This window comes from Cnephaeus nilssonii (assembly GCF_951640355.1).
Source record: "Cnephaeus nilssonii genome assembly, chromosome: 3".
Classification (NCBI taxonomy): domain Eukaryota; kingdom Metazoa; phylum Chordata; class Mammalia; order Chiroptera; family Vespertilionidae; genus Cnephaeus; species Cnephaeus nilssonii.
The window spans coordinates 7,082,028-7,333,141 of NC_137074.1; the positions used below are offsets into that span (position 1 = coordinate 7,082,028).

The 251,114-nt window shown below is 53.5% G+C and overlaps 4 protein-coding genes and 2 pseudogenes across 13 annotated transcripts; 4 read left to right on the forward strand and 2 right to left on the reverse strand.

The window, feature by feature from the left end:
- Window positions 1–340: 340 nt before the first annotated feature.
- On the forward strand, window positions 341–37,632 carry UBASH3A (ubiquitin associated and SH3 domain containing A; the record flags this gene model as incomplete). Its single annotated transcript, XM_079767439.1, has 14 exons — window positions 341–453; window positions 2,680–2,733; window positions 5,364–5,550; window positions 7,890–8,088; window positions 10,629–10,798; window positions 11,800–12,008; window positions 17,548–17,674; window positions 20,940–21,039; window positions 26,144–26,266; window positions 28,611–28,703; window positions 31,132–31,276; window positions 31,984–32,090; window positions 34,756–34,865; window positions 37,495–37,632. 14 exons carry the CDS (start codon window positions 341–343, stop codon window positions 37,630–37,632), a joined length of 1,875 nt encoding a protein of 624 aa, XP_079623565.1.
- Window positions 21,709–25,106, forward strand: LOC307096980 (small ribosomal subunit protein uS19-like; annotated as a pseudogene). Its single transcript has 2 exons — window positions 21,709–21,714; window positions 24,635–25,106. The product of its transcript is annotated as a small ribosomal subunit protein uS19-like (transcript).
- Window positions 37,633–40,844: 3,212 nt separating the features above from the next.
- On the reverse strand, window positions 40,845–53,733 carry RSPH1 (radial spoke head component 1). The gene is made up of 9 exons (XM_079766851.1): window positions 53,616–53,733; window positions 51,735–51,848; window positions 51,526–51,631; window positions 49,899–49,989; window positions 49,267–49,402; window positions 46,827–46,898; window positions 43,119–43,278; window positions 42,032–42,190; window positions 40,845–40,961 (listed from the first exon to the last, which is right to left on the reverse strand). The coding sequence occupies exons 1-9, from the start codon at window positions 53,667–53,669 to the stop codon at window positions 40,909–40,911; spliced, it is 945 nt and encodes a 314-aa protein (XP_079622977.1). The 5' UTR covers window positions 53,670–53,733; the 3' UTR covers window positions 40,845–40,908.
- SLC37A1 (solute carrier family 37 member 1) lies at window positions 53,584–110,800 on the forward strand (the record flags this gene model as incomplete). 5 transcript variants are annotated; one of them, XM_079766849.1, is made up of 20 exons in its annotated part: window positions 53,584–53,715; window positions 70,642–70,868; window positions 78,200–78,281; window positions 79,861–79,993; window positions 80,620–80,698; window positions 83,176–83,311; window positions 86,805–86,881; window positions 87,897–88,063; window positions 92,573–92,610; window positions 92,715–92,792; window positions 95,587–95,718; window positions 97,849–97,939; window positions 99,153–99,215; window positions 99,679–99,764; window positions 100,721–100,769; window positions 101,985–102,058; window positions 103,755–103,833; window positions 107,749–107,846; window positions 109,342–109,406; window positions 109,919–110,800. In XM_079766849.1, the coding sequence occupies exons 2-20, from the start codon at window positions 70,813–70,815 to the stop codon at window positions 109,932–109,934; spliced, it is 1,599 nt and encodes a 532-aa protein (XP_079622975.1). In that variant the 5' UTR covers window positions 53,584–53,715; window positions 70,642–70,812. The 5 variants fall into 5 exon arrangements, with proteins under 5 accessions (XP_079622975.1, XP_079622974.1, XP_079622972.1 ...); XM_079766848.1 differs by lacking the exon at window positions 53,584–53,715 and adding an exon at window positions 59,284–59,324; XM_079766846.1 differs by lacking the exon at window positions 53,584–53,715 and adding an exon at window positions 67,243–67,357.
- Window positions 110,801–136,967: 26,167 nt separating this feature from the next.
- On the reverse strand, window positions 136,968–137,399 carry LOC307097257 (large ribosomal subunit protein uL24-like; annotated as a pseudogene). Its single transcript has one exon. The product of its transcript is annotated as a large ribosomal subunit protein uL24-like (transcript).
- Window positions 137,400–141,368: 3,969 nt separating this feature from the next.
- PDE9A (phosphodiesterase 9A) lies at window positions 141,369–230,384 on the forward strand. 4 transcript variants are annotated; one of them, XM_079766659.1, is made up of 19 exons: window positions 141,369–141,525; window positions 168,983–169,053; window positions 170,506–170,583; window positions 174,302–174,345; window positions 194,364–194,418; window positions 195,880–195,950; window positions 203,345–203,429; window positions 209,706–209,787; window positions 211,292–211,366; window positions 214,646–214,732; window positions 217,047–217,151; window positions 217,455–217,537; window positions 218,619–218,775; window positions 222,567–222,680; window positions 225,130–225,234; window positions 225,900–226,028; window positions 227,358–227,453; window positions 228,955–229,030; window positions 230,166–230,384. In XM_079766659.1, exons 1-19 carry the CDS (start codon window positions 141,457–141,459, stop codon window positions 230,174–230,176), a joined length of 1,593 nt encoding a protein of 530 aa, XP_079622785.1. In that variant the 5' UTR covers window positions 141,369–141,456; the 3' UTR covers window positions 230,177–230,384. The 4 variants fall into 4 exon arrangements, with proteins under 4 accessions (XP_079622785.1, XP_079622787.1, XP_079622788.1 ...); XM_079766661.1 differs by lacking the exons at window positions 141,369–141,525; window positions 168,983–169,053; window positions 170,506–170,583; window positions 174,302–174,345 and adding an exon at window positions 184,729–185,353; XM_079766662.1 differs by lacking the exons at window positions 141,369–141,525; window positions 168,983–169,053; window positions 170,506–170,583; window positions 174,302–174,345 and adding an exon at window positions 186,244–186,415.
- Window positions 230,385–251,114: the final 20,730 nt, after the last annotated feature.

The following is a 251,114-nucleotide window of genomic DNA, read 5'->3' on the forward strand; positions in this document are numbered from 1 at the left end:
CAGGTTCTGTGGCTTCGGACCCAGTTGGAGAATCCTCGGCCCTGGCTCCCTCCCCTCCCCCCTCTCATGCAGACTTGCTCCCAATGCGGCCCAGTCAGAGCTAAGGCCGGCTCTGCACAGGGATCTCTGGGACCCGAACCCACTGTGGAAACAGGGTTGATGGGCACTGTGCCCCAGCACCCCACAAAGAGAGCTCTGAAAACCAGTATCACATGCAAACAGGATATTAGGTTTTGTCAGAAAGATCAAAAAGGGCTTGAGGTTTTTCTTCACAGCCTCAGCCTCTCCTGCCACTCCCTCTCTGGCTTTATCTGCTCATTTCAGTCGGAGGCAGGAAGAGATGGCAGCTGGGGAGACCCAGGTCTACGCCAAGGTCAACAGCAAACTCAAGGCCCGCAGCGCTGCCTCCCTCCTGGACCCCCTCCTGGGCATGGGCTTCCCAGCACACACTGCGTGAGTACTCCCCGCCGGGCACCTGCCCCTGACGCGCACCCTGACCCTTCTGAGGTCCCGGCCACAAACCTGCAGGCCGCTCCGAGCACCTACTTCCTGTCGAAGGCGTGCGCCTGGCAGGGCGAGGTACTGTTGCTAAATTAGGCCCTTCGCCGCTGTCTTTATGTGACATGATCGGGACCAACTCTGCTGGCCGGTTGGTGGGGGGGCCCTGAATTTGTGAACACTGGAAACCACGTGTCACCACGGTGCCCCCACTTCTCAGGGTTGGGAGGGGCTGGGGGCCTGTTGTACCGTCTTGGTGGGCAGCTCAGTGCCTCAGAGAGGACTTTTCTAACGCTAATCTGAACGGGCCCACCACCCAGTCAGCCTCTGATTCTGGGACCGGTGAGGTGAGAGTGTTCTAAATGGCGCAGGGAACCACCCGTCCTTAGGAAACATCTTGGGTGCCCGATAACGAAACAAAATGGCTAAGAACCTACTGGGTTAGCACGATCCTGCGTGTCCAAGGACAAAGCCCACGTGTAGAAAACTTGAACTGCAGGAGTCACCCCTCTCAGCGAGGGAAGAAATCCCCAAAGCGACGAGCGGTGATACGGACCCCGGGTGACAGCTTCCATAGAAACCCAATTTCATAGAGCCGGCCCTTTCCAAGGTTACCCACATGGAACATACACCAGAAGTCCCCTGAGGGAACCCTGGGTTTGGGAGGGGGGCAAACTTCCCTTGACCATTATAACGCAATCCCAACCAAACGGGATGGAATAATGTTGAAGCTAGACGTGGTCCTCACACTGTGTTCACCATAACCCGGGGCCGGTGAGACGGAGCGGAAGGCAGCGTGAGCAGGGTGCCTGCCGCGTGCGCCCCATCCCCAGCACCTGACATCGGGGGCAGAGGGGGACACTGAGGCGGGGAGGGCAGGTGGCTTCCTACCTGGGGCAGGACCCAGACCCCACTCTCTAAAGCACCGAGAAAGCCACGCTCTCACACTGCTCACACTGGAGCATGGACACACATTTACAATCCCTCCCAATTTAAACATCAGCCGCATGTTGGGGGTAGGAGACCTATTTTATTTATTTACTTACTTACTTACTTACTTACTTACTTATTTATTTTATAAATATATTTTTTTATTGATTTCAGAGAGGAAGGGGGAGAGAAAGAGAGAGCTAGAAACATCAACGATGAGAGAGAATCACTGATTGGCTGCCTCCTGCATGCCCCACACTGGGGATTGAGCCCCCAACCCAGGCATGTGGCCCTGGCAGGAATCGAACCTGGGACCCTTCAGTCCGCAGGCCGAAGCTCTATCCGCTGAGCCAAACCAGCCAGGGCTAGGAGACCTATTTTAAAGCCCTCCTTAGTCTGAAGCACCCCAGTAAGGCTCCGAGCCAAGGCCTCTCTGGTGGAACCTCTCCGGGAGGCGCACCCCCTCGGTACTGACCACACAGCAGCACTGAGCCGCACCCCCTGGCCTCCGCATCACCCTCAGCCACTTCGGGCTGGATCCCTGGACCAAGGCCTTTAGCCGGACTCCCTTCTCTTCAATGTGCTCCGGTTCAGTTACACTGACTCAGTGATGTACCTCCTGGTTACAATGGTCAGAAGACACAGTCAGGCCTCAGGGACCGCCGTCTGGTAGGGGAGGCAAGCGGACATGAGCTCACCGAGACGATAAGAGATAAGCAAGGTGACCCTGTGCGCGGCTGGGACCCAGAGGGGCTGCACGCCCACCAGGAGGCGGTTTGGAGCGGGCCTTGGAGGGGGACGTTTGAGCCGAGCCGGGAAGAGCATGGGTGTGTGGGCGCGGGCCTGCACTTGGCGGGGAGACAGGTGTGCAAGCCAGGGCTATGACCCCTCGGGCTGCCTGGAGGACCAGGAGCGTGTCCACCCGGCCCTGGTGCAAGGTACACGGGGGTGGGTGGAGACAGACCCAAGCGTGGGTGGACCTCAGGCATGAGCCCTTGGCCTCCCTGCCAAGGACTGAAAGGAAAACGGGAGGGGCCGGGAGCAGGTCTGCGTGCCCACAGAGCGCAGCGAGGGCCCGGGGAGGACAGGGGCCTGCGCTGCATCCAGCTGAGAAGTGTGGCAGTCCAGCCCCTGGGGGACAGGGGGCAAGGGGCCGGGGCCCGCTGTGTGGCAGGCTGCCCCTGCCTCTCACCCCTGCCACACACCCTGGGAGGCGGATTCTGAATGCCCTTGCATTCCGCTTTCCTGCAGGCTGAAGGCATTGGCAGCCACTGGGAGAAAGACGGCGGAGGAGGCCGCAGACTGGTGAGTGGGGCGTCTGCCCGGCGGGGGGCCTGTGGCTTGAGGACTCGCAGGGTGGGCCCTGGGAGGCGCTCAGTACAGTCTGGCGAGGTGGGGCCATCTCCGTGCCAGCCCACCCAGCGCTGAGGGAAGGGAATAAGGAATCTACATTTAAAACAGAAAATGAGAGAGAGAGAGAGAGAGAGAGAGAGAGAGAGAGAGAGAGAGCGAGCTTGAATCAAGGCTTTCTTTGCTTAAAATCGAAGTTAATCCGATGCAGCTGTCAAGGAAGAAAACAGCCCACGTGGTTGGTTGCACACCCAGCGAAGAGCCCTCTGCTGACATAGACTAGAGGTTGCCACTCTCTCGGCTGCCTCTGATGGGAAGAGGGTTGTAAATGTCCCCTGAGGCGTCCACAAGGTGATCTTAAGGGGCGCCAGGTGGTTGGGGATCGGTGAGGCACTCTGGTTCCAGGCAGGTCCCACCCCCCAGCTATGTGACGCTGCACACCGCCCACAGGCCTCAGTTGTCTGCTCTGGGAACCTGGAGAGGGCACCCCATTCTCTAGAACCCGGTCCTGCCTGAATGTGCCATGATGCCACCAGTCTGCCCCAGGCGGGAAGTCCCCTCACTCTGCCCCGAAACAGCCACAGTGGAACTCAAACAATAAAGACCGGGTCCCGTGGGCTGGGGTGCCCTCCGCGGAGCAGACGGCAGATACTGGCAGGGGGTCTCTGAGTGTCCAGCATGCCCTCGGTGCGAATGCCCTTCCTCCTCCAGGAACTCTAGGCCAAGGGCAAAGCACGTGACAGAGAAACACCAAGGCTCTGGGCTAGGCTCGCTCTATCAGCCGCCAGATTTCAATTAGAAACCAAGCCCACGGCTGGGAAGGCCCTGGTTGGACTAGAAGTCCTACCAGCGACCTGGGAGACAGTAGGATCCCCCAGTCTCAGTCCAGAGTGGGCCCAACCTCACCAATAACCAGGGAGGTGCAAATTCAGATGCCCTTCAAGACCACAGCACCTTCAGGGGTTGGTGGGGGAGAGGAAAGGGGTGGTCTCTTACTTTCCTGGTTGCAGTGTGAGGTGTCTATCAACACTGAAAGTGTGTGTAACAGCCCAAAACCAGCAGTTCCAAGACTAAGGACATCCTCTGGAGAAACACAAAGGGGCTGAAAAAGCAGGAATAGAACCTTTAATTGCAGTGTTAAAAAGAAAGCTATTTGAATGCACACCAATGGGATGGATGAAGGGAAGACTGCACATGTGCGTACGTGATGGGATGGTACACAGTCCTGAGAAGGTTCCTGCTTAACTAGGAGTATATGCATTAGCGTGGGGAAGTTGGAAAAACATTGTTGAGTAAAAAAATGCAAGTGGCGGAATAATTTCAACAATGGCTTATGATTTATATAAAAGACATACACAAGTGCTATCTATGAATTTATTACTTATGTGTCCAGAAGAAAACAAAGCAAATTAACCATTGAGGTTGCCTCTAGAAGGGGGAGGTGAGCCAGCTTGAATGGGAGGAGCTAGGATGAAGGGGAGGAGCCAGGATGAAGGGGGAGGTGCCAGGATAAAGGGGGAGGTGCCAGGATAAAGGGGGAGGTGCCAGGATAAAGGGGGAGGTGGCAGGATGAAGGGGATGAGCCAGGATGAAGTGGGAGGAGACAGGCTGAAGGGGGATGGGTGTGTTTTTTATTACTATTAGGGAGATGTATTTGCATGTAACTAATGTTTTCCCGAGTGGTTGCCTACTACTTTCTAAACTTAATATCATCTCATAAGCACTTCCCTGAGTCATTAGACATTCTTCAAAACCACAATTTCTAATGAACAGATACATACATTTACTATTATTTATCTAGTTTGTCCTTCTTTTCTATTGTAAATAACCCTACATTCAATATTCCATACATGTAGTTTTTCCAGACGTTTTGTTTTTCCCTTTGGCTAACTTCTGGAAGTAGAGTTATTAGTTCAAATGGTCTGGGCATTTTAAGGCTCTTGACATATACCGGCAAGTTGCCATATATAAAGGAGGCACAAATTCATCCCTAAAGCTCACTGCACCTTTACACGGTTGAGCATAACTTTCATCCTTTGAAAAACATTTCGTTCACTTGACAGGTGAGCAAATGGTTGTTTTAATTCTCATTTTTCTTATTAATGAGAATGAACTTGAGTTTTGGTTTGTATATTCTTTTCCCTTGAATCAAAAATAACTTCTTTCTGAGTTGAAAGAAAATATCATGGCCACCTAAATTATCTAGTTCTTTGTGGTTTTGATTTTTACATTTAATTGGAAGTGTGAGATAAAATTAAAATGTGAATATTTTCCACAAAATTTTTCAACGCTAAGGGGATGGCTGGACCACACAGGTCATCCGAAGACCAGGTTGTATTTCACTGTCACCTTTCTCTCAATTTCTTGACCTTTGACCAGGGAATCAGCCTAAGCTGGGCCTGAACCCTGAGTGAACTCTGGCCCCTCTGTGGCCACGGGAAGCTAACGTTTGGGCCTGTCGCCGTGAGGTGGCTGGAGGACCTGTGTATGTGGCCTCGGGTGCTCAGCACGGCCTGTTGCTCTGTCCTCCCAGGGGAGAGACTCTCGTCAGGACACCAGGTGACAGTGGCCACTCTCTGTTGCAGGCTGCGCTGTCACTGCAATGACCCTTCTCTAGATGACCCCATCCCGCAGGAGTACGCCCTTTTCCTCTGCCCCACGGGGTCCCTGCTGGAGAAGCTCCAAGAGTTCTGGAGAGAGAGCAAGCGACAGTGCACGAAGAACAGAGCTCATGAGGTCTTCCCTCACATAACGCTCTGTGACTTCTTCACGGTGAGTCGGCCCCGACTGCCTGTCAGGCTCTTTACCACGGCAGCTGAAGTCATGTTCGGTGATAACTCGGCAGTGATGGGACAACACTGAGGGCAGCCACGTGATTTATTCTTATGGGGCGTCCACAGCTGTGGTGTTAGCTGACCTCTGTGTGAGATGTCCTTTCCTTTCCTCCTCACCTTCATCTGGTCAACGCCTAGTCATCCTGCAGAACCCAATTCATTTATCCCATCCCTTTCCTAAGTCTTTCCCCGCTTCCCAGGCAGAAGGGATGGCTGCCCTCTGTGCTCCCACCTTCCTTGTGTCTACATCTCGATTGGCACTTTCCTGTTGTGTGCCAGTGTGTCTGGGCACCTCTGCATCCCTCACCAGACGGAACCCCTCAGGTAAAGGTGGATGCTTCCTGCACCTTTGTACCCCCCAAGATTAGCACGGAGCCTGAAACGGGGGAGGGGCTTCGGAAAGGTGCGATGGATCAACCGAGGAATGGCTGAGCTTGGCCAGTCACAAATGCAGGCCTGTTCCCTGCCTGGGGGACCAGCCCTGACTTAGGAAACGGTCCAATAGGCAGCTCCATAGGGTTCCTGGGAAGGAGAGATGGACCTGGGCTGCTCAAAAGAGAAGAAGGAGGTGTGAGAAGGAGGGAGGGAGGGAGGGACAGACAGACACCACTTCCTCTGTGGCTCCCAACAGAACAACCTGGAGAGGGCACACCCTGGCCCGGCCCTGATGCCAGCAAACTCTGTGGGTCCCACCCAGCAGTCAGGCCGGGCAGTTCAGGCAAGATTCTCCAGGTGACTGATGGGGGCCTACCTGCAGCTTTGGGGTGAGGAGTGGCCTTTGGCACTGGGGAGAGTATTGAGACAGAACTGGGTGCAGTGAACTGGGGGGCAGAGTCTATGTGGGTCCTCCAAGAAGCAGCCCCCAGAATTAGAAGTGCAGAGGGTTTCTGTGGGAGAAACACCGTGAGGGATAAAGGAGAAGGAAGGATGGGCAGGGCGAGCCTTGCAGGGCTGGCACCTGTGGATGGGGGTGGGGGAGACAGCACCAGAGTCTCACCTGCACTTGCTGCTCCCAGAAAGACAGGGAACCTGAGAGCCGAGACCCCGCCAGGGGCTATGACTGACCGGGTCACTATGGGAGAGTGACCTGTGGCTGGGTCACAGATACTGCCCTCCTCGCTGTAGGCTCTGAGCAGTGCACCGTGGCTGCCTTGGGGTCCACAGAAACCTCCAGAACCAAAGGATGCCATGCGGAGCATCGCCCCGGGCCACAGGGCGGAAAGGGTGCTGGCTCAGGATGTGATGCGGAGGCTGAGTCAGCATGACAGGGCGTGAGGGGCTGTAGTTAAGTGGCAAGGGATTTCCAACCTTGAAGGAATATTCCATTCCACAAAGAATCTTAACCTGAAATCTCTAAGAAACTGAGGACCAGGTATAGAACAAATCCCCGAACATGTGAACCAGATCAATCACGCTGCAGTGTTGTGAACAGAAAAGAGGCTCGCTAGGTGGCCTAATTTTTATTAATTACATTAACCGGAGTTAAAAATAATAAATGACCTGGAGACTCTCATGCTTTAGTAAAACAAGCCAATCTTGAGAAAGACAAAGATCACATGATCTCACTTATTTGTGGAATCTAATGAACAAAATTAACTGACCAACAAAATAAGACCTGAAGCACGGAGACATGGAACAGACTGACATACCTCGATGTGAGGGCCGGGGGACCAGGAGAGAGAAACCAAAGAACTTATATACTTATATGCATAGCCCATGGACACGGACAATAGGGTGGTGGAGACCTAAGTGGCGGGGCAGGGGGGGGGGGGGCGGGAATGGGAGACATACTATCAACAATAAAAAAAAATATTAAAAATTTAAAAATAATAATAAACAGAGCCACTTTAAAATGGGGCCAGAGCTGCCATCCCAGAAATGCCCTGCACCTCTTATGCCTCAAACCTCGGAATGTTAGAACAGTCAACACAACCTTGGCCTGGGCCTGAGCAACCTTGTCTCCAAAGGATTGGCCGCAAGGATAACCAGAAAGCAGCTGTGGTGACGATTGGGCTGAAAGTTAGAAACATCATTTCGCATCAGCATCACTGTATTAGCTTATCCGCACCCACAGCAATGCCTCCCTTCTATGGATGTAATTGCCCCCCTTCCCTTTCCCATCAATACACCCCTGGTCTTTGTCTTCTGCCTGAATCCGCGCTTCCCACACAGCTGTTCTTTCCTTGGATCACAAGAACATGCCGTTGCCTCTCGCTTGGAAAGGCCTCTGTCCTGGCAACAAGAGCGGGGAGAGCACACGGCTGTCTCTTCCCCTAGTGTGAAGACCAGAAGGTGGAGTGTCTGTACGAGGCTCTGAAGAGAGCTGGCGACAAGGTGCTGGGCTCCTTCCCCCCGGCGGTCCCGCTGGTTCTCCACTCTTCCGTCAGCTACCTCGGCTTCTTCGTGAACGACAGCCCTGCGGATGTCATCCGGGAATTCGCCATGGCGTTCGCCACGGAAGCAGCTATCTTGGCAGGTAGGCAGCCCCAGCCCGTCGCACACACTGGGCTGGGACAAGAGAAAGTGGCCCCTTTGTGTGGGGGGCTGTGCTCTCCACACGTGGACACCGTGGGCGGGTCCCAGGGCAGGAGACGTGCAGGCTGATCCTTAGCACAGCGCTGGTCAGACGGCGGGCTGGGCCGGGAGCAGGGTGCACCCACCCTTGCCCTGGCCATACCCATTCCGCCTCTCCCTTGCCAAGCGACTTCTTTGAGATGGCCTTAAGCCAAGGCTGACGATTTCACTCGGTCCTCCCCAGGGAGCAGGGGTCCTTACAAGGTAAGCGAACAGATTCTGAGAACCAGCAGTGTCTTGTCTCAAAGTGGGAATAGCCTTGTTTGCAGCGATTTCAAACGGTTTTCTAAACACTTGTATTCTAGCTGCCGAGGAAACTGTCCCAGGTGGACGAGCGTGGCTCTGTAAAGGCAGGGTTGTCAGCTGGTGGGCACACGGGGGGACAAGGGTATCCCCCACCCCTGTGCCCACCTTGAGCAGCGACCCTCACCAAGTCAGTGCTGTGTGTAAACCACAAGTCCTAGCTGGTTTACTTTAATGTTTAGGCATGAGCTCAGTCCTCTCTCCTTGGCTTCTTGGGGCAAGATTCTTTGAGAATCAACAACATTCCTTTTTCTCCAAACACGTCTTTATACCTCCCCCAAAAGTGGGTCTCCTTACCCATTCCCCAAATGGAGGCACTGAGGCTCTGAAGGGTAATATGTCTGCCCAAGGTCACTGTCGTGGGTTGAATAGTGTCCCCTAAAATCCCTGTCTACCCACAACCTCAGAAAAGGACCCTATTTGGAAATGGTATTTGCAGATGTAATTGGTTAACATGAGGTCACACTGGAGCAGGGTGGGCCCTAAATCCCATCAATGGTGTCGGTGTCCTTGTGAGAGAGAGGAGACCCAAGAGGAGGCCACGGGAAGATGAGGCAGAGATCGAGTGATGCAGCCACAGCCAAGGAGGTCTGGAGGCCCCAGGAGCAGGGAGAGGCCGGAAGGACCCTCCCCTAGAGGCCCGGAGGGAGCGAGCCCTGCCAGCACCTTGATTGGAGGCTTCTATTCTTCAGAACTCTGCGGGAACACATTCCTGGTGGAAGCCACCCAGTCTGTGGCAATTTGTGAGGACAGCCCTAGGGAACCAACAGTCTCCTACCCAGTGGGTGGTGGGCCTGGACCTCGAGTCCCAGCTCTGAGTTTCATGCTAAGCAGCCACGGTCCTGAGAGATTGGCCTTGACCTCATGTCCATCACTGGACCCCGAGCAGCCTCTGCCCTGCCCTTCCGCTGCCTGTGCCCTGCACCTGACCCTGAGGGCGTAGGAGGGGCCAGCTCCGGTGTCTCTTGGGTCCCTCCCCAATGAAACGTCCCCATGGGCACAGGGCACAGGCAGAAGAAAAGACAAGGGCCCATTCAGAAGTCGGGGTGACTCACTGATGGCCCCGATGTGGAGAGCAGTGGATCTTTCTCAGGCCGCACTGACTCATGTGGCCAGACCCTGCCCCCACTGCTGAGACACCCGAGAGAAGGAATTTCCCTGACACCCACTCACTCTCCTGCTTCAGGCTTCTCACCTCCACAGTGTCTCGTCTGCCACTAAAGGCGGGGTGAATCATGGGTGGGGCTGCCACGTCCGGGCTCCAAGAAGCGCTCGCAGCACCCCAGACATTTTTCAGGGGAGACAGGTCCTGGGTGCTGGTGTGTGCTGCCCAGGGGAGGGGAGGGGAGGCGGTAACTGATATTTACTGAGACTCCGAGAACCTGGTTTCCACAGCAGCCCCAGCAGGCAGCCCTCACTAACCTCGTGCTGTTGCTGTCACCACGGAGGCTGGGCAGGCTAAGGTGGCCGCGCCAAAGGGGGCAGAAGCGTCTAAAGCCAGGGCCACCGGACACTAAATTCAGAACTATTCCGTCGGTCACCGCCTCCCCAGAACATAAAGTGCTCGTGGCGTCGATGAAATCAGACCCTGGCTGGCCCGACAGCCCTGAGTGAGGACCTGAGGGCTGGGCCCCGAGGCCAGAGACCCCCAGGAGGCCCAGGGCCAGTGAGTGGTGTCGGGGGGACAGTCCTGTTTAACAGAGTCCCGTTGCCTCTGGTGTTTTCTCCCTGAGACTCTGCAGCTGAACAAAGTCATTGACCCCCAAGAGTGAGCCCGCCAGTCCAGGCCGCTGATGACACGCACGCTCAGGGAGGGAAGCGTCCACTTCGTACGTGTTAATCAACTGCTTGGGCAACTCGCTTACAGACTGATAGGCCCCAAACACCCCTAAAATCCACATCTCTACTGCCCGCTCTCCTACACTTCCTTATAGAATCTGCAGGTACCCAACCAGCTCCTTTATCAGGTGAACTCTGCCAGATGGTATAAGCTGGCCGAGGGTGCTCCAGTGCGGAGGCAGGGAGGCCGCGTATACAGGCTTGGGCTGCTGAGCCGGGGCACGTGGCCACCCTGGCCGCGTGGCCACCCTGGCCGCGCCGTGCTGACAGCGGGCATCCCTGGCGCACCCGGTTTTGCAGACTGCACCGTGAAGCCTTGCACCAAGCAGCTGCACCTGACACTGGCCCACAAGTTCTACCCCCACCACCAGAGGACGCTGGAGCAGCTGGCCAGAGCCGTGCACCCGGGCCACAGCTGCCAGTGGACCGCAGCGCTGTACTCGCGGGACATGCGCTTTGTGCACTACCAGGTGAGCGGCCGGCCGGGCGGGAGGGCGGGGTCCTCCCACAGGAACTAATGCATGAATGGCCCCTCCAACCAGCACTTACCCAGCAGCCCTCCCCTGGAGGTATTTTAGTAGGAGGAAAACCTTCTATTCTCTCTCTAAAACTATTTCTCTTTCTGTGCAATTTGCAACTAGCATTCTTTTATTGATACAGGATGGGACACAAGTAGGCTTACAGTTATGAGTACGCAAGACAGTTTATTCTTACATTATTTATTAATTATTGTATTATTTTTTACATCCAAACAACTGTAAACCGACTTTTGTCCCACCCTGTATAAGTTACAGGCACACAACTTTGTAAAAAATAAAATAAATGGAAGCATTTCTGGTCATTAAAAATGGAGTATTGCAAAGATTTATCAATATATGGTGTTGCTTATTGATTTATTTAGATCATGATTTGGGCGAAGACTTTCTCTCGCTAAGTTGATTCGTTCAGATAGAAACCTTGCAGTGCTCCTTATAGACCCACAGAATAAGCATGAATGAATCCACCACGTTTCATGCTGTGAGAGAAGCCATAAAAACCTCACAGCAAGGAAGGTAGATGTAAAAGTCTAGTTATACTTTGAGATCTTTCATATAAAAAATAAGCACAAAGAGATAGATGGGTAGGTAAGTAGGTAGGTAGGTCAGTAGATGAACAGATGATAGATGAGTGATGGAAAGATAGTCAGACAGAGAGATGACAAACATGATAGAGAGATGATAGGTGATAGATTGATGATAGATAGATACATGCATAGACAGATGATAGACGCCAACATTCATTTCTAAATCTATCCAAAGAATTCCATGCTGCATTTTGCTATATTCTGCACTGTCATCAGACAAAGGCTTGGGGAGCGTCTTGGAGCCACAGCCCCCCAGGCAGCCGAAAGCCAGAGCAGTGAGCCCCCTGCGGGCGCCTTTCCCAGCACCCGTCCTTGCAGGAGACTTGACCACCTTTGCCTCTCTTCCAGACCCTGAGGGCCCTGTTTCAGTACAAGCCCCAGAACGTGGACGAGCTGACACTAAACCCCGGCGAGTACATCTTCGTGGACCCCACTCAGCAGGAGGAAGCCAGCGAGGGCTGGGCGATCGGGATCTCGCAGCGGACCGGCTGCCGGGGCTTCCTGCCCGAGAACTACACGGAGCGAGCCAGCGAGAGTGACACCTGGGTGAAGCACAGGTGAGCGTCGCCTCTAGTGGCAGCCCAACGGTCTCTGAGTTCGTGCCTGGGGGCGTCCCCCTGAGAACTGCGGGCACAGTGTTTGCATGCTTCCCGACCATTCCATCGTTGGTAAAAATTGCCTACTCCGCGCCAACAACATTCTCCCTGCAGGGATATGGTAAGTGTCCTGGCTGATTCGTGGTTTTCTGCTGATAACATTCAGAAAACATGGATTACTCTAATGGCTTCTAAGATCGTAATCCCAAAAGACTGCAAAATACCACTTCCTTCGTATGGCCATAAGTTACCATCAGAGGTCCTATGCTTGGTTTTACTTATCCTTCTACCCCATGTATAAACTGTACAGTCCTACGGTACATTCTTAGTGTCCTATTGCTGTGTAATCATGTTCTTACCAGCTAAACCACATCCCACAGTTTACTATCCCCCAGTTTCCATGGGTCAGGAGTCTGGACATGGCTTAGCTCAGGGGCTCCCAAGGCTGCAGTCAGGTTTGGCTGGGGCGGGGGCTTATCTGAGGCTGGGGGTCCTCCCACAAGCTCACATGGTTGTTGACAGAATTCATTTCCTTAGAGCAGTTATGTCACAATTCATGTCAGTCACTCCTCGTGACTTCAAGTTCAGCTGGAATTTATGTTTTATGATTTATTGATTTCAGAGAGAGGAAGGGAGAGAGAGATAGAAACATCCACGATGGGAGAGAATCATTGATCAGCTGTCTCCTGCATGCCCCCTACCGGGGACCAAGCCAGCAACCCATGCATGTTCCCTGAACAGAAATCAAACCGTGACTTCCTGGTTCATGGGTTTACACTCAACCCCTGAGCCACACTAGCGGGGCTGGAATTCCTTAATTTTACATTTTGAACCCTATAAATGTATTACTTATTCAAAGTAGAATTTAATCCATTTTAAAAGTAAAGATTATAAGGAAATTGGGTCAGAGGGAGAGAAGCCAGACTATCCAGGGCTGAGGTTTGCACCCCAGGTGCATGCTGTGAGGTCCCGGCTCCAAGCTCTCCCACACCCAATGGGAGCAGGACTGCGGCTTCTACCAAATGCCCACAGCCATCCCACAGGCGGGTAGACCAGCTGCTCGGGAGAAGCACAGTTTTGCAGGTCTAGACAGGGGCATGGATCCCATGGGCCCCCACAGAATCACAGGATGGTGGTGCCCCCAGGGATGGCAGGGATCATCAACTACCTCCCTCCCTCCCTCTGGAGGCCTGAGCACCCTCAGACCCAGTGGGTAGAGAGGCTGGATGATGTCACACAGTTAAGGAAGCGCTTTGCTTGCTCTTAGTACCAACTCCATCCTCACCCGACCTAAGACACTATTTCAGCAGGAGAGGAGATGCTGTTTCCAGCCTAACAGACTGAGTTCCGGGGGTCGTGGGGCTCCCCGAGGCCCCTGTCCTTCAGCTGGTCCTCCTCTCTGCTCAAGACCAGAGAGTTTCACTGTCACCAGGCAATTGGCTACCTGGATGTTTCTGGAAGACCCTGTAGCAGATAAGCTTGTGGCTATAACATTTTTTACTTCACAATTAATGTCAGTCACCAAAATAATCATTCCAGCCTTTAAGCCTGACATTTCTGGGACTGTTCTCCTCAGAGACAAATTTCCCTTAGGAATTAATCAGTATTAATGAAAACTGCAACAAAAGGAGAGAAAAGTGAGTACTAGGCTAGGCTGTGGGGCGTCTGCTTGGCTGCGTTTTAGAAGCAGCCCATCCTTCCTGGAGGAGCAGTGAGACAAACTGTGACATGATTCTTGGCCAGAATGGCAGATAGCCAGTGTGCTGTCAGACTCGGGGTCCTGGCCACGCCTTTTAAAACTGCCAAAACTGTGCTTTAAAAAACAAAACAAAACAAACTTTGAGTAGTGGGGCTTGTGGTCAGATGGCACTTAGCTATGGGCAGCTTAGCTATGGGCAGATGTAGATACCCCTACAGAATCAATTGCAGGACTCACCCTTGACCCCTGCAATGGTTGTCTTGTGCAACCCAGTCAACAAGAAATGCTGTGGTACCTTGTTATGGTGGCTTTAGCAACTAATACAGGGACGTTATCTCCCTTTTAAAAAACAGGGAGAATTTAAACACATCTATGGTATAGTTAACCAGTAGGTGTTTCTTTTAAGTTAAAGAAAAAAAACAGAAATATTAAAATGTGAGGTCCTTTCTTCTCTCATTGCCAATCCCCTTGGCATTTTGATTGTATTGCATTTGCAATACTAGCAAAAACAAGTCAATTTTGTGTCTAACTGTAAATTGCACAGATGTTATTTATAGGTAACGAGACTGCTATCTCCACGGGGAGCCACAAGCAGGGTGCGGTGTCCCCCCCTCGCCTTCAGGAAGAGGAAACCAGCCAACATTTCCTGTGTCAGTATGAGACTCTATGAATAGCGCCTTCGCTACTGAAAGCGTGTGCATTTGAAGTGGGAAATGTCAATGGTTCGACTATAATATCAGTGTTCTGGGCCTATGCGCAGCCAAAGCTCACATTTCATATGAACAAGCTGAGTCTATTCGACCTGGTTACCACCAATAGGAGTTTACAGCTCAAGACAGGACAGGCAACATCGTGGAGAGAGAAGGTACAAGTTGCAGACAATGTAAGAAATGCATTGACTAAAGCAAAACACCATGAGGGTGATGAATGGTCCAAGGCACGTGGGCCATGGGGGTGGAAGCAGGCAAGCTGAGGAGCTGGATGGTTGAGATGCAGGACAGGTGCCCCTGAGATGCTCCTGGCTCTGTTCCTCCTCAGGACCTCAGGATGGGGGCTCGGGAGCTAGTGGTTTAATGAGAACTTGGGGCTCTGAGGCCTCTATAAGAGAAATGAAAACTCTACAAATGGGCCGATAAGTAGAAACACACCACATTCGTGATTAAAAAGAATGAATCATGTGAACATAGTGATGCCTCCTGGAGTCGTTTCCAGGTTTTAAAAAATTCCAGGAAAAATCCCAGTGGCGCTGTTTTCTGGAACTTCAGTGCACAGCTGAAAAGTTTATCTGGAAGAATAAACAGGAGAGATATGCCAAGAAAACTTGGGAAAATAAAAATAATCAGAGTAGTTCCCTACCAGATGTTAAAACTGTGTGACAAATCTCTAATATGGTTTTGGCTGGAGGGAAAAAGAAAACACAGATTGGTGAGACAGAACAGCTAACAGATCAGTACACGCAGGATATTGGGAAGTTCACATCTAATAGCTACATCAGAAACAGGGAAATAGCCTGGCCAGTGCGGTTCAGTGGTTGAACATTGACCTAGGAACCAACAGGTCACCAGTTCAATTCCCGGTCAGGGCACATGCCCGGGTTGTGGGCTCAAGGCAGCTGATCTATGAATTTTCTCTCTCATTGATGTTTCTATCTCTCTATCTCTCTCCTGTCCTCTCTCTCTAAAAATCAATTTTGAAAACATATTTAAAGAAAAGAAGTAGGGAAAGAAATGGGTGTAAAGTAAATGGTATTTTACATGACTTCACGTCATACACTGAAATCAATTCCTGGCAAAGCTAAGAATTAAACAGAAAATTATTTAAAAATAGAAGGCAGTTTAAATTAGTGTATTTCTTATTTCTGGACTCTCTGGGAGAGCTTTGAAAGCACATAAGGGAAGGAAGAGGTCTTAAAGAGACATTTAGATCTGTCTCTCTTTTTAAAAAACATTTTATTTATTTATTTATTTTTGTTCATCCTTACCCAAGGATAATTTTCCGTTGATTTTTTGTTTTTAGAGAGAGAATGGAATGGAGGGAGAGAAAGAAACATCAATGTGAGAGAGACACATCGATTGGTAGCCTGCACAAGTGCCGGGGTTGCAACCAAGACTGCAACTAAGGTTTGTGCCCTTGACTAGAATCGAACCCAGGACCCTTCAGGCCACAGGCGGGTGCTCTATCCACTGAGTCAAACAGGCTAGGGCGTTAGATCTGTCTTTCATAATGATGATTAAATGCTTAAAATGTAAAGTTTCTGCATGTGAAAAGTCAGAAGAGCCAGTTGGGAACAATGGCTAACAGAAAATAGCAACAAAGGCGATGCTCCCTTCCCAGTCGCCTGCGTGATCAGACCACCTGCCTCCTCCTGCTCCTCCTCTATAATCGCACCATCTGTGGCCCAGGCGTCCCTGGACACGCAGCCTTCGGGCACTTCTGCCCACCAGCTGATTTGTGTCTAACTTTCCATTTAACCAGAAGGCCACCTACTGTATTCTTCATTCCCACCCAACATGACAGGTAGTGTCCACCAGCTGTCGCTACCACACCACCCACCTGCAGTCTCTACACCAGCTGCCCTTCTCCCTCATCAGACACTGGCCTCTGGTGCCTGCATCCCATCCCTCCAGGGATGCCCATCCCTCCGAGACCATCGTGCCAGCATCATCTACTTTTCCTAAGACCTCCCCGATTGTTCCCACCAGCAAACAAACATGCTGTTACTATGTTTACTTAAAAACAAAATCCAGCACCATTTCCTTTTTCCCATTTCCCTCTCTAGTTGCTGCCCCATTTCTCTGCTCTGATTGTAGATTATTTTAAAATGGAGTTTACAAAGATGACCTTTCCTTTTACAAAATGAATGTTCCCCTGGGGGCACGGACATTTGCTTGCTCCAGGAGGATGTGCGACCATTGGCCAAAGGTTCTCTGTTCCTCCGTCACTCTCCTCCTCTGGCCCCTCCCACTTCCTTCAGACACCACCCCCTCTTGTCCTATGGTTTGCCATGATCCTTTCTCTCAGTCATCCAGAGCTCATGAGTCCCACCCACCCCTGCACCGTTCTTGACTCTCGCGACCGGTAGCCGTTTCCTCATAACCTGCAACATCCGGGCACTGCTTTCACCCACCTCCCACTAGAGCACCTGCCCTTTCCTGCTTGCCTAGCTCGTCATGTGTGTGTTCACGGTTCATTCATTCCTGCACGCCAACCACGTCAACCTTTACACCTCCGGCTACTACAGAGGGTGACTCCAAGAGATGGTTGTACAGTCTGCTCGGGCTGACGTATAACAAGGTACCACAGGCTGGCGGATAAATAGTAGAAACTGTTCTTTCACAGTCTGGAGGCTGGAAGTCCAAGATCAAGGTGTCTATGGGGTTGGTTTCTCCTGAGGCCTCTCTCCTTGGCAAGCAGATGGCTGTCTTCTCCCTGTGTGCTCACATGGTGTCCCTCCGTGTGTGTCTGTGTCCTCGTCTCCTCTTCTTATAAGGCCCACCCTAATGACCTCATTTTACCTTGATTGCCTCTTTAAAGACCCGCTGTCTCCAAATAGTGTCATATTCTGAGGTCCCGAAGATTCAGGACTTCAACTGATGGATTTGGTGACCAGGTGGCGATATGGTGACAAACGGCCACCATTTGCTCAGGATCTTTTACGTGCTGAGCACTGAGCTCTTCGACCTCATCGTTTCGCTCGCCCCCCGCCGTGACCTTCTATCTGGACGTGTACATTCCCGCGCACGTGCAAGACCAGGGCTTCCCACGTCATCCTGACGCAGGACCTCGTTTCCTCTCCCACAGGACGTACACCTTCAGTCTGGCCGTGGACCCGAACCACAGAAAGGACGGTGAAGCCAGCAGCAGACGGAATGGGGAGCTCCTTCCCCCGCCACGGCCAAGGAGCGTCGGCAGCCTGCAGGCTTTACAGGTGAGGGAGCCCTTTTTGTAAAGTGGGGCCCTTCATATTAACTCTGAGTAGACACCGCCTCACAGGTCCGGGTTTTCTTCTATAGACACATACCCCCCTGCTTCCCAGAGGAAAGCACAGACAGGGTGGAGTGGCAGGAGGCCCTCCCCTTCGGGGCTGAGGCACCACGCTGCTCTGTCACCTGGGCATAGGGTAAACCTCCCCCCCCCAAAAAAAAAAAAAGCTATGACCCGGCCTGTGCTCCAGAGGTGCCTGCTGAGTCTGCAGAGTCTGCAAGAATAGAGAGCACATGGCTGTAACTCATCAAGACGCTAGGACACAGGGCAGGGAAGGGACAGGGACACAGCCCTGCCTGGAATCTAGCGCTCTCACCCAATTCTCTCATTGCAAGCTGCGTGACCCTGATGAAGTCCCCTCCCTCTTCGGCCCCCGAAAGATGGAGCTTCTGAGCTTTCAAGTCAGGCTGGGGGAGGAAAGGAGGCTCCAGCTCGGTGACAGGGGACGATGGCAGCCTCAGGACCTGGGTCGGGGGTACAGCAAGGGCGTCTGAGCCCACCACCTGCATGGGGCGCATCAGGGGTAAAGGCCACAGCAGGGCCCCCAAGGAGCAGGCAGCATCCCTCTGGACGGAGCCCAGCCTGACCTTACGGGGAACCCAGGGACCGTGCAGCACCTCAGCTGGCCCCTGGCCAGTTCCTCTCCAGCGCAAATGCCTCTGTGGCCTGAGTGAGCAGTCCCTCCACGTCCCCACTCTGTGCCACACCCATTACTTTAGGCTTCCATTCCAGCCACTACCACCCCAACCAGCACAGGTGGCATTAGTCCCACTCCGTCCCCAATTTACAGATCTGAAGACTGAGGCCTGCAGAGGCTGGGAAGCTGTGGGAGTGCAGACACCTAAACGCCCCCACATCGGGCTGTTTCAAGAATTACATGAGACGGGATGTCCCTTGTCCACTGCAGGCCAGGCCCTGGGGCTCAGAGACTGTTCCTGCCCAGAGGGCAGGACCACAGCATCTGGCTCACTCCTGTGTCCCAGAGCCTGGCTCAGGCCTGGCCCATAAGTCTCGTTGGCTAAACCATGGAATGACCTAGTAAGGGCCCTGATCAAGACTCCCGACTGAATCACCCTACATCCAAAACTCCATCCCCAAGCACCCATCAGTCTCCCAGAGGCTGCCTCCAGGCTGGGTGGGCTCAGTTCAGACAAAAGCTGAGCACAAAACGCTGGACGCTGGGGAGGCAGCCCGGCATCGCCCTTAGCCAGGTCTCCTGTTAGAGAGAATGAATCAAGGCAGAGGATCCGCTGACCGCAGCTAGAGACCTGCCAGGCACAGAGACAAAAACGGGGCTCCCACCCCCAAACTGCCCAGGCTCTGGAAGGCGCAGTGGAGCCTGGACTCATGAGGTGGAGAATATGAGAGCAGACATAAGCCAGGGGGATCCCCGAGGCTGTGACCCCCTTTCCACATTGATGGGCAGGGAGAAGCTGGAATGAAGGACATGCTATCACTCAGCCTGTGTCTAAACTCACTGGTGCTTTAAATGCATGAAAACCTAGCATGCGCCTCCTGAGGACTGAACCCTCTCACCTGGTCTGCGTGTGCCCCTTCCAAATAGCAAGAAAAGGAAACTGTGGCATCAAGTTTGGCAAAATGGACATGTAGTGGCTGAATAATGTCCTCCGTGATAGGAGTTCTTAATCCCGAGACTGTGAATGTTACTTTATAGGGAAAAGGGGTCTTTGCATATGGGACTGAGTGAAGGGTCTTGATGGGGAGATTATTCTGGATTTTCCCGTGGGCCCTAAATCTAATCACAACTATCCTTATGAGAGGAAAACAGAGGGAATTTGATATGCACAAGAGGAAAAGACACAGACACACAGGGAAGAGGCCACGTGAGCACAAGGCGGAGATGGGAGCAATGGGGCCACAAGCCAAGGCTTACTGGTGCCACCAGGAACTGGAGGAGGCAGGAAGAACCCTCCCCTATAACCTCTGAGGGAGCACAGCCTCGCGGACACCTTGATTTTGAATTTCTATTTCCCAGAACTCCGAGGGAATACATTTATTTTGTTTAAAGCCACCCAATTGGTGGCACTTGGTTGCAGCAGCCACAGAACACACATACAGCACCTCCATGTTGTTCTAAAGAGTCAGCACAACCATGTTGTTCTGTGGACCCCAGGGCTCGGTCATTCCATTCCCCATGGACCTTTCACTGTATCTAAATATTCTTGTTGCTGAGCTCTGCTTTTCCAAGTTAACGTGCTCCAGGATCTTCTAGGGAAGAAAATGCCCCAAATCCAAAACCTCATCCCAATGCCCTGAGAGTACTTTGAGATGGTCAGGAGCACCTGTGTGCCTTGCAAACTACTTGCAGATCAAGTAGGGACGAGGCAACGGGACAGGATATTTTAATATTCATTCTTGGAGGGGAGAGGCATCCTGGTATCAGTATAGGCAACCCCTGAGCCACCATATTCAAATTTGTAAGACAGCAAGACAGCTTTCCACCTGGAGCTCTGCCCTAGGAGGTGGGTGTTGGCATCCAGAATCAAACAGCTGCGCACTCCAGTAAGAGACAATCATGGCACTTGCTTTTTCTTGTCCCTAGGCCCAGGGTGATGGTATTAACAGATGGGGCCTTTGGGAGGTGCTTCCGTCCTGAGGGTGGAGCCCTTGTGAGTGGGATTAGTGCCCTTATAAAGGAGACCCAATAGCTCCCTTGCCCCTTCCACCACGTGAGGACACAGAGAGAAGTCTGCAACTAAGAGGAGGGCCCTCACTCAACCATGCTGGCACTCTGGCACTCCCCACCTCCAGAACTGGGAGAAATAAACGTCTGTTGCTTATAAGGCAGCCGTGTGTGGTTCTGTTAGAGCAGCTGGAATGGACTAAGACAAGGGATAATGACTTGGAAGAGACCAAAGAGTAGAGAAGTTAATGTGCTATGATTTGGGCATTTTGTTTCTTTTCATTTCCTTTATAATGTGATCATGCTCAGGAGAAATCAAAGACATCTGCGATTCCTAGTCCTCGTTCGCTGGGATGACGGTGGTAAAATGGTCTGTAGCTACAAGGAAGGAAGGCACCATTCCCAGGCCAGCTGTCGGATGACTTCTTTTTTGAAGAAGAAGTCTTTTAATGCAGATGTTAAATTGCACATTTTAACAATGTTTGGCTATGCTATTCAACGGATGGACATATTTTTTCACATGTTGATTGCTTACCCCAACTTTTCTTCCCTTCCCCCATCGCAGGCTGCCATCGTGAGGAGAAGCGTGCTGGTGGTGCGCCACGGGGAGAGAGTGGACCAAATCTTCGGGAAGTCATGGCTGCAGCAGTGCTCCACTCCTGACGGTGGGTCAAGGCCAGGCTGCCTCTAACCACAGAAACAAGATGACTCTAACAGCTGAGACCACTTCCCGGGTTTCTGAGCTAGATTCCCCAGGGCACCATTCTTTAGAACGACTCCGTATCATTGTACACATGGAATGGATGCATGCTACCTCTTCCCTGTAGGGGTTACATGGGAGCATTAGAGAGTGTGCGCTGTCTATGAGTCCCTTAGGTCAAATGCGTTGTGGAAGATGGAGGAATGGCTTCAATAGTAGGCAAGTCCACTGATGTGACACATGGCCAGTCCGCTTACTCCCGCAGCACGCACAGTGTTTGGTTAGTGAGTGCAGCCCTGACTTCCGAGCAAGTCACCCTGGCCTGCGGTCTCTGAACCCTCGGGTGCTGGCACGTACCCTATCTCACAATCAAATCGCTCTATCTCTCCCAGCTGATCTTCACCGCGGTGGTCATTTCCCTATCATGTTTGGCTATCTTTCTCAACCAAAAGACATATTTTTGAACGTGTCGCTTGCTCACCGCAACTATACCCCTCTGGATGCCAAGACTACGAACAGTGCTTAGAAATACAACATACCCACAAGCTGATCTCCGTACTGAGGATCCACATCTGTATCAGTGCTTGTCCCCTAACGGAGAGCCACCATTTCTAAGCCAAGGCTAACTGCATACATGAAGGTATCGAATGAACACAGTGACAAAATCTGTTCACAGAAGCTGAGCTAGTCCGGCCCTTGGGGATCCCTCCAGGAGCCCAGCAGGCCAAGAAAGGAGGAAGTGAATGGGGAAAACCATTGGCAGATGACCAGCACACACCAGGAAAATTCTGAGCAGATGACATGATGATTGAATATACCTCTAAGAACCCAGAGGTAGTGCTGTGGTTGTCTCTACAAAACAAGGTCAAGTAGAGACACCAAGTCTCGGGAAAGAAACAATAGGACAATAGGTGGATATGAGGAAGAGTATTTGGTCATCTAGAGTCTAGATTCTAGACAAAAGATCAAATCACCTATTAGGGAAAATATTTTAAGGCACTGAAATTACCAGCTTAACGGAAACTCCTGGTGGATCTTTATACAGGATAAAGAACCCCTTGATAAAGGGAGTGCTCACAGTCTAATTCATCTGCATTTCACAGACACTCTGTTTAACCAATGACAGGAGGGCATTTGGGGGCGCTGCTGGCCTCTCCTCTGATTCCAGTTTTCCTCCTGATTTCTGCTCACTTCTGGCCCAAGCACTCACCCCTCATAGGGCCACTGACTTCCCAGTGGTGCTGGCCCAGAGCACCCGCTAGTCTGTAGACTCCACTCCCATCAGAACCTAACCTTGCCCCATGGCCTGGTCTTCTGAGCTCTGCTCTCTGCCTCCAGCAGTGACCACAAAGTGTCACCGAAGGCAAAAAACCTCAGGGGAGCAGGTTGACATCTTTTGAATCCCAGATGCCTTTGAGAAGACGACACAACTGATGGGCCTTCTCTTTGACGAAAAAAGAGAAGCAAACACAGCTAATACTTTGGCGTTAATAAAGGCCTTTACTTTCACAGATCTAGAACAAACACTCCAAAATGTTATATGGAACCAAAAAAGACCCCAAGTAGCTGCAGCCATCTTGATAAAGAAGAACAAAGTTGGAGGGATCACAATACTGGATAGCAAGCTAAACTACAAAGCCACTGTAGTCAAAACAGCCTGGTACTGGCACAAGAACAGACACACAGATCAATGGAATAAAACAGAGAACCCAGAAATCGACCCAAGCCATGCTCAATTAATATTTGACAAAGGAGGCAAGAGCATACAATGGAGTCAAGAGAGTCTCTTTAACAAATAGTGGTGGGATCACTGGGCAGGTACATGCAAAAAAAAAAAAAAATGAAACTAGATCACCAACTTATACCATACACAAGAATAAAGTCAAAATGGATAAAAGACTTAAATGTAAGTTGTGAAACCATAAAAAATCCTAGAAGAAACCATAGGCAGCAAAATATCAGACATCTCACAGAGCAGAATTTTCACCGATACATCGCCTAGGACAGTGGTCGGCAAACTCATTAGTCAACAGAGCCAAATATCAACAGTACAACGATTGAAATTTCTTTTGAGAGCCAAATTTTTTAAACTTAAACTTCTTCTAATGCCACTTCTTCAAAATAGACTAGCCCAGGCCGTGGTATTTTGTGGAAGAGCCACACTCAAGGGGCCAAAGAGCCGCATGTGGCTCGCGAGCCACAGTTTGCCGACCACAGGCCTAGGACAAGGGAAACAAAGGAAAAAAATAAACAAATGGGACTACATCAAAATAAAAAGCTTCTGCACAGCAAAAGAAACCAACATCAAAATGAAAATGGAACCCACTGTATGGGAGAACATATTTGCCAATGATACATCTGATAAAGGGTTAATTTCCAAAATATATAAAGTACTCATACAACTCAACAACAGGAAGACAAACACTCCAATTTAAAAATGGGCAGAAGACCTGAATAGACAATTCTCCAAAGAGGACATACAAAAGGCCACGAGACATATGGAAAAATGTTCAACATTACTAATCATCATCAAAGAGAGGCAAATTAAAACTATAATAAGGTACCACCTAACACCTGCCAGAATGGCTATCATCAATAAATCAACAAACAACAGTGCTGGGAGGATGTGGGGGAAAAGGAATCCTAGTACATTGTTGGTGGGAATGAGACCAGTATAACCACTATGGAAAACACTGTGGAGTTTCCTCAACTGAAAATGGAACTGCCAAGTGATCCCACTTCTAGGAATATATCCTAAGAAAACAAAAACACCAATCAGAAAAAACATATGCACCCCTATGTTCATAGCAGCACAATTTACAATAGCTAACATCTGGAAACAGCCCATGTACCCATCAGTAGATGAATGGATAAAAAACTGTGGTACATCTACACAATGGAATACTATGTAGCTGGAGGAAGAAGAAGAAGAAGAAGAAGAAGAAGAAGAAGAAGAAGAAGAAGAAGAAGAAGAAGAAGAAGAAGAAGAAGAAAGAGGAGGAGGAGGAGGAGGAGGAGGAGGAGGAGGAGGAGGAGAAGGAGAAGGAGAAGGAGAAGGAGAAGGAGAAGGAGAAGGAGAAGGAGAAGGAGAAGGAGAAGGAGAAGGAGAAGGAGAAGGAGAAGGAGAAGGAGAAGGAGAAGGAGAAGGAGAAGGAGAAGGAGAAGGAGAAGGAGGAGAAGGCTGTCTTACTCTTTGAGACAGCATGGAGGGACCTGGAGAGCATTATGCTAAATAAAATAAGGCAGTCAGAGAAAGGCAAGTATCACATGATCTCACTTATATGTGGAATCTAATGAACCAAATAAACTGATAAACAAAAAAGACCCAGAGACATTGAAGCATGGAACAGACTAAAGTATTTCAGAGGGGAGGGGGGCAGGAAGAGATTAACCAACGAACTTGTATGCATATATGCATAGCCCATGGACAGACAATAGTGCGGGGAAGGCCTGGGGAGGGGGAGGGAGCTGGGTGGAGGGGTCAGTAGGTTGGGGGGAGGACACCTGAAGTACTTTCAACAATATAATTCTTTTAAAAGAGTGGGCGGTCCTTTCCAAAGAACCAACAAGATGGGGATGTGGAGCAGAAGAAGAAGCGGACCTTCCACAAGTTCACGTACCATGGCGTGGGTCTCCATCAGCTGCTGGACCGGTCCTGTGGGCAGCTGATGCAGCTGTGCAGTGCCCAGCAATGTGGCGGCTGAGCCTGGGGCTGCGGAGCAAGGAGCACTCGCTGCTGAAGCCCTGTGTGATGCCCAGAAGGAGGCCCCGCCCATGGAGAAGCCTGCGGTGGTGAAAACGCACGTGCACCTGCAGGACATGATCCTCCTGCGGGAGATGGTGGGCAGCGAGGTGGGCATGTACAACCACAAGTCCTTCAACCAGGTGGAAATCAAGCCTGAGATGATTGGCCATTACCTGGGCAACTTCTCCATCGCCTACAGGCCAGGAAGCACAGCTGGCCGGCATCGGGGTTACCCATTCCTCCCCCTTCATCACTCTGGAGTAGCCAACAAAAGCACAGACTTCTAATGGCCTTTAAAGTCGATGGTTCAGACCGTTTCTGCCAATGGAATTTCCAGGGAGGGAGCTTCCAGGAAAAGCACGCATGAAAACTAAAACCACGGCGTGCAAACTGGCCGCTGCCGGCCTCTGCATTGGCGAAGGGCTGGGAGGCTGAGGGGGGCTGGTGTGCGGTAGTCAGACCCTGCCATGTGGTGTACACGGGTCGCAGGAAAGGAGCTGAGCTGCTAGAACCCTTTGTACCAGGTTTGGGGGTGACTTGGGAGGAGGTGAGGTCTTGGTGTGGAGTGGTGTCCTCTGTAGGATAATGGATAATTTGACAATGAGATCAGACCTACCTCTTACTGACCTCTTACTGGAGCCAGGTTCTGAGCATTACCTCAATGATTCATCGAAACATTCCCCCTTTAACTGATAAAGAAGATTAAGTCATTTGCTTCTAATCACACAACCAGTACCTGATGGTGCCAGGATTTGCACCTGACTGTCAGGTTAAAGTTCAGGTTCAAACTCTAAGTGAACCGTGGTTGGGGGTATGGGGGAGGCGGGAGTCCAAGGAATCCCCTAGATTCCAGTCTCGCCTCAAGTGATTGACTGAATAATGCACAACGCAGCGCCCCTCCGGCCATATGGATTCTGTCCCCATCAGCAATATGACACACTTCAGCTATAGGAATGATCAAATTTCACCAACTAATTAATGCCAACTTGAGATTCTTATCAAATTAAGCTCTATCAGTCATGGAGACACTTGGCTCCTAATCAGGAAAATTGCCTGAGCGAATCTTCCGGAAGGGTCAGGAGAGGACAGAGAGGGTCTGGGGACTCTGGGGCTGAAACCTGAGTTTTCTGTGTTTGAGGAAATGTGTGCACATTAAAGCAGCATTTTCTCCTCGAATTGAATCCACGTCTCAGAACACATCTGATAGAAAACACAGTGATAACAATGTAAGTGCTAACCATGCTTCTCACGTGGGCCTTGATCTTGGGAGTGACGTGGCACTAACTCGAGGGAACTAAACGTCCGGTGCGTGTTTGTGCTCTAGGGAGGTACTACCGGCCAGACCTGAACTTCCCTTGCAGCCTGCCCCAGCGGAGCAATGGCATCAAAGGCTTTGAAAACGACCCGCCATTATCATCTTGTGGAATTTTCCAGTCCAGAACAGCAGGTATGTTGGAGGGTCATTCTATTAGGAATAGTAACAATAATCATGGCAATGGTTATCATTCATGAGTATTGAGCCCTTGCTACATGCCCTTTGAGGCCAGTAGTAGCTTGATCCCCACTCTGCTGATGAAGAAGCTGGGGCACAGAGAGGTTAAGTAAGTCACCCAAGGTCACACAGCTAGTAAGTGGAAGCTCAGCGATTTGACTCAGGAACAGATGGCTGGGGAATTTGGGAGCAATGAAAGGTATGGAAAGAACAGCGAGGGAAGGAAAAAAATTAATGACCACTGTGTGCACTAAGGATGTCATTTAAACACACACACACATACACACACACACACACACACACACACACTCACACACACACGTCCCCTCTTTGATTTTATTTCAAAATCTGTCACTTCAGGCTTTTGTTTTATGTCTGGGGTTCTGGTTCCACATGATGGGTTTTTTAGAAGAGGCCGTTGAGTTCACCTGGTCTTCATTCTATGAATTAAGAAACTCAAGTCTAGACTACGGAAGGCACGTGGGCTTCCCGAGTCCCACAGCTGGTGAACAGAAGCAACTCACTGGGACCTGGTGTTCCTGTCCCCCTCCCCCGCCCCATGGTGTGACGTAAACATTTAGCCCCTGGCGATCTGGGCCGGCAGGACAGCTCTGTAGCATGAGTTCAGTAGTGCAAATAGTGTGCTCACACCAAGGCTGGTGTCAGGATCACTGATGTGAAGTTACTTAACGTGGAGTTAGGGACATGACACAGTTGGGACTCCCACAGATTAGTGTGACCTGCTCCCCACAGCCCTGCCTGAGCTCCTTCACCTGCCGCACACTGCGGTGTAGGTGTGTGTTTCTGTGTATGGGTGTGTGGGTATGGGTGTGGATGTGTATACCATGTGTGTGTATACCATGCGTGGCTATGTGTGTGTGCTTCTGTGTATGTGTATGTGTGTGTGTGTGTGTTCATACCGTGTGTGTGTGTGTCTGTGGGTGTGTGTACTGTGTGTGGGTATGTGTGTCCTTTCTATAAAATACCTTTGCAGCTCTGTGTTTCATGCCTAAATTCTCGCCTGGATGTTTGCACGACCTGGGTGTTTGCACAGTCTCCATGTGTGTATTTGGGAGTGTCTGTGAATGGGTGTATATGTGGGCAGTTGTCAGCCTCTGTATTCGTGTCCTGGGACTGCCGTAACAACGCACCACAGATCCAGTGGCTTCATCGACAGAAATTGATCGTCTCACAGCTCTGGAGAGATCACGGTGTGGCAGGTTTGTTTCTTCTGAGGCTGTGAGGGAAGGACCTGCTCCAGGCCTCGCTCCTTGGCTCGTAGATGGCCATCTTCTCCCTGTGTCTTCACATCGCCTCCCTCCATGTGTGTCTGTCTCTGTGTCCAATTTTCCCCTTTTTATAAGGACAGCAATCAGGTTGGATTAGAGCTGCCCTCATAACCTCCTCTTAACTTGATCACCTGTGTAAAGACCTCATCCCCAAAGGAAGCCACATTCTGAGGCACTGGGGGTTAGGACTCCAACATATGAATCTGGGGGAACACAATTCAGCCCATGACAATAGCATCTACTAAAACCTCCTGACTTTAGAGCGTCTACTGAAGAGGTCCCCTTCTTTACTAAGGATGAGGCCCTCTGATGCTGCAAGACGATGTGTGGTTCATAGTGTGCTTCCATGAGCCTCAGGTTTCCATCGCTTCAGAACAAGCTACCAGGAACTTAACAAGCACCCACTGGTTGGCTCACAGTGCTGTAGATCGGACATGCAGACAGAGCGTGGCTGGCTTCTCTGCTCAGGGCCTCAAAGCCTGAAATCAAGGAGTTCCCATGTGGAGGCTCTTGGAAGCAGTTCCAATCTCATCAGGCTGCGGGAGAAGTCAGTTCCTTGTGGTTGTAGGCCTGAAGTCCTCATTCCACTGTCAGCACAGGGCCACACGCAGTTCCGAGAGACCACTCACATTTCTTGCCACGTGGCCCCTCCATCTTGGAAGCCAGTGGTAGAGTTTCTTACATGTTGAATCCCTCTGCCTTTGAATCTCTCTGACTCCTATGGCAGCCGGAGAAATCTCTGCTTTTATATGGGTTCCCCTGAATGGGTCAGGCCACCTATGGTGATCTCCCTTCTCCCACAGAATATAACATGGTCACAAGAGTGCCCTCTCACCCTATTCCCAGGCTCCGTGTACTGTAGGGAATGCCCAGGGTGTGTACAGCAGGGGGTGGAGATCTTGAAGCCCTGCCTTAAGGTCCTGCCTTCCTCAGGTGGTAAGCCTCCGGCCAGAGCTGCCACCGCGGGAAGTTACAGTTATACAGAGGCATTTCCCACCTGCTTTTTCCAGGAGAAGCACTACTGGACAGCGGCGTCCGAATCACCTCCGTCTTCACCTCCCCAGCCCTGCGCTGTGTGCAGACAGCCAAACACATCCTGGAAGGTGGGTGAGAACTCAGTGAGCTGCTCAGCTTGCCCTGACCTCGTGGTTGTTCTCCAAGGGGCAGGGTGATGAGCAGAGGAGAGAACTGGGTGAGTGGCAATGAATGGCCACATGAGTCCTAGACAGTTATGGACCAGCTCTCTCAGAACTGTCAGCAGGCTCTGAGCCCCTTCACATTTCTATGCCGGGGGATTGTAACTGAGTACCGGGGCTTGTCATCACGCTGTCCACCTTCGGCGGCTTCTGTTTAAAAAAAAAAAAAAAACTTCTGGGGAGGGGCATTCAGAAAGCCAGAGAGCTGGGAACTGCTGTGGTCCTGCCAGATCCAAAAAGCATGACTCCTAGAGCAAGGGACTGGGCTGCTGGGAGCTGTCCAGCACCATCAAAGGCTGATGTGTATCAGAGAGGCCCTGGCAGAGCGGCTGGGCTTCCCCCTGGCAGGAGGGAGGCCGGTCCTGCGGGAGGGGCAGCTATTTTGGGGGCCTCAGTTCTGCTCCTCCCTCTGGGCCCTCCCTGCCCTCCTTGTGTGGGGAGGAGGGACGTGACGTCGTTCACGATGCCGGAGACAACAAGCCCTCCACAGTGGCAGGACAGAGGGAGAGCAGGTGGACAGAGACACCGCGGATGGGCCAATGAGGAGGAGGGGCTGGCTTCTTCTTTCTCAGAGACACAGGGGTCAGGTCCCCAGCTAGCGTGAGAAAGGGCGGGGGGCGCACTGCAGGTCTGAGGAGCTCTGAAGGTATGAAATCTTATCGGGGAGAGGGACCAGGACTTGGCCTGGAAATAGAGGATGGCCATTGGGCAGCACCCAGAGCCCACTGAGGCCAGGGAGCACTTCACACCGAGACCTGTCAGCTGAGCATGGGGCTTCCTCCAGGTGCTGACACAGAGAGCTGGGTCTAACTCTGGGCGGGTTCGGGAAGTGAGTGCAGTGAAGCAAGAGAGGGGAGAGGAGCTGGGCGTGCACACAAGAGGACGAGGGCTCTTGACTATGGGTTGAAAGCCAGGTAAGGTGGGGAGTTAGAGGCCAGGGGGGGTGAATAGTAGAGAAAAAAAGGTGAGCTCGGTGGAGTAAAATCCTGTCGGGACCGCTGGAGTTGACTTTTATTTTATATAATAAGAATATTATGGCCCTGGCCGGTTTGGCTCAGTGGATAGAGCATTGGCCTGCAGACCAAAGGGTCCCAGGTTCCATTCCAGTCAAGGGCACGCATCTTGGTTGCAGGCTCCTCCCCAGCCTGCGCCCTGGTTGGGACTCATGCAAGAGGCAACCAATCAATGTGTTTCTCTCACATCGATGTTTCTCTCTGTCTTTCCCTCTCTCTCCCACTCTCCCTAAAAAAGAAAAGAAAGAAAGAATATTATTATCATTATTACTAATATGCCTGTTAAAGGGCACACGTTGACACATCCTATGCTAATTCAGAAAAACAAGGGTGCTGAGCCTTCTTCATCGGTCTTCGGTCATGACCAACCCGTTTTTCAGACTGACATCTGAGACACTAACATGCCAGACTTTATTTCAATGCCGTGTCCATGAGCATCCAGATGGACCACTTCCCAAAGTGACCACAGAGCAGTGGCCTACAAGATGTCCTCAAAAGGAAGCATGGAAAACCCCATTTGGCAAACTCTTCTGACTGCTCCTTTGTGTGATGTATTCTCAGTGGACGGGGCCTTCACAGCTGGGGAGCGCACAGGGGGCCGCAGCCTGGCTCACTCTGTTCTAAACCTGCTTGCAAAGAACCCATCCATGGACATGGGATACATTTTGGGAACTGATTTTATTGCCAGCATTTAAGCTTAATGTTGTTTTCCCCATTTCAAATAAAAGCATTAAGGAAGGTCTATTTTTTTTTCTACTTAAAAAGAGATGGTCTTATTTCACAGGCATTTTGGTCAAGACATAAAATGCTTGGGAAGGGTGAGCTGGGAGGAGTCAGACCGTCCCAGAAGACAGCTCCCTTCTACACACTGTGCTCAGTCTGGGGTGTCTGTCAGGAGACACTCCCATGTGACTAGCACCCTCCGAGATGAGCTCCATCCTTTCCGTGGGCCATTGGATTGGCCGAGTCCTTATTGGTGGGCTCTCATCCTTGACCCACAGCGAGGCCCAGTGTTGATCTGGCTGTAGGCTTGCGCTGGGCAGCCAGGACAGGCACTGGGCTGGGCCTACAGCTGGTGGTGCGGGGGACTGGGGGGCTGTCCTTCCCTGGTGGACAGAGGGTCACCACTCCTCGGGTACCTTCCAGCTATCTCGTGGTTTTTGTCTCAGAAATAGCGGAGCCCTGGGTGATCACAAAACAACATTGGCCAAGAAAAAGTATCACATTCCTGAAAGGTGTTAGTAGACCTAGGAAGAGTCTTATTTACATAAAGCCAAAACGGACACTGAAAATGATGAACACTTGTATTCTGCTGACTGCAGAGCTCAAACTGGAGAGAAAAATCAAGATGAGAGTGGAGCCCGGCATCTTTGAATGGACCAAATGGGAGACGGGCAAAACCACCCCGGCCCTCATGACCCTGGAGGAGCTGAAGGAGGCGAATTTCAACGTCAGCACCGAGTACAGGTATGCGGTGCTCACGGCGTCTGCGCTGGGTTTTCTAATTCTTGTTAAAGACGGTGAGGAGGGACCATGGCAATTGGGGCTGTGCAGGCGGGGGGGGGGGGGGAGGCTGGAGATTGGACTCACCTCGAAGTGCTATTAGGACAAGCGGGGTGCAGGGTTGGTAGATGGGGAAAAAATAGTAAGAGGGTATCGTGATTCTTGCTAAACTGACCTGACAGGATTCCTGCTAAAGGCAGACCAGGACAGTCAGACCGGGAAGGGGTGGGGGGAGGGGTTGCTTGGATACCAGGAAGAGGGATCAGATATGCAGGTGGGGGATTCTTGCTAAACTGACTTAGCAGGATTCTTGCTAAATGGACCCGACAGGGACAAGCACTAAAGCCCAACGTTCGGGCCGATTGAGAAAAGGGCTCCAAGTTTGGTCAAAGAGAGCACCTTCGTCGCTCTCTGCCAGTGGCCGACTCTGTGCCATCACAGGCCCCTTGTGGTGCTCAGTGAGAATGCACGTGGGACTGAGCACCAGCCCTCTGCCAGGTTTGAACACAAACTGGAGCCTTGAGCAGAGCCAGCCTGGAGAACGCACTCCCTCTCCAGTAACCACAGCGCAATCCAGTCCCCCCACTCCACCCCACACCCCCCCACACCTCACCCCCCCCCCGCCCCCGCCACGCAGGCCAGGGTGGCAGTGCTCCCTCTCTCGCCCGCAGGCCTGCGTTCCCCGTCGCCGCCCTCCTGCCCGCGGAGAGCTACGACGAGTATGTGCACCGGTGTGCGGTGAGCGTGGAGCAGATCGTCAGCAGCTGCCCACAGGACGGTGAGTGCCTCCCCCGGGCTCGGGATGAGCAGCCCCGGGAGTTGGGGTCTTACCACTGGGATGGAAACTGCACCATTTTTAAAAAACATATTTTTATTGATTTCAGAGCGGAAGGGAGAGGGAGGGAGGGATAGAAACATCAATGAGGAGAGAGAATCATTATTGATCGGCTGCCTCCTGCAAGCCCCACACTGGGGATCGAGCCCACAACCGGTGCATGTGCCCTGACCAGGAATCGAACCATGACCTCCTGGTTCATAGGTCGATGTTCAACCACTGAGCCACACCAGCCAGGCAGGACTGTTTTTGAACCTGATAATTCTCCAACCTCCTCCTCCCTACTCCCAGCAACAGAGAGGTACATCGCTGCCTCTGTGGTAACCGAGCCCGTAGACACATACTCCCCCACCACTTAGGCCCTGGGACCCCAGTTCTAGGACTGAGAGTCCGTAGGACCCAGGGCAGCAAGATCAACACAAACCACCTGTGCCAGACTCTCAGGAAACAGAAACTAGGAACCAAACAACCAAATGTCAGGACGTGTTTGCACGACGGTGGGGAAACACACCTGTCGGTCATTGAGACCACTAGAGAAATTTGAATATGGTTTGGAACGTGGACATATTAAAGAATTTTTGTAAATTCTGTTAGGTGTGAGAATAGCAGGATGGTTGTGTACCAATGCAAAGTCCTTGTCGTTTGGAGGTGCAAACTGAGGAACACTGTGGGAAGGCGTGATGTTTGCGTTGTACTCTAAAATAATACGGGGGGGGGGGGGGCGGGTAGAGAACAGACGATACAAATGGGCTAAATGTGGGCAACTGTGGTAGGTATGTGGGGTTCCAGCAGACCCTGCTTTGGGGTATATTGGAAATGTCCTAGTAACAAGTTAGAAGTCAGTTTTATAGAAATTTAAGTCAGCAAGCATGTCTTGAACACAGCGATGTGTCCAGCATCCAACAAAATATGCTGGGCAGTCTAAGTGAAGAAGACACACTCTACCCTCAAGGAATTTGAATGTTGTTGGGGGAGGGGCACAAACATCTGGAATATTAGGAATATTAATGACACGAAGAAGAGTCTCAGAGTCTGAGGAGACCACCAGCCCGCTTCCTACTTGTGTTCTGTCCGTCCCTGTCCCTCATCCCAGAGATGCTCCAGGGACGAAGAATTTCTGACCAGGAACACGGGCCGCGGCTGAGCACCAGGCCCCTCCCAGAGAGTCCCTGAGACGTCTCCAGGAAGAGACCCCAAACCTGGCCGAATCCGGCACCCAAACACGCCCGGCCTTGAGGGTGGTCACATTGCCTGTTCTGACTGGTCTGAACCGGGGGAACGTACTTCGGGAAACCACACCGCAGTGACATTTGATTCATCGTCGAACACCTGTTGTCACAGTTATTGCCACAGGACGTCAGAAGACAGAAAGTGACAGAGCCTGTCACTGAGCTTTCGGGGACCCTCCCCAGCCCTCCCCTCTCTGGCTGTCCCAGTTCAAGCCTCCGCCACCAGCTAAATGTCAGTGCCAGGGATGCGCCCCCTTCAAGGCCCCCTGCTGCCCTTCGGGAAGTCAGATGCAGAACCATTGCTCTGTCGGCTCCGATGTCCACTGAGCACCGTGTGTGCCGCTCACCACAGGGAACAAGCTCCTCCGTCCACCCGTGTGGAGGTGGCCGGGGCTCTGAGGAGGCGGCCCTGAGTAGGAGGAGGAGGACTGGGAGGTGAATGCGCCCCAGGAGGAGGAGCACATGAGCAAGGCAGGAGGGCGAGAGGTGTGGAAGCAACAGAAGTCCAGCTGGGCTGGAGGTAAACACTAGTACCTGGCGATCCCCTGTCACCGGTGGGCCCTTCACAGGCATTACCTGCTAACCCCTCGCCTTCCCGTGGGGTCTGAAATACCACCTCCCAGAACAGCACCCTAACAACCAACCATGGGATTGGAGGCCAAAGATCTGAGTGTGAAATTAACAGGAAATACCACAGGAAGAGTAGATCGGAGCTTCAGTGTGGGCTCACATTGGAGGATTTATAGTCACATTAGGAGGGACTGCTCTTGTGTCAGCCTGGCCTTCCAAGGGAGTGCTGCGCCTAATTTCCTCCTCTAGGTGGAGCCGGTGAGTCCGGCCCAGACACTTCCCTGACTCCCCAGGGGTGAACCTCCTCCCCAGCTCTGCTTTGTCCTGGCTCTGGCTCCCAGGTCCTGTCCCCGGAGGGAGACTCACTCAGCCAGTGGACTCTGGATGTCCTTACCCACAGTGAGTCATCAGCAGGCTCATCGTGATCAGCCAGCTGATAATTCTCAAGCTAATCGGATCAGCCAGCTGATAATTCTCAAGCTAAGCAGATCAGGCTGGGCAGCAGCCACCACTATATCCCAAGAGAGGTGGCGGCTCAGATCCTGCTGGTGGCTCAGATCAAGGCGAGGTCCCACCCCAGACCCTGCCTGAGGATGTGATACCCTCTGAAGAACCAACCATTTACAATGAGAGGCGGGACTGCATTACTGAGCAAATACTAACCACACCTACTCTCCCCCCCCACCCCCGGGGCCTCTCAAGGTGTGGGGGCACCATGAGGTAGCCTCACCCCAGGAACTGTGGGGACCTCCAGTCTAGTAAAGGCGTTCCCTGTGCCTGCTTGGACCTTGAGCTCTTCTTCTTCCCAGCAGGCGTCATCCTGATCGTGGGCCACGGCTCGGCGCTGGACTCCTGCACGCGCCCGCTGCTCAGGCTGCCGCCCCGGGACTGCGCAGACTTCGCCCAGCTGGTGAGAAAGGTACGTGCCTGCCCTTCCTCTTCGGACCACGAAGTCAGGCAGCCAAGGACGCAGGGTCATCCCAGGCCCTTCTCAGAATAAAAACAAGCATCCTGACAGCCCAGGGCAGCAGGGGCCCGCCTGTCCCCTGAGAATGTGCCCACGAGCTCTTATGCACAGGGCAGCCGTGGGCAGGGGGCTGGGGGGCGGGGGGAGGTTGTCATCTTGATCATCAGCCTGGCAACTTTGGCCATTTGCTGCCAAGATAACATTTTTTTTTATTTAAAAAAAAAAAAGACACAGCGCTTTTTAAACATCAGTCCACATGATAATTCCTTGCAACTCCAGGAGTGGAGCAGATGGTCCAGTAAGAAGTAAGCAATTTGGATAAAAAGAGAAAGGACAGCAGCTGGGCCGGCTTGCTCTGGGGACCCAGGAGGCAGAAAGGAGCCCCCGCTGCCTCTTGCCTTGGGGGCCGTCCAGCCATGGGACACACAAGAGCTTGTGTAGCTGCCAGAGTGCTCGGGGCTGGCTGGGCTGTGTAAACAGTTCTGGAAAAGTCAACCAGATGACAGACGTGTCGAGGATAATGGGTACTTGGACCAACTTGTGGGACGTTGCCAACAAGGCAAAGGTTGCTTTTATCCAGTTAGTGAGGTGAACTGAGGCGGGCAGACTCAGAAACTGGGACCCCACCCCCTGCCCCTGCCCCCAAAATCTACTCAAGGTCAGATGTGCCTTCTGCCCTTGTCTTTGTATCAAATTGACCAAGTAATTGACCAATGGCCTTGAAACTGGAGTACAGTGTGTAGACAACAGCTGTGATAGGAGATGAGTCCTGGACATGATTCCGCCACACAAAATTATCATGGAACCACTGGCCACGGCTTGTTTGCGCAGGTGTGGGCAACAAGGTGTCGCCCGGCCCCGAGGGGCGTGGGGCTGCAGAGGAGTCCAACCACGTCAGCTCTGTGCCTGTGCAAGTCACATGGCCTCCTGAGCCCCTCCCTACCCTGCTCTCTCACCTGGAGAGCATCAAAGAGCTTCTGCACCTGAGACGCCCGGTCATCTGTGCCGCGGGTGCCCTCTCCCGTCCCAGTTTCCCCTGGACCTGAGTAGAAACGTGTCCAGGTGGCTTTCCAGGTGTCTCCAGCTGGTGTTTCCCAAGTATGACCCAGATATGTCTGAGCTTCCCGAGTTCCAGGACCACCAGCTGGCCATTGTCCACATGCATGGCTTGAGCCCCCTCGGGCCACACTGGGACACGTCTGTATAGAGTTTTCTCGGGGTTCTCCTGGATAAAGTGTTGCTCTCGCTCCTGCAATCATCACTGTCTCCCTCCGTGTGCTCCTGTGCTGCCCACATGGACCGCTGCCACCGTTCCCGCAGCCCCGGGTCTCCTGGGGGTCCCGTCTCCACACAGACATCCGCGCTGCACACACAGGCGCTGGCGAGAATGGCGTGTTGGTGTTGTTCCAAAAGCCATTCCTTTTGGTGACCATATTCCCACCCACACCCCAGCCCTTGGCCTCCCTTCTGGAGATGCCAGCCTTGAGTTTCCAAATTCCCGTAACTCTCTTTGTTTTGTAAATATATTTTTATTGATTTCAGAGAGGAAAGGAGAAGGGGAGAGAGAGAGATAGAAACATCAGTGATGAGAGAGAATCACTGATCGGCTGCCTCCTGCACACTCCCTACTGGGGAGCGAGCCCGCAACCCGGACATGTGCCCTGACTGGGAATGGAACCGTGACTTCCTGGTTCATAGGTCAATGCTCAACCACTGAGAAACACGAGCCGAGCCTGCAACGTTCTTATGCTGATGATTTGATGTCCACCTCACCGCCCCCCCCAAAAAAATAAATAAATAAGCTGCTCTCGCGTGTCAGAAATTCATCAAGGAATTCTGCCCACCCCTGGGCCTTCTAGTCAGGGGCAGCAGGAAACAGACCCTCTGCTGCTCGCCCTCCCCCACCCCTCACATCCTTCCCCAGTCTCTCTAAGCAGAAGGAGAGGTCACCCCTGAGTCAACACCAGCCTCCACTTAGACCCCCCTCCCTCCACTCCCGTGTGGTGGTGTTTTTGCAAATTCTGTCTGACCAAGGAATTTCTAGACATTAAAAGGGGAGAGTAAGGAAAGGAGAGCAAGACAGGTAAACACAAAGGCCTTCAAGTCAAAGATCGATCCCACACATTCATTTCACAGATGAAGGAATGGTCTCAAGTTCCACTTGGTCGTTTTTTTCCCCGGGGTCTGAAAACTCAGCACCTGGATCTCTCTGTGATGCTAAATTTGAGATTGTAAGCCAGTCTTCCAAGGGTTCTCAGCCTTGGCACTGGCACCCTAGACGCGTGGGTGGGATAACACTTTGTTTGGGGGTGTCCTGTGCATTGTGGGATGCTAGCAGCACCCCTGACCTCCGCCCACCGGATAGCATCCCCAGTGGATAGCATCCCCATTTCCCATTGTCCTGGGCGCCCCACCCCACCCCCCGTCCCCCAAGAACTGCTGTGTTAGGTGTCAAGGGAGCAAAGACAGTCTGGGCACATCACGCCAGCCTCCGAGGCGCACCTGTCCGTTGGCTTTAGGACGAGTCTAAAACCGATTGACCTGGTATAAAGTATTAATCAGTGATGTAACTCTCCTCTAGATCCCTTCTCTGGGAATGTGCTTCTGCGAAGAAAATAAAGAGGAAGGAAAGTGGGCGCTGGTGGCCCCTCCTGTGAAGACACTGACCCACGGCTCCAACTCCGCGTTTAACTGGAGGAACTGGATCCTGGGCAACTGAGAGTCCCCGTTATGTTTGCACAACTTCACAAGGAAGAGGCTCGGCTTGGACGGAGGCTGTAAGACACTGTGATGGGCAGATATCTTAGTCCCGCCTAACGGGATTGGTGGAAGCACAAAGCGCACTTTTCGGTTCCAGGCAGCCTGCGTGGCTTTCAGTTCTTGCCACCACCTGTGGGTCTGTGGCCCTGCAGGCTCAGCTGCCCAATGCCACCTTGTAACCTGTGTCTGCCATGTGGCTTGGAGGGCAATAAGAACCGTGACTCTAATTTCCAGGGATTAAAGACCCACCACACACACCAAAGGTTATTTCCACTTTATTTTATACTAGAGGCCCGGTGCACGAAATTCATTCACTAGGGTTGGGGGGGTCCCTCAGCCCGGCCTGTGCCCTCTCACAGTCAGGGACCCCTCACTCCTTACTGCCCGCTTGCAGCAGAGGCAGAAGAGGCTACCACCGCTGCCACTGCGCTCACCAGCCATGAGCCCGGCTTCTGGCTGAGCAGTGCTCCCCCTGTGGGAGCACACTGACCACCAGGGGGCAGCTCCTGCATTGAGCGTCTGCCCCCTGGTGGTCAGTGCACATCATAGCAACTGGTCGTTCTGCTGGTCATTCAGCCATTCGATCAATTTGCATATTAGGGTTTTATTATATTGGATGTTCCTATTTGCCAAGTTCCCAACTGTTTTTCCCTTTTCTATTTCAATCACTCTGGCTATGTGGGGCAGAAAGAGGTAGAATATTCAGTAAAAGGAGAAACCAGACCAAAACCAGGAAACTGCTGCTTAGTGACACCACCCCGGGTATTAGTTTCCTGTTGCTGCTGTAACAAGGCACCATCACAGAGTGGTAGAGATAACACAAATGTTAACACACACACACATGATTTATTCTGTAAGATCACAAGTTCTAAAACAGGTCAACAGGAGGCACTGGGGGGATTCATTTCATTGCCTTTTCCAGCTTTTAGAGGCACCCCACCCCCACTCCTTGCCCCATAGCACCTTCCTCTATCGTCAAAGACAGTGGTGTCACATCTTCAAGTCTCTCTGCTCCCTCTGTCCACCGTCTCGCTGCCTCTTGCTTCTGACCCTCCTGTCTCCCTTTTGTAAGGTCTCTTGTGGTAACATGGGGTCCACCCAGTGCAGATAATCCAGGATCATCTCCGCATCTCACGATCCTTAACTCAATCCCATCTGCAAAGGCCCCTCTGCCCAGAAAGGGAACTCATGCACAGGTCTGGGGATTGGGATGCGGACATATTTCAGGGCCATTCTTTTTTAAAAAAATATTTTTATTGATTTTTAGAGAGAAAGGAAGGGAGAGAGAGAGAACAACGAGAGAGGAACATCATCAATCGGCTGCCTCTTGCACACAACCCCAGCATGTGCCCTGACCAGGAATCGAACCAGTGACCTCTTCTGGGTCAACGCTCAACCACTGAGCCACACAGGCCAGGCTTCGGGGGGCACTCTTGAGCACATCACACCCCAGCTTATCGGGGCTGCTCTTACAGGAGCCCAAGTGTAAGGATTTCAGACACCCCTCCCCTTGGTGTAGGTTGTTTTCAGCTTCTTCTTTCTCTCTTTTGATCAAATGGACAAGGGAGGGGAGCTTTGAAAATGGGGGGGATGGGTCCTGCCCTGACTAACAGGTAAGACAAACCAGACAGGGACCCACGGCAGTGAAATCTTCCCAGATGATGGGAGTAAAATGGTACCTCTGACTTAGAGAAGTTGGTTCCGGTGATTGATAGGGGTCTCACAGTGGTGTCCTCTCAGCCCAGCCCCGCGGAAGAAAAAGGAAAAGCCATCCAAGTGCTCAGAGGGGACATAGTCATCCCTGGATGTGCTGCCCGCCCCAGGCCCTCTGCTTGCTCTCCTGGGTACCCCGTGCCAGACCGACCTCACTAGTCATCATGATGAATAAAAACTTTGCAGGTCAAGCTAATGGAATTTGGGGTTGTCCACAGGTGTCTGGGTTCACCCTCCCGGGGGTGAGGCTTCTGGGTCTCATGCCCCTGGATAATAAGAGGGGCAGATCACGTCCTTTGCAAGGGACACTGGGAGGTGCTTGAATCTCCACCTCTAGGTCAAGTGTGCAAGAAACACCGTTTTGTTTCTATTTTATAATTCTGGTTCTGACTAGACCCACCCCCCAATTCTGCTGCAATGACAGAAAAGCCTAGTTTGGTCATTCTTGGCTTCCAGAATGAACCTCATTGTAAGAACTGAGTCCTGGGAAATGTGCTGGATAAGGGCAGAGATGGAAGTGACTAAGTTTCCAACTTTATGAACTAACAAATATTAAACAAAGAAAGAAAGATTTCTGACCACCGTCCTCTTCCTTCTTTCCTGTCCCGGAACTGGTCCTTGTGTTTGCAAGCCTAGTCTGACCCCCGCTGGCATCATCTGGAAATGGATGTCCTGTTACCAAGGACTCCCACCTCCAACACCCATGACATGAGCAACTTGATTTTCTAACTTGTGGACTTGAAAGCACAAACCTGGAAGGGATTCTTGGGTTTTGACATGGTGGATGTTAATGATATTAATACACCTTATGGCATAATGACTGAATGGAAGGTGGTGAAAATGGGAGGGGCAGCTGGCCTCAGGCTAGCAGCAAAGGAATCGAGGAGCCTAACTCGGTGCCTCTGATGGAGAACTGCTTAGGGACTGGTCTGGGGCCACCGCAATTTGGCCAACACTCTCCTGAGTTTATCTGAGAAAAATCATCATCTTTTTCCCCTGAATTAATTCTTATTTTAGAACCAAACTTGGAATGTTTTAGGTATGAGTCATGTTGGTGAATTTTATAGACTTGTCCAATGGATGACTTCCTGAGCACCCATGAGCTCCCCTGGGGGATTCCAGAAATACGTGTTATGTTTTATGAGAATTGCGCAGGCATTCTTATTGTCTAGGTGCTTTCCTAGTGTCTTGAGGGAAAGGAGAGAAGGAATTCACTCTAGAGTCACTGTCCTAGCTCAGCCGGGAGTCCCCTCCATCTCCATCTCCTGTAGAGGGGCAGGTGTATAGCAATTCTTCATCCTAGGAGAAGACACGCTGAAAACCAGGGCAAGGCAACCTGGAAACTCTTAGTTTAAAGAACTGGAAGCACAGGCGATTTCAACAACAAAGGAGAATGAAAAATTTATTTGCAACTGTAAACCATTTTCACAAACAACTAAATACGAAAGATTAGTAACTGGTGGGTGTTAACTCCCCGAGCGCCAGGCATTCGGTGGCACAGGCTCCTCACTTTGGGCCCATCTTAGTCTGGAGCATCGGTTTGCCTAGGGTCATCTTCTTCGAAACCCACATTTCCTGGGAAGCAAAGGGAAACATGAGTATTTGATATGAACTTTTTTCTATTTTAAAATTCTTTATTTGCCGAGTCGGCATGTTGGACTGGATGGTTGTCCGTGTGAGGCTGTCCTGTGCATCATAGAAGATTTAGCAGCATCCCTGGCCTCTGCCCCAGAAGATGCCAGTAGCACTGCCCGCCACCCTGCCCAGCCCTCCAAGTCTCTCGATGCTGCCAAATGTCCAGAGGCCAAAACCGCTGAGCCAAGGCAATGTCCTTCTGTCCAGGCTGTTTCGGGAACCTGAAGTCTCCGATACCAGCTGGTCCTGATGTCATGACCCACTCTCTCCCAGCCTGGTTCTCGACTCCTCATCCTGAGTATTGCTCACGCCCCCTCCTCTTGCTCACCCCACCTCGGGTTCTGAGTGGGGAAAGCCTTCCTAGGACCTGCAGTGGCAGAAGCTTCTAGATTAATGGTGCATTCAAACCCATTTAAAAAGGGCTGGCCTTTTTAAATGGGTTTGAAATCTCAGTGGTTGAGCATTGACCATGCACCAAGAGGTCACCGGTTTGATTCCCGTTCAGGGCACATGCCTGGGTTGGGGGCTCCATCCCAGCAGGGGGCGTGCAGGAGGCAGCTGGTTATCACTCATTGATGTTTGTCTCTCTCTCCCTTCTAAGAATCTATTTAAAAACAAATTATTTTTAATAATAAAGGACTGGTTCCGAACATTGCCAGCTCCTACCCCTGTGCCTCAGCCCTGGTAAACCACGTGACAATACACAGCCAAGCTCTGCATTTCTAGCGGGACTCTGCAGCCTGAGGCCTGCTCGCCTGGTAGAAACAGAGATTAGCAAAGAGCAGAGAGAGGGTGTCCGCGGGACCTGCTGTCCCTGCCACCGCAGGAGGTTTGCAAGAGCACCTGGGAGGGAGCAGCACCCCTGTGGGTCCCACGTGAGTTCACAGAAGGTGCTCAGAGACCTTCTCCCAGCCTGGCTGGGGGCGGGGGGGGGGGGGGGGGGGGGCGGGGGCGGCGAAGAACCTCCCAGCCTCTCCCAGTGTGTGTGACCTCCCAGAGCTCAGGCTCACCCTGCTGGTCTATGTTGTCAAAGCGGAACTCCTCCCGGCCGTACTCGCCGCTCTCCTCCCTGAAGTTATCGGCGTCTTCCTCTCCGGGCCTCATGAAATCGGCCTCCGCATCTGAGAGATCCGCTGGAAGCTGGGCCTCCTCCCCAGGCTCCCCCCGGGCTGCGAAGAAACAAAGGAAAACAGCGTCCCGCAGGGCGCAGGCCTGTGCAGGGTGGCCGCTTCCTCCCCTGCTCGGGACCCTCTCTCCCTCCTGCCGAGAGCAGCACCCCGCTTCTCCCTCAGGGGACCACGCCTCCCCAGTGGACGTCACCCAGCTCCAGCCCAGGCCGGAGAGCATCCGGTCCCCGTCACAGTGACTGTTCGGGGATGATGACTATGTCCCAAGGGTTCTGATGATCAGACTGACAGAGAGGAACAGCTCTCTGCTCCCCAGGGCTCTCAAGCTGATGGGGTGACAATTTGATAAAGTCATTGAGGATGAGTCTCCAAGGGGAAGAGAGCAGAGCCACCGCCTGTGAGAGGAGAGACCCTACAGCTGTGGCCTGACCCAGCCACACCTGGGTGGTTGAGCATTGACCTCCCAGGTGCAGTCACCCGACCTCCCAGCTGTGTGAACCAATAGACGAGTGTTATTCCCCTGAGGCCAAATTGACCTGGCTTCTCAGCACTTGCAGTTCTGCAGCATCCCAGGCGCCTAAGTGCCCCTCAGGAAGACCTGTTGTGATGGACGTGGCCCAGACCCTTCTTCAGGGAAGGGCTTGTCCCCCAGCTGCTGTCAGCTGGCTTTCCCGAGGCCACGCCCACAGGCAATCGTTGACCAAGGCGAGGGGATAAGTGTTCCAAGGGACCTTTTAGCTCCAGGGCTTCCATGGAATCAACCAAGGTGTTGAGGGCCTGAGCCGTGGCTGGGATCTAAGCACTCAATCCTGCTGATTCGGTGCTAGGAGGCCGGGTCCCAGAGCCTCTCCCTAATAACCCCATGCATACGGGAGGAACCAGGCGTCGGCTCCCCAGGAGCCCGGCCGCAGCCGGCCTGTGCAGAGGCTGCTACTCAGCCCACCCCACCCCACGCCTGCCTGGGCCGTACCCTCGGCTGCCGGGGGCTCCTCCTGGCCAGGCACATCCGCAGGCGGCGGCTCCTCAGCGAGGGTCGGTGTCCACAAGGCCAACTCGGTGATTTTGGTAGCTTTCCACTTTGGAAGGGCAGTTATTAACGACTCCTCCTCCTCTTCCTCTTCCACTCTTTCCTATTGGAAGGTGAAAAATGTGAATTTGCCTACATTTGTGTAAAACGAGGTGTGGGATACTTAGAGGAAGGGGAGAAAGGGCAGGTGTGTAATTGCATTTGAGCATTAGTATAACACAGTGGCCGGCAAACCGCGGCTCGCGAGCCACATGCAGCTCTTTGGCCCCTTGAGTGTGGCTCTTCCACAAAATACCACGTGCGGGCGCGCACGTACAGTGCGATTGAAACTTCGTGGCCCATGCGCAGAAGCCGGTTTTCGGCCTGGGCGAGTGTATTTTGAAGAAGTGGCGTTAGAAGAAGTGGGGGTGTCGGTCGCATGTGGCTCGCGAGCCGCGGTTTGCCGACCACCGGTGTAACACGATTCAGAGAGCAGATCAATTGCCAGCTTCCCAGGTACAGTCTTTGCGGCTCTGGAAGGCACTGGGATGGGAAAAGGAAGGGCAGAGGGATGCTGTGCCTACCCTCTCCCTGCTGGCACCCGGAACGCCTGTGGACTCACTCCCCAGCCCCTGGGACAGGTGAGATGTGACCAGGCCGAAATGCACTTCTCCATGGCTCAGCCATGTTTCCCTGCTCTGAGACTCCCTCTACACAATAAAGCTAACATTGCAGGAGGAAGAGGCCTCGCAGCCTGCTCAGACAACCTTGCAGTGATGGTGAAGGGGCTAAAGACTGCAGCTCTCGTTTCAAGGGTTATGGAGGGAAAATAAAATCCCAGAGCAGCTACTTCCCATCACTCAGCCCACAGGAGGAAAGCCACGGCGTGCCACGACCCCGCGCCACGAAGCACAAGCCTGAAGCCAAATCCACGTGCTTGCCTCCATGACCAGCATCCACTTTTATTCCATCTCAGTTTTGTAAACGTTGCTCACAATTAACTAAGTTGACGCCATGAGTCATGAAACGGTTGCAACGTGTACTTTGAAAAAAACATTGTTCCAGGACTTCGCATCGGTAAACTTTTCTGTCAACTATCCGGGGCTTTGCTGGCCACCTGGTGTCTGTGGCCACTACGCACCCTGCCGCTGTCGTTCCAAACAGCCGCAGGTGACGGGTAAATGAGCCGGCGTGGCTGAGCTCCAGAAAGCCTTATCTACAAAGCAGGATGTGGAACCACAGGCACTGAGGGTGGGGACATAAATGGTGCAGCCACGACAGAAAACCTTGGGAGGTTCCTCAAAAAACCAACCATAGCATTACCCTATGACCCAGCAAGGACACTCGGAGGTATACACCCAAAAGGACTGAACAGAGAGACTCAGGCAGATATGTAGAGACCAATGTCTGTTGCAGCATTATCACAGTAGCCAAGAGGTAGAAACAACCCAGGTGTCCATCAATGGAGTGTTACTCAGCCATAAAAAGGAAGTTCTGACACCTGTGAGAACATGGCCAAACGTTGAAAACACTATACTAAGTGAAAATCCAGACACAAAGGACAAATGTTGTATGATCCCACTTACATGAAACATGAAACAGGCAAATTCATAGACAGAAGGTAAACCAGAAGTGACAACTGGGGCGGGGGGGGGGGGGAGGGAGGGGAGAAAGACACTGTTGAACGGAGACAGAGTTTGGAGATAAAGAGAGTTTCGGAGATGGATGGTAGTGATGGCTGCATGACACAGTGAATGGATTAAATGCCACTGGAGTGTACACTTAAAAATGGTTAAAATGGCCAATGGTGTATGTATTTTACCACAATTGAAAAAAAATCAAAACAGGCTGCCACCAGGTTTGGTCCGTGGCTGCAGATCACCCACCACCCCTTCGCTAAGGGACTGCATTCCCCTTTGGGGGCCAGAAGTGAAAATTTAGGCTTTTCTGTTTCGTCACAGTCTGATCCTCACCAGAGCACAGTGGTGGCCACGGACAAAGGCCCGCTAGTCGAGTGCGTTAGTTCACAGACTTATTCCCGATGGGGATGGTGGTGGGGGCTTATATCAGTGTTTCCCCCCTTAGATGTTACTGATGCCCTTCCAACTTGCTAATCATCATCCTGAAGTACTGACTTCTTTTTCTTTTTATTACATTTATTGGGGTGACATTGGTCAATAGGATCATATAGGTTTCAGGTGTGGGTTTCTATGTTACAAGATCCGTATATTGCACCGTGTGCCCACCACCCAAAGTCAAACCTTCTCCTGTCACCATATACTAGGACCCCCTTCCCCACTCAGGAAAAGCTAAGAACCATATGATTTCACTCAACAGTGTGGTGGTTGCCAGAGGAGAATGGGATGAAATACTGACCTCTAATTTCACTTTTGCCCCAAGAGCCTAAAACTGAAAAATACTTAATAAGATGTGTTTTTTTATCACTTCACAAGTTAAACAACTGCTCCATCGCCAATAAGACCATGGCGGCTAGATTTGTTACTAGTGGCCGTACAGTGAGTAGCAGGTCCTTCGGGGGCCAGGTGAGAGGTGTCCAACCCCAGGGAGAGCAAAAGCAGGAAACAGTCGCTGTCAGTCGAACAACAAAGACAGTCAAATGTGCGTTAAGTTCGGGGCTAGTGTATGGGCGACACACAGGGACCAATGCGCTGAGTAGCAGAACCGCGTGGGAAGGTGGCACGTCCCTGAGGACTTGTGGGCACCCTCCTCGCACTCAGACTGGGCGTCCTGGGAACCAGGAAGACACGATGCTCAGGGGTGGTGGGGGCCTCATTTTTAGCGACAAAACCAAGCATTTCAGCCATTTCATGTTTTATAGTTAACTGGGGAAATGACCTGGCCAAGGGGGTCATGGAGATTCTGGGCACAGCAGAGAAGGTGGACATCAACCCACAGACCTCAGGGAACCACGGGCTGTTTTGGGGAACACAGTGGCTGTGGTGGAGTGATACAAAGGAAGTAGAACACCACAGGGGAAGGAACCAGGAGAAGAGGGGGGGCTCAGGGCCTGCCTAGTGGGGTGCCCAGGGTGAGCCTTGGGATTGTGGGGGTGTTGGGGGATGCCTGAGGTATTTTACTAAATTTCCTATTGTCTACAGGCCTTAGCCAGCCAATAACAGGAATACACACACACCCCTCCCCCCAACACACACACACACACACACACACACTCACACACATTTGGATGCCTAATAGTGACAAATTAGCTGGCTAATTTCAACATGAACCACAGAATATCAATTTAGTATTAATATTAATGTTAAGTATTAGAAAGGAACCAAAAGAGAAAATTGTAAGTGGCGTGAGTCATCCAAATAGCCCCGAAGCACTGAGTTGTGGCACGATTTGGTGACATCGCCGTGACAGTTCAGTGGATATTTCTGGGCCCGGGCTGCCCAGAGCCCTCTGGCTGGCTCCGAAGTAGCTGGTTCCTCTGCAGGAAACCAGGCCTGGCTGCCAGCCATCACTGTGACCTGATCTCGCTGAGTTCTGGCAACGCAGTTCCAGACTAACAGGGGCCAGTGAAGGAGCGGGGGAACGGGCAAGTCCCTGAGCGCTGGCGCCACTCTCCTCCGCTCCCTCTAGGGGTTCGATGCTCTGGGCCGCTCTCTGGCCCAGAGTGCAGGAGACGACAAATCCCCGGCCACTTACCACATCTGTGACCCGATACTCGCCGTGCTGCTCACATCCAATGTCAAACACATACTTCCCGGGGCCCATAGGCTATGAGCAAAGAGAAACCAAGAGGTACTTCACTCTTGAGAGTCAGCACCCAATAGAAAGTCCAAAATGCTTTAGAAATGCTACCCCCATGAAACCAACCTGCATCATGCGATTAAGAACTAATGGCTAACAGAATTGCAAAGTACAGGGCCTATTTTGGTTGTTTTTAAAACTTTAACTACTGCCCTAACCGGTTTGGCTCAGTGGATGGAGCATCAGCCTGCGGACTCAAGGGTCCCAGGTTCGATTCCGGTCAAGGGCATGTGCCTTGGTTGTGGGCACATCCCCAGTGGGGGCTGTGCAGGAGGCAGCTGATTAATGTTTCTCTCTCATCAATGTTTCTAACTCTCTCTCCCTCTCTCTTCCTCTCTGTAAAAAATCAATAAAATCTATACTTTTAAAAAACTTAACTACAATTAATCCCTTTATACAAGTAATGTATTTATTACAAAAGTTTTACTAAGTCCACAGCCACAGGCAAACTAGATAGAGATAGAACTACTAATGATATTTTGATGTAATCTCTGTAACCTTGTTTCTTCTAGGACAGAGGGGTTTTGACTTAAAATCTGATCATAATTACATATACTGACTGCTATTCTATTTTTACTAGACATATGGCATGAGTGCCTTCCCATATGTACCAATATCCTTCCACAGCACCAGTTGTCAACCTGTATTTTATTTCTTCTGAGAATTATAATCTATCCTACGTATTCACTATTGCCAATATTTGGTCTGCTGACACTTTTCGTGGACAAAGACTGCCAGAGTAAGCATATTCTGGGTTAAGTCATTGTATTCACTTTGGAGAGTTCCCTCAGGGTAAAGTTTCAGAAATAACATTTCTGGACAAAAGTATGCACAGTATATATACACACGAATGAGGCTCCCACAGAAGCAAGTAAGAGCCTCTTTGTCCTCAAACCCTTGTGGTTTTTTTTGGACCTCACCATTTTGCTCTATCTTTACATTTTTAAATATATGAACAAATCATTGTAAGTCATACCTTTTAAGTTATTTAGGAAGGTTGAATTTTTTCATATATTTTTTGACCATTTAAATCACATTGATGTGTTTTATATGTTAACTGTTGCAAATGTCCTAACCCCATTCATCATATAACTCTTACTAGTAAATTTCCTTTCTAGTATTTTCTAATCTATAAAGGATTGTTTTTATTAGGCAAAATCTGGCTTTTTGTTTAGAAAGTTTTCCTCATTTTAAAGTTAATAACCTATTTTTCTCCCAGTGATTTTGTTTATATTTAAATCATCGTTTCTTCTAGAAAGTGTCTTTATCTATAAGCTGGAGGACAAACTCTGATTTTCTTTTTCTCCCAAACGGTTACCAGCACCATTTCTTGACTTCTCCCGTCATTTCCTTAGCAATTTGAAGTGACATCCTGATCGAGTGCTACACTGGGACACATCCTTGCATCTGTCACTGGACTTGCTGCTTCTCTTATCTGCGTATCTCCATCCTGATGAATACCCACAGAGCAATGCTGGGAACGCATGGGCCGTGTGCAGGTTTGAGGAGAATGAGCTGTTTTACAAAGACTAACTAGGAGAATCTGAAACTAGAGCTTGATCATATGTAAATGAAAACTGAGTTTAAGAGAGTCTGAGGTTACTTCATGGGATCCGTTAAGTAATCCCAATGTCAACATCTAACAGCTTTCACTTGCTCAGCAAACTCTTTCTTCAGGGACAGTGTCTGCTCAGCCCCTGATCGGAGCCACAGGAATGCCAGGCTGGTAGGTTCTGAGTCCGTCGGTTTCTCTGCACCCCACTAGGGCTCGGACAGAAGGGCAAGCTGAGCCACAAAGTCCTGCCCACAGAGATGACCGGAGTGGGTATTGCAACCTGGAGGCCTCAGGCCCAAGGTCTGGTGCTCCGGGCGGTTCTCCGGTCCCACAACCACCAGGTGAGGGGGGCTCATAGTTTTCCTCCCCAGCTCCAGCCCTGCGCCCCCCAGGGGAGAGAAAGTCAGAACCCCCACACGCTCAACCACAGAAAACCTTCAGTCGTTCCCGACAAACGAGGATCTCACATCTGATTCCCCCATGAGACCGAGCACCCACAACAAGGGGGCGGCATGCCCGTGTTATAAGGACGTGCCCGGCCACTGCTGGGAGAGACTGCGATTTACTAGGATGCAGAGAAACTGGCCAGCCCCCCACCCCCCAACTCTGCCCCCTGTGGGTTATCAGGATGCTCGGAGGCAGGCACAGCTGTCCGGTTTCCCATATTCAGAGGGATGGAGGGTTTCCCTGGGTTTCCAGTATTTTCCGGGCACACGGACACTCAGGCTGGGGAGAAGGGTACTTGTATTTACAGGCAAACATCACTTCCCGCTGACTTACGTTTTTGTTCAAGTACTTGCCCTGGTACCTGTGGTTCAGGTGAATGAGCTCGGCCGCGCCCTCCTGCTGTCCGTTCACCCAGGTCCCCACGTACTTGCTGCCGGTCTCCGCGTAGAGATAGGTGCCTTGCCCGTGCCTGGGGGAGACAGGGGCACAAAGCCTGTTGATCCGAAGCATGAGAACCCTCCCGGGTGTGCAGGCAGGCCGTTCACCGAGGGCGCTAGGCTGACACAGGGTCACGGCCATCGTCTCCTTTATCTGCCCCAGCAGAGCATGGCTCCTGCTCCCTGTGCCCACGCATGGGGCGGGCATCGCCTGCCGGACAGCGGGGGCCTTCCTGCGGGTCAGCTGGTTCTCACGTGAAGAGGCAGTGCTCCTGGGAGCCGAGGCTCAGTCCCCAGAAGGTTCTTGCTCTGTGCGCTCACCCCCCAGGGTCCTGGGGTGCAGGACCCACGTGCTCTCCCCGACGGGTCTGCACCTGCATCGTCCCGCAGCCTCACCTGAGAGCCTGGCAGGGTTTGAACTGCCTGGCAGCCTTGGCACGTGAGCTTTAGTCACGATCCTGTTTCTTAATAAGACATCGTCATGTTCTCATGACGTGAATTATCTACGGGACTGAAGAGAGAGCGAACCTTTGGTGGGCGAACCACTCTCCGGTGTAGGTGTCGTTGTTGACATAGTAGTAGACGCCGTGGCCGTGCCGCAGGTCGTCCACCCACTCCCCTGGAAGACACGACACAAAAGCAAGCCCTGGTGAGAAGGGAGCCGCCCTTGACCCCTTCACCGCTGTCTCTTTCCGCTCCGGCTCCCCTCCGCCCCTGCCTCCCGGCCGGATGGCACGGAGTAGAAAGCTGGCTGAGGGGGGCTGAGTCAGGGGGTAACTGAGCACGGGGTTGGGCACGTGTATGGATGGGGGCCACAGTCACGTGTGTGCGGCCAGCAGCACAGCGAGGGTTCAAACCAGGGCTCGTCTGCCCTGCCGCCAGCGGTGCCGGCACCACACTGCTCTGCCTGGTGTGTGGTTAGGGCCCCAGCAGCCACGTCAAGGCTTGGTGCCGGCCAGGTGCCAGCATTTCCCTCCATTCCCCACCTCGCCCTCCGGTTCCTAAGTGGTGACGATATCACACAAGTAAGTGGCGACCCAGCCCACATTTACTGAGTGCCCCCCATCCCTCAAGCATGATCCTGAGGGTTCCATGTATCGTAATTCCCTGCAAACGAGAAAGCCAAGGCAGGGAGCGATGAGGTCCCCTGTACACGGTCACACCTTGCCTTTTGGGGTCACAAGTCTTTTGGGAAATCTGATGAAACTAGAGAACGTCTTCCCAGAAAAGAAGCCCAGAGCATAGACTTTTGCACACAGTTTCTGAAGGCTCGTGCCCACTCCCCACTCGTCTCTCTCCCCAGGGTGGGGACTTGCTTTGTCCCCTGCTGGGACTAGACCAACACTATAGGCACCACCAGATGACCATGGTGCCGGGCCAGCAGTGGGGTTCTTGGAAATAAGGGAACCAGAATCTTCCTGAGACGTAACACTGGCATGTAAAGAACTATCACGGAAATAAGAACACCAGTTTAGCCCAGCTGGTGTGGCTCAGTGGTTGACCATCGACCTACAAACCAGGACGTCAGGGTTCGATTCCTGGTGAGGACACATGCCCAGGTTGTGGGCTCCATCCCCAGTAGGGGGCATGCAGGAGGCAGCTGATGCATGATTCTCTCTCATCCGTGTTGTTTCTATCTCTCTCTCCCTTCCTCTCTAAAATCAATTTTAAAAAAAATTTTTTTTAAAGAACACTAGTTTAACAAGGCAGAATGCCTCTTTGACAAGAAGGCCTCAGTGAAGGCTCTACCAGGTCTAAACAAGCGGTGTGTTCCTCAGAAGAGGGGTCTGCCAGAAACGGGGACAGCAAAAACCACTTCAAACAGACGAATGCCGCAGAGCGTCGAACGTCCTGGGTGCAGCCCACTCCCCAGCGTTGGTGCTCGCCCAGCAGCCGCCCTGGCATTCGCTCCCCAGGACCCAGGCTCACAGGAGAGAACGTGCCGGTCACAGGGACAGTCACATGTCTCATAACTACAAGGCTTTCTGGTTTCTGCATCAACCCTGTGAACACAGGAACACAGTTTGTGTTCGTTGAGTGACTGACACATCCGGAAAACTTTCAACTTTCTCATTCTTCTCAGTATTCACAGAAGAGTTCAATCCCAAACGCAGACCTCTGCAGCACAAAAAGCTGCTTTGCGAGAACATGTTACCTTCGTATTTTGATCCATCTGGGTATATAAAAGTGCCTTGACCATGCTTTTTATTTTTAATGTATTCTCCGACGTATCGAGCACCATTTTTAAATTTGTAGATCCCCTGAAACACATTGATTATAGGATTCATGTCATTCCTGCGTTAAATACTCACTCATAGAGCGTTAAATAGAGAAAACGACCCACGCAAAGTCACCGATTCTGACCTGGCCGTGTCTTTTTCCGTGTTCATAGCTCCCCTCGTAGGTGTCCCCATTGGGCAGCCTGGCTCTCCCGTGGCCGTGCCTTTCACCTGCCTCGTTTCGTTCCCCCTCATATTCCTGGCAACAGCAAAAAAGTCAGCATAATGACAGCTGCCACCATTTAAGTGCCAACCATGTGCTAAGCATTTTATATCCCATGGAATCCTCCCGTCCTCAGTAAGGTAGCTAACCATACCTGGGCATTAAAAAGTTACAAATCTGCCTGGCTGTTTTGGCTCAGTGAACAGAGCATCGGCCTGCACACTGAAGGGTCCCGAGTTTGATTCCGGTCAAGGGCACAGGCCAGGGTTGCAGACTCCATCCCAGTAGGGGGTGTGCAGGAGGCAGCCAATCAATGATTCCCTCTCATCGTTGATGTTTCTCTCTCTCTCTCTCCCTCTCCCTTCCTCTCTGAAATCAACTTTTTTTTAAAAAAAGTTACAAATCCAGTGGGGCCATTTGAGGAGAGAAACTAGAAAGCTGACTGGGCAGGTGTTGTAGGTTGGGTTCCCTCAGAAGCAGACCCTGAGCAAGTGGATCTTTCTAAGTGCTCCAGGGAGAGAGCGGGGTGACAGATGCGGCAGAGGAGGCCACCAAGCACGGGGAATGTCCAGGATGTCCCGGACTCAGCCTCATCGCACAGGGGATTCTGGAGTGCAAATCACTGCAGCTTGTCCTGGGTTTCAGCACAGCCGCTGGCTGCCTGGGATTGGGCTCCCTGGCCCCTTCTGGCTTCCCCTACTGGCCAGGCGGCTCCGTTGCATTGAGGGGCTCGGGGGTGGAGCAGCAAAGCAAGTAGGAGCTGGGAGATGCAGGCACAGAGCTAGTTAAAAGGTATGAGTAGCCACACAAGAGGTGCTAGGCTTTTCTGTTAATTGGAAACTATTTCAACCCTGTGCCCTGCGCACACGCAGAGGTTAAGGCTAGGAAATGGCCTCCCTCTGGCTTTAGAGAGGTTAATCTCCCAACAATATATGCTCACACAGAGCCCAGCTCCCCTCACTGTTTGTGCATGCCTTGCCTCCTCTCTACCGCCTAAATCAAGGAGCAATTCCAATGACCTGGGTCAGTCCCCAAGAGTGAAGAAAGCACAGGTGATTCTAGACCAGTGGTAGGCAAACTGGGGCTCGAGAGCCACATGCGGCTCTTTGGCCCCTTGAGTGTGGCTCTTCCACAAAATACCACGGCCTGGGCGGGTCTATTTTGAAGAAGTGGCGTTAGAAGAAGTTTAAGTTTAAAAAATTGGGCTCTCAAAAGAAATTTCAATCCTTGTATGTTGATATTTGGCTCTGTTGACTGAGTTTGCCGACCACTGTTCTAGACCTAAATGGTAAGCTCTCCAGGAAACCTTGGCTGAGTCAGAGACCTCCTCAGCATTGCTTGAAGGCTGCCAGGAAGCGGCTCTCCGCCCTCCACCCCAATCCTGAGGAGCCAAGCCCCACGGCGGAAAGACTTATTCAACAATAGTGTGGCACCTAGGGAGGAGCCAGCCATCCAGGAAAACTGCCTGGGTGGAAGGTAATGGCAGGGAGGATGCTTGGGGCCTTTGACTCGGGAATCTTTGCCTTTAACAGGAAGAGGGTTGGGGAGGAGGACAGAGCGAGAAGGGATGTGGCCAGCGGACGTCATGACGTTTCACCTTTCACCGCCGACTTCCAAGACGCGGCGCCCACTGCGGCCCGCGTGCTCTCCGTCCCTGGCTGGGCCTCCCGGAGCAGGGGGCGGGAAGGGGGGCGCCTGTAACTGGCCTCCAGACCTCCCTATTATGCAAACCCGGCCTGGCCTCCGGGGGTCCGCCTGCCACCGCGCACCCCGGGAAGCCCCTCCCTCTGCCGGAGCTCTCACCCCAAGATCAGCTTCTCCCTCCTCCTCCAACTCCTCCGAGCCCAGGTCCGACATGGCCTCGCCTCAACCTAGATCCCCGCCGCCGGCGCCACTCTAGTCCGTAAGTACCAGCCACCCCCGCGTCCTCCGTCGCCATAGAGACGCGTCCAGCCCCGCCTCCCTCCGGGAGCGGGCGGAGGGATGCGAAGGCGCTAGGAGGAGCCACCCGCCACCCTCGGATGCTGTCATAGCAACGGGACACATCGGCCAATCGCTGCCCGGGACGATAGGGGAGGCGGGGCCTGGGGCGGACTGGGTACCCGCCCGCTGTCTAACCCTGTGCCACGTGGCTGACCCCAGGAATCCCTTTTTTCGGGCTGCTGGGTGATGCTGCAACGCGGAGCCCCCCTTGAGTCAGGCCCCTAAGGAGAAGGGATGCGGGAGGCGCTTTGGGCCACCTCTAGAGAGGGCTTCACCCTGCCGGGTATTGGCACTGGCCCTTCGGACCCCGCTCCTCGGTTTCTGGGGCACCTGCGGACTGGTCGGCTGCACCCCACCTTTCCGGGCTCGTCCCGCCCTGCGGCGTTGGCGATCCGCAGAGATGTGTCCCTCTGAGATCTTTCGTCTTGTTCGTACACATCTCCTGACACGGAGGCAGCTCTGACCTCTGAGCAGATGCGCTCGCCCGGACTCACACCACTTCCACTCCTCTTCCCGTCACCTGACAGTCTCCTCCGGACATCTGACCCCGCCCGCACAGGCCCTCCTGATCTCTTTCCCAATTCCTCGGTCATCACCGGGTCCAGGCCTTCTTACCCTGTAATCTCTAGCCGTAGCCTCCAGCCTCTGGCCCTCTCAGCCACCCACACTCCTCCTCAACCCAGAAACCCACATGGGGACCAGTCTCACCCGCTGGAATTCAGTATCTCCATGGTCAAGGCCCAACCCATCTTCTTAGCCTCATGGCCCACCATCCCCTTCCTATAGTTGTTACCTGCTTCACACAAAACCAAACCACAGGCAGGTCCCCCAGATACACCCTTCACTGCCCACTTCTGTGCCTTCGCCGGTGCCATACCCTCTCCCTGAAATGCCTTCCTTCCCCAGCTTCTCTATTAACAAGCACAGCCATTCTTCAAAGACTAAGGGGCCACTTCCCCTCCCCCCCCCAAAAAAATCTCCAAATTCATAAGGGCACCCTCAGGGAGAGAGGAGGTATGGGACTTGGAGAAAGAGGAAGGACTTCAACTCGATGTATCATCTATCTGTCCATCATCCATCCATCAGCTATTCTAAAGGTCTGAGTGTGACAAAATGCAATTTTCTATGTGATGTGTGTATTCATATATATTAAGCATATTTCTCTGTATTTTAATTTTTTACTTTAAATATGTGAAAACTCCTTCCTGCAGCTTCTATAGATACTTCTAGTTAGATGTGCTTTCTCTCTCTCTCTGAACTCTCATAGTACCTTGAATCATCTTTATCACACACAAGACAAGTTCTGTCTCCTGTAATAGTCATCTGTGTGGTTATCTGATTTCTGGATACTCAGAAAACATGCCACCCTTATATTTGTCTCCCCATGCACCTAGAAAAGTGGTTTCACACCGTAGATGCTCAACCAAGCCAGTGAAATATGGTCGAGGTGGGTTTTTTTTTAAATATGTTTTTATTGATTTCAGAGAGAGTGAGGGAAAGGGAGAGAGGAATAGAAACATCAATGATGAGAGAGAATCATTGATCAGCTGCCTCCTACACACACCCCTACTGGGGATTGAGCCCAAAACCTGGGCATGTGCCCTGATAGGATATCGAACCTCCACACACACATATATTACAATTGAGCATGTCATTAAAATAAAAACATCAAAAATATTTTGTGTTAGAAATAGGAATGGTAATCAAGAATATACAAATAAATGTTAGTTTTTTGCACATAAAAATAATTGTCAGAAATTTCACTTTCAAATTTGCTCTAACAATGATGGTAACTGTTTGCTAAGTTCTGGCTGTGCTGGTATGTTTTAAGAGTTTTATATGAATTATCTCTCTCAGTCCTCATGGTCATTTCCCCATTGTACAGCTAAGGAAAGGCAACCTCAGAGAAATGAAATTATTGCTCAAGATTATTCAGCTAGTGGGACTCAAACCAAGTATTCTGACTGAAGAGCCATTACTGTCAATCACTACCCTCCCTCCGATTTAAGTGAATCACTCTGATTTTCCGGGAGTGGCCTTAAACCACTTAGGAAGCGGAGAAGCACGGGCTCAATAAGTCTTAGATCGGAAAAAAAAAACAAAAAAACAGAAAGTGGCTGGAGCAAACCCTGTTCTAGATCACATCATTAGCAGCTGGGTGCCTAGCCATAGTGCTAGGGAATCCTAAAATTTACAATTTGATTTATGCCCCACGCATGCAAATTGGTCAGAGTCGCCCCCCTCCCCCCGCAAAAAAAAAAAAATTTCTTTTTTTTTTAATTGATTTTTTTACAGAGAGGAAGAGAGAGGGATAGAGAGTTAGAAACATCCATCAGCCCAAGGTACATGCCCTTGACCGGAATCAAACCTGGGACCCTTCAGTCCGCAGGCCAATGCTCTATCCACTTAGCCAAACCGGTTAGGAGATATATATATATATATATATATATATATTTCAATACAGTAAAATATATATATAGTTTCAATACAGTAGTTTCACTACACTCCAAGTTTAACAAGTGTCCAAATAAGGCCTCTCAGCTCCCGGCAGCAGCCACTGGACAAAAGCCTAACTCCTCCTTCCAGAAAGAGGCTGCTCCCAGCGCAGGGCAGGCACAGCCGTACCTGCTCTCTTCCATGGAGCCTGGGGAGTCCTAGGAAGAGCAGTGAGGTTGATTCCTGGTACCCCACACTCCCCAACCCCCTGTCCCCTGGGTGTCTCGGGAGTGCTTGGTGATCATAGAAGCAGCTCGTTCCAGTTCTGAAGGCCCTCCAAAGACGCTTAACTCATCTTCCTCCTTTCTAACCGGGAATGCGAGGCGCAAAGGGAAGGGCATTCTTTTCTACCTCTTACAAACCTTGTCAGGGAGACACTTCCCATAACCCACCACCAGGGGCTTCCCATAATCCACTGGCAGGGGTCGCCCAGCCACTATTTCCCATCATTCACCAGGACGGGCTTCCCGTCATCCCCCAGGAGGGATTTCCCATCATGCCCAGCAGGGCACTGGCACTGATGCCGCCCATCGTGGAGAAGGGCAGCGCCCGGCAGCAGGGCCTCAGGTGAGTGGAGAGGAAGCTGCCTGCGGGTCCTCCTCCGCGCTCCCTTTCCCTGGTGAGGTGAGAAGTTATCTTCCTGCCTTTCTCACAAATAAATGAGAGACGCCGCCCCTCTCTACCGAACGCCCGCCAAGGCAAAAAGGAGAGTAAAGAACGCTCCGTCCTGGCCGGCCGTGGCCCTCTGTGGCCCTCTCCACCGAGGCCTTCCGCATGGCATTGCCCCAGGGAGAGACCCCGTCTTGGAAGCCCTCCCGGGGGGTCCCCTGCTGATCTGCCACACCTTTCTGACCCACCTCCAGGCTGGGGGCCAGGCAGCCTGGCGGTTGCCATGACAACTGGCTGGGCCTTTCTTCTGGGCTGCCCAGGACAACACAGAGAAAAGGCCTCAGGAACGAGGGGAACCAGAAGGATGCAAACAGGGTGTTCTGGTTTTTGTTTAAGCGTGTAGCCACCGCCCAGATAAAAAGCAGGGACTTTCAACAAAATGAATCCAGGCCCCTCTTAGCTATGGAAATGTGAGGCTATTAAAATGTTTGTATTGCAAGGTTAACTATTATGTACATGCACATGTATAAACATACACATACTGATATAGGTATATATATATATATACACACACACATATCAAAAAGACAGAAATTGCAACTTCTTTTTTTAAAATAGTTCTTATGGCTGTTAGTGGGTAGGCGTCAGACCCAGGGTTGTAATCCTAGCTGTTTGCTTCTTTCTGAAGCCAATTCACCCATCTGTAACATGGAGACAATATGAACTGCCCCCTTGGGGCTGTGGCAAGGTCTAAATAAGATGTTTATAATGAGCTTAGCACAGCGCCTAGCTCGCAGTAAAGCACTTAGTGGATGTTAGCTATTATTTTACTAATCATACTGTTGTCTCTCATAGAGTAGGGTAAGCACCTTTTGTCTATCAATAGGTCTTTGGGGAACTTTTGACTCATTTTCCATCATTATTTCTTTCTGACCAGGATCAAACTGCTAAAGATGGTTCCGTCAATAACTGTTAGTGGCCACCAGAAGTTAGTCTGTGATGAAGAGATTATGCTGAAGCATAACATAAGCATTAGCACTGATACACAGGAGGGTGGGAAGAGACCGAAGTTTCTAAAAAATACATCAACGTGCAGATTCTTAAGTGTTAGTAAGTATTTTAAGTGTTTGAGGTTCTGTCTCTTGTAAAAATAGAAACCAAGAAGGAGGAAATAAACAGATACATCCACACCTTAGGATATTGAAGATACTGTCATCAAGAGAGGAAAACAAATTCTTTTCCGCCCAGAAAGCAGGATTATTCAGCAATGCCCCACAACCAGTGGGGCAGCCGGGTCAGTGGAGTCAGCCAGGGTGGAGATGAGCTGTCAGGAAATCCCACAGACCAGAAGTTCATGTTGGGCAGCAACTCAAGGGTAGTGACTCAGCTCTGCTCCCCTCCCCCACCACATAGCACAGTACGCAGCATATAGTAAGTGCTCAATCAACATATGCTTCTCACATTGAATGTTAGATCTATTTTGCCACACAGCTGTACTTTATGCAACACTTGGGAAAGAAGGGGGAAAAAGCAAAGTACATCAATTTTTAACTCTTTATTATCTTTTTTATTATTATTATTCTTAAACCAGATTCCATTTTCCAGGGGCTCTCTCAATAATACATCAGTTAAATAACTACAGCTGGATGTGCTGTGTCCCTAGGTCATAAGGTCATATTTGGGGGTGGAAGGGGGAGGAGGCTATGAGGAAATGAGAAAAAGAATTTCAGACCCGTTTGTGGCAAGTTCTGTTTAAAAAAAAAAAAAAAATTAGCCAAACTGTGATACCTTGTGGCTACATGTTAGTTCCTCATTCTAAAACGGATGTCACTCTTCCCTACTAGTGGATATGGAAGGTTGGGTCTACTTTCGATATTACAGATGGCCTTGCTCTGGCCAGTGGTGGTGGTGGGAGACCCCATGGTACAAGGGGCTGCACCTTCCAGGGCCTACGGATGGATCAGGGGAGGAGCCTGCAAGTTGAGTGACATGTACACTCTTCTCTCAGAATAAGGTCCCTGCCCAACCTGCAGGCACATCATGAGGATCAAATAAGATAATGCGGGTAAAAACGCTCTGGAAAAACCAGGTGCTCTATAACGGTAATATAATATTTGATGCATACAGACGAATACAGGTTCACTTGTGTCAGTAATGTAGCCAAGTAATGCAGTGGAACCCCTGTGCAAACCACTCTCCAAAATAAAGGAATGGATGAACAGCGTCGTTGTGAACATCTGAGGGCACAGGTCCCTGTCCACATCTCGCATCCAGCTCTGGAATTCAGTTACATAGATTGAAGAATTATGGGACCACTGGGGAGGAGCATTAAAACTAAACACATACTCCCTACCCCATTGCCTCCTAGAATGGCCCAGCCCCACTCTCTCCACCAGAGTGACCCCGGCTGCTCCCTCGCCTGCTGTAAGTAACTTCTTCTTTGCTAATGTGATGGGCAGAACAGCGTCTCATGGTGCCTTTACTCTGAATTCCTCGGTCATTTGTGAGGATAAGCCCCTTTCCCCCAAAGGGTTATTGCTCATCTCCATTAACTGTTGTCAGTTATTTGGATCATTTTCCTACAGGATGCCCTCACCTGTCTGTGTGGTTGTTCCTTCTTTCTGAAATGTGATTCCCATGTTCCTCTACCTGGTAAACAATCCTTCACCTTCACTGCCTTACCCAGATGTCACCTCCTTGGGGACACCTTTCCTCATTGCCTCAGCCCCTTCAGACCATCGCTGTGCTGTGCTTCTGTCACTCTCCCTGCACACTTGTGACATGTTTCCAGGTCAGCCCCCCTGAGTTTCCCCAGGGCCTTGACCCCCACCCCCACCCCCAGTCTAGCACAGAGCCTGACATATAGTCTAGGCTCAGGTTGTTAAAATTACTAAATGCCGTTGGCAAATCGGGAAAATACAGTAAAAGATAAAGAAGAAAGTGAAGATGATCAATAGCCTCACCGCCCAGAGACGGCCACTGCTGGCCTTCTGGTGTGAATCTGTCTGAACATTTTAAATGAATTCCTATTTGCACTTCCTTTCATTTATTTGCCATGACTCGGACCATTATGTGGTGAAGATGTCAAAACTTCTTCAAAAGTCTTTTAAAAGATTAAAGTAATATTTCACTTTAAGGATAGTTGACTCAATCAAGGTTCTATGAAAGAATGAATGGACATGTTTACTACAAGTGTGAAGGAGGTAGGGGTGGTGCTTAAGCATATTGTGCTCCATTACTTTATTAAGAAAATACCGTTTCAGGTGTCTCTTCTGGGGACCTACTCGGGGACCATCACCAAAAGCCCTGTGTCAGCCCTTGTCTGTATGTCTGTCTCTCCTCCCCAGGAGGATCTGGCTCCTAGGCCAGGCCTCTGGGCAGTTCTGGACCAAGTACAGTGGTCAGGGTTACTGCATGCATCATTTCCCTCCCCTCTGCCGAGGCGAGAGCCAGCAGAGTTAAACCGGGCCAGCGGTGTTGGGTGTCCTAGGACTGGCCCCGCGCCACCTGCACCCTGAGGTCTGGCACTGAGAAGGGCCGGGCGGGATCCACTCCGGGCCACGCTAGGGCCCTGGCAACCGCCTCCGGGCAGAGCTGGAGCGCGTGGGCTTAGTGCTGTTTATTTAGGGCACTGGGTACAGGGTCTCCGTGCAGGGGCCCTAAAAGCGTCCCGTAGAACAAGAATGGAAATGTAAAAATATGCATTTATTAAATAAGCAAGATCAGTTAGGAGAAAGTAATCTCACTTCACGGGTTCATTCCTTGGATTAGCTCCCTTAGTACAGTCAAAAGGCTGTTTGATTCATAAAAATTACAGTACTCAATAAATGCATGTTTTTTTCTAAAAGAGTTTTAAATTCATGGACACCGGAAAATGGATAGCATGTTAAATAAGGATTGGGGGGGATTTTTAGGCCCTGTGGCTTGAGGTTCTCTAGTCTTGTTCCAATTACATTGTGAGCTCCGAGAATGGACCTGTCCACTGCTAGAATTCTTGCTTTTTACTCAGCTCTTCTTTGTATTAAGTAAACAGGTACTGATTTTACCTTTCTTGTTTGTCAAATAATGCCTAATGCTTTTATGCTTTCCAAGCCCGAGGCATTTGCTCGAGCTCTGAATGAAGGCCAGTATCCTCAAAGCACCTTCAGGGAGACAGCACCCGATGGCAGGGCTACCCTTGGGCCCCTTGGCCTTCCCAGGACACGCTCCTCGCCTGGACAGTCCTCTTCCCTGGAGAGACTGAGCTCCTGGACAGAAGGTGCTTTCTGAAAAGTCTTACTTCTCATCACAACCCCAGCTCCTAGCAAGGGCCTCATTCTGCACATAGAAGGTTCTCCTTCTAGTGACTCGCGTGAAAGACCAAACTTTCCAGTAGGTGTCAGAGTTGCCTCTTAACCCCAGGGAAAGCAGTGACTCCTCACTGCAGGTGGGGGGGATGGCAAACGCCCTCCCTTCAAATTGGGCCCATCCACCTGATTGTCCTCTCTCAGCACCTGGGCTCACTGACACTCACGCCGTCACACAGATGGGCACCAATAGGAATTAACCATCTCCTTCCTTCCAGCCAACCCTCGTCAGTGTTCTCACTTGTCACCCTAAATCCTCGTTTTTCCTCAAGCACCAGAGGCCACCTCCTCTCTCCTCTCTTTCAGCGGCTGACGTTACCTCCTGCAACAAAGGAAAAATAGATACGAACTCTCAGCTCTTGTCTTCCCACCTACAACATGAGCTGCCTGCCGAGTGCCCCTTCTCCCACCTGAGGCTCATTCCTTCTCACGAGTTTTGAATTCCTTTTCTTTCCGCCTCTGAGGGGACTTGTGTCCTTGAAGGTGCGGCCTCCTTTCCTGTACATACCTGCTGGCGTCCTCCCTTCTGACTTCTTGAGGAGCCGGCCTCCTAGGAGAAATGGCAGATTCCAGGTCTGGGGCAGGAATTGTATGAAATGAGCTCAGAACAACATCTTGTCACAGTAGAAAGCAAGGACTCTATCATATACGGGGTCATGTCAGACGGACTCGAGATGGTTAGAAGAGGCCCCACTGGCCAACGACGGGCAAATGAGCTGCAGTCAGGAGTGTCACTGCAGTGCGTCAGAACACACCAACTGTGACTCTGTCCACTGGCGCATACAATAAAATGCAAAAGAAATGCATGGACAACTTTTGAAGAATACTAGAAAGCCAGCTCATTTCGAAAAGTGACAAAAGAGGGAGCTTGCATTTATCCTGCCTTTCCTATGCAAACTGTCCCTAGGGTTCACTAATTGATGTTAAATAATTGATGAGGAGTCCTCTTTACAGAAGTATGCTAGCAAAGAGGGAAAGAAAGACTGAAAATCGCAGTTTCACGACTTCTGATGAATTAATGAACCTAAACAAGGAACATCTAAGACTTCAGAAAGCTGCCGTGTGCTTGCCTTGAGTCTACCCAGATCTGATTAAGCCTCCAAACCTCATTGTCAATTTCAGGAAAAACATGTTAGACCGAATCATGAAGACAGAGTCAGCACAATGCAGAGGGAGGGAGACTGCACGACGAATGGCCTGGCCTCTATAACAATGACAGCAACACATTGCTGGGGGAGAGAGCGGGGGTGCTGGGGAAATCTACAGAGGAGAGACCTAGGAGACACAAGCCATATACGTGTGGACTGCTTGGATCCCCACTGAAAGACAAACAAAACTGAGGGCCAGACATTTTCAGGACAGTCAGGGAAGTGAGAACCTGGGCTCGGGAGTGGATGCCATTATGGAATTGTTCTTGTTGGGGGAGCCCTGATGATGGTATTGTGGTTACATTTAAAACCATATCTTTTAGAGATCCACATTGAAACTTTACAAATGAAATATGATGTCTGGAATTGGCTGCAAAATATTCCCGGGGAGAAGGAAGTGGGTCGAAACAGAAAGGAAAGAAGGTTGGCTATGCATTGATCATTGATGAAGCTGGGTATTAGGTATGTGGGCTTTACTGTAATGTTCTCCCTACTTCTGTATAAGCTCACAAACATCCCTACATTAAAACTATCCTTCCTCCTCCCCCAGTCCCTCTCCAGCCTGTGCCCTTCTCTCTCCTCCTTTCCTGAAACCTTGTCTGCTCCCTGCTGCCTCTTCTTCCCCACGCCCACCCAATCCCCACAGCCGTCTGCCGCCCACCCCACCTTCATGGAAGTGTCAGCCACGACCTTCTGGGTGAAGCCAGCAGACCTGGCTTCTTTGCATTATCCCACTCTCTCATTCTGGAAACACTGCCTTCCTTGTGCCTCTTGGACATCACACTCTCCTGGCTTTTCCCACACTCGATCCAAGATTCTGGCCCCTCCTCCCTGCCTGGCCCTGAAATTAGCCCCCCTGGGGATTCCGTCTAGTCTCATGCTGTCGGTTGCTGTCACTACCAGGCCTCCCTTGCCAGCCTCGGCTTCTTCCAGAGACTCCAGACCCACAAATCCAACCCTGGTCAACATCTCTACTGAGAAATTCCCCCAGGAACCAAATGCTCAGCGAGTACAAGTAAATCCCTAGCCCAGCCTCACCCCAAGTCTGTGTGTCCTCTGTATGTTCCCTCTCTCCATGAAGACTCCACCACCCATTTAGCCACCCAAGCCAGACATCTGGGTGTCATCCCAGCTCCTCTCCTTCCCTTGCCTCCTTTCTCTCACCATCTAGACCTTTCTGGAGTCTGCACTCCCAGCAACCATAATCTCAGGCCTGGATTGCCACAGGAGCTCTCCTCCCCTCTTCACATTATTTGCACCATCACCGCTCCCCAAACCAGCTTGCAGCTTGCGTTGTGCTCTTGGCCAGCTCCTCCTCTGCTGCTGAGATGTGACCTCCTGTGACCATTTAGTCTGGGCGAGGTGACCCCCTCTTGCACCCCATGGTGTGTCCTCTATTATAATGTGTAGCAGTGTTGGGATTGCTGGTTACCTGTCTACTGCCTTCATGTGAGGGGCGGGGCATCCGTGGGGCTCTTGGCCTCCAGGCCTTGGGTTGGTTGGTGGGAGGCGGGAGGAGAGTGGGCTGTTTGTTCCCGCTCCTTCCCCGCTGGGCTGTACATCCACAGCGGCTGCATTCCCTCCCCAATCCCCCTCCTCTTGTCTAGCAGTTTCCTCTGCAGCCTCAGCTCTCTCCCTCTTCAGGCTTAGGGTGCTAACAGCTTCCTGATGTTGCTAGCCCGGGGATGCATTTTTCACTCGTTTCCCCTTATGTAATAGCCCAGTACTGGGTTAAATAGTAACACCCCCCCCCCTAAAAAAATTTCATTTCCTTCCTGGAACCTCAGAATGGGACCTTATTTGGAACTAGGGTAGTTGCAGATGTAATTAGTTCAGTTGAAGCCCTACTGGAGGAGGGTGGCCCCTAAATCCAATATGACTGGTGTCCTTAGGAGAGGAGACACACAGACACACAGAAGGAAGATGCTATGAACAGGCACACAGGAAGACACCATGTGACCGCAGAGGCGGACAGGCGTGATGCAGCTACAAGCCAAGAAACACCAGGAGAGCCAGCAACGCCAGAGGCTAAGAGAAAGGCCGGACAGATTGCGGAGCCTTCGGAGGGAGCACGGCCCTGCCAGCACTTTCTGACTGGCCAGTGTGAGGTGCTTGGTTAGGGCAGCCCTAGGGGATGAATGTAAACCCTCCCCCTCACCCTCACAGCCTCCCTGTTCTTGCCACCTGGCTTTTGCTCTATGAACTCTTCAAAGGCAAAGACCCCTTGTTGACCTGAGGCCTCGGGGCTGGCACAGGACTGGCCCCCTTGGGCACCCAATTAACACCTGTTGGGCAAGCGTGAACACACCTCTCCTTTAGTGTTCCTCTTGTACTGAAATAAAATCAAAACAAATGCAAAGCACGCATGGACGTTTTGGGTTAAGGCAGTGGGCTCAGTTGGCAGCCCAGAGTCTGGGCACCTGGGCTTATCTCTCTGGAACCCTGGCCACAGCTGTGTCAACGGCAGCCCGAGGGCAGCCCGCGACTGGCCTGGCACACTTTGTCACGATTTTGAAATACTGGATCTGAAAAATCCAACTGGATGGGAAGTTCACTCGATTCTCACCAGAAATTTCAGTATTACACATCAATGAAAGAAAAGGGAGAGATGTTCGATTCTTTAAATATATCAACTGTTGAAAAAGTTGTGTGATTGTAAATAACGGCTTCAGAGTTAGCTACCTGCAGGAAGAAATGTCTCAATAGTGCTGTCCCAGCTGCCTGCTCTGTCCTGAGCTTGTGTGCAGCCATGTCAGCATGAAGCCTGGAAGTCCGTTGGAGCAATCACAAGCTTTCATTTCAGAATGGGAACTTTTATGTGGGAGTCTTACACAAACTCACTGGGTCCTCTAATGCATGTTTAAGTATTTCTTATAATCCTATAAAAGATCAATATTTGCTAAATAACTAATGTCTTAATCTTTATAAAATTAAAAGATTAATCTTTTCAATTAGTAAATATGATATGGACCACCCCAGGTGCCCTCTGGTTTTGCCCAGAGTGCCATACAAATATTTTCTATGTGAGAAAATGTAAAAAACATCAGGATGCCCTGTACTGTGCCACATGCATTCATCTGTACAGTTTGCAAACATGGATCAGTGTCCTCCAAGTCAGTGCACAACCTGGGGAATCTCTCTGACCCCCAAGATAGATTTAGAAAGAACTAGTCCCGGCTCACGTGATAAGTCAGGATGCAGAGATGTCTACAGTGCCCGGATATGTAGTGAAGAGAAGATGGCCGGAGAGAGCAGAAAATGCTGACCTGCCCCAGAGTTCGTGCTCACTCGGAAAGGCTGGGGTGGGAAGGACCAAGACAGAAACACCAACACCTGAGAAAGCGCATATCTTGGAAACTGCAGAGCCATCCAGAAGGTTCGGGCAGGAAGCGGCAAGCACGAGTTCAGGCCTTGTTTCCCAGGTACTGAAGAATGTGGCCTCCTTCCTGCAGGCGACGGGGATCCTGAAGGGTGTCCAGGAATGACAGAATCTGACCCGCTTTAGGACAGCAGTCGGAGGCAGCTGGGAAAGTGGCTGCCTGAGGGAGAGCTTGGAAGTGGAGAGGCTGATGTCCAGGTTCCAGGAGAGTGGAGGAGCCCTGAGCAGACGGTGGTGTGAGCCAGAGAGGCAACTGGGAGACAGATGGAAGCCAGACTGGGCTGGTTTGGGCATCACCAGGAATAGAGCGTTGGGGGAAGGAGGAGAAGGAATTGGCCGAGAGAGGAGTTCCACAAAAAGAGTCCTTGCCAAAGAGAGAGAGACGTCCAGAGGCCCTGGGCCAGCTCCCTTGCAGGAGGGGGGGCGGGGGGTACCCTGTTGCTGTACCTTGGGGCCACAGTGAGGCCGGCAGGTTTCCTTTCTGCATGAACACTTCTCAAAAGCATAAAGAAGGGGTGCATTTGACATGACCCAACTCAACCAACAGGAAAAGGTATTAGGGTGCTCTGGAAAAGGGGCTATAAGGCCTAGCAGGGAGGAGGTATCCTGGCAGGGAGGAGGCGGCCAGCCTAAGGGGTGCTGGGCAGGGCAGTGTGCCTCGAGGTCCAGGGCACTGTTCATACAAACCTTTTGGAGCGCTTACAGCCTGGCCTTGGATTGGTTCTAGCCGTAGGGATTGTTTTAATTAGGGGCAGTCTTTCCGGAATTTCACTGCAAGGTGTTTTTCTGCCTCTCTCTGCTCTCCCTGGGAGCTGGGACCTGGCTGTGTTGGACGCAGTGTGTGCTGGGAGTGCTCTGTGGGTACCCCCATGCTCATCTATGGATCCAGTCCTTCTCGGGGCAGCCCAAGGTCAATGTTTGGCAAGAAGCCAGAGTAGAATTCCAAACGTTGTTCCTGGGCTGACACTGGGTTGACATGGGAACTGTCTTGAGGCCCCAGCAATGGTGGGTGTCAGTGCAAGTGACTGGGGCCAGGCCGGAGTTCAGAATAGCCGTGGGAGCTGCGTGCCACACGCGTACAGGTGTGATGAAACATGGTTCAACACAGCCTGCCTTGGCCCCATGTTCCCTTAGAGCGCCAGCTTCATGGTCCTGACAGGGGCAGCGGGCGGAAAGGCTGGGAGGCCAAGGCGGCCCTCTATGCCGGCCCTGGCTTCGCTGCCTTTAGGTCAGACCTACCTTAAGGGCCTCTGGGGAGCTCCCGGTGGCTCGTGGAGAACATGCCAGGTGCAGGGACCCTGGATGCCCCACGAATCCTGAGCGGGCGCTGGCGGGTGGGGAGTGAGGGGTCGGGGATGGCAACAACCGGCCAGGACGCCCCCGGGGCGGTTTGGGATCCCGGGCGCCCAGAGGCCTGGGGAGGACCAGGCAGGGCCCGAAGGAAAGGGGAGGGGCCGAGCCGCCGCCGCCGCCCGCCCGCGGCCGCAGGAAAGCGAAAGGGCCGCAGGGCCTCGCGCCGCCCCAGGAAGTCGCGAGCAGGAAGCTCGGGAGCCGGCCGGCTGCGGAGCGGGCCCGGCGGCGCAGGTGAGGCGCGGGGGCTGCGACCGATCGACGCGGGGACCCTCCTTGCCGCCTGCACCTGCCGCCGCGGGCGCCGGGCGGGGACGCCGTGGGGCAGGGGCGCCCGCTGCCCGCGCTGTGGGGGCGCCGCGCGGGTGGGACCCGGTCCCTGCGCCCTGCTCCCCCTCCGCCCGTCTTTGTGCCGGGCTGCGGCCGGGCCGGGCGCTCCCGCTCTCCGGCCTCGGGAGGCCTTGGGAATAAGGGGTCCCGAGGAGCGGCGGCGCCCCTGCCGGCGTCCCGGGCTGCGCGGAGCGGGCATCCAGGCAAGTGGAGGCGAGGGCGCCGGGCTGGGCCACAGCCGCGCGCTGGTGCCCGGGCAGGAATGGCACGAGCTGTCGCCGGGCCCCTTCCCACCCGCCCCGGCCGTGATAACAGCCGGGTGGCCAGGGGCAGGGCCGGAGGGGACCCGCGCTTGGTCCGCCGCGCTGTGGGGACGTGGGCGTGCCGCCCGGTCCACCTGCGCCGGACCGGCCACCGGGGAGGAGCCGCTGGGAAAGCCTCCGGGAGGCTCCGCGCGTCAGCACCCGGGGCCTTGGGGTTGTCTGTCTGTGGAGCAGCTGGTTCCGAGCCCGTGAGTCTCCCTGCCAACGCGGGGACGGCGACCGTCAGTATTTGTAGGGCTTGAGGCGCCAGAAAGTGGCCCGGCCGCCGGCCACCGCCATCGCGCGCTGGTTCCCTTTCTCCAGCTTCAAGGTGCCTGAGCAGGTGGCGGGAGACCGTGAGGATTTGCATTGGAACGGAGGACTCTGAACGTCTTCTAAGGGTGGAATCCGGAGCCTGTCTTTCCTTCAGTCTGCGGGAGCTCCCCACCTGGAAAGCTCGCCTGACCTTGAATTTAAATTGTGTGCGGTGGTTTGCGTGGGCAACTAGCCGAGATTTACCCCCATGGCTCTCCCCCTAAACTCCCTTAGATCCAGCTTGACGTCTGCTCCTCTCACCGGCTGGGCCTGCCCTGGCCGGGATTCTGTGCACAGGTCTTGCTGGTCCTAGGGGAGGAGAGGATGCGCTTTTGTATTTAAGCCTCAGGGAAAGCCCATTGTCATTCATCGTTCATATTGAGTAGAGCCTTTAAAGCACCAACCACAGAAAGTGTTTTTTTCTGGAAAGGACGTTGTTCCTCTCTCTCAGAACTCGTTTTGAGGGGACATACAATTCTCACCCACCTTGGCCTTAAAATAAGATCCACTTTAGCAACTTTGTCTTTAATGGGTCATTTAAAACACGTGGGCTGGTGTGAGGACCCACAGCAGCGCTTCAGCTCTGCGAAGACCCTTCCGTCTTGCTCTGGCTTTACTTTGAGTCTCACTGTTTTCTTCGCAGAGAGCACAGGGCTCTGTTCTGGGCTGCACGGATCGTCTGCGGGTGGGGCCCCGGAATGCTAACTTCCCTCGGGCCGTTCCTAATGGCTGACTAGTTGGGCTGTTTGGGAAGATGTGTGTTTTGCACATTTTCATAAAGATGCTCTAATGGGGTATTTCCCGGCTGCTCGCTTTGACAATAGAATGAAACCGGATATTCTGACACTTTTCCCTGTTGTGGTGGCGCGGTCCAGGGGCGCCTAGTAAGAGCCGTTTTTTTTTTTTTTTTACAAAGTCCTCTTATGTGCTTGGGCTGTGTGCCCAAAACAGGTCAAGTCCAGTGATTTCCAGTTCTGCTGCCCTCTCCTTGAGGGATGGGCCGCAGGAAGTGAGGTGGAGCGGGGAGGGACTGAGGGAAACTGGACCGACCAGATTTGGCCCCACTGAGTCCAGCAGCCGGCCTCCCTGTTCCTCTGGAGTGAGCCGGCCGCCTCTTCCTCGGAATGGCCGAATGGCCGTGCCCTCACCTAAGGAGGCCGCGAGGTCCCTGCCAGCGCTCAGTGGAATGATTTTCTGAGGGCACTGCCCGTGCTTTGGAGGAAGAGCACTCATAACACTGAGCTCTTTTTTTTTTTTAATTGTTTAAAGAATTTCATATGTCTCCCCATCGACCCCTCCCGGAATGACACTGAGCTCTTAACATCCCACATGTAAACTCACCGTCTTCACGTGTCCTAGTTGCACTTACTGTGAAGGCTGCAGCACTCGCTCTGTCCTGGCTCACAGGAGGAAGAGCCCGCTGGATTTTAAAGGAAAGGGAGCTTTTCTGCCCATTGCTTCTCCTGTGCCTTCTGGATGGTTGCTGTGTCACAGGTTTGACCAGAATTGAGTCGAGGTTGGCTGATGGATTTGGTAGATGGCAGGAATGAACGTGGGTCTAGCGGAAAGACGGGCACTTACAAATCTAAGTGTAAGTCCTCCACATCGGAACTGTTTGCTGTTATTTGTCTGTTATCCCAAGGAAATGTTTTGAAGACATTAAATAACTATCAGCTTCTTTATATCAAGATTAGTGTTTACTCAAAAGCAGCTTTCTTTTTAAAAGTTCTATAACCTGTGATTTTTCACTGAGTGTGAGACAGAACGACCCATGCTCTGTATGCACTGGGAACTGGGTTATTTAACACATTGGTCCAAAGCCTCCTTGTTGCCAAGTGTAGAGGAATGAAAACTACGACGAGTCATGGCTTTGGGACAGGAGACCTGCCTGGTGTGCTGGGCCCCTTTTCGGTTTGGGGGCACCCTGCCCATTCCTCTGCCTTCAGCTCTGCCTGCAGAATGGGGTCATTTCCCATGGCCTCTGAGGTGGCCTCAGGAGAAGTGGAGAGGCCGCTAAGAGGTGAAGTTCATTCCCTCAGCTTTAGATGCATTTTGATTCAGTTGCAAAGCCACAATTAAATGATTGGTTTGATGACCTGCCATCTGGTCCAGGCCCACATTCCCCTCTGTTATTGTGGCTTAGCTGTGGCCTGGTTCGGCGTGGGTGGAATGGAACACGTCCGGTTCCCTGGCCGGCTCTGGTAATAGAGCACACGGTGTAACCGCTGGGCGCATACTGGGGTCACGTGAATGCTAACATTCTGTAGAGTACTGTGATTGAGGTTGAATGGGTTGATCTCCAGATGCCTTCCAGACAGAGATGAACTCAGTGGTTCTTTTTATATCATCAGAACATCGTGTGAAATTCAGTTCAGTGATCTCTGAACAAGCCCCGCCCCCGCCCCGGGCAGACTGTCACCTAGTGGCCATGGTGGTGGGCATTCCCATCATCCAGGAAGGCCAGCTTTGATCTGGGCTGGCTAACAACTGTACAGGGAGTTTCTCCTGCCCCGGACTCCAAGGCGCCATTGTCAGCACCCCTGACTTTTCAACCCCTCTTTCTCATTGCAGAGATCTAAGCCTCTGCAGAAAGGAGGAGAGGGCACGAGACCAAGCAGGACATCTCCACTTCCTTTCCAGCCTGTGCAAGTGCAGGGACAAGAGAGAGACTGGGAGCCAGGATTACTAACCTCTTTATGAAGCGTCTGATTTCGTGGCCAAAGCTCTGTGGTCCACGCGTAAATGGCTCGACTCCCTGCCGGCATTCGCTTCATCATCTCATTCTCCCGGGACCAGTGGTAAGTCCTGGCGGCTCTGGCGCTCGGCATGGCCCTGAGTGTGGGTGAGGGCCACTGTGCAGCCGGCTCTGCCCAGTTTCATGATAAAATGCACGCGGCCTCCCTGTAACCATGGAATCACTTAGCAGTGGTGGAAGCTGTGAGGAACGTTGCCATTGTCTTTCGTCTTTGGCTCTGGCGCTGACAGATGGCATGTGGACTCCTTCGTGGTCTTCAGTGGTTTCTGTAATGATCACGGCTCCCACAGAAAAATGACCGCTGGCCACTGGCAGGGTTATAGCATGCCTGTGAGTGAAAGCAGTCTATGAACTCGGAGCTCACTGAGTGGCCTCACTGGGGCAGAGCTCTCAGAAAGAAAGTGAAATCTAAACAAGTTAAATGCTGACCAGAACGCAACTTTCTCTTCCGAGACCCCCTGCGTGTGTGCTCTGAGAATCCTTTTCCGGAGAAGGCAAGAGTGGTCATGAATTCCGTGCTCCGTGGAGGAAGCCGATGGTGAGGGCAGAGTCTAGAGCTGGACTCTCTGGCCTCTAACCCACAGTCTCAGTGGTATCTCCCCTCCTGATCTCAGTTGGGAAGGGAGAGTGTTCCTCTACCCTCTTGGGTTCGTAACTGGGAGCATGCGAATAAAACTGACCAAAAGATTCACAAGAGAAAAGAGACTTCATCACTATATACAAGAGTTTACAGAAAAATGTGACTCAAAGAGGTATTAGAATTTGGGGCTAATATGCCACCTTGATAGGGGGAGAAGAGGAGGACAGGGCACTGATGGGAAAAATGACTCTTTGGAAATGTAAGTGGGCCTTAGGAGAACAGACGGGAGATATGATAGTGTTGGTAGTGTCTGTGGGTGTGATGTGGAACTTCTCATGTTCAGTAATGAGTCGGTCTCACCTGTTTCCTCCCAGGGAGGGACTTAGGACAGTTGCGTTCTTTTGTGGGGGGCTCTGCTTTTAGACAGATAAGAGATTTCAGGAACTCAAATGCTTTCCCCTCAAAATAATTTTTATGCCATTGTGGCATATTCTGGACCCCTTCATCTTATCACGACAACCCGCCTGTGGCCTCCACACCCTTTGCATCTTCTCAGGCCTCTGCTGGGTGTCAGGTGGGACTTCAGGCATCTCATTCTTTCCAGAGCAGTCCCCGCATTTCTCATTTCATGCCTGCTGCAAATCGAGCCACAAGTCTTTCAACACTGACCTTTTATTTGGCAGGAGTTTATCTTTAGCTTCTTGGTTTTATAACTTTATTTTGATATAATTTTCAAACTCACAGAAGAAAACTAAAAGAATGTTACAAAGAACTCCCGTGTATCACAGATTCTTATTTTTTTACGGGTGAGCCCCACAAAGATAGAGCAGTGCTTCTCAAACTTTAGTGAGCATGTGAGTCGCCCGTGAACTTGTTAAAATGCAGATTCTGCCTCATGGGTCCGGGGTGGGCCTGAGAGTCTGCACCTCCTAGGCCATGGTGCCGTCAGTCCATTGAGCACACGTTGGGTAGCAAGGGTGCAGAGCATTTGTCTCAGTTCCCTTCCATCTCTGCCTCCAGCTTGCTCCTTGACCTTTAAAAGTTATTTTTAGCTGAGATTTGGCAATCCTAAAGAGACTGGCTTTAACATTCCTATGAAGGACATTTTTTATGTGTCTCTACCCAGCACACCTGCCCCTTTCTAGCATCACTTTGACTTCCGTTGGGGAACTGACGTCTCTCCTTTGTGTGCAGTTGGGATAGGCAGGTGAGTCTCAGGACTCTCCGTCTCACGGCAACCAGCGGAGGCCCTCGAGGCCCTGTTCCCAGGACCTTCCTCAAACAGCGAACAGCGCAGGTGCAGCAGGAGGCAGGGCGGAATCGGGGGTGGGGAGAAGGGGGCAGGGACTACAGGTCTCTCTCCTGGGCTTTGAATCTCAAGTACAGTGAACTAGGGCAGCTTTGAGGCCGCGGCTCCACCTGCAAACAAATCCGAAGCACTGTTGTTTTTTGCTTCTGCGTGTGTGTGTGTGTGTGTGTGTGTGTGTGTGTGTGTGTGTGTAAAATGCCTCATGAACATTTGAAAGTAAGTTGCAGACATGTTGTTTTATTTCTAAACACATCAGCACGTATTTCCTATAAACAAGACATTCTCATTTAACTACACACACAGATCAAAGTCAGGAAATGTAACACTGATACAGTTCTAGCATCTAATCCACAGTCCATATTCACAATCCTGCCAGATGTCCAAGAATGTCTTTATAGCTTTCTTCCTGGCCCAGGAAGTAGTCCAGTCTGCACCCTGCATTTAGCTGTCCTGTAGGTTTAATCTCCTTTCATCTGGACTGTTTCTTGGCCTTTATTTGTCGTTTGTGACCTTGACATTTGTGAAGGGTACAAGCCGTTTTTAATAGGCTGTCTTTTGTTTGGGATGTATCTAGTATTTCCTCCTGATTAGATTCAGATTTTGTCAAGAATACCACAGAAGGGAAATAGCTGCTCACTGATGATGAAGGAGTTAAAAATATGGGCGGGGGGCGGGGGGGACTGAATGAATCCTGTGGTATTGGATAGGAATTAAAGAAATTAAGAGGAATTGGTGAGAAAGCAGGGGAGAGCTAGATATATATGCCTGTGTGTGTGTACGTGGTATGTAGTATATGTGTTGCATGAGTGTGTGTGTGTGTGAGTGTGTGTGTGTGTGTGTGTGTGTGTGTGTGTGTGTGTGTAAAATGTCCTATCCCTGCCCACCAAGAGGCTCTGGGAACACCACAGCACTGAGCACACCTGGTGCCAGATCTTGGTGTCTATGTGCCGTTTCCCACAGAAGGAGCTGGGCATCTTTGGAGACTGGGCTGTGTCAGCACTGGGGCAGGGGAAGTAAGAGGAGCCAGGGATATCTCGCACCCGAAAATAAGGGTGTGCTTAAAAACGAAGGGGCTCTCACTGCCAAGTCTGAGATGATTTGCTATTTAAAATAAATGATAGTAGTAATGGAATATAGCCCATTGAATACAATTGGAATCCCGTGAGTCCACGCGGCTATGATTCAGTAAGTGGGTAAACGGGAGAAAGGAAAGCCCTTCCCCACGGCAGACGGGCAGCTGCTAAGGAGGCGGGAGTGTCTGTACCCGGACAGCCAATCTGCCCCCATTAGCAATGCTCAGTTCAGGTGAGGATCACCAAGGGACGCACAGTCTGGGGGGAAAGTTGGGGGAAGAGCTCATTTCCTTAATCTCCAAGTGTTTCCCACAAATTCCTTACTAGTTATTAGAGAGAAAGGTTATAGCTTCCCTAAGGGGGTCTGGCAGGCAGCCCCTTAACCAAGTGATCAGTGCTGACGTCACCGAAGGCATGTGCCTCCCTAGGGTGCTGTGGAAAGGACTCGCATCACAGCTGTGTGGTTTCATTGTTTCTAAATTAAGGGTGTCTTTGGGCTCATTTCGGTGCCAAGTCAGACTGCTCAGTGACTCTCATCTAAAGCATTTGTGTATTCCTTATTTGCATATGACAGAGATAAATAACACTCCCAGGAGGAAACACATTCTGCAAGAGGGGCAGGCTGCTCTTCAGCAGGGAGCATTTCTAAGGAAGCTTCGAAGGTGCACCTGTCCTGTGCCATCCTTGTCAGGATGGGCTTTTTTGCTAGAAACTTGGGACTAACCCAAACACTCTTCCTGCTAGAGTCAGGCATAACTGCACAAAGTGAGTGGGACACTGATGAATGAAGGATTCGATCATTCATTTTTAATTGTGTTTTTTTAATATTCACAAGCCTAGCTGTAACACAAAACACAAAAGTAGACGACTATATTCGTGTCCTAGGGCTGCTGTAACCAAGTACCACACACTGGGTGGCTTGAAACAACAGACACGTATTCTCACGGTTCTGGGGGCCACAAGTGTGAGGTCAGGGTGTCAGTAGGACCGTGCTCCACGGCAGGCTCTGGGGAGGAGTCCTTCCCGCCTCTCCCAGCCTCTGGCGGTGGCTGGCAGTCCTCTGTACTCCTATGCCTCTGTTGTCGCAGGGTCTTCCTCCCTGTCTGTCCCTGTGTCTTCACTTGGCTTTTATAAGGATGTCCATTACTAGACTTAGGATCTCATTGGATTTGAGGTCATCCATGAGTTAAGTATGACCTTAGCTTAACTAATTACATCTGCAAGACTATGTCCAAGTAAAGTCACGTTCTGAGGCTTTTAGGTGGGCATGAATTTAGGGGGGCAGTGTGCAACTCAGTACGAGATGGATAAAAGAGAAACAAGCATCACCCAGAATCCTTGCATGGTGAATGATAAAGGAAGAAAGACAATGAAGGTAGAACCACAAAGTGGCAAAGGACTGAGGAGGGTCAGGACTTCAGCCCATAACCCAAGATGATCCCACAGAAATAAAAAAGTTCTCGGAGGGAACCTGGCAGCCTGCTGGCTGGGTCATCAAGGTATTTCCCTTCCACCCAAAACCGAGCTGAAAATTCAGTTCAGCTGGAAACGGATGCTGCTCTCCTCTGTGGCCACGTGTTCATGGAGCGTCCCTGGGCATGTGCTCTGCTCGGCATCCCCCAACGAGGCCCCGTCCTGGAACCACCTTTGTGCTGCCAGGCCCAGTTAGAGAAGGGGCAGGGGCCCAGGGATGGAGGCGGAGGCCCAGGGAAGGGGGCAATGGCCCAGGGATTGCCACGAGGTTTCGATACCCTAGACATCTTGACCACCTGAGAACGCAGGTATATTCGGGGCCCAGGACTCTTTAGACATTGTCTGAACATATGAAGGAGCTCTTCAGTTCTGGGTTATTTGTTCTATTTTATAAATATGGGAATATGTTTGATAAAAATAGAACATTTATAAATAGAATACTCTATTTATGTGTGGGTAGAGAGCATGAACCCAAGGCCCATTTAAGTAGAGCTACTTTCTCAAAGTCCTTCCTCGCTGGGTGGTTATGAACTTCAGATTCTCCTGGTGGGTCGCGTACCTGTCACCAGATTCTTCCTTCATACTCAGATTTTGGAGGTATGAAGGGAACCCAGTCTGAGGACTTTTTCAAAATACTCCTGTGGAGATTGGAAAAGGGACCCCTGAACCCAAATGGGGACAGGTCAGGGTTCCCCATAGGCTGCACTCACCCTTGTAATTTACATCGAGTGTGGACATAACTGGTCAGCGAATCAGCCTGTGGGCTGGACATTTGGGTATTGAGGGCTTACAGAGTTCCGATGGCCTAGAATCTTCCTTTGCTGGCAACTTAAGGCACATAGGAGCCTAGAGTTAGGTGGGATAACAGAGCTTCAGGCAAAGAACTGAGAGAATTTCATTCCTGACCCAAACAGATGGTTTTCAGAAACACAAGGACAGAGGCCTGGACTTTGGGACAACCCCACTGTACCTGCGTAGTCTTTGTCCATTGGGATAAAATATGCACTCGTTTATTATTATTTTTACTTGTTTCCTTTCTGGTCCTTGGCATGGGCTTGGAGAGCGAAGAATCCTGGGAAAACCCTCAGTGTGTGTTTCCTTGATGAAGAGGAGCACATGGGGGCATTTCGTTAGTCATTTCTGGAGTAGTTGCTGAGAGCTTTCCTCTCCCTAAGCACAGGTATCCTGGCAGTTAGTCCCATGGTCCCACCAACCTTTTCCCCACCTGAAATGTGACCTTTTTTTTTTTTTTTTAAATCCAGAAATCTTTATTTGTCCCCTACTGGCCAAAGAGGCAGGCATCCCTAGGATCTTTGTGTTATTGGAGGAAAGCTGCCCTTGAGGTGTCAATCACAGCTGTGGACGGAGCCTGGAGGAGGGTCCCAGCACCACCAAGGGCCAGTGGACATGGCTCCTCGGTGGGCTGGGGCCTCTCCTGCCTCTTTCCTATCTCCGCCGCCTCTGTCCTGGGTAATTATCAATCCGAGCCATCACTCCACTTGAAAGTCCCCAGCCTTTCCAGGCCAGAAAGAGGACGGGTTCTTCGGGGCGAGGGGCTGGGTCTCAGGACACAGAAGGACCTGCCCTCCTGGGGGGAGCCCCTGTCATCATCTCTTGCCAGATACTTTTTCCTCCTGATGTATTTTTTCCCCTTAAGAAATGTTTTTCCATAATAGCATGGTTCAAATTTTTAGACTGGAATGAACTTCCATCTTCTTATTAAAGTACCTTCTTTTCTTTAGACGCCCATATATTTCAGCACTCCCCCTCCCCCCTCCCCCCCCCCCCAACTGCTTTTCTCATAAACCAGAAAGAGCAGCAGGGCTTTGGCCAGTATTTTTATGCTTTGGCCTTATTCATAGCTTGTCAGCATCACTCGGTTTTTCTCACTGAGGTCAGTGAGATATTTGTGTCTCTGCCTTGCTTGTGTCCTTTGGAAAAGTTGCATAGAAGCTAAAAAGTAAAAAATAAGATCGCCAGTGCCCAGGATAGCAGCTTACAAGAAGCTTGCAGTTAATTTTATTTCAGACTACAGAATCGTTCCTTTCTGTCTGCGTGTAAACATGTGTTCATCTTCTGAGTCCCAGATTTCTCTTTGATTATAGTGTTGGTGTTTTTTGTTTTTGTTGTTAATCCTCACCCAAGGATATTTTTCCACTGATCTTTTAGAGTGGAAGAGAGAGGGAAAGACAGAGAAACATCGATGTGAGAAAAACACATCGCCTCCTTCACATGCCCCCACCAGGGCCCTGGCCGGGGAGGAGCCTGCAACCACCATACGTGCTCTTGACCAGAATCGAACCCAGGACTCTTTGGTCTGCAGGCCGATGCTCTATCCACTGAGCCAAACCAGCTAGGGAGTTTATAGTGTGTGGGTTTTTTTAAATGAATGTTTAAATGGTTTCAATTTGGACCGAGCAGAAGTCTCACTTTTAAAATATAATATTATAGTGATACTAGAGGCCAGGTGCACAAAATTCATGCACTCAGGTGTGGGGGGGGGGGGGTGTTCAGCCCAGCCTGCATCCTCTCATAGTCCAGGAGTCCTTGGGGGATGTAAGCCAGAGTTGGACATCCTTAGCGCTACCACAGAGGTGGAAGAGGCTCCCACCACTGCTGCTATACTCGCCAGCCATGAGCCTGGCTTCTGGTTGAGCAGCGCTCCCCCTGTGGGAGCACACTGACCACCAGGGGGGCAGCTCCTGTGTTGATGTCTGCCCCCTGGTGGTCAGTGCACGTCATAGCAACCTGTCGTTCCGCCATTAGGGTCAATTTGCATATTAGCCTTTTATTATGTAGGATAATCAATAGGATTGATACTTGATAATGACTAAATGAATAATATGCAGCATAAGACAATTTAAGAGTTACAGTGGCCATATATTCCTCATGCAGCTCATGTTATTGGGCATCATTTCCTACACTGTTTTGTGTTTCAGGTATCGAACCTTCATTTTCATTTTGACGTTTTTGCTGTATGCGAGTTTCCACTTATCTCGAAAGCCTATCAGCATAGTTAAGGTAAGAAATCATAAAACACTTAAGTTTCCTATCCTGCCTGTAATCTCTGTAAGGAACTAGTCACTTTAAGAGAAAACTGGTAGGGGAGATGGGGGTGGGGGGAGGGGGGCGGGGAAGGTAATAGGGGAAAATGGATTGTGTAGAAGCAAGTTATTTGGCAGCTTTGCTTTTTAAGTTTCTCTTTTCTGAATTTAAAATGTTCTAGGATTTATATTTTCGAAGGTAGTATACTCTCAGTAATATTAGTTGATAGTTTCAGAATCCTAAAGCTTAGTTCAATATTTATTCTTGTGTGAATTTTCTCTCCAAAACATCCAATCCTAAATTGTTCCCAACTCGCTTCTACGATCATCACGCTTTGACCCTGAGCTGGGCCGTGGTGGTGGCTCTTCGTTATTCTTAGAACGCCGAGTTCCTGCTTGCATGATGGGCGGGCAGGAGGCTGTTAAGCCGGCATTTAACTAGACTTTGAGTAAAGAAGATTCGAGTAGATAATAGCCAGTTAAACTTGACTTTGAGTAAAGAAGATTTTATAGCCTACATAATAGCCAGTCATAACTTGGGGAAAAGCAAGATAATTTTCTGACCCTTGTTGGAATTCCATCATTTTGCCGATAGATTGTCAACAGGCTTGAGTGGCGTGTGACTCTTGTAGGAGGAACAAGGAAATTGTCCTTTGCCAAAGACAGCTCGTTACAGCTCGATTGCCCCTCCCTCGCTTTCTCGTCGTTGGCGTGACACTGACCCAGGGCTGTAATGCTGTTGCCCTCGGCAGCCTTTCCTCCACTCCCTGTCCGTGGTCTGCTGAGGAAGGCTATTTGGCAGATAGCTACTTTGAATTGGTAAAGCAGAATCCTTGGCTGGATTGTTAGGGCAGTGCCCTGGTGATGATGACACAGCCACATGAGCACAGAGCGAATGAGTCCCGTGTACCGTGCTCACCCAGGAAGTCATCACCTGGTCGAGGTCTGGCCCAGAAGGCTCCTTGTGCCCGGCCATGGTAATCAAGGTCACCATGGAGTCCTTTTCCTGTCCTTGAACATCATAAATGGAAATAGAGTCCTACCATTGGAGCTCCTCTGTGTCAGGCTTATGTTTGTGGGAGGCATCCTCGTCGCTGCGTGGACCTGGTACTCTTCTCTGGTATCGCCGCAGCATTTAGCCCAGTCATATAGATCTAACGAGATGAACCCATGGTCCATTCTGGGCAGGTGGCCCGAGGATGATGGGCAGTGGTCCAAGGATGATGGGAAGGCAGTCTGAGGATGACAGGCAGTCAGCATTCAGCTGCACAGCTGCTCTGAGGAGTCCTCTGTGGTGCCCTGGACATGCTGTGTTTGCTCTGTGTGCTCAGGAGTGGGGCCGCGGGAGAGCCCGGGAAACCGGACCCGCCCGCATTCTGTGGTCCCCAGGCAGACTGCCCCACGGTGACGTCCTTCCCTAGAGCCAGGAGCCCTAGGAAGGCTGGTAAGACGGGGTGCTGTTCTGACCCTGCACCCCTGCTGAGTGCCCTTTCTCTCTGGCCTCTGCCCCCCTCTCCCTCCCCCCCCCCCCCCCCCCCCCCCCGTGGATGTCCCAGGGTGAGCTCCACAAGTACTGCGCTGCTGGGAATGAGGCTGACGTCAGATTCAACAGCCAGAGCCAGAAAGCCAGCGCCCTCCCCTCTCACCAGCTCCCGGACAATGAGACGGACTGCGGCTGGGCCCCGTTCGGTGAGTTCTCTGTTCCTGCAGGTCTGAGTAGGCTTTCCTCTCAGGGAGGGTTCTTCCACGGTGGGCGCTGGGGCGTGGCCCACTCCTCCGGCTGCTCCAGCCTTGCTAATTGAGCAGCAGTGTCCTCCAGGGTAACTGTGTCCAGGGAGCTGACCTACCACAGTCCCACTCCCCCAGCCGCTGCCCTGTCACGGGGCCTGTGTGCAGAAGTGTGACCGTCGGACAAAGATCCTCTTAGTGGGGAAATCTGCTGACCTCGGTTTGCATGTCGATCTTGTCAGAGTGGGAAGTTCAGGCGCGCAGAGCACAGACTGTGGGTGGAAGGGAGAGACCACCGAGGCCTGGTGCGGGGCCGGCCCAGGCGGGTGCTGGAGGAAAGGAATAGATCGATGCTCACCCTGAGCCAGGAGGGTTTGTCCACACAAACAGTGGCTGCCTAGTGGTTGTTTGGAATGTGGTGGCTGTGTTTCTGTTTGCCAAGCAGCCCAGCAGCACGCACCCCCACATTCTCCATCCTCCTCGGAGAGCAGAGGTTCTGTGTACTGTTGCCCCGCTGGGGAACACGCACTGACGCTTAGTGACAGCTAAGCACCACTCACCTCCGCCTGCTGCTCTTCACCATGCAGATCAGGACAACTACCAGCAGCTGCTCGGGGCTCTGGACTACTCCTTCCTGTGCGCGTACGCCATCGGCATGTACCTGAGGTAGGTCCGCCTGAGCTTGCGAGACCCTGGCCCCTTACACCATTCCGCGCAGAACCTTCTCAGGTGTGTGTGCTGACGAAGGCAGGTGCGTGACACTAGGCCCCGCCTGCATGCAGGCCCCTTTCCTGCCAGTCTCTTCTCAGACACCAGGAAAGAGGGAGAGCCGGTGCGCACCGCTGGGCAGGGCGGACTCTCCATGACGCCTTCCTGGCCCTCGGGTTTCGGACACACGCGAACCCTGCCCGGAGGTGTCACTTAGGAGCAGGGTACTAGGGGCTCCTCATGATGCTCAGCGGAGTGCATCCTCGCTCTGCTTCCGGGGCCGCCATCTGTTTACGTGTCCCACATCACTCAGTCCACGGTTTGCCAAGTGTGTGCTGCCCGGGTCCACCTGGACACCCTGCTCAGCACACACAGGCTCCTCACCTGCGCGCAGGGGCCGAGCGGCGTGGTGGCTGGGTGAGGATGCAGACACTGCCAGGATCTGAAGCCCAGCCCCACCACCTGCTCATGTGGCCGTGGGCAGGTCACTGCACAGCTTTGCACAACGGGGGAAATAGTAGTCCTCACCTCAGAGGACAGGGGGATGAATGTGTTAATACATGCAGGGCGCTCGGCATGCGGCCGGCACGTGGCGCATGCCCAGCGTCTGCCACACGTGACTTTTATCCTGGGTTCTCCTTGATCCCCTTCTTGAACTGACTAGGAAGGCGGTACGTGTCAGATGAGTAACAGGACATGTTGGGGGTGGGTTAAATACTGGAATTATGGCCCTAACCGGTTTGGCTCAGTGGATAGGGCATTGGCCTGCCGACTCAAGGGTCCCAGGTTCGATTCCGGTCAAGGGGATGTACCTTGGTTGCGGGCACATACCCAGTAGGGGGTGTGCAGGAGGCGGCTGATCGATGTTTCTCTCTCATCGATGTTTCTAGCTCTCTATCCCTCTCCCTTCCTCTCTGAAATAAAAAAATACTGGAATTATGTCAGTCCAGCAGGGTTGGGGGGAAATGAGCATAATAGAAAGCAAGGCCTTTAGCCCAAGAGGCTTTGGTTCGGAGCCTGGGATCTTTAGAGATTCGAGAATCTCGGGGATTCTGTCGATGTTGAGCCTCTTCCCTGAGACCCACCAGATGTGGCGTTACTGGGACCTGGGCCCCGCCCCAGCCCAGCATCCTTGTGGGTGGGTGGTGCCAGCCGGGCAGTTCCCTCTGGTGGAGGGCGGTTTCCGCTCCTGTGTTTGTGTGTTGGCACAGTGCTGCAGGTGTGGGCAGCAGCAGACAGGGAAGCCCGAGCGAGTGGTGCACGCAGAACAGGAGGAGTATGTGTAAGCCTCCGGTTTCTCAGGCCGGGTGGCACCCAGCTGCCAGCCTGTTCCATCTTGAGGAATAATGTTTACTCTAAAGACTGCTCTCACTGGACACCAACAACCTGTAGAATAAAAGACCCAACGCTGGAGTATGTTTCTCTCGGTGACTAGAAAACAGTACTTGTACTTAAATGTTCTTCTCAGCTGAGAGTGATTTTGTCCCTTAGGAAACATAGAGCAACATCTGGGGACATATTTCTTAACTGTGGTTGTCACGGCTGGAGAAGGGGTGGTCCTGGCCTCCAGTGGGCAGAGACCGGGGTGCTGCTCACATGCCACAGCACACGGCACAGCCCTCACCGCGAAGATCACCCCGCCCCGGTGGCAGGCGTGCCAAGGTGAAGAAACCTGGTTTAAATGAAGTGCTTCTGTTGTTGCCTATTTACCGGCCAAGACCCTTTCCCCGGCGGCTGGCCAGTGAGCGTGACCACGAGAGTCTGGCCAAGGCAGAGTCCCCGTGGGCTCTCCGCTGCAGCGGGGAGGGCCGCTCCCTGGCACGGCCTCCCAGTGCCGCCTCGGCACGTGGACTGTGGCACAGCAGATACGGTTAGACTTGGTGGGGGCCTTTCCGGCCAGCTCCTGCCTGGCAGGTGTCAGCAGGCGAGCGTGGCCTCTGGAGTCGGGTAAACATGGAATGGTGTCCGTTCCGTCAGCCTCTTCGGTGGCTTAATAGCAGCTCCAGGCCAAGAGGCTTGCTCCTGGTCACCGGTCATTCCTTTTTATGGTGTTTGCCTACAGTTTGACAGTTGAAATTTTAACTGGATGTTGTTTATATAAAAGCAGGATTAACTAGCCGGACACGTTTGGGTTTGTTTTTTTTTAATGTCTGCCATCATATGTGTAAGCCATGGTGTTTGATGTTTATTATTTGACAGTAAGTGACTTTCACTAGAAATAAAGAGTCTTAAAAGATGTTTCCATGACCAGTTTCTGGTTAATAAACGCCCCATTGGGAGGTCATTGTGATTAAATCTTCTTGGAAGCAGCTGTGCTCTGGAGTTCTAAAAGCTCCGAGAACAGCCGGAAAGCATCCGGAAAGAGGTCGCTGGGCCATTTACACTGTGGGTGTGTTTGTTTTCTCATATTTGTCTTTCTCTTTTCTTCCCCTCAGCGGCATAATAGGGGAGCGCCTGCCAATTAGGTATTACCTAACTTTCGGAATGCTGGCCAGTGGCATCTTTACTGCCCTGTTTGGGTTAGGGTATTTCTACAATATCCACAGTTTTGGATTCTACGTGGTAACTCAGGTAAGGTCTGGGTCCATGGCTCACCACACGTGGGGTTTCCATGATGAGCTGGACAGGGTGTTCATGTCGTAGGTCCCTCCCTCCACCAAGAGAGAAGATGGCAGGGGGTGGAATCGGGATGGGGCATGGCAGACCTGTATCCTGACTGACATCAGGGTCAGCGCTGACATGTAAGGTCTCTCTTCTGTCTTCTCTGAAATTGCAACATCCATGCAGTTTTCCTTAAGTTTCAGGAGTTGCCACTTTTTTTTTTAAATATATTTTATTGATTTTTTACAGAGAGGAAGAGAGAGGGATAGAGAGTTAGAAACATCGATGAGAGAGAAACATCTATCAGCTGCCTCTTGCACACCCCCTACTGGGGATGTGCCCGCAACCAAGGTACATGCCCTTGACTGGAATCGAACCTGGGACCCTTGAGTCCGCAGGCCGACGCTCTATCCACTGAGCCAAACCGGTTTCGGCAGGAGTTGCCACTTTTTAAAAAATATATACTTTTTTATTGATTTCAGAGAGGAAGGGAGAGTGAGATATAGAAACATCAATGATGAAAGAGAATCATTGATCGGCTGCCTCCTGCACGCCCCACCCTGGGGATCAAGCCTGCAACCCAGGCAGGTGTCCTGACCGGGAATCAAACCATGAGTTCCTAGTTCATAGGTCAACGCCCAACCATTGAGCCACACAGGCTGGGCAGGTGTTGCCTCTTAGGGAATCCTATCTGTCCACACCCCAGCAGGGAATCAAAGCAGGAGCCCTCTGCCCTCATCTGGATGAGTTTAGATGTTCTGTCGTGTGACAGATCATACCACTCAGGAGTCAGAGGGGTGTGGGGTGCAGCGAGGGCAGGAGGAAGGGAGGACGTGGGCGTCATTGACGATGGGACAGGGTCGGAGGTGGTCGGTGGGAGGAGCGAGCCTAAGGGTGCTCACAGCAGGTGACACAGAGACAGGCCCGGTGGCTTTGCCCTTCCAGCTGGCCCAGCCCTTCCTGAAAAACTTGGCTACTGCCCATCTCCACGTTCTTGAGAATAAATATTTACTAGAAATGGAAAATGACTTAAAACAATGAGTTCAACTTCTGAGGCTCTCCAGATAGTCCAGCGGGTGTTATAAAATCATCAAAGCAAATTAAACGTAGTTTACCTTTAAAAAGATTGCCACAAGACCTTGAAAAAATTTGACTGTTTAAATTACAAAAGCAAGTTACACTTTGTAGTAATATTTAAAATTAGAAGGAAGGAAAAAAGAAACCATTTCCCCAGAGTTCCAGCACATTCCTGGAGGGAAGGCCACGCCTGGCTGGCCCTGAGGCTGGACCAGCGAGCAGCCCCGACGGCTCCTGCAGAGCTGGTTGTCCCAGTGGTCATTTATATATATACTAGCGTTCCCGTTGCAGGAAAAATCCTGCAATAGGGTTTCCTGCTGCACTCTACCCCACCCTGCCTGCTCTCCTCCCTTGTCCCCCACCCCGCCTTCTCCGCCAGCCCCCCTGCTTTTCTAACTTCTCCGCCAGCCCGCTCTCCTTCCTTCTTCCCTGGCCCCGCCTCCGCTCCTCCCTTCTCTCCCGGCCCGCCTTCTCTGCCAGCCCGCCTGCTTTTCCCTTCTCCCCCGGCCCCGCCTCCGCTCCTCCCTTCTCCCCCGCCCCGCCTTCTCCGCCAGCCCCCCTGCTTTTCTAACTTCTCCGCCAGCCCGCTCTCCTTCCTTCTCCCCTGGCCCCGCCTCCGCTCCTCCCTTCTCTCCCGGCCCGCCTTCTCTGCCAGCCCGCCTGCTTTTCCCTTCTCCCCCGGCCCCGCCTCCGCTCCTCCCTTCTCCCCCGCCCCGCCTTCTCCGCCAGCCCCCCTGCTTTTCTAACTTCTCCACCAGCCCGCTCTCCTTCCTTCTCCCCTGGCCCCGCCTCCGCAACTCCCTTCTCCCCTGGCCCCGCCTCTGCTCCTCCCTTCTCCCCCGGCCCCGCCTGCTCAACTTCCTTCTCCCCTGGCCCCGCCTCTGCTCCTCCCTTCTCCCCCGGCCCCGCCTGCTCAACTTCCTTCTCCCCTGGCCCCACCCCCGCTTCTCCCTTCTCCCCTGGCCCCGCCTCTGCTTCTCCCTTCTCCCCTGGCCCCGCCTCCACTCCTCCCTTCTCCCCTGGCCCCGCCTCCACTCCTCCCTTCTCCCCCGGCCCCGCCCCTTCTCCCCCGGCCCTGCCTGCTCAACTTCCTTCTCCCCCGTCCCCGCCTCCGCTCCTCCCTTCTCCTCCCCCCGGCTTGCTTGCTTCTCTGCAGCTTTGCTCCCTTCTGCAGCTCTTGGCTTCTTTCTACGCTGTTGTGATATGCAAATTAGCCGCCATCTTTGTTGGGATAATTTGCATATTCGTCCTGATTGGTTGGTGGGCGTGGCTTGGCTGGTGGGCGTGGCTTGGGCGTGGCAAAGGTGCGGTCAATTTGCATATTTGTCTATTATTAGATTAGATGATGCCTAAGCAACCAGAACGACCGGTCACTATGACACACACTGACGACCAGGGGGCAACACTCAATGCAGGAGCTGCCCCCTGGTGGTCAGTGCGCTCCCACAGCCAACCTCCCCTGGCCAGCAGGCCCTGATCGGTACACCACCCACCCACCCACCGAGGTGGCAGCGCAGCAGCAAGGGAAGGAGAAGGGGGAGAGGTGGGGAACCACATGGTGGTGGGGTGCTGACGATGGTGGTGTCCATTCCTTCTGCGCCTGGCCCGGTGACTGTTGCCTCCTCTCCCGACCCCACCGGGGCCTTTGGGCCCCAATCAGCCTGGTCCCGATCAGCCCTGATTGCCATCCAGTCCTAGGGACCCCACCCATGCACGAATTTCATGCACCGGGCCTCTAGTGTATATATAAAGGAGAGAGAGAAACATCATGCCCCCTACTTGGGATCAAGCCCGCAAACCGGGCATGTGCCCTGCCTGGAATCGAACTGTGACCTCTTGATTCATAGGTCGACGCTCCTCAACCACTAAGCCACACTGGCCAGGCGCTAAGTCCCTTCTTGAAATGTAAGCTCAGGGTATTCTTAAAAGGGGGAGAAATACTTTCTCTCGGCTTCAGATCAAAGTTAATCTCAGTTCAGAGTATCATTAACAACAGCACCTTCTTCACAACATAGGAAGTGAAAGCATGCAATTTGCAAGCCACATTTATAGTACAATCACATTTCTAGGAAAAGAAGACAATTTTTTCTCTTCTTATAAAATTTAGATTAGACAGCGATTGAACCCCTTGGCCCCAGGCTGTTAATAGTAGTTCATCTTCTAGCAAGAGGTTTCCTTTTCTTCCTTTTCCCCACGTATTCTAAAATTTTCACCATAGGCATGTGTTAGATTTGTAATTACATATATAGATTAAAATTTTTGGCTCTTGGGGTCTGACCCCTTCCTTTGTGGGAGTCCCAGCTGTGCTCCCACACTTGCGGAGAAGGGGCAGTGTCCGCGAGCAGTGTTCCCCTCGAGCTGAGCCTCCCTTCACCCTCTGTCACAGATCATCAACGGGCTGGTGCAGACCACCGGCTGGCCCAGCGTCGTCACCTGCCTCGGCAACTGGTTTGGAAAAGGAAGGTGAGACCTCGTAAAGTGTGTGATTGTCTGACCACCTGCTGTACGCCTGGCACTAAAGCAAAATCCCGTTGAATGGCAGCTGTCATAGAGAAATAAAAGGTTTTAAGAAGGGAGGTGAGACAAGGCCACCCTGTTTCCAGCAGCATTACTTTGTAAAAGATTTGTTTTTAAAAGGCTTTATTTTCACTTTTTCTCTAGATTTATTGTAGGGGGAACGCTTTAACTAGTCTAGGAAATAAAATAATTAAAACTTCTGGGCCCAGAGGTTCTGAAATGCAGGTGGCCTTTGTCCCAGGAGATGCCCCCGCCACCTGCTGTGGGCGGGGCGGGTCTGTGTCCTCCTGCAAAGCTGACCAGCAGCATGGCCTTTTCCGGCCCCTGGGGACCTGGGAGACGTGCAGAGGGCGGACCCTGCCTCAGGCCACGTTGAAAATAAGACTCAAGGCACATGGCAGTGTGACAAGTCCTGACTAGTCACCCAGCGCCTGGGAGCAGAGGTGCACGCAGCCTCTGGTGACCTGACTGCGGTCCAGATGCCACAGTAATGCTGTGTGACCCACAGCCCCGGCCAGGGCCAGGGTTAGGCAGGGTGGGGAGATACTGAAAATGGGGAACGGGAACAGGAAGCCCGCTCCCTGAGCCTCATGTAGCGACTCCATCCATTGGGCCAGTCAGCGGGAACTCGTGTGAATGGGATAGTTCATCGGATGATTGGACTTAGTCTGCAGAGGCACCCATTTAAATTGGGGTCCTCCAAGAACTTCAGGAAAAGGCCTCATTCCTCTTTTGAAACATAAATAAAGAAGCTCTGAGCGAGATGTGTACCCACACCTGTGTCTCCGAGGTGAAATGAAGCCCCGTTCCCTGCAAGCATCCCGGCCCCGCGCCCTGCAGCAGTTCCCGCACCGCCTCTAGCCCTCGACCGGCTCTCACGCGTGGCACCAGCACCGTGTCCCACACAGCGGACCCCGTGAGCTTCTGGACATCATTTGCTGCCTTGTGTCTTGTGTTGCAGGCGAGGTTTGATTATGGGGGTCTGGAACTCCCACACCTCAGTGGGCAACATCCTGGGCTCCTTGATTGCTGGCTACTGGGTGTCCACGTGCTGGGGCCTGTCCTTCATCGTGCCCGGAGCCATCGTGGCGGCCATGGGGATCGTGTGCTTCCTCTTCCTCATTGAGCGTAAGTGCCCGTGCCTGAGCGACGACCACCCCGGAGGGCTTCGGGCTCGAGTTGCTAAGAGAGCGGGCTGTTGCTTAGTCCTGGTCAGGCGTGCGGCTGCCCTGGTTCCCCCCACATCGGGTAGATTCCTTCAGGTGCAGCCTTCCCCGTTAGCTGCTTCTCTCCTGGTCATGCTGGATTTTCTGCTGTTTCCTGATTTCTGGAGTAACAGGTTGAAATTCCTTCCACCTGTCCCCCTGCCCTGCAGCGCCAGGCATGCAGGGTTTTCCTTGTGTCCGGGAGTCTCGCGACTTCCTCGGGCCTGCCACGTTGCTCCCGGCCAGGGGCGAGGTGCCCGGCCCGGCACCTGCTCACCCCAGACCTTGTTTGCTTTCTGATAAGGTGTATCTTGGACAGTGTTGTAAAACCATGGCACAGCTTATGGCCATATATCTTACTTGGGTGAAGAGCATTCCATTCTAGACTCAGTTCCAAACTTGTTTGAATTGAACTTGAAATTAATTTTTAAAATAGAGGCCCAGCAGGACAAAGGTTCTTCGGTGTGCCCGCGGTGGAGAAGCTGGTGCTGCTGGATGCCAGGGCGCTCAGATCGCACACGCCTGTAACTGGACCCGAGCGTCGCCGAGTTCTGGGAAAGGTCACCTGTGCCACCTGTTTTCCTGCAGGCTGGGTCCTGCCACCTGGCTCTCCCGGGTGTCCTTCATGCATTAGTCACCTGAGAGCCAGGCACTTCCTCTTCGCCAGCGCAGGGTCCCCGGATGCAGTGCATTGTGCTGCCCGAGGTCTGGAGTCCACCCTGACTTTTATTCTCTTCCTCAACTGATAAGAGGCTGGCTCTGGGGGAGGAGGCGTGCGGCAGTGGGCGGGAGCTTGCTTGCTGGCCTGGCCTGGGATCCGAGTGCCAATCCCCATGCAGGTCCATCAGCCGGGCCGGGCCGGGCCGGGCCGGGCAGGATTTCCAGGAATAAGGAAGCCTTGGTTTGGTCCTTTGTAATCAAATGAATGAGAGCCTCCTTCCCCCTGAGCCACCACTCCTGTGGCTCCTGCTGGGTGTCAGGTTGGGGAGGGAGGGGCGATGCTGAGAGTCTGAACAGAGGGCTTTCCTGGAACTGCCTTCCCATCATTCCCATCACCTCCTGTCAGCTTCCTCTGATTCCAGGGGCCCCCCTGCTGGCTTCCCGCTTCGTACTGTGGTGACCTTGGGGCTCTGTTTCTCTCCTCCTGGGTCCACTCTTGGGGCAGAAATGCCACGAGAGACCATGCCTGTGAGGCCATCCTATGAGATCTTACCGATGTGGGGGGACAGGTGAGCGCATCCGGACCTACACTTGTGCCTTCTGCTTCCCTGGTTCTCCTCGGCAGCAAGCTAGCACTGACGGGGAGTTTTGAGGCTCCACGGGCGGCGGTGGGAGGTGCTGTGGAACCGGGGCCTGGCCACCGAGCCCGGCCTCCCCTCCTGTCTGCTCTCTTGTTCCTCTGCTTGGTGGTTTTCCTTACCCACAGTCTTAGCCTCCTGCTTTATTAGAACTGTATTCAAGGTTCCACAAGATCCTCAGTGAGTCCCCTATCCCTGTTCTACTTGGTGCCACCAAATTCCTTCTCATGCCCCTCCTTCCCTGCTCACCCCACCCCTGGCCTCCTCTTAGTACCTGATCTCAGTACCTCATCTCTCTCAGTACCTGATTTCACTCAGTACCTCATCTCACTCAGTACCTCATCTCAGTACCTGATCTTTCTCAGTACCTCATCTCAGTACCTCATCTCACTCAGTACCTCATCTCAGTACCTGATCTCACTCAGTACCTCATCTCTCTCAGTACCTCATCTCTCTCAGTACCTCATCTCAGTACCTCATCTCTCTCAGTACCTGATCTCTCTCAGTACCTGATCTCACTCATACCTCATATCAGTACCTGATCTCTCTCAGTACCTCATCTCAGTACCTGATCTCTCTCAGTACCTCATCTCAGTACCTGATCTCACTCAGTACCTCATCTCAGTACCTGATCTCACTCAGTACCTCATCTCACTCAGTACCTCATCTCTCTCAGTACCTCATCTCTCTCAGTACCTCATCTCAGTACCTGATCTCACTCAGTACCTCATCTCAGTACCTGATCTCACTCAGTACCTCATCTCACTCAGTACCTCATCTCTCTCAGTACCTCATCTCACTCAGTACCTCATCTCTCTCAGTACCTCATATCAGTACCTGATCTCTCTCAGTACCTCATCTCTCTCAGTACCTCATCTCACTCAGTACCTCATCTCAGTACCTCATCTCACTCAGTACCTCATCTCTCTCAGTACCTCATCTCACTCAGTACCTCATCTCCCTCAGTACCTCATCTCTCTCAGTACCTCATCTCTCTCAGTATCTCATCTCTCTCAGTACCTCATCTCTCTCAGTACCTCATCTCACTCAGTACCTCATCTCAGTACCTCATCTCACTCAGTACCTCATCTCTCTCAGTACCTCATCTCACTCAGTACCTCATCTCTCTCAGTACCTGCTCTCAGTGCCTGAGGCTGCAGTCACTCGGCACCGCTGGCACTTCCTTCGATGGCTCATCGCTGCTGGGGGTTGGCTGTCCTTGTCCCTCCGCCCTGGCTGCTCCTCTCTCCTCCCCCAGCCTCTGCTAAGGCCGGTCCCCATCCCTGGCTCACGGCCCACGGCCCACGGGCACCTTTCAGACTTGGTGTTTGTCGGCCCTCCCGCTGGAGGTCTCCTCTCAACCCTCCTCCGTGTCTCCCACGGGCGCAGCTCTGCCTCTGAGGTCCCATCTGCCCCTTGAATTAAAATCCGGGGTTGGCTGTGATTTGTCCTGGAATGAAGACATCTCTCAGACTCTTCCTCATAACCAGTGAGCGCACGCCCTGCAGCTGTTCTTCTTCCCATGTCGTCCAGAGGACATTGTCAGGAGGGAGGGCGAGTGGCTACCGCACGCCTCGTGCTTCCTGCGTTCCAGGCCCGGGCCAGGCGAGTGCGTACCCAGGGAAAGGCCTGAGGCTCAGGCGCTAGCAGACCTGCCCCAGGTCACTCAGCAAATGGGGATGTTGGGTGTGACCCGGTGCCAGCTCACCCGTTCAGGCCATGGATCCCTTAGGTCCTTGGGATGGGTTCAATTAAAAATGAATTTTTTATTTAGATGATGATCTTTTTTAAACTTTATTTTTTAATTGAGTTTATTGGGGTGACACTGGTTAATAAAATTACATAGGTTTCTTGGTTCATCTCTGTTCCCTCCTCTCCCTACTCGCTGAGTGTGGGGCTGAGCAGCGAAAGCTTTGGGGGCCCCTCCTTGTCACCTGCTCCTTCTTCCTACCCAGGGCTAGGCCCAGAGGACAGGGTGACCCCCTGTGGGCCCCTCGTGTCTGCCTGTGAAATGGCTCTAGGACGTGTCCCAGCCAAGGGTCGTGTGTGCTGATGTCCTCCAGGCGAAAGCCCAGGAGACGCCCTCTCCTAGGCACCGGCCAAGCCTCAGGGGCAGGGAGGCCTCCTGGCTGGCCCTGGGCGGGGCGGGGCAGGGGCACAGGGCGGCTGGAGAAAACCCCAGGTGAGCTGCTGACATCACTAGTGGCGACCACACGTGTCAGGTGGGCCCCTGGGACCAGCAGTGCCGTCCCTGCCGGCCCGCGTGGGGTGAGCGTGGAGGAGCCTCCAGTCCATCAGAAAGGGCTCAGCGAGGCCCGCGTCACCCTCTGTGTCACATGGGAAGGAACTCAGCTGTGGGGACTTTAGAGCCCTTTAGCTCAGTGTGTTTCGAGGCAGTTAAACTGTTCCACCAGAAGTTATTAAAAGACCAGCCTTCTGGGTGTGTGAGGGGGGAACAAGGCTGTTTAGAGGCGGCCTCTGGACTCTGAAGAGATGAGTTTGCTTCCCCCGCGCCTCCCCGCTGTGCTGGCCGCTGGTGCCCACATGCACCAGAGTCATTTCCGAGCAACAGGGTGGAAAAGCCTAGCTCCCAGCTTTGTTACTCTTTCCCACGTCCTGCCTCCTGGCGTTTAGATACAAGGCACTTTATTCTGTATCAAGATGGATGTTCGGTCCCCACTAATTTTCATTTCTAATTAATTCCATAGCACTAAGCAACTCATCACCAATGTCACCTTTAACCTTCTATTCTGAAACGCTTTTCCTGTTCTTACATTTCCTCCCGGAACTCCTCCTTCAGACACGCTTCGCGTGCCTGTCTGTCACTGCGGTGTGCGTGTGCCGGCGTGTCTGGGTGTCCCGTGTGACCTGTTCTCCGCATTGCGCAGCAGGCTCCATGCTCCTGCCGCTCACATTTGTTGGCGGAGGGAGGGCAGGGGCTGTGGGTTCTCTGTGGGGTGGCCGCCGCCCTGCGCCCTCACCCCACCACGCATGCTGCCTCGGGCATTGTCTTTTTTCTGAAATTGCTGGTAATTGAGTAAAAGTATCAGATGGGTCTTGTTTTGGTTTAGTTTTTGTGTTGGAGGACATGCCTGGCCCCGGGTTCACACGTGACTGCATGTTTGGTTTTTCAGATCCGAAGGACATCGCCTGCTCGTCCACCCTGGTGGCGGTAAGGACTCGCTCTCTGCTTCTTGTGCCCCTGCTCCAGTGAAGGGAGGTGTGATTCCTGGCTGTGGGTTCAGTCATTGTTCTAACTGATGTTTTTTCTCCCAGCATGCAAAAAGCTATGAGAATGGCGTGCACAGGTTTCGACTGCAGAAGCAAGCTCTACCTGACGAGAAGAAGCTGCTGGTGAGTCCTCCCCGAGCCGCTCAGCAGGCGGTCAGAGTCGCTGCCTCAGGGACCCGTCCCAGCATCCAGGGTCCTTACAAAACTGGGTCTCGCGTTTCATCAGTAAATCTCGAATTGGTCCTTGGTAGATTTCTTTGGGTAGCAGGCTGAGCTTACTTTACATTTTCAAAATCAAATTAGAAAGTCGTTCATTCGTTCAGCAAGTATTTGCAGCATTCCGTGAGGCGGGCACTGCTCCAGGTCAGGCTGTGCCGTGAGCATCCGTGACACACCTTGCTCCTGTGGAACTCCCATTTTGGGGGGGCCAGGGGGACAGCACCAGCTAAATGCCAGGAAGACGGAGAGCAGGGAGAGGAGCAAGCTCTCAGGTGTCTCTCCTCATAAGGGCACTAATCCCCTCCAGAGGGCTCCCCTCCGGACCAAAGGCCCACCTCCAAATACCATGACATCAGAGATTGGGGTTCAACACATGAATTTGGGAGGAGCACAAATATTTGGTCCACAGCATCAAGTCTTAATCGATGTCCAAATGGCTCAATATCTCTCCGATTGTTTTGTCAAACTATGACCTCCTGGTTCATAGAGCGATGCTCAACCTCTGGGTCATGCCTGCTAGGCCCTCTCTGATTGTGACTGAAGACTTGCCTTTGCCCTTGACCTCAGGCCCGTGTTCTGGTGCAGCTCCTCACCAGTAAAGCCGGCCACGTCTTCTGAATAAATGTCGCTCCTTCCTTTCCTGGTTCTTCTATGGAAGTCTGTTTACTAGCTGTCACCAAAGAGACAGTCACCTAGTTAGAGGCCCGGCAGGTCCTGTTTCAGGCCCGGCCGCACCGCAGGCTGACTCAGGGCGGACGCCACCAGGCAGTTGGCCCTTTCAGAGGGGCCTCTGAGCACTCACCGGGCTTTGGTCCTTGCCCTGTGTTGCAGGAAGAGCTCACACACTGCAGGTGGCTCTTGGCGGGCAGGCAGGGCGTCCCACAAGTTCAGCAGGAAAACCTGGCATCCCCTTTCCCAGAGGGACCCGGCTCAGACCCACAGGACCTCAGAGTGGAGTGTTCCTCAGCCCCCATCATGACTGCCTTTCATTCGGCTCTGCCTGCTTAGTGTTTGTAAACTCCGTGGAGTTCTGCAGTTCTCAGCCGGGACAACACCTTGAGCCTGCTGGGGCCTGCTCCAAGGACCCCTGTAATTGTCTGGGTGCAGCCTGTGCCCCGGACTGGCTCAGAGCCCCCGGAGACTCAGGGCTCAGCCAGGGTTGAGAACTGTGACTTAGTCTCCTGACCTGGACAGTTAGCATAATTCATGAGAGAAAAGTTGATTTCCAAACTCAAGTGGCAGTTCTTCATGTTCATGTATGTCATCATCATGCTGAAGCATCACGTGTGCGGTAAACGTGACCATGTTTACCCAAAGGCCAGTCCCCTGTGCCACGTCTGCCAGGAAGCCACTTCCCGGCTCTCGGGATGGTGCCCTGCTGCCCACGCGAGGTGCTGGGGCTGAGCCCGCCCCCAGTTGTCCCAATTGCTATTTTTCGCTGGGAGAGAATTCTGAGTATCGAGACACAGATATGGCAGTGCATTGTCATCTTTTGTTTTGTTTTTAATAAACTGCATTTGTAATCCAACTGGCATAGGCTGTAGTGAGATCAATACTTACAGGCTGTTTTGTTCTGTGGGAAGTCTGAAATACAGAGAAACATTCTAAGTCCTGGAACTTCATAATTTAGTCGTGAGCAACAGTTTCAGGCCATCTTGCTCGGACTTGGAGCCCCATCCCACCTTGGGGACCACTGTTCTTTGCTTTAATAGTGCAAACTTGTCCTTTAGCAATGTCCAGAATCAAAATTTACAAAATATCAGAATTGGCTTATGCATTTTGAAATAATGTTGGTTCTGATCATGTACATCCATTGTGAGCTCAAAAAATGCAGGATCATAGAAAGCATTTATTTTCATAAAAATTGCATGTAATTTCACCACTTGGTGATAATCATTGCTGGGTTAGAATTTAGCTTCTTTCTATAATACATTATATAGTTACCTTGTTATATCTGTACACTAGAGGCCCGGTGCATGAAATTCGTGCACAGGTAGGGTCCCTAGGCCTGGCCAGCGATCAGGGCCGATCGGGGCCTTCTGGCTGCTGGCTGGGGCCTTCCTTCCAACTGCCGTCCAGGGCCTCCCTTCCCGGGCTGCTGGCTGCTGGCTGCTGGCCAGGGCCTTTCTTCATTCCGTGCTGCCCCCTGGTGGTCAGCTCACATCATAGTGAGCATTAGGACTCCCGATCTCCCGGTCGAACTCCTGAGGGGACACTTTGCATATTGGCCTTTTATATATACAGATATTCAAACATATATAAATATTCATAATATATGTATATATTCCTTGAGATCGTGATAAAATACAATTTTGAGCATTTTGAGCATATTTCCTTGTCATTAAAATCTATAACTTTTTTTATAACTGCAAGATATATTATTACTATGGATGGGCTTTACCAATTTTCCTCAATGGTGTTTGACATTCATTTTATTGGATAAGTAGTTTTTCATCGTCCAAATTATTTTTCACAAATAGATTCCTAGAATGGCTGGGTCAAAGGGTTTTACATGTTTAGTTAGTACTTCCTAGAAACGCGGGAAAGCTAATGATTCTAAGCGATGACTGCGGTGAGAATGTTCTCCTAGATGCCCCGAGACTCTCAGGGGAGCCCTTAGCCATCAGGAACCCTGGTCTCCCTTCGACCGGAGGCATTGACAACCTCTTCTTTCTCTTTCCGATGGGCTCACCTCCAGGACCCAGAGGTGCAGTGCTTGCTGCTGTCGGACGGGAAGCGGGCTGTCCATCAGAACCACGTGGTCACCCTCCCGGCCGAGGGCGGGGGCAGCATGGCCGCCATCAGCTTCACCGGGGCCTTGAAAATCCCCGTGAGTACCGGCCTGGGGAGAGTTTCCAAAGGGGGGCGTCTGTGCACATGGTGGATGACACTGGCCTGTTGATTACTAAGCTTAGCAAAGGCAACTGGGATCAACAATGCACAGGTCAGAGCCTCAGCAGGGCCCCTTCACAGGCAGCCCGGCCCTGAGCAGGGCCGCAGTGTCTGTCTGCCTCACACTGTTTTAAAAAGTTTTGAAATTAGTTGTCTCCATTTAGAAATTCAGAAACTTCATAGACAAACAGGCCTCTCATCTTCCCTTGAAAAACCTGAGTCTCTGGCCCTGCTGGGCCTCCACGCCCTGTGTTCACTTCCTTCCTCCCTCCCTCCCAGCCACCTGCTGGCCCCTGAGGACCTGCGGTGGCCTCTGGGAGGCGCCGGCCCTGCGTTCTGCTCTGCGGGGTGGGCCTGCTCAACTTTCTTCACCCAGGAAAGTGCTTTAGGAGCCCAGACCTGGTCTCATTGACCCGTGTTCTACCAGGAAGGAGGGTGAGGGGTGCAGACAGAAGCTGATGGGCCACAGAACCTGGGCTTGTTCTTTGTTTAAAGCTGAGGCGAGCTGTGTGCAGGGAGGTGGCTGATCCTGGCTCTGGGCAGACAGGCATGCGCAGTGCCTGCTGGTGGGCCCTGTAGGTGACCAGATGTGAAGGAGATTCAGGGAGAAGGTGTTCAAGACAGGGCTGGGGGCCCTCGCTGGTTTGGCTCAGTGGATAGAGCGCCGGCCTGGGGACTGAAGGATCCCTGATTCTATCCCAGCCGAGGACACATGCCTGGTTTGCAGGCTCGATCCCCAGTAGGGACCATGCAGGAGGCAACTGATCAATGATTCTCTCTCATCATTGATGTTTCTATCTCTCCCTCTCCCTTCCTCTCTGAAATCAATAAGAATATATTTATTTTTTTAAAAAAAGAAAGACAGGGCTGGGGGTGGTGTGCAGTGGTGAGATTTCTTGTTGGTTCAGGGTTTTCGTGTATTAAATACATGGGCTCACTCAGCAGGGAACCGGGGACTGTCACAGGACGTGTAGAAGCCGTTTTCTTCTAACACGGTGACCAGAGAGGCGGTGAGGGCAGAACAGGAGCAGGAGCAGCTGGAAAAGGGAGAGCAGCCCTGCCCGTGGGCCATGACGGCCGGGCCGTGGGGACCGCTCTGAGAAACTCCTGAGCTGCTGCCCACAGGCACTCGTACTCACAGGAGCAAGCATGGGTCTCACACAGCCGAGACCACTTCACCAGTGCTCGCCCTCCGCAGAGGGGCAGCGGGACGCAGCCCCAGAGGCCCCTTAGTGCGTGTGTGGGCTGGAGGGTGAAGGGCGCACCCAGAGCGTAGAATCACAGTCACAGCCATAAAGGACCTGGGAGAGCCGCTGTGGAACAGATGAGACTGAGTGGGCCTGGAGCCTGGAGCCCGGAGCCGCTTCAGTCAAGGGCGCTGCAGCCCAGCCTGGCCGCCCGCCATTGAAAGAGAGAGAACTCTGGGCTGGCCTGCAGGAAACACTGGTTTTAAATAGAAGGTTATTTTAAAAAGTGTCTTGTTAACAACTAGTAACCTTTCTGTGGTACCTATTGTGTAGCTGCCGCGAATACTTTTACTGAAAGTGGGGTACACACTAGTTAAGAAATGCAAATGGGTTTGTGCAGAGTGCAGAGAACAGGCTGAGAGCCCTGGCCTCCGAGGAGCTGGGTGTCCCAGCAAGTGTCAGCCACTCTGAGCCCCCACTCCTTCATCCATCACTCGGCTCAACGCCTGGCGTCATGCTTACTGCTGTTCAGGATTGAAGGAGGTCACTTAACTAGAGCTCTGAGCACAGCGCCAGCTACACGGTGAGGGTGCAGTAAGTCACACACACACCCCCAGTGGGGTATCCCCTGTGCAAACATCAGAGCTCCGAACACCGAGCTCCTGGACGAGTTCAGGGCGTAGAGGAGTCCTCTAGCCACTGACACAGACGGCCCCGTGCTTCACCTCGCTGTGGCGGGCCTGGGCACACGCAGCGCTGGGGGTGCCAGCCCAGCCCAGAGCTGTGGTGTGTATGGGCGTCGGGGCGTTTGCCGCTCGGTAGCACATTGAAGTGAACACAGGGAGTGCGCCTTTGGGGTAAGCGGGCTCGCTCTCTTTCAGGGTGTGGTCGAGTTCTCCCTGTGCCTGCTCTTTGCGAAGCTGGTCAGCTATACGTTCCTCTTCTGGCTCCCTCTCTACATCACAAACGTCGGTGAGTACCTGTGGCTGGAAGCACGGGCGTTAGGTTCTGTGCGGAGGCTGTGACCCAAACTCCCTTTAGCTGCTGGTCCCGGGGACTTGGGAAGGAGAGGCATCCACGATGCATGATGATGTGAGAGATGCTTTGAACCCAGCGACATGAGTAGTGGACAGGTACAGACAAAAAGGCAGCTGGGCCGGGCACGTTTTGTTGCCATGGCAATAACCTTGATGGGGTTAAAGGGCTGACATGCCCGTCCCAGCTGTGGCTGCTGGTTCCGCGGGGTCTTCCTGTTCCGGGGCAGCCTGCGTTTAAATCTAGTTCCATCAGACGTTGAGCCATGGCAGCTGGCGAGCAGGAGCGGAGGCCCTGGGGAGCTGAGATAATAAGTGTCTGATGGTCTGACCTGGAAATTGCTTCCTGGGGATGAGCTCCAATTTGAGGGAAGAGCAGACAGTATGTCTTATTTCCGAAGTCCAGCAGGGCTGGCGCTGTCGGTGGTGACAGAACGTTCCAGCTCAGGAGCAGTGTGCAGCCCCGGGTGTGACCACACAGGAAAGGCAAGAGGGGTCCAGACATTCCTCAGAGAAAAGATCCCGCGGCCAGGGGCTGCAGCCTCGCCTGAAAGGGGATGAGGATAGGCAGGACGGATTGGGCAGGGTAGGATGGTCGGGGAAGGATGGTCAAATAGGACCCCGAACTTCTGGGTGTCCCCCTGAGAGGTGGGCAGATGCCGGCTCTGCTGAATGGACAGGGAGAGAAATGTGGAATATGGGTTTGCAGGGTGCGGACGGCATGTTCCCAGTGTCATGAGGACAAGTGGACGTGGCCTGCGCCCGAGCAGGAGGGCTGACTGTCACAGGATGGAGGCTGAGGGGACCGTGAGGGGTCCGGCATGTTAGCAGGGGCGGGGTCTATGGGGGGCAGGGAAGGCAGTCAGGAGCTCGGGGATCCTTCCCTGTCTAGCGACCCCACTTCTGTCCTGTGCTGCATGGAACCCTGGCGACACTGAACCCAAGGGGGTGCCAGTGAGACTCAGCAGGACCAGTGCTCATTTGGGGGGCGACGTGTTTAGTTCTCATCTGTCTGTGAGTCCACCCACGTGCTGGGCTGCTTGTTTTCTTCCGTCGAGTTAACTGGCTGCTCCTCAGAGTGGATCATGCTTAGGAAGCAAGAGGATGTGGTGGGAGCATCTTCCTCACAGCGACGCCCTTCACTCTAACAGATCACCTGGACGCCAAGAAGGCGGGCGAGCTGTCCACCTTGTTTGACGTGGGCGGGATCTTCGGTGAGTCCATCGCACCTGCTCCATGCGTACAGACAGTGGCACATGAGCTCCCAGGGCTCGGGACCCCTTAGAGCTGACTTACCGCTGAGAGGACGATGTGCCCCAAGATGTACCCCTGAGTGGGCGTAGCCCCTCCCGCATCTGGCTCCTGCTCTGCACGTGAGCTCTGTCAGAGACAGGGCCCAGCGGGTGGTGTTAGTGACCTGACAGGCGGGGCCTTTCGGGCCTAAAGCAGACCCCAGGCTGCCGCGTTGTCTCACTGGGAGGGGCCGCCGGGTCACTCGTGTCTGACCACAAGCACATCGGCCTGTTCGGCGGTCAGGCATCGCTGAGGCGGCTTCCTGCTAACGGGACGTGGGAGGGGACGTCACTGCCTTCTCGCCGCTGTGCCCATATGCATATCCTTCCTCTCCATGGGGCCTCGCCCAGGGAGCGGCCCTCAGCACCACCCTCTGCATGGCAGGTGGGATCCTGGCAGGGGTCATCTCGGATCGGCTGGAGAAGAGGGCCTCCACCTGCGGGCTGATGCTGCTGCTCGCGGCCCCGACGGTGAGCTGCCCCACCGCTGCCATCCTCTGTCCTCCCCCAGCAAGCTCTCTCCCACCGGCCCAGGCTCACCCCATCCATGGCTCAGACCTCCCTCGGCAAACCCCGTGGGCCTGCAGAGCCCCGGCCTCCCCCACCCACTGCACATCAGGGCCCTCCCCGCTCCCCCCCCCCCCCCCAGACTCCCACTGCTCCTTCAGGATCCCAGGCGCCATCCCCGCTCCCGTCAGCGCTGACCCCGCCCATCATGTTCACAGCGGTCACGCTGCTTTTTGGTATTCAGTGGCGCGCGACCTTGGCAGGTGACTTTCGCTCTGCAGCTCGGTTCCTTATCTGCAGAGTGAGGAGACAGCAGCAGCACCTCACATTGTCAGTGCGAGGGTTAAATGAAGCATTGTATCGCGGCTGTCTCTACAACATGTTACATGTAACATTGTTACTCCCCAACCCACATTGTGATTATCTGGTCTGCCACTCCACTGGGCTGTGCTTGTCCCCAGGCCCGGCCTAGTTTGCAGTCATCTTGGGTGGTGGGCACCGCCCAGCAGACACTCAAAGAACCTTCACTAAGGAGCTGACTGCGTGTGGCCCCCAGGCCTCGGGCCCCCGCTTCCCCAGTGCTCTGTGGGGTCAGTGGTTAGACTCCAGGAGAACTGTCCCAACCCAGTCCTCTGGCCCAGGAGCTCAGAGAAGGAAGCGCCGCAGGGTCCCCCAGCTCAGCCAGTGCGACCGGGACCCGCGTGTCGGGGACAAGGCCAGTGGCTTCTGTGCTGGGCCTTCCACAGACGCCCGCCTTCAGCCCACCCAGCCAGGAGCGGGGCCTCCGTTCCGTTCAGGGCTGCCCCGGTCTGCTTGGCTCCTGAGAACCACCCACCTGGCTTCTCAGAAGCACAGACCCCAGGGCACTCTCTCAGCCGCTTGTCGTAACCCACTGCTCCCCTGTTTTCGCCCGTTCACAGCTCTACATATTCTCCACCATCAGCAAAATGGGCCTGGAAGCCACCATCGGTGAGTGCTCAGCCCTGCTCTTCTTTCACACACGTCTTTTGACCCCACAGCTTGGTGAGATGAAATGAAAAACTAACAAAGGAGCCTTTAGCTGGTGTAACTGGAGCATCTGGCGAGGCTGAACTAGTCCGCATGCCCCTCTTCGGGTGGGGACGTTGGGAGAGGCGCACAGGACTCCTGCTCCCAGGCACAAGGCCTGCCCGTCTGCAGGTTGAGAGCCAGTGTGGGAGGGGCCGGCCACCTGGCCTCGGGCAGTGACGGGCCTTCGGTGCCCGGTGGCCAGGAGCCACTCAGAGGCCAGATGTCACCTGCAGGCAGCCCCAGCCTTCCTCCCAGCCGGCTCCTGTCACTGCCGTTCGGGGGCAGTGTCGTAAGCCTGAAGGCTGTTTGTAACTCGCACTGTCACCTCATGGCTCTGACACAGAAATACTGTTTCCATCCTAACAAGCCAGCAGGGGGATGGGCGGGGGTGAAGGCTGAGTGTGACCCCACAGAAAGTTACGGGAAGGCAGGTTGCTGATGGGGGATATCACGGAGGTTGCTGATGGGGGATATCACGGAGGTTGCTGATGGGGGATATCACGGAGGTTGCTGATGGGGGATATCACGGAGGTTGCTGATGGGGGATATCACGGAGGTTGCTGATGGGGGATATCACGGAGGTTGCTGCTACCCCTGGCCCAAAAGCCTCTGCACAGAGGAAGTGAACCGGAGGGCGGTTTAGGAAGTAACTGCGTCCCAGAAACAGGCACCGTGGTACCGCGGGGCCTCGCCCGTTTCCCTCGGAGTGGGTGCGGGGAAGGCCTGCCGCTGCGGATAAGGCTGTGGCTGGTCTGGCCAACAGACCACAGGGGCATTTGCTATCCTGGGGCACATGTGTGGTCACGTGTGTACTCGGTGCCCCGGGTTCTCACCCCCTCGGTGTGTCGGCAGCTGCTGTCCATTGAGGTGGAAGAACGGAGTTCTGGGTCCGAGCACAGCCTGACTCTTGGGAAAGTGGCTGGACTTGCCAAGCACGTCTCGGGGCAACTCTAAAGGAGGTGCTTATGACGATTGCCCTGGCAGGCCCCCCGCCCTGGGTTTGTGGGCCACCTTCCCAGCATCCCCCTGGGGCAGGGCCCCTTTGTGATGCCAGGTTGCCCACCTCGGGTTTGCTGAGACTCCCGGGGGCCCAGTTCTGCTCCCTAAATCCCCTGTGGTTTCTGGTTTCCACAGCCATGCTGCTGCTCTGCGGGGCCCTGGTCAGCGGGCCGTACGCGCTGATCACCACCGCCGTCTCCGCAGACCTGGTGAGTGGCGGGCGTCTCAGCGCAGAGCCGGGGGACAGGAGGGCAGGTGCTGGCCGAGGTGGTACCTCTTCCATCCATGACAGCAATGGTCTCTATTAGTACCATGCTGTGTTTAGAAAAGCACTTTTTAAAAAAATTTTTTTCATTGATGTCAGAGAGGAAGGGAGAAGGAAAGAGAGAGAGAAACATCAATGATGAGAGAGAATCATTGACTGGCTGCCTCTTGCACGCCCCATGCCCCCCACCACCAGGGATTGAGCCTGCAACCTGGGCATGTGCCCTGACTGGGAATCGAACCGTGACCTCCTGATTCGTAGGTCGACACCCAACCCCGGAGCCATCGTGGCCAGGCTAGAAGCACTTTTTTAAAATGACCAGTGTCTATCCATTTAAGAGTTTTCTAAGCAAATGAGGGGAGAGTGTAGCCCCCATTCTATAAACGAGGAGGCTGCGGGAGGCCAGTGGTCTGGCTCACCCCTCTGTGCCGGCCTCGCAGACCGAGGGACTGTGCACCCCGAGCCTGCCCTGGGGCCGCGACAGTGAGGCCGGCTCCTCCCCGGGCTCGGCCCACTCTGGGTGCCCACCCTGTGCCTCACCCTCCGCTGGGGTGGGGCCTGCAGACAAGCCAGACGGGGTCCCAGCCCTGGAGGACATGTTCCAGACAGGAAGCCACCGTGGTGAAGAGGTAGTTACTGTGCAGAACAGTCTATGTCAATGCCACCCTCGGCCTTGGGACCCCCAGGGACCACTGACCATCTTCCTGGGGAAGGGGCTGCTGCCCAGGCGACAGGTGACTCCCGATCCCGGAGACCCCGTCCAACCCGAGGAGGCGGGCCATTCTCACCTTCAGCATGGAGGACGGACATGTCACACGGTATCATATGCCGGCACCTGAAGGGAGCGCGGCACTAAAATACACAATCTTTAAAAAGTAGCTCCCTGTGTAGAGAATGGAGAGAAGAGACATGTGCCAAACACAATAAGTTATGCAGACTCCGCCCTCCAAGAGCAAGCGAGCCTCCCGCTCCCAGGTGTGCGTTGTCCGCCACCTCCTTCCACCGGGGACAGGTGGGACAGGAAGGTGATGTGACTCGGGATACCTGACAGACCCGACCTCTGCCAGGAGTCAAGGTCAGTGGCAACAGTGATAAGCCATGTCGACACGTGTGCCCTTGATATGAAGGGCTGAAAATGGCACTTAACCTCTAGTTTTTCTCCCCCAAACCCTCTCCCCATCTAATATGAGGAAAACATCAGACAGATCCCAGCAGAGGGGCATCCTACTCCTCACAACTGTCCAGGCCGCCAGGAGCAAGGGAAGTCTGGGAATCCGTCACGGCCAACACGATGACTCAAGGTCACGTGGGTTCCTGGACGGGAACCTGGGAGAGAAAGAGATGAAATTAAACATCCGATAAAAAACCAATGCTCTCCGAATAACGTGTAGATTTTAGTTAATGACGCCTCCGTGCTGGGTGGTTAATTATAACAGACGTAGCATCACCGTGTAAGGAGTGAGCGCAGGGGAAGTGGGCGCAGGACTTACAGCCGGTCTTTCCAGGGTGGCTTCTGAGGGCAGAGGCCACGCTCAGAGCTGCCCTGCAGAGTTACTGTGTGGGATGCCCTGTGGAAGGCGAGGCTCATTTCTCCCCCAACGCCCCTGGGACGCATCACACCCGGTTTTCCCTCTCTCCAGGGGACTCATAAAAGTCTGAAAGGAAACTCCCACGCCCTCGCCACCGTGACCGCCATCATCGACGGCACCGGGTCTGTAGGTACGTGGGTATTTTTGGCTCTAAAATTTAATTGTCACAGGGGAACCGCGCTGTCACGTCCTAATTAACAGATGCCACGATTCCGATTGCTTTGGTGACGTTGGGATCAACCGGCCTTCTTAAAATGCGAGCAGAGCAGAAGCGCGTGCAAGCCCAGGGGACAGGGGGTGGCACCGTCTGTCCTCTCTGGCCGGAGGGTTCCCGAGACGACATGGGCGTGAGGCTGGTTGGAACTCTGTCAGTGTGAGAGCCCCCAGGGCTTCCTAAAGCCACCTGTCAGCACACTCCGCCCGGCCCGCGGCCCACGGCCCAGGGACTGTGTCGCTGTCACCTCTGGGACAGACGCTATGGAAATGGAATGGCAGGAAAACTAACAGGTCCCACAGCGAGCCGGATCCCCGTGTCCGCAGCCTTGCTGAGGTGCCGGGAGATCGCTCAGTAGCCTATTCTGAAGGACAGAAAGGGGGTCAAATACGCAGCTCATCCTCAGAGAGGGGCAGGTGGGCACTGGTCACCACAGCCTGTTCTCACCAGCCAGTCCCTGCCCTTCCTGGAGCTTCATGCGCACCGTGACGGCTCCCGGCGGAGGTCCCGGAGCCACCTGTGCGGGCCCCGGGCCGCCCGTTGTCCAGGAGTCGGGCTCAAGCTTCTGTGTTCCCCGGGGTCAGAGCAGCCCCGTCTTTGTCCTCATCGTTGGTGCCTTCCTTTTGCCGGATCCGGGGGTGGCTTAGAATTTGCGGGATGGGGCTAGCGCCCACCTCTCTGATGTTTGTTTTCAAGTGAGATCATCCCCTTTGGGGCGTCTCTCTGGCCCGCAGACGTGTCTAGGAAAGAGGTGGGTGCTCTGCCCCCTGGCGTCTGCGGGCGGCTCGACTCCCCGCGTGGAGCAGGCCTGCTCTCCCCGGCTCACGTGGCCCACGGGAAACTTCCACAGCTGGAAGTCATGCTCGTGGGAGTTGGACTGGGGTGGCCTGGGACTGTCCAGCCTGCGCTCCGCCTCCTGTCCCCGAGGCCTTGGTGTGAGTCCGTCAGCTCCCACTGTGAGCCGCTGTTAGAGACCATCACAGCTGCTGGCAGCACCGGGTTGCTGCCAGAAAGCAAGGATGGGGCTCAAACAGGAAAAGGAATGAATGAGGAGAAAAACACGTCTTTCTTGATGTTCTCAAAGCAAGGGGGAAGCAGAGGTCGCTGCCTAAGAGGGGGTCGCTGCACCTGTAAAAGGGCCGCTCTGAGTGTGTGGGAGAAACCAGGCACAGCTCTGAACCCCTCGACCTCACGGAGGACAGAAGAGGCCACCCGAACCACGTGTGACCCCTCACTGACCCGCAGCCCTCGCTGACGTGGGGGACGGTCGCGCCCACACGCAGAGGCCTGGCAGGGACCCGGACCTCCAGGCTCTGCCGCTCCAGTGCACAGGCCCTGAGGATGCGGTCGCCATGGAAACGGCACACGCTTGTCCACCGCTGTGTCTCCCTCATTATTTCTCTCCGGAAGTGCTGCCCAACGTGGCAGAAGCAGAGAAGGCTCGAGGGGAAATGCCCGCCGGCAAGGCCACGGTGTCTGAACTCTGCTGTCCCTTGGAGAGTTTGTCCAGACGGAGTTGGAGGTGGGAGTGTCCCAGGTCGCACGGGGGAGTCCACGGTGGTGCTGAGCCCAGGCCTTCGTTTCTGGCCTCAGTTTCCCCAGGGGCTCCCATCGTTTTCTCTGAGGCCTCTCTCCGCCCGCTGTGCCTGGACACCACGGGCCCTCGGCCTGTGCACACGCCCTCATCGCTGACACAGGGGGCTCTATTTGTCTTTGTTACGTGTTTTTTTCTGCTATTTTCTGTGGGTTTTGGGGGGGGGGGGGTTTCTGGAAAACTATTCAGATGTTGAGCTTTCTGGATTGATCTTCCATTGTCTTTCTTCCCTTCTTTCCTTCCACCTGCACCGAGTTGTTCTTCTTTCTCAGAGGCGCTCTCGGTCCGACCTCTGCACTGCCCTTTCTCTGGCTCGCACAGTGTTAATGTGCATTAGCTCGCCTGCCCTTGGTGCGGCCTCCTCTCATGGCCTGGCTGCCGTTAGACCGAGTCATTGAAATTGCCGACGCCGACCCGGTTTTCAGACCCAGAAGTGGACGTTTCGGATGGTTCAGCCTGATTGTCCATTAGCTCGGAGGGAATCACACTCCTGGAGTTTTCTTCTCCCCGGTCTGGGCGTTTACTGCTCACTTGCTTCGCTGAGCATTCCTCAGATTCGGTCGGATCTTGGCCCGGCCCGTCATACATTCGTGCTTCAGGACGAGCCGCTGAGCACCTACTAGAAGCCCTGCTCGTGGGAGGGCATGTCGCTGGTCCTCAGGGTCGTGGGTCCGCCTGGAATCTGGAGATGCCCCCAGTGCCCGGGGGGCGCGGGGCGTTGGCTACCAGCATTCTGTGTGGGGGAGGGCAGGCGGCGGCTTGGCGGACGCTGGCGGCCTCCCCTGCACTCCCCGGTGCCTGGCTGCTGACTCATCCCGCCCTGCACTGGCCTTGGTGTCCCGGAGCCCAGAGCCTCCGGTGCAAATTCTCCGAAGGTTAAGCTGTGCTCTCCTGCAGGAGTGGGGGTGCTAGGGGGTGTGCACTGGGGTATTGACGTTGGGGAGGAGAAACCTGGGATGAGGTGGAGGGACGTATGGAACAGTGCTTTGGACAAGATCACAGCCGACTCCCCTTTTCCTCCCCCGCCGCCTCCCCCTCCCACCCTCTGCTCCTCCCGCCCGCCCTTGCTCCTGGGCCCGGATGGGCCTGGCTCTAGAAGTAGCACCTGCCACGTCTGTTGTCGTGTCCTTTAAAACCCACCCTCCAGGGACCCGCGCCTTCTCTCACCTCCCTTCTCTTTGTGGGGTTATGATTTCTTAAATTCCATTGTGGTTCGTTTTGTGGTGTCTGGGAGGTTATAGAACAACCTACCCTGTTTACCTGGAAGTTCTTCTGAGACAAAGAAAGCTACAGCCGCATCTCAGGTGATAAAAGTAGCACGTGCTCTTTGCAAGCACTTGCGGGAGTGTCAGTACATAAAGTAGTAAAGTGGGAGCCTCCATCTCTGAGACCAAACCTCAGAGTTCATGCCTTGGTGTGAACGCTTCATACTTCTCCCCCATCAGACAGCTCACCATCCACACACGTATCACAATCATTCCATCTCCTGCAGGAGAATAAGTCACCAAACCCAGCCGCAGACATTCTTGCACAGGAGCCTTTGGGCATTTTGATGAATATTTGTTTTCTTTTTTTTTTTTATAATTTTTTTAAAAATTGTGGTCATAATTTTAGACTTAATAAAAGTTGCAAACAAGCACAGAGAATACACACAATGTTTGCCTTATCATCTCCCCCATGCTCTCACCCCGCACACACGCAGCCATCCACACACATGTACACTTACGGATACGTAAGCATCTTTTTTCTGACCCTCTTAAGAGTAAACTGCATTCATGCTTCCCCTTCACCAGTAACTGTGTAGTCAGTATGTATTCCCCGAAACCAGGAACTCCCTGACATGAGCTCAGAGCAATGATCAGAATCAGGAAATTAACATTGATACTGTATTAGTATCTACGCACCTTACATTTCTCCAAATAATATTTTATAGCATTAGATTCAGATTTCTTCATTATAAAATGTTTCAATAGGATTAATGGGTCAAAAGAACATTTTAATGACAACCCATATTTTAGATTTGCTTCTAGAAAAAAGGTTGTGCCAATCATGCCTTCAGCAGGACTGAGTATAATTAAGCTTCTTACCCCTCACCACTCTGACAGGTGAGGATGCGACACTACTGTTTTCATGCTTTTGCTTAATAGTCAGTGAGCGTCTGAGCCCCGCTCGGTACTGCAGACAGTCCCGCCCCAGACCGTCCTCACGCAGAACGCGTGCCCACTTGCCTCTTTCAGGAGCCGCCCTGGGCCCTCTGCTGGCCGGGCTCATCTCCCCGTCGGGATGGAACAACGTGTTCTACATGCTGATGTTTGCAGATGCCTGTGCCTTACTGGTAAGTCTGGCTCCTCGACCAAGCAGCCTTTCGTGAGCGCCTCTGTGTGGCACCTTCCCCGAGGGCTCCGGCGGCTCTCAGGGACTTGGGCCTGGGGCGTCCTCACTTCTCTAAATGTCGCTGCCCGAGACCCTTCCTCTTCCTGGTTTAACAAAGGGCAGAAGCAGCAGCGGCCCATCTGCTGGTGCTGCAGGCCGTGCAGAGAGGCAAAGTGCAGGCGCCCCCTGGGGGTCCCGGCCCTGTCACCTGCAGGCCAGGGGGACTGCCCGTGGCGTGTGGTCAGACGGGCGGCCAGGCTCTCACATCCACCAGCCCACCCTCTCCAGTGCATGCAGCAGCCAGGCTGGCGGGGACCCCTGTCGGAGCCGTGCGCACAGGCCTGACTTCCTCATGTTTCAGAAGTTGAGCTCCGTCCTTCAGAATTGTCACCACTATTGAGGGCTTATCCGACACTAACAAGCAGCATTTTCCTCCTGTTTTCCTCTCTTAGTGATCCGCTTTTTACAATCACAGGCTGCTTCCTGCTGACACTTTTCACGTTGGGAACTTGGTAGAATTGATGTCAGAAAAAATGCCTCCTCTCTCTAGTCTGTACATTCGGGGCTTCTAAGCTCCCGCTTGAACCTGAAGCCTCCAAGGAAACCAGCGTTCCTGCCCTCGGGCTTCTGGCTGAGGTTCTGGCTGAGGCTCGGTCCTGGGTCCTGCGTGACTGTGTGGGTTTCACACCATCCCCCAAACCCTCCCCCAGCGCCCGCTGCCTTCGCTTACTGGCACAGCGTCCCAGAAACAGACGCTCCTCGGGGACCCGTTCCGAGCTCCGGGCACTGCCCACCGTGGGGGCTGGTGTCACACTTGGGCACAGACTAGAGGCCCACAAAGGAAACCAGTTAAATGCAGGCGGTGCGCGGTCCTTAGTCTGGACTTGGGAGCTGGTTCTGAGCCCTCTCGGCACGAAAAAGATCATGAAGGCGAGGAGCTCGGCCAAGGCGCAGGCTGGGCTGTCTCAGTTTCCCCGGCAGCAGCAGCAGCGCGTGGGGGCTGCGGGGCGGGCAGCGAGCTCCACGTCCCACCGGGCCTGGCTCTGAGCCACGTGCGCGGCTCCCAGACCCCCTGTCACCATGGCTGTGGGGCACCTTGTCTTATTTTCTGTCTTTTCCAACTGGGACATCTTATGATGGGGCTCACTTCACCTTAAACATGACTTGCGCCTGGCGTCACTCAGGCTGAAGTCTCTCCTGCGGCCTCCTTTCCCGCAGCGCGTCCTCCGTGGGGATGCGTGAGCAGCAGCCCTGCGCTGGGGCCGCCGCTGCCTGTGCGCAGGCCTGGAGGCCTTGTTGTTCTGGAGAAGTGCCCCTGGGGCAGACGCTGGCATGAGCTGGGGGAGCCCGGAAGGCCGGCTCCCGTGGGGCAGGCAGGGTCCGCAGTGACGGGCGTGTGCGGCGGCACTCGGGGTCTCCGTGGCAGTGACGGTCGTCTTGTCTCTGTCTGGGTGCAGTTCCTGATCCGCCTCATACACAAGGAGCTCAGCTGCCCAGGGTCAGCGACAGGGGATCAAGTTCCGTAAGTCCCCTCCCTCCCCCCGCCCTGCCCCCCTCCTCCCTGTAATTACAGCGCTGCCTCAGAGGTCGGTCTGGCTTATCTGCCGCCCACACCTGGCTGCTCTAACGGAAGAAAGACTACTCCCCGCTTCCCGCTTCCCCACATCTCGCTCGCTCCCCTTTTCCTTTCTCGTAAATGGCTGCTGTGGATCGATCCTGCTCGTCTCCCCTCCAGATCCGAGTGAAAGATGGGGGGACGGGAGACTGCCTCCTTTGTTCTCAGGGAGCTGGGCTGCTGGGCTCCTGTTCTCAGGGGGCAGCCAGAGCTCAGCCCGGCCCCTGCCCCTGCCCGCTTCCTGTCTGCGCTCCCCCCTTGGTCCCCAGGGCTGTGGGGTGGGGCGGGGCGGGGCGGGAAGCCCCCACAGAGGGGAGGGAAGCTGGCACTCCCTCCGAGGGGCTTGTGCAGGGCCAGGGCCCTCTGTCCTCCGACCGCCCGTCCGTGTGACCAGCTGCTATTTCGCCCTTTCCTTTCAGGTTTAAGGAACACTGACCACTTGGTCCTGCAGAGGGACGCCGGGCCGTCCACAAACTGTCTTTCAAGGCAAAGTCCAAATAAAGGATCCTGTGTTGAAAAGAATGACCTACTCCTGCCTTTTGCACACGCACCTGGAAGAGACACAAAAGCCACCCTGAGCGCTCCCGGCTCTGTTTCAGGCGGGCCTGGCGCTCGGGGCCGCGGGGAGGAGGTGCCGTCGCCTTGGCGGAGCCCGGGGGCACCTGGCAGGTGCTGTGGGACACTCGGTGCCCTGTCTCTCAGGTATTTCGGCGTGGAATGCCAGCATGGGGTGAGCGCCCGAGGGCGGGGACTCCCAGGACACGCGTGGAAGACAGTCAGCTCCAGCAACACCAGGGAGGAGGCAGCCAGCAAACAACCCCTCCCAGACGGAGCCTCGCAGCTGGGTCGGAACCGACGGAGTCAGATGCCGGCACTTCCTCTCTGAGCCACCTGACAGCCACTGGGAGACGAGCAGCGATGACGCGTCCACACCCGCAGGACCCGAGGCACCGGGAGCGCCAGCCCCAGGGCCCCCGGGATTCCTGTCATCCCAGCTCCTCAGGCCCTGACCCTGCTGGTCCCCACGGGGCCCGGGAAGGCGGGGCAGGGGCCTGCGGGCTGAGGGGGAGGCACTGGCAGTGGGCGGGTCCCAGTGCAGAAGGTGTTCCCTCCCCACAGGCCGGACACCTGGGACCGGGTTTGTTTATTTATTAGCGTGTGCCGTGCTGAGGGAGCCGAGCACACAGGGCATTGGTTATTTATTAAGACAGACTGATTGTTTCGTGGCCACTGTTCTCTCGGTTGTTGCCTAGCAAAACCCTTATCTACCCTTTGAAATAAAGTGTTTTTTAAAAAAACTCCATCAGAACGGCGATTGTTCCCGCTCACTTTCCAATAGAACTGCCTGTTCTTGGTTTTCTGTTCCAGCAGAGCCGGGCCACCCCGCTGGGGAGCAGGCCGGGCTTCCTTTAAATACAGGGTGTTTTGTGAATCATGCCGTTGAAGGCATATGCCAAGATTTGTCCTTGACTGTGAAATGTCACAGGGGAGGAGCGGGCTGCACTTGAAGTTGCACACTGGAGTGCAGGCTCTCAGACTTCCCTACACCGGCATCTTCCAAGTCGGCGTGACGCACATTTTCCTCAGAAGGATGCCATGCTGCCACTTCACAGCGTGAAGGGCGGTGCTCAGAGCCGGCCAAGGTCACCACCAAGGTCAAGGTCACCATCGTCATTCCCACGAGGGTCAGAGAAGGGCCAGGCATGATGAAGGTCTTCTGAATGGCCCTTGTCCTCACAAGCAGGCTAGCTTTTTGATAACAGAAGTTACTGACACATTTAAAGAGTTTCCTCCTTCTAAAAATAAAAGTTCCATAAACACCAAGTGGATTATATACAGTTTCATCCACACAGTTCACTCAGCTCACAGGTTTGTTTCTCTTTTCCATCCTGTGTTTGGTCCTTCACCTCCAGCACCTTCCTTTTCCTGGGTCCCTGTCCCTGGCTCTCCGCTGCCCCTCCGGGCCCTGCCCACGGGGGTCGAGGTGGCCGCGCTGGTCTGTGCCCCTGCGGCTGCCGCCCCCTGCTCACCACCTCTGTCCTCGGTGCTCACTTTTGAATTAAATCGAATGAACAAAGGGAGGGCTGAGACCTATAAACGGGCCATTCAGTAATGCACAGGGAATTCTTTCCGGTTCTCTCTGACCTCATCCAAGGCCGAGGTCGAGTTCAGTGGACCCACTTCCTGTGTGCACCTTCCCAAGGACAGCCACCATCTGGAGGGGAGTGACAGGCAGCTTGGGGCAGCCGTCGGCCTCCCCGCTCAGGGACAGGTATTGAGGCCAGTTCCTCAGCCACGGAGGCCGGGAGGCCTTTAGAAACGGAGAGCCTGCCCTGTTTGAAAAGGAGGAGGACCCACGGCCAAGTTGTAAAGCAGGTCGGCTGAAACACATTCTCCATCCATGACGGGAAGATTTCACCGAGACTTTTAGGGAAAAGGTGTGTGATTTGCATATAAAAACACCCTGCACTTGGCCGGGCCCAGAGCAGCCGCTGAGGTGCCTCGTCTGCAGAGCCCCAGGGCGCAGCCGCGGGCATTGGTATGGGAACGGGACTGCCTCTCATGAATGTGTATGCGCCTGAGGTTTTCCCATTCAGACCCGCACAAAGTGCCAGGGTGATTGAGATGCAGGCTGGTGAAGGGGCTGGGAAAGAGCCGGGTGGGACCACAGTCACAAAGCAAAGCAGCCTCACAAACAAGCCCCTCGAAGCCAAAAGCCAGGCCCACCCCTGCACTCGCAGCTGTAAAAGCCAAGGAAACAGAATTACTAGAAAAAATAACTGAAAAGAAACACAAGCCCTAACGTCTTATTGTTAGATTCTATCGGCATGAAACCGCTCGGCCACGTTACTGCAGGAGTCGGTCAATGCTCACTCGGTCTCCGCGTATCTGATCGGGAGCTGGAGCAGCGCAGGGACTGGCCTGGCCCGTGGACCCACTTGGAGGAACGGCAAAGAGGGAGGCGTGTGGCGGTGTGGCCGTGTGGCTGGGGGGTGGCTGCAGGGAGAGCAGAATGGAGGCTGGCGCGGGCATGCGGGTGCTGCTGTGAATTGCCCGCAGTGTGCCTGGGCACCTCGGGGCCTGCGTAGGCTGGCTGAGCCGCAGGCCCCCGCTTCTCCAAGCGGGATCCTGTGCCAAATGAAAACGGGCCCCTCGTTCAAAAGCAGGAAGAGGTGCTGTTCAGGGTACTGAAATAGAAAATGCTTTCCTGTCTTCTGCTGTAGGAGGCGGTAGGAGGGGGGGTCACAGAAGGGAGTCTCAGCTCCGGTCCCCAGCACCCCTTTCGCTGTCCCACCAGCTTCACTGACAAACCACAAAGGCAGGGATGACATTATTCAGAATTTCAACACGGCGACTGCAGAGCCGACTGCAGAGCATTCAGCCCCAAGCACGGGGCCCTTTGAGTACAGGTCCCGTGGGCCTGCACTGGTCATGTGCCCACGACGCTGGCACAAACTTACAGTGGGACCCGCGGGCCAGATTAGAGCTGGGCTGGTCCTGGCAGCCCCCAGAGACAGAGCCAGGGAGGAGGGTGGGCCCACCTGGTCTCCCTCCCTGGAGGGCCCCTACATATTATGCAGCCAGTTAGGGTAACAGCTGCCCCGTGGGCTTCCTTTTCCCGTGTGTTCCAGAATGTTCTGCCCTTTAGAGAACAAATGCACGATGCGCTCCTCCTCCCGGGCCTCCCCCAGGTAGGGCCGTCAGCCTTGTTATCCTACTCCGTCGCTGGGTGTCATTGTCACCTTCTGGTGTGCTTACTGCTTTGAGTCAAACTAAGCCTGTGGCCTAAGACACACAGGTAATTCTGGCCAAAACACTCTCTCTGCCTCGAAGTAGGTGTGAGTGAGCCCCACGCAGGGGTTGGGTCTGCACCGGGAAACCCGGGTGCTTTGGTGGACACCCGAGAAGCAGGCGGCTTGCTTCCTGGGTGTCCACGGGCAGGGCCTACAGCACTTACTCCGTAAACATGTGGGACCCCAAGACTGAGCATCAGCATCGCACCCCGGAGACCCAGGCCCCGCCCGGGAGCCCCTGGCGCCGCTGTGTGCAGTAGCTGTAAATGTACAGCGTGCGACAGTATCCAGGGCAAGGGAGGGAAGATCGCCAGGCCCGGAACAGGCCCCTGGGCACCCCCTGCTCTTAGAAGTAAACACGACTCGGACTTTAACGTTTTTCACTTAACACGGCGAGTGAGGGTGAGCGGCGACCCCGCGCCTACCAGCCTCTGGGGCTCCCCTTCCAGCTTTGGCCCCGTTGGCCCCAGCCCACAACAAGCAAACGAGCGAGCAGGCCATTTCAGGGGGCCAGGTCTAGGGAGAAATTAAACCAGGACCCGGGTCAGGGAGGGGGAGATGGCATTTTATTCCTGACGGTTCCCTCTGAGGACGGAGTAGCTGAGCAGGAAATCCAGTGAACGGTGGAGCGAACCGTGCAGGGGAAGTCCTTGCGGACCCAGAGATCTTAACAGGACTTTTCCAGACCAGCAGGGCCGAGGGAGGAGGACGGGCGAGGGGCAGGGGAGGGGGGAGGCCTGGAGAGCAGGCCAGGTCCCGGGTGTGCAGAGGTAGATGAGGGCGGTGAAGTGGGCACGGGGATGGGGACCCGGGGGAGGGGGGTGCTGGCCGACACAGGCGGTGGGCAGAGCAGAGGCTCTGGAGATGGTGTCAATACCGCCGCGACGAGGGCGAGTGTGACGGTGGCACTGAGTGGGGCGCAGGGAAGGTGGCGCTGGGGAATTGCCGAACAGGAGGCAGTGCTAAGCGTCAGAAACGGAAGGGCCAGGAGGAAAGCCAGTCCGGGTGGCAGAGTCCCAGGTTCCCTTTTGGTCAGACAATCCGTCTCAGAGCTGATGGCGACTCCAGAGGCTGCTTGACTGCTGAGGAAACCGAGGCCCAAACAGAGAGGCGACGTGGCAGCCAGGCGCGTCGCCCTGGCCTGTGCTTTCCGCCCATCCTGTCAACAGTGCCGAGGCCAGCTGGCCTCCGCCCCAGGTGCCCTGGAGGTGGCATGTGCCTCTGCAGGGCCCCTCGCGGCCACTGTCTCTCATGATGCCCCAAACCGGAGGCCATCCTCACGCCACGACCACGGCCATCGCTGCAGATCCGGGGTGGGTGCCGGTGGTGCTGCGGGGTCCAGGCAGGGGCCGAATCATGGCGTCCGCCACGGGCGGAAGAGGGGGGTGGGGAGGGGCACAGACTGAGGACAGGTGACTTTTCAGGGCCTGCGAGCTGCTCCTGCCTGCGGTCTGAAAGGCTGAGGGCCGGCTTTTTGTTGTTTCTCTCTCTTTTGTTCTAATAGAACCCGGTTCCTCTGCTGCCACAAGAGGGCGCCTGAGAGCTGACTCACAGAGGGGCCCCCGGAGAGGACAGCGCCCTGGGCAGTGGCCCCTGCAGGGAAGAGCCCAGCAGATCCCCCAGCGCTCCCTGCAGGGCCGGGCATCAGAGGGTCCGATTGCTCCTCTAGGCGCATTTAAGGGGTGCAAGGACCAAAGGCGGGCGCTGTGCTTCAGACCGCCAGCGGGGCCGGGGGGGCCGCAGGCAGAGGGGAGGAGCGTGGGGACAGGTGCGGGGCGAGGGGGGGGGGGGGAGGCCGCGGGCAGAGGGGAGGAGCGTGGGGACAGGTGCGGGGCCAGGGGGGCCGGAGCAGAGGGGAGGAGCGTGGGGACAGGTGCGGGGCCGGGGGGGCCGCGGGCAGAGGGGAGGAGCGTGGGGACAGGTGCGGGACGGGACTGCGGAGCACAAAGGGAGGACGCCCGACAGACGTGGAGTCCAGCGCAGGGGAGCCTTCCACACAGACACCACCCACTGCCCCCAACGCTTCTCCTGAAGCCTCGCCCGCCCTCCTTTTGTAGTAACAACAAATAAACAAATAATAAATAAGATGAAGGAACTGAGGCCCAGGGAGCTTACGGCGCTCAACCCCCTCGCCCTTCGTGCCTGAGCCAGGGTCAGCATCCGCCTGCGTCTGCAGCTCACCGTCCGTCTGTCCTTCCCCAGCCGGGCTGGGAGCCCAGGCTCACCCACTCTGACCCGAGACGCCGCAGCAAGGCCGGGCTTCCCCGTGGTTCTGTTTTACGTGGGTTTTTTAAACACGTCTTATGGGAATTCTCGTGCGTCACAAAAATAGACAAGAAAATAGATTGCGTTCCTGGTGCCCGTCACCCAGACTCACCAGTCAGCAACGCCGCGCCTTCACTGTGTCATCCTGACCTGCCCCCATTTTATTCTCATGCTCCCCTTAAAATGTGTGTTCCTAAGAACATTCTAGAACCCTGTCATGGCAAACCAAACAACGTCACTGCCTGAACCAGACCTTCTTGGCTCGGCCCCTGGATCTGTGGGAACGAAGGTCAGACCCTGTTTGCCGCGTCCAGACAAAGTCGCCGAAGGCCCGAGAGGTCGGGCGACTCCACTCAGCCGTCCCCCTGGGGCCCTGCCTGGCGACCTAACCCGTGGGCGCCAGGAGCGAGCCCCACCCTCACCGTGCCACCCGTGCCCATGCTCACACCTGTGCCACGCAGCCGGAAACGGAAGAGCGGGCACGAGCGACGAGGACGAGCCTGGGCGCTGGGCCCTCGCCCCCCTCGTCAGCGCAGGATTTATCAATCCCGCCGGCGGGCGTGGAAAGGGAAGAGAAATGAGTAAGCAGCTCAAGTCACCACTAACGTTATTTATAGAAACGCAGGATGGAGTGAGAAATGGATGTCGCTGGAATGAATACCAAGCAGGGGAAGTGATAGATCGATGCCTCCGGATTAGAGGAAGGCAAGGAAACCACCCCAATGCCGTGACTCAGCGGCGCGGGGAAGGGCTGTGATCCGGACTGGGAACCACCGGAGGCCGTCGGTTCGGTGACAAACCATGTTCCTGACAGGACAGGCCCCGCTCTCCTCCGAAGCTGCCCAACCCGTTCGCCAGTGTGGGCTGGGGAGCCGCGAGCACTGAGCCTTTCTCCCTCCTGAAGCTGGAACACAAACCCAGGAGCCGCACCTGGAATCAGACCCTGGGAGGCGGCGGAGGGAGCACGAGGGCTTTCCGGTAAACGGACAGGCGTGCGCCCGGGTTTGCTGCCTCCTACCCCGCCCTGTGGGCAGCCAGCACGAACCGGGCAGGGGATGGCCACCGAGCAAGTGTGTCCTCTCTCCTGGCCACCTTGGCCAGCCCCCCTACCGGGCTGGTCCCCGGCCCGGGGTGCTACCCAACAGGCTTACAAAGCATCGTTTCCCTGGAGTTCCCCAGAAGTCCTTGCTGTCGTCGGTCCTCTGGAGTACTAAACCGTGCCCCTTCTAAGCACATGCGGTGATGGTGCTGCCAGCCCCCGCCTTGTCCGGCCCACAGACTGTGAGAGGGGGTGACGTGAGTCCCTTCCGGGCTGGAACGTTTCGTTGCCCGAGCGTGACCTCGCTCTGCGTGGTGCCTGGCGAGGTCCGAGGAGCTGACTGCTGCGTGCGTCCTGCTCCGGTGTGAAGCGCAGCCCCTGACAGTCTCCAACAACCCCCGCGGTCCCCACCTGTGACCTTCAAGACAGGAGGCCGGTGGGAGGGGCGTGAGGAAGCCGTTGCCGAGGCAGGAACGTGGTCGCTCTGGGCGGGCAGAGGTGACTCGTTGGCCCCCCGGGAGCAGAGCTCCCTCCCTGCTCAGCAAATCGCAGCGCTGGGGGAGGTGGCTGGAAACCAGACCGTGGGAGCGTGTGTTGGCTGCTGGGAAGATGTTACAGGAAAAAGCAAACAGGGACGGGCTTTGTGAACAGACCCAGGGCCTGAGGGTGAGAAGGGAGCCCTGCTCCTCCCGCACCAGCAGCAAGTGATGGCGAGGAGCGGGAGGCAGCCCTGAGCAGGCGGCGCCCAGCGCATCCGTCCGGGGCCCTGCACGCGGCCCGGCGGGGGCTCTGCCGGCCGAGCCCAAGAGGCCGGCCTTTCCCTCCCGCACCTGCAGCCACGGCCCCCCGCGTTTCTCAGACGCTCAAACCCGCAGCAAGGCGGGCAGGCCTCGTTCCTTCTCCGCAGCGGCCTGTTCTGTAAGGCTGCGTGCGCGCTGACTTAGCACCGAGCGCCCGTCGCTCCTGGGGAAGTGCAGGGTCGTGGTTTTCTAAGCCTCTGGTCACAGCATTTCCATGGGGCCGGCGGGCGGGGTGGGGGAGGGAATCGCAGCCAAACTTTCTAGAAAGTTCTGAAGCTTGACTACAGACTGATGTAAAACTGAATAGGTTGCATCCCAAGTTCATTTGTGAGTGATGTGTCCAGGGCCCAGAGTCCGTGTTCCCGTGTAGGACAGGCCAGCCCTCAGAGCCCCGCTGTGGGCCGCACCGCTGAGGCCTGACTTCGGGGTCATGGAATCGGGGTGCAGACGGGAGGAAGAGCCGTGACGCGCCTCCCTCCTTACCAACTGTGAGGAGGGCCCTCTGCCTTTGGCACCCGCCGGCCTCTCTGTGTTCTGAGCGCCGGCCTCCAGGCGCCCTGTGCCTCCCTGGGGACCCGGGACTCATGGGAGAGTCCCATCCAGCCTGTCCCCCACCCCCAAAGTGCTCCATGCCCCCGATCCATCTCGCCGTTCTCTGTGACAAAAGAATCTCAGAGTCCTTTGTCTGATCCTCTCGGCTCCGAGATGAGGGAGGGGGGAGCCGCTGTGAGCAGTCACTCTCGTCCCCTGACTGCGGCTTTTACAGAGGCACCTGTCCTAACAGGTGACTGTGGCCTCGGGCAGCAGAGGGCACAGTGGGGAGAAAGCCCACAGGGAGGGCCGGTGAGATGACAGGGGGACTGAGCGGTCACGATCCCTTCCTGAGGTCCTGCTTCTCCTGTTCCTTCTCCCGCTCACCCTGCCGCCCAGCAACCTCTCAGGATCCGTGTCTGGACAGCTTCCCATCGGCTCCAGGTGGAGGGTGTCCGCGTTGTGTGACGAGCGGCCAGTGACAGGGGAGACGGGACAGGCCAGGACAGGGCTGCCCTGGGCGTCGGGACGCCTTGTGTCTGTGAGTGTTTATCACACGGCGTCTGTGAGGCTGGCTCCCTGGCGTCACAGGCTTTAAATTTCTCGCCGTGGATGGATCGGATACATTCACCGGCTACTTCTGTTTCTCTTTATCATCAGTTGGACAACAAAGCCGAGTCCCGTTTGCGTTCCCGGCAGGCTCCGGCCGCCCACGCCTTCCTCTCGCGGACGGTTCTGTGCCCGCAGTTCTTCTGGGGAGCAGGGAGCCTCCGGGTTTGTTGCAGCCACAGAGGATCGTGAGGGCGCTGCAGCGGGGTCGGCTCTCACCCTGAGCCCAGCTTGGCCCCCACATCCACAGGCCAGCGTGGCTTCCCCGTTTCACAGGGGAAGAGGCGAGGCTCACGGAAGCCAGGGTCCTTGCACGGTCACCACTGGACAGCCCCGGGCTCCTGGCCACGCGTGCCCCCCTGATGAGGGACAGTCACCCACAAGGACGAGTCTGAGCGGCTCCCTGCAAGTGGGGGGCAGGCTCGTGGCTCCCCCAGGTGACGGCGGGAGTGATGTAAGGATGAGGACCGTCGGCGGTTGGGCGCTGCCGTGGAGGACGGCGTGTCCCGAGGTGGTCGTGCCGTGATGGCGAGTGTCCGAGGCCGCAGTGCTGTCGCCGACCCCCCCAGGGGCCATCTGACTGCTCCCAGCTGGTGCTGCCCCCTGCTGAGCCTGCGCCCCACCTTCTCCTCCATTCGGGGCAGATGGGCTACTGAGTGGGGGTTGGTTCCTGTTGTTTCAAAACAAGAATGCAAGCGGGTACCCAGGACTGGACTCCCTGGCAGGTTCCCGGAGAGGCCTCGTCCTTCCAGCAACACACAGGCCTGGGCAGCCGAGGGGCCAGCTCCATCTTCATTTCTCGGCTGCGGCCCAACCACAAGATGTGGTCAATATCTTCCACGCTCCGTGCATTTATTAAAGAGGTTTTTGTCACAGAGGCGCCTTCTTGCAATTGATCATTTTCCTCCTCGGGAAGAGGGACACTGCCATCCTCTGTTAAGAGGGGGAGAAACGAACCGTCGAGCCCTGCTGCCCACACACAAATCCCCGCCCGTTTGACCCGCAGGCCCCCGCCCAGAGCGTGACCTGGCATTTCCCACAGACATTACCTCGCGAAGAACTTTTACAGCGGAGCCTGGAGGACTGAGGGGGCGAAGTGAAGTGGGTCTCCCCGGCGCCGGCCTCTTCCTAGCGTCTCTGGGGGCCGCGGCGAGATCTGTCATGGGGCGCAGGTGTCCGCCCCGCTCAGGCGGCAGCCCTCCCTCTGCTCAGCTCACTTCCCGCCAAGTGCGTCCAGCAAAACAAACATTTTTCTTTTCTTTTTTTAAAATATACTTTATTGGTTTTTTACAGAGAGGAAGAAAGAGGGATAGAGAGTTAGAAACATCAATGAGAGAGAAACATCGATCAGCTGCCTCCTGCACACTCCCCACTGGGGATGTGCCCTTGACCGGAATCGAACCCAGGACCCTTGAGTCCGCAGGCCAAAGCTCTATCCACTGAGCCAAACCGGTTAGGGCAAAACAAACATTTTTCAATGCTTTTTAGTGCTTGTCTTCAAAACAGCAGCGTCTCACAGCCAGACAGGACCTCCTGGGGGACTCGGCGTGTCCACAAGCCGACAGCTCGAATGGGCCCATGGCTCCCGCAGGCTTCTGACCGGGAAAATCCGCTCCTGAGGCTCCGAGGGCGGACCTTGCCTCGTCCCCGCCACAAGCAGGGCACACGGCCATCGTTCCCGGGGGAAGGGGAGGGTCAGCACGGAGACGTGCCCGCTGCCCCAGGAGGCTGCCTGCGGTGCAGGTGCCCGACATGAGTGTGAGTCATGCAAAGCAGACACTCTGGGAAGCCTCCTCTTTGTCCAAAGGCCTCTGAGGGCGACGATGGGAAGGCCAGGGTTCACCATAAGAGTCGTCACCTTGCCAAAACCGGTTTGGTTCAGTGGATAGAGCGTCAGCCTGCGGACTGAAAGGTCCCAGGTTCGATTCCGGCCAAGGGCATGTACCTTGGTTGTGGGCACATCCCCAGTGGGGGGTGCAGGAGGCAGCTGATCGATGTTTCTCTCTCACTGATGTTTCTAACTCTCTATCTCTCTCCCTTCCTCTCTGTAAAAAATCAAAAAAATATATATTTTTTAAAATAGTCGTCACCTTGGGAGGACAAGCATGGACTCAAAACCCGCCGAAATATTGCGCGGCGGGACCCGGCTGTGCCTGCAGGTAAATTCATCTCTCTCTCCAGTGCCTTGATGTCCCCTGTCATGAGTGAGCGGCCCACGGGCCTCCCTACTTCAAAAGATTACAAGGCACTGGTCCTGGCAGCAGAACACGGGCAGAAATAACAAATCTCAGGGATGCGTGGCAGCACCAGCTCCCAGGAATGCCGTCTTCCATGAGGCTAACAGGAGACCGCTCCATCTTCCACCCCCCAGATGTCGCTGACTTTATGTATTCGTTCCTTAAAAAATAAAATAATTTCTATTATGCGTCTGACATCAGGCTGGATGCTATGGGACTTGCTGAGATGAATAAGACACAGCCCTGGGGGAGGTTAAAGTCCACGGGGGAAGGAGGGTGACACGTGATCAGAGTGGGGGACCCCACAGAGAGACGTTCAGGGGCGGCAAGCCTCTCCCTCCGTCCTGCTGAGTCACGTTTTTGCAGCTCCGGGCACTCTGATTCAAGGCCACGTCGACTTCATTTCCAGTGCACGCTGTGCCTCCGACTGTGGGGCCTGAAAAACCCGGCCTAGTCTATTCTGATGGAGCTCCTGTCATCTGCGTTTCCATTTTGGGACAAGCTGTCAGTCACCACGTCCCTGAGATGCATGTGGGTGAGCACAGACCGATGTAGAGGCAGCTGGGGAGTGACTCATGTTGAAGGGAGCTAATGAGAGCCCGTCTTCTTCGGGAGGCCCATGGGGATGGCCCCAGCCCCGTTAGTGCTCGTCAGCTTTTAACCTCCCTGGACGGCAACCACCATGCCTTCAGGTGGTCCTCAGCATCCTGACCGAGGGGCCGAGAGAATGCGGGTCTCCCCCTGAGCCTCGCTATGGAGGCTGGGAGCCACATACCAGGGGGCCCCCCTCCTCACCAGCAAATGCCCACCCTGTCCCCGGCCCTGGCCCAGCCCCGGCCACAAAGCTCGGGGCTTCTAGCTGTGCGGCAACCGGGAGGCTCTCTGCCATGGCTCTCAGCGCCCACCTGGGTTGGGGGCTCTGTTAGACACCCAGGCTCCCAGGCCCACCCTCAGAGAGCCGAGTCCTTTGGTCTAGTGGGGCCCAGGCGCCAGCATTCTTAGCTGGAGAAGCCTGCCCTGCATAAGAAGGGAGCCTGGTCTTCTCCCGGACGCAGCTAGCGCCAGGTCTGAAGCAGGGCCTCCGACGCCTTTGCGCGAATTAAAATCCTGGCCTCTTCTGAAACTCCTGGAATAACTTAGCTTACATCACATGGGAAGCCAGAATTGCTTTCTCCAAAACAATATAGTAAAATGACTGTTTTTCATAGCTACCAGTTTATAAGGTAAAATTCTGTATAAAACAGACACTCACATAAAATTAACCACGTCACATGGTGCCTCATGATAGTCCCACTCCCTGAAAGACAAGGAACCTGAAACCACTCTCCCACAGAGCCGGACCCACGGTGTGGCCACGGGAGAACCCTCCACGGCCCCTGGGTCAGGGGAGCCTGACCCAGAGGCCCTACAAATCCCTGGTCACCCCGATTCTACAGTAAGAAAAGACGCAGGGCAGCCCGGCCTCAGGAACAAAGCAAGAAAACCGCTACGGCCACGCTGGCCGAAGCCTCCAGCACAGACCCGGGCCCTGGCGTGGGAAGCAGCCGCTGGGACCCCTGGTGCTGCGCTGGACGACGTTTCCCATCTGGAATGAGGCGGGTGCTCCCAGCATGACTACAGTGCTCCTTCCTGTCCCCACAAGGGCTTCCCCAGGCCTCTCGTTATCTGCTTGCCATTTTCTCTCTCTCGTTTTCAGTTCATGATATTCGTGAGTAACTGGTCATCCTTCGTGACGATGTGGCACGGGTCACGGGCTGACCCAGAGAGAGAGGAGAGCTGAGCCGCGTGGTCTATTGACAGGGTCCCCAGCACAGACCCCTTCCCCCGGGGTCACGGCAGATTCCATTTCCCAAGGTCGCCCGCACCTCCCTTCCCATTTCCTCCCCGTGCAGTGCTTCACCTCAAAGGAGGAGAACGGATGGAGCCTCTGGATCCTGAAACAAATCTTTCTCCCCAAGACCAGCTTCTGTGTCCCCCTGCCCCTCTTTGGACTCACAGACAAGCTGCTGTCTGCTGACAATCCTGCATGCTGGCCCGCCTGACCCTTAACATCCGGCCCTGGTCTGACGCCTCTGACGCGTGCCCTGCAGGACTCTGACACCCTGACCCCCTTCTCCTCACCGTCAGAGCTTCACCTACAGTCTAGGGGCCACCCAGAGGGGGAGTCCCCTAACTTCCTCCGTGAAGCTCCTATTTCACAGCTAGGCACTGCAGGGCGCCACCTCCATCCACGCTTCCCAGTAACACCGCCGGCCTGCTGTGCAGGCCCACGTAGGCTGTGCCCACAGAAGCGTGCTGGCCGAGGGGCGAGTTCCAGCTCATCTTGGTGAATCGTCACAGGACACCGGGAAGTGGTGGCCATTGATGCCCAGGACCGCGACTGGACACCTGAGCCTGAGCCCCGCTACGGGGCTTCTCCAGCGGCAGCATCGTATGGGAGGCTCTGGCGGCCACGCAGGCGTGTGGACACATCTGTAAACTGACATGAGCACATTCCAAACGCGAGGGCCCGACCGTCTTCTCCCAACCTTCTCGTGGGTCAGCGCGAGGCCCACTGCCCCTTCTCACCCAGCCCAGCTGCCACACGTGGCTCCTTCTTTGGAGGTTGCGTGTAGACACACACACGGGGACACTGACATGTAAATGTCATGGACCAAGAAAGCGTTGCCTCTTACAGGGCCGCCCTGGCCTGCCTCCTCACCGATGCACAGTAGCTTGCTCTCTGACCGGGAGCCAGGTCAGCATTCCCACATCCACCACGGGCAGGCGAGCAGGGACGCCCTCAGCGGTTGTAACAGTTTTGCTTATTTGCCGCACAATTAAAGCAAAGACCAGCACAGAGAGAGCTCCCCAGCACATTCTCTGGTTTTCCTTTTGTTTGCTTTAGAGGCAGCTCTTTCCTTCCTCCCAGAGGCAGCGAAATAGATGTAACAATGACTCATTAAAGTTCCGTCTGCAGATCATCAAACCAGTCACTGGGTAGGTTTACATTCAGTCAGATAACCGGATATTTATTCCGGAGTGATAAACCCCCAATCTGCCTGACTCTGTCGCTGAAGCAAATGGCTGTTTTCTCTTCTGTACTGTTAATACCATAATAACGTGCTATCGTGTAAATATTAATAACACTCCACAGACACCACCCTCAGCGAGGGAGCATTTCTGAAGAAGCCTTGCGTCGTTTCCAAGCAGGTCCACCTTTTATGCCGTTTTGTACAGCAATTTCTCCTCTTCGTTAAAGCTGGAGGCGAGTGGAAGGCGGGTTGCAAACCCCACCTGTCACACGGGACCTGTAATGGCATTAGTGGGAGGCGGGTCATTATTTTGGCCGCGCACATAATTACATCAAACCCATGTGCCTGGTAACAGCATCTCTTAAAAGAATTAATCTGGTTTGCAAATGATGACAAGGAATGTCTCCCACATGGTGAAGGGCTGTGTATTTTCGTACGCCGCCATGACGAGAATTCACGGAGCAGGCCTCAGAGGCTGCGTGTGTTTTGTAGGCGGGAGGAGATTAACCAACATGCAGCACAGGAGGGATTCGTGTAGAGTTCCCATTGGTGCTAACTGGGCTCGTGAGTAGGATTTGACAGCGTGCACACATGCACCCGCACGCATACACATGCACCCACGCACATGCACACACATGTAAATGTGCACACACACGCATGTGCACACATGAGGAAGGCGGCCTCTGAGGGCCCACACCCCCTTCCAGAACCACCACCTGCAGAGCGCTGTGATCTCACTTGCAAATTCCAATAAGAAGCGACAACTCGTAATAGGGAAGGGGACCCGTGGCATGAGGCTACACGCAGCTACCTTCGGAGAGGTGTAGGGGGCACCGCGGGCACTGTCTCGTCACTCTCTCAGCAATCTACAATTGACAGCCCGTGTACCGACAAAAAAACAGGGTCCAGTTACACGGGAAGTTCCCACGCTTCCCGATGGTTAGTGTCGGGCTACTTCTGAGCAAAGGACTCGGGCCAGCTCTCTGACCCACGAGGCACGGACAGAGGGACTCCTGGCCACAGCTGCAGCTCGCAGCGGGAGGACCACAGCACAGCCAGCAGGCGGCCAGCCCCAAACCCACATGCCCAGCCATCCAGGGAGGGCAAGTGTCAGCAAAGGCTTCAGGGCTGTCCCAGGGGGAGGCAGGGGGAGGGTGCTGACCCAGGAGCAGACCCCAAGGCAAATCCTTTCATGAAGCCGTCCCTCTCCTCCGGGTGCTGCCAAGCTCCCTGGGACCTGGGTCGGACGGGGGACTTCTCAAAGGGCAGGCCAGTTTGGATGAAGGGCTACCTGTCCACATTCTGCTTTGAAGTCGTCATTTCAACCTGGGGCCCCTATCAAGAGGCCCACTGCTGAGTTCCAATGAACTTCCGCCGTCAGCATGGGGGGAGTCTGCTCCCTCTGCCGCCTCCCTGGGTTTCAGCGCGCCTCTGGCTGGGCCGATGGGTCCCCTCCCAGCGTCTTTGTTTCTTCTCTCACAGCCTTTGATGCTTCGCCAGCTGTGCATGCTCCTCGCCTCCCACACATGAAGGGCTCCTGAAAACATCCTTCCTCTCTGTCTTTCTGCAGCCCCCACGCTCTGCCCACGCTGACGAGGAGGAAATGAGCATCTACCCAGGCCCCTTATCAGGACATTCTCCAGGGAAGCAGCTCAATTGTCTGTGAATGTCACAGCAGGAGGTTAACTCCTCAGCTGCTGCTGGGCCTCAAACTCCAGCCGTTCCTGTTCTGCAGCCCCCATCCTGGAGCTGAAGCCTGCAGGGCACACACACAGTGTCCTGGTCGCCCAGCCAGGCTGCGCAGCTGGAACCGCAGGGTCCTTCCTCACCTCTGCCTCCAGCTGGCCAGGCCCTGAAGGCCCACCTGCCCCTGGCCTGCTCTCCAAATGTCCGTCCACACGGACAGCACTGGACAATTAAGTAAGGGACTGCGGAGGGTGGGAGCCGGCTGTCTCACTGGGGGAATGGGAGGTAATGTAAGCAAGAGGAGGGGCCGGAGTGACCCATGGGATCATGGATGAGAGCTGGAGATGCCAATAGGATCACGTGAATTAACATGGATACAGAGGTTATATGTGGAAATGTTTAACCTGCATGTTCACAGGTCAGTATACACACATATATTTTCTTGCGCTGTCAGCTGAGAGGGTCTGGAAGCAGCGACACCCAGTGTCCATGAGCACACCTGGCGCCAGCTGTTGGCTTCTAATCACACTGTCCTGTGTGAGGACCCAAGGCTCCGGAGAAACGGCCGATTCTGGGGCCGGGGCAGGAAATGTGCAAGACAAGCCTAGAACATCTGCAGTTCCAGAAGTAAGGAAGTGCTAAAAGAGAGAGAGAGAGAGAGAGAGAGAGAGAGAGAGAGAGAGAGAGGAGAAAAGGAAAGCACATGGTGGAAAGTCCAGGAGCCAACCCAAAGAGCTGGGACAATTAGAGCAACAAAATAAGCAGTATTGGATTATAGCCCAAGAATAAAATAAATATCCATGAGTCCATGTCGATATAAATAAATGGTTGAACAAATAAACCAGGGGAGAAGAGACAAATTTCCCAGGAAAAAGAATTCAGAATATTGTTCAGCGTCTCTGTCCTCCAGGGGTGAGCGTACCTCCCCTCTTTAGGTGTGGGCTGTGCGAGAAGTCTTCTCCCGGAGAGGACAGTGTGGGAAGGGGGAAAGAGGAACTTTGCAGTGGAGAGACTGACAGCCATGACCTCTGCCAGGTGGTCAAGGTCAACATCAACAGTGATAAGCCATGTTGAAGGCAGCACCCTGGATATGATGTAATAAAAATGGCACTTCACCCGTGCCATCTTCCAGCCCCAGACCCACACCCCATCGAATCATGAGAAAAACATCAGACAAATCCTGATTGAGGGGCAGCCTGCAAAATAGCTGACCTGCACTCCTCAAACCTGTCAAGGTCATCAAGAGCATAAACAAAAACCAGGAAAATTTGCTTGGCCGGTGTTGCTCAGTAGTTGAGCGTCGACCTATGAACCAGTAAGTTGCAGTTCTATCCCAGGTTGTGGGCTCGATCCCCAGTAGGGGATGTGCAGGGGGCAGCTGATCGATGATTCTCTCTCATCATTAATGTTTCTATCCCTCTCTCTTCACCCATCCTCTCTGAAATCAATAAAAAATATATTTTTTTAAAAAAACACAGGAAAATCTGAGAACTGTCACAGCCCAGAGGAGCCTAAGGAGACGTGATGACTGGTTTTCTGGACGGGACCGTGGGAGAGAAGGAGGACATTAGCGGAAACCAGTATCAATGACTAAATGATGGGCTTTGGTTAAGAACCATGTATCGGCCTGGGTTCATCCATTGTGACAAGTGTATCACACTCAGGTAAGAGAGTAATGGCAGGAGAAACACGTGTTAGGTACATGAGAACTCTGTATCCTATCTTTGCCATTTGTCTGCAAACTTAACACTGTTCTAAAATGAAACTTTTATTTTAAAAATTACGATGAGCATATTAAGCTTGTGACTCACGAATAGCATTGCTCGGGATGTGACCAGGCATCTTCGTCGGGCCACCGCAGTCCCTGCTGAAGTGACGCAGGCTGGGCCCCGTCTGGCCTCTCGGGGTTCTCTCCAGAGCCTTTCCCACCACGTTCCCAGGAAATTGCTCTCTTTCTACTTGGGTTGCAGGGCTGCTGGGCTGTGAGTTCTGGGCAGCCCGCCAGGCAGGACACTGGCCACATGGGGAAAGCCCATTGGAGGAAGGGGAGACAGACAGACAGACAGACAGACAGACAGACAGACCAAGACCCTGGATCCACTTGCATCTAATGCCAGACCCACCCTGGACTGTTTAGTTATGAGTCAAAGTGTTGCCTGTCCTTACCTTTGAGCTGACATTCTGTCACTTGGGTATAAAATGGATGTGCATGATGTTAGCTAGTCCTGTTTTAGAAAGAAAAGAAATTTGGGGAACCGTGTCTTGCATCACCAAAAAAAAATTGTATTGGGCACCTCACAGATGCAAAGCTCATTTCTTTCTGAAGCAGCAAACTTTCCTGTACGCAGTGGCCAGACACCCTTGTCTTTTCACCTCACTAATTATGGGGCTGCCGCCCGCTTGATGACAATTGAGCACGCCGCTGGCGGGCTCAGACCTACTCCTGCCATTGAAGAAGAAGTGGCAAATTTATGTTTAAACAGCAACAATGACAAGCCATAAACCACAGTTACAGAGCACTAATGTCGTCTAAATGTGGATGGCTGGTCACCAGGGAGACCGCCTTTGCAAAGAGACAGTTCGGTGCACACGCACGGGGAACGCAGCCCACGCCTTGGCTGGCGGTCAGCAGGGCCGGCTCCGTTCCTGGAAGGTCGCACTGTGACCCAGGTGACTCTCAGTAAAGGCCGGAGCGGGCCCGCACCCCCTCCCAACATCTGGATGCCATTACTTGGAGTAGTCCCGGGGAGAAACCGCTGCCTGCCCTGATGTGGGAGCGGAAATTCTGTTTAGAATGTTCAGCTGGCTCTAAAGGGGCCTCTTCAGCAATTCTGAAACCTACACTCCCAGAGGGAAAAAATTACAACTGCCATGGCAACAGTGATTTAGTGCTTGTTACACAGAGAGCCAACCGCAGGGCTCTCACACAGCGGTTTCCGCCTATTCATGTATTAGAAAGCAGAAAAGAGGCAAGGATGGAGAAGAGGAAAGTCATGGGTAGGGCATGCCGTGGGTGGCTAAGTGCCTTCCACACTTACACCATTTAGTCCCTGCAAAGGCCCTGGTAGCCCATTTTACAGAGCAGAAAGCTGAGGCCTAGGAAGGTTAAACAACTTATCCAGAGTTTCTCAGCAAATAAGAGCTGGATTCGGACCCCAGCTGACCAGTCCCCAGGGCCCACTGGCCCGGCCACCACAATAATCAGCCTGGCCTCCTGACACACACGTCACCTGCATCGAAGTCAACTCAGGTCACGCCACAGCTTTGGACCCTCCAGTGGCTTTCATCACACCTAAATGAAACCCCAAACTCTGCAAACCCAGCCCGCGCTGCTCTCTGCGGCCCTGCCGGCTCTCCTCCACCATCTCCCTGCCCCAGCACCCACTGCCTCTGGCCTTCCCACTGTCAGCTCTGCTTTGGAACCAGTCTCCTCCTTCAACTGACTCATGTCTCTGCTCAAATGGCACCTCCTCCACAAGGCCTTCCCTGACCACAATATCTAAAATTGCAGTTCAGGGAGAGAAACCAAGATGGCGGCATAGGTAAACACTTAAACTGCTGCCTCGCGCAGCAATATCAAAACTACAACTAAAAGACAGAACGGACACCATCCAGAACCACAGGAAAGCTGGCTGAGTGGAAATTCTACAACTAGAAGGAAAGAGGAAAGCACATTGAGACTCAGAGGAGCTGCAAAAGGCTGAGGTACGGAGGCACGCGCGGAGAGGATGGGCGGCTGAGTGCATGGGAGGCTGAGTGCGTGGCTGGCTTTCTAAAGTGGGAGGGAGACGGGAGCTCCCGACTGTGCTGAACTCCAGTTCCGTGTGAGTTTCTGGGAACCCAGACTCATTCAGAGAGGACAGTTGGGCGGGGGCGGGTGGGGGGGGGAGGGAACCAGGCCTGCAGGGGAGGGCAGTTGGGGGGACCAGGCCAGCAGGGGAGGGCTGTTGGGGGGGACCAGGCTCTTTCTTAGCTTTATTTTATCCTTTGTAGGTTTTATCTATGTCTTGGCATTATACCTCTTTGGTTTGTTTATTGTCCATCTCCCCACCAGAATACAAGTCCCAAGTGGGTGTTTATTGTCTGTCTCCTCACCAGAATATAAGTCCAAGGTTAGGAGAATTCTGCCTGTCTTTATTATTGGCAGAGCTTTGTACAAACCTGTACTGGAGATAGCTCTTATCATATTGTGTGTATGTGTCGGGCGGGTGCGGGAGGGGGGGGGGTAACTGTGAATATCTTCCTCCTCTGTCTGCCTCTGAGCGCATCAGAGAGCAGGGCCCGGCTGCACATAGCTTTGCCGAACCCCAGCTCCCCGCTCCTGGCCCAGTGCTTCCCCTGACCCCTGCGCAGTGAGTGTTTGTTTGCTCGTGTCTGAATTTGGGCTGGCCCAAAGGTGGGAAGGCCCGGTGGCTCCTGCCAGCCCACCCGCTCCACGGTTGGCCTTCATGACACCTGCTCAGAAACAGGCCACCGAAAGCTCGTGTTTCCAAACGGTGGCAGGTTCTTTGGTTCCCTCCATGTCCCACCTCACCTAATTTCTTAGTAGAAGCTTCTTTGGAAAATCCAGTCTCTTCTGGTCTAAACTGGTCAAGAAAGGTGCTTTTCCTCATCAAAGTCAGGCGGCGAGAGGGGACCCAGCCCAGAGGCCAGGGCCGGGTGTCTGGACTGAATTCAGAGCCTTCCCCCAGGGACCAGAGCAGGGGGAGGAACACCCCCGGGAAGCCCCGGGGTTCGGGGGAGTTCGGAGAAGCAAATCGAGAGCAAGATGAGAGAGCAAGTAGGAGGAAGACGCCTGGTGGTGTGGGCTGCGGTGAGAGCTGGCTTCGGCAGTTGTGACCCCAGCCGAGTTCCAGTCATGAATGTCACAGACAAGGGGGCCTTTCTGAGGCAGGCGGCCAGCAGCTCCGGAGACCTGCTCTCTGAAGCCACTGTCGGGGACGTCCAGGCGATGGCAGTGGCCCTGGAGCATCAGAGTCAAAGCATTTAAACCACAAACATCGAGAAAGGCTTGACAGTTAAGAAAGAAAAAAAAAAGGAAAAGGATTTTTCTGTTAAGATCTCACTTTTCTATCATCTGCAATTTATAAAATACTAGAGGCCTGGTGCATGAAATTCATGCACGGGGGAGGGTATGTGTGTGTGTGTCCCACAGCCCAGCCTGCACGCTCTCCAATCTGGGACCCCTCGAGGGATGTCCGACTGCCCTCTCACAATCCAGGACTGCTGGCTCCCAACCGCTCGCCTGCCTGCCTGCCTGATTGCCCCTAACCGCTTCTGCCTGCCAGCCTGATCACCGCCTTACCACTCCCCTGTCAGCCTGATCGATGCCTAACTGCTCCCCTGCCGGCCCAATTGCCCCTAACTGCCCTCCCCTGCCAGCCTGGTCACCTCTAACTGCTCTCCCCTGCCAGCCTGGTCACCCCCAACTGCCCTCCCCTGCAGGCCTGGTCCCCCCCAACAGCCCTCCCCTACAGGCCTGGTCCCCCCAACTGCCCTCCCCTGCAGGCCCGATTGCCCCTAACTGCCCTCCCCTGCTGGCCTGATCGCCCACAACTGCCCTCCCCTGCTGGCCATCTTGTGGCGGCCATCTTGTGTCCACATGGGGGCGGCCATCTTGTGTGTTGGAGTGATTGTCAATTTGCATATTACCTCTTTATATAGGATACTATGTCACATATATTGTAGGAAGGGCACTGTGGGTTTTTTGTTTGTTCGTTTGTTTGTTTTTACTTATTTTGTGGGAAGCATTAGAGGAAATGCCCTGCCCTCTCCCCGCACAAGGACTGAGAGGCCCCTCCCCTTGACCCTCATAACCCCTTGGGGTTTGGGGCACGTGGGAAGGTGAGGGGCTGTTATCAGGATGCAAGACAGGGACCTTCCTGTGCATTTGGACAAGCAGACGCTCAAGTAATTAATCACAAATTTATGAGCAGCGTGGCGACAATCAAACTTTAAGTTTATGGAAGCTAAAATATAGGCCGGCTCTGGCCCCTAAAACTAGCATTCGGTGTATTTCTTTAGGCATGCCAAGCCCCGTGGAAGCCGCCAAACCAACGGCACACCACCCTCCTCTCTCAGGAGCTCTCCGCGAAGTCGGAGCCCTGGGACTGAGGATACAGGCTGCTAGCGAATCCTCGGTGCAGGCTGCATGCGCGTGGGGCTCTGTGTCCTGTTTCTGAGGTCAGCAGTTTGCAGTTGATTCCGGGACAACCCTCATTACCCAGCCAACCCTGAGGCAGGAGGTCCCTTGGGTCCTGGGTGCAGCCCGGACGCTGACTTAGATCCCTGGCTGCTCCCGGCGGTCACCCTGGGTGCCCCTGCCACAGGGAGGCTGAGGACAGACAGACACGGATGCCCACCGCGCCCTCCCAGGCCCATGCCAGAGCCCAAGCGCAAAAGGAACCAGCCTGTTGGGTTGGCGTCTGGTGGGCGGCCATTCCCCCCCCTCCCCCACGCTCCCACCCCTGCACCAAAGAGTTTAGGGAGGAAGTGAGATGACTACAGAAATGAGGCCTCGTTGGTGAGCCGCCGCTTCCTGGCAAGTCTCCGAGTCTTCCCCATATCACTGGGCCCGAAGGAGCCAAACCCCCACTCACCCCGCTTTGCCATTTGTGGAGCCTCCTGCAGTCCTCAATGCCATCGCTCTTTGTTCCTCGCACAGAGCAGCTCTGAGAGCTGGAATGAGCTCTCTGCTCTGCCGCCTTCTGATCGCAAGGAGCCGTGGGCTGGAGGGAGTTGGGGTCTTTTTGCAGCTAAGGAGCCTTGAGCGCCCCCCGCCCAAGCTGTCCCTCAGTCACACTCACATACGGCCTGGAGCCTCTAACAGGTGACCTCAGGGCCAGCCGAGGTCACCTGAAACCTTTGCAAGGGGCAAGCAGTGACACGGCCAGTCAGCACTGTCTATGCAGCAGGTGGGGAAGAGGAGCTAGAGGCACGTCCAGCCTTCATGGAAAGGTACTGGAGAGTCTGACGTGTCACTGTGTGTGGGACAGGTGAGGCCAGCCTTAGGGGGCCCCCTTCCCAGCACCCAGAGGCCGGCAGCCCGGGTCCTCTCCGGCTGAGCCCCATCACTTGGCTGCACTGGCGCCCGGCTACTGAGCACAGCCCATGTAGCCTCCAGTGCGCTTCTCTGCGCCACAGTGTGTCCGGAGCTGCAGCGCTGGCCGAGTGGGCAGACAGGACACACATTCTCACAGGGGCTGGAAGGGGAGAGAGGCCTCCCGGGCGGGGTCAGCACAGGGCAGCCCTTTCCTCTCAGAAAATCAGAAAAACCGTCTTAGCCGAAGGGGCAGGGAGTGCCTGGTTGGCTCTTAGTACCGGCTTGAATGCTAATTAAGCCAAGGTCAAACTTTCAACGCAGGCCAAGAGCTTTGTACAAGGCCAACGGCTGCTGCATCACACAAAGGCGCTCGATGATGGAGCATGACGGCCACGCAGCTCCGGTGGAGACCTGGCCCTGTGGTGAAGACCCCTGACTCAGTCTCCCCACAAGGTCATTAGCAGGAGGCGGGGGTAGTGACAGGGCTTTGGGGGAGTGCTGTAGCAATGCCGCCGCGCCCAGCAGAAACAACCTCGCTCACACTGCGCGCCAGGGCTTATGGGGGATCACACATTATCCCAGGCTCCCCACTCACCTTCAGCACCGGCAGTTGTCACCCCCATTCCATCGGCGAGGAGTCTGAGGCTCAGGGAGGACGGGCAAACCGTCCCGGGCCACGGCAGGGACCACAGAGGCGTGCAGAGGAGGAGCTCCCCACCCCAACGCAGGGAGCTGGGGGCTCCGGGAAGGTAGAGTCCTAAGATAACACCTTAATGGATCACAGAGAAGAGGTGATCAAGGGGAGGAGAGATGGGGGACATTCTCTGGGATGAAACGAGGTGCAGAGCCACAGATGTGACAGCCAGTGTCTGGCATCTTTGGCAGAAGTGGGGGGCAGAGAAGGACAGGGCAAATAATAGATGCCTGGGGTGCTGATCTGGCAGGAGATGGGAGGTCCCCAACCTGGCCATCCAAGGAAATGATCCGACAGATCAGCCCAATAGGAAGACGTGGGGGCGCACACGTGAGAAGGATGAGAGGGTCAAGGGGACCCGGCAGGACACCACGAAAGTGGACCCAGAGAGGAAGAGGGTCTGACCCACCAGCTTCCACAAAGGCAGTTACTGTCCACAGGAAGGGGGTGAGGGAGGCCCCCCGAGGACCCTCAGAAGCGGGGTGACTCCACACCACACTATGAGGTGACTTGAGAATCTGCCCCACCCCGGGGTCACAGCACCACACTTACAAAGAGATACGTTCTTCCCCACCCAGCCACCACTGAAAACGCGGGAGGAAGCTGCTCCGTCCACGCTCATTTTATCATTTTAATACTTCTCCCTTTCCTGAGTTTATGGCAAAAATAACATCACAGCATTAGGGGAAAAAAAATTTTTAATGTCTAGAACCCCACCACCTCAACACAGCCATTTCAGAGCCTCCTCCCAGATTGAGACAACACTCGCTGGTTTTCACGGAGCTTCTCGCTGGCGTGCAAACTCCCAAGCCGGGCGGGATCTGCCAGGCTGGTCCCCGCGGTCCAGGCGCGCTAACGAACGAATGAACAGGTCGAGCCTCAATGCTTCTGTGGATTCCACTTTGTCACTGAAGTCACCAGAATTTTCTTGGCCTCTATACACGTGTCATAATTATCAACCTTGATTTTCCCTTCAGCAAATGTGCCACGATTTAATTAGTCCCAATCTTTGAAAATTTGGGTCACTTTTTCTTTTTTAATTTTTCTGTATTAAATGATATCTCCTTTCTAAGCTGACAAGCAATCCAGAATGCTTACAGGAAACGTGGTAGAGGCTTGATTATTTAAACATGTCAAGCCACATTTTGCAAATACCATGAATTCAGTTTAAAAAGATCAACATATGTAATACTTTCAACAATAAAAGATTTTTTTTTAAAGACATAGAAAAGATCAGCCACCAACTTGGAGAAAATATTTGTAAATATATGATAGCCAAAGGGTTACTAACCTTTGTATAGAAACAGCTAGTTTAAATCTACATATATAAAAGCCTAAGCGACCGAACAACCTGGTGATCATGATGCACACTGACCACCAGGGGGCAGATGCTCAACGTAGGAGCTTCCCCCCCCCCCCCCCCGGTGGCCAGTGCACTCCCACAGCGGGAGTGCTGCTCAGCTGACCAACAGGTGCCAGACACCGGGCTCACGGCTGGCAAGCACAGCTGTGGCGGCATGAGCCTCTCCTGCCTCCACGGCAGCACTACTGAATGGCGGCAGCAGCAGGCGCAGCGGGGCCAGGATGAGCGGGAGCAACATGGTGCCCAGCCCAGGTTTGGGCTCCTCCCTGGTTGCCTGCCACTTCACACACTACTACATTCCTCGGGGATGTGGGACTATCAGTCCCAGATTGCAAGAGGGTGCAGCCCAGGCTGAGGGACCCCACCGGTGGACGAATCTGTGCACCGGGCCTCTAATCCTATATAATAAAGAGGTAATATCCTAATTGACCATCATGCTCTCACAAGATGGCGGCATCCACAGCCACAAGATGGAGGCGCCCAGTCCCCTCAGCCCTGCTGGCAGTGAATTTTTATGCAGCCACTACCTTTTTAGAAAATCCTTACCCAAGGATGTGATTATTTCTTTTAGATCATCTGTTCTCGGGGAGCAGGCCTAAGCCAGCAGGTGGGCATCCCCCAAGTGTCCCAGACTGTAAGAGGGTTCAGGCTGGGCTTAGGGACCCCCCGTGTGCGTGACTGTTCATGCACCAGGCCTCTAGTCAATAATAAAAAGATTTTTAAAATAGAATAAAGGGCAAAGAATATGAATTCACTGAAGAAACCCAAATGGCCACACGTCAGGGGGTGTCTCATCTCATTCATAGAGAAATGCAAGTAAAAACAAGACATTTCCTTTTTATTAGACAGAAAAATGCAAACGGGGTTAAGTCATATTGTATTGACAGCGTGCTGAAAGGGCACTCTGGTGTTTGGACGGTGGGTGCATAAGCTGGTATAACCCGGTGCCATATTATGATTTCTAATAAGAAATATGTAGTTGCTCTTTGTCCCTATTTCTGGCGCGGAGCTGCTAAAACCCTTGGAATTCCCTAAGTGATCATAGCAGTAAAGGTGTCTTGATTTTCACCTGAGATTCTGTTAATGAGGTGACTTTTGGAAAGGACCTAGGTTGCCTAAGGGTGGGGGCAAGTTGCCAGGGAAACCAACCAGATGATTAGAGGATTGGAATTTCCAACCTCACCGCCCTGATCTATGGGGAGGGCAGAGGTGGCATCAATCACCAACCGCCCATGATTTGATCAAGCCTGTCTATGTAGTGGAGCCTCCATAAACACTCAAAGGATGGGGTTCGGAGAGCTGCCAGGCTTGTGCACACGGACATTCGAGGAGAGCAGGACGCTCGGAGAGGGCCTTTCCCACGCTTGCCCTATGCATCCCAGCTGACTGCAGTTCCTGCGTTTCATCCTCTTACACTAAACCAGGGATCTGGTAAGCAGCATGTTTCTCTGAGTTCTGTGAGCTGCTCTAGCACGTTAATCGAGAACCTCCGATCTATAGTGGTCCATCAGAAGCACGGGCGACAACCTGGACTTGTAATTGGCATCTGACGTGGGGGAGAGCAGTCTGTGGGACTGAGCCCTTCACCGTGGGATCTGACACCATGTCCAGGTGGATGAATTACAGGACACCAGCCGGTGTCAGAGAATTGCTTGTTGGTGTAGGGAACCCACCTCTCAATGCACACATTGAAATGGGGTGCTCAGACCACTTACCATGATGGAGGGCAACTCGGCAAAATAAAAAACTAAAATATGCATACACCGCCATCCAGAAATCTTACTTCTAAGAATCAGTTCTACAGGATAGCAGTACAACTACCAAAGGCTATTCCTGGGGGTGGTTTTTTACATCCTTTACAACGAAACACTGTTGGGGAAAGGCAACGCCCATCAATCACCCAGTGCATCTGATCTAAGATAAGAGAGCCTGCAGGTCAAAGACCCACGGGACAAGTACGAAGGGGGCGGAGCCCTGTCTTCTCACCCAGATGGGACTTTGACTTCCTACCATATTGTGTGAAAAGTTTACAACCAGTACTAATTTTGTCATTACCAACCCCGCGGAGAGAAAGAAGTGTGTATAAATCAAACGCTGCTAAAACTGACACTGCCGTGGTCACTTCTGTGCAAGTGTGTCCCCCTTCGTGCTAAAGCTTGGGGCAGACGGTCAAGGGCACGGGCCCTTTCTGGAACTCCTGGTGCACCCTGCCTGGCTTTCCCAGAGAGTCAGAGCAGCTCACAGATGTTGCTCGGTTCCCCACATGCATACAAAAGTCTGATTCCGCCAAGAGCCCAATGGTCAGGCCTTCAGAATGGAAAGTGCCTTATCTCCAACCAGTCTGTAATTGTTCTTGCATTTTAAGTTCTTAATGAAAGTTGTGTTAAGATTACTTTATTCCTGCATCTTCTCAATTGTTTCTCCCTTGTACTTTCCCTTGTACTTTCCTCCTTGGCGAGATTTGGCTTTACGTTCAAGGATCTTTTTGTGGTCTTTGTCCGGCTTTAGTGATAACCACGGTGCTGGGGGGGAACGCCCACGTGAACAGCTGGGCCATTAGCCTTTTCACGCTGAACTCGTCCAATGTGATGACATATTTCTTCCTGAAAACCTGGACGACTCTGACAATTTGCTGCCCTCTGGAAGGTCCTCGCGCAACCTGAATTTCATCATCCTTTCGGATGGGCATGGACGAACACTGCACTTCTGTCTCAGCTCCGTGGAAAGAGGAGAAGATGTAACCTTCCTGCGAATGTGGGAAGGTGCACTGAAGTGCCTTTTACGGTTCTTGCTCCGGTCAGGAGCCACAGAGGGATGGAAGTTCATCTCGACCGCTGGTGCTCTACGATGGCCACGAACAGGAAGAGCCCCGGTTTATAATTTTAATCTTCTCCCTGGCTCCAGAGTCCAGGGCGCCCGATCCCCTTTAACAAGGCCTGCTCTGGGCACCAATACATTTTTCCTTGTCTGGCAAATTCATTTTGTCCCCCCACCCCATCCCTGGCTCCGAAGAGTTGGTGTAGGAAGCGGTTGGATTCTTTTCAGAATAGTCATTTTTTAAAATGCCAGTTAGACCCAGGAGAGAACAGGAGGCGGGTGCCTTCAGGGCTGAGTCAGCAGCAGCCCGCTGACCCACTTCCCCGGCCCACCCAGTCCAGGGGCGCGGCTGGGAGCCAATGCGGGAGCTGCTGGAAGAGGCCCTGCCTGACCAGGCCCCGCTACAGGCAGGCGCCTCCTTCCACTGAGGGATTCACCCTCCAGCCTTTTCCTACGTGCTCCCACCTCCTGCCCTCTGCCTGCATCCTTGGTGGCGCTGCCCACTCTGCAGGGACATGGTGGAGCCTCCTCTTCCTCCTCATCACGGCTTTGCCCCTGCTTGCCGAGGATGACAAGCTGGCGTGGGACCCGGGACCAGAGCCCAGCTGCTCGGGCATGGTCTCGGCTCAGCGTCTCTGATCATCAGTGTGGCTCTCGTCACGCCGCACTCTGACATTCTCCTTCGGTGCAGCTTTCCAACAGGTAAAGAACACGCTCTTGTACAGGTAGGAGCCCCTGTGCAGGCGGGATGGTACGAGGAGAAACTGCAGCCCATCGGGGGGTGGGAGAGGAGGCTGCACCCAGCGCTGCCTCTCAGGGGCCTCGTGTCTTTGCAGCTCCAGGAGCTCCTGCACCGACATGCCCTCCCTGTGAGACTCAGGCGGGCGGGCTCTCACTCCCAGGTCCCAGAGTCCCAGAGTCCCGCCCTGGAGCTTCCCCAGGACTAGCTCGCGCCCCCTCCCCAACTTCCCCAGGATTCTGCAGACATGGTCATCAAGTCCACAGAGACCCACAGGCCTCCTGCTCCCCAGGCTCCTCCTCCTGCCCCCGGCCCACGGCAGACACCAGCGGTTTATTCATTTATTCGTTTTTATCTCGATTCTGGGACCTTACGTGGGCTGTATTTCTGGTGGACAAGCCAGGATCCGGAATGCAAGTCAAGGACGCAGGGGACTCCTCCGGCTAATGTCATGGGCACCAAAGGGTTGGCTCCTGGAACCTGACCCTCGGGCCAGGCAGGAGGAAGGAGCATAAATTTAGGCAGAACCTCATTCTGTGAAAGGGAAGGAGAGCGAAAAAGCAGAATAGCATCAACCTAACAAATGAGCAGAAATGGAAGCCTCGAACAGTCTCCAAACTGGAAGTAGGATCCCACCACTTTCCCGCTGTAGTCCTTCCGCCTCCAGTGCATTCTCGGCCCAGAGCGGGACGCCCTGTTACAGCACGAGTAGGCCACTCTGCCCCGCGCAACTTCCTGCGTAGACTGCATCTGATGGGGGGAGGGCTGGTAGAGCTAAGTCCCTTCTGCGCCCCCCTTGGGGCCTGCCACTCTGTCACCTCTCTGACCTCACACCCCAACACAGTCCCTCCACTTCTCCCTCCTCCCCTCCAGCCACACTCACCTCCGGCATGAGGAACCTTGGCATGAGGCTGCGCCCTTTGCTAGAAGGTTCTTTCCTCCCACATACACCTCTCCTTGCTCCCCACATTCCACATTCTGTAGCCCCTCTCTGCATGACTCTTCTCTTTGCACTAATTATTATCCAACCGGCTACATGTCATGTTAATTAGCCCATCTGTCCACCTCCCAGGAAACGCTGGCTCCTCCAGGCCGGAGATTTGGTTTCTGTGTTCTTGCCCAGTGAGTGCCCAGCACCAGCACATGGTAAGGACAGTGTGGTGGCTGCAAGAGTCACTGCCGCTCCGTCGGGGACGGGTCGGGGCCAGGACTGCTATGTCATTGATTGACTATCCGTACAGCAGCCTAATCAGATACTTAGGGGAACGATTATTATTCTGCGTACAGAGTAAGCCAGCGGGGTGAGAGGCCTGTCCCACGGGGTGCCGCGTGCCCAGTCACAGACCCGCACCCTCCAGTCAGCGGGCAGCAGGCTCTGTGGCACCACACGCTAGAAGGAGGTGACTTGAGGGGGCTGGGTCAGATGACAAAAACACGTGGCGAATAAATAAGCACCAAGCTCATGAATGAGCCATCTGTCTGGCGGTGAGATTCCCACGCCAGGCAGCACACCAGCCCCACACATTAGTGGCCAGATTCGTCCCAATAGCATCAGAGCATTCAACAACAGAGTTCAACGTAATCACAGTTATCACTCCAGGGTTTAGGGGACACAGTATCACAATTGTGAGTCAAGTGACTAACTGTAATCACACACACACACACACACACACACACACAGACAGACACTTCAGAGGCCTCCTGGCTGCCCCCTCTCCCTTGTAAAGCAAGTCCCAGGGTGCCCAGGCTCTGAGCGGTCCCCTCACTGCACTGGAGTCGAGGGCAAGGCCACTGTCATTACTTGAGACCCTCACAGCGTGACACATACTGACTGTCTGTCCAAAGGCCGAGGAAGACGGTTCACCCGAAGATGATGATCCCGCCTTCCCCAGGGCTCCGGCCCGGCCAATGCTGCAGGCGGCCCTGGACCAGAAGTCTCCCAGGGACCGTGCACCAGCTGGGGCCGGGCGGCAGGGAAGGGAAAAGGCAGGGACCATGGCCGTGGTCAGCCTCGCTTGGGCAGGCCTGGAGGGAGAGTCCCCGGTGTGCACCAGGCACACTCTCCGTCGGCAAAGCCCAGACATTCAACAGATGGAGGCATGGCTGGGGACTCGCTCAGAAGGAAACAGTAGGCGCACTCACTCTCCAGCTGGGCGGGCACCCACTTCCCAAAGCAACAGGCGCCGAGACCAGTGGCCCCGCGGGCACCTCACGCCCACTGGGGAGCCCCGAGAGAACCAGGGAGCCGCGGAGGCAGTGCATGTGATCCGCGGGTCACATCTGCCTGAAATCCCTCCTTTCCCCCCCTGCTTGCTCCACGCTCCCTGGGACAGTTAGTGGGCGGCGGGGGGGGGGGGGGGGGGGGGGCGGGTGGAGGGGCAGAAAAGGGCTTAAACCAGCAGATGGCCGGTGGCTGGGTAATCCCTCGCTTTGGCTACATTAAGGACAGAAATAAAATTACCATTTCAGCTCCGGGGGCAGGGAGACGAGGCGGTCACTCCCAAGAACGTACAGAAAACTTAGGGGAAGGATGTGCCTGAATGAGAAGAACTTTCCTCGCCGCCGATTCAAACTGCATGGACAGGGGAAGGGGGGGCCTGGGGACACTTCCCGAGCGCTAAGTGGTGCTGGGTTTGGGTCATGACCACAAATGGCTTAGGGCCCTGTGCCAGCCAGGTGCTGGCTGGGGAGTGCCTGTCCACCTGGAGAGGGCGCTGTGTGCAGCTGTCAGCCTGGGGCGGCGGCCGGCCCTGCAGCCAGAGGGGGTCGCTAGCTGCGGGCACTCGTCCAGAGGGCACACGGAGATGGGCTGCCCGTTTGGCCCTGGCCCCGAGGCGGCTGGAGTCCAACGGAAGAGGAGAGCGTGCCTGAATGTGGGAAGGAAGGAGAGGGAGCGCAAACAAGGGAGAGGGAGAGGGAGAGGGAGAAGGGGACAGGGAGGAAGGAGAGGAGGAGTCGGAGGAGAGGAGGGGGAAGGGGCGAGGGGGAGGGGAGGGGGGAAGAGAGGGGAGGAGGCGGAGGGAGAAGAGGGGGAGGGGTGGGGAGGCGGAGGGAGGAAGAAGAGGAAGACCGGAGGAGGGAGGAGGAGAGCGGAGGGAGGAGGGAGGCAGGCAGGAGGGAGGCGGCGGCCGAGGGGAGGAGCGCGAGCCCAGACGCGCGAGCCGGCGGAGGCGGCGACGGAGCGGCCGGGTGCGCGGCCGCGCTCTGGTTGGCTGGTCCCCGCGCCCTCCGCCGCCCGCCCCCTCCTCCCTCCCACTCCCCGCCCTCCCCGCGGCGCTGGCGTCGAGAAAGTACAGTAAAAAGTCCAAGTGCAGCCGCGGGCGCAAGATGGGGTCCGGCTCCTCCAGCTACCGGCCCAAGGCCATCTACTTGGACATCGATGGACGCATTCAGAAGGTAGCGCCTCCCGCCTCCCCACCTCCCCGCCTCCCCACGCGGCCGCGGGCCCCTCCCGGCGCGCGCCCCCCCCCCCGGCCCTGCCAGCCCCCCGCGGCGGCCCCTGCCCGGGTGACAGCCCGGGGGTCGCGGCGCCGGCGGCGGCTGGGGGACCCTTCGTCCGTGCGTCCGAGCGTCCGTGCGTCCGAGCGTCCAGGGGTCCGGGCTGTGGTCTCCGACAACTTTGGCGGGGGCGGCAGGGCTCTTCGGTCCGGTTTCCCCACGAACTGGATCCCCGTGGGAGGGGGCGACCCGCGGGATGTTTTCCATCCCATGGGTAGAGCTTTCTTTGTAACAAATCTGACCAGGCTGAGTTTGTGCGTTCTGGGAGGCTGTACAGAAACCCACTTCGTTTCTGGCGGAACCACCCCCGGAGCCGGCGGAGCGGGCGGGCAGACCTGCGGGACCGGTCCGGTGCACGGAGGGTGAGGGTGCCGGTGGGCGCGATCCGCCAGCTGGGGACCGCGCGGCTTCCTGGCGGGTGGGAGCAGGTGGGGGGGAGGGTGCCGGGAAAGCAGGGAGTGCTCCCAACCTCTTGTCTGTGTCCCTGTCCCCATTTCCCTCAGGGGGTCAGCTGGGACCGCAGAGGGGGTGCCGGGGCTGCCCTCTCTCCTGGGCCCGCAGAGAGACGGTGGGCGCTGGACCAGCTCTGCCGCCTAGCTGCCCTCCAGACGTGCGGCGCCCCTCACCAACGGAGCCCCAGCGGACAGGCATCCAGAGCAGGCCGTTCGCGGGGGGGCCCCTCCTCTCCAAGCGCCTGGCGTGGGTCCAGAGAGCCCTGGCCCCTGCTTCTGATTGGCAGGGAGGGACAATAAGGGAGCTGCTCGGGGAGCTTTCTTAGCCCCACCTAGATTCCCGCCCCCCAGGGACATGCCCCGGTGAGGCCATCTTCCCACACCTCAGCCTTGCCCTTGTCCAGGGGCACCCCACCAGGAAACCACGGAGGAATGCCCGCCGGGCAGAGTAGGCGCCTGCTGGGGCTCAGGGCTCTGGTTCTCAGATGCACCTCCACCAGCTGATAGACTTGCCAACAAGCCACCTCGCTCTGCCCCTCCCCAGCTTGATCCTGGGGAAATGAGAAAGGCAGGCACCCTTCCCCTCCTCCCCCCACCCCATAACCCACTCTAACAGAATCCGACAACCAGGACAGGAAGCATCTTCAAGGGCAGGTGGTCACAAGCAGACACAGGACTAGACCCAAGTGCCCAGTGGCTGCACAGGAATTTATAACAGCCTCCACAAAGGAAGCAACGGCCCTCCACTGAATAGCCCCCTGCTCCAGTGTGCACACGCATCCACATACAGCATGGACGTGAAACCATGCGTGCACACGTGCACATAGACGCATGTGCCACATGCAAACATACACAAAAGCACATGCATACACACATAGGCAAACGTGCACACACAGATACAAGCACACACTTTTTCTGCCCCACCAAATAAAAGGTGTCAAACATCAGCGTTTTTTATCTTTTGAAAGAGGTGAGATGAGACGCCGCCACCAGGTCAGAAGTGACAGCTGCTTCCCAGGAACTTCCCCCAAAGCTCCCTGAGAAGCCTGACGAAGTGGGTGCGAGTGGAAGAGGTTCCCGAGGTCAGGAGGCGAGTACCCGGCCTGGCAGGCTCCTCCGCTCTGATTGTGGGGAGGATGGTTTTCCACAGGTGGCACGCCCAAGGTTGGGGCGACCTCCAGGAAGGCAGCCCTGTGGGCAGCTCGGGGAGACCTGGGGCACCTGCGTCGGGGAGGGAGGCTGTGGCCTTGGGAGGGGCCAGCGCTGATGTGTGCTGGCGCCGCCGCTTCTGCGATCTGGAGCAAGTCCCCCGGCGGCTCCGAGCCGGCCTGCCGCCCGTGAAGTGGGGTAGCATCTGCTTTATAGACGGCCAGGAGAAGTAAACAAATTCGTGTAAACAGCCGGGAGGCTGCCGGAACATGATGGCGCGGCGCACGCTCTCTGCCCAATAAACGTCCTTTAACTGACACAGTGAGGAGGAGGGCAGTGGTCTGTAAACCTCTGCCATCCCTGCAGTGCCTGTTACTCATTCTTGACCTTGCTCCGTGGCCTCTCCCCTTGCCGTTGTCACTGTTGGAGGCTCGGGGCTGGACTTGTAGCCTGGTTGAGAGCCAGATCGCTTGGGGTTTCCAAGCATGTGCTGGACACTGGCCACCTTTCACCCCACCCCCACCCCCCCTCTTGAACTCCACGCCAGCAGCTCTGTCCAGATTTCAAATGTCTCTCTCGGCTCAGGGCTCTTTCTGCAACACTTGGAGGGCTGAGCTTTCTTAAAGCCCCAAACACTGGATTAGTTCTGAAGTTCCCCGTATGCTGTCGGGTTCTGTCTCCCTTTTTATCCATCCCGTCCTGTGTGTGAAAGGTCAGGGACACAGACCTCGTGTTGCTTCCAAGGAGAGGATGTGGAGGGAGGAGAGAAGGCATGTGTGACGTTGTCGCGTATATATTGTGTTGCCCTGTCTGGTCATCTGCCCTTCGGCTCCTGCATTCCTTCCGCTCTCTGTCCCCTGAGTGATCCCACTGCTGACCATTCCATGGTCTCCCCAGCAGTGGCTCCCGCGGGTGTTGTCTGCTCCAGCACAGCTTCGGGTGGATGGCCACCGTGTCTGAAGAGAGTCCGGTGCTCAGCATCTCCACTTCCATGCCATGGCCCCGGGTTAGTCACTTAACCTCCACGCCACTGTTTCTTGAGGTCACGTGGGTACACTGTAGTGCTGCTTGTTGGGAGAGCCAAACAGGGCAAGGCCAATCACTTAGTCAATTAGCCAGATGAGTTTATTGAGCAGCTACTGTGTGCCGAGTGCTGGGGTCCAGGGTGAATGTGCCATTCATGACACTCAGTCCCACTGAGCAATGGCTCTCTCTATCCTGTGCCAAGCATTGGACCTGGGTCCTGTGACAGGGCACCCTGTGACAGACGGAAGGACACAGCAGGACCCGGCTGGTGGGAAGGGCTATGGTGCCAGCTGCGTGTGGGCCTGGTGAGTAGATTTTCTTCCTCTGAGAGGACCAGCTTTGTGGGGAAGGGGTCCTTTTCAGACCCAGCAACCTTAGGAAGACCCAGGGACTGCTGAATATCAGGGGTGCGGCCTCACACAGCCAGCAGCACCTCCACACTGTCCCCATCGCCTGCTCGGCCACTTGCCAAGGGGCACAGGTGGCCCTGGCACCTCCCGGCACCAGGTGAAGGAGGAGGGATTGGAGCCGAGTCCCCAAAATATGCAGAGCTGGGAACCCTGCCCCGAGGACTTCCCTCAAGGAGCGGATGCTCCTTACCTTTGTCCAGAGGGTTTGCTTGTATCTTTCCTCAGCTTCCCCTGGCCTGGGGGCCCTGGTCTGGCACCTGCTTCTTCCTCCCTCCCGTGGGTGTGGTCCCTGGGATGCACAGGGCGTGACAGGACAATGCACTTGGCATAGGCAGCCTGAGGGGCTCCTGCCTGTGGCAATCCAGGTGTGGGTTTGCTGACCTTCCGAATGAGGCAGAGTGGGTCCTTGGTGGGATCCCAGGCTGGCCTTGGGCTTGGGTTTGGTGAGAACATTCTCTGGGCAAGACTGACGGTCCTTAGCTCTTGGGCCTGTTGAACGGGACCACTCTGTGGTGCACTGCCCCGGCCTAGCGCCCTCACCACGCTCTCTGCGGGACCACCCTCAGCCACTCGGCTGCTGTTCTTGTCCCTGCCCTTACCTGCAGCTGGCACGCAGGTCTTCATGAGCAAACAGCCACTTGCAAACTTGTTTCTACTCTAAAACAGGAACCAAATGAGAAAAACTGAAAGGGAAGAGCAGAGCTCAAAAGTTGTTAAAATGTCAACAGAAGACAGTTTCTAGTTCATGACAACCCACCCCCAGCGCCTCCCCGCCCCCCCCCCCCCCCACACACACACACACCTGTGAATGCTCTCCCTTCCGGCTGGAGCCAAGCACCCCGTGTGCTCAGTCCGTGGGGCCTTCTCACAGTGCTTGTCTTTCACCCAGCCCGGCCTTCTTGCCACTTGAGACCCTAGATCCGTGGTCGGCAAACTGCGGCTCGCGAGCCACATGTGACTCTTTGGCCCCTTGAGTGTGGCTCTTCCACAAAATACCACGGCTTGGGCGAGTCTATTTTGAAGAAGTGGCGTTAGAAGAAGTTTAAGTTTAAAAAATGTGGCTCTCAAAAGAAATTTCAATCCTTGTACTGTTGATATTTGGCTCTGTTGACGAATGAGTTTGCCGACCACTGGGCTAGATCATGCCGCCTGGATTCCTCAGAAGCCAGCCTCCAGGGGACTGCAGGGCCCTGACCCACCCTGCCCTCCCTGGAGGTCTGGTTCTCTTCTGTGGCTGCGGCCCTCCTGCCTGCACGTGGAGCCCAGGCCTCTGCACGCCCTCCTGGCTGCCTCGCGGTCTAGCCGGAGGAATTCTGCTCCCCACTGCCTGTCGCTCCCTGAGCCCCTGCCCTGCCCTGCACCAGCCTCCTCTGCCTTTGTTTCTCGCCTTTGGCACAAACACAGCCGGCCCGTCTTCAGAGCCACCCCATCTTCTACTGGTCACAGGCACACCTGACCCGAGTCTTGTCCAGCGTGCTCACACGGTGGGACCTGGAGTCCCTCTCCAAGGCCCCGGCCCTGCCGGAACGTGCCTGTCCTGCCACCTGGTGAAGCCCAGGGGAAATTTCCTTTCACTTTAACACCTGCGCTCCTGCCTGGCCCATCACGCAGCACCCTTTCCCCGGACCGGCAGGATCCTGGCTCATTTGCACAGGGCCAGGCAGACCCAGGGAGTTCTGGGCTTCTGAGCACCTGTCTGTCACCTCCTTCCTGCAGGCAGACTCCCCTTGGCCATCGTCAGCAAAGTCCGTTTATCTTCCTTTGGATGTTTATAGCTTAAGATCTTTCAGAAGATACTGAAATGGTAACATAAGCTGATTGCATCCCGTGTGTGGGGGGGGGGGGGGGGAGGGTCGGTTTACAGAAAGGGGTGACCCCACTCCCGTTTGGATTTCCAGTGTAAAACAGAAGTGGGGCCATTTTGATTCCCAGCCCGACCCCAGCTTCCGATGACCCCTCTGTCTCCAGCTGCGTCAGAGCTGGGCCGTGAGAACTAACAATGCGTGTCTCGATGTCCCATCTCTTTCTCAACAAGCACATCAGCCGTTGAAGTGATCGGCCCGACTGCCTGCGGTGCCACAGCAGGCGCTGTCCGTAAAGAACTTTAGGAAAACGGTCTTCAGAGTCCAGCCCAGGACGCTGAGCAGTCAGGGAGCTGCGGCCTCCCTCCTCCCTCCCACGTGCCATGGTCTGAAGGCCGATTAAACCAGACACGTCCAACACCTGCGGGCCGGGAAGGGGATGGCTGGAGGCTTGAACCCCACTCATGTCACCAGGGTTGACAGATAATGACATGGGGACCTACGGCACCTCTCAGACTGAATGCAGCATGCCCTACCTCGGAGGGGCTGGGGCTGCTCTTGTCCGTCACACGGAGGGTGGAGGCCGTGGTGGCAGGACAGACTGCCCGGCTCTGCCGCTTGCCAGCTGGGAAGTCACTTTGCCCTCGGGAAAGTGGGTGCAGTGGTGGTGCCTTCCGAGGGGTGGCTGAAGATGGCACTAAGTAACGCCCATAAAGTGCTGGGCACTGGGGAGGCTCCGTACACCTGTCCCGTCCTCAGGCCTGCGCACAGTAGGGCCCCTCCCCAACCCTGGTAGCTCCCCTGCACCTGCCACTAAGAGACGCTGGAAGAAGCCACGGCAGGTGCTGTCTTGTCATTTGCTTTGTGCCCCTGTGAGGCCGCTGTGAATCTGAACCACAAAGAGGGAGACAGTGCCAAGGACCCCAAGACCCCGGTCCCACTACCCCAGGCACCTTTGTCTCCAGCTTGGCAGGGGCTGCTCCTATTGGAAATGGGGTACTTCACAGCCTCAGCCGAGGGGCCTCACCAGAGCCATGCGGGCTGAGGGGCTGCCTGGCCTCAGAAGCCTGCAGCACACACTCTGGTGTCAGCGAAGGAGACAAGGGCAGAGGGAAGGCACAGCAAGCACCTCAGACCACTCATGTGAACAGCATGCAAATGAGAGACACAGCAGGGGCGCCCAGGAGGCTGGCCTCAGTGCCGGGCCAGCAGGGGGCAGCAGGGACTGGCCAACACGTAGCCTTGGGTCACTGCAGGTTGGGTTCCTGCACCCCTGTTCTGGGTTTGCTGCCTGGGGGTGTAGCCAGGATCCCCCCCTCCCCGCCGTCTCTCCCACCACAATCGGCCCAAGCTGAACCATCTCCATTCGGTCACCCACTCCCCGACTGCGGGTGGCTCAGCAGGCAGTGTCCCTGGGGGCTGGGGGAGGTCTTTGGCAGCTAAGAGAGTCGCCAGAGGACGGAGGCACCTCAGGGGTCCATCTTGCCAAGACAGCAGCAGCCCACCAGCTGGTCCTGCCCCGGGAAGGAATTCCTCTTGCTCCCCATTCTCCCCCTCAGCCAGACAGGCAGTGCGAGGAGAGCGGTCCCCCTGGAGGTGTTTGTGGGGACAGACACGCCCGGGCCCGGCATTGCTCCTAGCCCTCAGAGCAGAAGCTCCAGCCGAGGGTGGCACGCAGCCAGTGCAGTTTGCAGGTCAGTGGCTCAGTGGAAAGGGGTTCCCAGCCTCTTGCTCAGCTCGCCGAGCTGAGTCCTCCTGCCTCTGTGGCTGGGGATCTGCATTCCCAAGGTTCTGAATCTTTGTGAGAGAGAAAATATTCTAATTTAACGCAGGAGCATAGAAGTGTGCGCATCTCCTGGGCGCCTAGGCTCGGGGTCCTGCGGTGGGCCAGCTGCTGTGGAGACGGCGTCAAACATTTCAAACTCAAAATACGTCTTGAGTTCACGGTGTGGGTTATTGGCCTCGACCCCTTCCCCGCCAGTCCCCCGCCATGTAGTTACCACGCAGTCCCAAAGCTGATCACCTGACCTGAGCATTTGCCCAGAACGGAAACTCACAGCCCCCCGCTGAAAACTTGGTCTGAACACAAGTAAAGAAGAGCCAGACCTTGTATTCAATTGGCTTTAGATTCCCTAACTTTTCTTTCATTTTAAAAAAATTGTAGAAAATTACACACAACATAAAACTTTACCATCTTAACCATGTCTGATGCACAGCTCAGTGGCATTGAGCCCATTCACATTGTCCATTTCCAGAACTCCCCATCTTCCCAGTCCGAAACTCTGTCCCCCGTAAACACTAACACCCACCCCCCGCCCAGCCCTGGCACCCACTGTCTACTTTCTGTCTCTATGGGTTTGGCTGCTCTAGAACCTCATGTAAGTGGAATCACACAGTATTTATCTTTTGTGAGTGGCTTATTTCACTTAGCGTAATGTCCTCAAGGTTCCTCCATGTTGGGATATGTCATTGGAATGTCCTTCCATTTTAAGTCTGAATTGTATCCCATTGCTTGTATATGCACATTCTGTTTATCCATTCATCCATCATGAATCTGCCTGATTTTTAAAAAATATATTTATTGATTTTTAGAGAGAGAGAGAAACATCAGTGCGGTAGCGAAACATTAATCGGCTGCCTCCTACTAGTACATGCCCCCAACTGGGGATCGAGCCCAAAACCTGGCATAAGGCCCTGACCCGGAATCGAACCGGCAACCTTTCGGTGCACAGGACGACGCCCAACCAACTGCACCACACCAGCCAGGGCCTGCCTGATGTTTCTAAACCTCCATCACCCCCATGCTTATTTCCTTGGTTTGCAAACCCAGGCCATTGCAATGGTGTATTACTGTGCCTTGTGAAAAACTTGGTTCCCTGAAACCCTCCCCATTTCCTGGTCATAGCTGTTCCTCCAGGAGGCTTATGTGTGGTGTGGTCTGTGTATGTTTCAGGCGGGGGGAGGAGTGAACAGATGCTTTTCAGATTCACTTGCCCTCAGTCCATTTCCCAGCAGCATGATGTCAGGGCCGAGAGCACGGATTCCGGGGCAAGCTTGTCTGCGATGGACCCCGGGAGTGTGTGTGCAGGTTACTTACGTACTTCGGTGTCTCCACCTGTGAAGTGGGTTGTTGTGATTAAAGGCATGAATGCGCATCAAGTCTAAAACCCGGCTGGCACACAATGAGTGCTGCATCAAGTCGTGGTTACTGTTATTTTTTTATTTTTTTATTTTTTATTTTTTATGTTGTGGATTCAAGGCGGCCGGATCTCCATGTCTGGTTTGGGGAACCTCGCCCAGACCCCTGGCCTCATGCTCCGGGGCTGGCGGGTGGCCCGGGGGCATCAGCGGTGGTTCCAGCAGAGGGACGCGGGTCCAGGCGCGCTCCATGGAACAAAGGGCCAGCCAGCCCCGGGGTGCTTCCAGCTCAATGATACCATGTGACTGTGTTTCCCAGGCTAACCCCAAATCCGCCCTCCTTCCCCATCCTTCCCCCGAAGAGAGGACCACAAATGCCTTTCATTTCTCCTCCGACCTCGGAGGTGCAGCTCCCTCAGGGCTGCGATGGGGAGGGAGGACAGGAGGGAGGGAAGCAGCGAGGGAGGGAGGTGACCACTCCGCGCAGGCACGGTGCCAGGCTTCAGGCTCATTGGCTTCTCGGGAGGGGGTGGTAGTGATGCCCGCAGCGCTTGATAATGTGACAGGTGAAGTCAGCGCTGCCGCTAGAACAGGCTGTTTGGAGAGTGCTCGCCTGGTCGCTGTCCATCACAGCCCGGGAGCACGCTGAGGCTTTGTCACCTGGTGGCTGGCCGTGCCTCCCTCGCAGGTCCTCGGGCCCTCAGGGGCCCCCCTCGTGCAGCCTGGGAGAGCTGCTCAGCCCTGGGGGGTGGAGGGGAGCTTTGGGGAGACAAAGTCTGAGCCCACCGTACAGTGGCTGGAGTTGGCAGGACTCGTCACAGTCGAGCCCTCCTTGGTTTAGCCCAGAACACTGGTGTCAGGGCAACGGCCACCCTGCCTCCTCCCGGCACCACCGCCGAACGGCAGGTGTAGTGACCGGGGCGCCGTCTCTCCAGGTGGGATTCGTCCATCCCGGGGCCAGTCGCACACACAGCGCTGATTTATTTTGTAAGCAGAGCCGTGAACAGAGCTTCAGGCTGTCTTTATCACCACCGCTTCTGCCTTTAGGGTTAAAAAGAAAAAACTTTTACAGCCTTACCGATAACCAAACAGGAGGCAGCGCATTGGGCATGATCATGTAGAGATCGCCAACCATCTCTCCACCGGGAATTTACGTGTGAGAGGACAGCTCACCGGGAGGGAGCATCCTTCCTGGTTACTGACGGCTGACTGCAGCTGGGTGTGTCTGGAGACTCATCTGTCACCAGTCTGTCACACGTCTGTTGATCCCACCGTTTCCAAAGTGCTGTGGAGAACAGCCGCCAAAATGTTTTCGCTCCGGGTCCTGCTCCACACGGGGAGAGGTTCCAATATGAGTGGTGGTTAGAGGTTCAAAATCCATGGTCAGGAGTACTCTGGATTCTCTCACTGAAGCGTCTTATGCAAGTCTAGACTGTCTTGCTGCCGCAATTAATAACAACATCCAAGGCTTAGGACACATACAAGCGCTGAGAAACGTGACTCCAGAGGTGGCCGGTGATTGCGTGGCCATTTGGAGTCCTTAGGACTTCAGCCGCCCCCCTGAGCCGCCGGAATGTGCAGCCGTGGTCCCGACACGTGTTTGAGTCCCATTTTCCGGGTGGTGTTTTGAAGGTTGAGCCCCAAACAGCAGAGGTGGGAGGTGGCATCTGTGCCCTCCTGGCAAGGACAGCCCGGAATATTCCAAGAAGCGAGGGTCAGGAGAGGACTCCCGCGGCAGCATGATCGATGGGGAAGTGGAGGGGCGGTGAGTCGCCTCTGCACATATTTCTGAAACTGCTGGGTGGCACCGCGCTGAAAAGGTGACTGCGAAGGGCCATGGCCTCGGGGAGCTGAGAGGACACGTTGGTGCAGGGGATGCGTGGATGGCGAGGAACTGGGACAGGCACCTGGTGGGTGGGGCAGGCAGAGGGCTCTGCTCAGAGTCAGACCTGCCTCTCCCAGGCGCCGAAAGTGTTAACCCTTATAATCACCACCTATTCTAAGGGGTTCCCATGAACGAGCCGGGACGGTGTGGGCTGAGTGTGCCAGGGACACAGGCTGATGTTCTGAGCTACGGACACGTCAAGACCTCCTTACACCCGGCCACCGTAACATATGGCTGGGAAAGTGACAAGAGTGCCAAGTTCTGCACCCCACTTTTCCCAGCCAGTTTTTCACCCAGCATCTCCCCTTCAGGCCTTTCCCAAAAGCCCAGGCCTCTCCAGGGACTGGGGGTCCCCAGTTTCCTGGTGTTGGTGCTGGAGTAGCCGGGGCCACTGCCGGATGCCTGCTCCTGGGAGGCTCCGCGTCCCGCTGGGTCTTCTGATTCAGTCTCAGCCTCTGCGATGGGCCCACTGCGCATCCTCCGGTGATAGATCACGCCGCTCTGAGAAGACAGCCGGGGTTCGGGTCAGGTCCAGACCCCAGCGGGGCCCCTCGAGCCGCCTCCAGCTCCCACCTGCCCCTATGAAGTGCCAGGCTTGGCCTCTGGGAGGAAGAGCCAGGGGGTTAACAGCTTTCAGCCAACTGCTGTGATCTCCAGGCATCAGACTAAGCAGCGAGCCCGAGAGCGATTCTGTGGTTCAGTGCGGAAGGTGGCATGGGCAACAGTGAGCGACACGCTGTGTGACACGGGTGCTGCGTGACGTGGCTGTGGCAACTGTTCGATGCTGGTCTCAGGGTGGCCCGGAGGACCCTGACGGGACAACAGGAAAGCCCAGCGGCATTGAGCAGAAGCCCGACCTCCGGGGAGCCTGCCAGGAGGAGGCTCACAGGTCTGCAGCCGGCTGGTGCGGGCCAGCCCCTGCCGGCACAGGAAGCAGGACGGGCGCCGAGTGACTCCAGCCACCACAGCAGCAGGCCTGAGCCAAGTTGGACCAGCGCGGGGGCCCCGACGCCCACGTTCCGAGACATTTCTTTTCTGGCAGCAAAACCATGCTCAGTTTTTCTAATGAAACTTCAGGCAACGGAAAGGAGAGGAGGAGGCAAGGGAGAGAGGAAGGAAGCCTTCTCCCCGTTGCAGATGGGAGCTCTTTGGGCTCCTCCGGTCCACGTGGCCGTCCTCCACTGCCTCCGATTGCGTTCACTCGGCCGCTGTGCTCAGGGAGCCTGTGTGAGGCCTCGGGGTCCATCTCGATGGTGCTTGTGACCAGGACAGCCGAGCTCTCTGGGTCTAAGTTGGGTTTTGGGTCCCGATTTCACACGGTTCCTTCTCCATCTATTCTCCCTTGCCTGACCATTGTTCTCACGTCTGCAGTTCTCCCATCCCGCCTTGAGACAGGGCTGCAGGGCTGCTTGTTGGGAGAGGGCTCCCCATGGAGGGTCCCTGGGGGCGGGCTGCAGCCCCAGATCCTTCCCAGCATCTCCTCCTCTACCCTTGCCCTCCTCGGGGGTGCCAAGGAGCCCTGACCCCAGGGACAGGTCACATGGACCACACTGGAGTCCTGAGACCAGAGGAGAAGTGGGCAGAGCAGGGCTCGGGCTCGGTGAGGGGACATACAAGGATGGTGCATCCGCAGTTGCCTCTTCCTTGAACCTGAGCTCAAGGAGTAAAGCAAATTGAAACCAGGGAGACACCTTCCGACCGTCCCCCCATACCACAGTCCTCTGAGCTCCAACTCAGCACACTTCTCATTCTCTCAGCTCCCCGATTTCTGCATTTTCAGTCCCCTGTGATCCATTATTTATGACAGTGGAGCTTGGCCTCAGACACCAGACATGAAAAAAATAACAAACAAAGCAGCCCAGAAAGCTGACAGGAGCAGTGATCGGATCAGCCGTGACAAATGGGTTCTGTGCACAGGAGGCCCGAGACCTCTGCAGACGAGGGCGTGGGGGATGGAGAGCCAGAGCTGGAGGGGGTGCCGATGGCCTGGGAGCTGCGTCCTGCTAAAGGACATCCTCCACCAGGACAGGGATTCCCCACAAGTTCCTAGACGGTCCCCTCCGGCCTCCCCACCTCCCAGCTCCCACCCAGGCCCACATCAGCTAATACTGGGGCCGGGGTGGGGCTCTTCTCAGAGTCAGACCTGCCTCTTCTCAGACTCTGGACCTGATCCTCGGCCTTCCGTGTCTCCTCTCTCCATCTTCCCCTGACCCCTCCTGAAGTTTGGGCCCAATCCCATATACACTCGATGCCTCACACAGCTTAAGGACTCATTGCCTGCGAAGAAGATCCCAGCCATCTGTGTGTGTGGTCACCCCTCCCTCCGCCTCCCTGGCGATGGGTGAGTTCATTGAGGGCCCACCTGGATAATCTGGGATCATCTCATCTCAAGAGCCTTAATCTCATCACACCAGCGGACACTTTGGGGATCACAGGTGATAGTCACAGGTTCCTGGGGGTAGACGTGTGTATCTTTAGGAGGTGGGGCATTACTCAGGGGCTACAGGGCTCTTAACCACTGGATTGTAAACCCATTTCCAGCCTCAGTTCACACCACACTTCCTCAGCCCCAGAGGCCCTGCAATCCAGGCTCATAAAGCCACTGCACCCCAACCCGGCAGGATCGTTGGTCTGGAGTGTGGGTGGGAAGAATGAGGAGACCATATCTTCCCCTCTCCTCCTGCTTTATGCCACCCTCTCCTCGTGGCCCCCTCATCCCTCAGGGCCCACCCTCTTTCACAGCATCTGTCACACCCACTTTTAATTTCCTGTGGGTTTTTGACATCACTGCCTCCCATGGCTGCCGGCTGCGTGTTACAAGCGGGATCTTAGATAACTCTCTTCTCCCCACCAAATTTTGCTGTACATTGTGATTATATTAACTCATGTTAAGCAAATGTGCCTCTCCTATCCTTTCACCTAACAGACATTTATTGAGGCCCTCCTAGGTGCTGGACCCCAGAGAAGGTACATGATAAAGACATGAATCTTGGGAGGCAATGGTATGCTTCAGAACATGAACCTCAAAACCCAACCCCACCACCACCACCTTGGTTGCTTATCCAGCTGCCCTGAAATCAGCAAACTGAGGTTTGCATCCATCAGTGCTACATGCTAGTTGTATGATCTTGGGCCTCAGTTTACACATCTATAAAATGGGGATAGTATCCTTCTAGCAGACATTTGTATGGTGCTCGCCACATACCAGATACCTTTGTAAGTATTTTATAGAGGCCACTAGTATCTTCCCTACGTTGCAGTTTAGGGAAGTATGGGATGAAGAGCGTAAGGAATTTGCCCACAATCTGGAGTCCGTGAGAGGCAGAGCTGGAGTTGAGCCAGGAGCTGGCTCCAGGCTCCTCAGCACCATGTGGCCAGGCCTCTCAATGGAGAAAGGAGCCTACCCATGGGATGTGATGGTCATTCAAGCATCTCGGGCTCAGGGCAGAAACTGCCCCCTGGGAGCTCACAGCATCTTGAAGCAGGCAGAACTGGCCTTATCCCCGCCTTGAAGATGAAAATCTGAGACGCAGAGATATGAAGAGATTCATCGAGGGCCACACTGTTTGTCGAGAAAGAGCCAGAGTGGCCAGATTATTATGACCACCTGATGTTTGTAGGCAAATTAGCCGTACACTGCATCGTATGGGATACGGAAGCCGAAGGCCTGTTCAAACACCTTTGCTGTCTGCAGTTACCAAGATAAAACGTCTCCAATTCACACAGGAACACAAGGATCGGACAGTCGAGCATTGGAAAAAAGTCATGTGGTCCGATGAATCACTTTTCCAGTTGCATCATGCAGATGGCAGAGTAAGAATTTCGCGGAAACATCATGAAAGCATGCACCCCACATGCATGAGTACAACCCCTCAAGCTGGTGGGGGCAGTGTTATGGTTTGGGGCATGTTTTCCTGGCATGATTTGGGCCCTTTAATTCGTGTGGAACAACGTCTGAATACCATACCTAAGTATCGTTGCTGATCAAGTTCATCCTATCATGTTGATGGCGTATCCCAATGGAGATGGCTTCTTCCAACAAGACAATGCACCATGCCACGGTGCTCGTATTGTGCAGGAGTGGTTTCAAGAACATGAGGGAGACTTGACCTTGCTTAGGTGGCCCCCACAATGACCAGATCTCAATCCAATTGAGCATTTGTGGGATGAAGTTAAAAGAGCCATCAGGCAGCTGGTTCCACAACCATCAAATCTCACAGAACTGGACAGTGCTATTCATCAGGCATGGTGTCAGATTCCTCGCATCACCTTTCAACATCTCGTGGAGTCAATGCCAAGAAGAATCGCCCCAGTATTGAAGGCAAAAGGTGGCCCAACCAAGTACTGATGGGGTGGCCATAATAATCCGGCCACTCAGTATATATATATTTATACCCAAAAAATGTATACACACACTTTGAATAATTATAAGGGCAGTGTTTATTAAAATACATTTCATTTTCAAAATTGAGCTCTCAGCTTTTAAAGTATGCATACATTTTGGGGGGCACCCTGTGTATATATATGACAACCTGAGAAGATAAGGGAAAGTGTTCATTTTCTTCCCATGTGATAATCTCACTGTGGCCATCTTAAACTGAAAGAGACGTTCTACTTTAAAGATCCACGCTGAAATATGTACGGATGATAGAATAGGATGTCTAGAACGAGCTTTAAAATAACCCCAGCAGGGAGAAGTTGGAGTGCAGGCGAAGCAGGATGGGTCTCGTGGTGACAGCCGCGGAAGCTGGGACGTGGGGAGGGAGGCTTTATTGAGCCACATCTTCTGCTTTTGTACCTGTTTGAGCATTTCCATTATGCAAAACACCTTTTTAAGAGACTGGATGTCATGTGTCTGCTCATGGTAATAAGTGTTAGTTTCTGTTACTATTTTATATTCTTTTCAAATGCGATGACCAGAAGCCTACCTTCTAAATTGGAAAGGGAAATAAGGCCTAATAGAGATTTTATTTTAGCAAACAAAAAGCAGCAATTGCCTGCCTGCTGGTTAACTGCAGTCCATTCTGATGGTGATGTTATTGTTGAGCGTTCTGAAAATAAGGGGCATCGTGAAATGAGCAACTTTACAACATAATTAGAGATGAATTGCAGGTATACATGGATGGACGGAGGGAGGGAGAGAAGGAAGGAGGGCGAGGTGCATAGACAGACCATGCAGCCTCTTTTCCGTGAACATGTATTTATTTATTGAGGAGTAAAATGTGGGGTTTTGGTCTTGGTCTCTTTTTAGCTTGTTTGTTTTGTACAGGAAACCTTTGGAATTCTCAAGTGCTGAAAAGGCGCTGGAACGTCCCTGTTTGCTCCCCCAGAGGCAGAAAAGTTGGGAATGCACATTGGGTTGCAGTTTGGCTGTTCCATGGGCTGCGCGGGCTGGGTTCTAACTCCTAGAGCTGGAGCGTGAGGTCCCGGAGCCACACTGGTGTGCTTCGAGGGCAGGCAAAGCCTTACAGAAGCTTGTATGAAAGCGTAATTGGTTATAAAAGCTATAAAAAGTGATCGCGGTCTGATAGACAAAAGGGATTTGAATGGGTTTGTTTTCCTTGGGGAGGGGGCTCTAAATCAATAGTGGCTCCAAGTGTGTGACTGGAGATACCCATCATTTGAGAACAAGGCAAACAGAGAATGCACACACCATTAAGGGACAGTGACGGGCAGAGAGGCCAGCGACCACCTCTGCTTCCCACGCAGACCTGCGCGGACGCTCTGACCTCCGCACAGCCCACGTCTCTGGGCTTGGAGCCCGGTGGCCGAGTGTGCATCCCGGGCCACAGGGACGAGGCCAGGCCAGCTGCTTCTCTCTCCGTGGCTCCGAGTCCTCCTCTTGGATGGGATGATGATGACACCAAGCCTGGGCTGTCCCTCTGGCCAGGGTGACCCTGGGGACGTGAACCAGCGGGAACGGCACTCGCTCTGGCCAACCCAGGGCCCACCCGTCACCGAGCCAGCTCAGAGCAGCCACTGACCGAGGCCGCTCTGCTGACCGTCCTCATGGCCGGCCCCACTCTGCCCTGAGGCCCAGAGTCAGTGCAGTGTTTTGAGCAGTTTTAGCAACTGAACTGTTTACTTCTCATACAGTTTTACATGAGGTTCTAATATATGAAACGGACGTGAACGGTGACATCTCAGTACCCATTCAGTCTACCAAGTCAAATCTAGAGCACCCACCAGAGAATTAAAGGGAGCACAGAGGGTCCTTGTGTGGGGATGGGGGGTTCAGGATGGCAGCCGTGGGCTCACGTTGGCCTCAGCAGCAGTTCGTTTTGCTGGCGCCCCAAACGCTGCCTGAGGTGGACATGGCCAGACCTGGATGCCCGGGCAGTGCGGCTCGCCAGCCAGCAGGCGTCTATGAGACAGTCGGGTCTCAGGACTGCAGTTGTGCCTCCTGGGGGGACCTGACCCCAAAATACCATGTCCCTCCTCAGGGTGGTCAACCAGAACACACCCACTGTGGAGGTCTGGGGCATGGCTCCCCCACCAGAGCCAGACTCAGCCCACCTCCTGCGTGGACCCTGCCCAGGCCCCCTACCGCCCCCTCGGAAGGAGGCTCGGGCCTGCACCCCCTGCTGGTCACCAATGGGGTCTTAAGAACACATGGATCTGAGGGCCATGCGGACAAGGTCTGCAGTTGAGAAATTCTTGAATAGGACCCTTTACCTCTATGGGGAGGGAGGCCCGGCTGCTGCTGAAGCTCAGGACCCAGAGTGGCTGTGGGGGTGGGGCATTGTCTCCCCACCCCCTTCTCCCTCTGCGTGTCCTCAGGTTCGCGTGCTCTTGTTCCGTTGCTCGGCCTGCCCACCTGCGGCCAGCACAGAGCCAGGGAGCCTTCTCCCCGTTCCATCCCAGGAGGCGCCCGGCTCTGTCTTTGCTCTCAGTCTGGTGCTCTGCTCCATCCATGTCGGCTCTGCCCCGTCCCACTCATTCCCTCTGGGTGCCTCCCTCTCACAGCCCACCTCCCCGAACTCCTAGCTGAATGCCATTTACATCCTGGTTTTTGTCCCCTGGTTCACTGTCGTTTAATTTTCTCAGCCTCTTGGCTTAACGCCAAGGAGTATTCTGTCCAAAGAAAAATGGTAAAGACTGTTTTCTCTCAGGAGAGTTTTATATAATGCAGCGCAGCAGCTATCAGGAGGGAGCGTTCGGGAGCTAGTTATCAGTTCCTAAGCTCCGCTGCTAGAACGAGATAACTTCTTTCCTGGTTACAAAAGCCCTGCATGGACCCAGCCGGTGGATAGAGCATCGGCCTGTGGAACAAAGGGTCCCGGGTTCAATCCCGGTCAAGGGTACGTACCTAGGTTGCAATCTCCTCGGGCCCTGGCCCTGTTCGGAGGCAACCAATCGATGTGTTTCTCTCACATCGATGTTTCTGTCTGTCTTTCCCTCTCTCTTCCACTCTCCCTAAAATCCAATGGAAAAAATATCGTTGGGTGAGGATTAACAAAACAAAACAAAACAAAAAAACAACCCTGCCTATTCATTGTAAAATATTTGAAAAATGCAGAGCAGTATAAAAAGAAAATGAAATGCCCATCATCATACCACATAGAGCAGACCGCTAACATATCTCCCACTGGTGTTTCTCCTATGAGTGCGCACGTGTGTGCGTCTTTCTTTCACCTAATTTTTTATCCTGATCATTTTCGCTCAGCATCCCATCAGCAGCGTTTCTAATATAGCATTAAGTAGTCTTCAAAAACATGATTTCAATGCCTATGTAATGTGCCATGATGGAGACTGACTCAAATGTAATCATTTCATCGTTTAGGAGATGCTTAGCTTAATTCCATGTAATAAGGAAGACAAGAGGAACATCCCCCCGCCGAGCATCTTCGCCGGCTGAGTGGCATCACAGGGCGGTGGTTTGGGTGTAAACCTGGGAGGTGACTGGCTCACCCTGAAGATTCGCTGATTCATAAAAACACCCAGAACGGCGCCTGACACTTAATGAACTCTTTTATTACTTTGCTGTTATTATTTCCTTACGAGCAGTTCCTAGAAATGGGATTCTAGGTCAAAGAGACAAAGTATTGCCAAACCACTTTCCCCCAGGGCGCTGTTTATGCACGTTCCTCTGAGGGCGTCCCCCTGCCAGCCCAGACAGCGTCGTCGTGCGGTCTCCTTAGTTCAAACAGGCTCTCGGGGCTAATTGCAGATTCACGTCCAGTTGTAAGAAAGACTATGGAGAGCTCTGTGCGCCCTTCGCTCGGCTTCCCCCAGCGGTGACGTCTTGCAGAATCTCAGTACAGTGTCCCCCCCAGGATTCTGACAGTGACACCCACATGTCACTCTCACTTCCCCGTGAGTTGTGCTCGTTGGCGTGTGTGTGTGTGTTCGGTTCTATACCAGGCCGTCCCACGTGTGGGTTCTCACATCTCCCACCACAGGCAGGGTTCAGAACTCTTCCAGCCCCTTTACAACCACAGCCAGCCCCTTCCCCACCCAGCCGCCCTCGCCCCTACTTCCCGACGGACACGACTCTGCTCTCCATTTCTATAATTTCGTCGTTTCTAGAGTGCCATATAAATGGAATCCTACAACGTGTAACCTTCTGGGATTGGCTTCTATTCACTCAGCTTAAATCTCTTGAGACCCATGGGGGCTGTCGTGCGGATCAGTGACTCGCTCTCATTGCTGGGCAGCGTCACAGGGTGTGCACAGACCACACTGTAATGTTCACCCGTGGAAGGACGTCTAGGTTGCCTCCAGATTTTAGCGATTCACCCCTTTTTCCCTAGGGCCAATTTGATTAAATAACTCCATTTCTTGGAGGCCAGTGTGGCAATTTCTAGATGTCGGTATCCTTATTTGGGTTGGGTGGAGATGTCTGTGTCACACTCATAATGAATCAACGTCGTTATCAAGTTAGGAGAGTAAATAAAACTGTGACGGGGTGTTAGGCAGAGATTTAAGGTGCTGGGGTGGGGGGGCAGCGAGATCAACAGCCAATGTGAAGAGACTGAGGAGGGGCCAGCAGGGAGTGTGGCTGGCAGAGGCGCCAGTTCTGATTGATGGAGGAAGGGGGAACGGAGCTCAAGCACGCCCATAGGAAGTTCCCTCCCTCCCCCCCCCACAACCCCACCCCCCCCCTACCCCCCGCCCCTTGTCTTCCCTGCTCCTTTAGGACCCAGCATCACAAGGTCTCGCAGTCTCACCTCCACCTGTAGCAGTTTAAAACCCCTTGGGGGAGAGACTGGAGGAACTCTAAGGTGGGAAATGTTGCTCTAGAGTCCTTCCTCCAGCTTCGAAGGCGCGCTGTGGAAACAGTTGCTAAGGCAGTTTCACAGTCGGTGATGGCAGCCCCAGCGAGACCGTGAACGTGAGGGCACGTTCTACAACCACCAGCCCCCACGCGTGGCTTACCTGACCCCGTCTTTCATGGCTTTGAAAGGTAACACCGGTGTTCTCTGTGGTTTTGAAAGGCCACCAACGCCTCGCCAGCTTGGTGAGACCGTCTCCGGGGTGGAAAAGCTCATATCCGGCTTCCCAGCGAAGATCCCGGGACCCCGGTTCCTCCGGCCCCCGCCCTGCCCGGCCCCACAAACTGAACTTCCCTCCTGTGGTCGTGGCGGCCTCTGTCTTTCCCAGCCTGCAAAGCTCACCCCAAACCTAAATTGCTGTAGGGTTGTCTTGTTTGCCCCGGGTTGGGAGCATTTCATAACGTAGCCCCACAATTATCCGCGGGAGAAACCCGCAATTTCTGGTGGTCGCTGACTTCCTGCCAATCCAAACTAGAGCGGACAACCAACAAGGACGTTTTCAGCAGCTGCAAGGAATTTCTATTCAAACAGAAACAGGAGACTAGACCAGGGTCTTCCCCCATCCCGTGTGGAAGATGTGGAAGAACGTGCGAGCGGGGCGCTGGGAGGAGGGCATGGCTGCCCTCACTGTTCAGCCCCCTGCTGCTGTCATTACCCTCCTGCCGGCATCTCCTTGCTCAGAAGGAATAACTTCTTCGGCCAACGGTGTGTGGGCTGGATAGATCTGGAATGATGAGGATAAGTGGGGCAGGGACAATGCAAGTCATTTTACGTGTGGAGCCCACATGAAAGGGTGCCACCCCCGTGCTTTCCCGTGCTTTCCCGCCCTGGCTCCATAGCAGGCGCCCCCTCAGGCCGCCCGCTCCCCGGCCCCCAGGCTCCTCCTGGGTGCCGGGGACCACACAGGCCCAGCTCTGGGCTGTGCAAGCCCATAGCTCCTAAAACACCCGCAAAAGACAAAGGCAAGAAGGAAAAGGAGAGCAGACGGTAGACATTAAGACCAGCTTTTCTTACAAAGCTTTCTTTTAAAACGTTTCCATGAGGGTGAATTCATACATGAAATTTAAATCACACATGTAAGGGAACATATGTCCTGAAGGGCACGCTCCAAAACCCAGACCTGGTACCCGGCAGGAAGGGAATACAGCACCTGCTGGGCTGCGCCCGCCCTGGCTCTGGGCACACAGACAAGCGCGGCCTCCTCGTCTGGCGGCAGATGGCGTGGCAGCCACGGCCATCTGTGGTCAGGGCCGGGGCGGGCGTGCAAGCGGGTGCTGGGGCTGCCACACTCCATGGTCAGGAACGCACAGACGAGGGCTGGCGTGGAGTCGGGGAGGCCCTTGGGGAGCTCACCTCCCTTCCCTCCCGATGCCGGGGGGAGCCTGGGCGTGGTCATGCCTGTGTGCGTCCCAGCCTGGGCGGCTTCCCTGCGGTGGAATCTGCTGCTGGATTAAAGGACTGGTCACCAGAGGGATCTCGCTGGCCTGGTCCCTCCAAACTGGAAAATGGGACTTTACTACAACACCTTCCACATTCACCAAAACCACGTGGCAAGCCGGGAGAGGTCCAGAGCAGGAGGTCCAGCCCCAATCGGGAGGTGACCAGAACGAGCCCTGGCTCCTCCCCACAGGCCAAGGGTGAGGAAGCCCCGTGCCAGGACCCTCTCAGTGGTGGAGGAACCTCCCGAGAAGGTCTGGCACAGGTGGGGTGCCCCAGTCAGGGGGTGAATGCCTCAAAGCCTCTGTTGGTCTCACTAAAGCCTGGACCCCCCTCTCCGCCGTCCCCACGTCACTGCTGACATGGCCTGTGTCCTAGTTCCTGTCCAGCACTCACATCACCGGAATCCTGTTTCCACTCCAGAACCTTCCACAGGCTCCTTGTTGACTCCGTGTCCTCTCCCTTGGAGACTCCCTTGCAGCCCCTCACTGCACCTCTCCCTGAAAGACGGCTACCCTTGCTGGTGCCAAGCTCCCAAGGGGCTCCGGCTCGGCGTTGATCCGATCTGCACGCCTAACCTCGTAACGGGCTAACGCGATTATCGAGACCTGCCAGGCAGTCTGCAGGCGCATCGCGCTCCTGCCTCCTGGCCCAGCACAGCACAGCGTGTGGCTGCCACACGGGCCCTGGAGGGGCCCCTTCCTGGTGCTCCCCTCAGTGAGCCCCTGATGGGGTGGCCGAGCGGGGGAGGGAAGCACAGGGCTCTGGTGCTTTTCAGTAGAGTCGTGTCCCAGGAAGAGGCCTCTGCCCTCAGAATCGAGAGGCAGCCACTCCGGGCTTTTAGAAAGGGCTTCTCCTGTCTCTTTAACCCAGAGGCCACCTGGCCAGTTTGGGGCCACCTGGCCGGTTTGGCAGCCCTCTGGCCGTCTGCTCCACAATCACCAGCCCTGTTTTCCTAAGTGTATCGGTCGAGGCGCTTGGATACCAAGAAACAGACATGTTCTTATACCGATTCTAGAGGCCTGGGTTTGTGGAGGGATGGGGGTCGATGGATGCGGGGAGGGAGCTCACCGAGAACTTCTGTAAGGACCTTGCAGGTCCCCAGAAAGAGCCCCGGGATCCAGGGTGCCAGGAAGCTGGGTACCTGGGGCTCTCTGCTTCCCTCTCTCTGCCCGCTGTGATCCGCGCCTCCCTCTGTCCCTTCTTCAGGGACTGCTCCTCCTTATTCATCTGGGCGGCTCGTGTGGTCAGCTGAGGACAGACTCCCCATGACCCTGCACTCACCCCAGTTGCCACCAGCTCCAAATTACTTAGTAAACGTTCTGGTGGGGAAAGGTGACCGGGTAATGGCCAGTCTTAGGTCATTGGGGTGGGGCAGGGTCACCAGGAGCCAGGACTGCCTGCCTGGGGCCGCAGGGAGTGTGCTGGACAGCCTATTGGTCCGGGCACCCCATGCTGTGATGGTAATGGGCTGGCCGCTGCAGCCCCTGGGCCTCACTCCTAAGTCCCCTCCTGTCTGTCAGAAAGGTGCCCACCCAGCCAACAGCACAGTCCTCACCAGAGCACTAGGCCCCACCTCCTGGGCTGTGCAACACCGATGGGCCAGTCCCAGCCCTGAGCTGGGCCAGAAAGTCCAGCCCACCTGTGTGTGCTCCCCTGACACTCACCTCCTTCCGTGTCTTGATTGGCTGTTGATCAGTCCCAACCAAGCGGACGACCATCCGGGCCGTGAGCGTGCAGCTCGGGTCGAGGCTCCCAGGCCTCCCATCCTGACTCTCCAGCGTGAAAGGCAGCCCTCCCCGACCCAGCCCCCGCCAGGAAACACAGGAGCGGATTAGACGTTCCTTCCTCACGTTCTGGAGATTCTGCAGATTGAATTCCTGCTAAAATAAAATTGGGTCGCAAACAAAATGTGGCCAGATGTTGTTCTGGATGCATCTGGCAATTCGGAGACCCCCAGACGACCTGAGTCCTGATCAGGGCATTGGAGCCAGCAGGTGCCGGGCGATTCATGGGCACCTGGGATGCTATGACATTGTGTCCGAGCCGCAGGTGTTCCGAGTGATTCCTTTCAAACACGTTCCCTCATGTATTTCTTATCACGGTCCTGAGAGGCGGGCAGAGCTGATAGGATCGGCCCCATTTAGAGAATGGCAAACTGAGGCTCTAAGTGGTTATGGTCTTGCCCATGGGGTAGGGTGAAACAGGAGGAGAAACTGGGGACAAGCCCTGGACCCATAGCTCCTGCCACAGCACCACTGCTAGGCGGCTGGTTTGAGTGCAGACGTCAAAAGACAAAGACCCAGCCGAAACCGGTTTGGCTCAGTGGATAGAGCGTCGGTCTGCGGACTGAAGGGTCCCAGGTTCGATTCCGGTCAAGGGCATGTACATTGGTTGCGGGCATATCCCCAGTGGGGGATGTGCAGGAGGCAGCTGGTCGATGTTTCTCTCTCATCGATGTTTCTAGCTTTCTATCCCTCTCCCTTCCTCTCTGTAAAAAATCAATAAAATATATTTTTTAAAAAAAAAAAAAGACAAAGACCTGTTGTCATGTTCAGGTGTGAGCACTGAACAATGGTGGCCTGGGGTCCTGACTGCCACTCATCGGTGAGGCCCGTGGGAGCCTCGCATGTCTCCATGTGCCTCAGTTTCCGTGTGCAGATCCCTTAGCACAGGGCTTGGCCTGTGGCTCATGCTCGGTGAGTGTCACTCTGGGATGCAGGCAGTGGGAGGCGTCCAGACACGGAAGTTCCTCTGACATTCAAGGCCCAGCTAAATCCGAGGGATGACTGATGTCCGGGGACGAGAGACCTCTGCCTTCTCATTATTACTGCCTTCTCTGGTCTTATTTTAATATCACGGGCTGCCATCAAACCACAGAAGAATTTGGGGTGACCTGCCGTGCTCATTCATGAACGTTAGCCCCGATTGGCCTCCAGTTGGACAGCAGTACCAAAATCTTTATTTTTTCCGTTCATCTTACTGCCTCCGTATCTCATTTTTAAATTTCATTTTATCAAAAAATAAAACCTTTTTTGTTGGTGCTCTTTGTTTCTGGATGAAGGATAAAGGATTTGCAAGATGATTCAACATGTGAAAAGCCTGTGCCCTCCGGACAAGGCTGTCCCCAGGGGGCGAGAGGGGTGTCTTCCCAGGCACCCCAAGCACGTGTGCTGTGGGGCTGGTTTCCCACAGCAGCAACGCCTGGTCTGGGCCGGAGCCTCTCTGACTCCTGGAGAGACGGTAGGACGCTGCTTTCCCAGCATGTCAGACACAGGGCGCACCTGCTGCTTCACCCTGCCTCCCACCTGCCCTGGCCCTGCTGAAGGCTCATCTATAATAATAAAAGGGTAATATGCTAATTAGACTGGACAGCCAGACGACCTTCCGGACGAAGCCAGGGCTTCGAGGGCCGAGCCTCTTGCACGAATTTTGTGCGTCGGGCCTCTAGTTAACTCACTAAATAAGTAAGGCAAAGGCACAACTCTCACACAGACGTAATAGGAGACGCATCAAAGATTTTTACCTAATGCACTAGTTGAACAAGGGAACTGGTAAGATGTTCAAAAAGAGAAATCAAAGAACCATGCATTTATTTTTATTTTTTTTAATCCTCACCCGAGGATATTTTTTCCATTGATCTTTAGAGAAAGAGTAGGAGGGGGAGAGAGAGAGAGAAACGTGGACTGGTTACCTCCCACATGCGCCCCAACCGGAACCAGGGATCGAACCGGCAACTGAGGTATGGTCTGAAGGCCCAGGCTCTAACCACTGAGTAACCAGCCAGGGCCAAAGGCCCACGCGTTCATATGCAGAATATTGAAATGTAGTTGTCAATGGACACAGCGTGGTTTACCGCTGGAGACACCCCCTGGACTCTTCTTCCTACTCCAGACGTCCCAGCCGGTTGGCAGACGTGGCCGGAAGGAAAGATTATTCTGGGTCGCAGAGTAAGGCTGGCCTCATGGGTTTGGCTGTTCGGTACAGGGCAGGAGGGCCAGTCTGCCAGATGGGCCTTCTTGTGTTTGCTTTGCTGAAAGACTTCATAATTGGGCTTGTCAGCGCCTCCATTATTTGCTGTCCCGAGGCTAGGAAGGCCAGCGCACAAAACTCTCTTACAAATGGGGGGAACTCGTTTCTTGTCAAGCTCCCCAGAATATCCCATGCCCCTGTGCCGCCAGTAGGTGAGGCCTTTCTTCCCACCTGGAGCCCGAGGGCCAGGGACCAGGTCAGTCCCCAATGAGGGCTCCGCGAGTACCAATTCCTTGTGGTCACACTCGGCTCCTTACAAGGGTCCGGTCACACCTGAGTATATAAATGAGCAAGCCCGATTTCCCCAAGTACATCCTGGTGACAAGGGGAACGGGTCTCCTGGAGATTTTGCAGATAACAGCATTGCCATGAAAAGCAAAAACTTATAAAAGTTTCTGAGCTAGGGAAGGGCAGACCGTGAAACCCAGATAGCATTTTAAAATGTTTCGTTTCGCTTTACCAAAGAAGCTGTTAGGTTGTTCAGAGTTCCGTGTAGCTTCGGAAGAGAAAGAGCTTCCCTATCCATCCAGAAAAGGAGACGTTAAAACACCTACAACGCAGCCGGCAAGCACAGCACCCTGTCTGTCCTTCTGCCTCCGCTGGGTCTCGGGTGAGCCATCTCATCGGGTTGTCTGTTTTTGAACTGAAATCCCAATCGGCCCACAGGAACGGTATGAACAGCGTCTTTATGAGGCCGTCAGACGCCGGTCCCCGCGGTCCTGTTCCCGGGGGCTCTGAGGCGGTCGGTCCTGCAAGGAAGCCACACACTGGACTCTAGCTGATCGCACGGCCTTCAGCAAGTGTCTGAGTAAACAAACCACCTGGTGACCGCGAAACTGTGCTGCCCGTTTTACAGAAGATGACATTGAAGCACGGAGAAGCTGAGGAGCTTGCTCAGGGCACAGAGCTCAGAGGCGAGGGAGCATCGAGGGCCACGGGGCAGCCAGGATCCCACATCACCCCAGCTGCTACATCGGAAGTCCCGTTTGTGGGGTGGGTGCTCTTGGCAAGGTCAGGGAGACCCTCTGTCGTAAGAGCTGCGATCCCATCAGCGGCCCCCTCGCCTTTTGAGGTGCTCTCGTTGACATGCCTCCCCTAGTCAAGTCCTCAAAAGCCGGGATTGGAAGCTGCCTTGCCAGATGAGACTGGAGAGAACCCCGAGAGCGCCCCCACCCCGTGAGCTCCGAGGGGCTGGGACGGGATCCCGACTAGACGTGGGGTGTCTGCGCACAGGAGCCAGGGGCGGGGACCTTTATAAAGGTGTCACGTCTGCCTTGAGGAACGACAACAGGTGGTGCTCCTGAGCCGGGCAGTGCCACCCAACCTACCAGCACCCAGGTCTTCTGCCCAGCGATGGAAATGAACATGGCCAAGGTCCAAGATGGGAAAGTAGAAATATCCCCGTGCCAGGGGGTGAGTGGCCAGGGCCGCTGGGGATGCGCTGTCATGAAAACATGGGCCTGACACACTGTCAAAGGCAAGACTTCTGTGCAGTGGGGTCGGGTCCAGAGGCCTCGAGGAGCAGCTGCCAGTGAGTCCTGATGGCCAGGAACAGGGAGAGGGACTACGGGAAGTGGAGGAGGAGGGCCGGAGGGGAGGACCCGGGGTGGGGACGCTCGGGCCTGGAGTGAAGGCTGGGATAGGAACTTGGCCAGGACTCAGCTGGAACAGACAAACCCTAGAAGCTCACGTGCCCAGGGGAGGAGGTGGCCCTTCTGTGGCCCAACCAGATCTAGAGACGGAGGCCGGTGCAAGGGTCCAGGGCTGAGCCAGGACAGCGGCTGCAGGGTGGACAGTGCCGCCCAGTGGCACCGTCACTGACAGTGACCTTGTCTCCGCGTCGCCAGGCCATCAGCACACAGGACCTGGTGTTAGTCCCAGAAGGGCTCTGTTTGTGGGGGAAATACCTGCTCTTTATATGTAACTGTTTCTAATAAAGGACGATGCAAACTGATCTCAGCTGAAAATGGTGCCCTGGGCCCTGAGAAGTCACCACCCACTCGGCTTGCTTCCCTCCCAGCCCTGCTCTCGCTGCGGGCAAGCAGGGCCCGGGTCAGGGAAACATCTGTGATGGAAGTGGAGCTTCGGCGGGGACTGTCCCCACGCGCTGTCAGGCCTGGAGGACAGCTCCCTCGGTGAACTTGAAGTCGCCCAGGGGGGGACCTGGGACCCCTTGGACAAAAGGTGCTGATGCCACCTCGGTCTCCCCTGCCGAGTGGGCAGGCACCCAGGTGATGTGCTCTGGGGACCAGGGTTCACAGCACATCCCTTCTCACTGTGACTTCCTCTGATTTAGTCATGCCCCATCAGCCCTTAGTCCTAAAAGGCAATATTTTTAAAGCTAAAGACCTTAAATATATATATATTTTTTTTACATAATGGCCCTCATGAGGTCACTGGGGACTCCCCGCAATGAGACATCCTAGAGCCAAGGTTGTCTGCGGTGAGTCAGGCCCCACGGAGGGTGGGCACGTGGCGGCCTGTCACCTGCGGGGGTGTTTGTGTGGGCGGTCGCTTTGGTTTCTACAAATCTTTTCCGCTGCAAAGGAGTGAAATTAGTCACAACCTCTCTACTTGCGCTGAATGACGTGCATTGTGTGTAACATTCCAGAGCCCAAGGTCACGGTTTTTTCTTTTTAAAATAAGCCTGCGGGTTGGGGCCGGAGAGGAAGCTCCAGGACTCTGACGCCCACGTGGAGACCCGCCACCGCTCCGGCCGCTCCTCACGGCCTGTCGCTCTGTCTCGCAGGTGGTCTTCAGCAAGTACTGCAACTCCAGCGACATCATGGACCTCTTCTGCATCGCCACCGGCCTGCCGCGGTGAGTGTCCCGCCGGTCCTGCCGGGAGGGCGTCTCTGCCTCCGCCTCCGTGTCTTTCTGTTCACCTCGACCAGAAAAGAGGGGGCGTCGCCCTGGGGGAGGGAAGAGAGGAGCAGGGGGCCACCTGGGCAACCCTTCCAAATCTGTGAGTGAAACCCTGGCAGTTCCGGCCACAGCCGGCCCGCTGGTGCCACCGGCTCCCCGTGTCTGCACGGAGGAAACCGGTGGGCGGAATCAGGCAGCAAGTAGCATCAGGAGTTTCCTTTTTTTCTTCATTTATTCCTTTGCTTTTGGAGAAGATGGAGGAGGGTGGCTGTGTCTGGCTTTGGCCCGTCATCCCCAAACGGTCCAGCAGGTGCCTCCTCTATCCCAGGCGGGCCGTCACAGATCAATATTTGGGAAAAGACTGACTTCAGAGATGAGTTGAAAAGACCAGTTACCTGCCATATAGAATCGTCAGAATTCCATGAGAATTGTTTCCCCAAATCAGCAGTGTCCTAGAGCAAGTGGATTTGCTATCGTTAACTTTTCAATTATAGAGTGATCAGGAGTAGCTTTGGCACGACGGTTGCCTTTAAAGTCGGGGTCCGGGTCCAGGAAGGTGAGCGAGAAGGACCACGGGAGTTTCACAGGCAGTGAGAAAGGGATTCGGAGCTGGATTACAGCAAACGGCAGGCAGTTTGTAGCAGCAAAAATAGCCCAGTGGCTAGGGCAGTGGTCGGCAAACCACGGCTCGCGAGCCACATGCGGCTCTTTGACCCCTTGAGTGTGGCTCTTCCACAAAATACCACGGCCTGGGTGAGTCTATTTTGAAGAAGTGGCGTTAGAAGAAGTTTAAGTTTAAAAAATTTGGCTCTCAAAAGAAATTTCAATCGTTGTACTGTTGATATTTGGCTCTGTTGACTAATGAGCTTGCCAACCATTCGGCTAGGGCATCTTTTGTTAAGCGCTGTGCTAAGAAATAAATGTGTTACTCCTTAGATCAGCCCTGAGATTTGCGTGTCGCCCCATTGCACAGATTTAAAAAATGCAGCTCACCTAACGTGGTCCAGGCAGCACCGCTCACGGGAGGACCCTGAGGAGAGGGTGGAGGGAGACTCCACGTTCTCACTGAAAACTGCTTTGTCAGAGAGATCCGTGCCCATTTAGGTGGACTCCCAAAGGAATGAAGTAGGAAGGCAAATGATTGAATGTTTATTTCCATTTCACCCCAGTTGTATTTAATCTTCCAACTCAATAAATGAGACTTTCTCCAATTCCCATTGTAAACGACTTTGAAGTCTACTTAGGATTACTCGACCATTCCACTTTATTTACAATCGGGCGTCAGGCCTGAAGCACAAGTCCTCCCGTGCTCTCGGGGTTCCGGGCTCCTCCCTCGGGCGAGGCCCACCCGAGGGTGCGCCCCAGTGAGGCTGGCACGTGAAGGCGCCGGCTCGGCGTGTCTTCCAGGAACACGACCATCTCCTTGCTGACCACGGACGACGCCATGGTCTCCATCGACCCCACCATGCCCGCAAATTCCGAAAGGTAAGCGGCTGGCGGCTCAGTCCCATCCTGTCCTCCTGGTGTCTCTGACACCCCTCCACACCCACACAAGGACCCCTGTGGTTGTTTTTGTAACTTAATGCTGTAGAAATCTGAATTTAAACCGAAGATGGGAGGGTGGGGGTGGGAGGGCCGGTGAAGGAGGCTTCGTTCAGCTGGTTCCTTACCCAGAGGGTAACAGTTGTAAGTGGGCCAGGAGCCCTGTGAGCACAGACTGGTGTTATTACCATTTCACAGATGGGCAAACTGAGGCAAGGGGGCTGAGTGCCGAGTAGTGGAGCCACCCCCCTGTCCACCTCCAGAAGGGGAGCAGGACATTCCCTGACCAGAGCCCCTGGGGCACAGTTGGCATTTCCCACTGGGACGAATCCTGGTATTGATGAAGCCCCGAGGACTCCTCTCTGCACGGGGGAGGGGAGGGAGCCGGGGAGGGGTGCGGAGGGGAGGGACAGGAGAGGGGTCAGCAGTGAACACATTTTCGAATATGATTACACCGTGTGTGGCAAGAGGAAGGAAGGACGAGGACTCTGAGCAGGGCCCCTCCATCTTTGATCGGCCCCTTTGCCCAGTGCTCTGCAGAGTCCCCAGTGGTCCCCACTTCATCCTAGGGGCTGGGCAAGGCAATTTAACCTGCATTTTCTGTGGGGAACAGGAGTGCGATTGGGTGTGGGGGTGCCCCTGGGGACCCCAGTCTGTGTCTCCTGGTCCTCATTGAACACCCCCTCCAAGGGACACGTGTTAATCTGGTCTGAGCCAGCTGGTCTGAGCATCCAGGAGAAAGCCTGCACCAGGCAGACCCTCACATACCCAGCACCTGGAGGGCTCGCGGCTGCCTAATGACAGGCGACCTGGGACCTCCCCTGCAGGCTTACCCCACCCCAGGCATGTGCACACCTGAGCACCCAGGGATGGGCACCTGCTCTTCTTGCCCCCAGAAGCCGGCCTGCCCGCATCCTTACTAGGCTGGGTGCAGGGCCCTCAGCCCCAGGCCAGGGTACAGTCCTCCTCGGACAGCCAAGGCGTTGGTGCACGGAGCGGGTCAAATAACAAACCCCAGAGGAGGGACAAAGTTCTGGGGGGCCGTGGCCGGCACTGGCCTTCCCTGAGCACCTGGACACCCCAGCCAGGCCTCCCCCGCCCACCGCACCCATCAGCCTCCCTGAATTTCACTCACCAGGAGCTTCGGCCCCTGATTATGGGCTCCGGGCTCCCCGGAAGGAACGGCGCTAATTGGCTCCCTAAAGACGTCAACGAAATTCTTGTAGATCTCAGCCAGGCTGCGGCCTAACCAGAGCTCGCTGCAGAAGGAGAGCCGACACGTGACCTGTCACCCTGGCTTGTCCACAAGACAAGTGATCTCGTCACTCAGACCAGTGCCTTGTCAGTGCACGCTGGTCTCTGATGGAGCGAAACCATTTTTGTCCGAATTCAGTTGAAACGGTTTGTCTCTTCAGACTTTGTCACTCGTTATGTCTGGTTTGGTACTTGATTCTGTGGCAGCACTTCTCCACAGAGGGCATCTGGCCATGTCTGGAGATATTATGGCTGTCACATGGGGGGAGAGGGTCAGGGGGCAGCTCCATGTCCCCCATGCACAGGAGGGCCCCACACAAAAGCATACCCTCTTCTGTGCTGAATTCCTGCTCTTCCCCATGGCCAGAACCCACTGAGCTTCCCTCCCTTCCCCACATCAGAGAATGTCTGGACCGCATTTTATTTTTTATTTTTTAAATGTATTTTATTGTTTTTTTTACAGAGAGGAAGGGAGAGGGATAGAGAGTTAGAAACATCAATGAGAGAGAAACATCGATCAGCTGCCTCCTGCACACCCCCTACTGGGGATGTGCCCGCAACCAAGGTACATGCCCTTGACCGGAATCGAACCTGGGACCCTTCAGTCCGCAGGCCGACGCTCTATCCACTGAGCCAAACTGGTTAGGACTGGACCGCATTTTAAATAACCTGCGGCAGAATGGCACAAGGGAGAGGCTCTCATTTAACCACGGGCTGAGTGGCTCCCGCTCTCCCTTGGAGCTGGTTACAAAGGAGACTGATCACCTAGCAGCCCTGACCCCTAATGACCAAGTAGAACAGACACGCCCCAGCCTTGTTCAGATAACGCTCAGAGGGACCTTGGTCCCACGCTTCTTCCTGGACCGGGGGCCGTTCTGGCTCCCACGGTGTCCCGCCGACAAAGCTGTTGCCTCTTGACCACGCCACCCCTCGGTTTCTGCCACAGCGGCGTCCAGAGCCTCATCGGGAGAGAGAAACAGACGCTCAAACAGCGGGAGGAAAAAGTGGGGCGTGTGGCCGGGCACGTGGCGAGAGGAGGGGCCAGAGTGACAGCCCGTGTGTCATCGCACAAGTGCTCCTCGGTTTCCCGTTTTAGCCAAGTCGTCACAAGTGTAGCGTCCTGGTGGGTGAAGGGGCTGTGTGCCCGTGAGGTGGCATACGGGCGTCCCTCAGCCTAGGAGACAGGCCTCCTGGGTCCCGGCCGGGCTCCTCCTACCAAGGAGGGCACCCAGGCAGTAATGTTTTCAAAAACAGACAAATGCAATGAAAGTTCAAGGCAGTTTATCCCAAGAGTAGCTTGCATCGGTTTGTTGTTGAGGAAGAGAATGACGAGGCAGCTCGACCTTGACCGAGCCCGGAGCTGATGGGTCCCGGCAGCAGCGTGCCTGGGTCTGAGAGCACCCAGCTGCTCCGAGTCAGGAGTAAGGACCAAGGAGCCAAGACCAACCTGGAGGGGCCAGAAACTCAACCCGGGCATCTGGCTCTAGAGCAGGCGTCCTCAAACTACGGCCCGCGGGCCACATGCGGGTGTTTTTGCCGTTTTGTTTTTTTACTTCAAAATAAGGTATGTGCAGTGTGCATAGGAATTTGTTCATAGTTTTTTTTTAAACTGTAGTCCGGCCCTCCAACGGTCTGAGGGACAGTGAACTGGCCCCCTGTTTAAAAAGTTTGAGGACCCCTGCTCTACAGCCTGGAAGGTTCCTGTGCCTGCTCGGTACATTCAGTCTCCATGTCCAGCCCCACGCCCACTTGTGCTTCCGTTCCCAGTTTGGGGTTCCCCGTTCCCCGGTTCACCCATGAGAGGTTTACCTGTGCGCATTCGCGGCTGAGGTGGGCTTTTCGGGGAGAGTTGGGCTCCGTTCAGGATCCTGTGGTGATGGGAGGGTCTCTTCATAAGCCCATCCCAAGTCTGGTCCATGGGGCGTCTGTCTGCAGCGCCTCAGATGCTGGGACACATGGCTGGCTCTCTCCCCATCCCCACCACACCTGTGTAGAGCCAGCCTGGTCACAGTATTCCTAGTGCCAGCCATTCAAGCAGTGGTAAGACGGGTACTTTCTTTTTTTTAAATATATTTTTATTGATTTCAAAGAGAAAAGGAGGGAGAGATAAAAAACATCAATGATGAGAAAGAATCATTGATTGGCTGTCTCTTGCACACCCCCTACTGGGGATCAAGCCCGCAACTGGGGCATGTGCCCTGACCGGAATTGAACCGTGACCTCCTGGTTCATAGGTCAGCACTCAACCACTGAACCACCCAGGCCAGGCAAGAACTAATTAAAAAAAGAAAGAAAGAAAAGAAAACTAATCCAGTGAATTCTAATTCACCTGAGCGCTTATCTCTGGGGCCAGGTGTGCCCGCCGTCTCTGACAGCATCTCACGGTGGCCTGTCCTCTCTCTTGCAGCACTCCCTACAAAGTGAGACCTGTGGCCCTCAAGCAACTCTCTGGTAAGGCCCTGCTATCGTTTTAAAAATTAAAAGAAAAAGAAGAAAGCCCCGGGCTACCCTGTGACGAGTGTGTATTAGTGATGCATTAGCATCTAAAGCCCCACGCGATGCCAGGATCTAAAGCCGTTTGTAACTGCCGAGATAGGCTTCTACTCTTCCCATGACAATTCCTCAGGGACACCCCCGCCATCCTCTCCCCAGGGACTTAGCAGACACTGGGCGGCAGTCCCCTCTCGTCCTCCTGAGGTCAGTGCCTGCCCTGCCCATTTAGACTCTGAGCCACAGAGGTGTGCCATGTGCAACCTGCAGCCCTCAGGATGTCTCAGCCAGGGGTGCTGTTTCACTAAAATCCCACTTCCTCCCGGAACTATACACTCTTACTTCTGTATGCCTTATGGGTAATAAAATGGTCCTATTGGAGTGTATATGTTGATGAGCTTTGGGAAATGTATCCCCCCCGTAACTACCCCACAACCAAGACACGGGACACTTACATCACCTGGAGAAGTTCTCAGGTGTCCCCTCCCAGTAACCCCCTCGCTCTACTCCTGCTCTCTGTCAGCAAGCGACCTGCTTTCTGACACCGAAGATGAGATTTGTATCAGATAAAAGAAATTCCATAATAGGTGTGCTCTTCTTGGCTGAACCTAATGTTTTTGAGATGTGCCCGTGTGTTGAGTGTGTCAGTAGTTCAGTCCTTTTTATAGGTGAGTCGTGTCCCCTGGTGGGAAGGACCACAGCTGGTTTATCTGGTCGCTTGCTGAAGGATCTCTGAGCTGTCTCCAGTTTTGGGTTTTATGAATAGGGCTGCTATGAGCATATATGTAGGGATGTATATTTTTATTTATTTGTTTTTAATATGTTATTATTGATTTCAGAGAGGAAGGGAAAGGGAGAGAGAAAGGTAGAAACATCAGTGATGAGAGATAATCATTGATCGGTTGCCTCCTGCACACCCCACACTGGGGATCGAGCCTGCAACCCGGGCATGTGCCCTAATCGGGAATCGAACTGTGGCCTCTTGGTTTGTAGATCGACGCTCAACCACTGAGCCACACCGGCTGGGCGATATTTTCATTTCTATGGGATTGAATGAGATTTCTGGATCATATGGTTAAGTATATGTCTCTGTTAGGGTCTGGCCTGTAGATTTTTAGTAAGTCTTGAATTCAAGAAATGCAAGTCCAAGGGTTTCTCTTCTTTTTCAAAAACATTTTGCTTATTCTAGGTCCCTTTTATTTTCAAATAAATTTTAGAATCAGTCTGACAATTGGTACCAAGAAAAAAAAGTCTACTGGGATTTTGATGGAAATTGTATTAAATATATAGACAATTTTGGGAAGAATTACTGTCTTAATGTTCAGCCTTCTGATTCATGCATATGGTGTATCTCTCATTTAGGTTTCTTTTAATGTTTCTCTATAATGTGTTACTATAGTTGTCAGGGTAAAGTTCTTAAATACATTTTTGATATATTTATTACTAAGTATTTTCTATTTTCATGCTATTGTCAATAGATTTGCTTCATTTTTTCATTTCTAATTGTTTTTATTTTATAGAAATACTAGAGGCCCAGTGCATGAAAATTCATGCACTGGAGGGGGTGGGTCCCTCAGCCCGGCCTGCCCCCTCTCACAGTCCGGGAGCCCTCAGGGGCAGGAGGCGACCCTGCAATCAGGGGAAGATGATGCCCCCATCACACCTCTGTGCTGCCACTGCCGGCAGCGCAAGCCTCAGCCAGCCCTGGTTACCTGCGCCTCGGGCAGCCCTGGGTGGTTGGGCAGCCAACAGCTGAGGCCTGCCTGCGCCTCGGGCCAGCCCTGGGTGGCTGGGGGGTTGAGGGGACTGGGCAATGCCATCTTGTGGCTATGGGCGCCGCCATCTTTGAAGGCATGGTGGTCAATTAGCATATTCCCTCCTTATTGGCTGTGGTTGCCACCATCTTTGAGGGCAGAGCAGGCAATTAGCATATTCCCTCTTTATTAGATAGGATAATTGCTATTGTTTATTGACCTTGTTAAACTATCACTTATTAAGTACAATACCTTTTTGTAGATTCTCCAAGAAGCATATAGAGAATTGCTTCTTGCTTTTAAATCTAGATGTCTTTTATTTCTTTTTCTTGCCTTATTGTACTATCTAGGAGATCCAGGACAATACGTGAGAGTGTAGATTCTTGCTTTGTTATCAATCATAGAGGGAATGTGTGGAGTCTTTCACCATCAATTATGACATTAGCTGTAATTTTCTTTAGATGTCCTTTATCAGGGGTTTTTCTTTCTATTCCCAATTTGTTCAGAGTTTTCATTATAAATTGGTGTTGAATTTTGTCAAATGCTTTTTCTGCCTCTATTGAGAGGTTCATGTTTTATTTCTCCGTCCTGTTAATGGTGAATTCTACTGATTGATTCTAAATTGTTAAACTAATCTTGCATTCCTAGTACAAACTCTATTTGGCCATGGTATATTTTCTGCATTCAATTTGCAAATATTTTGTGAAGTCTATGAGGGATATTGGTCCTAGCTTTCTTATTATATGTTCATCTAACCTCATAGAAAGAGTTAGGAAGGGTTCCAGGGCCTCTGTGTGATTTTTCTGGGAGGGTTTGAATAGAGTTGGCCTTGTTTCTATCTAAAGTGCTTGATAGAATCCCCAGTGAATCCACCTGTGCTCGGAGTTTCTTTGTAGGAAGGTTTTAAATTATGAGTTCGATTTCTTAAATAGATTAGTATATGCACGGTTTGTACTTATTTGGGAATTCATTTGAAGAGGTGGTGTCCATTTCATCTAAGAAAGTATTGGCATGGTGTAGTTTGAAATATGTCCTTGTGATCTTTTATGTCCATAGGACGATAGTGAAATCCTCAGTTTCATCCAAGATATTAGTAATTTATATCATCTCCCTTTTCGAGTTAATCAGTCTAACTAGAGATTTATACTAGATTTTATTGATTTTTTTTTTTAAGACCCAGCTTTGGGTTTTATTGGCTTCCTCTATTTGTCTCCTATTTCATTGATTTCTCCTCTTTTGCTCCAGGTCTAATTTGCTCTTCTTTTTCTATCTAATAAAGGTGGAAGCTTAGGTCATTGATTTTAAATATTTCTTCTTTTTTATAATGAGTATGTGTAGGGATTTCCCTCTACACATACTTTATCTGTATCTCATACATTTTGGCTTGTTTTGTTTTCATTTTTATTCAGCTCAAAATATTTTCTAATTTACCTTGTGGTTCCTTCTCTGGTCCATTTGCTATTTAGAAGTATATTATGTAATTTTCAAATACTTGGATATTTTCCAACTGTCTTTCTGTTGTTGATTTCTATTAATTCTATTCTGATCAAAAGTAAACCCTGTGTAACTTTAGTCTTTTTTAAATTTATTGAGATAAATGGTGTGCCTTGGTGACTGTTCTAGGTACTCCTGAAAAGAATGTATATTCTGCTGTTCTTGGGTGGAATAATCCAGAAATGTCAATTAGGTCAAATTAGTTGATAGTGTATTTCAAACTTCCTATACCTTTACTATTTTTTTTTGTCTACTTGTTCTACTGATTGATGAAAGATGAGATTGAAATATCCACTATATTGTAGATACATTTCTTTTTTCTCTCAGTTCTCTTAGTTTTGGCTTCATACCATTTCAATTTCTGTTATTCAGTACATACTTGTTTAGGATTGTTGTGTCTTCTTGATGTATCTATTTCTTTATCCATATGAAATTGTCCCTTTATCCTTGGTACTATTTTTTGTTTTAAAGTCTTCTTTATCTCCTATTAATGTAGCTACTGCAGCTTTCTTATGCGTAGTGCTCATGGTTATATTCGTTTCCATCTTATTACTTTTAATATATCTGTGTCCTTATATTTGAAGTGGATTTCTTACAGGCAGCTTTTATCAATTCTGGTAATTTCAGTTTTCAAGTGGCACTCTTAAACCATTCACGTTAAATGTAATTATGGATATGGTTGGATTTAAATCTACTACCTTGATACTCATTTTCTACTTGTCTCATTCAATCTTTTTTTGACATTTTTCTCTCTTTTCCTACATCTTTTGCATAAAGAGCATTTTTTATTACATTTTTTTCTCCACTCTCGGTTTATGATCTTTGCTTCTTTATTGAATTTCTTTGAGGTTGCTCTTGCTTTCACAACATGTATCATCAACTTATTACAGTCTTTAAATTATATTACACCCCTTCTCAGCAGTGTGAGAACCTCACAACTGTGCGCTTTCCTTTCTCCCACCTCATTCTTTGTGCTATTTGACATTCATTTCACTTCCATTTCCACGGGAAACTCTTAATACACGGTTATCATTTTTTGCTCTCTGTAGTCAGTGACATTTTTTCCTTCATTCCTTTGCATAGATCCATGTTTGCATTTTTTGTTATATTGTTGATCGTCTGGACTTTGTTTCTCTCCTTAAACAGCGTGGGCTCTGTCGGGCAGGCAGTTAAGTTACGTGCAAGTCAGTCTGGTGCCTTTGAGACCATTTTTAAGGTTTGCTAGGATGGTTACAGAGGACCCTTGCTCCAGGCATAGTTCAGTCCTACTGCTAAGGCGTGGTCCCTCTGTGGACCTCACTGACTCCTGGCTGGCCACCGAGCACTCTTCACTCTGGGTATTTGGAGCTCAAACATTTGGATATGAGGTTGAGGGATGCTAGGGGCAGATCACGTGGGACCCTGAAGGTCCATGCAGAGGCCACTGCATTAGGAGGAGGAGGCAAGTGGGGCTTGTGAGGAGTGGTCAGATTCTGGCATGTTCTGAAGGAAGAGTCGGGTGATTTCCTGAGTGGAAGTGGGATAGGAAGGGAAGAGGTCAAAGAAGCCTCCGGGGTCCAGCCTGAGCCCCTGAAAGGATGGGATGGCACCCCCTCCCCTACCAGGACAGGAGCTGAGGGGGCGCAGGTACAGGGAGGAGAGAGGAGCTCGGTGTTGGGTGCATTGGGTGTGGTTTGACTGTTGGACATCAGTGTTGAGTAGATTCCTTGAGAGGAGCCTGGAGCTCCCCCTCAGATAGGGATGTGACGTGGGGGAGTGACATGTTTGTAGCCATGGGCGAGATGAGCTCCCCAAGGAGGGAAGGAGGGAGCAGGAGGGACTAACGATTGAGCCCTGAGACTCATGGACAGAATTCCAGGAGAAGGAAGAGGACATTGGCAACTTGACGCCATCCAGACACAGGACCAGGGACAAGGAAGCCCTGAGTGAGGGGTGGATGCAACAGAGATGAGCTTGGGGAAGGAAGCCCATGCTCAGAGAGTCACATGACTGTCAGTGGAGGAAGAACCTAGGGGATTCTGTGTAACTCAGGAGCCCAACCAGCACCAATGAGAGATGGAGCGGAGGCTCCTTCGGGGAAAGAACTTAACAAAAGCCAGAGCCAGCGTGGGTAGGACTGGCTGTCTTGAGATCAGAGCTCTGCCTCCCACAGGACTTGGGGTGAAGGGCTGGGTTTTCACGTCCTCGTGGGGTGCCCAGCAGGTGGCTGAGCGAGGAGGGGGACAGTGGACTGGGGGCTTCAGTCCCTCCCAAACCTGGGATCTTGGGAGCCACCAAGGTTTGATAACAAACTGCACTGCAGAGCACAAAGAGCCATATTAATACCTCAGCGGCATGAGGTTTTGAGTGAAGGACAATAAAGAGCCAGGATGAGTCCCGCCTGCCTGTGGCTTCCTCTCTGCCTCCGCCCAGGACCGTCCTCCTGGCGACAGAGGGAGCTGATGCACTCCCTGGCCCCGGGCGGGACAGTTTGTTCTCCAGTGTCATCTGTGCAGTTGCTCAAAGGGATCCCAGAGCCATGAGTGGCAACTGCCTCTGGGGTGACCCTCTCACTGACTCCCCCTAACGGGCTTTCCTTCCTTCTTTGTCCCAATCCCTATGTCCTCCAAGGGTCTCCTGGGGTCACCTCCAAATACACTACCGGCACCCAGTTCCTGTCTCCACTCAGCTTTTGAGGGACCCAACCTAAGGGCCGGGGGTCGGGGGTGGGATGGGAGGATAAGAACATCCTCTCTTGTCAGCGGGTGAAATGGCCCCAGGAAAGCTCCTACCCCACTGCGCTTCCACCTCCCCCGCAGAATAGGAATGGGGATACATGCCAGGCATGGTTCCTAAGAGGATGAATGCAGTAATTTATGCAAAATGCTTAGCTCTGTGCCTGCCCCTCGGGAAGTGCTCCGTAAATGGCAGCTCTCTTTTTAAATGGCCTAGAGGGCATTTTTGAATGGCTAGTGTTCTGTCTCTCCGGACCTGCTGGGTCTTAATAGAACCGGAATGCCTCCTACAGCTAACACCACACTTGTGCTGCTGGCTCCATTCTCACTTGCACATGAAGATAATGCTTGAAATTTGAGCGCACACATGTTGTTTGTGAGAAATAATACAGCTTCTTAATAACGTTTTCTATTTTTGGTGCAATTTCATTGCAAACAGCTTTATAATCATAGCCTTAGTCATCCTGATTTGCATTATTTTTTAAACAACAAGAGTGCAGTGTATAAAATGAACACTCACCACGCTCCTGCCATGCCTGGAGGGCTCACTCCACTTCTGTTTCCTGCAGCTTCTGGGCTTGTGGTTTGTGCCCCGCTGGGGTGGTCTTGTAGACAAAGACAGCATCACGTAGACCTAAGCGTGGGTGGCCAACACTAACACCGGATCCATGTGTCATGAATGTAGAACCCAGTGTAGTAAAGACGGTGACCTCTGGCCAGCACTGCAAGCACCTCAAGGTCCCTGCCTCCAGGCCTTTCCGGGACCAGGCAGAACCCACACACGTCCATGTCCCGTGTAACTGTGCGGTGAGACACACAGACGTGAAATGCCCAGGTTGACGGGCTCCAATAAAAGTACATATGCCTGGCCTGGCCAGTGTGGCTCCGTGGTTGAGCATTGACCTATGAACCAGGACGTTATGGTTCAATTCCCGGTCAGGGCACATGCCCCAGTCGCTGGCTCAGTCTTCAGTAGGGGGTGTGCAGGAGGCAGCCGATCAATGATTCTCTCTCATCATTGATGTTTCTATCTCTGTCCCTCTCCCTTCCTCTCTGAAATCAATAAAAAAATTTTAAATATATAATATTTTTTACATGTACACATGCGTGTAACTGGGCCCCTGCCAAGACGAAAGGCATTCCCATCACCCCAGAAAAGTTCCTGGTGCCACTCTTCTTGACAGCCTGCTCACACCACCCCCACAGGTGCCTTCCTCCTCCTCCTGATTTCGTGAGTTTCACCCTCTGTGAACGGGTTCCTCCACTCAGCCTCAGGTTTTTAAGACCCGGGCATTTGCTCATAAACTCTTTGCACTCGCTTGCTTTTTTTCTCGATTCCTTTATTCTACTCGGGATTTAATTTTTTAAATACCCCAGATTTTACAAAGTGCGGCAGTAGAATAAAAAACTGGAGTTTCTTTTCATACAAACTTATTTATTTGGATTTTTTTATATTTCAAGTTATTGATACATTCAATACAATTCGACATACGAGCTGCTACCGATGCTAACCGTGTCGAGTCACACTAGACATCCGAGTGCAAATGGTTAACTTTGGTGTTGCTGAGTCGTACGCCATCGTGTGAAGATCCACAGCTGTTTCTTAAACTCTCCTGCTGATGGACATTGGGGTCATTTCCAGTTGGGGGTTAAGCTACCTTACGCATTGCACAAGTCTTACTGCGGACATGTCCGTTATCCTGGGTGACACCTAGGAGGGATGCTGCTGGCTCCCGTGACAGGTGTGTTTAACTTAATAGGAAACTGCCACACTGTCTCCCCGAGTGACGTCCCGCCCCACCTCCCGCCAGCAGTGTGTGGGTGACCAGTTGTCCCACAGCCAGCGCAGCACCAGGCATGCTCAGTGGTTTTCATTTGAGACGTTCAAGTAGGCACAGAACAGTACTTCATCATGGCCCAGTGTGTGTTTCTTTGGATAACAATACTTCTTAGTGTGCGTTTCTTTGGATAACAATACTTCTTAGTGTGCGTTTCTTTGGATAACCGATTGTTCAGCATGACTGTAAGGTGCTTATTGGCTACTCGAATATCCCACGTTGGGAAGTGTCTGTTCTCAGTAGTTTGCTCGTTGTTTAAAGTGGCTTGGATTGTCCTTTTATCACTGGTTTGTAGGAAATTCTGTGTATTTTGGATATATTTCATTGGTCAGGTATGTGTTTGGCAAATGTGTCTCTCAGTTTGTGACATGCCTTTTTCATTGTCTTAACGAGGACATCTGCTGAAGTTTTTAATTTGATGAAGTCTAATTTAACAAGTTTCTCTTTTGTTTTGTATTCTCTGTGTCTTTTCTTAGAGCCCCTTTCCTACCCTGGGGTCATGAAGATCAATTTTTTGGAGATTTAGACTTATAGCTGCTATATTGTCATCTATGATTCATTTTAAGCTAATTTTTTAAAATATATTATTGATTTCTGAGAGGAATGGAGATGGAGAGATAGATAGAAATATCAATGATGAGAGAGGATCATTGATCAGCTGCCTCCTACACACCCCACACTGGGGATTGAGCCCGCAACCCAAACATGTGCGCTGACCGGGAATGGAACCATGACCTCCTGGCACTGAGCCATGCCGGCCGGGCCATTTTATGTGTGGTGTGAGGTAGGGGTTGACAGTCTTTTTTTCTGGCACATTTATCCAGTTGTTGCAGCTCCACTTGTTAAAAAGGCTTTCCTTTGCCACTGACACCTTCGTTGAAAATTGTGTGTCTCTCTACGTGAGGGTCTCTTTGTGGACTCTGTTCTGTGACCCTGAACTAGTTGTCTGTGCTGACACCACCACCACACTGGCTTCGTCACTAGGGCTTGAAATCAGGTAGTCTTCCACCTTTGCGCTTCCTTTTCAGTTGCTTTGGTTACATGGGTCCTTTTCCCTACAACGTTTAGAATAAATTGACAAGTTAATTCTTAATTCTAAAATAACTTGGATCAGGCCCGGCCCGGCGTGGCTCAGTGGTTGAGTGTTGACCTATGAATCAGGAGGTCACGGTTCGATTCCCAGTCAGGGCACATGCCCAGGTTGCAGGCTCCATCCCCATTGTGGAGTGTGCAGGAGGCAACCAAGCAATGATTCTCTCTCATCATTAATGTTTCTCTCTCTCTCTCTCTCTCTCTCTCTCTCTCTCTCTCTCTCTCTCTAAAATCAATAAAAATATATTTTAAAATAAAATAACTTTCATTGGGATTGCATTCAATATATTCATATAATTTAATTAATTTAGGAATAACAACATCTGAACAACATGGAGTCTTCCAATCCATGAACGTGATACATCCCTCCACTCAGCCAAGTTCTGCAGCTTTCAGGATGGGAGTCCTGCCTACCTTTTGTTAAATCTGTTCCTCAGCATTTTCTGTTTTCTGGTGTTATTGTTAACGGGCTCTTAATTTAACTTCCCGTTTGTTTGCTGCTAGTTTATAACAAATATAACAGATTTTTGTATGCTGGCCTGGTGCCTTCTGACATTCGTTCATTAGTTCTGGTGCTTATTTTATGGATTCCTAGGGGTTTCCATAGAGACGATGGTATCTTCTGATAATGAAGACAGTTTTACTCCTTGCATCCCAGTCCTTTTTTTATGTCTGTTCCTTGCCTTGCTGAACTAGTTGAACCTCCAGTATCGTTAAATGGAAATGAGAGGGAGCAGTCATCCCTGCCATCCCCTTGGACATGCTTACAATTGCGGCATTAAAGGCTCCATCTGCTGATTTCGATGTCTGTGTCATTTTAGGGTTTGTTTTTAAGTTCATCTTGCTACAGCCTCTACAATCGTGTGCAACACGGTAAAGTCCACAGATGGAGTGAGACCTTTGGTCTGCAAAAACAGCTCAGTCTTTTCATAGGTTTTAGCAGAAGTCCTGTCATTGGCACCATAATAGTTTATTGGATCAGGGTTTACCCTGACAGAACTCTTCCTGAAACTAGTCTGGTGGGGCCATTGGACGCCATGTCCAAACCCAGACATGATGAACTAGAGTTCACCCCCTTTGACTTCACCACAATTAAACTTTCCCACGGGGTACCTTATCGCACTGGTTATCAGGGAGGGGACAAAGTCCGGCCAGCAGGCGCAGTCAGCTGCTCGTTCTCAAGCTCAAATTCATCTGAGGGCATTCTCCAGAGCATGTCATCCCCACGTCCTTCTCCCTCGAAGTTGACTTCATGCACATGGGCGGAGGGGCTAGTAGGGGGGGGGGCGGGGGGGAGGCGTGTGTGTGGAAGACCTTTTCGGGTAAGAGTGCGCTGCGCCGCCTTTGCATCCTAAATGGGGACGTGACTTGGCCGTGTTGTGATTTGGCCTCGTCTCTAGATCACGCAGCCACTTGGGGTTATTAGGAGAATTAAATGATCAATGTATGCAAATCACTAAGAACAGGGCCTGGCACATAAGAGCCCAATAAAGATTGTGTGGTTGTCACAGTCTGTACAACAGGAAAGGAAAGTGGTGCTGTCCCAGAGGCTGCGCCCCTTCCAGGCATTCTTCCGCTTGCCCACAGCCTGGAGGAGAGGAGGCCATGGGAGCATCGCACCCAGACTTTTGAAATCCAGCTGACAGTGTGCAGAGCATGAAGGTCCCCTCTCCAACGAGGAGCAGCCCAGACAGGGGAGAAACATCCTCCACATTTCCAAATCTGCTCCCCAGGGTCCTTTCGTCCACTGTGCTTTCTTTGTCACATCGGAACGACTGACAGTCTCTGGTCAAAGTCACACCACAAGTCATCTGGGACATCCGAACCTTTGGCTGCTGATAAACACGAGTGATTTCTCGGTAGGACAGACCATGGGAAGGGCTCCTGTGCCTTTAAGAAGCGAGGGGAGGTCACTGTTGACCATATAACTTTATTGTGCTCCTGGGTTATAAAGGAACCGTCCTCATTCTGCACACCTAGTTTATGGCGTTCATAAACAGTGCGTTGCCAATGACTGTACCCTGGGCCAGGACATCCTCCACCGGCTGGCGGGGCCGGGAGAGCAGGAATGGAACAGGTGAGTGCGCCCCTCCTGTTTCCCTGGAAGAGGGCAGTGACACCCCAAGAAGGAGTGGAGAGAGGCAAACGGGGAGTCCCCCGCCCGGCCCTTCCTAGGCAGAGCCCTGGAAAGAACAGAAATAATGCACCCCCCAATCAGGGCATTAGGGGAGCCTGTCTCTTCGGAGCCAAGCAATGTGGGTTGTTTTCTGTCATGCACAGTACGATGCCCCCCTGAGGGGCTGCAGTGTTTTGTTCTGAAGGCCTTGGGAGAGTATCTGTTACGTACATGCTTCCTGGAGGATGCTCAGCAGCTCGTTCCAGTGCTTGGGGTGAGACTGATCAGGCGGAACATCTCGGCTCAGCACATCCTAGTGACATGGTGTGGCCACAGCTGCCCTCCTAGCAAGGGAGATGGGGCCAATGGTGAACGTCAAGGCACCTCACGCGTGCCCACAGGTCTTGTTCATGGCACCACTGGGGACTCAAAGGCGTGGGGTTCAAATGCCCGTGCTGACATCTGTGCGTCTTGCCTCAGTGCGCAGGCTCGGGGCCAGCGGGTGGCTAGGGCCAGGTTTGCGTTTTATTGCCCAGGGAGGCATCCCAACCTGCTCAGGTGTGCAGAGGACGCCAAGAATGATGGCCGTTGTTCTTGTTCTACTCAGCACAAGGCGAAGCGATACGCTAGGCAGCGGCTGGGCAGCGGCTGGGCAGCGGGGTGAGTGCGTCACGGTAAACGAACGTTTAGAGCAGGAGTTGTCGTTGGTGTGGTCCCGTGGCTCCGCTAAAGCAGATTTTCATGGCATTTGTGCCGGGGAGACTCGGGCTTCTGTGAAACAGTAAACAATTCCTGGAAGGGGTGGGGGAGGCAGAGGCAGGTTCCTTGAACTGTCCGCTGCAGCTCAAGGCGGAGTTGGGGCCCGGCCTCGGGGCATCGGCAAATGCAGGCTCCGTAGACTCTGCCCTGGGCACTCGTGCGAGCAGCTGCGTAAACACCGCCGGGAGGCGGCCCATCCTGCCACCCCACGGACTCTATCCTGCCCGTGAACCCCAAGAGGCAACTCCACAGTCATCTCCCCGGGTAAGGTAGTTCCAGTCCCCTCGGGTCTGTTCCAAGGGTCAGGTCCTGAGGCCACCAAGTGCAGATCCATGGCCTGAAGCTGGGCTGTTGGTGCAGCACCCTAAAAACTGGACCCAGCCTCGGCCAGCCTCTGAGGTTGCCCTAGACCTCAGTGGAAGTCTTGTCTCCCGTGAGATACTCCACCAGCCCCAGGATTTCCCCCTCGGAGCCTGTCCCCTGGGATGCCAGCCAGACCAGCACCCAGCGTCTAACGTAGGTCGGTCAGCCCAGGGGTGACCAGGTGCACGGCAGCCCAGACTTGAAGAGGCCAATGACGAACCCACCGAAACCTCTACCCTTGGACGGTCCGTATCTTTTGCCTTTAAAGCCATCGGTGCCGAGGCGCCCATCACAGTGAGCCTGCTGCGGTGTCCTAGCAGCCTGCTGTATGCCCAGGTGCCAGGACACTCTAGAGCAGGCGTCCTCAAACTACGGCCCGCGGGCCACATGCGGGTGTTTTTGCCGTTTTGTTTTTTTACTTCAAAATAAGATATGTGCAGTGTGCATAGGAATTTGTTCATAGTTTTTTTTTTAAACTATAGTCCGGCCCTCCAACGGTCTGAGGGACAGTGAACTGGCGCCCTGTTTAAAAAGTTTGAGGACCCCTGATCTAGATAATAGGCCAGCTGTGCTCGAGGAGCAGTTTCCTCCGGAGAACATGCAAGTGGCACGTGATCCTTTGCGCATTGCAGGGTTTTCATGGCGATTCATCCCGGTGGTTGTGTGTAGCCACAGTTTAGTCCTTTTCACTGCTGAGCTGTGTCCCATCTGTATGGATCGGCCGGAGTCTGTGCTGCTGTCCCGTCTCTCAGCATCTCATTTCCATTCTCCCGATTTCCTCAAAAAGCCCAGGTCCAGAGGAACCCCCACAGACCCAGTCATGTGCACCCCTGAATTGCTGGTTATCCTGAAAGCTGTTAAGAAGTTCTTAAAGCAACATTACTTGAATATGCATTAATTTTTAAATGTATGCCATGCAGCAGCATAGGAGAGAGTTCGGGAGGGGCGTCCTATATCCTCTCAGGTTTCTTTCTGATGGAGTGTGGTTTGGCCTCAATGATTGTGAATCACTGATCTTTGTGATTGAAAACTGCTGTCGCCCCTAAGTCCAGGGGTTTGGGGCTCTCAGGGCTCCAGGGGCCCATTCCAGACATCGCAGACAGGGCTCTGGAGGTGGCGCCCCCAGACTCAGCCTGTCACCCCCAGGGAACAGGAATTCACCCGGGAAGCCACTGGAGGGAGAAAGGGCTGTCAGTGACCTGAGTGAGGTAACACCTGTGGCTGTCAGGAATCCCCAGTGCTATAATGATAGCCCCTGCGGCTGACAACACACTTAGTGATGTCACAATAACAACAATAACAAGAGCTAACACTAACAGCGCTCACCGCGGGTCCTGTCCAGAGTCCTCCACACAAATTAAATCACAGCTTGTTTTTAAGTGCTGGAATCCACTGGGAGGAAGCAGTGGCGGCTGCAGGAATTGCAATGAGCCAGGTGGGAGGGAGGCCTCCGTTTCCTGAGCTGGGCTCAGGGTATGGAGGTGGAGGGGAGGGGGGAGGGGCTGGCCTTGTGCACAGAGGCTGGAAATTACATTTAGGCATGAAAATCCCGCGATGCTCAAAGGATCACACCGCAAAAGTCAAAAGGAAAATCCCTCCTTAACCCTTTTCTTCCATTCTCTCTATAAAAGGTTTTATTAAACTTTTTATGTGAAAATAATTAAAGATTCACACAGTTGTAAAAAGAAAAAAAAAATACAGACAGAGCCCATGTAGCCTTTACTCATTTTCCTGCCAGAGTCACATCTTTGCAAGCTGCAGTGAGATACCACAGTCGGGCTGACACTGATCCAGGCCAGACACAGCATGCTCCATCCCACAGTCCCTCACGCTGCCCTCTCACAGCCACACCAAGTTCCTTCCATTCCCCACCAGCTCCTTATCCCCTGGCAATCCCCAATGTGTCCTCGATTTCTATCATCTTTCCTTTCGAGAGTGTCCTATGGCTGCAGTCATTCGGTAGGTAGCTGCCATTGGCTTTCTTCACTCGGCACCACTCTCTGGAAATGCATCCCGGTGGTTGTGTGTAGCGATAGTTCAGTCCTCTTTATTGCCGAGTTGTGTTTCAGGGTGGACTGCCGTTTGTTTATCTGTTCTCCCACTGAAGGGCGTGTGGGCTGTCCCCAGTTTCGGGGCTATTACAAATAAAGCTGTTGGGAACATCACGTACAGGCCTTTGTGTGAATATGAAATTTCATTTCTCTGCTCTGGGGTCCGATTGCTAAGTCATACGGTAGTTGCATCTTTAGAATTTTTAAGAAGCTGCCAAACCTTTTCCCAGAGCGGCCGTACCATTTTACATTCCCACCAGCAATGTGTGTGACCCACACCTCCACCAGCATTTGGGGTTGTCAATGTTTTTTATTTTAGCCTTTTTGATAAATGGGCAGTGAATTTCTCTGTGGTCTTGATTTGCATTTCCTAATGGTTAAAGATGCTCAGTATCTTTCCATGTCCGTATTCTCCGTCCGCATATGCTCTGCAGTCAAGTGTCTGCCGGCGTCTCTCACCCATTTTCAAATTGGGTCCTTTGGTTTTTGCTGCTGAGTTTTGATAGTTATGTTCATAATCTATATTCAAGTCTTTGTCAGATGTGTGGTTTGCAAATGTTTTCTCCAAGACTGGAGCTTGTTTCTTCATCGTCTTAACATGATCTTTCTCAGAACAAAAGTTTCCATGTTGATGAAATCCAGTTTATCAGTTTTTCCTTGTATGGACTGTGGTTTTAGTGTCAAATCTAAGAATTCCTTGCATAGCCCAAGATCCTGAAGATTTTCTCCTATTTTTTTTTCTAAAATGTTGAAGTTTTATATTTTTTATCTGTGGTCCATTTTGCATTAATTTTTATATAAACTGTGTTGAGGGTCAGATCGTGGCTCATTTTCTGCCTGTGAGTGTTTAATTGTTCAGCACCGCCTGTTGATAAGACTCTTTCATCCATTAAACTTTTTATCCTATATAATAAAAGCCAAATATGCTAGGTGTCTGGTCGTCCCCTCCACCATTCAACCAGTCAAAGCATAATATGCTAATGATATGCTAAGGATGCTTCAACCGCTCACTATGGTGCACTGACCACTAGGGGGCAGACAGTCAACCGGTTGACCAATTGCTATGACGTGCACTGACCACCAGGGGGCAGACGCTCTGACCAGTAGGTTAGCTTGCTGCTGGAGTCCTGCTGATCAAGGACTGAGCAAGAACGGCCGGACACGCCCTGGAGCACTCCCGCGGTCCCTCCCCAGCTGGCCAACCTCCCGCGTCTCTCCCCAGCCCTGATCATGCACCAGTGGGGCCCCCCAGCCTGGCCTGCACCCTCTCGCAATCTGGGACCCCTCAGGGGATATCAGAGAACTGGTTTTGGCCCGATCCCACAGGCCAGGCTGAGGGACCCTACTGGTGCACAAATTCGTGCCCTGGGCCTCTAGTTTTAAAATAATTAAAGATGCACACAGTTGTAAGAAAAAATACGAACAGAGCCCATGTAGCCTTTACTCATTTTCCCACAATGATCACATCTTTGCAAGCTACAGTGAGATACCACAATCGGGCTGTTGACACTGACACAGTCCAGACACAGAATGTCCCACCCACAGGGTCCCTCACACTACCCTCTTAGAGCCACACTCAAGTGCCTTCCATTGTGACACAGATCGAAATCAGCTGTGCATATTTGTGTGGATATGATTCTGGGTTATCTGTTCTGTTCCGTTGATCTCTGTGTCTGTCCCTCGGTATCTTTCCCAATGTCACACCGTCTTGATTATTGTAGCTGTATATTAGGTCCTAAAATTAGATTGGATATTCCTCTCATTTTATCTTCTTTTTCTAAATTGTTTTAGCTATTCTAGTTCCTTTTTGTTTTCATATAAATGTTAGAAAATCTTGTCTATTTCTACAAAAAAAAAAAAATCCTGCTGAGTTTTGATAGAAGTTGTGTTAAACCTGTCTATCAATTTGAGGAGAATTGACATCTTTACTATGTTGAAGCTTCCAGGGAGGTCTCATTTATTTATATCTTCTATGATTTCTTTCCTGGATATTTTGTGGTTTCCAGCATACATTTTCTGCATATGCTTTGTTATATTTGCACCTAAGGTTTTTGAAGTGTTTGTAAGTGGCCCTGTGATTTCATTTCAGTGTATGGTCATTGGTCATATATGTAAATACAACTGATTGCATGTATATATCTTGTATCCTGTGACCTTGCTGAACTCACTTGTTAGTCCTAAGAGGGTTTTTTTATAGATCCCGTGGAATTTTCTGTATAGACTATTGTGTCATCAGCAAACAGGGATGGTTATATTTCTTCCTCTCTCATATGCATGCTTTTCACTTCCTTGTCTTGTTGCACCAGTTGGCACTGCCAGCGCTGTGTTGAGCGAGAGCAGAGAGAGATCCTTGCTTTGTCACACCCTCAGGAAAAAGCATTCAGTCTTTCACCATTAAGTATAATGTTAGCTCTAGGTTTCTTGCAGATTTTTTTACCAACTTGAAGAAGTTCCCCTCTTTTTCTGAGGGTTTGATCATGAACAGATGTTGAATTTCTTCAAGTGCTTTTTATGAATTGATAGGATTGTATAATTTTTTCTTCTTCAGCCTGTTAATATAGTTTATTACATTGATTTTTTTCATATTAAACCAGCTTGGCATCCCTGAAATAAATTCCACTTGATCTCAATGTATAATTATTTTTCTATATTGCTGAATTCTATTTGCTAATTAAAGGGCTTTTACATTGGTATTCATGAGGGATATTGGTCTGTATTATCTTTTTTGGTTGTCTTTGTCTGGATTTGGTATCAAGTTAATACTAGCTTCATAAAGTGAATCCGGACGTGTTCCCTCCTTTTCTGTTTCCTGGAAGAAGTTGTCGCGACCCACAGGTTGAGAACCGCTAGCAGGGTCGCCTAAGACCATCGGAAAACACAGATATTTACATTACGATTCATAACAGTAGCAAAATTACAGTTATAAAGTAGCAACGAAAATAATTTTATGATTGGGGGTCACCACAACATGAGGAACTGTATTAAAGGGTCACGGCATTAAAAAGGTTGAGAACTACTGCTCTAGTGAAACTATCTGTACCTGAAAATTTCTTGGGGGGGGGGATTAATTAGAAATTTAATTTCCTCAATAGTGACAGGCTGTTCAGATTACCTGTTTCATATTGGATGAGTGTGTGGTTCATGCTTTTCTAGGAATTGGCCCATTGCCACCTGAGGTGTCAAATGTATGTGTATGAAAGTTGTTCATAGGGTTCCCTTACAATCCTTTTGATGTCTGGAGGGTCTGGAGTGATCCCTTTCTCGTTCTGATTTTGGTCATCTACCATATGTCTTCTCTCTGTTTCTCTGTGGGTCTTCCTCAAAGTTGGTCAATTTACTGATATTTTTAAATAACCAGCTCTTCCTTTCATTGACTTTCTACATTGTTTTTCCGTTTTCCATCTAATTGATTTCTGCTCTTTATTATTTCCTTCCTTCCTTCTGCTATTGTTGTGGATTTATTTGGCTTTTCTTTTTTTGGGCCCTTAGATTATTGAGTGAAGACTTTTCCTCTCTTCTAATGTAAGCATTTGGTGCTATAAATGTCCCTCTCTGCATTGCCCTTGCTATGTCTCACAGCTACCTTTCGCTGTGCTATATTTTCATTGTCATTTGGTTTGATGCCTTTTTAAATTTCTCCAGAGACTTCCTCTTTGGTCCATGGATTACTTGGACGTGTGCTGTTTGGTTTCCAAGTGTTTGGAGGCTTCCCTGCTATATTTTCTGTTCCTGGTTTCTAGCTTGATTCTCTTGTGGCCAGAGAACATGCTTTCTATGGTTTTAGTTCTTTTAAGTTTGTTGAGGTTTTCTTTATAGTCCAGGATGTCGTCTATCTTGGTAGGCACCTGAAAAGAACGCGTGTCCCACTATTGTTAGGTGGAGTAGTCTATAAATGTCAATTGTTTGATGGCCTTCTAAATTTATCTCAAGACTTTGAGATCATTAACTCTTGGAGGTTATGTGATATATTACTTTCGCCAAAGATTTCAGGATAAGTGATCTGAAGTCCTGATTCACCAAGGAGGCCTGTGAAGCCTTCGCACTGGTGGTTCCCATCGATGGAGTCACTAATTTTGTTCCCTGGTGGGAGTGAACCCCTCAAAAGCATATAGGGCCTTGGATCGGGCAGCAGCTCAACACACGGCTCTATGAAAGTTTCCTGGTTGACATTTTCACTCTTATAGTTTCCAGAAACATAACAAAATGTCATTTTTCTTCTTCGCATCAAGACATAGAATACTTACTCCAGAGGGAACCTTTGGTCTCCTGGTCTACCCTTTCATTCGGCAGGTGAAGGGATGAGTTCTCAGGGGTTAATTTAGATTGATTAGTTTTTTTAATTTTTTAAATGAAATAAACATATGCTTATTATCTAAATGTATAAGATACAGAGAAGCAAAAATAAGAAAATAAAATTTACATAAAGTCTTACAACCAAAAAATAACTACCATTATTATTTCAAACTGTATCCTCCCAATGTTTCCAAATATGGGATCAGACTGTTTTACAATCTTTTTTTTTTTTTTTTTTTTTTTGCTTTAACAGTAGACAGGAACATTTTCCAAGATGTTATTTCTAATAACAGAATGGGATCCCACAGTATGGATGTGTCATCATTTATTTAATGTCCATTTGATAGACATGGAGGTGGTTACAGCTTCCCCCAAGTGAAATAGCACTGGCGGCCAGCTCTGTGCACAGACATGAGTATTTCCTGGAAATGGAGACACTAGGTCAGAGCATCTGAGCACTTCCAGCTTTGGAACCCCATTGCCCAGTTGGATTACTGGGATCTTTTTTTCTTTCTTTCTTTTTTACTTTTTTAGAGAGGAAGGGTGAAGGAGAGAGAGAGAGAAACATCCATGATGAGAGAGAATTGAGAGAATCATGGATCCGCTGCCTCCTGCACTCCCCCTACCGTGGAATCAAGCCCGCAACCCGGGCATGTGCCCTGACCGGGAATCGAACCGTGACCTCCTGGTTCATAGATCAGTGTTCAACCACTGAGCCACGCTGGCCGGGCGATGATTGGGATTTTTGGTTTGCTTGGCAGGATTCTTTTGATTTTAGTGAAGGGTTAGGCACAGAGTCCATACAGATGACATGAAGTCACATTAAGCCTCGCGTAGGCTCTCCGTGTGTAGGGGCGTGAACTGATGGGCAGCTGCAACCAAGAAGCGATCGCCCCCTGTCCCTGAGCACAGACTGCTGGGAGAGACAGGTCTGTGGGCATCTACACCTTCCCGCGAGGTACCCAGCATGGGCCAGGCAGGAAACAGGAAACCAGGCAGGTCATGTTCAGCCTGGGCCTACGCCTTGTAATCCAGCCGCCCAGCCGGTTTTGCGTGCCAGGCAACAAAGGGACAGGTTTCGCCTGCTTCCGCTCTCAGGACTGACCCCAAGAACACCGTGTCTTGCACTCGAAATATGCCTTGAACCCGCTCTGTCATGGTAATTGCCCTCATAAAATGAGCCAGGGAACTCCGTGAAAACATCCCCTCGTTAGAGACCCAGTCCCGCCTGGTTTTTATAGCCAGTTCCTAGGATGGGAGGGCCACTCAGCCGAGAGGCATTAAAAGACAGGCTAGTGGCCTGGCGCAGTCCAGGGGGGAAACAGCATTTGGAGGTGGACAGAAGAGGTCCTGGGGTGCTGACGGGGTGTCAGAGCTTCCATCCAGGTAAGGCAGCTAGCCCCTCGCCACGGCATCCGCGCCACGTGCCCACAGCAGGTGGGTCAGGCCGGGCTGACCCGCACACCCTTTCCTTTTTCCATCTGTCTTTCTTTTTCGCTCCGCAGAGAAAGAAGAGTTAATCCAGAGCGTGCTGACCCAGGTGGCAGAGCAGTTCTCGAGGTACAGCCTTCAGATCCGTGTCCTCCGGAGATGTGTGCGTGTCCTCTCAGTGGCAGGGGGAGCCCGGCTCGGCTGCAGACTCTTGCCTGGAGGAGCTGCCCGCCCAGCTCAGCGACTTCTGTACTGAGCCCGTTGGGTGGGGTCCAGGAAACACTTATAGCAAAGACCGTGTGAGGTGGGCGCTGGTAGAAGGAGAGCCCGTGTTGCCGAGATTTTTCCCGACGGGCTCTTCTGGGACTCGGAGTTCAGGCTACAAGCACTGGGACCATTTTTAAAATGGGCTTTCTGCCCTAGCTGGTTGGCTCAGTGGATAGAGCATCAGCCTGTGGACTGAAGGGTCCCGGGTTGGATTCTGGTCAAGGGCACATGCCCGGGTTGCAGTTCAATCCCCAGTAGGGGGCGTGCAGGAGGCAGCCAATCAATGATGCTCTCTCATCATTGATGTTTCTCTCTCCCTCTCCCTCTCTTTCCTCTCTGAAATCAATAATAAAAATATTACTGACCTTTCCATTCTGGGCTGTCCTCCAGTTCTGGTCACTGTGGTATCTCACTGCCCAGGGAGAGAGGGCATGTGGGTGGTACTTTTTTAAAAAATATATTTTTATTGATTTCAGAGAGGGAGAGAGAGAGAGAAACATCAATGATGAGAGAGAATCGTCGAATCGGCTGCCTCCTGCACGCCCCCTACTGGGGATCGAGCCCAAAACCCGGGCATGTGCCCGACCAGACCAGGAATCGAACCCGTGACCTCCTGGTTCATAGAGCGACACTCAACCACTAAGCCGCTCTGTCTGGGCTGGGTGTACTTTCTTGAAGCCCAAGAATTGTTGACTGACTGGGTTGGAGCCTGGAGAGGGCACCCAGGTGCCCTGAGGCGGTGTGTGCCCAGGGGGAGGGGTGGGCAGAGCACCCCTCAGAGCACGGGCCCACTCCCAGCTGTGGAAGGAAACACCTACCCCCCCCCCGCCCCCGGCATGGAGCCGCTGTGGGTCCCACTCGGCAAAGACACCTCCGGATAGTCTGAGAGTGCCTCTCTTTCCTCCCCTGCACCCCCAGACAGTGCTAGTTCCTTAAAAGCAACTCCTTCCATCTTTGTGCCCGCCCCCCTCACCTGCCCACTTGCACACCTCCCCCTGCCTGTGATTCAACAGCTGTTTGCTGCCGAAACCGGTTTGGCTCAGTGGATAGAGCGTCAGTCTGCGGACTCAAGGGTCCCAGGTTCAATTCCGGTCAAGGGCATGTACCTTGGTTGCAGGCTCCTCCCTGGTAGGGGGTGTGCAGGAGGCAGCTGGTCGATGTTTCTCTCTCATCAATGTTTCTAGCTCTCTATCCCTCTCCCTTCCTCTCTGTAAAGAAATCAATTAAAAATATATTTTAAAAAAAACACAGCTGTTTGCTGAGTCCATTTTAACGCTGAGAACCGTACGGCTTATGGCTTTTTTTTTCTTTTTTCATTCCTAGAGCATTTAAAATCAACGAACTCAAAGCTGAAGTCGCAAATCACTTGGCGGTGCTAGAGAAACGCGTGGAATGTGAGTGCAGCCTCTCTTTCCCTGTCGCTTAGGTGTCCTTTGACCTCTGTTTACCTTAACCTCGTAAACCAGGGGGGAGAGGTGAAGGGACGCGTGAGGTCTTTTCTCTGGGAGATGCCTAAATGTTAACGTTAGCAGAGGCTGGAGCAGTGACTAACCCGAGCGTTTTAAAAGTAACAAGTACATGGTCACATGTCGCCGTGGCAGCGAGGAAGGAACGGTCCCCTGCCCGCGGAGCACAGGGGGAGAGCAGGGAGCCTCTGGACAGGAGCTTCTGCTGAATGAACACCTTGTGGGTCTCCTGTAAGTGAGTGAGGACACGCGGACCCACGCTCCGTGGTCTCCCAGTTTGGGGGGAATGTGTCCCCTGTCGTTACGTCTCGGTTCCCTGTCCCTGCAAGGACAGCAGGAACCCGCTGGGGAGCAAGAGGGCCGGCTCCAGTCCTGAGTCGGGGGCGCGCGGCTAGAATTCTGGGGGAACCCAGCTTCAAGTCGAGCGGCCTGTGCGCCCTCATCCTCAGTAAGTGAGGAGCTGCGCTGGGACCCCACGCACCCCCTCCAACGCCCAGCGCGGAAGGAAGGCTCTTCGTCAATGTCAAGGCGAAGGGCAGCGGTGCAAGGCACCTTATCTGTTAGCTCCGAGGGTGACTAAACAAGCCCAGAGCGGAGGCCGGCGGGGTCGCGGCGTCCCCGGACACCGCCCGGCTGATTCATGTTGGCAGGCCTCGGCTGGATGGCACCTTCCATTACCTTGCGTGAATTGCTTGGGTGTTTTGGAGAAAGGAAATTCAGGAGCATGTAAAAGCCAATTCACCTAAGTAACGGGGAACATGATTCACACAGTCATACTTCTCAAAGGGCGATGACATCTCTGAAATCCTTTCCACCACTGGAGCTGCAGAACAGTTTTATGTTTCCCCATTGAAAAGCCACAAAGAGATAAGTGATTTGCTCAAATGCACTCAGCAAATGAGAAAAGTAAATAAGCCTGGGACCAGCACCAGGCTCCCGGCGGGGGGCTGCTCTCGCTGCCTGCTGCCTGCCCTTCTGTGACATGGCACCTTCCTCCACTCCTGCCCGGGGCGCCCACAGGGGGCCTGAGAATGTAGGTTAGGAAGCGGCCCAACACTGTAACCACTGAGCCACACCGGCAGCCGAGCTTGCAGCTGTGGCCACAGAGTCCGGTTGTGGCTGCATTGAACAGAAAAGGGGTTCTTTCTTTCTTTCTTTCTTTCTTTCTTTCTTTCTTTCTTTCTTTCAAATTCTCCTATGAAGATATTTTTAGAGAAAGTGGAAGGGAGGGAGGGGGGCAGAGAGAGAGAAACATTGATGTGTGATCGATTGGTTGCCTCCTGCATGCACGGTGCCCTGACCGGGCGGGGGATTGAACCTGCAACCCAGGTTCATGCCCTTGACCAAGGATCAAACCCGAGATCCTGCAATCTTCGGCCCAACGCTGTAACCACTGAGCCACACCAGCCAGGGTGAAAAGGGGCTTTTTCAAAGGGATACAAGGATTTGGGGGAGCTCCCATGGTCACCAGGAGGGCCCAGGAATAGGACTGGGCTATCCAGCAAGAAGGGTACCTGGAATCCCAGCACAGCTGACTCCGTGAGGATGCTGGATGCTGAGCTGCGTGTCAGAACCGCACAAGTATGGTACCCGCCCCATGGCCACTGCTGCAGGCATCAAGCGGCTTCTCCATGTACCGGCTACAGGTTCAAATTCTGGACAGAGGGGGACCATGTGCCCACACCCTTGCTACAAGAGAGGCCAGACAACGTGCATTAGTCTCCTGTGGCTGCCGTGACCAAGTACCACAGACTGGGAGGCTTAAACCACAAAAAAAGAATCCTCCCACGGTTCTGGAGGCCAGAGTCCAAAATCAAGGAGATTTGGAGACTTCAGGATCGGTTCCTTCTAGAGGCTGAGCAAGAACCTGTTCCAGGCCTCTTCTGGCTTCCGGTGGCTGCCAGCCAGCCTTGGCTTGTGGCCACATCACTCCAAACTATCTATCTTCACAGGGCCTCTCCCCTGTGTCTCTGTGGCTCACGTCCCCTCTGCCTGTCCCTTATACGGACACCTGTCTTTGGGTTTAGGACCCACCCTACTCCAAGATGCCCTCACCTGGAGGAATCTGCCAAGAACCTTTTTCTAAATAAGGTCCCATTCACATGTCCCAGGATTTAGGATGTGAGCACATCTTTGGGACGTGAGCCACTGCAGTGAGCGGTGGGCGCTTCCGTCTTCTGCGACGGGAGGCAAGCTCAGCTTCCTACCCAGCCCCGAAGAGGAGGGAGCTCTGCAAACCTGGGGAGGGTTCAGCCAAAGAACAGAAAATGAGCGTTTGCTGCTGAGTCCCCGTCCACATTGACGGAGGGGAAAGCGGTCACCACCGGGCATGCCAATGTCCAGGGCAGAGGTGCCTCCTGCTCTGCTTCCTGCCCTCCAGCTCCGCCCACTTCCTCCTGCCCTCGCCCATCTCCCCTCCCCACACAGAAGCCAGCTCCAGCGCCCACCGCCCACCGTTACTTGCAAACAGGCAAGTTGAAGAGGCCATGAAGGAATTTTGAAAACCCCTAGAGAGATCTACGTTGACCTCAACTTGGGTGGCTTCCAAAGTCTGGCCATTGAGACAACGATCAGGCCAAGAAGGGTTTTCATTTTGCCTTCAAGTGCCATGTGAATGAAGGACCATTAAAGGATACAGCTCATAGGACCTTCTTCCCTGGCCTGTCTGAGGCCCAGAATTCTCCAGAACCGGCTTGCTCGTTGGCAGGAAGGCATCTCCCTGCAGGGCCCTTGGGTAAACCACAGAAATCCTGCGAATTCACATGATGACCTGTAAGAGGCATCACGCCTTCGCCCTCCAAGCTCAGGCTCGCTGCATAGGTCGAAATCCCTGGTGTTTTTACTGGCTGTGCTGATTTCCAGCACCAAGACCCGGGATGCAGGAACGGGACGGAGGAAGCCGCCCTCTCTCAGGAGTAGGGAGGGCGATGGGAAATGGTCTAAGAATTGTGGCTTTGGCAGTGGGTCCACACTTTGGAGCCTCTGCTCCCACCCGCCCCCGGCTTCCCCATTTCTGGCTGCCCGCCTCCCACCAGGAATGTGGCCTGTAGGCTCACACCCCAGGAGGTGGCCCCGACTCAGAAGGGCTCTCCACCTCCTTGAACTTCACCTGGCTTTGGGCTGGCCTCTCCTGGTGCTTCTGGCTGCCACCTCCCCAGCCTCCAGCAGCCTCTGCACCAGCACAGAGTGGCAGGGATGCCGTGCCTGCGCTAATCCCCAGCGGGTGTGCGTTCCACAGAGCCTCCCGGAGACAGCACTGCCTCACCCCAAGGACGTGGCAGGTACCCCGGAAAGGGGAAGGGGAGGCCTTTGAGGAGAGGGGTCCTGCAGCGGGACCTCTCGTGCAGATCACTTGGGGAAAAGGTCATCCCGGCTACTCAGAAGGGCAGTCCTGACCCAGCCATCCAGCTGGCCTGGGCCGCTGGACTTGGAAGGCTGCCAGGAACACGACTGCCACCGCTCCACTGGGCCCAGGCCAGGTATAGACTCACACACACACACACACACACACACACACACAGACATACCCACATGCATAACCCCCCCGCATGCACACACATGTAAACACAGAGACACGTATAAACATGCACAGACACACACCCATCCATGCACCGTGGTCACGTGCACACACACTTTCTCTGGTCATTGTGAGCTGTTTTCTGCTTCTGGAGCTCGAGCAGGCGGCCAGCCAGCACCGGCCATCTGTAGGCAACATTACATTGTTTGACTTGTTTTCAATGGAATTTCCTGCTTTTTTTTCACCTTCCAAACATATCATTCTTCTGAATCAAATGTAAATTTCCCCATTTCCTTAATTCACTTTAAGAGCTCTTCTTCCTTTTCATGTAAAATGTTTGCCTTCCTCAAGGAGTCTGGGGTCCCTCTCAACTTAGAGATTATTTTGTAAACAAAGGGCACCCAGGTCCTCGCTCACTTCCTGGTCAGCGATGAAGCATTGCAAGGGTTTCACTTCCTTGTTTACGGGCCACTGTGCGGGAGGGAGGGGAGGGGGGTCCCTGCATCAGGATCCCTGAGGATGGGCACAGGGCAGCCTGTGCCCAGGGCCTGGACCAAAACCTAACCACAGGCACAGCTGGCCCCGTGGGTCATGCAAACAATCCAGGAGACTCGAAGCTGAAACCAAACCTGGCTTTTCTCCTTGTCGGTCGGGAAATGTGCTTTATGTGAGTTCTGTACCAAAGTCCCTGGAGGAAGGGTTGAAACGGCTCACATGGCTTTAAACAGCTTTAACCAGCTCTGCAGCTGAAGGGCCACACACACACACACACACATGCTTCTTCCACAAGCCCTGGGCGGGGGCCAGCCTGGAGCAGAGCTGCCGCCGGGCCCGTTCTGCTGCTCCTGCCGGCTGAGTCCCCAGAGCTAGGGTCCCTCTTAGGAAATCGTCCGGAAAGGTTCTCTCTCACAGTGGCCTGGGACCTCCCCAGCGGAGCTCATCTGAAGTCCCCATGAGGACAGCCAGGTGTCCAGGGGTCCTAGGAGCCCGCCTGCCCGGCCGGGCCTGGTGAGGGGAATAAGCCGAGTGCGGGGGGGTCTGGGCACCTCTGCTTTAGTCTGAGTTTCTGGTCTGTGCCCACCTGTGTTTAAAGTTCGAGATGGACGGGTGGGGCCGCACGTATGAAACTGATGTCCAATCTCACCTGGAGTCTCCCCCGAGTCTGTGTAGGACTCTTCCCGGGGGAGGGCCCAGCTCCTCGAGGGGCGCAGGCAGGGGCAGGCAGGGCTGGGAGGGGTCCAGGAGGTGGGCTGTGCCATCTCCCAAAAGCAGCCTGGTACCTGGGAAAGGACTGGGAGTCGGGCCCCCGGAATGCTGGTGCCTGGCCTGCCTCGCGCTCTGTCACCGTCTCAGCCCACGTTCGGCTCTTCAATCCGAACATGGGGCGGGTGGGCTGAGATGGCGCTATTCTCTCCCACTGATCAATGCACGGCTTTTGCCATCTTGTGACTCACTATCCATTTCCGTGGCAACCAGGCTCTTTCTTCGTAAAGGTAATTGCCATGACTCGGTGGGATTCAAAGTGGTGATATTATACTGTGTGGCCCAAAAGGCTTGATTTTAACATCACCCCCAAATACATGGCCAGGCTTTCTAAAGTGATCTGTGTCCGTTCCCATATGGATGCAAACATTACGTACCCACCAAACTCCATGAGCTGGGAGGCGGCTGCTACTGATGATGGGAGGAAAACAAGTGGGAAAACAGAACAAACAGCATGATCCCAAGTTTGTCTTTTTAAAATTAAGAGTAGATAGATAGTTGGAATGCAAGGGGGCTGGGGGGGAGGGGGAGAAATGCATGGGAGGGTACATGCCAATATGTATAATATGAGATGGGTTGTTTTTTGCCCCAGTAAGATCGTAGATAAATTTTAAAATACTTTTTGAGGTACTCCTTATTTCCTGGTTTCTGCAATGATCACCTGTCATTGTGTATAAAACGATGTTTGAAGCATCATGAATGTAACCATGGTCCTTGGCTGGCCGGGCGCAGCTCCCCCGCGGGCTCTACCCGCAGGCTCATCTCCTCCCCACGGCGCCCCTGTCCAAATGCAAACCGTGAAGGGTGTGTACCCGTGTGCCTTTTCTTGGAAGAGGGCCCGTGGCTTTCACTGACTTCCTAACCAGCTCTGTGATGCCAGGAAGAGCTGAGAACACCCCACGCCACGAGGAGGGTGTGTGCGCTTAGTGAGTGAGCAGAAACACACCCAGCGCCAGGTTCCTGCTTTCCCCTCCGCCGGCCACCTCGCTGGTTCCAACCACTGGCATTTAAGGCCCCCGACTTTGGTCCCATGTCCTGGTTGAGGCGGGAGAGTCCCAGGCGTGGCCCAGAAGCAAGGCACCGGGACCAGATTTGAGTATCAGACCCTCCAGATTCTGGTTCACGTTGGGCAGAAGGAAGCAGTGTTTTCGCAAACCTTGCCCCCATTTGGCCCCTGACCCTGGGGATGTTCAGAAAGCCTGCCCAGGGAGGTGATGGTTCCAGCCCCGCTGCCCTGGCGCTGCCCTCGGAGAGGTCCCCCCTACGCGAGCTCCAGAGCCCAGCACTTCCTCGGGGTGGGAGAACTGCGAAGGCATAGAGCCTTCGTTTTCCTCAGAAATCACAGCATTTGACTTCTAGCCATGTTCAGAGCCGCTCTGGATGAAAAGGGGAATAGAGTGTCTGTGGCCACGTCGTTTGGCATAAACATGGAGGTGTGATTACAAAGCCTTTTCATTTCTTGTACACCCACTCTAATCTAAAAGCCTCTTCAAAGCCGCCTGCCTCCAGCAGCAGTTCTGGGCTCGCTGCATGCCCACCAGAGTGATTGCCCGCCAGCGTGAACGGCTGGATGTTGAACACGGGCTTGGAGGCCTAAGCCCCAGCTCACTTTTTTATTTCAGAGACAAAGCGAGAGAGAGAGCTAGAAACATCAATGATGAGAGAGAATCATTGATCGGCTGCCTCCTACATGCCCCCGCCCCCCCCCCCCCCCCCCAGGGATCGAGCCCGCAAATCGCGCATATGCCTTGACCTCCGGGTTCATAGGTCAGCACTCAACCACTGAGCCACACCGGCTGGGATGCCCCAGCTCATTCTTTGATGAAAACTACATCCTGGCTTTTCAGGCTCACCTCTGCCATGGGACTCCAGGAATGCCGTCCAGCCCAGGGCCTGCCCATCCCTAACGCTGCCTGTTAATTTCTCACCCATTCTCAGTCCTCCTGGCGAACTGCTCCAGGGCAGACCTTAAAGTGCAAAGCTTTAACCTTAATGAAACGTGAACCCTTGCTGGGAAGGCTGTGGTCTTGCTCACTGAGCCCCATTGCATTTTAATGCCCTGGGGCCATATCTCTCCCTCTCCCCCATCCCCCTTTCTTTTCTTTTGGATAAGAGACTTCTTTGTCCTATGTCCTCAGTGCATGCTGTAGGCAACGTTTCTCTTTTCCTTTTCACCCAAACTTTCCTCACCTCACATCGTTTTTCTCAATTATCTTAAAGATCACACTAAAGTCTCCGGGTCTGGAGAGAGAAACTAGAAGTGGGTGCAAGAAAAGTCAAGATTCAGGGAGCAGGGAGAAGGGACTTCATCCTATAGAAACCCACAGATGAAGGGGACAGCCCACAGTTGGCCACGGGACAGGCCCACAATCTTCGAGTCAGTTGTGGCTGAGCCGCGTGGAGGCGGAGGGACCGGCCGGAACATCAGCAGCCTGAGCAGGAGTGGGAACCACTGCGCTGAGTCAGGCGGCGGCCCCACTGAGCAGCCTCGCGAGCCTCTCTGTGTATCCATGGTAACCCGCTTGTTTCTCTTTGTCACCAGTGGAAGGACTGAAAGTGGTGGAGATTGAGAAATGCAAGAGTGACATTAAAAAGATGAGGGAGGAACTGGCAGCCAGAAGCAACAGGTAAGGCCTGCGCTGGGTGCCGGGTGAGCAGCAGGCGGGGTGCTCTGAATGGGCGAAGGCGGGGAGCCTCTGGTCTTTGCTTTCCCAAACGCACAGCTGGGGCGCCGGAGCCAGCGCTGGCTGTTGGAGGCAGCGCTTTCTTCTCAAAAAAGAGCGCTCGTGGCCTGGAGGCTGGAGGCTGAGTGCGCATCCAGGGGCTTCAGCCGCCAGATCAGTGTTAGGGTTAACTCACCCAAATTGAAAGACGTTAATACCCTTTTTTTAAGACCAGGAACAAATATAAAGAAAAGGCTCTTGGCTTACAGGGACAAGCGACCTGGGGCCCCAGACATCCCACTCCCAGGTGGACGTCCCATAGTGCAGAGCGATGGGTCAGGGAGAAAGGCCCCAGCTGTCCTGGACTCAGAGTCGCGCGTCCTGCCGAACCAGGGGTCCATCCATCCCCACGTGCCCCTGTGGAGCCGTAGTTTGTGAAGAAAGACCCAGTCTTGGTTACGCCCCCTCGAAAGTGGGTTTTCGTACAGTAGGACCCTATCCCGGAACCGTAGTCACGGCAGATGCTCCCGTTTCGGGCAGAGATGCTCACGCATTGAGCGCTTACTGGGTGGGCTGTCGAGGGCTCTGCTCCCAGGGACCGGCCTGCTCTGCTGGGTTCTCTTCCTGCCCCGAGTCCCACCCTGGAGACCGCGTGGTGATATCGGGGCCCGCACCCCAGCCACCACACCGCCAAGTGCTGCTGAGGTTCCAGGAGGGCCTGGCGGGGTTTCATGGGACTATTGCACTCAAGGACAGCCCTGCCCGTGAACCAGCTCCTTACAAAGAGTCACCTGACAGTTTGGAGGTCTCTCCCGGTTTTAAAACGCTGAGTGCAGCCTGCTTAGGAGAGGGGAGGGGGCTGTGTTAAAGGGTCGTCCAGAGGCAGGCGGTGAAGGGATCTCGGATCGTTGCACTCAGTCCCATCAGAGCCCGGCGGGGGGTGGGCTTGGGAGCAGTCTGACAGCTCAGAGCCCTGCTGGCATGTGTCCTACAGGGACCAGGTCACCTTTAGGTCCTGCTGACTTGGCAGCTCATTTGGATTTCAGGGTGTGTCCTCCAATTGGATTTGGGGAAGTCGGGGCAGAGGCGTGTGTGACCACAGAAAACTGTGAGAATAATTCATCCTCGCCACCCCGTAGCGGGAAGCTCCTTAGGGGACAGGAGACGTCCTCCGTGTGGCCAGTGACAGTCCTGGAGTGGCTCAGGGCTGGGCCCCCGGGGCTGGGACCTGGTGTGGCAGCTGAAGGACGCTCAGACCTGACCTGACCCTTGTCACCGGGTCACCCTGGCTCAGGACTTCCATGGCTCAGCCTAGCCCTCCGGCTGTCGGTGTGCCCCAGCCGCCACATGCCGGGCCTCCATCCTGTAGCCCGTCCTACTGCCTGATTACCCAGGCCCTTTTGGTTATGCTGAGCCCCATCCCCTCTCCGATGGGCCTCAGACGGGCTGCCATGGCCAAGCGTCACGTCCATTGTGGCAAGAGGGCGGTAGCCCAGTGCGGTGCCACCTGGCACAGCTGCCCCCTGCCCAGGGCCAGGTGGAGCAGGTCACCTTGGGAGGGGATGTGGGTCCAGCACAGGCGGCTTTTCCAGTCCCCCAGCCGCATCGGAGGGAAGAGGGCTAAGCTCGCGTTCTGGTCTTTGGCTCCACTTCCGCCCCTGGTCTGTACAGCGGGCGGAAGAAGCCCCTGTTCAGCGGGCGTGTCTCTTGAGCTGGAATGGTGCCCCCTTGGGTTCCTTCCCACCTCGGTGGGCATCACCTCACCCACAAACAGCTTTGTCCACGGAGCCCACAGAGCACTAGACGTCTGCAGCCTCTCGTCGCTTCTCCCATGACCTAATGCCACCTGCTCAAAGCGGCCAGGGCAGATCCTGCGCCCACCCTCACTGGTCTCGCCCCTGCCACGTCCCAGGCACCCTCGTTCCTCCACCTCCCGCCCCTTCGGTAGAAGCGAGGCGGGACAGGAAGGGCGTGTGGGCTTTCTGGCCTGCACAGTCCTGCGGGTCAGATTGCAAGAGAAAGAACAAGCTGTGGTCCAAGTTGTATGAGTCTCCTGTGGCTGCTCTAACAAAATGCCACAAACTGGAGGGCTTAACACAATAGGACTGTGTCCTGTCGTAGTTCTAGAGGCCGGAGGTCTGACATCAAGGTGTCAGTACGGCCACGCTCCCCTGAAGGCTCTGTCCCAGGCCTCTCCCGGCCCTGGCGGTGCCGGCAATCCTTGGGGTTCCCCAGACTGTAGTGACGTTACTCCCGTCTCTGTCTTCCCATGGCAGCCTCCCCTGTGTGTATATCTGTGTCCAAATGTCCCCTTTTTAAAAGGACGCCAGTCCTATTGAGTTAGAGCCCACCCTGCTCCGGTTGGCCGTGTTAACTAAGCACATCGGTAACCACCCTGTTTGCAAATGAAGGCACACGGGTCCCGGGGCTAGGACGTTAGCATGTGACCTTCAGGGGCTACAACTCAACCCACAACACACCACGGGGCCGGGGTGGGGGGTGGGGGGATACACCTGATTTCAGAGCCCGTGAGAGGAAGCCGGCCTGGGCCCAGAGACAAGATGACAGGGTGGGCTGAGCTAGGTGTGGCGGGCGCTGGGGCTCACCCCAGTAATGCACTGCCCCCCAAAGAAGCACATTCTAGAACTCACAGCTCCCTAATCCAAAGAGAAGACTTGCAGTGTCCTAGGCTCCAAGGGCGATCTTCTCAGCAGCCAGTTTTCACAGCAGCCCACAAAGGCGAGAGGCGAGAGACGAGAGGGGTAAAAGTGGCTCTTCCGGCAAAGACAGGGTGGGGGCAGGGGGGCGGATCTCAAATGTCACCAACACACTCAGAACAAAGAGCCCAGTGTCCTGGGCTCAGGTCGTGTCCACAGCAGGTTCACCCCCCCAACCCCCACCTCCCCAGGCCGGGCCCAGGAGCTCACAGCCCCTTCTGTGCCAGAGAGGACAGCCCTTCCCTTTCTTTCTGGGGAGACAGACGGAGACGTGGAACAGGCCGTGGTTTGCGCGCTCTCCTGTCTCTGGGTCCCATTTTTATCATGCTGGGGTGTCATTTCGGCGTCGCTGGGACCCGGCTTGTTAAGTGGGACTCCCCTGCGGTGCTGGGGGAGAAACTGCACCTCTGAGTAGCTCTCTCATGATGTCAACCCTGCCCTGCCTCTCTGGGAGGGCGGAGAGGACAGAGGCACCTGCTGGGCGAGCCCCGCTCTGTCCCCAAGAACCAAAGGCTAATGAGCCTAAAGTGCTGGCCCAGGTCCACCCACACAGCACCCCTAACAGGGCCTCGGGGCCAGGTCTGCACGCACCAGACCTCCTTTTCCTCTCGGGGAGCAGCAGATAGCCGCCAGGTAGCAGGCAGGCTCACAGACACCCCCAGAATAGGCTGCCCTCCCCAGAGACACACACCTTGGGGTTTCTCTTTTTTCCCCCTCCCAAGGAAAGAGGTCCAGTGGCCTGCTGGAATTTAGGCCACAGGGTGCAGCTTGCTGGTTGACTCCTCAGGGCGGGGGAGGGCTGCAGGAACATGAGTGGCATCTGAGGGCTCTGGGGTCTGTAATCTCAACTTCATCTCCCACAAATGGCCTTGACCGATGGTCTGAGCCCCAGGGGAGTGGAGGCTGAGAGCCCAGGAAATGGGAGGAAAAACACGCTCCAAATAGAATGAAAAGAAAAGGCACCGTGCCAGCTGCTCTTATCAGCTGGAGGATGCTGGTTCCCATGGCAACCGGGTGCAGAGGGAGCAGGCAGGGCCGCCTGGCGAGGTGGCAAGGCCCTGGCACAAGTTGCCAGGCACCCAGCAGACTCTCCCAAAGCTGGGATTGTCGAGGAAGCAGCGGGATTCCAGCAGTCCAGCCCTCCTGCCACAGCCCCCTGGCAAATGCACACCACTCACCTACACGGCACGTGCGTGGGTATTTATACAAAAGGGCGGGGGAGCAGAAAGGAGATCACAGTGATGTTATCTGTTTTCTTTTTTTTTTCTTTTCTTTTTTTAATATATTTTATTGATTTTTTACAAAGAGGAAGGGAGAGGGATAGAGAGTTAGAAACATCGATGAGAGAGAAACATCGATGAGCTGCCTCCTGCACACCCCCTACTGGGGATGTGCCCGCAACCAAGGTACATGCCCTTGACTGGAATCGAACCCGGGACCCTTGAGTCTGCAGGCCGACGCTCTATCCACTGAGCCAAACCAATCCGGGCTGTTATCTGTTTTCTTAGTGCACAGGCCAAGCTCCGCACTGCTCAGAAAGTGCAAATGGCATGTCTCCTTCGCAGGTGACCGTGGAAAGCATGGGGTTGGTCCCTGTCGTTGGTTCCCTTTGTTACTCTGTTACACCCCCTTCCCGCAGGAAGCTGTCACCGCCACTCTGACTGCTTCTATGGGCGTAGAGTTGAGGGGAGGAATAGCAGCACGCCAAGAAAATAACACCGAAGGCTCCTTTTCCAGAAAGAAAACAGATGGGTTACCCTGAGTTTGCAGGCAGCACAGCCTCCTTGTAAAGCCATCGGACTCTCCTGATGTGGGGGTGAGCCACCAAAATGACAGCAGCCACAAGGCCCCCCATGCAGATGCGGACACTGATTCCCAGAAGTGTTTTTGGTTTTGTTTTTGTTTTTGTTTGTTTTGTTTTGTTTTTTGCATATAAACATCTAGTTTTGAAAAACAACTAAGAAATACTATGCTTAATTTTTTTCACATACGGCATTGTGAGAGAAACAGGTCAGATTTGACCCCCATCTGGCTCATCCCTCCTTCCAGAGGGCCCAGTGCCGGCTCACTGTCCACCCACTGTGTGCGTGTTTCCTCGCGCCTGGGAGAATATTTCCGCACTCCCACTCAGTGTGTGCTGTAGGCGACTTTTCTCTCTTCCTTTTCACCCAAACTTTCCTCACCTCACATCGTTTTCTCCATTATCTTAAAGATCACACCATACCGAAATGGCTTCAAAGAGTTCCCATTTGGGGCCATTTAGGTCACTTCTCGTTCGGTTTGGTGTTTTTACAACAACACATAACGCGGCAATGAATACCTTTGTGCACAGAGCTGTTTGCTTGTGTCTAATTCTTCTCTGAAGGTAAATCCCCAGAGTAGACACTCGAGCTGAAAGGGTGTGAATTTCTTCATGGCTCTTATGGTACGGCAGTCAATGGCTCGCTCAGAAGGTGGAACTTCATTTACAAACTGCTGCTGTGGCACGTTGATATGCTGGCTCCTGCCCACCAGCCTGAGCATCTCAAACTGAGGGGTGCAGACACCCCCACCCCCTTGAGCTCCCCATCAGCGGGAGGATGGAGAGCATGTTCATGTACAAGAAAGTTAAGGTCCCCAGGTGGGGAGGGGGCCACGGAGCGGCCAGATATCCTGGGGTGGCCCTCCACGTCCAGCCCCCAGGTACGACCCCACGCGCCAGCACCCTCTCCCCGATATCGGAGGGTGGCTTTCTATCCAGAACACACCTGGCTCCTTTCCTTCTGTTCTTATGTGGGCTACCTTGACATTGAGTAATGACGAAAACAGAGCCAGGTGGCCGATTCATCTGTCAGCACGTATGTGATGGGGAAATTGGGGGCCTCCTGAAGTCCGTCTTGGGGGCTGGATTGATAGCGTGCAGTGCGGCCACACCCCCGGCCACCGGAGCGGGGCTGGCTTTGAACAAAGCTGGGCTCTGTGAAGCAGCACCAGCAGGTTTGTGGTGCGTTAGGTGAAAACAGCTAGCGGCCGAGGAGTAAGTTTGTACAATCCCACCTTTGTCTGAAAGCACGGGGCTGTCCATGTGTGTCCAGGCCTAGGATGCTCTGGAAGAATACCCCACACAGCAGGAGGGATTCCCAGGGTGTTCGATTTAAGAGGAAAGGCGGGGGTGAAGTAGGAACTTCGATTTTTTTATTTTACTTTACTTCTGTGTTGGCTGAATTTTTTGGAAGGAACGTGCTTTGCTTTCATCATTTTAAAAAGGTTTTAGGGGCGTCTCTGTAATGAAGGCTCTTTCTAAGAGCTCACTGTCACCTGCGGAGGTCCGGCAGGGCCCCTGGGGGTTAGTCATGAGACGTCTCTGGCTTTATGACTTATTCTCCCACAGCAGATACGACTAGAGGGGTCTGTGGGGTTTGCTTTGGGCTTGGCATGGGGTTTGGAGTTTGTTTTGCACTGAGGATGTCTCCATAGTCCCCTACCCACGTGACCACTCAGACTGAAGCAACGATACCAAGACTAACCTTTGCTTCCCCCTTAGGACCAGCTGTCCCTGTAAGTACAGTTTTTTGGATAACAACAAGAAGTTGACACCTCAACGCGATGTCCCCACTTATCCCAAGGTAAGATGAAATTCTTTCTCTGAAGAAACAGCATCTGTGTCCACAGACCCAGGGCACAGGCCCCGCCCCCCTCAGCCACCCTGGCCTCCTGGCCGCCCAATGTCTGCATATTTGCAGAAACAGCTCCTGCCACGGCCGTGGGCTGCGGGACGCGCCTGTTATTCTTAAGCAGAATAGTTTGCTCTTTGACATTTGTTTAGCAAAAGTGGTCCCAGACCATAGCTTACTGTGGCAGGAGGTAAGGGCTACATTTTTAAGTAAATTTTTTAAGATCTGCTTTCTTGGATCTTCTGTCCCTGAACAATACGCTGGTATTATGAGAAGTTTTGCTTTTCGTTCACAAAAGATTTCTCAATTACAAGAGACCCCGGGCCCTTGTGAAAGCAGCAGGGCCCTGGGAATTGGGGAGGGGGGGGTGTCTCAGGATGGTGGTCACCCACCTCAGCAGAGCCCTCAGCTGATGAGTGAACGAACCCCCAGCCCAACTGACCTTCAGCACCCTCTTGAGCTGATGTCCGTGGTTTGTTTGTTTTTGTCTTTTAATATGTTTTGATTGATTTCAGAGAGAGGAAGGGAGAGGGAGAGAGAGATAGAAACACCAATGATGAGAAAGGATCATGGATCGGCTGCCTACTGGTGGTGGAGCCCAGAACCCAGGCATGTGCCCTGACGGGGAATCAAACCGTGACCTCCTGGTTCTTGGGTCGGCGCTCAACCACCGAGCCACACCAACCAGGCTTGTCCAGGGTTTTCAGATGGAAACTAGTGTCTCTTCTATAGGAAAATGTGACCCCAATCTCTCATGTTCCAGCCCCAGGGAGTCACGAGGCCCAGCCGAGGTCCAAAGTAAAGGGTCTCAGTGCTCCACTGCGGTTCCTTAAAAAAAATAAACCGAAACCCCATGACCCTTGGTGAACACAATATTTAATCCCAAAACACTATGACTGGCTTAGGTCTAAAATCACAGTTCCTGCGACGGTTTAACTCTAACTCTGGTGTCCTATAGGCCAGTGGTCGGCAAACTGCGGCTCTGTTGACTAATGAGTTTGCCAACCACGGCTATAGGCCCTCAGCCCACAGCTAAACCCGATGGGCTCCCCCAAAAAGGAAACGCAAACTCGCTTCTTAGCCAGTATTTGGACTTACGCCAAGCAATTTTCCCCTTGACTTCACTTTACTTTTTCAAGTTGATTGAGATGTTACTTAGGTGCAGTGAGTCATCCTCCGTGGGTGCATTGTATGGTGAATTTTGACAAACTCGTGTAGTCATGGAACACCCACTACAGTCCAGGGATGGGGCGTCTCCGTCACCCCAGAATGTCCCTTGTGCCCACGTGGTCCTGCCCGGCGCTCTGGCCCTGCCTCGGGCTGGGATTCCTGTCCCTAGAGTTTGCCGCTTCCAGGCCGGAACACGGTGTCCTTGAGGGGCCAGAGGAAACACCCCGTCCCCCGGGGGTGACGGCCTTGGCTCAGCACAGAGGCTAACCCCTCCTGTCCTTTCCAGTACCTGCTCTCCCCGGAGACCATAGAGGGCCTGCGCAAGCCGACCTTCGACGTCTGGCTCTGGGAGCCCAACGAGGTGAGTGAGGGAGCCTCCGGCACCAGCGTCCCAGGGACGGGACGGAAGCATCCCCGTCCCTCTCCCCCTTGCCTTTCTCCTCTCTCTTCTGTATGTTGCTTTTTGCACTTGCTTTTCCACGTTTTAGTTAAACTGACTCTTGGTTGGCTCAGGGGGGTCCTGGAGACAGAACTCAGGAAGGGGGTGTCAGACAGAGGAGCAGGCGGTCAAGTGTGGGGGCTCAAACCCTGGGGTGCTGACTGCAGGTGCTAACCCCGAGGGCGCATCATCGTCGAGCGTCCCCAGGGGCCGTCTGCTGACCCCACAAACACCCTCTCAGCTGGCCAGCTGCTGCCCACAGACCCCCCACGCTGTGGAGACACCCCCCCCCCAAGAGCAGCTCCTATGGGGAAAGGCGCAGCAGTGGCCGCGGACGGGCACACGGACAGGATCTGGGAGGCGAGGCACTTAGCAAGGTTGTTTTTTTTAATTTTCCCTTTTGCTGAGAAAACACACAAAAAAGGAGGTTTTCTTTGTTTGGTCTAGTTACCTAATCATATCAGTCCTACCCCTCTCTTTCTGAACCTCAAGAACACAAAAAGCCCCTCATCGCAGACATCAGGCCCCCGAATCTACGGACTCTTTCCAGCTTTGCAGGAGCAGAGACGCAGAAAGGCTGCCGCCAGCAGCTGCCCGCCTGGCCGAGAGCGGCAGCGGCGACGTCCCTGCGATGTATGGCAGGAAGGGAGGTTCCCCAGCGCTGGCCCGGCCCCAGGGCGCTGGGGTCACCGAGTGAACCCTGCTGTGCTTTCATTCCCGCTCCCCCAGCCAAGGGGAGGCCGCGGCAGCACTGACCAGAAACCCGAGATGCCGCCTCCTCCCGCCGCAGCCATCCTGGGGGGGCGCCTGTGTGCAAGGGACGGCCCCATCGCAAACACTGGACCCGATGACGCGTGTGCTCCACAACGTCCAGGCCGCGTGCGGGACGGGAGCGTGGATATGAAGGAGCGGGAGGCATGTTAAGGGAGCGGCCTCCACCTGCCAGATCGATGCACCGTGAGGAATGGACCGGGAGTGGGAGGCCCCGTGGCCTGGAGAAACGAGAGGTGTGACCTCTGGTCTCAGTGGCTCCCACGCGTTCAGATGGCCCAGAACGAGCAGGTCCCTGCCTCCAGCAGGTGGACAAGCAGCACTATTGAGACCTCGAGAAAAAGCTCGGTCCCAGGAGTCATTTGTCCTCAGCCCCGAGGAGCAGAGGGAAGCCTGGCCCTGATGGCAGAGCACCTGTGTGGGCGCTCGCCGCCATTTCTGTGTCCTCTGAGCAAAGGGTGGTGTGGCCAGAGAGAGGACGCGCTCTCACATTGAGAGGTGGAAGGATTCACGCATCCATGATGGCAAGGCCGCCTCCCTGTCCTCCGACACGCGGGGTGTATGTACCCGCAGGGTGTATGTACATGTGGGGTGCATGTACATGTGGGGTGTATGTACCCGCAGGGTGTATGTACATGTGGGGAGCATGTACATGCGGGGTGTACGTATAGCAGCGCCAGGGCCAGCGTGAGAGGAGCCAGACAGCTCCCTGCGGGTGGGCCCGGCCTCTGTGTGGCCACCTGCCGGCCTGGGGCTCCTGCCAGCACACCTCAGTGGTTCAAAGACTTGTGAGGGGCCTGGTTCTTCAGCTGCCTGCGGTGACAACCAGAGATGCCCGAAGACTGGACCCCTGGCCTCTGGCAAATCTGGGGGTGCAATGAGTTTTGGACCATGGGCGGCAAAGATGATCCACTAAAGAGTCACAACTGAAAACTTTGGAATCCCACCTGGCCCCCGAGAAACTGCACCTGGCCACCCACAAAGCACCTCGCACCCTGAGCACGTCAGCGCCCCCAGTGGCGATGGGTCACCTCTCTCCCTTCGAGCAGGAGGTGCTGTGCCCAGCATCACCCGGGGCCAGCCCAGCGTTCCCCCATCACAGACCAGGCGTCCATGACCTCACACTGCTGCTGCCCCCGGCGAGCTGCTGTCAGAGCCCCCCGGGGCCGGGAGCGCAGTGTGGCCGCCTCTACTGAGCCCTGGGCTTACCGGCTGGGCCTCCTGGTCGCCTCCTGAGTCCTCCACACTCCTCGTCGTCCAGCTGTCCGACCAGGACCTGCCGCCGCGTCCCTGCCGCCAGCTTGGGGACAGATGCATTGGCCACATTACTCCTGCTCCGGACACCACACGTGCCTCAGACATGGCACCAGATGGTTTCGTCTGCCGATCATTTCATTCCGCTCGTGGGGGTGCCTGGAGCGGTGCATGGGCTGGTGGGTGGGGCAAGGGGTGTCTGGGCTGCAGCCCTCAGTCCGGAGGGCCTGCCATGCCGGTGAAAGCACCGGGCAGCTGGGGGATGTGACAGGCAGGGCACAGGTGTGTGGCCCTGGGCAGAGGAGCGCTCGTTGGTGTCAGCTCTGCACCCCAGGTGACATCCTCATTGTCCCTGCTTCGCAGATCTGTCTCCCCGGGCGTCCCATCCAAGACCTGCTTCCCCAGAAGGCAAAGCCCACTTTGTCAAACACTCATTTATTAAAAATAATTTAATCTGTCTTCCCTCGCTTAATTAGCTCCAGAGCTCTGAGCGATACTTAAATAGATGATAACAGTGACAGTAAATCCTCTTTGGGACTGAAAACAAAATCTATTTCCACGTGAGCAGGAGTTTTTTCTTTTTTTTAGAAGACAGTCAGTGAAGTAAGGTTGGGGGAGGGGGGCGCTTACCCAGAATGCACTCACCTTCTGGACTAAATTTAACACACTAAAAAGCGGCCGCAGGGCCCCAGGGGGCACAAGGAGGGAGTTGGGGGTGGAAGGCGCTGGGCCCCTTTACCCTCCGGCTCAGGCCTGAGGCGAGTGCAGGGCCTTTCTCTGTGGGGCACGGCTCTCGGGTCTGAGTCAGATGGAGCCGAGTCCCGGAGCATCAGACCGCGAGGTTGGCCCACGGAGGTGTCTGTGAGGGGGAATAAATGAGATCGTTTCTGATGTGGTCCGCTGGGCGCAGCACCCACTCTCACCCAGCCGCTTGCTATTCCTTCTCCTCTAGAATTCCATTGACTTCTGAACACCGACTGCTCTCTTTCAAACCCCACATCCCTTCTGCGGGATCCTGAACCCCAGTCAACAGGCTTCACTCTCGGGGGACCCGGGCCAGGGAGGGCTCCCCCTGGGGACGGGCCTGGAGAAGCTGCCCGGCTTGCCCTGCGGACTCTCCTGGGGCGGCAGGGCCCGCGTGCTGCTGACCAGCCTTTGCTCTTCCTGTGCCCGCAGATGCTGAGCTGCTTGGAGCACATGTACCATGACCTCTGCCTGGTCAGAGACTTCAGCATCAACCCCATCACGCTCAAGAGGTGGCTGGTAAGTGTGGCCCTCCGGTCCCTCTTGAACAGTTTCATCCGGGTACATGGGCGTGACCATCTGGGCTCCCTCCTGATGGCCCCGGGCGTTCATGAGAGTTCTGCCAGGACATTCAGCCGGTCTGTGTGCCCACCACACACTCCACCCCGCACTCCTGCTCCAGGAAGTGAGAAAATGGTGAGGACAGGGCAGACAAGTGCAGCCGCGTGTTCTAAAGCAGGGGCATGTGTGTGTGTGTGTGTGTGTGTGTGTGTGCAAGTATGTACGAGTGTGTGAAAGTGTCTGAGTGTATGCATGTTTGTGGGGAAAGTGCACATGAGAATGTACATGTGTAAGTGTGTGCATGAGTGTGTGAGCATGTTATGAGTGTCTATGGGAGGGACCATGTGAGTGAGCATGAGTGTGTTCATGCGTGAATATGTGTCAGTGTGTGTATGTGTGTGTGAATGTGCTTGTGTAAGTATTGTGTGTGTGCATGTGTATGTGTGTGTTTGTGTGAGTGTACATGTGTCAGTGTGTGTATGTAGGTGTATGTGTATGTGAGTATGTCTGTGAGGGTGTGCCTGTGTAAATGTGCGTGTGTGTGCATTTGTACATGTGTGGGTATGGGTGTGAGTAGTATGTGTGTGAATGTGTGTATGTGTGAAAGTGCATGTATGAATGTGTGTTTAATAGCAGGCCTTTTTAAAAATAAAATACTGCTCAGAACCAAATACTAAAGGCCTTCAAAGGTCAGACAGTCACTGGGACCCAGGTAGTCCCCCTGGCTCGCCCCTTAGCTCCATGTCCAGTGTGGCTGCTCAGACACACTCTGAGTCTAGGAGCCCACAGGGGAAGCCTGGAGGTCTGTCCCCACACCTGCCCTCGGGCCACCTGTCCTTACCTGTACTCACAGGAACACCCGTCCTTACCTGTACTCACTCACAGGAACACCCGTCCTTACCTGTACTCACAGGAACACCCGTTCTTACCTATATTCACAGGAACACCCGTCCTTACCTGCACTCACTCACAGAAACACCCGTCCTTACCTGTACTCACAGGAACACCCGTCCTTACCTGTATTCACTCACAGGAACACCCGTCCTTACCTGTACTCACTCACAGGAACACCCGTCCTTACCTGCACTCACAGGAACACCCGTCTTTACCTATATTCACAGGAACACCCGTCCTTACCTGCACTCACAGGAACACCCGTCCTTACCTGTACTCACAGGAACACCCGTCCTTACCCGTACTCACAGGAACACCCGTCCTTACCTGCACTCACAGGAACACCCGTCCTTACCTGTACTCACAGGAACACCCGTCCTTACCTGTATTCACAGGAACACCCGTCCTTACCCGTACTCACAGGAACACCCGTCCTTACCTGCACTCACAGGAACACCCGTCCTTACCTGTACTCACTCACAGGAACACCCGTCCTTACCCGTACTCACAGGAACACCCGTCCTTACCTGCACTCATAGGAACACCCGTCCTTACCTGTATTCACAGGAACACCCGTCCTTACCTGTACTCACTCACAGGAACACCCGTCCTTACCTGCACTCACAGGAACACCCGTCCTTACCTGCACTCACAGGAACACCCGTCCTTACCTGTACTCACAGGAACACCCGTCCTTACCTGCACTCATAGGAACACCCGTCCTTACCTGTACTCACAGGAACACCCGTCCTTACCTGTACTCACTCACAGGAACACCCGGCCTTACCTGTACTCACAGGAACACCCGTCCTTACCTGCACTCACAGGAACACCCGTCCTTACCTGCACTCACAGGAACACCCGTCCTTACCTGTACTCATTCACAGGAACACCCGTCCTTACCTGCACTCATAGAAACACCTATCCTTACCTGTACTCACAGGAACACTCGTCCTTACCTGCACTCACAGGAACACCCGTCCTTACCTGCACTCACAGGAACACCCGTCCTTACCTGTACTCATTCACAGGAACACCCGTCCTTACCTGCACTCATAGAAACACCTATCCTTACCTGTACTCACAGGAACACCCGTCCTTACCTGCACTCACAGGAACACCCGTCCTTACCTGTACTCATTCACAGGAACACCCGTCCTTACCTGCACTCATAGAAACACCTATCCTTACCTGTACTCACAGGAACACTCGTCCTTACCTGCACTCACAGGAACACCCGTCCTTACCTGTACTCACAGGAACACTGTTGGCCTCGGGGTCAGACGAGGGCTGGGCAGGGAGCATCTGGGACAGCTAGCGAGGGAGCGGAGAGGGCAGTGGGCACAGGCGCGGGCGCTCAGACCCTCGTCTCCCGCAGCTCTGCGTGCACGACAACTACAGGAACAACCCTTTCCACAACTTCCGGCACTGCTTCTGCGTGGCCCAGATGATGTACAGCATGATCTGGCTCTGCGGGCTCCAGGTGGGTCTGGGGAGCCCTCCGGGGGATGGCAGGGACACACCCCCACCCCGAGGGGCAGACAGCCTCGGGGCTCGGCAGCAGCTCCTCCGCCCCCCAGGGAACCCACCCAGCCCATCATTGTCATCGCCCTCCTGGGCGAGGCGCTTCTGACTCACTGAGCAGGTGGGCCCTCCTCACCCCACCCCAGAGAGTGCGGGTCCTCTCCCACCGGGCCAGCGGCTGGAGGGGGCTTCATCCCGCCCTTGTCTCTAGTTTCCCACCCCACTCCACCCGCTCCTCACCCATCCCCCCTCTCTAATCCAGGAGAAGTTTTCCCAAATGGATATCTTGATCCTAATGACCGCAGCCATCTGCCACGATTTGGACCATCCGGGATACAACAACACGTGCGTGACTTTTCGTTTTAAAGGGCACTCGGTTCAGCTCAATACTCAGACCAGTCCCACATCGGAGCTGTCCGCGGAGGCCTCCGCCCCCCCAGCGCCACCTCCAGGGGACACAGCTCCCCACTTTGGAACTTTGTCCAAGGCCTTGGGCCTCCCTGGGGCAGACCCTGCAAGGTTACCGAACCCGAGGAGGCTGCCCCACCCTCTAGGGGTCCTGGCTGCAGGCGGTGCCTCTGCCCCGGCCCGGAGCCCTGGCGGTGCCTGAAGCAGGCCTGATGCCCGCACACGGACAGGGATCTCACTCCCCCCACGGCAGCCTCCCCACCCTGTTCCCAGCAGGGACCAGGCCAGGGCTAGGACTGAGTGAGAGGAGGGAGGATGAGCGGGGACTGGGAGGGGTCCACGGTGGGCCGTGGGGCCTTTGCTGGAACATTGGTCCGTTCCCGCCTCTTGGAGGCGAAGGCACAGAGTCCCACCCACCTGACGCCGCAGTCCCGACCGCGTGGCATCGGTTTGCGGTTATGGTGACGCGTGGCTTCTTTCTATCAAACGTGTGTATCTGTGTATCGAGTTTTATTGTACACACAATGAGCTCACATGTGCCCGAGAACCTTGCTGCCATGTGCAGGACCGTGGATTCTAAGGTGTGGGAGCCCGTGGGCACCCACTCCCTCGGTGCCCACTCTCAGTGACGGGCCAGCACGGGGCCTGGACCACAGCATCCGAATCTTCTCCCAAATGCCTGCCTTTTGCACGTATTGAAATGGTTTGCAAGGTGCCATACCGAAAGGCCCGGTCGCCTTGAGGGCCCCGTAACAGAGAAATGGAGACTTCTGGGTGCTGTCCACCTGGTAGGACTATAAAAACTTGGGATCATCTCATTCAAGGGGCAGCAGAGAGTCAGGGAGCCGGGAGAAGTGAGTTCCTGGCACGGGCCGAGGGCAGCCGCCTTCACCAGCCCCTTAACAGCTGTCTCCCAGCCCCTACGGGCACCACTGTACACCGCAGCGTGTTGCCCTGACGAACAGGCGCCTCCAAGTGCGGGCTCCTGAGGCTCCTGTCCCCGCGCCCCCTGTTCCAGGTACCAGATCAACGCCCGCACCGAGCTGGCCGTGCGCTACAACGACATCTCGCCGCTGGAGAACCACCACTGCGCCGTGGCCTTCCAGATCCTCGCCCAGCCCGAGTGCAACATCTTCTCCAACGTGCAGCCCGACGGGTTCAAGCAGATCAGACAGGTGTGCGGGGCTGGGGGGCACTCTGACTGCAGAGTGAGGGGGGCTTTGGGGGGAGACAGTGAGCACGACCACAAGAGAACCCCTTCTCTGGGCTGAGGCTCCCGGAAGCTCCCGGTCACAGCAGCGCCCACAGGGATCCTGGGGAGCGGGCCCCCTTCCCACCGCCTCCAAGGCCACATACACCGAGTGGCCAGATTGTGATGATCTCTGAACGCATAATAATCTGGCCACTCAGTGTATATCCTATATAATAAAAGGCTAATATGCAAATTGTCCCCTCGACCAGGAGTTCAACCAGCAGGCAGGCCGGCCAACCGCCCATGTCCCTGCCCCCTGGCCAGGCTGGCCGGACCCCACCCATGTACGAATTCTTGCACCGGGCCTCTAATATATATATATATACTGAGTGGCCAGATTATTATGCGTTCAGAGATCACAATAATCTGGCCACTCAGTGTAGTGCCCCAGGAAGAGGTGCACGGCCCTGGCATGAGTACCTGGGATTCCACTGACGGCAGTTCACACCCACGGTTGAACTTATCCTTGGAGAGCCGCCCTTTCTCCATTGCCACCTGGGGTGTGAGGCCCACAGACGTTGGGTAACTTGCCCAGGGAGTACACTGCAGACCATGGACAGACATACCAGCTCCCTCCAACCTAGTAGGGCCCTGACCACTGTACCCCAGCCCCCAGCTGCTGTCCCCTGCACCCCATGACCCAGTCTGCCCACTGCCCACTTCAGCTAAGAGACTTTACCACTTCTCGGGGCGCTTTGGGAGGAGGCTGAGAGCGCCCCCTGTCCTGAGGCAGACACTTCCACTCACCACAAATGACAGCCCTCGCCCAAGAGGTCCCACCCAGCACGACTCTGTGCCCCACCCTCTGACATTTGCAGGGGAGGGAGGATCTCAGGGTGATCTTTTGGAGGAATGTAGTAGGTTGAATGGTAGCCGCACCCCTGCCAAAAAAAAAACAAAAAAAAAACAAAATGTCTGTCTACCTCCTGACCCTCGGACCTCGTGAAGGTACCCTTCTTTGGAAAAGGGTCTTCACAGCTGTATTGTTAGGATCGCTAGATAAGATGAGCTTGGGCTATCCAGGTGGGCCCTAAATCCAATGACAAGTGTCTCTACAAGAGACCGAAGAGGAGAAGACATAGATACACAGACGACAAGGCCATGAGATGACAGAGGCAGAGACTGGAGTGATGTGCACACAAGCCAAGGAATGCTGGGCCACCAGCAGCTGGAAGAAGCAGGAGGGACCTCCCTTGGAGCCCCGGGAAGGAGGAGGGCCCTCTGACACCTTGGATTCAGACTTCTAGCCTCCAGAACCCTGAGAGAACATCTGTGTGGTCCTCTCTGTCCCCTGGTCTATGTGGATGGCAGCCCGGGACACTGCACAGGAGCCAAGGTCCGTGTCTGGAGGAGCCACGCCCTGACAGTCCATGGATGAAACCGCACCCATTTGATGTCTTCCTGGCCTTCCCTGTAGCTGCTCCTGATAAAGGGTCTAGAATCCAGAGGTGGAAACCCTCCCTCCGGAGGCTGATAAGCTCACTCTGTTGGAAAACAGCTTTCATAAACCGCTGTTTCCCCACTGGCCCCGCTTCCAGGAAGTTCAGAGCTAAATGCAGTGCTTAATCACTGTCGTCGCTGAATCACCGTTCCCGGCGCATTCCCTCCTCAAGCCCAGGCTTCTGGCCTCTCCCCCATGTTTATGGAACCACCGGGCAAGCAGGTGCCACCTGTTGTTCTGAAAGCCCTAGGGAACCTTTCTCCGAAGCAGGTAAAGGGCAAATCCTGGAGACAGCACTGCACTGGCTGCTGCCCTGACGGCTGCCCAGCGACCTGGAATCCATACGACCTGGAGAATCCGAGCTCCTGAACACCCTTTGTGGGAGACTCGGCAACCCCTGGGAAGGAAGTGCCTAGCTGGAGGAGCGGCCAACCCCACAGCCCAGATCTTCCTCATGTCCGCCATGGGGTCACACAGGGTTGTCTTGCCTCAAACACTTCATGTTCAAACGAGAATTTTTCTGAGAATAAAATCAGCTGTCCCAATTTTTTTTTAATATTTTTATTGATTTCAGAGAGGAAGGGAATTGGAAAGAATGATAGAAAAATCAATGATGAGAGAGAATCATTGATCAGCTGCCTCCTGCACGCCCCCTACTGCAGATCAAGCCCAAAACCCGGGCATGTGTCCTGACCGAGAATCAAACGGTGACCTGATTCTTAGGTGGACACTCAACTGCTGAGCCACGCCAGCCAGGCAGTTGTCCCAATTTTTAATAACATTTTGTCATTGAATATTTTGAGGGCTAACTCCTCGCGGGCATAGGTCCTTCCCTACTACACAATTAACCTTTTGCACTCGGATGTCGAGATTAAAATTACTCTTTGAATGTATCAATAATTTGAAATATAAAAAAATCCAAATAAATAAGTTTGCATGAAAAGAAACTCCAGTTTTTTATTCTACTGCCGCGCTTTGTAAAATCTGGGGTATTTAAAAAATTAAATCCCGAGTAGAATAAAGGAATCGAGAAAAAAGCAAGCGAGTGCAAAGGGTTAAATCTTCCCAGGGAAATGGCACCATTCAGAAAGTCAGTCGTGCCCCCCTCCTCCTCCTCCAAAACACATCTGGGATGATCTCTGTTGGATGACTTGAGCTCTGCAGTTGATGATTGTGGTTTTATTTTTTTTTTTGAAAAAGTAGAACACCATACTTGGCACAGCGGTGTGTTTGTAAATGCTTGTGGGTCGGTGGATGGATATAAAGACCAACGGACAGACAGATGGACAAGTTAGATGGATAAATTGATGGGTGAGTGAGTGGATTGCATGGATGGATGGGTGGATGGATGGATGGATGGATAGATGGATGGTCAGATGGTCATGGTTTTGAATTACGTTACTTTTAAGCCAATATCTGATTAACAAGGTAATGGAATATTTATATTAAAAACTCATTGCATCCTCATTTACAAATTTGTTCATGGAAGAATGCCATTGTACATAATCAGACTTTGATCATTCCCAAGCAATAGGTACACATGTCATCCCATACAGATTAGATAACGGGGGGAAATGCCCTAGGAAAATCGGTCATTGACCTCCAACAAGATCTGGAAGGCACACACCATGGGTCTAGATTGCTAAACCACGGGGAAGCCTTTGTCCGTGGCTAAGCCGCCGTCCACGAGGGCATCGTCCTGGGAGACCCGGTGTGGCTGCTGCTGCTTCACAGGCACAGCGCGGGAGGAGGGGTCAGGCTCCACCTGGGCCTGAACCCCAGGCTCCCACCCTCCCCCTGCAGCCTGGGCAGGGCCCTCGGCCTCGTCAAGTGTCAGCTTCTGTATCTAAAAATGAGGACAGCGCCCTCGCCGGTTTGGCTCAGTGGATAGAGCATAGGCCTGTGGACCAAAGGGTCCGGGGTTCGACTCAGGTCAAGGGCCGGTACCACGGTTGCAGGTTCCTGGGCCCTGGCGGGGCTCATGCAGGAGGCAACCAATCAATGTGTTTCTCTCACATCGTTGTTCCTCTCTGCCTTTCCCTCTCTCTTCCACTCTCTCTAAAAACCAATGGGAAAATATCCTCGGGTGAGGATTAACAAAAATAATAATAATAAATAAAATAGAAATGAGGGCAGTGATTCCGGGACACACGCGGGGCTGGCATGCGGACTGCATGGCATGGCGTGTGCAGAGGGCTCAGCACACAGTCGGCGCTCACTGAGGAATCCTTGGGATTTGCCCGGTGTTCATGCTTTGCTCTTTCGCTCTTCAGGGCATGATCACGTTAATCTTGGCCACTGACATGGCCAGGCACGCAGAGATCATGGATTCCTTCAAAGAGAAGATGGAGAACTTCGACTACAGCAACGAGGAGCACATGACCCTGGTGAGTAGGCTCGTTCCGCCTCTTGGGGGTCGGGGAGCTGGCGAGGGAGTCCTTCCAACAGCTCAGACTGGACACCGAGAAACCACAGCTGCTACTTGCCTTGGAGGGAGGTGGCGACAAAGCTGGTTTTCAAAGTTCCCCGTCTCACCAGGAAGGCCGCCTGGTGGGAACCTCCCCGGGAAAGCTCCGTCGTGGCTACGGGCGGCGTTTTTCCACGCTCCCTCTCATTCTGGTGTGAAGATAGTAAGTGGGTGAAGGCGATTCATCTTGCCCTGGTTTCCTGAGAATAAAGTTGGCTCTCCCACAAAGGACAGCCCCGGAAAACATGCTGAACCCAGCCTTTCGGAGGGCCACTTGGGGACCCGGTGGCCCAGGCCTGAGGCCTTGAATCAGCTCCCCCAGCCTGGTGTCAGGGGCAGCGTCCCCCCCGAGGCCTGCCAGGCAGAGCCCTATTGCCTGTGGCCTGCAGCCCGACTCCTCACACAGGAGACGAGCAAGGCCTGGATCGGTTCCCAGGAAGCCATGGGGCAGGGCGACGAGGGAAGGACTGAAGGGCAGCGCTCACCTCGAGGTTCAGCTGAAGCTGTGCCAAGTCAGGTTCCCCCAGGCCCCCCTCCTGGGAGAGCAGCCCAGGCAGATCCGGGGCCCACAGCCCGGGCCGACCTGCATCAGACTCTGCGCGGCAGCCAACACTGACCTCAAACCCTGGCCATTCCAGGTGACTGTCCCTGGGCCTGGAGCAAGCCATTTGTGCTGCAGCCGGTCCCAGCGGCACTCACATGGTTCAGGTGGAAGCGCTCTGGCCGGATCCTGTGGCCTGGCGTGTCTCCATCCGAGGGACCAAATGCATGCCCAGATCTCGCCAGGCCGGAGGGAGTTGGTCTCCTGGGAGGACCAGAAAGGCACCCAACTCGGGAACAGCACAAACAAGATGTGGCGGGGCACAGGGCTGTGCTGGGGGGGCTGAAATCGGGGGCTGGGTGGCCGGGAAGGCTGGAGAGAGGGGCCAGAGCAGGACCTGGGAGGACGCAGGGGGAGAGGAGGCTTCGGCAGGTGGCGGCTTTGGCCGGGGTTCAGAGGCAGAGAGCCCGGCTAGCACAGGGAGACGCCGGGCCTGGGAGCAGAGGGCACAAGCTAATGACGCCTCTGACATTCGCGCCGTTTTGCTAACCCTGGGTTGCGGGGGACAGGAGGGATCTGTGGTTGCCCGTCCTATTCAGGGGTTGGGGCGCCAAGGCTATGCCCTTGCTGCTTTTACGTTGAGGGTTCCCTTCACCCTGTATTTCTAATGTGCCCCTTTGTCACTGGGGGTCCCAGCACCATCCACTCCTATTTCCTATTTCCCTTTTAACTTCTGGTTCCTCATGTCACATGAGTAAGAGTCTGGAAGCTTTGGCCAGAAATAAATGATCAAGATTTATTCGAGGATCTTCGGATTTGCCAACCAGAAACACAGCTAGGCCAAAACACAGAAATGTCCCGGAGAAGAAAGAAAAGCTAAGAGTAGTTACAGCAAAATGTACATCCTGGAGAAGGACCGGTCTGCATTTTTGGCCCCCGGATTGGTCCAGGATGGTCTGGAGGATGGACGCCAGGAGGTCTGGTCACGTTCAGCGGTCTGGTTACGAGAACATTCTTTTCTTAGTCCTCCTGAGGTAATCAATCAGAGGATTACCTGGAGGTCTGCTGTATGTCCAGGCATTGACACGGGACTGGAGGGTTCAAATGCAAGTTCCCAGCTGCTTAGAACAAGGCTAGAATTGTCTCCTCCGGCCTTAGGCAACGTGATTTTAATAATTGAGCAGCTTGACTGAAGTGGCTCCATTATTCATCACTAACGATGCCTCTCTGCGCTTTTTTCTGTATCTTCAATAATCAAGAACTTTTCCATGTATATTCATATGACAGAAGGTCCTCGTGTTAAATGGGCTGTTCTACCACTCAAGGTCCCGCCAAGAAAACATTCTGAGCCCTAGCCGGTTTGGCTCAGTGGATAGAGCATCAACTTGCGGACGAAGAGTCCTGGGTTCGATTCCGGTCAAGGGCACGTACCTCAGTTGCAGGCTACTCCCTGGTCAGGGCACATGCAGGAGGCAACCAATCGATGTGTTTCTCTCACCTTGACATTTCTCTCTGTCTTTCCCTCTCTCTCCCACTTTCTGTAAAAATCAATGGAAAAATATCCTCGGGTGAGGATTAAAAAAAAAAAAGAAGAAAAACATTCTGATCCTATGGGAGTGCAGTGACATCCCTATTCTCCCCAGTTGAGGCTGAGGGTCTGGATGCGGACCGCCAGGGCCCCCACCGCAGGTGCCCCGGCCGAGCCGTGGAGGGGCAGCCACGCTCAGCCCCGCCCGCAGCACTGCCCGCGCCTGGGCGGCAAGTCCAGCCCAAACAGCGTGGGTTCCGGTCTGCACGCCCCTGCCTGACCCCACGCCTCTCCTTGCAGCTGAAGATGATTTTGATCAAATGCTGTGATATCTCCAACGAGGTGCGTCCGATGGAAGTCGCAGAGCCGTGGGTGGACTGCTTATTGGAAGAATACTTCATGCAGGTGGGAGTGTGTTACGGGGCTAGTTCATGCACAGCAGTCAGCCTCCTGTCGCTCTGCTTGGCCCCTGACGCGGGGCCCCGTTTGAACGGTGGCAGATGGGTCACGGTGGGCACAGACGGGGCGGCAGAAGCTCCTCCTGCCCCCAGAAAGCCCGCACCACGGGCGCACAGCACACATGAGCGAGGTTGTCGTTTCAGACACGAGAGACGGGGGCAGCCTGGAAAAGCTAATGCTATGAAGCTGCCCCCTGTCACCGCTAAGCGAGCCGCTGCGAGGGGCAGGCATGTCAGACCTCAGCCTGGAGGTCAAGAACCGCAGAGACAGGAGGGGTCCCCGGGGGGCGGCCGGGGAAGCGCGGATGAACCCAGAGGGGTGTCTGCAAGCTACTTCTACCGCTGAGCATTCTCATGACCCACTTCATTAGCCTCTGCCTGTCCCCGCCCCTCAGTCCTCACGGCACGGCCCTGCACGCCCTATGTAGCGCTCACAATAGCATCGTCTTTTCCAATAACTAGTAATTGTTGTTACTGATTTACATAACGCACCGTGGTTGGGTTGGCTGTGGCATATTAGCTCATATTTCTCTTCCTCGAGGAACAGTGATCCCCAGAGCCCCCCAAGTTCTCTGCGCGTTTCTTTAATGTTGCGTCTGCTGCCCTCCCCAGAGCGACCGCGAGAAGTCGGAAGGCCTTCCCGTGGCCCCTTTCATGGACCGGGACAAAGTGACCAAAGCCACGGCCCAAATCGGGTTCATCAAGTTTGTCCTGATCCCCATGTTTGAAACAGTGACCAAGGTGAGTGACCATCGCCACGCCCTGGGCGACACGACAGACAGTGAGAAACACGGGAGCGCACAGCCGTGCACACACATGCACACACTGCACACACACTCACACACTCGTCCACACGCTCACACACGCGTGCATGTGAACTGTAGCTGCCTGCCGGACACCCCACCTGAAGGCCCCCTCCACCTTAACACCAACCCGCCCCGAACTCTCCTCCCACCACCCCGCCGGCCCTCCCGCCTCCTGCTCCTCCTGCAGCACACCCCCAGAACCTCGTCCCCATGGAGACCTCCTCTGAGCGGCCCTCCGCTCCCGGGCTCCAGAGAGCAGCCTGTATCCGCTCCCCTCACCTTCACCCTCGGAAGAACCTCCTCAGGGGTCCCCATCTCCATCTCACCCACTCCACCCAGCACACGGCTGTCACCAGGTTAACCTCCAGGAAGGAGACTGTCTCCCTCTCTCCTGAACCTTCCGTGGCTCCCCACTGCCCCCACCAGGGCCATGGTCCCCCATCCTCCGTAGGACCTCTGTCTGGCAGGATGGCCCGCAGCTCCTGGTCCTGGCCTTGCCTCCAACCTTTACCTCCAAGTGCATCCTCCTGCCCCTGGGCTCCCAGCCTCACATGCTGCTCCCTCGGGCTTCCAGAACCAGCTCCCCGCGTCCTTCCTTAGCCCCGGGCACTGTCGCTTCTCTGGGAGCTGCCTTCTTGCACGCAGCGCCCTCTCCACACACTGTGCCCTCCCGGCGGGCGAGCAGAGCGGGTCCCAGGTGGCAGTGGGGCGGGGTGTGGCCTTCCCAGAGGAGAGCTGTGTGCACAGGGCTCCGGGGGAGGGGCACCCTGTGCTGAGTCTCAGCCAATGTCCGACAGGTGGACAGACTGGAGGACAGAGCCGCTCAGGCTGGGGGCAGGCGCGAGCGGAGTCCCTCCAGGCTCTGGGGCTGTCGGGGGCCTAGTGGCTGAAGTTGGCTTTGGAAGATGAGAAAGTGCAGCGTGGACGGTTGGGGGGGCGGGGTGGGAGACATGGGGGGCGGGGGAAGGGAGTGGCTTCTACCAGGTCCCTGTGGAAAGCAGGAGGCAGCGGGGACCGTGGAACTGGGTGCGCAGGTGGCAGGCGTGAGGGGCTCCAGGAACCATGGACCGAACAGTGTCAGAGCCTCGGTCACCGTGGACACCGTGGACGCCGTAGCAGGCCGCACCCCGGGGGCTCCGACAGCGCCCCGTGGACGGATGCAGGTTCCCCGTGCGATCCGCTGAGACACAGGACCTGCCTTGTTTTCCCAAACGCTTTCCGTCGCCTTGGTGGCGGCCGGGTGACTGAGTCTGTCTCCCCCCAGCTCTTCCCTGCGATTGAGGAAAGCATGCTGCAGCCCCTGTGGGAGTCCAGAGACCGCTACGAGGAGCTGAAGCAGATGGACGACGCCGTGACGGAGGTAGGCCTCCGTGGGGCAGCGGGACGCGGGCCCCATCCGCATGCTGGCACCACGAGGCAGCGCCTCTGGACGGGCGCTCGTTCCCACCCAAAGGAGAGTCAGGCCGACCACATCAGGGCATCTAACGTGGTTGGACGTCACATGAGAGTGCTGCCCGCTGTGAGGTGACGAGGGTCAGCGTCCACGGCATCTCCCTCCCCCGAGCAGCGCCCGCCCACGTCCTCCCTCTCCTCCCGCCCCTGCGCTGACCTTGTTCGCTGAGAGAGGCTCCCCCTCGCCTGGGAAAAGCCGCCAGCCACCACGTCCGGGCTCCAGGCCACAGACTCTCCCACGGGGCAGCTCGGCCCCTCCCAGGGGTCAGGAAGAGAGACTGGGCCTGGCTTCAGGGCGCTTTGGGGGTTTTCAGGGGAGGTCTAGTTCACAGGCTCAGAACTGGGGTCGAGGTTTTCTCCAAAGCCCCCAGGTTAGTCTGGCCACGTCAGGACCCCGGGGTGTGCGAATCTCTGCGTCAGGGCCCCCTGCCTGTCGGGACCACCCAATGACCTTCTCACCCGACCTCCAGCCACCCAAGGTGTGGCCTCCCCTCCCTCCGGGGCCCCAAAGCAGCTGGAGCAGTCTCCCTGCCGCTTCCAACTTTGGCCCCATGTGGCTGTGGCTGTGGCTGTGGCTGAGCTCACCCCACCCCAGCCTGGCAGTGCCCCCAGCCTGGCTCTGTACCATGCCTTCTTCACTGCTCACTTCAGCCAGGGCCTCCCCCATCACGGTGCCTCCACCTGCCTCTGCCACCGGGAACTCCCGCCACGCCCTGCTGAGGCTCGTCCTGCGTTGCTCTTGTCTCTCTCCACCTCCTTGGTGCAATGCTGGACGCATAGTAGGTGCTCAATAAATACCTCCGAGCCCGCAGACCAGCCGTCTCCATCTCTCTAGTTAGATTCTAGTAGGTCACAGACAGGTGCTGAAACTCCAAAAGCTTAAGAGCAAATGATGCAGAGGACCGATGTGAGAAGGGGTGTCCCCCTGCCCAGACCCCCTGCAGGAGAGCTACAGAGCCCCGACTCTCCTGGGCCACCCACAGGTCACCTCAGTGAAGGCCTTGGGTCTCCAAGTCCCAGCCCCGGCCGCCCAATGGGGCCCACTGGGACCCTCTAAGGCCCCTTCCTGCCCCCAGAAAGGACAGACAGAGAGGAGGTGGAAGGAATGATGCACTCCACAGTCACCACAGCCAGTCCACAGGGCCGTGTGCCCTGCAGCCAGGGTGAGCCCGCCGTCCAGGCGCCAGGCAGTGGCCATGCTGGGTGAGGCCTCCCGTAGCAGGGACGGTGGCCCATGCACCGAGCTGTGTCTGAAAAGCTCACACGTGTATGTTTGGCACAAGAAGGTTGCCGATGTTCGTCTCAGCTTCACATGTTAGCATCTGCCGTCAGCAGGGAGGTCCTGAGCAGACGAGCAGCCACCCTCACTGTCCCCGAGCCTGACTTCTCTGTCTCTGTCCTGGTTACAGAGGAAGACCGAGAGCCGGGCAGGCGGGGCCACCGACAAGTCGAGGGAGAAAAGCAGAGACGGGAAACCAAGTGAAGGTAATGCTGTTGTGCATTGATGTCCCAGCAGCTCCCACTACAATGGAGCTGGATTGGAATCTGGGGAAGGATGGAGGGAGGGGAGAGGGAAGGAGGGAGGAGAGAGGGAGGGAAGGAGGGAGAGAGGGGGGAGGGAGGGAGGGAGGGAGGGAGAGATGGTGGAGGGAAGAAATCTGAATACCAAATATTTTTAAATAAGTAAAACGTGTATGCCTTGCTTAGAATAATTAGGATCAGGCTCCAAAGGAGGGGGCATGCTTTAGTTGATAGAAAAAGGTCAGTAATTAACACGTGTGCCACTTCTAAGGGAAAACACTTTTTTCAGTCTTTTCACAAAGAAAGTGTTTGTGAGCATGTCTGTGATCACCTCCCCGAGCACTCGTTGGCATCAGCCATCCGTCAGTCCATGCAGAAGGCACACCAGCCATTCGGCCCGAATAATAAGGATACACCACACAGGTGGCTGACGGGCCCTTTGAGAGAGCTTCGGTTTATAAAGCAGCAAGGTGCCGGCATGAGAACTAGGTTTTGTTTTATTAGAGGAACAGAGGCCCCGGCATCCAGCAGCCAACGAAGCAAGCCTTGGGGCCAGGCTGTGCACTGGCGGCTCAACCTCAGGGCCCGAGTCTCTAAATTACCATCACTGTTGTGGTTTTAGCAATTAACCAAGCAGAGAGCTGGGACATAAGAAGCACTCAGCAAATGCTAGCTTTCTTTTCTTTCTTTTTTTAAAAATATTTTTTTATTGATTTCAGAGAGGGAGAGAGAGAAGCATCAATGATAAGAGAATCATTGATCGGCTGCCTCCTGCACACCCCCTACTGGGGATCAAGCCCGCAACCTGAGCATGTGCCCTGACCTGGAATGGAACTGTGACCTCCTGGTTCATAGGTGGATGCTCAACCACTGAGCCACACCAGCCGGGCTGGCTTTCAATTTTAAAGTCAGATCATATTTTTTGAATGGCTCAGAAAAGGGATCGAAATTGTTTTATTTTCCCTAAATATGTTCGACGATATGTCCGATGGCTCGTTTTTCAAACACAGCGCGCGTCTAATCCTGTGACACTTGCGATATCGCCTGCACGTTTCAGTCCCAACAAAGACAAACCCGGAGTCGTTTCCCTCCCGAGCAGGCCTCGCCTGAAAGAAGAGGACGTCCGTCCGCGGCGTCTGGGCCTGGCCACTCGGCGTGAGACTCCTCCGCGGGGAGAAGCTGATCCTGACCCCCTGGCGCCCACGACCAGAACCATTTTGTTCACTGATACAAAAAAAAGAAAAAAATGGAATTCATGATGCTGTACAGAATTTTTATTTTTAAACTGCCTTTTAAATAATATATTCTTATACAGAAATGGGTCCTGTGCTTTTTCTTCGGTGGACGCGTGTGTCTGAGAAACGTGCTCACGTGGAGACAAGGACGCTCTGCTTTTTCGCAGACGCATCCAGAGCGCTTGCCCGGTGCGATGTGATGCGCTCCTCGTGCAAGTCCAGCATTAAATGCCAGACCGCTGCCCGGAGCGCAAGGCGGTGCGTGTCCTGTGTTTGTGAGCTGCAAGGGTGCTGGTGCCCGTGCGGGAGGTGGGGACCCCAGGCGGCCGGTCACACTGTAGACAACAGGAGGTGCGTGCAGGACACAGACGTACCGAAAGCAGTGCCGATGCACCAAGAGGTGGGCATTGAGCGGTTAACGCGCAGATAAGGAGCTGCGTTCACCTTCTCTGCACATTAGGGGTGTCTGTTGCAAGGGAGGAAGCTGTCCTTTTCTTCCTGCCTTTGTCTTAGGGACAAGCACTGGGGACTTTCTGGGGGGCACCGGGCCCACAAAGGGAGAGTCAATCCCCGCTTGTTCGTGCTCAAGCTTGAAGGACCCCCACACCTGAGCTCTCACCCAGGGCCCCACCTACATCTAGACTCCTGAGTGCCCCAGTGTGGCGAGCCGGCACGGCCATGGCATACTCAGCCCCACATTGGGCGCCTTGGGCGCCACACCAGCTCAGCCAGGTTGGGTGAGCCTGAGAGGGGGCGGTGAAGGATGGAGAAAAGACAGACAAGAGAATGAAAGCTGGGTCTGGGTGGGACACTGTCCTCTCTGATGGAGAGCTAGCGACAGCGGCACAGACTACAAGCCATGTCTTTATTTTATAGCCAGATTCCACAAGGCAAAGTAAGGGTGTGATCAAGATGTTTACAACATTCTCGTGGGTTTCGAATCTACTCAGTTACATGCACCTGAACTCTATCAAGCCCACATCACTCAGGCACGTGGGGCCACGGGTTCGGACCATAGGTTCCAGCTTACAACTACAGCTGTTGGCTATAATTGTGCTGGGAGGGCTCTGCCCTCCAAGCTGGGACTTGCACGTGCCCGTGAGAGGACTGTGCCCTCTCATTAGTCCGAGGCTTGAACCTGTCCAAACACTGTAGCCGCTCTCCACACCCCAGGGCGGTGGGCTCCACCCGTGCCCCCTCAGGACGACATAACCTGCCGAAGAGCCTCCACTCTGAGAACCAGCCTTCACGGGGCGTCTGCGTAACCTGGTTGGTTCCATGTCCTGGAAGCATTCCCGCCCTCTTGAATTCCAGGATATTGCTCCCCATCCTTACAGACCCGGAGGGAGTGGCTGGCAGCGGGGCACACAGTGCCCGGCACTATGGAAACCCCCGCTGGCTCCACAGGCCACGCTGCCCCCAGCCGATGGGTGTGGGGTGCTGACCACAGTTTACCGGTTGGGAAGGAACCCACAGAAATGTCCCTCCCGTTTACATTACCGCTGCTCCCCTCGGACAAGCCCATCCATCCTGAGAGGGAACCCTGGGAGCGTCCGGAGTCCCAGCCAGCCTCCTGCAGCGGCGTCCCCTGCACTGGCCTCCTCCACCACCAAGACGCCCACCCCGTTTTTTCCTAAACCTTCCGAGAGGTACTGATCTCAGTGCGGAGGCCCATGGCCAGCCCTACACAGAGCAGCGGAGACCTTCCCTGCACAGCCCGCCGCGGGGATCCTGGAACTCCCAGGAGGAGCTCCATTTGTAACGCTTATGTCGGCCCCCATGTGGCCTTGCAGCGGCCACCCCAGGCCGGGCCACAAAGCCACACGGAGGCCCGAGGCTCCGAGGTCAGACCAGGCCTCAGGTGGGAGGCTGTGCGTGTTGAACCAGCACCTGGGGCCAGTGGCACAGACACATTTCTACCCTGCAGGCAGACAGTGTTATTTTTCTTTATATTTATGGTTAGGGAAACCCCACCCCTAAAGGAACAAGCAGCCACACTTGAGGTCATCCTGTAGCCCCCGCCTGGGGGCGCTCTGCCCAGCCCCACCTGGAGACCTCTAATGCTCCCCCCACCCCCCCAGCCGCTCCAGACATCCAAGCTCCCTCAGAGCTCACCTGAACGAGACCATGATTATGGGGCCAGTGTTTGGACCTTAATTAGATCTGCAAGTGATGGTCATAATTAGGTGTTTAATTACCCAGAATCAATCATGCAACTCGAACCGAATGAGGTGAGTGTGGAGTTCGTGGGAATAACCGTGGTGGTTGAACTTTATTATTAAATACTAGTACTGCCTGATCTTTTCATGATGTTGGGCACCTTCAAGATCTAACCTTGCCCATGAACTTGTGAGCCTGCCCCACACTTACCTGATACAAGCAAATGTGTCAGACCTGACATCCCACCAGTCACATCAGCACATGAGTTATAAACTGCAAAAAATCCAGTAAGAAATTGGAAGCTTTAAAAACAATCGTGTTCCCTTAAAGAGCTAACATCTGACAGGTGGGTGCCTCCACAGGCATCTCAAGAAAAGACCGGAGCCAACGGGCTGGAGAGGATGGCCCCAATTAGCTCGAGGGAGGTCCATTCTCTGCTTTCTGGCTGGTGCCCCGCCTGGTGTGGGCAAGAAGGGCTCAAGGATGCTTGATGAACACGTGAATGAATCAATCAACAATTAAATGGCAGGTACGTGGACTGTTATTTATACAGCTAACCTGGTAAAAATTATTGGGTTTAATGCTCCTGTTCCCAGCTTTGCATTAAAATTGACTTAAAGGAAGCTTCGAAGAGGAAACAGGAGGTAAAATGCATGCTGTGCTCCTCCCCTGCCCCCCTACCCCACCCACCTTAGACCACTCACTTCTGATAGGATTTCAGTCGCCCAGTAGAAAGGCCTGCAGCCTGTTCATGATCTGCTGTGAGGGCCACTGTCCTCCACGCCAGCTATGTACTAGATTCTCAGTGTCCATTTGTCTTTAGGAAAAATGCATCCACTTTTGTCCAGAAATTAAAGGGTATAAGTAGGAAATGGGGGGAGGATATTAGCATTATTGCAGAAAGGGAATGGGGGGGGGCTCTTTTGTCCTGCCCATGGGGGTAATTTCAGTGGCAAAAGCAGCTCTTTGCTGCTACAGGCAGTTCTATCAGAAATGGAGAGGCCAGTGAGGGATTGTGGGGGACACAGTGAAACTGAGGCAGGGGGCTCACCGAGGCAAACCTGGCTCTCCCGGCTCCACACAGGACACCACGCCCGCATCGTTGTCACCACCCAGCTCCGAAGAATGAGGAGCCCTCGAGGCCAAGCGGCCCGGGGAGAGGTGTGCGGTGCTGCGAGCCCACGAGGTCCGCCCACCTTCATTATCAGCCCGGCATCCTCCTGGCCGCGGCTTGGTTGGCGAGTCACCACCGATCACCTCTGCCCACAGGAGGACGAGGAAAGACCGTTTGCTCCCAGAGCAACGGATCAGTTCCAGCAGGCACTGCCTCTTCGAGAGCTAGAGAGCCCCACCCTCCAGGGGGGGCACCCAGGACTGGTCCTGCCTGGGTCCCTCCCGGGGTGTCTCCAGGCACAGCGCCAGAGCCTCCAGGACCTCCACAGTCCCCTCGCAGGACCTTCTGTGGTCCTTTCCAGCTCCCCACGCGGAGAGTGAAACGGACTCTGGTGGTGAGGCCCTCGTCATCAAGGCTGGGGGCCCAGTGGCCAGCCAGTCCATAGGCTGTGCCCAACCCCCAGGACACCGTCCCAGGCCACAGCCTGCCCCAGGCCTCAGCCCTCCCCCCTCCCCGCCCCCCTACCATTCCCAGATCTGGAACGTACCATTCAAAGACAACAAGAGGACTGTCTTCTCTGAGTGACCCTTGCCAGACTCTCATTCCATGTCTGTGTCTGGTCCCAGGGCTGCACTGGATTGGCAGGTGCAAAGGGCATTCCGAAGTGGCTCGTACTGTGAGCGTTCTCACAGCACAGGGCGCTCAGGAAACGTGGGCAAGCCTAAGGAATTAACCTCTTTGCTGGGTTTCATAACTAAGAAAACGATCATTTTTTTTAATTAAACTTATTTTGAATAATTGTAGATTTTCATGCCATCGCAAGGAAGAATACAGAGGGGTCCCGTGGACCCTTTACCCAGGTTCCCCAGGGGCGGCATCTTGCACGCCTCTAGGTCAGCATCACATCCAGGATGTGGACACTGACCAGTCTGGGTACAGAGCATCCCGTCCCCACGGGGTTCCTCCTGCAGGCCTCGTATAGCCACACCCTCTTTCCTTCCACCCACCCCACCTTGACCCCTACCAGCCACTGCTCTCATCGCCATTCTATACATTTGTCATCTCATGAATATGATGTACATAGCATCACACACTCTACAGCCTTCCAGGTTGGCTTTTTCCGCTCAGCATCGTCCCCTGGAAATTCACCAGGTGGCTGTGTGGGTCAGGAGTCTGTTCCTTCTTATTGCGGAGCTGCGTTCCAAGATGCGAGGGGACCACAGTGTGTTTAACCATTTGCCAGTTGAAGGACATCTGGGCTGCTTCCAGTTATTTTGCTCTTCTGAATAAAGCTGCCATAAACATTGACTAAGAGGGTTTTTTATGAATATGACCTTTCATGTCTCTGGGATGAATGCCAAGGAGTGTGATCATTAGGTAATATGGTAATTGTTTACTTTTCCAGGAAACTGTCATTCCAGAATAGCTATGCCAGTGTACTTTCCCATCAACAATGTAGGCGTGGCCCAGTTTCTCCACACTTTCATTAGCTTTGTGTGTTTTCCCTATTTTATGTTAGCTTTCGGATGGGTGTGCAGTGCTGGCCCGTGTGGCTTTAATTTGCCTGTCCCCAGTGGCTAAGATGTTGAACATCTGGAAGAATGTACACTGCATGTCCTCATTGGCAAAATGTGTGTCCATGTCTTGTTTGGGGAGGAGGTGGTATTGTGGTGTGTTTCTTTACTGGTGAGTTTTGGGAGTTCTTTGTAGCCTGCCAATGCCGGTCCTCTGTCAGATGCGTGGTTTGCCATATTTTCTCCCAGTCTGCAGCTTGTCCTTCCCTTCCTTTAACAGCATTTTTCACCGAGCAAACATTTTTAATTCTGATGAAGTCCACCTTATCAGCTTTTCCTTTTATCAGTCTTGCCTTTGGTGCCAGCTCTAAGAACTCTCTGCCTCCCTAGATCCTGGAGATTTTCTTCCATGTTTTTTCCAAAAGTCTGATCGTTTTATGCTTTAACCCATGGTCGGTCCATTTTGAGTTCCCTTTGATACCAAGTGTGAGATCTGGGTTGAGGTTCGTCGTTTCGCCTGTGAATGTTCCATTGCTTCAGCTCCATTTGTTGAAAAGACTCTTTGCTCCACTGGCCTGCTCTTGCCCCACTCTCAGCTGTGCACATGTGTGCGGGTGTGGTCCTGGGTTCTCTGTTCTGCACCATGGATCTCCGTGTCTGTCCCTCAGTCTCTCCCCCAACGTCACACAGTCTTAATTGTTGTAGCTGTATAATAGGGCCTACAATCACATAGACGGATTCCTCTCATCTCCTTTTTCAAGAATATTTAGCCACTCTGGTTTCTTTACTTTTCCATGTGCATTTAAAATCATCTTTTCTGGCCCTAGCCGGCTTAGCTCAGTGGATATAGCGTCAGCCTGCGGACTCAAGGGTCCCAGGTTCGATTCCGGCCAAGGGCACATGCCTGGGTTGCAGGCTCAATCCCCAATGGGGGCTGTGCAGGAGGCAGCCGATCAATGATTCTCATCACTGATGTTTCTATCTCTCTCTCCTTCTCCCTTCCTCTCTGAAATCAATGAAGAAATATATTTTTTAAAAAGTAAAATAAAATCATCTTTTCTGTATCTATAAAATCTTGCTGGGCTTTTGATAGGGATTGCATTAAATTTGTATTTCAGTTTGGGGAGAATTGACACTTTTACTATGTTGTCTTCTAAGCCATGAACATTGTTTAGTTCTTTCCTCAGTATTTTGTAGTTTCCAGCATACACATCCTATCTTGTTAGATTTACACCCAAATGTGTCTTTTTTGTTTTAGTGGATGGAAATATTTTTAATTTTAGTGCCCATGTGTTCATTGCTAGTCTGTAGAAATACAATTGATTTTTGTATATTGATCCTGTAGCCTGTGATCTTGATTAGCTCAATTACTAGTTCTAGAAGGAGGTTTTTTGTAGATTCTTTGGGATTTTTTATGTAAACAATCATGTCATCAGCAAACCAGGACAGTTTAATTTCTTCCTCCTGACCTATATGCATTCTTTTTCCTTTTCCTGCCTTATTGCACTGGCTAGAATGTCTACACCATGTTGAATAGGAGCAGTGAGAGCAGGCATCCTGCCTTGTTCCTGATCTTAGGGGAAACTCTTTCACCATTAATTATAATATTCATGGATGCTTTTTATCAACTTGAGGAAGTCACCCTCTATTCCTGTTTTTCTGTTTTTTTCTGAACTATTTTACATTGAATGGGTGCTATATTTTGTCAGATGCTTTTCCTGCATTGATTGATATGACCATACAGTTTTTTCCCTCATCTTCTTACAGTGGTAGATGACATTGACTCGTTTTGCATATTTAACCAACCTTGCATCCCTGAAATAAACTCCACTTGGTCACAGTGATTCGTTCTTTTTATAGATTGCTGAACTGCATTTGCTGATATTTTGTCAAGGATTTTGCATCTATAGTCATAAGAGACATTGGCCTGCAATTTCCCTTTTTGGTCCTGTCTTTGCCTGGTTCTGGTATCAAGAGTAATACTGTCTTTGTTAAGTAAATTTGGAAGTGCTCCCTGCTCTTCTATTTTCTGCAAGAGGTTGTGTAGAGGGGGTGTTAAGTTTTTTGTTTCTTTTAAGCCTGGAAGACTTCTCCAGTGAGAACATCTGGGTCTAGGCCAGTGATGGGCAACCTTTTGAGCTTGGTGTGTCAAACTTTGCCAAAAAATTGAGCATAACTCGGGTAGTGTGTCACTTTGAGGAAAAAACATTATTTCGCGATATTTATAGTTTAAATAACATAAATGTATATAATTGTTATATATAATTGTATTTAATAAACCAAAAACTAAATATTTAACTTACCTGCTTAGTGACTTCTTTGTTCATCCGTCAGTCGGTTTCTTTTGTTGGTCTTGATAGTATTTAGCTTGTGTGGAGTGCCGTGAACTAAGATAAGTGAGGGGGAGGGGGAATTCTTTAACTAACCTGCCTATTAGTGACTTTTTTGTTGCTGAATTTCATTGGCTAAATCTTCAATTGAAGGTTGGTATTTTGTACACTTCAGGCCCAAGCAAGCGCTACTAACTTCATCTGTCAATCTGTTTCTTTTGTTGGTTTTGATATTATTTAATGCTGAGAATAAGGCCTCACAAATGTAGAGGGAAAAATTGTGAGTAAAGCCATTGCTATATTTTTCAGGGTGCTAGAAGTGTCTGGTAGTCGGTTCCAGGCACTCCAAATTTCCTGTTCGTAGTGGCACTCCTCTTGATTCTCCAAGCGGCACCTTTCCAGATTCTCAAGCTTTGACCTCAAGTCGACAAACACCTGAGCCCAGATACTGTCTTGAAATTCTGCAAGTTGCATCTCCAAATCATCAATTTGCATCCATTGGAAACCATTTAATTCCAAACTACTGTAGACTACTACATCAGGATACTTAATTATTTTCATGGTCTGTTCTAGACTTCTAAACTGACTAAATCTATCACTAAACTGGTCAAGTAACGAGTCTAAAACATGCTGGTACTTCATATGCAAGAGTTCCATTTCATTTTGTACAGCTGCACTGGCCTTCTCAAAATACTTTGTTACTCGAGGAAAATACTTACAAGTTTTAGTATCTACATCTCGCTTGAAAATTTTAACTTTACTTTCAAAAGCTTTTATGTATCCAAACATAACGTCAATACTTTTGCCAAAACCTTGTAACTTTAAGTTCAGTTCATTAATATGAACAGAGAGATCTGTAAAAAACATCAGGGTGTTGACCCACTTACCATCAATAAGCTGAGGAAAGTTTCCCAGATCCTTATCGTCAAGAAATACCTTAATTTCTTCAAAGCACTCCACAAAGCGCTCAAGAACTTTGCCTCGGCTCAGCCATCTTACATTATTGTACATCAGCAGTCCACTGTAGGTGGAATCAACCTCCAGTAAAAGTGCCGAAAATTCTCGCTTGTGAAGGGGGCGAGCAGCTATTAAATTAACTATTTTTGTAACAACTAACATTAAGTCGTTTAAGTCGGTGAATCCTGTCTTGGCACATAAAGCCTCCTGATGGATAATACAATGAAAAGGCACAATCGGATGTCCAATAGCTTCTGTAAACAATTTGACAAATCCGATTTTTTCCCCCACCATATTTGGTGCCCCATCTGTCGTCACTGACACAACTTTAGAGATATCAATGCTTAGGTCACGAAATGTTTGTATAACAACCTTACATATTTCGCTTCCTGATTTACTTGTTGACACTGATACTAACTTTATCAACTCTTCTCTCATTGTGAGACCATCAGAATATCGACCAATAATGGCCAACTGAGCATGTGATGTGACATCAGTAGTTTCATCAAGAGAGATCGAAAAATATTTACACTTCCTTATGTCTCTCTTTAATTGATGTACGTTTGTGTTCAGTCTCATTATTCGGTCTTTTATGATATTTCTACTGAGTGGTAACTCAGATATTCTCTTAATAATTACATCTTTATTCTGCATATCGTGAAATAGAACTGGTGCACATCTTAGGAGAGTTTCTTTAATAAATTCTCCCTCACTGAGCACTTTTCCATGCTGAGCTATAGAGTGAGCAATGCTCAAACTTGCAGATGTTAAATTTGTAGAGCCTTTCATAAATTTAAGGATGGAATTAGATTGGCTCTTATAAGGTGTAGCTGCCTGGAAATGTATTCCTTCCTTTCATCCTCACTTTTTTCCAAGAGCTGGGAATGATTAGTTTCAAAATGTCTATTTATATTCCACGTTCTGCTTACTACCGTTTCAGTACATAGAACGCAAAATGATCTGCCACTTTTTTCTATAAAGCCATACATCTCGGTCCATGTCTCTTGAAAGGGTCAGCCACTGCTACTACCACTTCCTTTACTTAACCTTAGTTTTTTATTTTTTGGGTTCTCCATCAGGGGGGCAGTGACAGAAGATAGAATTATAGATAGCTTGTTAGGCCTGAAGGCAATTAGGGGTTAACTAGCCTAACTAACCACAAAATGGTGCATATAACTGTCTTTTAGGAAAGGGCAGGGTTAATAAGCAGAAATAGGGGTTAATAAGGATGCACAACAGTAATAGTGGTGAAATGGAGTCTGCACTATGGAGCAATATGGTGTTCCTTATGTGAATTAAAATGGCTGCCGCTATTTCTAATGGCAGGAAACGGCACCCATATAACACCACAAACCCTCGCCCCTTCCAGCCTCCCCCTCACTTATCTCAGTAATGATGGATTAGAAATCCATGACACCCCAGAACAGTAGATAATGGTTGCTGTGGTTAACTGTTATTTGGTTACTGGTAATGGCAGGGCCCCCAGAGATGCGTCCCCCACTGCATTCCGCTGCTCCCTGCTCTGCCGGCGGAAGTGAGGGCAAAGATCCCATCTTAACCGGAAGTCCCAGAACTAGACGCTCTGTGCCGGACTTCTGTTGTTTTGGCCTACAGACCTCCGGCACAGAGTGTCTAATAGGGGAGGATGAAACATTTGTGACTAGAGTCTTGGATCTGCCATTTTTTTCTATAAAGCCATATATCTCAGTCCATGTCTCTTGAAAGGGTTGGCCATTGCTACTACCACTTCCTTTACTTAACCTTAGTTTTTTATTTTTTCCAAGACTCTAGTCGCAAATGTTTCATCCTCAGGAGCAGCAAATGTTTCATCCTCGGCATCAGAAATGGCTACACTTGTCAGTGCTGACACGCGTATCATAGGTTCACCATCACTGGTCTAGGCATTTGGGCAGAGTATTTTAATTACTGATTCCATTTCCTTAATAGTTCCAGAGCTATTCAAGTGGTCTACCTCATACTAGGTGAGTTGGCTAGTTTGTGCTTTTCAAAGAATCGGCCCACTTCATCTAAGCTGTAAAATGTATGTGCAGGGAGTTCTCTGAAGTGTTTCCTTATTATCCTCTTGATGTAGTGATCTATAGTGATGTTCCCTATTTCATTCCTGATTTGGGCAATTTGTGTATCTCCCTTTACATCTTTGTCAGTCTTGCTAAGGGGTGATTTTTTTTTTTCAAGGAGCCAGGTCTTCGTTTTGTTGAGCTTCTCTTCTTTTTCTGTTTTCAATTTCATTCATTTCTTCTCTTACCTTTATTATTTCCTTCCTTCTGTTTGTTTTGGGTTCGTTTTGCTCTTTGAGAGCAGAGCCCAGATTATTGATTTGAGATTTTTCCTCTCTCCTGATGTAAGCACTGATTGCTGTAAATGCCCCTCTCGATCCTGCACGGTTCAATTTAATCTGTTGTATTTTCATTTTGATTCAGTCCAACGTAATTTTTATTTCCCTGGAGACTTCCCCTTTGATTATTTGGACCCCAGAAGCAGTGTCCTCCCTTACCCGTCACACTAAGGCAGTGATGGCAAACCTATGACACGCGTGTCAGCACTGAAAGGTCCCAGGTTCAATTCTGAGGCGGCCGCATGCCGAGGATGAAACATTTGCTGCTCCTGAGGATGAAACATTTGCGAAATAATGTTTTTTCCTCAAAGTGACACACTACCCGAGTTATGCTCAGTTTTTTGGCGAAGTTTGAAACACCAAGCTCAAAAGGTTGCCCATCACTGCACTAAGGGATGCCACAGCGGCCTCCTTGCTAGGACACTGGCTTCTCTCAGTCTGCCCCCTGCCTTGTCACTTTCTTCAATGACCCAGTTTCTTGTGCATCTGTTTCCTGCTGAGGCCTCATCATATAATATGTAGCCCAGCAGCCTACTCCACTCCCAGGACGCCTACTGGAGACATTCCCACCAAAAACGCCCTCTGAGTGATTTCTTTCGGTGTGGGCTGCAAAAAAATGCGTAACAGAGACTTCCATTTCCACTTAGAATGCAGAAAGCTGCAAGGAACATTGCTCCCACGCTGATGATGACAAAAGTCAGGTAATCCTCAAAACCATCAGACAGATGAGTCACAGAGGAGCACAGTGAACTGGATTCCAGAAAGAAACGAGGCGGGAACTGTCTCATCCCTGACAGCACAAAACGAAGAGGTGGCCACCTACAGGCGGGCAGGAGGGACTCAGCTACGTTTTAAGAAATTCTTCAAGACCAGCTAGTAGGACAATTGGGGAAAGCTGGGGGTCACTCCAGCTTTTCCCAAATAAGAGGAGTTTGCACCCACTTGCAAGCTCTCTGCCATGCCCTCACCCGCCCCCCACCCCCACCGGCTGCTTCCAAAAAAGACTGGGAACAGGGCAGGAGACCTGAGAGCCCGCGGTGACACGGGTGGCCTTGAAGGGATCAGCAGCTCCTAGGGACAGGAACAAGCCCCACATGCTTCCTGGGCTCTTTACAAGCAAAGGACTGAGGCTGCTGAGGGAAGGGCATAGCAAAGACCCCGTGGTTCTCGGGGGAGTGGGGGTTAAGAGCTTGGCAAGGGACCCCCTCTGTGGGACAAACAAACAGCGACAGTTAAAAGCTGAGGGGACCCAGGAACCCTGAGAAGAAACCTCCAGCCCACGGAGGTCACCATGAGGCCGACGCAGCCACACCTGGAGGGATTTGAAGTCTGCGGCACTGAGATAACCATGGTAACAACAAACCCAAGCCAGCCAGTGCCTGGCCAGTGGTCCAGCCCCCACGCTGGGCCTGCAGGAGACTAGAAGCCCTGATTGCTGGGCCTCTGTCTACATATTCAGTCTACACATCCATCAGTTACTGAGACACGGCATGGAAGTCTCCAGTGTCCTTGTGGTTTATGTCAACATTCAGTCTGTCAGGTTTGTTTTGTTTTTTCATTATTTTGAGGCCCTGTTGTTGGGACATGCACATCTAGGGTTGTGATGTCTTCTCCGTGACTTGACCCTTCATCTTTATGGATGTCCCTCTTGATCCCTTGTAACAGGTGTCATCATTTGGCTTCTGAACTGGTCACCAGAGATCGCAGTCTGACTTCCCACACAGCTGACTGACAGCAGCTGACTCCCTGGGCTGGTTACTGGAGATAACGGGCTGGCTTCCTGGGCAGGTGGCTGTAGGCTGTGGGTCAGGGTCTTATTTTTATATAGCGTCTGGCCATGGTCCATTTGTATATTCAGTCTCTCGGCATTCATTATCAAGGTCACCTCAGGGTCCCAATATGGCCACTGCAGAGCCAGCCATTGTGACCACATTCCAGGCAGAAAGAAGAAGGTCAGCAGAAGGGCAAAGAGCATGCTCCCCAGGTGAGTCTCTTTACAGGGCTCTTTAATGAGTCTCACCCAGACACATTGTTTACATCTCTCCAGCCCTCCCTACTTTCAGGGAGGCTGGGAAATGTGATTTTTACTGGGCACAATGATGGCCCCCAAAACACAAGGCCTTCTGTAAAGGAAAAGGGAGATGGACAGACAACTGGCAACTTCTTTCACCCCTTCAGATTGAAAAAGTGGAAGAATAAATCTTAAAAAAAAACACACGCATGTATGGAAAATATGTCACCATCTTGAATATATTCTTCAATGTGATAATTATTTAATAACCAACTAGTTGATGAGAACTCTTCAGAGTCAAGGTTATGTGCATAAGATGTCCTCTCCAGTGCCCTCCCAACCATCCCCCACTCCCCGCCCCATCCCTCCATCTCCAGGGCACTGAGGCAGAGACAAAGGAGCAATCTGAATATTCCGATAGGAGCACAAATTGAAAACTGCTCAACTGAAATGAATTAGTGCAAAGAAACAATCGATTCAGGGAATTGGTCACTTAGCAAATTAGCTCTACAGAGAACTGGCTTTTAGCGATTGCCAGAGTGAGTTCAAGCAGAAGCCCATAGGACAGCCAGGTGGGGGCTCTCCTGTGGGGTTGGTGGTCTCCCCACCCCCAGCCCCCCACTCCCTTCCCCCGACCCCCCCCCCCCCAAGCTCAGGGAGGGCCTCAGGGCTGGAGCGATAACTTCACACCACGGTAATCACTCCCTTTGAAGTGGCTGAGTAATGTCCTCTGGAAACGAAGAAATGGAACAAGCTGAAAATTCAGCGTTTGGAAGAGATTACGTTCTGAAGAAATGCATGGAAACGGGTGCTTTGCACCCAGCGTGCTTTCAAGACAGAGCCCTGGGCAGCCGGGAGCAGGAGGAGCCTGGCTGGGGAATCGTGCTCATGGGAGGGAGGGCAAGGATGGGCTTCAGAGGCAGGTGGCTTTTCCTCCAAGGCACCCACATTGCTTAGGAAATGAGAGCGGCTATTATGTGGGTCACTTTCCCGATGAAGGGTCCAGATGAGCACGCACATGCGCATGCGCGAACACACACCCCCACACACACACACATACACACGTGTATATATACACACATGCACGCACACACACTCCACTTGCCTCTCCTTCCCTGGAGTTTTCCATTTTCCCCGCTGCTGGGAATGGGCTGGGAGGTGTTTTCCGTCTTTGCTCAGCACATTCCCTGCCCCGCAGCCCCAATGAAATGCCGCTCCCTCCCGACCCGCCAAACACACGCAGGGCCCTCCTGCCACCAAGTCTCCCAGGAAAATTCCTCCATCAGAAATCCATCTCCTTCCATGAATGAGTGTCCGTGATCAAAATGCAAACCGGGAGGCGGGACGCCACTGCCCGCGGTGACTTCCAGCCGACAGAGAACACGCCGAAGCCGCCTCCAATCCCTCCGGGAGAGGGAAATGACAACCAGGGAGGGAGGAAAGTCGGCCTGGGCCTGCTCTGGCTGTGCAGTCAGAAGCAAGAATCTTTAGAAGAATGGGAAATGATTGGGTTGGGAGCTTTTTAATGGTTAAAAATAAATAAAAATAAAAAAGGTGAGTTAACACGTTATTGACAACTTAATGGGGATTAGTCCTCTGATCATGTCTAACAGCCACTGACAGGAAAGTCCTCAATTCCCGAGGAAGCCAGCCAAGCCTCCTGTCCGCCCAGAAGGGCCACCATTGCGTTTCTTCACGGCCCTTGAGCTGGTTTCATTGGGAAACTGCTGACTGGAGGGAGGAGGGGACCCGGGAGGAGGGGATGCAGAAGTGGGGGGGTGGGAGGTGGCGGTGACGGCTCCCACAGCACCAGCCACAGGCTTTTCCGAGGCTCCTACCTGTATTGTTCCCCATTCTTCTGGATTAAGCTTTTCTGTCTCATTTTTCTTTCCACTATTTGAGAGTTGTACACTTATCCTATTTCCAGCCTTTTTACTGGTGCCATTCACATTCCCAACTGTATACTTAGAGTAACAAAGTGAAGTTACTAAATCTGCCCTCTTGCCAAAGGCAACTATCTTTGGATACTTTCGTTTGTGTGTTTCTGTTGCCCGGTGTTTTGGGGTCTACGTTGGTGTTTAAATGGCCCACATTAAACTGTTACCGTTGCGTATTTTCTAGTTGATACTTGTTTCTATTCACCCATGGTTCCCAGTGGCTCTGTCCACCTCTCCTGCATCTCCGCTTTCTTCCTCGGGAGGAAAAGTTCCTTTCATGGTAAACTCCACGTCTTTGAAAATGTCTTTATTTCATACCTCAGGAAAGATGATTCAGCCAAGTTTGCCCATCCTAGTTGGCAGCACTTGGGTTTTCCTGCCACCTTCCAGCTGCCTGCATTGCTGCTGAAATGTCAGCTGGCTGTCCATAATTGCCACATGTCGCTTAGCGTTTCTCTCCGCACGCTTTTAAGATTCTATTTTTGTCTTCCAACAGGAAATGGCTAAAGTGGGAAAGCCACAAACAGGGGAATGAGGCACAGATCAAGCAAGAGAAAAAAAATTAAGATGAACTTAAATATAAAATGAACTTGAATTTGACATCTGACGGGGGGCAGGCGCAGGTAAGATGAAGACAGAGGAGAGGAGGGGAGACAGCATGACAAGGGGAGGGCCAGTACGGGGTGAATCGTGCATGGCTTCCACCCACCGTGTCCCTCTGGTCTGTGGCCTGTCTGACATGTCCCGTGGTTCTGAGTGCTGGCAGGAGCTCCCAGCAGTGACAGCGAGTCCTCAGTGGTGTCCGCATGCTTGATTACTGGCGAGGCTGACCTTGGTCACTAGGCTGAGGCGGAGTCTGCCGGGTTTTTCCATCCTAAAGGCCTGGTTTTCCATTTGTAATGAATCAGCACCTCAGAGGAGGCACTTAGAAACTGTGCAGATACCCGTTGCTCCCCAACAGGGTCTGGCGGGCAGCAACTATTTCTGCGGCGTTTGCCTCGCGGTGATTTTGTATTTCAGTCCTTCCTTCTGCATTACTAACTGGGATTCTTCCGTAAGGAAGAGCTGTGCCTTCTCCATTTCTTTGTTTACTCCTCAATGATTTATTTGCATCAGGATGGGTTCGTGGATATTCGTCATGCTCTGGGTTACCATCCAGGTCTACCCTCATTTATGTTCTTGCTCAAACTGTTCCAGCTTGGGCCACCGGGAGCTCCTTCAGGTTGGTTCCTGCGTTCTTTCAACAACCCCATCCTTTTTAAGCACATCCTTCTTTCCCGGTTCCACAAAATGTCCCGGCCTCCGCCTGTAGTGTTCCTGCCCCCGTTCTGGAATCAACCACTTCTCCGAGGACCCCCGGTTTCTTACGCAGGCGCACGTGGGAGATGCTGAGGGTTCGGTTCCAGACACCGCAGTGAAGCCAGCATCGCGGTAAAGTGAGTCTCGCAAGGAAGGGAGTCGTAATCTTTTTGTTGGTGGGAGGTTTTGCCTTCCATTTATTAAACACATCTGGTCAACTGCAATTAAAATTTAAAAAAATTTTTAAATACCACATCCATGAAATGAACGAGGCATGCCCGCAGGGAGACAGTTCACTTCCTTGGCCACTGTCATGCTCAGCTGGTTCCTCCTTGTGGCCTACAGGCTCACACCTGGGCTGCGTGCTGGGGAGCAGCAGAGGCGGGGCATCGGTGCCTTGTTCCTGACCTTGGTGGGAGTGCCTTAGGCGCTTCACCAAGTACGATATGGACGTGAGCACTAAGGTATATAGATTTTATCAGGTCAAACATGTACCCCTTGGCTGCAAGCAATGTGAGTGTACTTAATGCCACTAAACCTTACACTTAAAGATGGCTAAATGGGCCCTGGCCGGGTGGCTCAGTTGTCTGGAGCATCGTCCTGTACACCAAAAGGTTGTGGGTCCAATTCTTGGTCAGGGCACATACCTGGGTTGTTGGTTTGATCCCCAATCAGGGCACAGACAACAGGAGGCACATACCCTGATCTAGGCACAGATGGGAAGCAACTGAGCAATGTTTCTCTCTCTCTGAAAATCAATAAAAAACATATCCTCGAGTTAGGATTTTTTTAAATATTTTTTTTAATTCATTTCAGAGAGGAAAGGAGAGGGAGATAGAAGCATCAATGATGAGAGAATCATTCATTGGCTGCCTTCTGCACGGCCTCCACTGGGGATCAAGCCCACAACCCAGGCATGTGCCCTTGACTGGAATCGAACCTGGGACCCTTCAGTCCGCAGGCCAACGCTCTATCCACTGAGCCAAACCAGCTAGGGCAGGATTTTTATTTTTGTAAGCTAGTCCTGGCATGTGTTGCTCAATGGTTAGAGTGCCAGCCTTCAAACCACAGGACTTCAGGTTCCATTCCTGGTCAGGGCACATGCAGGAAGCAACCAGTCGATGTGTCTCTCTCACATTATGTTTTCTTTCTCTCTCTCTCTCTCTCCTCCTCTTTTTTCTCCCCCTCTCCCTCCTTCCCTCTGAAAAGCAATGGAAAAAATTATCCTCAAGTGAAGATTAACAAAACAAACAAAAAAAGCTAAAATGGTAAATTTTATGTGAGGTGTACTTTACCATGACTTTTTTAAAAAATATCCCTCATTCCATGTTTTCTTGGGTATTTTTTATCATGGACATTGAATTGTGTAAAAGACTGATATCTAGAGATAACTGTATACAGCTTTCCCTTAGACGTGCTCATATAGGATGCTTTTCTTACTTTTCAACGCCTGGAGCACTGTACGCCATTGGGACTCTGCTCCATGAAGCGACAGCTTCCCCGTGAACGTGTGGCCTGGGCTTCGGGTAACTCCTCATGGCCTTCCCTACCGGCGGGGACTGATCTCTGACACACCATTGTCCCCACCTCACCCTGTGCAGGGAGCGGCTTTCCAACCAGCGCCGGACAGGGAACACCTCTCGCTTACCTCCATCTGTGGTGGCGGCTTCCAGGACCTTTCGAATACGTTTACCTTGGTTCAAGTTCAAAGCGGGTTTCACACCAGGGGTCAGCCGCGGGGGGACCTTGCCTGAGCAGGACTGTAAGCCAGACTGGATCTGGTAAGTCTAACCGGTCAGGCAGCACACGGACCGCCATCTCCTCTTCGGGAGTCACGTTAAGAAAGCTAGAGAATGCTAGGCCTGCATGGCTCAGTGGTTGAGCATCAACCTATGACCCAGGAGGTCACAGTTCAATTCCGTTAGGGCACATGCCGGGTTGCAACTCAACACCCAGTGTGGCACATGCAGGAGGCAGCCGATCAATGATTCTCTCTTATCATCGATGTTTCTAACTCTCTCTCCCTTCCTCTCTGTAAAAAAACCAATAAAATATTTTTAAAAAGCAAGCAAGCAAGCTGGAGAATTGAGGCAAACAGCCACATGATCTCAAGTGAAGGGCAGTGTCTGCCTTGTTCGCTTTGCAGGACAAGCCACTTGGGCCAAAACGATGAAGCGGCACATTTGTGACATCCTAAAAGCCACTCCACTGCCTTACATCTGACACCCTGAGCCAGTGACTTAATGACAGATGTCCCCTATCCCTTTGATCTCTCAGCTGATGGCCATGTGAGCCAGTTACCTCCAAGGACAGACCTCAGAGGGTCGAGCCCTGAGCCGCAGGCGCACAGGAACTCTTATCTTGTCATTCCCACCGTCCTGACCCACCGGGTCCTCTGCTCTTCTCTCTCCATCTTCCGTCCCAGTCAAGCCAGCAAAACACAGCCCAGAGGAGCCATGAAAACAGCTTTATTTTTCTGGTTTTTTCACTTCTTTTTCATGAAATTGGAACCAGCAAAACATAATACCCAACACAGGGCTTGTAATTTTCTGCCTCAACCACTGAGAATCCTACAGCGTCCCTTCAATTCCATTTCACCAGTAAAAAGCCAAGTTTACAGGGGGTGGGGAGACCTAAATGGCTCTTGTTAGTTGATTTTTAAAAAAGGTGAAAGATTTATGCGATCTGAAGAGAAACCAGAGTATGTTAGTTGATTTTTAGAGGGAGAGAGAAATAGAAACATCAATGAGAGAAGAATATCCATTACTCGGCTGCCTCCTGCACACCCCCTACTGGGGATGGAGCCCACAACACGGGCATGTGCCCTGACCGGGAATTGAACTGGAGACCTCTCTCTTGGTTCTGGGTCAATGCTCAAGTGCTGAGCCACACCAGCCAGGCTGGGGATTTTTCTAAGGGCACATGGTCTACAAATAGCCCACTTTAAGTATAAAGGCATACATGTTAAAAAAGGGTGAAAAAGGAAATTCCATGCTAACACACACCAAAAGAAAGTTGAAGTGGCTACATTAACATCAATTTATACTTCAGAGCAAAGAACAGAACTGGAAATAAAGAGAGGATGTTTCATGAAGATGGGGTCATTCCTCAAGATAACAAATCCCAAAGTGTGTACAAACCAAATATCAGAATATTTAAATCCATGAAGCAAAACCAGTAGGACAATGGAAAATTAGGCAAAACCACAATTACAGGCATTTAAAACTGTTTTCAATGATAGACGTGCACAAAGATGAGGAAGATGGTAGTTTTCAAGTTGGTATCGCCAACTTATTCTAATCCACATTTACAGAACACTCCTCCGGCCAACAACTCAGACACATTCTTTTCAAGGGCACGTAAAATAACCACCATTTGTGAACAGAAAACAAAGCTCAGTAAATTTTAAAGCAATGAAATCAACATATATCCTAAGACCACAATGGAATTAAAACCAGAAACCAGTAACGAGAAGAAAAAAGAATCAAATGTCTGGAAATTAAACCAAACATCCAAATAACTCATAGATCAAAGAAATCGCAAGGGAAATTAGAAAAATACATGTCAACACATAAGGGTTCGAGGAAATGGTGCTGCAGGGAGGAACCCACGATGTTCTGTTTACAGAAAGAAGCTCTTCCAAGACGGCTCAGTCCGGGTGGCCAGTCGCTGGCTGTCGGCAGATCCCAGCTCCTTGCCATGCTGACCTCTTCACGGGCTGCTTGAGTGTCCTCAGGACCTATGGCTGACATCCCCCAAAGCGAGCCATCCACGTTGTTTTTAAGGTGACCTTGCCCAGAGCAAGATCAAGTTTCAGTCTGGAGGACAGGTGGGCAGCTTCACTGATTCCCAAGCTCTCACGTTTGTGCCTTTGCAAAATTCAACAGCATCACCTCAAATGCAGAGCACGAGAAGGCACCGAATGTTACGTTCTGTGGTGGGGTTGGAATTAACAAGGATAGGCAACATCGTCCAAGCTAAACAGAACTGTGGGCCAGCAATCCCACTCGTACACATGCAGCGGACAGAAATGTTTACATATGTTCCAAAAGACAAGGACCAGAATGTTCACTGCAGCCAGTCTGGAAACTATTGAAATGCCAGTTGACAGCAGAATGGATACACGGCGGTATTTCCGCATATGGGAATACTAGGTAGCAACAAGAATGAACAATGCACAACCAGTGCAACAATGTAAATCAATCTCACCCAAACAACTGAGCCAAAGCAAACTAACCTGTTAAATCAGCCCGACCTTCACTGGGGAGGGCGGAGAGGGGTGTAAGAAGGGACTTGGGGACCTCTCAGCTGTGGGTAAATGTCCTGTTTCTGGTGCAGACTGTCACAGGCGTGTCCAGTGAAATTTCAGTTTGTGCACCCCAGATGCCCTTCATGTATACTGCACTTGAATCAAAATGAAAAAAGAACTAGAACCCTTAGAATTAAGAAATATAACCCAATTTTCTTAAATCAATAAATGTGGTGGGCCTGGCAGAGTAGCTCAGTTTGTGAGAGCCGTGGTCGGCACTCTTTGGCCCCTGGAGTGTGGCTCTCCCACAAAATACCACGGCCTGGGCGAGTCTATTTTGAAGAAGTGGCGTTAGAAGAAGTTTTAGGTTTAAAAAATTTGGCTCTCAAAAGAAATTTCAATCGTTGTCCTGTTGATATTTAACTCTGTTGACTAATGAGTTTGCCGACCACGGGTTTAGAGCATCGACCTGATATGCCAAGGTTGTGGGTTTGATCCCAGTCAGGACACATACAAGAATCAACTAATGAATGCATAAATACGTGCAACAACAAACTCCTATTTCTCTCTCCCTTCCTCTCTCTCTCTAAAAATCAATCAATAAAAATTTTTAATATTTAAAAATACAGAAATAAATGAGTGGGAACAAAGCCCAAGGAATCCCCCCAAAGTAAAGCATGTAGAAACCAAAAAAGGATCGAAAAAGTGAGAAAAATATCATTAGGAGTGTGTGAGAAAACCAAGAGATTTAAAACCCTTGCCCAGCCAGTGTGGCTCAGTGGCTGAGTACTGACCTATGAACCAGGTCACGATTAAATTCCTGGTCAGGGTACATGCCTGAGTTGCGGGCTTGATCCCGAGTGGCAGCGGGTAAGAGGGTAGGGGA

What these genes read in the sequence shown, in the direction of transcription:
- RSPH1 (XM_079766851.1), bottom strand. Translation starts at nt 53,669, where the DNA reads ATGTCGGACCTGGGCTCGGAGGAGTTGGAGGAGGAGGGAGAAGCTGAT. An exon ending in GCAAGTACTTGAACAAAAAC is followed by an intron (nt 46,899 to 49,266) that starts GTAAGTCAGCGG and finishes CTTTGCTCATAG; the next exon opens with CCTATGGGCCCCGGGAAGTA. An exon ending in AGTATCGGGTCACAGATGTG is followed by an intron (nt 43,279 to 46,826) that starts GTAAGTGGCCGG and finishes ACCTTCCAATAG; the next exon opens with GAAAGAGTGGAAGAGGAAGA.
- PDE9A (XM_079766659.1), top strand. Translation starts at nt 141,457, where the DNA reads ATGGGGTCCGGCTCCTCCAGCTACCGGCCCAAGGCCATCTACTTGGAC. An exon ending in ATGTCCCCACTTATCCCAAG is followed by an intron (nt 209,788 to 211,291) that starts GTAAGATGAAAT and finishes TGTCCTTTCCAG; the next exon opens with TACCTGCTCTCCCCGGAGAC. An exon ending in GGCTCTGGGAGCCCAACGAG is followed by an intron (nt 211,367 to 214,645) that starts GTGAGTGAGGGA and finishes CTGTGCCCGCAG; the next exon opens with ATGCTGAGCTGCTTGGAGCA.